The sequence below is a fragment of the Vipera berus genome (genome assembly GCF_964194415.1).
Source record: "Vipera berus genome assembly, chromosome: Z".
Classification (NCBI taxonomy): domain Eukaryota; kingdom Metazoa; phylum Chordata; class Lepidosauria; order Squamata; family Viperidae; genus Vipera; species Vipera berus.
In genome coordinates this window covers 20979952-21267489 of record NC_138205.1, presented here as the reverse complement: position 1 = coordinate 21267489, position 287538 = coordinate 20979952, and the positions used below count along the sequence as shown (strand labels likewise).

The 287538-nt window shown below is 43.0% G+C and overlaps 11 protein-coding genes across 12 annotated transcripts; 5 read left to right on the top strand and 6 right to left on the bottom strand.

Moving 5' to 3' along the window:
• Positions 1 to 44825: 44825 nt before the first annotated feature.
• On the bottom strand, positions 44826 to 53613 carry LOC308678374 (sulfotransferase 1C2-like; the record flags this gene model as incomplete). The annotated part of the gene is made up of 7 exons (XM_081345521.1): positions 44826 to 44938; positions 47618 to 47798; positions 50606 to 50700; positions 51152 to 51278; positions 52969 to 53066; positions 53173 to 53301; positions 53439 to 53613. 7 exons carry the CDS (start codon positions 53611 to 53613, stop codon positions 44826 to 44828), a joined length of 918 nt encoding a protein of 305 aa, XP_081201647.1.
• An 18525-nt stretch (positions 53614 to 72138) lies between these two features.
• Positions 72139 to 84972, bottom strand: LOC308678369 (sulfotransferase 1B1-like). Its single transcript, XM_081345514.1, has 7 exons — positions 84579 to 84972; positions 83303 to 83431; positions 83113 to 83210; positions 82886 to 83012; positions 77949 to 78043; positions 73739 to 73919; positions 72139 to 72376 (listed from the first exon to the last, which is right to left on the bottom strand). Exons 1-7 carry the CDS (start codon positions 84757 to 84759, stop codon positions 72267 to 72269), a joined length of 921 nt encoding a protein of 306 aa, XP_081201640.1. The 5' UTR covers positions 84760 to 84972; the 3' UTR covers positions 72139 to 72266.
• Positions 84973 to 89030: 4058 nt separating this feature from the next.
• LOC308678002 (phosphatidylinositol transfer protein beta isoform-like) lies at positions 89031 to 108491 on the top strand. Its single transcript, XM_081344779.1, has 11 exons — positions 89031 to 89112; positions 92106 to 92136; positions 92311 to 92456; positions 92533 to 92641; positions 95245 to 95319; positions 97997 to 98080; positions 100320 to 100397; positions 102138 to 102248; positions 102960 to 103082; positions 104113 to 104194; positions 107524 to 108491. The coding sequence occupies exons 1-10, from the start codon at positions 89093 to 89095 to the stop codon at positions 104158 to 104160; spliced, it is 825 nt and encodes a 274-aa protein (XP_081200905.1). The 5' UTR covers positions 89031 to 89092; the 3' UTR covers positions 104161 to 104194; positions 107524 to 108491.
• Positions 90436 to 152508, bottom strand: LOC308677999 (uncharacterized protein). 2 transcript variants are annotated; one of them, XM_081344774.1, is made up of 8 exons: positions 152301 to 152508; positions 152037 to 152170; positions 151845 to 151899; positions 151628 to 151766; positions 147535 to 149156; positions 147268 to 147455; positions 147080 to 147168; positions 90436 to 90620 (listed from the first exon to the last, which is right to left on the bottom strand). In XM_081344774.1, the coding sequence occupies exons 1-7, from the start codon at positions 152343 to 152345 to the stop codon at positions 147105 to 147107; spliced, it is 2247 nt and encodes a 748-aa protein (XP_081200900.1). In that variant the 5' UTR covers positions 152346 to 152508; the 3' UTR covers positions 90436 to 90620; positions 147080 to 147104. The 2 variants fall into 2 exon arrangements, with proteins under 2 accessions (XP_081200900.1, XP_081200899.1); XM_081344773.1 differs by lacking the exon at positions 90436 to 90620 and having other exon boundaries at positions 146949 to 147168.
• Positions 128913 to 142549, top strand: LOC308676908 (interleukin-27 subunit alpha-like). The gene is made up of 5 exons (XM_081342970.1): positions 128913 to 129011; positions 131318 to 131514; positions 138819 to 138917; positions 140650 to 140814; positions 140903 to 142549. Exons 1-5 carry the CDS (start codon positions 128999 to 129001, stop codon positions 141101 to 141103), a joined length of 675 nt encoding a protein of 224 aa, XP_081199096.1. The 5' UTR covers positions 128913 to 128998; the 3' UTR covers positions 141104 to 142549.
• A 4837-nt stretch (positions 152509 to 157345) lies between the features above and the next one.
• LOC308677587 (battenin-like) lies at positions 157346 to 175781 on the top strand. The gene is made up of 16 exons (XM_081344127.1): positions 157346 to 157428; positions 157585 to 157669; positions 157759 to 157843; positions 158856 to 158958; positions 160825 to 160899; positions 160993 to 161072; positions 162179 to 162264; positions 163315 to 163387; positions 165601 to 165744; positions 167738 to 167868; positions 168826 to 168875; positions 170913 to 170981; positions 171082 to 171137; positions 172165 to 172258; positions 172756 to 172896; positions 174802 to 175781. The coding sequence occupies exons 2-16, from the start codon at positions 157621 to 157623 to the stop codon at positions 174919 to 174921; spliced, it is 1356 nt and encodes a 451-aa protein (XP_081200253.1). The 5' UTR covers positions 157346 to 157428; positions 157585 to 157620; the 3' UTR covers positions 174922 to 175781.
• Positions 175782 to 178588: 2807 nt separating this feature from the next.
• On the top strand, positions 178589 to 205001 carry LOC308677428 (eukaryotic translation initiation factor 3 subunit C-like). Its single transcript, XM_081343799.1, has 21 exons — positions 178589 to 178690; positions 179766 to 179907; positions 180344 to 180409; positions 180660 to 180849; positions 182649 to 182774; positions 183014 to 183068; positions 183194 to 183303; positions 183723 to 183850; positions 186392 to 186545; positions 186660 to 186763; positions 188841 to 188982; positions 190762 to 190887; positions 191619 to 191712; positions 193350 to 193537; positions 197029 to 197253; positions 198732 to 199095; positions 199851 to 200010; positions 201317 to 201382; positions 201732 to 201819; positions 203501 to 203663; positions 204030 to 205001. The coding sequence occupies exons 2-21, from the start codon at positions 179807 to 179809 to the stop codon at positions 204113 to 204115; spliced, it is 2736 nt and encodes a 911-aa protein (XP_081199925.1). The 5' UTR covers positions 178589 to 178690; positions 179766 to 179806; the 3' UTR covers positions 204116 to 205001.
• Positions 204172 to 220918, top strand: PRODH2 (proline dehydrogenase 2). Its single transcript, XM_081343800.1, has 11 exons — positions 204172 to 204249; positions 208014 to 208347; positions 209075 to 209268; positions 211122 to 211242; positions 213964 to 214047; positions 214184 to 214264; positions 217779 to 217925; positions 218091 to 218257; positions 218759 to 218869; positions 220372 to 220460; positions 220572 to 220918. Exons 2-11 carry the CDS (start codon positions 208096 to 208098, stop codon positions 220739 to 220741), a joined length of 1416 nt encoding a protein of 471 aa, XP_081199926.1. The 5' UTR covers positions 204172 to 204249; positions 208014 to 208095; the 3' UTR covers positions 220742 to 220918.
• A 6780-nt stretch (positions 220919 to 227698) lies between these two features.
• Positions 227699 to 233667, bottom strand: LOC308676907 (calcium-binding protein 5-like; the record flags this gene model as incomplete). Its single annotated transcript, XM_081342969.1, has 5 exons — positions 227699 to 227945; positions 230200 to 230309; positions 231381 to 231524; positions 232281 to 232311; positions 233605 to 233667. The coding sequence occupies 5 exons, from the start codon at positions 233665 to 233667 to the stop codon at positions 227751 to 227753; spliced, it is 543 nt and encodes a 180-aa protein (XP_081199095.1). The 3' UTR covers positions 227699 to 227750.
• A 25688-nt stretch (positions 233668 to 259355) lies between these two features.
• Positions 259356 to 269575, bottom strand: LOC308677070 (ADP-ribosylhydrolase ARH1-like). Its single transcript, XM_081343230.1, has 8 exons — positions 269482 to 269575; positions 266752 to 266981; positions 265745 to 265843; positions 265149 to 265254; positions 264967 to 265046; positions 262400 to 262583; positions 260551 to 260765; positions 259356 to 259610 (listed from the first exon to the last, which is right to left on the bottom strand). Exons 1-8 carry the CDS (start codon positions 269490 to 269492, stop codon positions 259447 to 259449), a joined length of 1089 nt encoding a protein of 362 aa, XP_081199356.1. The 5' UTR covers positions 269493 to 269575; the 3' UTR covers positions 259356 to 259446.
• A 4985-nt stretch (positions 269576 to 274560) lies between these two features.
• Positions 274561 to 286366, bottom strand: LAT (linker for activation of T cells). The gene is made up of 11 exons (XM_081344778.1): positions 286341 to 286366; positions 286196 to 286248; positions 284930 to 284972; positions 283136 to 283197; positions 282900 to 282926; positions 282619 to 282667; positions 281251 to 281309; positions 278869 to 278922; positions 276542 to 276595; positions 275348 to 275453; positions 274561 to 274826 (listed from the first exon to the last, which is right to left on the bottom strand). Exons 1-10 carry the CDS (start codon positions 286352 to 286354, stop codon positions 275377 to 275379), a joined length of 492 nt encoding a protein of 163 aa, XP_081200904.1. The 5' UTR covers positions 286355 to 286366; the 3' UTR covers positions 274561 to 274826; positions 275348 to 275376.
• Between the last annotated feature and the right edge of the window lie 1172 nt (positions 286367 to 287538).

Sequence of the window (287538 nt, the reverse complement as noted above, 5' to 3'; positions counted from 1 at the left end):
GTTGAATGTGTCTTGCGAAATGATGGATACAGCCGAGCCGGAGTCCAACTCCGTTTTACAAGGAACTCCTTGTAGCTCTACTGCGAGCTTGAGTTTGGGCTTGAGTGGGCAGCGAGCCCCACTGCGGCAAACGCTTCTCTGACTATTGAAGAATCCCACACTAAATGGACCCTGGGCCCCAGTACCTCTCCTAGCCGGCTCTTCCAACTGTTGCTTGGGTGGCCTATCTCTCTGGCAGGCTCTGCAGACCATGGCAATATGGCTGGTCCTTCTGCACACTCTACACGTGGCTGAGCAGAATCTGCAACTGGTGCAAAGATGGCTGCCTCCGCACCCCTTACATCTAGGTAAGAGAACTGCCTTGTAGTCATTTTTTTTTGCTGGCTTCTCCAGTTTTGTGCTCTCTGATGTTTTTGGAGCTTGTTGACTTCGGGTTCTTCATCTCCTGATGATTCTTCGGCGTGTTTGGCGACCTCGGAATGAACTGAATCTTCAACCCTCAGGTTTTTGGTTGGCTGCACAGTCTGCACAGCTCCTCCGGTGGCTTTGTCAGCCATGATCTCGTCCTGAGCTTCTGAGAAAGTGAGGTTGGGTCTTGCGAACAGTATTTGCTGTAATGTTCTGTCTCTGAGACCGCAGACAAGTCGGTTTCTCAGGCGTTCCTCCAAGTTTGAAAACTTGCAGAGGCGTGCGGCCTGCCTTAGGCCTGCAATAAATTCTGACGCTGTCTCTCCGGGTAGCTGTACTCTCTGATCAAACTTAAAACGCCATGCCATCTCTGACATTTTCAGCTGAAAATGTCCGGTCAACTTCCTTTTGAGATCTGCAAATGATATGGCTTCGATGGGTGTTGGCGCAAAGAGATTTTCAGCTAGGTCAAACGTTGCTGGTCCGCAAACGCACAGCAATGTGGCAGCTTTTAGGCCTTCCTCTGCAATCTGGTTAGCGCGTAGATAGTTTTCTACCTGCGAGAGGTAAGACGGCCAATCTTCTGGATGCTTGATGTCAAACTCTCTGAGTTTGCTGACCTTCGGCATCTTTCTTGATTCCGGTGCTCACGGATCCTGCTTCGAGGGCTCAGGAATGCTTTCACTGAGCATGCGGCCACTAGTGTAGCATTACTAGCTGGCCTGGAGAAGGGGGGGAAAATGCCTCTTCCCACCAGCACGTCTTGCTGACCCCTCGCTGACTTAAGCTCTTTCATGCAGTGAAGCAGGATCCCACCTTCGTCGCCACTGTTATGTCATGGGCTCGGGTGAGCAGGAATGAATACAGACAGTTGTTCAGAAAGCAACACATCCTTTATTAGTTATGACAGAGCTTAACCCGGGCTGAGCCCAGCCACTATATATATACAGTCAAACCCCATAGCAGCAGCCAATAGAATGGAACTCATGCTTCCCACCAAGGTTGACCAATTACAGGGCCAGAGACAGTCTGTCTAGGTTTCAGGAGAGCCATTGACTCATGTGATGTGATACCACAAGCTCAGTACATAACATAACCCATGAGTAAGAACAATATTCCAGGTTGTACAAAATTGCAAAAAGGCTGATGAAGAAGAGGCCGGGCCATTATCAGTTTTTAAAGAGGAGGGTTTGCCCAAGGCAGTAATGGCTGAAAAAAGATGAGAAATAACATGATTAGCCATTTCCCCTTGTTGAGGTGTGGCCCAAAGTGCTCCTGAATAGGTATCAATAGATAAATGAATATACTTCCAGAGAGCCAAGGAGGGAACATGGGTGACATCCATTTGCCATAGTTGATTAGAGGCAAAACCACGGGGATTAACTCCCGTGTCCCCTGAGCGGGGATGCCCCAGAACATTGGGGACAGGATGAAACAATTTGCTTGGCTTGGCCAAGTGGCATATGGCAAGCTTGTCCCAGCCCCCTGGTATTTTGATGGAAAAAAGAGTGACTGAAGAAAGGTTCTGAAAACAAAGTGGGTAAAAACAGAGCCATGAGATTGGAGTCAATCCTGGGTGTAATGTAAGCACCTGGAAGATTAAAAATAAATTGACACACATAATGAGAGTCAGAGATTAAATTAAAAGGCTGTTGAGAAAAGGTATAAAAAGCTAAAATAGCAGCAGACAATTCTGAGCATTGCAGGGACGACTGTATTGCAGTGTAGGACACCTTCCATGTATCATCATGAGAATACTTGTAAGCAATCGCTCCTCTCATTCGCCCTCCATCTGAAAAAACAGTCGGAGCTTGCAAAAGCAGAGAAGACGAAAGCAATGGGCAGACAGGAAAAGAAGAAGTCATTAAACACGCAAGCCGAGGATCTTTAGGCAAATGATATGCAATACAGCCCACATAGTCAGTTAAAGCACACTGAAGAGATAGGTTATTTTGAAAATAAAATTGAAAATCAGATTCCAATCAGATGGAAACTAACTTCCGTGAAGTAGGTTAAAACTTACAAATCTAAACAAAACAATGCAGAGTAATTTCTTTTAAAACTCAAAAGATTTCAAAAAGAATTGTTCAACAAGTATTGTCTCCTCCTTCCAGGAAAAAAAACCTGCAAGCTGAAACTGCAAGAGTGGGTATTAAATGTCACATCCACACTCCCTTTCTCAGACCAGAATTCTAAGCAGAGAAAAAAAAACCAGTTAAAACGACCAGCGCCCCCTTCTTCTTCTGTCTTTCTCTCTCATTCTTAAAGTAACACAGCAGGGAGGGGGAGAAAGAGACTGGAGGGGGAAAAGAAAAGGTAAAAGGAATTTTAAAAAAATCTCACCACTAAAAAAAAATAGCTTGCTCTCCGTCACATGCTTTTTCCATAAATTCACTCACAGATCCCCCATAAAACTCTTCTCATGCAAACACTTACAACAATAAAATCAGCAATTTACTGTTCCTTTCACAGCCTGGGACAGAGGTGGGGGTGGTAGGGTTTTGAGGCTAACACACACACATTTACACATCAGCAAATTAACTCATTCACGTCCATTCCAACTGCCGGCATAAACAATTTCACATACAAAAATTTCATTTCATACTTTCTCCAGGCAAACCAATCACTATTATTATAATTTCAGGGAGCTGTTTACAAGCCAATGAGCTCCTTGTTCCAAATCTCTTTTTGTTTGTTTGTTTGTTTTTAAATAAGGCCTTTTGTTTATTGTTATCAGAGGGGATTTAGACCCTCTTCCAAGTCTTGAAATAACACAGAACAACATAGACAGACATATATACACAGATACTAGTAAAACAACATTCATTTAGACATAAGGCATGTCCTGCAAGAAGCGAAAAAAATCAGGAGGTGATTCCAACCAAACATGGTTTTATAGGGACCCTTTAACCATCTCCCATTTTTCTCACCATTCCAAGTCCAAGCTTAATGTTCCAAATGTACAGATATAAGTATATAACAAAACAAAACACACATCAATTTGGAGTTTGAGGCCAAAACAAGCTTCCCCTTTTTATTAAAAGAAGGGGAACATTTATGGTTACTTACAATTTATCCCACAAACTTCAAAAGACAGTGGGGAAAGACTAAAAGGAATATTGAACCTGGGATCTTTTGCAGGTGTGAAGTGGGAGGTGAGGACACCTCCGACAAAAGAATCAAATAGTCCAAAGAGCCAGATTAAAAGAAAAAGACAGAAAAAAATCTTGCTTTTGGTTTCAACCTCTGATAGAAAGGGCTGCAAGATGCTGCAGACATGCCCCGCCTTGGATCTTGACATTCCCTTTTAAAATGACTGGGTTTACCACAGTTATAGCACTTTCTTTGAGGCTTTCTGCCTTGCGATAAAGCAGCTGCCAATAAATTGGTTTGATAAAAGACTGTTCCTATATACTGTAATCTGTTAACAAAATCAGGATATGGCTCAGTAGCCTTCTGCCTGATGTTAGAGAAGGCTTGATGATGTTTGCCAGAAACAGGCACTTTTCCAAATGCTTGGTAAGAAACTTGTAAAGTAGTAGCTGGTAAAACAACTTGAGCATCTACTGGAACAAAGGGACCAGACCCGTCAGCAATTTCTTCTACATTCTCCTCCCCCTTTTGCTAATTGTTCCTCTAAAATTTGCCTCATGGGGGTATACAATAGCTGTGAAGAAGCAGAAGAATCAACCTTTTCATGAGGAGCTGAAGGTCCAATTAAAGATGATTTAGGGGGGAAAACCTTTTATTTTATCATAATTAGGTAGAGGTTCTGTGGTCAATTGTTGTCCTGCCAAAGAGTCGGAGCCACATTTTTCCACTGCTTGATGGCATTGAAACCATACATGTAATATCTGAACTGGAGCCTGGGGTTCAAGATGTAAAGTATGCCCTATCTTCACCCAGTCCTGTAAACGGAGCGTCCCGCGCTTCAAATACCAAGGACAATGTTTCCCTATCTCTCCAACGAGCTTCTTTATCTCTGCCTCAGGTGCTTTAAGCCCTGACTTTTGTAGCAGGAAGGTAAGTTCCTCTACATGTTGCTGCTGCTGCTGAGATAGATTGCAACCCATACTTACCTCTGTGGTCCCGTAGGATGAAGGTACCTTGGAGTCTATTCCAGATGAAGGTAAGTATGTTGAAAGTTGCTCCCCTGGAGGGAGGTCCCTGTTAATTTGTTTTGGTCCCTGTTGATTTGTTTTTAAACATTTATTGTCCCTGTTCAGGGTGCCAAAATGCGGGATTCAGAGACCAGTCATCGCAGGGTGTCCCAAAATGTCTGTCTGCCTACGCAGACTTTATTGTCTTTTATACAGTTTTAACAAGCAGGAAATAACGCACAGCAAACACATTGTTTATTGGTATGTTGAAGGTTGCTCCGCCCGAGGGAGATCCCTGTTAATTTGTTTTGGTCCCTGTTGATTTGTTTTTAAAGATTTATTGTCCCTATTCAGGGTGCCAAAATGCGGGATTCTGAGACCAGTCATCGCAGGGTGTCCCAAAATGTCTGTCTGCCTCCGCAGACTTTATTGTCTTTTATACAGTTTTAACAAGCAGGAAATAACGCACAGCAAACGCATTGTTTATTGGTATGTTGAAGGTTGCTCCGCCCGAGGGAGATCCCTGTTAATTTGTTTTGGTCCCTGTTGATTTGTTTTTAAAGATTTATTGTCCCTGTTCAGGGTGCCAAAATGCGGGATTCAGAGACCAGTCATCGCAGAGTGTCCCAAAATGTCTGTCTGCCTACGCAGACTTTATTGTCTTTTATACAGTTTTAACAAGCAGGAAATAACGCACAGCAAACGCATTGTTTATTGGTATGTTGAAGGTTGCTTCGCCCAAGGGAGATCCCTGTTAATTTGTTTTGGTCCCTGTTGATTTTTTTAAAAAGATTTATTGTCCCTATTCAGGGTGCCAAAATGCGGGATTCAGAGACCAGTCATCGCAGGGTGTCCCAAAATGTCTGTCTGCCTCCGCAGACTTTATTGTCTTTTATACATTTTTAACAAGCAGGAAATAACGCACAGCAAACGCATTGTTTATTGGTATGTTGGAGGTTGCTCCGCCCAAGGGAGATCCCTGTTAATTTGTTTTGGTCCCTGTTGATTTGTTTTTAAAGATTTATTGTCCCTGTTCAGGGTGCAAAAATGCGGGATTCAGAGACCAGTCATCGCAGAGTGTCCCAAAATGTCTGTCTGCCTATGCAGACTTTATTGTCTTTTATACAGTTTTAACAAGCAGGAAATAACGCACAGCAAACGCATTGTTTATTGGCATGTTGAAGGTTGCTTCGCCCGAGGGAGATCCCTGTTAATTTGTTTTGGTCCCTGTTGATTTTTTTTTAAAGATTTATTGTCCCTATTCAGGGTGCCAAAATGCGGGATTCAGAGACCAGTCATCGCAGGGTGTCCCAAAATGTCTGTCTGCCTACGCAGACTTTATGGTCTTTTATACAGTTTTACCCCTTCATGGATTACTGCCTTGTCGTGGCGAAGGGGCTTGCGTAATTCAATGAAGCTATGAGCTATGCCGTGCAGGGCCACCCAAGATGGACAGGTCATAGCAGAGAGTTCTGACAAAACGTGATCCACTGGAGAAGGAAATGGCAACCCACTCCAGTATCTTTGCCATGAAAACCCTATGGACAGTACCAAAAGGCAAAACGATATGACGCTGGAACATGAGCCCCTCAGGTCGGAAGGCATCCAATATGCTACTGGGGAAGAGCAGAGGGCTAGTACTAGTAGCGCCAGAAAGAATGAAGCGACTGGGCCAAAGCCGAAAGGACGCTCAGCTCTTTTCCAACAACCCAAGAGACGGCTCTACACATGGACATCACCAGATGGTCAACACAGAAATCAGATTGACTATATGCTCTGCAGCCAAAGATGGAGAAGCTCTATACAGTCAGTAAAAACAAGACCAGGAGCTGACTGTGGCTCAGACCATGAGCTTCTCCTTGCAAAGTTTAGGCTTAAACTGAAGAAAGTAGGGAAAAGCACTAGGCCACTCAGGTATGAATTAAATCATATCCCTGTTGAATATACAGTAGAGGTGACAAATAGATTTAAGGAATTAGATCTGATAGACAGAGTGCCTGAAGAACTATGGACAGAGGTTCGCGACATTGTACAAGAGGTAGCAACCAAAACCATCCCAAAGAAAAAGAAATGCAAGAAAGCAAAATGGCTGTCTGAGGAAGCTTTGCAAATAGCTGAGGAAAGGAGGGAAGCGAAAGGCAAGGGAGAAAAAGAAAGATATGCCCAATTGAATGCAGAATTCCAGAGAATAGCTAGAAGAGATAAGAATGCCTTCTTAAATGAACAGTGCAAAGAAATAGAAGAAAACAATAGAATAGGGAGGACCAGAGATCTTTTCAAGAAAATTGGAGAAATGAAGGGAACGTTTAATGCAAAAATGGGCATGATAAAGGACCAAAATGGCAGGGACCTAACAGAGGCAGAAGAGATTAAGAGGAGGTGGCAAAATTACACAGAAGAACTATACAAGAATGAGCTTAACGTCCCTGATAATCACAATGAGGTGGTCACTGACCTCGAGCCAGACATCCTAGAATGTGAAGTGAAGTGGGCCTTAGAAAAACTGAGCAACAACAAAGCTAGTGGAAGTGACAGTATTCCAGCTGAGCTATTCAAAATCTTAAAAGACAATGCAGTAAAAGTGCTACACTCAATTTGCCAGCAAATTTGGAAAACTCAACAGTGGCCACAGGATTGGAAAAGATCAGTTTACATTCCAATTCCAAAGAAAGGCAGTGCCAAAGAATGTTCAAACTATCGCACCATTGCACTCATTTCTCATGCTAGTAAAGTCATGCTTAAAATCCTACAAGCTAGACTTCAGCAGTATGTGGATCGAGAACTACCAGAAGTACAGGCAGGATTTCGAAGAGGCAGAGGAACTAGAGATCAAATTGCCAACATACGCTGGATCATGGAGAAAGCTAGGGAGTTCCAGAAAAACATCTACTTCTGCTTCATTGACTATGCTAAAGCCTTTGATTGTGTGGATCACAACAAACTGTGGCAAGTTCTTAAAGAGATGGGAGTACCAGACCATCTTATTTGTCTCTTGAGAAACCTATATGCGGGTCAAGAAGCAACAGTGAGAACTGGACACGGAACCACTGATTGGTTCAAAATTGGGAAAGGAGTCCGGCAAGGCTGTATACTGTCGCCCTGCCTATTTAACTTATATGCAGAGCACATCATGAGAAAGGCAGGGCTAGATGAATCAAAAGTTGGAATTAAGATTGCCGGAAGAAATATCAACAACCTAAGATACGCAGATGATACCACTCTAATGGCAGAAAGTGAAGAAGAACTAAAGAGCCTCTTGTTGCAGGTGAAGAAGGAGAGTGCAAAACTTGGGTTGAAACTTAACATTAAGAAAACCAAGATCATGGCATCTGGCCCTCTCAATTCCTGGCAAATAGATGGGGAAGAAATGGAGGTAGTGACAGATTTTATTTTCCTGGGGTCCAAGATCACTGCAGACGGGGACTGTAGCCAAGAAATTAAAAGACGCTTGCTCCTGGGGAGGAAAGCCATGGCAAATCTAGACAGCACACTTAAAAGCAGAGACATCACCCTGTCAACAAAAGTGCGTATAGTCAAGGCTATGGTCTTCCCAGTTGCAATGTATGGCAGTGAAAGTTGGACCATAAGAAAGGCTGAGCGCCAAAGAATTGAGGCCTTTGAACTGTGGTGCTGGAGAAGACTCCTGCGAGTCCCTTGGACTGCAAGGCGATCAAACCGGTCAGTCCTAGAGGAGATCAATCCTGACTGCTCTTTAGAAGGCCAGATTCTGAAGCTAAAACTCAAGTACTTTGGCCACCTAATGAGAAGGAAGGACTCACTGGAGAAGAGCCTAATGCTGGGAAAGATCGAGGGCAATAGAAGAAGGGGACGACAGAGAATGAGGTGGCTGGATGGAGTCACTGAAGCAGTAGGCGTGAGCTTAAATGGACTCCAGAAGATGGTAGAGGACAGGAAGGCCTGGAGGAATGTTGTCCATAGGGTCGCGATGGGTCGGACACGACTTCGCAGCTAACAACAACAATACAGTTTTAACAAGCAGGAAATAATGCACAGCAAACGCATTGTTTATTGGTATGTTGAAGGTTGCTTCGCCCGAGGGAGATCCCTGTTAATTTGTTTTGGTCCCTGTTGATTTGTTTTAAAAGATTTATTGTCCCTATTCAGGGTGCCAAAATGCGGGATTCAGAGACCAGTCATCGCAGGCTGTCCCAAAATGTCTGTCTGCCTCCGCAGACTTTATTGTCTTTTATACAGTTTTAACAAGCAGGAAATAATGCACAGCAAACGCATTGTTTATTGGTATGTTGAAGGTTGCTTCGCTCGAGGGAGATCGCTGTTAATTTGTTTTGGTCCCTGTTGATTTGTTTTTAAAAATTTATTGTCCCTATTCAGGGTGCCAAAATGCGGGATTCAGAGACCAGTCATCGCAGGGTGTCCCAAAATGTCTGTCTGCTTCCGCAGAGTTTATTGTCTTTTATACAGTGTTAACAAGCAGGAAATAACGCACAGCAAAAGCATTGTTTATTGGTATGTTGAAGGTTGCTCCGCCCGAGGGAGATCCCTGTTAATTTGTTTTGGTCCCTGTTGATTTTTTTTAAAGATTTATTGTCCCTGTTCAGGGTGCCAAAATGCGGGATTCAGAGACCAGTCATCGCAGGGTGTCCCAAAATGTTTGTCTGCCTACGCAGAGTTTATTGTCTTTTATACAGTTTTAACAAGCAGGAAATAACACACAGCAAAAGCATTGTTTATTGGTGTACTCCCTAATCCATCTTAAAGAACTGTTCTGAACCAGCCCTCTTCTCGCACCCCTAATCAAAAGAAGAGTCTGGAAAGCGTCCAAGGCTAAAAGGCTTCTGCCAAGATTTAATTACGCAGTTAACAAAAACACAAGAGCTTGTCTTCTCAAGCGGAAAAAGTTGCTTTCAGCAACCAGCCCCTCCCCAAACACTTCTTTTATAGAGAGCTCAGGGCGTGGTCTCCCTGTGCCTCCTCCCGAGGAGTCCCATAGTCTTTCTTTGTTTGTCCCTGCTCGTCTGCCTCCTGCGTCGGGCGTCCTTGAACAGGGCCAGCTGTGGGTCATCATCCTCCGCACTCTCGGGCTCACACAGCTGAGAAGAGGTCCCCGGCTGAGGGCTCTGCAAAGCCTCCAAATCATCATCATCAGCCGGTTCGTTTCCCTCCTCCCCCACATCTGAGTCCTCCGATACATCGGAGCCGGCTGTCGGACCCACAGGCTGGCCCTGAGTCACAACAAGAACATCCAAACCTCCTAGCCAGGGCAGAGTCTCTCTTATTAGCTAGTTCTTGGCAGTCCTTGGCAGTGTTAATTGGAATAAGCTCATAGCTGCTACTCCTGCTGGCAGCATTGGCACCCCACCCCGTCACCATCCCCGCCGCATGAGGATCCCCCTGTACGGGGCTCGGTGGCAGCAGAGGCGGTGGTTCCTTTTGCTGCGCCCTGCAGTCACCTCACCTTGAGTTTTGTCTAAACATATGGGGGGTCCACCCTGTCAGAGTGGGCACCATTTACCCCTCCCCAAGCGGCCGAGGGGAAATGGTGTTGGAGCTGCTCTCAGCCACCTGTGTGCGTGACTGGCTTTTTAAAAAGAATTTTAGCTTAAGAACTGGGTGGGGGCTGCCAGCCCCAAGGACTCGGGTAGGCAACCTTGGCTGTTTTATGACTCCTGGGCTTCAACTCCCAGAATTCCTGAATCAGCCATGCTGAGGAGAAATGGAGAGGTTTCCATGCTGATCCATGCTGGCTCAGGAATTCTGGGTGCTGAAATCCAAGAGTCATAAAAGAGCCAAGGCTGCCTACCCCTGTCACAACGGGAAACCAGATTCACTTAACAACCTGGTTACTAACTTATCAACTGCAGCGATTCACTTAGCAATGGTGGTAAGGTCGCAAAATGGAGCAAAACTCATTAAACAAATGTCTCACTTAACAACACAAATCCAACCCATCCAAATAAAATGGCTTAACAAGAAGGTATTCGTCTCTTAAAAGTGATTTGTTGAATACTGCTGAAATACTCCTGAATAAATAAAAACAAAGCCAGTTTGTTAATTCTGCAGGTGACTGTCCTATTTTCCAAGTAAGTGCTTTGCTGGGAGGGGGAAGGAGGGAGGGACGGGGGGGGGAGAGAGGAGAATATGAATATATGTGGTTGTCCTTACTAGACTTTTAGTAAAGAACGTTTAATGAAATATTTTGATTTTTGTTTAATTAAGAGATGTATGGGGATAATTATGCTGTATTTAAAGATGGTAGATTAGCTGCTAAAATTGTTTTTACCTGTTGGGATGAAGGAGAATCATTTTTTTCCCTTTCTCCTGTCCTTTTCTCCCTCCCCCCCTGCATTTTTTTCTTTTCTATTTTTCTATTTGTGGTTTTTATAGTTTAATGAAATATTTTGATTGTTGTTTAATTAAGAGATGAAGTATGGGGATAATTATGCTGTATTTAAAGATGGTAGATTAGCTGCTAAAATTGTTTTTACCTGTTGGGATGAAGGAGAATCGGTTTTTTTCCCTTTCTCCTGTCCTTTTCTTCCCCCCCCCCCCGCATTTTTTTCTTTTCTATTTTTCTATTTGTGGTTTTTATAGTTTAATGAAATATTTTGATTGTTGTTTAATTAAGAGATGAAGTATGGGGATAATTATGCTGTATTTAAAGATGGTAGATTAGCTGCTAAAATTGTTTTTACCTGTTGGGATGAAGGAGAAATGGTTTTTTTTTCCTTTCTCCTGTCCTTTTCTTCCCCCCCCCCCCATTTTTTTCTTTTCTATTTTTCTATTTGTGGTTTTTATAGTTTGCATCAGCTTTTATTATTTTCATTTATAATCCTTAATAAAAATATTTGAAAAACAGAGAACTTTGTAATGAGACAGAGACAGAGAGATGGAGACAAAGAGAAATAGAGAATAACCTGCTATAATCATGCTGGAATGAAAGGTTATGACAGCTCAGATCAGATTGCAGGATCCTCTCTATGAGTGTGGATCGTTGTGAGTGTTCTGGCTTTCAGAGGGTGATGTAGTGGGTAGAGATGCCAAGAGAGTGACTGGTGGTATGGACTTCCGGTAGTGCTGCCGCGCCGAATGGCAGCATTTCAGAAGCCGCCTGACCTTGGTAAGCGTTAAGTGCTAGGAGACAGTGAAAATCAGCTGTTCTGTGGCGCCGAAGTCTCTCCCTCGGGAGAAGAGGGAGAGACGAGCCTGTCTGGGTAGAGGTAGAGCTCCCCTGTCAATTCCTCACCTAGTTTGGGGGTTGATAGGGTGAGTTCCCTTGGAGCCCAGGCTCTCTCCGCTCCCAGGATGCTTTCACTTCCATAAGGGAGTGGAACCAGATGCAACAACTACATCTGCTGCTTAGATGGGATTGTGAGTATTTTTTCTCTGAGAAGCAGGCAGAGCGAAACAGGAGGGTTTGAATTTTCAAGTTGGATTTTAACTTTAACTCAGATTCATTATCTTCTTCAAGTTTTAAGCTGATTGAAACGGAGCAAAAATGGCACTGGAATGTTGCTTTCTTGTATGAACTGACAGTTTTGGAAAGTTGCTACATTTTGTAACACAGCATGAGATACAATTTGCAACTTATTCTAACCAGTACTGGATTTTGTGTATTTGAGAGTTTGCCCTTTTTTATTATTGAAGGATAAGGAATTTGGGAGAAAAACTTTTATTCTTTCTCCCTCTTCCTTTTTTTTCTTTCTGAACTTTGATTCTGCTAGAAGAAAGAGGAAATCAAAACTTAAGAGATGGCTGCAAGGCGTGGGGGAGGTCCTCCAATCTCTACTGCTAAGCTTGTAAGCCGCCCTGAGTCTTCGGAGAAGGGCGGGATATAAATGGAATTAAAATAAAAAAAATAAAAATAAAAAATAAAAGTGCCATTTCTTCACCTTTATCACAAGCTGCAGGGCAAGCTACAATGAAACCTACAGTACAACTACCTTCCCCACCACCACCTGGATTTACATTGGCAGACATTCAGCAAGTTGTGATGCAATCAACACAAGTATTACAGCAAGAAATAAAGGAAACAAAGGAAGAATTTGTTAATCAAAACAAGCAGATGAGGGAGGATATAGTGCTTGCACTTCAGGGTTTGACTGCACACATTGAACGCCTGGATGTTCGTGTGGATTCAGTTATGGAATATGTTGAGAATTTGGAAAATAAAATTATCAGTGCTGAACAGAAACTGGACAGGGCAGAGATTAAAATTGACAGAACAGAAGATGAAATTATTTTTTCACAATATAGAGACATGGAGTTTGCATTGCGTATAAGGGGTTTGAGAGAGAACCCTAAAGAAGATTTGGAATGGGAAGTGGCACAGGCAGTGGCTCCTGTCTTGAATTGTGAACCTGAAGAATTAGTTAAAGAGATGGATAAAACATTTAGGGTTAATTCCTGGATTGCTAAACAGAAAAATTTACCTAGAGATGTAGTGATTTACTTCTCCAGGAGATCAACTAGAAATGCAATCATCCAAGCTTTTTACCGGGAAAGATTCCAAATTGCAGGCCAAGATATTATAATTTTAAAGGAGATACCCCAAAAAATTCTCAGAAAAAGGAAAGACTTCACCTTTTTGTCTGATGAGCTTAAGAAGCGACAAATTCAGTTTAGATGGGAAATACCCATTGGAATTGTGGTAAATTATGCAGGTACGAGGTGTAGGTTGAACACAATTTCAAAAGCAAAAGATTTTTATACTAAGGTTCACCACCATCTCCTCGAGTTAAAAGAACAGAAGATAAACAGTTGAGTGAAGGGGCAATGTCACTGCTTCTTGAGGAGATGCAGCAGGCTGAGACTATGGAGCAGAGTTTGGTGTTAAAGGAGGACCCAAGAGAACAGAGGATGACTAGGGCTGCATACAAGCGTAAGGAAAAAGAGCAAAAACAGAAGCTTGTATCTGGTTTAACTATGCAAGATGCGGCTGTTTCAGAGCCTGTGGGAGGAGCACGCCCGAAGAGAGCAACAGGTGATCTTCAGGTCATGTTCCAAAGGCTCCTGGTCACCAGAGATGGTGAAGTTCCTGACATGGAATGTTAATGGTTTAAACTCACCACAGAAAAGAAAAAAAGTATTTTACTATTTGAAACAACATAAAAATGATATTGTTTGCTTACAAGAGACTCATATTGCATTAAAGGACCAAAGGTTTTTTGTTAATTCCCGGTTGGGAACACATTTTGCAGCCTGTGCTCTGGACAAGAAGGCTGCAGTGGTCATTTATCTAAGAAAAGATTTTTCAGCTAGATTAATTGAATCGGATAAACAAGGGAGATATGTTAGTATTGAACTGATGTTACAAGGAAAGAAAGTTCTTCTTATTGGATTATATGCTCCAAATCAACAACAGCAAAAGTTTTTTAAATTTTTACATCAAAGACTAATCGAATTGGATTACAAATCTGTTAGTATGATGGGGGACTGGAATGGAGTTTTGGACTCATTTGAAGATAGGAAGGGATCTTTTAAAAACCCTTCTAATTATTTGAAATTGCCCAAAGCCTTTTTTGATTTGAAGGAAGATTTGGAGCTAAGAGATGTATGGCGGGAAAGGAATATGAAGGACAGAGATTTTACTTTTTTTCGGATAGACATAAATCTTTCTCTAGGATTGATTTTATTTTAATTACTACTGATCTTCTCTCTAGGGTTAAGAATGTTAAGATTTTTCCTAGGACATTGTTGGATTATAGTCCTGTTTGGTTGGAGTTCTTTGCTGAAGATGATAATAGAAGATCCTGGAGATTGAATGAAAATCTATTTACAAATGAGGTGTTTTTGCAGAAATGTAGAGAACATCTGAAAGAATTTTTTGTTATAAATATGCATAAAGGTACATCGATGGGAATGGTTTGGGATGCTAGTAAAGCGTACATGAGAGGGGTCTTGATTCATATGAATAATGCTTATAGGCGTAAGTAAATGCAAAAACGTAAAGATCTTGAGGAAGAGATTAAATCTAAGAAGAAAGATTTTATTTTGAATCCATTGGATAATAATGTAAGGACCTCGATACATTTATTGAAAGAACAATTTAGTATGTTAATGGCTGACCAAGTAGCAACTAATTTGCATTATGCTAAGCATAATGCCTTTTGTAACGCTAATAAGCCTGGTAGGTGGTTGGCTTATCAATTAAGGAAGAAACAGAAATTACGTACTATAGATAAAATAGAATATAAAGGAAAAGAAGTCTATGAACAAAAATTGATTAAGAGGAGTTTCTTAGATTTTTACTCGAAATTATATTCTAGAGAAAACATACAAGCTTTAGATATAGATAAATATTTACAGGAAGCACATTTTCCTAGGCTTTCAAAAGAACAACAACTTGAGATGAACCGCTTAATAACATCAGAGGAAATCTCTTTAGCTATTAAACAGTTGAAAGTGGGCAAGGCCCCGGGGAACAGATGGATTAACAGCAATTTATTATAAAACGTTGTTGGTTGAAATGATTGAACCTTTAAAAATGTTGTTTAATGAAATTCAGACTGGAGGAGCAGTTCCTCCATCTTGGAGGACAGTCTTTGTATCATTGATTCCAAAGGAGGATCAAGACCTTACTCAACCTAAAAATTATAGACCTATATCGCTTTTGAATATAGATTATAAGATCTTTGCTAAAGTATTGGCTAATAGATTAATGCAAGTTTTAAAGCAAATGATTCATAGTGATCAATCGGGATTTATATCTGGAAGGTATATGAAATATAATGTAAGACAAATTGTAAATTTGCTTGAATATTTGGATAAGAACAACCAAGTCCCTGCAGCATTGATATTTTTGGATGCAGAAAAAGCTTTTGATCAATTGAATTGGCAATTTTTATTTAGAGTTGTTGAGGAAATGAATTTTGGAGAAGGATTTTTACATTCTATTAAAGCTATATATCAACAACAAACTGCACAAATTATAATTAATGGGGGGTTAACAGAGATGTTTAAAATTGAAAAAGGTACAAGACAGGGATGCCCCCTATCACCATTGTTTTTTGTATTAACATTAGAGATTTTATTAATTAAAATTCGAGAGTCTTCTATGATAAAGGGAATTAAAATAAAACAGAATGATTATAGATTGAGAGCTTTTGCTGATGACTTGGTTGTGACATTATCTCAACCGATACAATCGGTTATAGATTTGATGGAAATTATAACTCAGTATGGTAAGGTTTCAGGATTTAAGGTAAATAGTAATAAGACTAAGATATTGTCTAAGAATATGTCTATGAGGGAAAAGGAAATGTTAATTAAATTAAAAGGTTTTGAAATAGTAAAAAGATTAAGTATTTAGTGTCAATGCATGTTTTTTTTAGTTCGTCAGCAAAGTTCATTTCTAACTGTACATTTTCCCTGCTTTCTGCACCTGTGGAGATACCAGATATCTGGTAACCATAGTGAATCCCATATGACCAGTTATGTTATGGTTTCAGACTGTTTTGTGCGCATGTCTAGAAGAAGTTTCTCACAGTTATTCTTGTATTGTCTTTCACTTTGCTGTTACTGTCTGTTACGTTAGGATGTAGTCAGCTAGCTCTCTCTTTATAATATATATTTAGTTTTTATATTTTTGTAATTAAAAGGTATTTAGTAAGATTATGCATTGTGTTTTATTTCCTTCCTTCATGCACATCATGCATCCTCTGAAGCACAATCCTTCGCCCTCTACTAAGGAGATTTATACCTTGACATTTGAAAGCAGAGGATGGTTTGATTTATGTTTTTAGAGATGCATGTTTCTGCGGCTGTTATCAGTTAGTTAGTGCTAGCAAGGCAGCGGTGATTAACTGCTGAAACATGTCAGGAAGGAAGCCACGGATGAAAAGGGAGGCTAGGAGCCTGTCTGTGGGGCATCTCCCTTCAACTTTACAAACTCCGATCGCTTCAGCCACACACCTTGGAGAAGACGCACCTGCTCCTGTCGACGATGCAAGGTCAGTCACTCCTTTTTTCTACTTTTCCAAGCTCCCTGGCAGCTGCTCTTGAAAATGTTCACACTCCAGGGACTCAAGATGAATTTCAAAGGCTTAGAGCGAAACCTAAAGTTCAGCCGAAGAAAATTCCTTCTGCTCCTTCAAGCCCCAAGCGAACTATGCAAGATAGGGCTATGCAAGGCTACTGTGAACAAATTGGGGTTTTTGAAAAGCATTTGCAGCAGGCAAAGGAATATGTATCAATGGTTCAGCAATATGAGAGGAGTTATGATCAAGAACCGGCCATATTGCCACACCCACAAGAAGAAGCCATATTACCTCCTTCTTCCCCAAAGCCAAAGTCACGCCCATCATTGAGTATCATGCCAGACGAATGGGAACCAGAGGCTCCTATGTCACATGATTATGGGCTGTCCCAAAGTACATACAGAGCCACAGTGATGCCTGAAGCAAATGTTATAGCACCATCTACTGGTGAAGCTGCATTAAGACATGAATTGGAGCTCTCACTTTCGCAATTATCCATGCAGGAATCTTTGCTCAGAGAAGCAAGATTTCTGCCATTATCTGAGGCTCCAGCCCCTGATGGTGCTAGGATTCCTGTTACTATTGCTTCTCCTGTTAATATTGCTTCTATGCAAGTCCCTCTACCTGACAGAGTACAGCCATATTTAGCCCACACGCAATTGCCACTGGGTTCTTTTTTTTTTATTTAAAAAGTTTTACAATACATTTTGACTTTAATCCCCCCCTCCCCCACCCCCACCCAACCCTCCCTATCCCTTCCCCCCATTCCCTCCTCCCCCCCCCGACTTCCCAGAGCTAAATACAGGGTATAAAATCAAAAAACAAACATAAGCACCCCTATGTTATCAGCAATAAACTATTAATTCTATCTCCCTCTAGCTCATGTAAAATGAATACAAACAATATTAATATTACAAATAAAGTAAAAAAGAAAAAGAGAAAAACAGAAAAAGAGCTTTACTCAGAATAGATTTTCTTAATCCCAGTCCTTATTCATATTAATTTCAAAAAAAAGAAAGAAAAAAAACCTTTCACCTACTATTTACATTCTCCAACCTTTCTCTAATTTCTAAACAAATTCTCAGTTACGCGCCAAAAGCGCCTATCTATTAACCTTAATAATCTCCAACCAAACTAAACCATAATCAAAAATAATTCTTGCATGTATCACACCAAATGTCTCGCAGTTCCAAGTCATCCTTGAGTTCAAATAAAAAGAGTAAAAAAAAAGGTTTCAGCAGTCTGTAAGACAACTTGTTGTTAATTAGGAGCTTGCATACCCATTCTTAGTTCAACACATACTTTTAGTCCATAACCCTAATATACTTTTCTAACAAGCAAATAACATCCATCTTAAATTGTGTTAAATAGTAAAAAAAACTTTCTTTCTCCTCTATGATAAGTTTAATCCATTAACATTCTAATTTAAAAATTTAATCAGCAATCTTAACGCCCCAAAGCTTTTGGAGCACGTCTGTCATGACCCCCAAAACTTCTTTGGACCGCGCCCCTCCCACAGCTTCACTGTAAGTACACTTTGGAGATTCCATAACTATCTGCTGGTCTTGCTCTTGCTCTCGTCTCGCTCTTCTTAGGGCGGCACGCGTCATCCTCTGGCCTCCTGCAACATCCGATGAAACTGTATCTTGATCCCCTCCAACACCATTGTCCTCTATCTGTCTGTCTGCAACATCTTGAAGCTTTCCCTCGCCGTATCCCTTTACAGCTTCCAAAAATGATAGGGGGGTTGCTTTTAACACATTGCTATAAAAATCACGTGCCTGGGCCACAGTAACCAGACGATGTCTTTTACCTTCATGCGTCACCACCAGTCCAACTGGAATCTCCCATCTAAACTTAATATCACATTTCTTAAGTTCCTGTACTAGAAATGCAAAATCTTTCCTTCTCCTTAAAATCTTCAGAGGAATCTCTTTTAAAACCAGGACTTCTTGCTCAGCCACTACCAGTTTAGTATCATAAGCAGCTTGAATGACTTCATCTCTAATTACTCTCTTTGTAAAATAGACCACCACATCTCTGGGTAACTTCCTTTGTCTTGCAATCCATGAATTTACACGAAAAATTTTGTCCATATTTCCCTCAATTTCAGATGCTGGCTGGCCCAATACCCCTTCCAGAGCCTCAGAAATCAGCTGCTTTAAATCTTCTTTACAGTTCTCCTTTAAACCCCTGATTCTAATAGCATACTGCATCTGATGATACTGAGCAAGGCTCAATTCTCCGTCCATTTTATCCCTTATATTTTCATTTTCTAATACCTTTGCTTCTAATATAGAATTCTTTTGACTGAGATCCTTCACTTTTACATCCAGCTGTTGCACACATTCAGCTACAGATTCAATCATAGCCACTGGGTTCTTATATGCAAAGGCCAGTGTCATCTGCAGGTTATGCTAATGCACCAGCCCCAGCGCCAGCGCCTCCTGCTGGCCAGGGTGGAATAGCAGCTCAAAGACAGTCACAGCCAGCACCAATACTACTGGCAGCTTCAATGCAACTGCCGCATGTCCAGGCACAGGCACAAACGCCACTGAGGCCCCCTGCAGGTTATGGTTGGATTGCACAACCTGCACAGCCAGTACCTCAATTGTATATTCCTCATCAAACACCTTCTATTGTACCACTGGCTGGTGAGTCAAAATTAAAGAAGTCAGGACAGAATTACAGGGCATGGGTCAGTGAAGTTGGACTTTTGCTACACAGAGAAGGTACTCACATGATGGTGTTTAATCCTCCTGCCCAGCCATGGACTCCTGACATATGGGACTTGGATAATAGAGCATGCACAACATTATTGATGTCAATGGACACTGAATTGCAGCTCACGTTTTCACAAGATGCAACTGCCAAACAAATTTGGACTCAGTTAGAGACATGTTATCGGCCTACATCAATTGAGTCTACATGTTTACTTTTGTCTGAGTTCCATGGTTCCAGATTAAAACCTGGTGAACATATTGGAGCACATTTGACTAAAATGAAAGGTATTAGAAAAGAACTGGTTGAAAAAGGCTATCCTATTGATGATTTTAAAATGATCAGCATTATCATCAATTCTTTGAATCATGAGTGGAAAGATGCTATTTCCAAGATCAATCAAGTGCCTATTGCTCAACGCACAGTGGATCATGTATGCAGAATTTTAACTGAAGAAGAGGCATTTATGCACACTGCGCCACATTTAAGGGAACCACCTGCATCAAGAGCTTCAGCGAGGCGTTCCTTCCATGGAAGGGCCTACGTTCCAAGGATGCCAAGATGCTACATCTGCAATCGTGTGGGACATGCCACCCGGGATTGTCTCCAACGAGTTCCAGCGCCCGTCACATACCAGCCCAGAGGAACAGATTCCAGAGGAGGCAGAGGTAGAGGCAGATGGCAAGGTCGTGGTTGTGGTTCCAGGCATGATACACAAGCTCCACTTGTCACATTGGTTGTGACCAACGATCCACAGTCTCAACCAGAGTACGACAGACGACTTCTTTGGACTTTGGACAGTGGAGCAGAATTACATGTTACCTACAGAAAAGAGCTTTACACAGAGATGCACGAGCCTGAACCTGAACTTCGTGAACTTTACTCTTTTTCCAATCATCCTGTTCAGGTCATGGGAAAAGGAACTGTTTATATTGAAGAGCTCGGTGCTCTCATTCCTGATGTTTACTACGTTCCGTCTGCCAGTAGTAATTTGCTTAGTCAGAGTCATTTGTCTAGGTTTTCTCATTTTCAGGTCCATCATCTTGAAAAAGCAAGTTATATAGTCAAAGATGGAGATATAGTTGCTGAAACCATGGTGATTGGTGGTGTTTATTACATAAAACCAAAGTCTAAGCAGCAAGAGCAGGCAAGTATACACGTTCCAAAAAGCACAGGCCCAGAGAGAGATGCCACAGAGAGAGATCCTGTTGCTACTCCAAAGGTTCCTAAAGACAACAAAAATACAAATAAGACACAGGTCGCTCACAGCAAGCCTAAGGTTCCTAATAAAAATGCTAATGTTGAGAATTCACTAACAGGTAAACCTTTGCATTCCAGGTGTATCCATAAGTGGCATAGAAGATTGGGTCATGCCAGTTTCCGTGTTTTGAAGAAGATGCCAGAGTTCGCTAGAGGTTTGGATCTAAAGGGGTGTAAGGTGTTCTTGGACTGTGCTGTCTGCAAGAAAGCCAAATCTAAATCAGCAGCAATTCCAAAACGCGCTACACGCCTGTCAACACACATTTTTGATTTAGTACACACTGACATAGTGGGTCCTTTTGCACCAACACTTGGTGGTAAAAGATATTTCTTGACAATCATTGATAATTATTCTAGATATGGATATGTATATCCTATGAAAGAAAAATCTGAGACCTTTCAGATCTTTAAAGACTTTGCTAGTCTTGTCTATACCCAATTCGAGGTCAACATTGCCAGAATCCAGAGTGATCGCGGTGCTGAATTCATGTCTCAGCATTTCCAGAACTGGATGCGTGAGAATGGGATAGTTCATCAGACATCTGCTCCTTATACTCCAGCTGAAAATGGAGTGGCAGAACGCAGAAATGGGGTTTTGCAAACCATGTTGCGTTGCCTTCTTGAAGATGCCAACCAAACATCTTCCTGAATCAGAGCAAGATAAATGGTTTAAGGCAGGGGTCGGCAACCTGAAAAAGGAAAAGAGCCACTGGGAACCAGTTCCATCACACATAAAAAAGTGGGAGCCGCGTGCGTGCGTCCATGCACACGCATGCGCAGACGTGTGCGGTTGCCATTTTTTTTATGTGTGATGGGACCGGTTCCCGGTTGCGTGACGGCGACGGCCCGTTTGCAGAGCTACCGCCTTCGGCAACCTGCAAACTTGCCGCAACAGCTTTCCCAAAGAGCGGCGCCACTGCCCGTTCGTGCGGAGGTGCACACGCACCTCTCCAAAGGTTTGGGGAGGTGCACGCGCACCTACGCTCGTTCGGAGAGGTGCGCGCGCACCTCTCGGAATGGGCAGCGGCGCCGCTTGTTGGGAAAGCTGACGCGGCCCGTCTGCAGAGCTGCCGCTTTCGGCAGCCTGCAAACGTGCCGCGGCAGCTTTCTCAAAGAGCGGCGCCGCTGCCCGTTCGCGCGGAGGTACGCGCGCACCTCTCCAAAGGTTTGGGGAGGTGCGCGCGCACCTACGGTCGTTCGGAGAGGTGCGCGCGCACCTCTCGGAATGGGCAGCGGCGCCGCTTGTTGGGAAAGCTGCCGCGGCCCGTCTGCAGAGCTGCCGCTTTCGGCAGCCTGCAAATGTGCCACGGCAGCTTTCCCAAAGAGCGGCGCCGCTGCCCGTTCGCGCGGAGGTGCGCACGCACCTCTCCAAAGGTTTGGGGAGGTGCGCGCGCACCTCCGCCCATTCGGAGAGGTGCGTGCGCACCTCTCCAAACGGGCGGTTCCGCTCTCCATTTGGAGAGGTGCGCACGCACCACTGCCCGTTCGAAGAGGTGCGCGCACACCGGGCGGCTGGGAGACGCAGGAGATGGCTCAAAGAGCCGCATGCGGCTCCGGAGCCGCGGGTTGCCGACCCGTGGTTTAAGGCAATGCAGGCTGAAATGGACAGTCTAAAGAAACTTCACGTTTTTACACCTGCAAGCCCTCCAGAAAACAAGAAAGTTATTGGCACTCGATGGGTCTACAGGATCAAAAAGAAACCAAATGGTGAGTCATTGTACAAGGCTAGACTTGTAGCCCAGGGTTTCACTCAACGTTATCCTGAGGACTATACAAATACATACTCACCCACAGTGCGGACTGAGAGTGTGAAAATTGCTTTAGCCACTGCAACTATCCTTGGCCTAGAAGTTTTCCAGTTTGATTTTGAAACGGCTTATCTACATGCTGACCTTGATGAAGACATCTACGTGAAAGGTCCTCCAGGTTTTCGACAGCAAGAAGGGGATACCTGGTTTCTACACAAAAGTCTTTATGGTCTGAAACAGTCTGGTTTAATGTGGTACTTATGTCTTTCTCACAAACTAAATTCAATGGGCTTTATTGAGTCCGAAACAGATGAATGCGTGTTTACTAAAAGATCCGGTAATAGGTATGAGATAATTTTTGTTTAAAAGGGACGCGGTGGCTCAGTGGGTTAGGACGCTGAGCTTGTCGATCAGAAGGTCGGCAGTTTGGCAGGTCAAATCCCGAGTGCCACGTAGCAGAGTGAGCGCCTGTTACTCGTCCCAGCTTCTGCCAACCTAGCAGTTTGAAAGCACGTAAAAATGCAAGTAGAAAAATAGGGACCACTACGGTGGGAAGGTAACAGCATTCCGTGCGCCTTTGGTGTCTAGTCATGCCGGCCACATGACCACGGAGACGTCCTCGGACAAGCGCTGGCTCTTCGGCTTTGAAACGGAGATGAGCACCGGCCCCTAGAGTTGGAAATGACTAGCACGCATGTGTGGGGGAACCTTTACCTTTACCTAATTCTTGTTTATGTCGATGATATTGTTTATATTGGTCCAAATAAGCAGATGAGTGAGTTTTTTGCTAAAGCGTTACAAAAGTTTTTCACATTGAAGTCTTTAGGATGTATTAACACTTATTTAGGTGTTCAAGTTACCAAAACTCAGAAGGGGTTTAGTCTCACACAAGAAGAGAAGATTGAACAACTGTTGCATCACTGCAACATGGAGGATGCTAAGCCTGTGAGTATACCCATGCAAACCGATTTGCACAATTTGGCACATTAACCAAGTCCTGAGTTCGAAGATCAAACACTATATCGTGCAGTCATTGGGTCGCTGCTGTATATTAGTAGTTGGACTAGTCCCAACATTGCACTTAGTGTTAATCTTTTATCATGACATGTAGGCAAGGCAAAACAGTTTCATTGGACATGTGTTAAAAAGTTATTGAGGTATCTAAAACACACAAAAGACATGTATTTGTTGTTGGAACCAACACATACTGATTATGCAGAGTTATGTTGTTATGCAGATTCAGATTGGGCAAGTGATAAGAAGTCACGGAAAAGTACTTCAGGTTACATGGTGTTCTTAAATGGATGTCCTGTTTACTGGCATGTGCGTAAACAGAATTTTGTTTCTTGTTCCTCTACAGAAGCCGAGTATGCTTGTGTGTCTGATGCATGCAATTCTTTAACCTGGTTTGATGCTTTAGTCACAGATATCTGGATACCTCCAATTCGACCGATCACTGTGATGGAAGATAATGAATCTGTGGTTTATATTTCTGAAACACGTTTTACAGGTTCAAGGTCCAGACACATTGACATCCGATATCAAAACATAAGACAACTGGTTAAACAAGGTTTTGTGACATTACAGTATGTGCCTACACGTGATCAAATTGCTGATATGCTGAACAAACCACTTCCTACAGCCCAGCATGAGTATCTGCATGAGAAGATGTGCCTTACTTGAGTCTTCACTTTGCTGATGAAAGAAGGGGAATGTCACTGCACGTTTTTTTTAGTTCGTCAGAAAAGTTCATTTCTAACTGTACATTTTCCCTGCTTTCTGCACCTGTGGAGATACCAGATATCTGGTAACCATAGTGAATCCCATATGACCAGTTATGCTATGGTTTCAGACTGTTTTGTGCGCATGTCTAGAAGAAGTTTCTCACAGTTATTCTTGTACTGACTTTCACTTTGCTGTTACTGTCTGTTATGTTAGGATGTAGTCATCTAGCTCTCTCTTTACAATATATATTTAGTTTTTATATTTTTGTAATTAAAAGGTATTTAGTAAGATTATGCATCGTGTTTTATTTCCTTCCTTCATGCACATCATGCATCCTCTGAAGCACCATCCTTCGCCCTCTACTAAGGTGATTTATACCTTGACATTTAGGAGTGTATATTGCAGCTTCAAATGCAAAATTATATAAGAATAACTATAAAACACTATGGTTGAAGATACAAAAGGATTTAAATAATTGGAAAAAATTACAATTATCTCTATTGGGAAGAATCGCAGCTGTTAAAATGAATGTTCTGCCGAAGTTTCTTTTTTTGTTTCAAATGATACCTATATTGAAAAAGGATGCCAACCTTGATGAATGTTAGAAGGGTATTAATAAATTTATCTGGGCGGGGAAGAAACCAAGAGTTAAATTTAAGATTCTGCAAGATGCTAGGGAAAGAGGGGGACTCACGGTGCCTAACTTGAAATTGTATTATGATGCGGTGGTCATGACATGGGTTAGCGATTGGCTTAATTTAACTAATAAAAGAATACTCCACCTTGAGGGTTGGGATTTGGTATATGGATGGCATGCATATTTGCTTTATGATAAAAAGGTAGACAGGGCTTTTAAATCTCATATTCTTAGAAGTGCTTTGCTGCGTGTCTGGAAAAAGTATTATTATAAGTTAAATTATAAAATACCGATTTGGGGAATTCCCGGACACGCGATAGAAGGTGTATCTATGGGAGTGAGTTTGGATATGTTTTCCTATAAGGAATTACTTAGATTGGAAGGTAATAATTGGCAACTTAAATCATTAGATGAGTTAAAACAAGAAAACATAAATTACTCTTGGTTCCAATACACCCAACTGAAAGCTAGGTGGAAGCTGGATCAGAAGCTTGGCATTACAATTACAGATGAAAACTTAGTAAAACAAATTAGAGATTTAAATCGTGCACATATAAAGAAGATATATAATGTTTTAATTGAATTGCACTCGGAAACGGAATTAGTTAAAGATTGTATGATAAAGTGGGCACAAAACATACAGGAACCAATTCCGTTGGATACTTGGGAGGTAATCTGGGTCAGAAATGTTAAATTTCCTCAGGCTCAAAATTTAAGAGAAAATTTTTATAAAATGTTTTATAGATGGCATTTGGATCCCAAAAAGTTGTCTAACATGTATCCTAACCTACAGTCTAAATGCTGGAGATGCGGTAGTTTAGATGCTACTTATTTTCATATGTGGTGGACTTGCAGAAATATAAAAGCCCTTTTGGATTAAAATTTGGTGGAACATTCAAAAGATTTTTAAGAGAAAGATAAAGTTTTCTCCACAATTGTTTTTATTGGGTATTGTTGTAGATTGTGATACTAAAGAAATCAATTTGATGTTGAACTTGATAACAGCAGCACGGTTACTGGTGGGACAATATTGGAAGAAGGATAGTTTGCCTACTATAGAAGAATGGGTACTTAAGGTATCGAATCTTGCAGAAATGTCTAAGATTTCTGCTTATTTGAAGGATCATTCGCAAGAAAGATATATTTCAGTTTGGAGGAGATGGATAGATTATATTCAGAATAAATATGGGACTAAAAAGTTCCATTTAGCTTATGAGTAGATTTTAGATTTTTATTAACTTTAGTATTAGTATTGATTATATTTTTGTTTAAGTTATTATTATTATGTTTTTAATAATTTGAATGTATCAATGTTAAAGGGGAGTTAAAGCACATTATGAATTTGGTTAATTTTATAATGGATAATTTTAGTTAGAATATGATTATTATATTTATGACCCTGTATTCAGCTCTGGGAAGTGGGGGGGAGGGGGGGTTTGGGGCGGGTGGGTTTTGGAGATACGTTTTGTAAAAATTTTTTTGTAAAACTCTTTAATAAAAAAAGAGAGAGTGACTGGAGGAAAATGAGTGCACCTGATCAAGCACAATTAAAGTTCTTAAACTTTTTTTTGTGATAGTGATAAAGGTGGTGAAATATTTTAATGACCATGTTATCCTGCTGCGGCGTCTCAGGGGACTGGGAGTGGGAGGCACAGTTCTTCAGTGGTTCTCCTCCTATCTCCTGGGACGTTCACAGTCGGTGTTGGCAGGGGGGCAGAGGTCGACCTCGAGGCCTCTCGCTTGTGGAGTTCCTCAGGGGTTGGTCCTCTTGCCTCTCCTGTTCAACATCCTCAGGGAATAGGGCGGTATATAAATATAACTAAATAAATAAAATAAATAAAATCTACATGAAACTGCTGGGTGAGATCATCCGTGGTTTTGGAGTTGGGTATCATCAGTATGCTGATGATACCCAGCTTTTTATTTCGACCCCAAACCACCCCAGTGATGCCCTCAACATGATGTCCCGTTGCCTGGAGGCGGTTCGGGTCTGGATGGGGAGGAACAGGCTTCGACTCAACCCTGACAAGACTGAGTGGCTGTGTGTACCGGCATCTCGGATATTCAGAATATTCCATCTCTTTCTATGGGGGGTGAGTTATTACCCCCCGTAGATAGGGCTCGCAACTTGGGAGTCCTCCTAGATTCACAGCTTTCTTTGGAAGACCATATAGCAACGGTGACTAGGAGGGCCTTCGCCCAGGTTCGCCTGGTGCGCCAGTTGCGGTCCTATCTAGACCGGGATGCCCTGCGTATGGTCACTCATGCGCTCGTGACCTCTCGTTTAGACTACTGCAACGCTCTCTACATGGGGCTGCCCTTGTGGACCACTCGGAGGCTCCAACTGGTGCAGAATGAAGCCGCAAGAGTTGTGTTGGGAGTCTCCCGATACTCCCATGTTACACCTCTGCTCCGTGAGCTGCATTGGCTCCCAGTTGTCTTCTGGGTGAGATTCAAGGTGCTGGTAATGGTCTTTAAAGCCCTACATGGCATGGGTCCGGAGTACCTTAGGGATCACCTGCTGCCGGCATCAACTTCCCTCCGCCCTGTCCACTCCCACAGAGAGGGCCTCCTCAGGGTGCCACCGGTCAGAGAATGTCGTCTGGTGGCCCCCAGGGGGAGGTCCTTCTCTGTGGGCACGCCAGATTTATGGAATCGTTTGCCAGTCAAGCTCCGGATGGTGCCCAACCTTCGCTCCTTCCAAGGCGATCTGAAGACCTACTTGTTCGAACAAGCCGGCCTGGCCTGATGGGTGATGAGTTTGGGTTTTATTATTGTTTTAATGTATTTTAATCTTACTGTTGTAAGCTTTTGGGCACCCTGTTTAATCTCTTTTAATTTTTGTATTCTTGTACTTTTATATGTTTGCCCTGTTCACCGCCCTGAGTCCTTCAGGAGAAGGGCGGTATACAAATAAAATTATTATTATTATTATTATTATTATTATTATTATTATTATTATTATTATTATTATTATTATTATTATTAAATTCATGAAGAGCTGGCTGGCTGGCTGGGGAGGGGGGATCGTGGCTCTCAAACAATAAGAGCCGGCTATGCTGCTCGCTCGTGTTCACCCGCCTTATTGAGAGCTGTCCTTCTGCTGCGCCTTGAGTGGGGTGCGGGTGGAGGGCATGGCTGCCATGGCACTCCTGGGCCGCCTGGGCGATCTGTGGCAGGTCGTGAAGGTGGTGGGTGGCCCAAGTGGGTGGGGGGACAAGGGGCAGAGCAGCGGTGGAAGGAGGGGCAGGGGTGGTTTTTGGACACTCAGTCTCTAAAAGGATTGCCATCACTGCTCTAGTTGTAATATGCACTTGGCCAACCTAGCAGACATTGTTCAGGCCCTTCCTGCCTTTTGGCTCTGCTTCACTTATTTTTCTGTTGGGAGCCTGCTGCACATTTGTCACTCCCTTTTGACTGCCAAGCTGGGACTCTGAGTTTGCTTGGCACTGAATTGGAAGTTCAGTGGGGAGTGGGGAGGACGAGCTTTGCTGCTGCTGCTTGGCCATGCCTGGGCTATGTCCTGCTGCTGCCTCCCAAACTCCACCTTTGCCACTGGGTAAAGCAGCAGTGGAATGCTCTGTCCTGGGGGGAAGCAGCAGTGGCAGTGGAATGTTCCATCGGGTGGGGGGGAAGTAGTGGCAGTGGGTGCTCCATGCAGGGGGGGCCGAAACTCTGCAGGGAACTGGTTGTTAAATTATTTGATTCCCAGTACTGGTTATAATTGCCACTGTGCAACATCCGCCGACATGAGATTTATTGTGCTTTTCAAATGGACAAATCATGCAAGAAAAGAAAAATTGCAGAAGAAAACAGAGTGTTTCATGATGCATGGGCACATTCATTTGCTTTCACAACTGACAAGACTGGTTTACCAGTATGTTTAATATGTGCTGAGAAATTTGCAAACAACAAAAAGTCGAATGTTGCAAGACATTTCTAGAATAAACACGCAGCCTTTACTGAAAAATACCCAGAAGGAGATGAGAGAAAAAAAGCCATTTTGGAATTGATCTGAGCAAGAATCAATTTAAGAAGTGGGTGACGTCTGCAAGTTCAACTACATATGCGATTTTTGGGGCTGCTCAGGAAATAGTCAGGCACAGGAAGCCGTTCACAGATGGAGAGTATATCAAGGAATCATTCATTAAGATTTCAGAACATCTATTTTCGGACTTCAAAAACAAGAGTGAAATTGTGCAGAAAATCAGAGATATGCCTCTCTCTGTCTGTTAAAGACAGAACCCTAAAAATGGCAGAAAACATCACCAGACAGCAAATTAAAGACATCAATTCAGCTGAGGCATACTCAATTGCCTGGGATGCATCCAAAGACAAAGGTGATATGGAATAAATAGCGCAGTTCTGCCGATATGTGAACTCTGCTGGGCCACAGGAAGAAATGTTTGAGTTGATACCACTGAAAGGCCAAACAAGTGGGGAGGACATCTGTGAGGCTGTCTTGGATTATTTAAGAACCAATGAAATAAACACCACCCACCTGACAGGAGTGCAGAAGGGCTTTGTGGCTTTACTGCAGAAGTCACTGGGTAGAAAGCTGCTAACATTTCACTGCATCCTGCACCAAGAGGCATTGTGTGCTCAAACAGAATGCAGAAGTGATGAATGTTGTCATTCAGACTGTCAATAAAATAATGGCACAAGGTTTAAAACACCATCAGTTCCGTTTGCTGCTAGAGGAAGTGGAAAGCACGTATTCTGATCTCCTGCTGCACAACAAAGTCTGGTGGCTGTTCAGAGGGCAGGTGCTAAAACGCTTTGCTGCAAGTCTGGAAGAGGTGAAAACTTACCTGGGCAGCAAAGGGCTCACCTTTCCTGAGCTGGAACAGCCAGAGTGGCTGGAAAAGCTATACTTCATGGTAGATATGACAGCACACCTGAACAAGCTGAACACAAGTCTTCAGGGTAAAGGAGGCACAGCCCTGCACATGGTGGAGGAAGTTTTGGCATTTGGACGCAAGTTGACAGTGTTTGGCAGAGATTTACAGAGAGGTACACTGTCTCACTTCCCCCTTGTTTGAACTTGAGAGAGTTCAAACAAGGTAGCAATGTGATAAATTCAGAGTATTTGCAGTCTGCAATCATTGCAATGCAAACATTGTTTGGGAAGCGATTCTGTGAGTTCAGAGAGGAAAAAAACACATTATCTTTCCCTGTCACTCCCCTGACCAGCGATCCATCTGCATTGAATATGACTGCATTTGCAGGTGTAGGTCAATCCAATCTGGAGATGGAACTTGCAGACATAGCTGACAAAGAGATATGGGTGTCCAGGTTCCAACGCTTGACAGTTAATCTTGAAAATGTTGCCCGTCAGAAGGCCAATCTTGCACTGAATCACAAATGGAGTGATATTGAAAACCTTCCTAAACAGGACAAGCTTATATTTGACACATAAAATGCCATCCTCAGTGCAATGTCTCAGACAATAATCAGAGAGAGAGCCGGCTTGGGTTCAACGATTAATTCGCTTCAGCTCCGGACGAGCTGACAAGCGGCAAAAGATGCCTTTATATAGTAAACTGTAAACGTCAACAACAAATCAGGAACTCGTATTCTCCCGCCGCGAGACCCGCGTCCAATGGCCAGCTGGCAGCTTTGACAGCTCCCTGGTGATAGTGCATGTGTAGCTCGGCCGGGGGGAATCCGTCAGCTGGCTGGCGCACCGGCAGAGTAGCGCGTGCATCCCTGGCTGGCATTCTGACAGCTCGCGGCTGTCAGTCTGTTGGGTAATGCGCCTGCACGGCCTTCTGACAGCTGTCAGTGTCAGCGGCTGCTGGCGCGCATGCGTGTTTGGTTCCGGTGGCCTTTTGACAGCTGTCAACTGTCAAGTGCGGCCGCGAGGAGTTTCCCTGTTCTTCTGCGGCCGGGAGAATGTCAGTATGTAACACCCCTTTACCCCCCCCCTTGAATTGAACCTAACAAATAAGTTAACCGCAACTGTTGTTCGTCGGCATGCTTCCGGCCCAATCGAAGTCCGCGAGGTAGGTGGGAGGCCGTCTGGTCCTGTTAGAGTGGCAGAGGAGGGGGCCTTCTTCTACTGCGGAATTGTCCCCTGGGGAAGGCGGGGGTGGGTTTTGCGAGTCCGGGGGTGTTTGCGGTTCGTCAGGATAATTGCTCCCAGATGGGACAGTATCTTTGGGTACTGGTCTCGGGGGAAGGTTGGGAGGTGACCTGGGACGGAGCTGATCTGTGTGCCTGCGGAGGGTGAGTCCTCTGCCGACGTTTATGGTGTAGGAAAGGGGCCCCGTTTGCTCCAGGATAACACCCTGGGTCCATTTATCCCTTCCCCCATAGTCCTGGGCCCAGACATTTTGTCCCTGTGTGAATGTCCTGGATGGGGGTTTGTTGGCTTCTTCGGCCGCCAGTCTGTCGGGGTGCAGTCTGTCGAGCCTTGTCACCAGTCTGCGACCCCAGCGGAGTTCGGCGGGGGATTTTCCGGTGGTGGAGCAGGGTGTTGAATGGTGAGCTAGGAGAAATCAGGCTAGACGGCAGTGCCAGTCCCCCGTGACGATTCTTCGGAGGGCGTCTTTGGTGGTCCTCACCATGACCTCTGCAAGACCATTGGATGAAGGGTGGAAGGGGGCCGACGTGGCGTGCCTAATATAGTTGTTCGTTGTGAAGATCTGAAATTCACGGGAAGTAAATTGAGGCCCGTTGTCAGAAATTATTACGTCGGGGAGGCCATGTGTTGCGAAAAAACCCCTTAGAGCCTGAATGGTGGCAGCCGTTGTTGTGCTACAAACAGGGAGAACCTCCAACCACTTTGAGAAACTATCCACTCTGATGAGGAAAACTTGTCCCTGGATGGGGCCAGTGAAATCAATATGGATACGGGACCAGGGGTTTTGGGTTGTTTCCCATCTGTGAATTGGGGCTTGGGGCAGCACTTGTTTGGACTGCTGGCATAGGTAACAGCCAGCTACGTGTGCTTCGATATCCCTATCGATTGACGGCCACCAAACATAGCTACGTGCCAGGGCTTTCATTTTTATGATGCCCAGGTGTCCATCGTGCAAGGTTTGAAGGACTTTGGGTCTGTGACCCGGTGGCACTATCACTCTGCAGCCCCAGAGTATACAGCCTAAGTGCGAGGTCAGCTCGTGTCGCTTTGCAAAATATGGCTGGAAGTTGGGGCCAGGGCTAATGGACTGCCAGCCTGAGGATACCCAAGCTAGTATTCTGCTGAGGGTCGGGTCTCTGCCGGTGGCGGCAGCAATCTCTTTCGCTATCAAGGGGCACTCTGAGAGTTCTTGGATGGCCAAGATGTGACCCGCTGATGCGGGGTCAGGGTCCACTTGGGGCAGGGGAAGCCTGCAGAGGCCGTCTGCGTGGCACATTTCTTTGCCTGGTTTGTGGATTAATTGGTAGGAGTATGCCAAGAGGAAAGTTGTCCACCGCAGCATTCAAGGAGATAAAATTTGGGGAGTTTGACGGTCCCAAGTGAATAAACCAAGTAGGGGCTTATGATCAGTGAATATGGTAAAGGGCCTGCCGTAGAGATAATCATGGATTTTTTTTATTCCCGCTACTATGGCCAGTGCCACCTTGTTGATCTGGGCGTAGTTCCGCTCAGCCTTAGAGAGAGTCCTAGAATAATATGCAATGGGCGCCTGTGTCCCGTCGCTTAAGAGGTGGCTTAGGACTGCTCCGATCCCATAGGGGGACGTGTCGCATGCAATGGATAGGGGTTTGTCCTCCCTGTAATGAGAAATGGTGGTGTTGCTTGACAGCAACTGTTTAAGTTTTTTGAAACTGTCATCGTGAACTGATGTCTACTGCGACGCTGCCCCTTTGTCTAGTAGTCTATGGAGGGGTTCAGCTATCGTTGCCTTCCCTGGTAGGAAGGCATGATAGAAATTTAAGAGCCCCAGGAATGCCTAGAGCTCTGATTTGTTCTTAGGAGTAGGGGCCGCCTTGATAGCTAGGATTTTAGAATTTGTGGGGTGGATCCCTTTGGAGTCTATCCTATTCGTTGTCGGCGGGTGATAGCGCATGCGTAGCTCGGCCGGGGGGAATCCGTCAGCTGGCTGGCGCACCAGCTGAGTAGCATGCATCTCCAGCCGGCATTCTGACAGCTCGCAGCTGTCAGTCTGTTGGGTAATGCGCCTGCGTGGGCTTCTGACAGCTGTCAGTGTCAGCAGCTGCTGGCGCGCATGCGTGTTTGGTTCCGGTTTGGTTCCGGTGGCCTTTTGACAGCTGTCAACTGTCAAGTGCGGCCGCGAGGAGTTTCCCTGTTCTTCTGCGGCCGGGAGAATGTCAGTATGTAACACTCAGCACGTACAGAAATATGAAGAAATATGCATTTGGAGTCCTGTTGATCTTCGGATCCACATCCGTATGTGAACAGGTCTTCTCCAATATTAACTACATTAAAAACAAATATCGCTCATGCCTCACAGACAACAGCCTGCAATCTTGTTTAGAAATGAAGGTGACGTCTTACAGCCCTGATGTGCAGATGCTGTATGCTGATGTTGAGAAGCAAAAATCACATTAACCAGGTAAAATAAATATTTTAATTGGCTAGTATTTTGCAAATATATATTTGATGTTCTTTAGTGAAATAGTCCTTTTTTTATTCCTTGTCAGCTGACTGCATGCTCCAGTATAGATGGACTGATTTATGGGCAGACACATGGGCGGGCAGATGGACTGGTAGACGGGCAGACAGATGGACAAGTGGACAGATGGGCACATGGATTGGCACACAGGCAGATGGACTGGCAGACGAGCAGACGGATGGACAAGCGAGCAGACAGACAAGCAGACGGATGGGTAGATGGACAGGCAGACGGACAAGTGGACAGTTGGGCAGATGGACTGGCGGGCGGACAGATGGATGGAAAGATGGATGAAATGACAGAAGCAGACAGCATTTTGGGTTTGCTGCAGGCGGATAAGTTAAGTTTGGATTTTTATTTCATAAATATGAGGACTCAAATAGACATTGAGTATTGTATTTGAAATTAACATTTAACCCACTGTCTTTGTTTGGAATTCAAAATGTTTTTGTTGCATGCTGAAATAAAAATTGGTTATTATTTTGCAAATATATATTTGACATTGTTCAGTGAAATAGTCCTTTTTTTATTCATTGTCAGCTGACTGCACGCTCCAGTACAGATATATGGACTGGCGGACGGGCAGATGGACGGGCGGACGGATGGGCAGATGGACAGGTGGATGGGCAGACGGACGGATGAGCGGACGGATGGCAGGTGGACTGGCGGGCGGATGGGCGGATGCGCAGATGAGCGGATGGATGGGTAGATGGACTGGCAGATGGGCGGGTGGGCAGATGGGTGGATGGACGGAATGACAAGCAGACAACATTTTGGGTTTGCTGCAGGCGGATAAGTTAAGTTTGGTTTTTTATTTAATACATATATGGAGGACTCAAATGGACATTGAGTAATTTATTTGAAAGTAACCTTCGACCCAGCGTCTTTTTTTTTGAAGTTCAAAATGTTTTTGTTGCATACAGAAATATATAAAAAAATTATTTGTAGCAGTTCATTGATTTCATAAATGCAACACACTATAGTTTTTTTATACATAGCACAAAGGTAAAAAAATGATATATGCAGTGTTATCTTCATTTTAGATGTCAAAAGGATTTTGCGGCTCCTGATTTTTTGTTTTCAGTGGGAAACAGGTCCAAGTGGCTCTTTGAGTGTTTTGGGTTGCCTACCCCTGATTTATAAGAAACATGCAGACATTGATTGTACCATCATGGCTGCTATTGGCCCATTGCAGTGGCCATCTTGTCTTTTTTGACCATTGCCTACAAATACGATTGGGCCATATTGGAAGCCAAGAATCTGAATCTGAATTTCTTTATATTACACTAAATGCATATTCCTCTTCAAATGTCAGAAGAGTCACACAGAACATGAAATACAGGTAGTCACAATTGGGACCCAACTTCTGTTGCTAAGCAAGGCAGTTGTTAAGTTAACTGTGCCTGCTTTTACAACCTTTTTGCCATGTTCATTATGTGAATCATTGAACTTGTTTAGTGAATCATGAGGTTATGAAGCAAATTCAACTTTTCTTATTGGCTTTGCTTGTCAGAAGCCAACTGGGAAGGTTGCAAATGGTGATCACATGATCACAAAAGCTGGGACAATGCAACCTTTGTAAATACATGCTGGTTGCCAAGCACACACATTTTCATCCCATGACCATGGGGATGCTGCAATGGTAAGTGTGACGATGGGTCTTACATTTGCTTTTCAGTGCCATTGTAACAAGAATGGCTGTAAATTGAGGACTACTTGTAGACTTATACTTTCTTGCTTCAGAGGGCAGGACCAAAAGTGATGGGTTAAACTACAAGGAAGGAGGTTCAGGGGCTCACAACTCAGCACTATTAACCAGTGGAACAAAACTGTGACATGGTTCTTCTTCTTAAGTAGAAGATTCAGATAAGCCAAATGATGATCTATGAGAGATAATGTAAGGATCCTGTACTGAGCGAGGGGGATGTACTAGATGTCCTCTATGGTCCTTTACAATTCACAAGAATACTCGGAAAACAATGAGAATTTCTCTTTCCTCTGACTAGTTAGCATGTTTTCCTGGAAGTAGGGCAGGGAAATGGTACAGTTCAGCATCACATCTGCTATCCTTATTAGGAGTGTTTGCCAATTTCCCCACATTATTAGGTTCAGAATTATAAGCCATTGTTTTGAGTTGAGATGTGTTATTGCTGTTTAGTCGCTGGTCAGTTGATTTAAGTGTGTCCATTCTTGGTCAGAAGCTGCTGTGATCTTCTCACCAATTTAGCTATTGCTCGTCCAGCTTCTTAATGGTTAAATGTTTTATATATTCTTGGATCCTACTGGAATCCAGATAATTTTGTGAACCATTGACAGGACCAGGGCCCTCCAGGGGAAGGGACAAAGGCCCAAGCTAATGGATCAACTATTGGATTGAGGTCCTGCTTATTTTTAACAGAATAACAGAATGGGAAGGGACCATGGAGGTCTTTTAGTCCAATCCCCTGCTCAGGCAGGATACCTTACCATTTCAGACAAATGGTTGCCTAGTCTCTTCTTAAAAACCTCCAGTGTTGGCACATCCACAACTTCTGGAGGCAAGTTGTTCCACTGATTAATTGTTCAAAGTGTCAGAAAAATTCTCCTTTGTTCTAGGTTGCTTCTCTCCTTGAATAGTTTCCATTCACTGCTTCTTGTCCTGCCTTCAGGTGCTTTGGAGATTAGCTTGACTCCCTCTTCTTTGTGGCAATCCCTGAGATTTTGGAACATTGCTGTCATGTCACTCCTACTGTAGTCCTTCTTCCCTCCCTAGTCCTTCTTTTCATTAAACTAGACATAACCAGTTCCAGCAGCATCTTTTTTACATCTTCTATCACATCCTAAAATTTGTTGAGCAGCATAAACATCCTAATTGGGTAATGCTGACCTTTAATGCTCTCTAACCACCTTCAAATCTTCAGAAAACAGGAGTGGCATAAAAAGTGTTGTTAACACTGCCCCTATCTTGCCTGCCTTCTGGCACACTGATGAATGATTATTTTGTGATTTAAGGATAATAAGATATATTTACATATATATTTAGGGTTTGGTGAAATTCTCTAGCTTTTCATATTCCTCCTTTTCTGCCATTGTCTCTGACAGGAATCTAACCAAAATGTTGTGATTGATGGTTACTTTTTAACATATGACTAATCTTATAGGTTTAATTAAAACCTGATAGTGAGGTAGTTGGTCAGCGGGATAAGAGTGAGATGCCTCATAAAGCAAAAAATCCTGTTTTTCTTTATTGGGCAACTCGCCTCCCCAATAATCCCCCCCAACCCTGGTTCTAACCCATGTTAAAGACATCTGGTGAATGTTTTTCCACTAAAGAATAATGGCTAATTGGGGAGAAGGAAAGTCCAGCCAGGAGGATACCCCAAACATGATCCTTAATGTTATGTAGAGTGGCTGACCGCATGGAGACAATGATGAGACGGCATAGTATGTAACACCTTTATTGCATACAAGATGGAAACTGGCTACCTCCTCCTTCGATGCCCCTTATAGCTGCGGCCCTCCCTGTTGCCAGCCAACTCGGTTGCTCCATCTTCCCGCCGGCCAGGTGACACCCAACCCAGTGCCCAGTATTTCCCGCCAGACAGGATGACCAATCAGGCCGCCTGACCTGTGCCACCTGATGTTAAGGTGACATACACAACACCCCTTCCCCCCCAACAAGAACACTACACACTACTTCTACCTTCCCTCTTCAAGACCTCACATAGTCTTTCAGATATTCTGGGGGTTTATGACTCCTGGCCGGATACCTCCCCAACGGCCTCCCACTCCTTGCATCACTACCCTGAGACCCCTCTTCTGACACTGGCTGCCCCCCTTCCCGAGTCTGTTCCATAATTAGTTCCGGCAATTGCCTCTCTTCTGGTCTAGAGTCACTGTTGGCCTCCATTGGCTCTGTTGGCATTATGATGGCTGGTGCTGGCCTCGCTGCTTGATGTGCTGCTACCGGATGTGGTGGTTCTAGATGATCTTGAAACGGGACTGCCTGCAGACCACTTGGCCACTGCTGCGTATGGCCCTCTTGTTGTTGTTGGTCGTTCTCCGGTGCCCTCTTTCTTAGCTGGTCGATATTTCTTCTTATCTGCCAGTCCCCTTCCCCCTCAACCATGTAAGACAAAGGGCCAATTTTGTCCACCACCACTCCTTGCAACCACTTCTCACCCGCTCCATAATTCCTGGCCCACACTAGGTCCCCTACTGCCAATGTCCTGGTTGTGTTGGGCTGTTCTGTCTCAGTGGCCACTCTGTCTGGGTAAAGTCTGTCCAGTCTAGTTATCAATCTTCGTCCCCAGCGCAGCTCAGCTGGACTCTTACCCATTACTGTACAGGGTGTAGTGTGTTGAGCCAACAAGAATTGCGCCAGTCTCTGGTGCCGGTCACCAACAATAATTCTCCGCAGTGCCTCTTTTGTACATCTTACATTTCTCTCAGCCAAGCCATTACTGGACGGGTGGAAAGGTGCAGCCGTTGCATGTCTAATCGAGTTGGCCTTGAGGAAATCCTGGAATTCATTAGATGTGAATTGAGGCCCATTATCGGATACAATTACATCCGGTAACCCATGAGTGGCAAAGAGCCCCCTCAGCACCCATATGGTCTTAGCAAACGTCATACTGTTCACAGGCACCATCTCTAACCACCTCGAGAAGCTGTCCACTACCACTAAGAACAGCTGACCCTGGAAAGGTCCAGCATAGTCAATGTGGACCCTTGACCATGGGTTGTGAGTGGTTTCCCACCTATGCACGGGAGTATGTGGTTGCTCCGGTCTGGATTTCTGACATTGATAGCACCCCGCAACTTGTTGTTCAATGTCTTTGTCCAGACCAGGCCACCACACAAAACTCCTTGCCAGAGCTTTCATGCACACTATGCCCGGGTGACCCTCATGCAGATCCCCTAAAACCCTTTTCCTGAGCTTGTTTAGCACTGTTGCCCCATAACAAACATCCTTTGTGTGAAGACAATTCGTTTCTCCTAACAAAGTATGCCTGAAATTGTGGCCCCGGGCTTTTTCCTTGCCATCCCAATTGTACCCACATTGCCACTCTGCTCAACACTGGGTCACTTGTTGTGCTGACTGCAATGTCCAGGGAGTTCTTGTAATGCTAAGACTTGACCTGCCGGTGCAGGGTCGGGCTCTATTACAGGCAATGGCAGTCTGCTCAAAGCGTCTGCATGACCCATCTCCTTACCAGGTCTGTACACTATTTTGTATGTGTATGCAGAGGAGAATGTTGACCAACGTAACATCCTTGGGGACATTTTTTTTATTGAAAAGTTTTACAGTACATTTTATCTTTAACTATCTCCCCCTCCCCCCACCCCTACCTAACCCTCCCTATCCCTCCCCCCCATTCCCCCCTCCCCCCTCCCCCAACTTCCCAGAGCTAAGTACAAGGTATAAAAACAAAGAACAATCATAAACATCCATATGCTAACAACAATAAACTATTAATTCTATCGCCCTCTAGCTCATATAAAATGACTACAAGCAATACTAATGTTACATATAAAAAGAAAAAAAAAAGAAAAAAGAAAAGAAAACTTATTCAAATGCTAAATGAAACTTTTTAGTCCCATATTTGTTCTGGATATAATCGATCCACTTTTTCCACTCCATAATATAACGTTCTTGCGAATGATCTTTCAAGTAAGCCGAAATCTTTGCCATTTCCGCCAGGTCAGAAACCTTTAGAGTCCATTCTTCTATAGTCGGCAGTTCCTCCTTTTTCCAATATTGACCTACATCCTTGGGGACATTATTTGAGGTGTTTGTCTGTCAACTGTAAACCAAGCAATGGTTTATGATCTGTGAAAATGGTAAACTGTCTCCCATGTAGGTAATCGTGGAATTTTTTAACACCAGCCACTATTGCCAGTGCTTCCTTATCTATTTGTGCGTAATTCCTCTCTGCCCTGGACAGTGTTCTGGAATAATATGCAATGGGTTTCTGTTCCCCATTTGCTTCCAGATGGCTAATTACAGCGCCCACCCCATATGGGGATGCGTCACACGCTATGCAGATTGGAATGTCTTTAATGAAAGGTGTTACTGTAGAGTCGCTAGACAATAACTGTTTGAGGTTCTCAAAACTCTTGCGATGTACCTCCTTCCAGACCCAAGGAGTTCTTTTGTCAAGTAATCTATGTAAAGGTTCTGCAATTGCAGCCTTATGTGGCAGGAATGTGTGGTAGAAATTAATTAACCCCAAGAATACCTGGAGTTCAGCTTTGTTCTTTGGTTCTGGGGCCATTGTGATTGCTTTGCTTTTGATTCAGTGGGGTGAATGCCCAGAGCATCAATTCTGTAGCCCAAGAACTCTGTGGATGCCACCCCAATAGAGCATTTTTCCTTTTTTAGTTTCAGGCCAGCTGCCCTGACCCTTTCAAGCACAGCCTGGAGCCCGTTGGCCAAGGCTTCTTCATTCTCTCCTGCAATTAACACATCATCAAAGTAAGGGCAAACCCCAGGAATACCTTTTAAATTTCTCTCCATCACTTCTTGAAAGATACCTGGGGCTGCAGCTATGCCAAATTGCAATCTGTTGACTCGGAACGCCCCCTTGTGGGTGACTATTGTTTGAGCCTCCACAGCTTTTTTGCTTACAGTTAGCTGCTGGTACGCTTGCACTAAATCCATCTTAGCAAAGATGGTGCCCTTCTGTATTGAGGAGAGGACATGCTTCACCGTCGGGACAGGGTAAGTGTGCGGATTTAAGGCCCTATTTAGGGTGGCCTTATAATCAGCGCAGATCCTAATTTCTCCGTTGGGCTTGAGGGGGGTGACGATGGGTGTTTCCCAGGGCCCCCCGTCCACCGGTTCTAACACTCCCTGGCCTACTAACTTTTCCAGTTCGCTCTCAATTTTGTGTTTGAGAGTGAAGGGAACCCTCCTAGCCTTAATTCTAATAGGGAGTACCTCAGGGTTTAAGTTAAATTCAATCGGGGGGCCCTTGTATTTGCCTAATGTCCCATCGAATACATCTGAAAATTTTTTGCAAACATATTCGAGGTTTTTGGTTTTTATGGAATTTATTCCCCCAGCCATATTCCTAAAGCCCCAAACCAATTTAGCCCAATTAAGCTAGCTCTCCTCCCTTCAACTACCAGCAGTTCCAACGGGCCTTTGAATTTTTTAAACCAGACTTCTACTGTTGCTTTTCCCTTTATTTTAATTGGAGCCCATTGGAAATCTGTTAGCTGAATCGGGGTTGGCTTTAGGTAGATCTTGCGGCCACTCTTCCTCTCAATTTCAGACAATGTTTCCCCCAAAACTATTGAGACTGAAGCCCCCGAATCGATCTCCATGTTGCAAGGAATTCCTTGCAACCGGACATCAATTCTGACTTTTGGGCCTAACATTTGGTGAATAGTGGCCTGTTCTGCTAGTCTCTCTCCCCCTCCCCAGTTAGAAGTACGTGCCTGAGGCCAAGGGGTTTCGGTGCCACGGCACAGGGGTTTTTTTGTACCTGGTGTCCATGCTTCTAAATCATGTAGGCTGTCTCGGCCCTGGCTCCTGCAAATGGCTTGAATGTGGCCCGGCTTCCTGCAGTTCCGACACTTAGCATTCCAGAGTCTGCAAGATGCCCTGGAGTGGTTTCCCCCGCAGCTCCCGCACCTTTGCTCCGTGTCTTTGTGCCTGTTGAACACGTCTCTCGGAGGTTTTGCCGTTGTGGTTGAAGTTGGTCTTCTTTGTCTGTCTGCTGTGTCTCTGCGGTCATTCCTGGCAGGTGCCCTTTCAAATCTTTGTGCAACTTCGTCTATCTCCATGTTGTAGTCATTGTCTCCCACCCCACCATCCACAAGGCTTTCTTGGTGGATGGAACCGCTTGCGCCATTGCTATTGTGGGGGGAGTCACGTTGATCGGTTGACTCATGTGTCATTAGGTCATCCAGGACTTCTTGTAGAGTCCAGGTGGGTTTTGCAATGATTTTGTTCTGTAGTCCCTCATCTCAGAGTCCCAGGACCACTCTGTTACAGATCCGGACGTCTAAATTATCATATTTGCAGTGGCACATGGCTTCTTGCACAGCTGCTACAAAATCAGTTATGGATTCGCCCGGTCTCTGGTTCCGACGCTCGAATATTCGCCTCCAAAAGAGTTTGGACCATTTTGGCATGAAGTGCTGGCTCAATCGTTTATTGAGCTCCGTATATCACATTGTGGCAACCCCATCTGGTTGACAGAGTCCCACTGCCACGCGGTATACCGCCGGTCCACTGAGGGACAGTAAAGCTGCCGCTTTCTTACAGTCATCTGTGACGCCGTTTACTAGCAAGTATCCTTCGATTTGCCCTACGTGATTCTCCCAATCCTCAGGGTGCCAGGTGTCGAATTCTCTCACGAAGCCTAACTTTGTCATTTCCCTCTCCACTTTTTCAAATTTTCCCGTGGTGCGCAGCCGTCTTCTGCCTTCAGTGGCAGGCACTGACCGGCTCTTCCGGGTTCTGCTCTAACACGCTTCACGGAATCCCACCCTTGTCGCCACTGTTATGTATAGTGGCTGACCACGTGGAGACAATGATGAGACGGCATAGTATGTAACACCTTTATTGCATACAAGATGGAAACTGGCTACCTCCTCCTTCGATGCCCCTTATAGCTGCGGCCCTCCCTGTTGCCAGCCAACCCGGTTGCTCCATCTTCCCGCCGGCCAGGTGACACCCAACCCAGTGCCCAGTATTTCCCGCTGGACAGGATGACCAATCAGGCTGCCTGACCTGTGCCACCTGATGTTAAGGTGACATACACAACACTTAATGTACCAATGGAAGATAAAGAAAGTGCAATTTGCTAGTATCAGGATGGCCAATGGGGGCAGCAAATTTTAAGCAGGTAGAGATTTCTCTCAGCTCAAGAACTACTGAAAAATGCTTTAACTCAGCCATGAGGAAGAGCCCTTATTCTGACTTTTATTTGTATAACCTGCTATGATGAACATTACACTTTTTTGCATCGATTTTGCAATGCAAAAAAGTGTAAGGTTCGTCGTAGCACCTTATACAAACTGGAAATTGTCCAGATGATGTTGGTAATTCATGCAGCAAGTAGGTAATACATTCAAACCTATCCATTATCAGATCAAAGCTGCTTTGTCAGCTTCTGTGTGCTAATGTGAGGACAACTCTGTTGTATAATGGATAGTTGAACAGGGCTCTTCAAATTTGGCCCCTTTATGACTTGTGGACTTCAACTCCCAGAATTCCTCAGCCAGGCATGCTGGCTGTAGAGATAAGTGTAATGTAAAACACCACGTGGTAATGGCTGGAAGGCTGTTGGAGCAGGGAGCTAGCTAACGGCTCCTAGTTCCTCAGACAACCCATCTCCAGTGCTGCTATTGGTTGCCCCTAGGTGGCAATAGGTTGCTTCAAACCTATTGGCTGCAGCCTAGGGGCCAGGGTATAAATTGCTGCATCTGCAGCACAGTTCTCTAGTTCAGATCCTGCAAGCAATAAACCATGATCTTTGCTGAACTCACTCGTCTCGTCTTCATTCCTGCGCAACGAACCCAGTACACAACAGTCTTCTTTTTACTGTGATGTTCTCTGGAACACCTCAGTTGATTGGATCAGAGATGACTTGGAAATGGTTTAAAGGAACATTTTCAGCTTGTAAGGTGGATAACAGTTTTGTTTCTTGTTCATAAAGAACTAGATGGTAGATTCCCTTATTCTCCCCTGTCTAATTATTAAAATAAAATGAGCTGGGCATGAAAGCTTGGAATAAACGTACAAAGGCGATGCAGGTTATTTCTAGTATTTGTACAACTGAAGGTGGAATACATAAAACTCTCACCTCCTGTTTTCCCCACAACGGTTCTGTTAGATGGGCTGAGAGAATGTGACTGGCCCAAAGTCACCCAGCTGGCTTTTACATCTAAGGGAGGCTCCAGATCAATTATTCAATCACAGTCTCTAGGTTTCTAGTCCACTAAACTACACCAAACCTATTCAAGTTTCTGCTAAAAGAGGGAAAAAATAATTCCAGAATGTTTGGGAGCAGCACTCTCACGAAATCAAAATTGGTGGACCACGGTTTTTCAAACAAACTAGATTTGTGCCACAGACCAATTGTTTGTTAAGTTTGAACGGTCACCACAAGAATGGCTGTAAATTGAGGACTACTTGTAGACTTATACTTCTTGCTTCAGAGGGCAGGACCAGAAGTGATGGGTTAAACTACAAGGAAGGAGGTTTAGGGGCTCAGAACTCAGCACTATTAGCCAGTGGAACAAAACTGTGACATGGTTCTTCTTCTTAAGTAGAAGATTCAGATAAGCCAAATGATGATCTATGAGAAATAATGTAAGGATCCTGTACTGAGCGAGGGGGATGTACTAGATGGCCTCTATGGTCCTTTACAATTCACAAGAATACTCGGAAAACAATGAGAATTTCTCTTTCCTCTGACTAGTTAGCATGTTTTCCTGGGAGTAGGGCAGGGAAATGGTACAGTTCAGCATCAAATCTGCTATCCTTATTAGGAGTGTTTGCCAACCCGTAGAGCTTAGGACTGCCCCTGATTTTTGTTCGTTCCGCCGGGACCTGAAGACCTGGCTCTTTGAGCTTTCCGGCCAGGACTGAGGATTTTTTAATTTTTTTAACTTATTGTAATTGGGTTTTTAATCAGAGATATAGGGGTTTTAGATTTTAATCAAGGAAAATTTAATCTATTTTAATTGCTATTAATTTTTGTATTGTAATGTTGTTTTAATTGCCTTGTGAACCGCCCTGGGTCGTACGGGAGAAGGGCGGTATATAAGTTTAATAAATATAAATATAAATATACATTTCCCCACATTATTGGGTTCAGAATTATAAGCCATTGTTTTGAGTTGAGATGTGTGAAATGTTATTGCTGTTTAGTCGCTGGTCAGTTGATTTAAGTGTGTCCATTCTTGGTCAGAAGCTGCTGTGATCTTCTCACCAATTTAGCTATTGCTCGTCCAGCTTCTCAAAGGTTAAATGTTTGATATGTTCTTGAATCCTACTGGAATCTAGATAATTTTGTGAACCATTGACAGCTCCTCCCTGACTTCCTCTGCCATTGTATGCAGTCCCACAAACAAAAGAAGTTTGTGGTACTAAAAACATAAGTTCAGTCAATCAATATCCAACTTCTCATGAAAAAAAAAGATCTCGTGAAGTTTGAATTGATTGATTGAAGGTTTTTTTTAGTCACACAAATGTCTTTTGTTTGTGGGGCTGCCCACAGCGATGCAGGAAGTGACGGAGGACTGCATTGGAGCTGGGAAAAAATCACACGGGTCCGATCGGGGGTGGGAAGGGGGGGCGTTTCTGCCACGCATTAACCAGTTCTCCGAGCTCAAAAGAAATTAGCTACCGATTCTACTGAACTGGTGTGAACCGGCTGAATCCTACCACTGGGTGAGGGGTGTTGGTTCTAGGGATCTTTGTCTTTCTAATCCCATCAGCTCAAAGCTTCCTGGCTCCAATCTTTTTGAAAGGATTATCAAATCTGCATTTCTACAGACCTGGTTTCTGCTTGGGGCAGAGAGACTTGGGCTTGCTTTCCTTTGGGGAAATATAATATTCTGTCCTTTGTAATATCCCCCACCCCAAATATTCCCTTCTCTATGAGGGTGGGTGGGTGTTGACTTCCAACAATTGAACACATGCAAATGACACAGGCAGGTATTAATAACATTATTCTCAAGCCTTACAGCTCAGTGCGGAAGACCAGGCCACTGCCTGCTAATAACCGGGAACAGATTTCATCGATCTTTTCATTTTGAGCCACAGTAAGATGCTCCTTCCAGCCTCCTACGATGCCTATAGGTGGGAAACAATCCAAGAAAACAAAATCAGTGAATCCTGTTTTCTGAGCTCTTTTACGACTATTTTTTTTACTTCAGCAATGGAGTGCATCCTTCTTTCTTTCAGAGGGTCCCTACAGTTGGACCAACCGGTCCCCACAGAGATTGAATATGAGGGCAGGAGGATTACAAATAGAACACCGGATCTGCGTGTGAATACAGATTGTCAATGAAATACAGGTAGTCCTCAATTTCTCTCAAAAATGGAGCCTGCCCTTTAAGGTCACAAGTTTTGATGGTAGTAACATAGGTCAGTCATGTGACTGACCCAATTTTACTCTCTTTTTTGCAGCAATCATTAAGTAGCCATAGTAGTCGTAAAACAAATGCGATGGTCATTAAGCGAACACAGCAGTCCTTAAGTGTACCAGTGGTTTGTGATGGGTATGGTTTCGCCAACAAGCAGAAATAAATACCAGTTTGGGGCAAAATGTTGTAAAGTGTCCATGTGACCATGGAAAGCTTAAATGACCATAATTGTGGCCTGCTTGCCCACCTGAAGTTCAGTCATGTGACTGTGGGGAGGGAGGACTCCTGACCATCATGTCAGAAGAATAATTTGGGGTTCCAATTTGAGTCGGGGCTGCACAAGAATAATTAAAAATGAGATCCAGACAGTTGCGAGGAAAGAAGAAATATTTATTCCTAAATGCAAAACAGTTTGCATTTAGGGGCAGGCTGCAAAGAAATGGTGTATAGCAGAAGATTTTTTATAGGGGGAGCTTGTCCGGAGTGTTACATGCTGATTGTAGGGTGACACTTGAAAGGTGCATCTGTGTGGTGATCTGTATGTGGGTGTGTTTATTCTTATGAATATGCAGTTCCCCTGGGAGACATTATTTAATTAACTCTGTGTTTGCAGACTTTATCCTTTGATATGTGGATTAGGTCTGGGTAACTTATTTTGTAGTTTGATGAAGTTTGCTAATTTGATTAACGTGGATACACTGATTCTTACACCATTGTGGATTCTTTTAATAGGATAGAATTGAATAACAGAGTTGAAAGGAACCTTGGAGGTCATCTAATCCAACCCCCTGCTCAGGCAGGAAACCCTATATCATTTCAGACAAATTGTTGTCCAATCTCTTCTTAAAAACATCCAGTGTTGGAGCACCCACAACTTCTGATTAATTCTTGTAACTGTCAGGAAATTTCTCCTTAGTTCTAGGTTGCTTCTCTCCTTGATTAGTTTCCATCCGTTGCTTCTTATCCTGCCTTCAAGTGCTTTGGAGAATAGCTTGACTTACTCTTCTTTGTGGCATCCCCTGACATATTGGAACACTGCTATTATGTCACCCTTAGTCCTTCTCTTCATTAAACTAGACATACCCAATTCCAGCAACTGTTCTTTATATGTTTTAGTCTCCCGTCCCGTGATCATCTTTGTTGCTCTTCTCTGCACTCTTTCTAGAGTCTCAACTAATATTTTAAGGGAAGATGAAAAAAGTATATAGAATAAAATATATTTGGATATAAAACTAACAATCAGAACTTCGAATCTGGGTCATAAGTAACCCCAGGTAGGTCCATCATAACTTTGAACAGTCACTAAGCGATTGTTCCTAAGTGAGAGACTACCTGTATTGAGAAGGTTCAGGGTAAAGCCATTCTGAATCCTGCCTCTAAAATGTCTTCCCGTGTAACTGCAACTGAATGCTAGTGCAGTGGTTCTCAATCCTTTCTTCACCACAGACCCGCTTTAAATACCCTTTGTGGCCACAGACTGCCAAGTCTTAACTCAAGATTTAAGTCATAACATTTCTTCAAGCCTTTGCAGACCCCCTGTGATGACATCATAGTCCCCCAGCAGTCCTGTGGATCACAAGTTGAGCGAAATGTTTTCAAAGAAAAACCAAGAAAGTCCAGTTGCCTTTTGAAAAGCACTTTTGGAACTTGCCTCCAGGAGTTGTGGGTGCTCCATCCCTGCAGGGGTTTAAGACAAGATTGGACAGCCATTTTTCTGAAATGATATTATAGGGGCTCATGTGTGAGCAGGGGGTTGGACTTGAAGACCTCCAAGATCCCTTTGAACTCTGTTACTGTATGCTGTCAACTCATATCCTAGCTACCGTCTCAGAACAAAAGATTCAACTTTTTAACTTTCTTTTCTAAAAAAAAAATCACAAATTGTGAGTGCCATCTAATGGACTAAGTAGAAAAAACCTCTTGCACGTACAATAGATTTCTGATTTGAAACTCTCCTGCTTTATATATGATCCACATCCATTCTTCCCAACTATTTGGCACCTTTTCCTCCTATCTACGGCTGCATCCTTTGTGGTTGAAACAACACTAGCAGTAAAATATATAAGGAAAAATCCTGTCAACCATGTACAACCAGTTGTTTCATCCCTGCTAATTCATGTATGCTGATAAATAATTAAAAATGAAGATACGCCCTAAAAATGCATCTACAGGCATTTTTTAATAGATCAAGTTATTCACTGCCAATTTCTGTTCTGGACTGTTCTATCCTGAAATGTCTAGATTTGCAAACTGGACAACTTAGAGTGTTCCTTCGCAACTCTTCTGAAGTTGATGCTTGTGCTTTGCATTTGTTTTCCCCCCCCACTATTCCTGAGTACTTCAGCAGCCCCTCCTATTAACATTCAGCTTCAGTTCTGTTCCTCACCTTTTCTTATGAAGGGTGACAAGTCTTGGTTCATCACAAAGGCAGGCAAAGTGCGGTAATTGGCCATGGAGTTGGCTTTCATCGTCTCAAATTTTGTATGTTCAGCGACCTCCTTCAGAACTGGTTCTGGGAGTTTGAAGTCGAGGAATTGAGCGACCTTCTGGATTTCTCTGTCCGGATCCTAGGACAAATATGGAGAGAATTCTTGCTATGTTTTGATGCTTTTTGACTGAAATGCTTAGAAAATGGAGCTTGCTCTTTTCTCAGTTAGTGAAAAAAGTAAGGTTCTACATTTAGGCAGGAAAAATCAAACGCACAGGTATAGTATAGGTCAAGGGTCGGCAACCCGCGGCTCCGGAGCCGCATGCGGCTCTTTAAGCCGTCTCCTGCGGCTCCCAGCCGCCCGGTGCATGCGCACCTCTTCGAATGGGCAGTGGTGTGCGCGCACCTCTCCAAATGGAGAGTGGCACCGCCCGTTTGGAGAGGTGCGCGCGCACCTCCCCAAATGGGCGGAGGTGCGTGCGCACCTCCCCAAACCTTTGGAGAGGTGCGCTTTCGGCAGCTTTGCAGACGGGCCGTGGCAGCTTTCTTGAAGAGCGGTGCCCCTGCCCATTCCGAGAGGTGCGCGCGCACCTCTCCGAACAACCGGAGGTGCACGTGCACCTCCCCAAACCTTTGGAGAGGTGCGCGCGTACCTCCGCACAAACGGACAGTGGTGCCGCTCTTTGAGGAAGCTGCCGCGGCCCGTCTGCAAAGCTGCCACTTTCGGCAGCTTCGCAGACGGGCCGCAGCAGCTTCCTCAAAGAGCGGCGCCCCTGCCCATTCCGAGAGGTGCGCGCGCACCTCTCCGAACGACCGGAGGTGCGCGCGCACCTCCCCAAACCTTTGGAGAGGTGCGCGCGTACCTCCGTGCGAATGGGCAGCGGCGCTGCTCTTTGAGGAAGCTGCCGCGGCCCGTCTGCAAAGCTGCCGAAAGCGGCAGCTTTGCAGACGGGCCGTCGCCGTCGGGCAACCGGGAACCGGTTCCATCTCACTTTAAAAAAAATGGCAACCGCGTGTGTCCGCGCATGCACAAAATATTTTTTGCGCATGCGCGTGCATGGACACACGCACGCGGCTCCCACTTTTTTTAATTTGTGATGGAACCGGTTCCCAGTGGCTCTTTTCCTTTTTTAGGTTGCCGACCCCTGGTATAGGTGGTACCTTGCTCAATAGTAGTAACTGTGAGAGAGATCTCAGAGTCCTAGTGGACAATTACTTAAATATGAGCCAGCAGTGTGCTGCAGCTGCCAAAAAAGCCAACACAGTGCTAGGCTGCATTAACAGAGGGATAGAATCAAGATCACGTGAAGTACTAATACCACTTTACAATGCCTTGGTAAGGCCACACTTGGAATACTACATCCAGTTTTGGTCACCACGATGTAAAAAAGATGTTGAGACTCTAGAAAGAGTACAGAGAAGAGCAACAAAGATGATTAGAGGTCTGGAGACTAAAACATATAGGAAACGGTTGCTGGAATTGGGTATGTGTAGTTTAATGAAGAGAAGGGTGAGGGGTGACATGATAGCAGTGTTCCAATATCTCAGGGGCTGCCACAAAGAAGAGGGAGTCAAGCTATTCTCCAAAGCGCCTGAAGGCAGGACAAGAAGCAATGGATGGAAACTAGTCAAGGAGAGAAGCAACCTAGAACTAAGGAGAAACTTCCTGACAGTTAGAACAACTAACCAGTGGAACAACCTGCCTCCAGAAGTGGTGAATGCTCCAACACTGGAAGTTTTTAAGAAGAGACTGGCCAGCCATTTGTCTGAAATGATATAGGGTTTCCTGCCTGAGCAGGGGGTTGGACTAGATGACCTCCAAGGTCCCTTCCAACTTCTTCTTCTTCTTCTTCTTCTTCTTCTTCTTCTTCTTCTTCTTCTTCTTCTTCTTCTTCTTCTTCTTCTTCTTCTTCTTCTTCTTCTTCTTCTTCTTCTTCCTTCTTCTTCTTCTTCTTCTTCTTCTTCTTCTTCTTCTTCTTCTTATTATTATTATTATTATTATTATTATTATTATTATTATTATTATTATTATTATTATTATTATTATTATTATTATTATTATCTGTCAGCTCTGTTCTCCAACAAAATGAGCGTTTTTATACCTCATCTTTGGGCCCTAACCAGAGCACCTTGTATAAATTTTCTCTTGTAATCATTTGTATTTTATCTATGTTTGCCTATATTATACCATCTACTGCAGCAGCCTCCAACATTTTGGGCACCAGGGACTGGTTCGGTGGAAAGAGCTTTTTCCGTGGACCGGAGGGGACATGGTTTCATGTGTTGCCTGCATCCCATGGATGGGGCTTCACTTGTTTGCGCAACCCACTTGCTGGCATGCTGCGGCCCGGTACCGGTCCACGGACCAGGGGTTGGGGACCCCTGATCTATAGTATAACACTGGCTTCCAGTTTTTTTCCAGCTGTGATTCAGAGTGCTGATTATCATCTCTAAAACCCGGCATGTTACAGGCCCAGTTTATCTATGGGATCACCTTCCTATCCATCATGTCCAATAGGATGGGTGCATCCAGATCCCTTCCCGTCCATGTCATCTAGTGGGTCCAGGAAGCATGCCTTCTGAGTAGCAGCCCCTGCCCTAGGAATCACCCCGCCACCCAAGATCTGGCAGGCCCCCCACCCTCCTAGCTTTCTGCAAGACTTAAAAAGCTTATTGCTCTTCTCTCCCCAGATATGAATCTGGTTATGGCTTCTTATATATTGGAGACTATTGGTTTAGGACACTAGGAATTGAGATCTTATTGTTTTGAGTTTTTTTAATGTTCCTGATACTGTTGTTCTGAGTTGCCGAGAGCTATGGCTCGTAAGATGGGCCATGCACAATGAACTTTCTTTAGGCCCTACCACTTGTATTTGTTATCTCCTATCTCATGTTTGAAATTTGTTTGGTGTATCCTGTGTGTATGTGCGCACATAAGGAGCTTACTTCTTTTATGTCTTCATAAAAGATATACAGAATTGGGTGACGGTCCTTAGCCTCCCACCAGCCTCGGACATGCTCAAACCAAGAGCCCCAGGCAACTGCAAAAAAAAAATGACAAGAGAATCTTGATTTACCTCACTATTCTTGCTGCTTCATAACTCTAGGACTACCACCTTTGCCCTCCAAATGGTTGTCATGGGTGATGAACTATCTTGGTTGAGAATGATGAGAACTATAGTTCTTGGGGAAATGATGCCTTTCAGCTTCTCAGATTTAAGGGAAAAATCATTAACCTTTTTTTCCAGAAGTCACAAAATTATCTTTAGTATAGAGAGATCCATGCCTCTTTTTCAAGAGTAGTTTGGTAGCTATACTGTAGGCCCAATGGTGACTGCCATCCAAAGTTTCCTTATGGCAACATGGGTGGCAAGTAAATTTAATAAATTAAATTGATGGTGATGGCATGATCACATATTGCTGCTGGGGATTCAGCAAACAATCGCCTCCCACATGCTTTTCATACCTATTATTTCTGTGGCTTCCACCTACTTTTTCCTGTAAGGAAGTTCTCTAAAAACTGATCCGAGTTCCCTGGCTCCGGCATCACCTGGTTCATGCGGTGAAAATGGTAATAGGAACCAATGGTGTCCTTAACATTCCTAGCGACATAAATGATCTGCAGAAAGGACAGAAAACCATAAAGACTATAGGATAACATTTTCATATGCATGCATACATATATCTATGTGGTTTCTAACAGTGCTTTTTTTGTAAAAAAAAAAAAAGGTTACAGAACTCACACACGTGAAATAACCTGCCTTGCCTACCCTACAAGGTTTACCTTTGTAATTGAAAAAAAAAAGCCTTCAATTTTTAATGTATCTACAAGACTAGGATTTTGTTCAAGGTAAGTTAATTCTATTAATGTTACCATGCACTGTGTGGCTTTAAATTACAAGAAGGCATTTTATTAATCTTTTGGGACATTTACCACTGGCATACCCATTTAGTCTAATAAGTGGAAATGTCAGCTTTCTTTGTGGAATGAAATTGGCCAAACTGCCGACCTTCTGATCGACAAGCTCAGCATCCTAACCCACTGAGCCACCACGTCCCTATTTTTTACCTTTTTACCTTTACCTCTACTGTAGGTCTACTTTACATCTGACCAATACATAATTAATATATATATATATTATTAATAATAATACCTCCAAATCACAAGACATTGGCTTTATTCTTATTCTTCCCCTCTGCAGTTTGAATATAAGGTATAAAAGACTAAAAAGAGATTTTCGTAGACATCCCAACCTTTGAACTACCCAAAGAACTGAAACAGCAAAGTTTCACTGCTGAGCAAGCTTCCACTCCAGCCGCTTTTCTTTCCTCTTGCTTCACCTCTTTTTAACCTCACACCCCACTTTCTCTAAGGCAAAACACTCACTCACCCTCTCGTGAAAGATGGCCTCCATGTTTATGTGACTCCCACCACCCCCATCAGCTTCCCCACCACATGGTCCGACCTAGCCAATCAATCCACGCTCTGGCTGTGGTGCTCCGGCACTGCATGGCTCCTCCTAGAGGAGGCAGACAGCACTGGAGGGGACCCCGCTCGCACCATACCACCAGCAGGGCATTTTCAAAAACAAACAAGGATAGGAAGAGAAACAATAGGCAAAGAATGCAACTCTGGAAAATCCGTCGAAAAAAGGTGCCAGAACTCCGTTCTGGTGCGTTGTATGACAAAAAAAGCCCTGGTTTCTAAGAGTTGACCCTGACTTGGTGGCACATAATCAAAATCATATACATACACATACACATACACATTCACACAAACACACATCTTGCTCTGTCTTATGTAATTCCTATTCACTGCCTCTTTTCCAGCACATAAAATTATCATAATCTGTCCAAGCTTCAAACCCTGCCAAATTCAACCTATTAAGCCTCTCACTTTTATGTTCCTACATTTCCTCTTCTTATGAGCATATAAGCTCTTGGTTTAATTTAGGAAGCTGAAAAGTGTACTGAGGCTGAATTCAGATGAGAATTAAGATTTGCTTTCCCTTGTAACGGGCAGAAGGAATGACTTTCAAGACAGGAGGAAGATCCTCTACTAAGATATTGGTCAGATAACAGAAATTTGAGTCTGGAACAGAATGTAACCCGAAAAAACATGTCAGACATGACTGTCCCTAGTTCTCATGAAGGTAAAGGAAGGGAAGACGGAAGTGCATTCAGACTTCCAAGATTCTATTTCCATAACCTTATAACAAAAGTAAGATTGGCCTGCATGACTTTCGTTTTCCTATCTGGTCTACCTTGAAAAACTGAGATTCCATCAACCATATTGCAGTTGTTCTAACCTTGCAATTCTGTTCCCAGAAGGAAGGTGGGAGAAGCTGGACTGGGAGGTGAGATTTCAGGGTGCGCGGGGAAGACATTGCCTCTGCTATTTCCAAACCTGCAACATGGGGATGGGGGTGGGTGGGAGAGGGATGGACATTGTTTAGGTTCGTGGTAAGGAAAACCTTTCTCATCAGCCCCATGAAGCAGTACGTGTTACTCACCTGAAGGTATGGGTTTTATAGGAAACAAGTCTATGAAGGGAATCCGTTCATATATGGGAGCCCTTGCACATTTCTGTTTGTCTCCTCCATGCTGTATCATGTCCACTATTTCTTGCATCCAGGTAGTCCCTGGTATGAGGAACGTGGAGAACAGATAGATCAATCTAAAGATTGGGTTCCTGTTCTTTGGTCTTTCTACTTTAAGCTTCGTACCTCTTCCCCCAAAACTATTTCGTCATGCTCTTCCACATCTCCTCCCCACTTACCTGCTTTGGGATAAGTGCAAATGAGAAGGTCATCAGGCTGGGCTTTAAAATTCCTTAAGAGCTCCAGATTTGCAGCAGTATTATCAAGTAAAGAGGTTCCTTCAACTTCCACCAGTTTTGAACGTTTCAGTAACCTTGGATCCAACTCTTCCCATTTACTTCTTAAAAGCTCCATGATTGAGTGGAAAAGCCAGGAGAAAGGAGTTTATGACCTGCAGAGATGTGATCACAAATCTTTGGGGTTTAGAGTTCCAGCTTTGCAAAGTTTCTTGCTCCAGAGTTCCTTTTGAATGAAAGAGTCACGTTTTCGAACTGCACTAAATTCATGTCTGTCTCCACCCACTTTCTCTTTTGTTTCCTAACATTTCTGCAAGGGCTGGAAATTTGATGATGTGCATATTTTCCAGGCAGCAGACACTCAGGAAAAACCTTCAGAATAAGTTCACATCTTGTGAGGTGGTTTGGGCTGAGAGAGAGAGAGAGAGAGAGAGAGAGAGAGCAATTGGCCGAAAGTCACCCACCAGATTTTACACCTGGAGAAGACTAGAACTCACGGCATCTTTGTTTCTAGCCCAACATTTTAACCATTACACCAAACTACCTCTACTTTTAATCTTAAGACTTTGTTTCTTATGTTCTTACTCCCTATCTTAAAATAGGATCACTTTGGTCTATGTTTCTTAAAACAACTTCTATCTTATTTAATACACATTTTTATGCCTTTCGCTCTATATCCTGATTCTAGAATTCCTATTTCTATCATTTCATACCTCTGTGGAGGTTCCCCCCCCCACTCCATCTTCAGCTCTTGTAGCCAAATCCAAATGCAGGTAGTCCTCGACCTACAACCACAATAAGGACCAAAATTTCCATTGCTAAGCAAGGCGGTTGTTAAGTGAATTGCACCCGAAGATATTTTCTTTTTTCTTGCCACGGTTATTAAGTGAATCGCTGCGGTTGTTAAGTGAGTCACATGATTGTTAAGCGAAACGATCTTCCCTCGTTGACTTTGATTGTCACAAGCTGGCTGGGAAGGTCGCAAATGGTGATTACATGACCCTGGGATGCTGCAGCCATTATAAATACGTGCTGGTTGCCAAGTGCTTGAATTTTGATCACCTGGGGATGCTGAAGCAGTGGAAAGTGCGGAAACTGATCACAAATCACTTTTCTCAATGCTGTTGTAACTTTGAAAAAACAACTGTTGTTATGTATTCACACATTATTAATGTTATATATATGTATTAAACAGGGCTGAGGTAAAAGCCGCGGCAGCTTTTGACAGCTGTCAAAAGCTGCCGGTCCGAACTACGCAGGCGCCAACCCACTGACAGCTCTCGGCTGTCAAAATCACCTGGTAACAGCACGCGCTGCCGATGACAGCTCCGAGCTGTCAAATCCAGGCGGCTCCAATTGGCGGAAGCGAACGGCGCGGGAAACCGGCTCAGCCCTGATTGGCTAACCTGTTGACAGCTGCTAGTATAAATAGGAGCCATGTTCTTCTGTTGTTTGCCTGGTTCTTAATAAACGTTAAGTTGTTTAACTTCGCTGTCTCGCCTGCTCTCTAAAGCACTGGCGACGAAGGTGGGATGCTGCTTGCATAGCTGAAGTCACCGCCTAAGGGGAGAAGAGATTTTTTCCCTTAGCCTGAGCTAGTCACTTGCTGAAGTCACTTGGAAGCCTAGCTTCCACACAATGCAAGCAGCGGCACCCACGACTCGACAGACAGCATGACGAACCACGGCCACATTCGCGAGTTCAACACTCGCCACCCAGAATGCTGGGAATCTCACCTAGGCCAGATAGAAGGGTACCTGGTGGTGAAGAAAATTACGGATGACCGGGCGAAGGCAGCCGCTCTCCTCTGGCTTAGCGGGCCCGCCGTCTACGACGCCGCTGTGGGACTCTTCAGTTCAGAACCAATCGCAACGATCCCCTACGCTGAACTAACCGAGGGGCTGAGCAAATACTTCATGCCCACGAAGTCAGAGCTCTTCTGGAGGGTAAATTTTGCCCAACGAGTACAGCTTCCCGACGAGCCCGCCAATGACTTTATAACCCGGGTCAGACACGCCGCACGGCGATGTCGGTTCCCTGATTCGGATCCGGGACCAAATTGTCATTGGGCTCAAAGACGAGCGGCTGAGGAGGTAGCTGATCGCCAAGCCCGCACTGACAATGGCTGAGGTGGCAATGGAAGTCATTGCCTACGAGGACAGCCACTGTGACAACCAACGTTCCCCTGATAGCGGGCCCAGTGGGTCCGTGCACCAGGAGGACGGCAGTTTCAGCGGTCCAGAGGACGAAGACACCTCCATGGACATCGACGCGGTGCAGCGGCGATTCGAAAGGCTCAGACTGCAACGCAACAACCGAGGGGGCCCTGCCAACAGCCAAAAGAGCGCCAGCTTCCAGCCGAACAGGGCTAAATGTGCCAGCTGTGGCGGAAGCCACCCGAGAGCTGCATGCCGGTTCCGCAGTGCCAAGTGCCATGGATGCGAAAAAACAGGTCACCTCAAAGCAGTGTGCCGCAGCAGGAGCCGAGAAAATCTGCATGAATTGGAGGTGACGTCTGCAGGTATGAACCAGCCCACACCTAGGGTTAGGCACAAACCCAAAATCCTAGTGCAACATGTGAGGGAAAAAGTGAGGGAGCACACAGTCCACAGCACCCTTAAGGAAGTGGACTCAGGGTCCTCCGTCTCACTCATTTCTTGGCAAACTTACAGGGACATTTGTAACCGCAGCAGAAATCGGCCTGCCCTACGCCCCACTAAACTCCGCCTAGCGGATTTCCAAAAAACGCCCATTAAACTCCAGGGAAAGGCTTCCGTCCCAGCGGAGTTTAAGCAATTTAAAGGACCCCTTACCATACTAGTAACCCAAGAAAACAGGACCAGCCTGCTAGGGCTGGACTGGTTTGAGGCGCTAGGGATAGCGTTGACAGGCGTCAACGCCACTCAGCTGTCAAATCTGGAATCCGTCTGCCTTCAATTCGCGGAAGTTTTTGACAGCTCACTAGGAAAATACAAAGGACCGCCAGTATCCTTAAAACTAAACCCTAATGTAATGCCTGTCAGAATCAAGGCGCGAAGAGTCCCCTTCGCCTTGAGAGAAAAAATAGAAAAGGAAATAGATCGGTTAATTAACTTAGGGGTCCTGGAACCAGTAGAAGGGGCCGAGTGGGAGACACCCATAGTCACCCCAATTAAGCCCAATGGCCAAATCAGATTATGTGCTGACTATAAGGCAACCCTAAACCGCGCATTGAACGCCCATGCCTACCCGGTCCCGGCTGTCAAAGACATCCTGGCGGCCATTAAGTCAGGCGCCATTTTCGCTAAGTTAGACTTGGCGCAGGCGTATTTACAGCTGCCTGTCACCCCTGACACCGCCTTAGCACAGACAATTGTCACACACAAGGGAGCGTTTAAAATTAACCGCCTACAATTCGGCATCTCTGCAGCCCCAGGGATCTTCCAAGAAATCATGGAAAAAACACTCAAAGGGATCCCTGGGGTCTGCCCATATTTTGATGACATCCTAATTGCCGGGGAATCAGAAAACGACTTAGCAGATAAATTAACAAAAGTGCTCCTTAGATTCAGGGAGGCTGGCCTTAAATTAAGACGAGACAAATGCTCCATAGGGGTGCCCTCAACGGAGTTTTTAGGTTTTAAAATTGACGCAAGGGGAATTCACCCCACTGAATCAAAGATAAAAGCCATTAAGACAGCACCAACCCCCAAAAATAAGCAGGAACTGCAAGCCTTCCTAGGGTTAGTTAATTTTTACCATACCTTCCTGCCTCACAAAGCGTCCATCGCTGAACCCCTCCACAGGCTATTAGATAAGGGCACACCCTGGAATTGGTCTCCTCAGCATGACAAAAGTTTTAAACTTTTAAAAAACTTACTGACTAGCAACGCCACGGTGGCACTGTTCAACGAACAGCTACCTTTATGTCTGGCTTGCGATGCCTCCCCCTATGGCATTGGAGCAGTCCTAAGCCACTTAACTAAGCAGGGAACGCAAACACCTGTAGCGTTCTATTCCAGAACGCTGTCAAAACCTGAGCGCAATTACGCTCAAATCGATAAGGAGGCTTTAGCTATAGTTGCGAGCGTAAAAAAGTTTCATGACTACCTATACGGTCGTCAATTTACCATCTATACGGACCATAAGCCCCTGTTAGGAATCTTCACAGTTAACAAACTGACACCACAAATATTATCTCCCCGCATCCTCAGATGGTCTACCTTTTTGTCAGCCTATTCATTCACCTTAGAATACAGACCAGGGGAAAGCATGGGCCATGCTGACGGGCTTAGCAGACTACCCCAACCAGTAATCGACCCAGACCCTGCTCCAGCTGGTAAGATACTGGCTATCTCTGAACTACCTGAATGCCCATTATCCGTCAAGGACATTTCTGCAGCCACAGCTGCGGACAAAACACTAGGCAGAGTTTTAGGATATGTCACAGCAGGTTGGCAATCCACACCCCCAGACCCGGAATTCCAACCTTACATCTTAAAACAAAAAGAATTATCCACACATCAAGGATGTTTATTATGGGGCAGCAGGGTAGTCATACCCGAAAAACACAGATTAAAGGTGTTAGAAAGCCTCCACGAAGGCCACCCAGGCACCGTTAAAATGAAGGCTCTGGCCAGGAGTTACGTCTGGTGGCCAGGGTTAGATAAGCAAATAGAAGCACACGTAGCTGGCTGTTATCCCTGCCAACTTGTCAGAGCAGCCCAGCCCCAAGCTCCCATACACAGATGGGAAACAACCAAGACACCCTGGTCACACATCCACATAGACTTCGCAGGTCCATTCCAGGGACAAACATTCCTGATAGTCGTGGATAGCTATTCTAGATGGCTAGAGGTGGCCCCGGTCGCTAGCACAACTACTGCAGCCACAGTACAAGTTTTAAGGGGATTGTTTGCCACACATGGGCTTCCGGATGTAATAGTCTCCGATAACGGCCCCCAATTTACTTCCTACGAATTCCAGAGTTTCACAACGGCGAACTCTATTAGGCACGCCACCACGGCTCCTTTCCACCCATCCTCTAACGGCTTGGCTGAGGTGATGGTGAAGTCGACCAAAGAGGCACTGCGGAAAATCATCACCGGCAACTGGCACCGCAGACTGGCCCAATTCCTTTTATCGCAACACACCACCCCCTGCACAACTACAGGGAAATCTCCAGCAGAGCTTCGCTGGGGCAAGAGACTAACTACCAGACTGGACCGTTTACATCCCGACAGGTCCCCTCCAAACCCAGAACTGCCTCTCCAGTACAGGACTCTCAGCACAGGGCAAGCTGTCTGGGCAAGGAACTACGGCGGGGGCAACAAATGGACACAGGGGATTGTCATTGAACAAACGGGTCCCCTATCATACATCATAGACACAGGGCACAATTCCCACATCCGCAGACACATCGACCAACTTCGGCGTCGCAGCCCACAAAATATGGGGGAAAGGGGGAACGACGAAATGCAGGCAGAAGCCCCGCCGCAAACACTATCACACCAAAAACCCCCCGATCAAAATGCACCACATCAAGACCCCGCACAAAACGACGCTGAAACGCCGGAGCCATGCCCCATGCCACCTGAGCCAGATCCCGACACGCCTGGGAAAAAGGAACGACCAGCTGAAACAACCCCCCGGCGCTCCGAAAGAATAAAAAGACCCCCCGCCTACTTGAAAGACTTCGAATGGGGAAACCCAAAAAAGAAACAGTTGGGGGTCATCAACTCAATCAGAGGGAGGGGTAAGGGGTGTTATGTATTCACACATTATTAATGTTATATATATGTATTAAACAGGGCTGAGGTAAAAGCCGCGGCAGCTTTTGACAGCTGTCAAAAGCTGCCGGTCCGAACTACGCAGGCGCCAACCCACTGACAGCTCTCGGCTGTCAAAATCACCTGGTAACAGCACGCGCTGCCGATGACAGCTCCGAGCTGTCAAATCCAGGCGGCTCCAATTGGCGGAAGCGAACGGCGCGGGAAACCGGCTCAGCCCTGATTGGCTAACCTGTTGACAGCTGCTAGTATAAATAGGAGCCATGTTCTTCTGTTGTTTGCCTGGTTCTTAATAAACATTAAGTTGTTTAACTTCGCTGTCTCGCCTGCTCTCTAAAGCAACTGTAAATCGAGGACTATCTGTAGAGTGGTTTCTAGTCCATTTTGCAGGCCTTCCACAGCACAGCTGCACATAGTTTCATTTGTACTTCCCAGTCCGCCCCTCCACTCCACCCCCAAATACGTTGAAATCAGCCATGCGATAATCTTTATTTCTGCTGATGCCAAAAGACAGAAAAGGGTTGGGGAATGTCATGAGGTGTTTGGTGCTCCCCCGTAGCTGACTAGGAGGAAATGAGAAAAAGTATTTAGTTCTGTGCTTCCCTCTCTGAGATAAAGCAGTTCTTGGAGTAGATAAACTGCCTTTTGCTTCTTTTCTTCTCTGAAAGTGTGTGTGGGGGGCGATGGTGGTGGTGGTGGGGATTGTCATTTCCAATACATGCTGGATGCCTCTGGCTGATGGTTTTTGTGCAGAAACCTGAGCTGCTGGGACAAAGAGAAAGCTGGCTTCCAGTCACAATTCCCTCCCTGCACACTCTTAGTGAAATGTCTGTGATGATGGTGTGCCGCTGAACGTTTCAGCCACCAGTTGCAACCATAGCTATACTGTATTCGGTGGGGTAGAGAAGAAACAAATGTCTTTCTTGAGGCATGAAACAAGGAGTCGATTGCAGCTGCTTAAAGAAGCAAGGGGAATGAAACCAATGGAAACAGACCACTGTTTCTCAAGGTTTCTTAGCACCTTTAAGACTTCAACTTCCAGAATTCCCCAATCAGCTAGACACAGACTAGATGGGTTAACGATGGCTACCATAATAAGGTGAAATTTATGAAGGAGAGGAAGGGAGGAGGGCAAGAATTTCACACAAATAAGGATGTGGAAAAATTCCAGAATCTGAAATCTGAGCTACACTACAGCTGAGATAGAAGTAAATTGGCTTAAAAGTTATAGGAAGACAAATATCAGAATATCAGAATTGGAAGGGACCTTGGAGGGTTTCTAGTCCAACCCCCTCCTCAAGCAGGAAACTTTATACCATTTCAGACAAATGGTTGTCCAATCTCTTCTTAAGGACCTCCAGTGTTGGAGCATTCACAACTTCTGGAGGCAAGTTGTTCCACTGATTAATTGTTCTAATTGTCAGGAAATTTCTCCTTAGTTCTAAGTTCTAAGTTGGTTTTCTCCTTGATAAGTTCTAAGTTCTAAGTTCTAAGTTCTAAGTTGGTTTTCTCCTTGATTAGTTTCCATCCATTGCTTCTTGTGCTGCCTTCAGGTGCTTTGGAGAATAGGTTGACCCTGTCTTCTTTGTGGCAACCCCTGAGATATTGGAACATTGCTATGGAATCCCTGGGGTAATTAGGCAAAAGTGATGCCAAAGCTATATGTAGACCCATCACACATCAGGTTTTGGGGTGTCCTGTTCATCTCTCTCTCCCTCCCTCCCTCTCAGAATTCCATGGCACATTTTACCTCTGATCTACAGAGCACCATCAATCCTCTGTTGTAACTACATATGGCACAAGAAGCTTTTCTGTTCATTCTCTTCCTATTGCCATAGAAGTACAGCTCATCCACTACCAGTCAGACACGATTAAAAATGGCTCACCAGTCAGAATGATGATGATGTTGTGATGCACAAAAGAAAGAGGGCTGGGGTTCAATTATGGTCACCATCTTGACTTTCTTAATTCCTCTCCACCCAGTGATTGACCTGAGTCCAAACTTCCTAAACTAGAGTCAAGGTTCCTGTCTGGCTTCTAGGGCAAAAGAAGGCAAACGTAGATAAATCGGACTTGTGGCGGCATGTCAGAGGCACTTGCTCCATTCACATCAATTTTATTTATAGCAGTGATTATCAACCTTGGCAGCTTTAACATGCTTTGACATGTGTGCCAGGGAGTTCTGGGAGCTGAAGTCTAATGTCTCTAAATTGCCAAGGTTGAGAATCACTGATCTACACGAATTGCACACAAAATGTGTCATTCCTGTAGATCAGTGAGTGTTAATTCTTGGGTCGTGAGCGTTCCCCTTCAATTCCTTGTTCTTTAAGGCTTCTGCATGGAGGTTCCGGAGAGAACAATGAACATATGTTTCTGGACAAAGCAGTTACACATTTGAGAATTTCCCCTGCTTGCTTCTCCTATGTGTATCTTTCTTTTACAGAAGGATAGGATCTACTCACTCCAGGAAAGAGCCACATTAGGAGTATCTACAAAGTGTATGGTGAAAACAGTCATGGTGGCAGCCATAACAGTGCAATACCTGTAAGAAACAGGCAGACATTGATTGTACCATCATGGCTGCTATTGGCCCATTGCAGTGGCCATTTTGTCTTTTTTTACCATTGCCTACAAATACGATTGGGCCATATTGGAAGCCAAGAATCTGAATCTGAATTTCTTTATATTACACTAAATGCATATTCCTCTTCAAATGTCAGAAGAGTCACACAGAACATGAAATACAGGTAGTCACAATTGGGACCCAACTTCTGTTGCTAAGCAAGGCAGTTGTTAAGTTAACTGTGCCTGCTTTTACAACCTTTTTGCCATGTTCATTATGTGAATCATTGAACTTGTTTAGTGAATCATGAGGTTATGAAGCAAATTCAACTTTTCTTATTGGCTTTGCTTGTCAGAAGCCAACTGGGAAGGTTGCAAATGGTGATCACATGATCACAAAAGCTGGGACAATGCAACCTTTGTAAATACATGCTGGTTGCCAAGCACACACATTTTCATCCCATGACCATGGGGATGCTGCAATGGTAAGTGTGACGATGGGTCTTACATTTGCTTTTCAGTGCCATTGTAACAAGAATGGCTGTAAATTGAGGACTACTTGTAGACTTATACTTTCTTGCTTCAGAGGGCAGGACCAGAAGTGATGGGTTAAACTACAAGGAAGGAGGTTCAGGGGCTCACAACTCAGCACTATTAACCAGTGGAACAAAACTGTGACATGGTTCTTCTTCTTAAGTAGAAGATTCAGATAAGCCAAATGATGATCTATGAGAGATAATGTAAGGATCCTGTACTGAGCGAGGGGGATGTACTAGATGGCCTCTATGGTCCTTTACAATTCACAAGAATACTCGGAAAACAATGAGAATTTCTCTTTCCTCTGACTAGTTAGCATGTTTTCCTGGAAGTAGGGCAGGGAAATGGTACAGTTCAGCATCACATCTGCTATCCTTATTAGGAGTGTTTGCCAATTTCCCCACATTATTAGGTTCAGAATTATAAGCCATTGTTTTGAGTTGAGATGTGTGAAATGTTATTGCTGTTTAGTCGCTGGTCAGTTGATTTAAGTGTGTCCATTCTTGGTCAGAAGCTGCTGTGATCTTCTCACCAATTTAGCTATTGCTCGTCCAGCTTCTTAATGGTTAAATGTTTTATATATTCTTGGATCCCACTGGAATCCAGATAATTTTGTGAACCATTGACAGGACCAGGGCCCTCCAGGGGAAGGGACAAAGGCCCAAGCTAATGGATCAACTATTGGATTGAGGTCCTGCTTATTTTTAACAGAATAACAGAATGGGAAGGGACCATGGAGGTCTTTTAGTCCAATCCCCTGCTCAGGCAGGATACCTTACCATTTCAGACAAATGGTTGCCTAGTCTCTTCTTAAAAACTTGCAGTGTTGGCACATCCACAACTTCTGGAGGCAAGTTGTTCCACTGATTAATTGTTCTAAGTGCCAGAAAAATTCTCCTTTGTTCTAGGTTGCTTCTCTCCTTGATTAGTTTCCATCCATTGCTTCTTTTCCTGCCCTCTGGTGCTTTGGAGATTAGCTTGACTCCCTCTTCTTTGTGGCAATCCTTGAGATATTAGAACATTGCTATCATGTCACTCCTAGTCCTTCTTCCCTCCCTAGTCCTTCTTTTCATTAAACTAGACATAACCAATTCCAGCAGTGCAATTTGCTAGTATCAGGATGGCCAATGAGGGCAGCAAATTTTAAGCAGGTAGAGATTTCTGTCAGCTCAAGAACTACTGAAAAATGCTTTAACTCGGCCATGAGGAAGAGCCCTTATTCTGACTTTTATTTGTATAACCTGCTACAACGAACATTACACTTTTTTGCATCGATTTTGCAATGCAAAAAAGTGTAAAGTTCGTCGTAGCAGCTTATACAAACTGGAAATTGTCCAGATGATGTTGGTAATTCATGCGGCAAGTAGGTCATACATCCAAACCTATCCATTATCAGATCAAAGCTGCTTTGTCAGCTTCTGCGTGCTAATGTGAGGACAACTCTGTTGTATAATGGATAGTGGTGCTCTTGAACAGGGGTCTTCAAACTTGGCCCTTTTATGACTTGTGGACTTCAACTCCCAGAATTCCTCAGCCAGGCACGCTGGCGGTAATGGTAAGAGCCTTCTTTTTACTGTGATTTTCTCTGGAACACCTTTGATCAGTGATGGTGAACCTTTTAGAGACCGAGTGCCCAAACTGCAACCCAAAACCCACTTATGTATCGTTGGGTGCTGGGTGGACATGGCCCATTGGGTGGGTGTGGCCCATTGTATGGGCATGGCTGCAGTCGTAACGGTAGACTGGGTGAGACTAAAAAGTTCAATCAATCAATTCCAACTTTGCGACATCTTTTTTTTCCCGTGAGAAGTTGAAATTGATTGAACCTTTTTTTTTTTGCACACAGTGGTGGAGGCCTAAAGTGAAAAGGTTTTATAAAACCCAGCTGAAGGCCTAGGACGGGGGTGAAGGTGTGCATGCCCAGAGAGGGCTTTGTGTGCCACCTGTGGCACACGTGCCATACGTTCGCCACCAAGGCCTTAGATAATTGGATCAGAGATTACCATAAATGTGTTGGAAATGGTTTAAAGGAAAGTTTTCAGCTTGTAAGGTGGATAACAGTTTTGTTTCTTGTTCATAAAGAGCTAGATCAGACATGTCAAACACAAGGCCCGGGGGCCAGATCCGGCCCGCAAAGTGGTTTCATGTGGCCCGCGAAGCCATCCTGGAAACAGTGAGGGAACGGCCCCCACTGCCTTGGCCCTGGCCCAGAGACCCTCCTTCTGCCAGGGACCCCCAGATCTGTCCCACTCCTGCCTGGGCCCCCATAGGCACCCTTGATGAGAATGATGTAGAGCTGGCCACGCCCACCCAGTAGGCCATATGCACTCTAGCCACGCCCACCAAGTAGGCCACGCCCACCCAGGCCACACCCACCTGGCCCCCTGAGGGCAACTGCAATGCTGATGCGGCCCTCAATGAAATTGAGTTTGACACCCCTGAGCTAGATGGTAGATTCCCTTATTCTCCCCTGTCTAATTATTAAAATAAAATGAGCTGGGCATGAAAGCTTGGAACAAACGTACAAAACCAATGCAGGTTATTTCTAGTATTTATACAGCTGAAGGTAGAATACATAAAACTCCCACCTCCTGTTTCCCCCACAACAGTTCTGTTAGATGGGTTGGGCTGAGAGAAAGTGACTGGCCCAAAGTCACCAAGCTGGCTTTTACATCTAAGGGAGGCTCCAGATCAATTACTCAATCACAGTCTCTAGGTTTCTAGTCCACTAGACTACACCAAACCTATTCAAGTTTCTGTTAAAAGAAAAAATAATTCCAGAATGTTTGGGTGCAGCTCTCTCACAAAATCAAAATTGGTGGATCACGGTTTTTCCAATAAACTAGATTTGTGCCACAGACCAATTGATGGTATCTAAATTAAAGCAGACACAATGAGAAATCCAAACACTGAAGCCACGCATTTTCGCTCACCACAGTCCATAAACCCAGACATTTTCTCACTATCTCAGTCACTCTGAGTGTGAGATGGGCAGTATCTACATCTGATAAACAAACAAACAAGTAAACAAGTAAATCCCACAGCATCCACAGAATTTTTTGAATCATGGACCAATTAGCTGTGCCTCTTGAATCACTCTCTGCAACTTTTGATGAAACAGGCTTTTGGAAATTGTGAGTTTGGGGAAATACAGAAGGACCCAAGGGATGGTGCGAAAAGAATTGTGCAAGTGGTCCTCGACTTAAAACCATTCATTTAACGACCGCTTGAGATTACAACAGCATGGGAAAAAGTGACTCACAACCAGTCTTTTCACTTATAACCATTGCAACATCCCCGTGGTCATGTGATCAAAATTTGAGTTCTTGGCAACCAGCATGTATTTGTGAAGGTTGCAGTGTCCCAGAATAATGTGGTTGCCATTTGTGACCTTCCCAGAAAGCTTCCGACAAGCAAAGTCAATAGGAGAAGATGAATTCACTTAACGTCCGCATGATTTACTTAACAACTGCAGTGATTTACTTAACAACTGTGGCACTAAAGGTTATAAAATTGGGTGTGACTCGCTTAACAACTGCCTTGCTTAGCAACAAAAATTTTGGTCCCAATTGTGGTCATGAGTCAAGGACCTATTCCACAAAGCACCTGAAGGCAGGACAAGAATCAACGGGTGGAAACTAATCCAAGAGAGAAGCAACCTAGAACTAAGGAGAAATTTCCTGACAGAACAATTAATCAGTGGAATGACTTGCTTCCAAAAGTTGTGGATGCTCCAATACTGGAAGTTTTTAAGAAGAGATTGGACAACCATTTGTCTGAAATGGTACAGGGTTTCCTGTCTGAGCAGGAACTAGAAGACCTCCAAGGTCCCTTCCAACTGTTGTTTTCTTATTATGACTACCTGTGCACACAGCCAGCTCCATTTACTCCCTTTTGTCTGGTAATAGAAGCTGTTATCCAGTGCATTTAGTGGATGTTTGCATCCACCTAGTATAATCGATGTTGTTTAGCCTGTTATTTCCCCATGTAGCTTGTAGACCAGAGGTCTTCAAACTTGGCCCTTTTGTGACTTGTGGACTTCAACTCCCAGAATTCCTCAGCCAGGCACGCTGGCTGAGGAATTCTGGGAGTTGAAGTCCACAAGTCATAAAAGGGCCAAGTTTGAAGATCCCTGTGGTAGACTGAACTATTGCCACACTGTACAGTTTCTCCCCTCACTTTGGAATGTGTGCCCATTTCTATCATTGGCTTTCCCAATCTGGGCATCCTTGAAAGGCTTGGACTTCAGTTCCCAGAATTCTTCAGCCGTTCTGACTGTTCTGAGAATTCTGGGAGTTGATGTTCTGGTAAGTGGGGCAGATAGAATGAGGAAAAGTACCTCTCTGTCTACTTGAACCTTGTGTATAAAAGAAAGTTAGCCCTCTTTCATGCAAATTAGTATAAGATTAAAATGAAATCTAGAGTACAATTTAAATCAGCATTTCTCAATCTCAGCAACTTTAGAATTTAACTTTCAGAATTTCCTGCTGGCTGGGGAGTTCTGAGAGATGACGTTTTCACATCTTAAAATTGCTGAGGTAGAGAAACACTGGTTTTGAAAGACCAAAATGCAATGGAGTCCCCTAGGTTGGGAATCCTACTTTGATATATGATACCTTCCCAGAATAATTATAGAGTTGTTGTGTAACCCTTATATATGCCCCTTCCACAGGCCAGGCAGGGAATTCTGGGAGCTGTACCAAAGGTGCTAGACAACTAGAGTTTCTTGTTTTTCTTTGAAGACATTTCGCTTTTCATCCAAGAAGCTCCAGAGCTGAAGAAGCTTCTTGGATGAGAAGTGAAACATCTTCAAAGAAAAACAAGAAAGTCCAGTTGTCTCTTGAAAAAGCTTTTTTGAGACAACCATGACCTGGATGACTGAGAATCTCTGTTGTGTAGTGGGTTCTGAAGAGTAGGAATGATGCCAGGCAGATGAGTACAGTCAAACAGCTCTTTATTAGGTGACCATAACTGTACTGAGAGGGGGTACTTGCACTCTTTATATACCTTTCTGAGTAAACAGCCAACCAATCAGATTGAAACTAAATCTCCCGCCATAATTGACTCCCGCCAAAACAGTTACAGTTCAAATGCATACTAGTAGTGACTGTTATATAAGTGCTTAGGTGTTTCTTTAAACCTTAATACACAACACCCCCCATACACATCTGGGAGCTGTAGTCACCACATATGAAGGGCACCATGTTGAGGAAGGCTGCCTTGAACAAACTGTTGAGAATATTTGAAACGATTTAAGGTTAGTCCTTGCCTTCCCCATCCTGGTAGAATGATAAACCTATTGGTTCCACTTCACAAACATTCCCTTGCAATTAAGTGTAGTAACAACATGTGTAATGTTGAAAGGTCTGTAGAGTTAACACTTGTTGCTTACTGGTTTGTTTTATTGGACATAGGTAAAAGGACAGCTATTTTTTTATTGTGGATTTTATGAAAGGTACAAAGGTGAATATGCTCTGGGAGTGGAAGGTCAGGCCACTGCCTCAAATAATCAAGGAGAAAGTTCATCTACAACTTCTGTTTCAGCCATTCTGAAAAAAACTTCTTTCTCTACAGCTGGAGAGAAAACCTCAATCACTTGTTCAACCAAATAGACTACAACTTTCTATTTGGTTTGTTTTCCATTGAATCCCAGACAAAAAAAATATCTCGAAAATAGCTTTCATTAAATATTCAGATTATGAGATGTACTGGACACCCTCGACTTCTCACTTTGTGAACAGATCATAGATTTGAGTCTATTGGTAAATCACAATGAACTGATCTGCCCTTTCAGCCTCTCCTGTCACTGGCATAGATTTCCCAATGGTTAGGTAATGGAACAACAGATGATGTTTGCCACCTACTGCATTCATTGTAAATACCCTGTCCCCTCACCACCAATATATTCAAGCTGCTTTCCATTTTCAGCTCTTTTCAAGTTCTTCTAAGTCAGGGGTCTCCAAAGCTGGCAACTTTAAGACTTGTGGATTTCAGTTCCCAGAACTCTTCGGCCAGCATGGCTAGCTGAGGAATTTTGGGAGTTAAAGTCCACAAGTCTTAAAGTTGCCAATGTTGGAGATCCCTGTTCTGATTGTCCACATTTTCTCACTTGATCTGAGGACAAAACTAGGTCTCCTCCAACAGAAGCCTTATCAGCCAAATAGCTAGAGGAACCCATGATGTCAGTGGGACCCACACCAAGCTTACAGACATTATTTTGTATCTTGTGATGGTTTAGAGTAGACTGTAAGAAACCCAATAACCCAAATACTTGCACTATGGATCTTTTCTTGAAATCTGCCTTTTCCAAGTTTAGATATACAGACACTCTTAAAAGATAGGGGACAATTTCCAGTGGGCTGAGAACAGATTAATAAGTAATCTACAACAGGAGTCCCCAACCCCCAGTCTGTGGACCAGTACCGGGCTGCGGCATGCCAGCAACCGGTCCGCACAAACAAGCAAAGCCCCATCTGCAGGATGCAGGCAGCACACAAAACCATGCGCACTCTGGTCAGCGGAAAAACCTCTCTCCACGTAACCAGTCCCTGGTGCCAAAAAGGTTGGGGACCTCCTGATCTACAAGATTGGGAAAATATGATGCAACTGTTTAAATGCTAATCTGCAAATGTTTAAACGTTTATTTAAAGTTCCACAGTAATTTCAGCAAAAACTAAGTGCTGAATTAATGGACTGCAGCAGTCTTTGCCAGGAAATTCAGCAATTAATAATTTATAAAGTTATTTCTAGTAAGGTCAAAGAAATCAGAACGTGCCACTAAGACCTAATTTATGGCTGAAAAGCTACATGTGAGTCTCTACATAAATTATATCAGGTTCCAATCTTAGGAGAAATGTAAGATACACATTGGGGAACTTAAAACTGGCTAAGAACTTAAATCACAATAATAACCACCCTAGCACCATCTATCTTCACTCTGCTTTTATTGCAACTGGATCCTAATTATTAACATTACAAAAGTGACGTAGTGCAGAATAATATTTGAGAATGTATGATGGTATCGGTCATTTAATTTGTTAAATTTATCAAGCAACTTTGGGTGAATTAGTTAGACTAACTATAAATAGGAGCATATTAAATATATTCTGGAAAATATACAAACAAGTTCATAATAGTAAAGGGAAGTCTCGAAACCCAAAGGTCAACAGTGAAAACAGTTACTTTTGTGATAACCTGATTTCACCATGGAAAACATAGCAGAATGATGTTTGTGAATCTTTGGAGTCACTTCATTCCATAACAATTAGAATACTTCGAATGCATTCTTCATGATATATCTACGCAATATTCATGAAAACAATAGAATAATAGAACTGGATGGAACCTTGGAGGTCATCTAGTCCAACCCCCTGCTCAAGCAGAAAACCCTATACCATTTGAGACAAACGGCTGTCCAGTCTCTTCTTAAAAACTTCCAGTGTTGGGAGCATTCAGAGTTTCTGGAGGCAAGCTGTTCCACTGATTGTTCTAACTGTCAGGAAATTTCTCCTTAGTTCTAGGTTGCTTCTCTCCTTGATTAGTTGCCACTCATTGCTCCTTATGCTGCCTTCAGGTGCCTAACTTGTCTGTTAGACAAAAACGTTTTGGTAAAAAGATTTTGTCAGTTAGGATAATTAATCAGTGAAACACCTTGCCCCCCAGGAGTTGTGGGTGTTCCATCGTGGAAGTTTTTAAGAAGAGATTGCACAGCCATTTGTCCGGAATGATATAGCGCAGACATGTCAAACACAAGGCCCGGGGGCCAGATCTGGCCCGCGAAGTGGTTTCATGTGGCCCGCAAAGCTATCCTGGAAACAGTGAGGGAACGGCCCCCACTGCCTTGGCCCTGGCCCAGAGACCCTCCTTCTGCCAGAGACCCTCTGATCTGCCCAGGCCCCCAAAGGCACCCTTGATGCGAACAATGTAGAGCTGGCCATGCCCACCCAGTAGGCCATATGCACTCTAGCCACGCCCACCCTGGCCATACCCACCCGGCCCCTTGAGGGCACCCGCAATGCTGATGCGGCCCTCAATGAAATTAAGTTTGACACCCCTGATATAGCGTTTCCTGTCTGAGCAGGAGGCTGGATTAGAATACCTCCAAGGTATTCTGTTCAAACTCTGTTATTCTGTATTCAATATTTTAGGCAAAAAAAGTTCCTAGAAATGTTCCTATAAGATAGTGGATTTACCCTTGCCCACTGTAAAAAATAGAATCTGTTTCTTTTATGTGCATCTTTTTATATTTCTTGATGAGCTGACATAATGCCTCCAGTAACTGATAGTTCTATTAGAAGGAAATGCCCTCTCTTTAGCCGGCACAATTATTCAAGATCTCCAAGAAGTGTTGCCAAGTTCTCTTCAATTGCCATTTCTGTGCAATGTTTAGTGGAGAAGTAACTGTTGCACCTATTTTACTGGACACCTTCGTTTACTACTTTGGGAAATAATCAGGAGAAAAGCAGGCTCTGCTCTTCTTGTGCGTTTCACAGCAGACTGATCATATCAGCAAGTGAAGTTTGTGCAGAGTTTGGATATTAATTATATTGGGTGATATATTTGCAGCTAATATCAAAAGAAGAAAATGCCGAAAAGAAATGGGACAGTATTACAGTGTCACCAAGTTTCCTAAGGCAGGGGTCCCCAACCCCCGGTCCGTGGACTGGCACCAGGCCGTGGCATGCCAGAAACCAGTCCATACAAACAAGAAAAGCCCCAACAGCGGGATGCAGGCAGCACTCGGAAACCGCCCCCCCCCGCTCCTGTCCGTGGAAATACCTCTCTCCATGGAACCAGTCCCTGGTGCCCAAAAGGTTGGAGGCCGCGGTCCTAAGACACTGACATAGCTTGCATGAAAGATATTTCTCTGTATTTCTTTTCCTTCCCCTGGACTAAGGGATGCAACACAGACTAGGGTAAATGAGTATAGATTGTGGTGTATGTGGGATTTATGGCAATGTCAAAATCTGCAAGAAAGTGGTCAAGGAGCTTACTTACAGGTAGTCCTAGCCTTACGACGGAATTGGGACCCGAATTTCCATTGCTAAGCAAGTTGGTTGTTAAGTGAGTCATGCCCAATTTTACCACCTTTTGGGCATGGTTCTTAAGTGAATCATGTCTTTGTTACGTGAATCATACAGTTGTTAAGCTTTCCCCACTGACTTTGCTTGTCGGAATTCGACTGGGAGGGTTGGAAATAGCAATCAAGTGATCCCGGGTTGCTGCAACCGTCATAAATATATGCCAGCTGCCAAGTGTCTGAATTCTGATCACATGACCATGAGGAGGATGCAGGGGTCATATGTCATGGGCACTGTAACTTTGAACAATTGCTAAATGAATAGTTGTTAGTCGAGGACCCCCTGGGCAGTAGTCTCACAACAATGGTTGTCACAATCAAAGTCTTGTCCCTTTAAGTATGTGGCACCTACAAAAAGGGCCGCGCTTGATTCTGTGCCTGCCATCTTGCAGATTTTTTATCCTTCTCCAATTCCTCTTTTGAGTACAGAAATAATTCTCTTTATTGCTAGCTTTTCTTATTTTATCTAGAGCAGCGCTCCCCAATTTTTCTGGCTTTGTGAACCAGCAGCAGCAGAGGGGTGGGGGGAGAGAAGGGATGGTTCTGTGTGAAAGCAGTCTCGCCTGCTGCTTGTGCGGCCCGGATCCAAATGGGCCACAGCCTGGTACCTGGCCATGGACCAGGAGTTGAGGATCCCTAATCTAGAGAATCCAGGTCCTTTTTCCCAATCACTCAAACATTGCAGAGCCTTTTATCCCCCACATTGATATGTGCATTGCATCCTCATTTTTAATAGCAAACTCGTTTATTGCAACAGCAGTGCACTGGACGGGACTGTATTTTCCTATTTGACCAAGTCCCAAAGAGGATAATTTCCTGAGACTGTCATTCTTCCTGGAAATGTAAACTTGTCCCTTTCATCTTCTGCTGGTAATGTGCATCAAATACCTCCCTTTGAGCCACTGTAAAATAGTTCTTCCAATCACCAACTGTACCTGAGGAAACAACAACAAAAAAACATAAGGGGAATTTCAAGATTAAGAAAAGTTTTGCATTACACCTGCAAAATCCATTCCACCACATTCTCTCCTAATTTGGGGAAGATCTGAGATTACCACCCATATTTTTTTTTATAAAAGGCAGCTTTCCGTTCCCTCCAGCTTTTGCTAAAGAAGGCAGATCAGAACTGATCTACTGGTATGTTTGATCTCCAGACAATTTGTAGTAGGGTCCCAGTGATGAAGTTACCCTGCTTCTTCAAAATAATAATAATAATAATAATAATAATAATAATAATAATAATAATAATAATAATAATAATAACAACAACAACAACAACAACAACAACAACAACAACAACAACAACAACAACAGCAAATCCTGGAACATCTCTCATGAATGGTTTTCCATACATGCTTTAGTTTTGTGTGTAACATTTGCGTCATAGCTAATTCTATGTGTTCTTCTGGGTCAGGATTAGATATCCTATGCAAATTCATTCACAAGTGCAACTTACTTACTCCCAAGAAAGGATTAACAAGATGGCAGCCCAAATCAACTCCTCTGAAGAGCTTGACAGATTTGGACTGCGGTGGCTCACGTGGTTAAGACGCTGGTTTGGAGGTTAGCAAGCCCGCATTTGAGATCCGAGTGCTGCTGTGTGGTGGGCCGAGCTCCTGTCATTCGCTCCAGCTCCTTGACGGAGACATGAAAGGAGCCCCCGTGGGCATCCCCCAGGCAATGGTGACGTCACCGGCTAATCCTTTTAACCTTAAAGGTTTCCTCCGACCTGAATGGGATGGGAGCTGGACACACACATACACACTCTTGCCAAGGGCTAGGTGCTATAAGGTTTGACCCATAGACGAGATAACTCTGTAGGTTTTGATATAAAAGCAGGTGGATAATCTGCTGCCCCAAATCTGTTTCTTGAAGCCTCCAGCACCCACTTGAATCATGGTTCTTAAATCACTGACACTGTTTCATGTTACATTAAGGCAGTAAAACATAGTAACGCTGAATGAATGTAGCCCTAAAACAGACTTAATCTTTTCAAAAGAAAGATGTTCCCACTTCATCTGCTTCCCTCAAAATCAGGGCAAAACAAGAAATCGACGTCTCATCCCCATGTTTGACTGGGTTTTCATCCATCCTATAGCCCTTAAACTTCACAAAAGTCTTCAGTGTCAACAGCCAACAAAACATTGCTTATTCCAGATATAAAGGTTCCTGACTTAGAACTAGTTTAAATGGCCTGCTTTTCTATTTTTAAGCTACTTTAAATGGCCTGCTTTTCCTTCTATTTTAAGGAAAGTCACTCTACAAATAAAGAACCACCATTTTGGGTTCGATCTTACCTTTCCTCATGAAGGTGCTTTTCGACTTGTCAAAGAGGGCACTGGGTACAGTATCATAATTTGCCATGGGATTCTCCTTCATGATCTCAAATGTTGCCTTATGCACTATCTTCTGAACAACGTCTTCAGGCAAGTCGACTTCCAGGAAATCTTTTACACGGCGGACTTCACGGGCTAAATCCTAGCAGAAGAGAGGCATGGGTGGGGAAAAGGCCACAATGTGAGCAGTGTGAAATTAATTCACTGCATGCTCTTAGATGCTGAACAGATTGGTGAGAGGATGCAGGGAAATGATGGGGGGGGAATAGTTTTACCCAGTGCTTTTTTTGTAAAAGAAAAAGGTGCTGGAACTCACACATGTCATACAACCCGCCTTGCCTACCCTACAAGGTTCCATCCAAAAAAGGTGCCGGAACTCCGTTCTGAGCGTTCTATGAGAAAAAAAGCCCTGGTTTTACCTCCAGAAGTCAAATCAGATGGCATTTGGATCTATTTTACCCATACAAGTAGTCCTTGACTTACAATCACAAGTGAGTCCAAAATTTCTATTTCTAAGTGAAGCATTTGCTAAGTGAATTTTGCCCCATTTTACGACCTTTCTTGCCACAGTTGTTAAATGAATCACTGCAGTTGTTAAGATGGCAACACGGTTGTGAAGTCAATCTGGCTTCTCCATTGACTTTGCTTGTCAGAAGGTTGCAGAAGCTGATCACATGACCCCAAGGCACTGCGATTGTCATAAATATGAGTCGGATGGCAAGCATCTGAATTTTGATCACCTGACCATTGGGGATGCTGCAACGGTCGTAGGTGTGAAAAATGGTCATAAGTCACTTTTTTCAGTGCAGTTGTAACTTCAAACGGTCACTAAATGATCTGTTGTAAGTCGAGGGCTACCTGTTTTTAATCTCCTAGCATCTCACAATTGTCCTGGACACTAACGTGGAGGAAGCAACATTTGATTTCAGGTGTGTGAGAAAAACTCCAATGTGAAATGGACGTCTCATGATAAATGTGTACTTCGAAAAGATGTGAAGGCTGGGAAAGAGGAGGGATGGACTAATAAAAAGACAAGGGATAAAGAGATGGAGAAGATGGAGGGTTGAGGATAAGCTTTTACTCCTAGCCTTTTATGGCTTTCTTCACAACTCTTACTTCCCAAGTCCCAGAATCTTCAAGGCTTGGTGGGACACTTTACAACTTAGGCTAGCTTCCAGTGTTAACCCATTCAGGTAGTCCTCAACTCACAACTGGTCACTTATTGACTGTTCAAAGTTATGATGGACTTTTTCAAAAACATTCCCAGTAACTTTAGTATACCACGATTCACCCCAAACTATTTCAACATATCTATAACAGGGTTACAAAAAATAGTAACTTGATCATTTTAGTCATTCTTCATCTCTAAATAATATTTCCGTATTTACACATTATTTTGGCTACAATTGCTATGAAAACTGCAGATTTTCTGGAACTCTTCTATCTACAGGCGATCCAGGCAGGAAATTAGTTACCCAATGGTATAAAGTAATGTTGAAACTCCAGATAGATTGCAATTCACTAGTCTTTGAGTCAACTGCAGAAAAGTCTTCAGGCATAATATTTTGCACTGCTATAACAAGGCTAGAACTGCTGCTCTTCTTAGGGATTTAAAAAAACGTAAAGGTTCCCCCGCACATGTGTGCTAGTCGTAACACCACAGAGACCCCAGAACTGCAAAGGCCTGTACTCCTTCAGCACCACAACACAAGTGCATTCTCTGCACTTCCCACTTACCACTCAGAGACCACAGAACTGCAAGGGCCTACGCCTCTTCAACAACACAGCACAGGTACGTCAGCCGTGTTTCCTACGAACAGCATAGAAGTACTGCACCTGCCAAGGCCTACACCGTCTCCATGCCAACATGCGGGTGCGTCAGCTGTGCTTCCTACAGACAGCACAGAAGCCCCAAGCCTGCCAAGGCCAGCACCTCTTCAACGCCCAGAAGCAGATATGTCAGCTGTGCTTCCTACAGACAGGTCAGCACCTCTTCAACGCCCAGAAGCAGGTGCGTCAACACTTCAAACTGCACCACCTCTTGCCAACAACGACATAACTTCCAGCAATAGTCAACGATCGAATCGACAACCAGCACAACTTTTAGAGAGGAAAATTATAGTTTCTAGATTTCAAAGATAGGTTTGAGATGCGTCAGGGTAAGCGGTCCTCTGGGAAGTTTAGAACTCTGGGTGATGAGAGAAAAGCCATGTTCCTCAAACCATAGTCAGTGCTTTTGAAATGACACTGCGTTCACAAACTTCCTTTTCTAATCACTTTTGGGAATTGCTTGTTAACTGCTTTTCAGCTATCAGAAACTTTGGTTTTAGAAAGTTACGAATGGATTAAGGGTCTTGATAAATTTGAAATAAGATTTTGGAATTAATTATACAGAATCATTCCCATGGGAAAATACTTTTAAAGTATTTTAAAAAAAAAAAATAGTACGTTTTTAAAAATTGGACACTGCAGGGAACTAAAAGTTACAATTAAAGGAGAAGAACACTTAAACTTGACTTACAATTTCTGAATGAAAAAAATATTGGACGCATTAAAGGATATTTTTGAACAATTTATCCAAAAGTTAATTTTAAGAGTTTCTGCCTCTAAAGACACTCTGTGTCTAAAAGGTGTTATGGAACAAGTTCTATCTTAACAAGATGAAGACTGAGTTGAATGTGGATTTACTAGAATGACTACAAGAGTGACATGAAAAAAGATATCAATACTAGAGATATGATATCTTATGTCTTAATTAATAATTAATAGGATATACAAATAACAAGCCAAGAGAGTGATCTGGATAATTCTGCTAGATTGCAATTACAGAAGAGGCTCATTAAAGTTTTGAAGAATCTTGTGGGAAGGGACAAATAAAAACTGAAAACAAATCAAATTCTACAAAATTATTTGAGGGGACTAAAGATTAAGATTGTTAGAATAAAAGGAAGGAATGTAAAGGTTTATGTGAGCAAAGTTAAAATATTCATTTATTCATTTACTTGCTTGCTTACTTACTTATTTTTTTACTGTCGGCATTTCCCCATAAATGCAAGGACTGTTTTTTTTCCCCAGTTCAACTGAAAGTCAATCCATTTGGTTACAACAGGAATTGACCAGCCAGCTTGTCACCTTAGCTTGACATCATCAGCTGAGAGAGAGTGATTTGTCCAAAGTCATCCAGTCAGCTTTCATGGGTGAGGCAGGACTAGAACTCACAGTCTCCTAGTTTTTAGCCTGGTGGTCCCTTAACCATGAGACCAAATTGGCTCTCAATATGTTATTATCTCTTAATGGACTTTATGGATTTGTTAATAAGATAAGAGATGGGATATGGGAAGAATTTGTTTTATTTTAAGAGTAGGTGAGAAGTTATTAAAATTGTTTATATTTGTGATAAAGGTGGCAAGTAATTTCTTTATATATTTATCTTCTTTTTCTTTATGATATTGATTTTTTTCTTTTCTATTTCTTGCTCTATTTTTCATCCTTTTTTGCACCTTCTGTTCTTCCCTTTTTTCTTTTTTTCCAATTACAACAGTTTTTATTGTTTTACTGTTGTAATTACAATTTTTTAAAAAAAATACTATTTTAAAAAAGGAAATAACATTTCATAATCTTTAATGTGAAAACATTATGATCTCATAAGATTTCAACATCCTTATCGGAAAGTTTTCATTCTTACCCAAGCTATGAGGTTTAGATACTTCATGAAATTTCGCTGGTGTGGCCGTGGGTGTGTATAAAAATTGTTGGATGCTGTAGGCCAGGGGTCTTCAAACTTGGTCCTTTTATGACTTGTGGACTTCAACTCCCAGAATTCCTCAGCCAGCATTGCTGGCTGAGGAATTCTGGGAGTTGAAGTCCACAAGTCATAAAAGGGCCATGTTTGAAGACCTCTGCTGCAGGCATTGCTTGAGAAACTGGCAGAATCACTGGCACCAGGCTACTGATTAGCACAGCATCTTGTTTTCCACAAAAGTCAATGAAATACTGTACCTCTGAAATCCCTTAAGCAAGAAATGAAAATAATAACCTACTGAAACTATTAAGAAACTGTGATTCAGATCTTTGCCTAATCCCTAAGATTGTACAACACTTAAAGGATTTCTCTGTCACTTGGAACTTCCTCTTTTATGTGGATTTTGTTTCTCTACCACTTGGAACTTACTTTTTTCATGTCTTCATAGAAGATGTAGAGAATGCGATGATTATCTTTCTCATCCCAGTAACGCCGCACATGATCATACCAAGATCCCCAGGGAACTAAGTCACAAATAAAGGAAGACGGAAAAAGAACAAGGATCATGGTTCATTTAATAAAAAACAGTTGATCAAAAAAGCAGCGCAATAAGGCATGGTCACTTTACCTGTCAATCTCACAGGAATCGATGGCATTTATATCCCAATAAGGTTTCCAAAGCAAATGTGGCAAAAGAGAGGAGAGAAGTAATTGGGAAAGCTATGGGAATTAGACTTTGAGCTCGATGGAGTAGAGAGAAAGTAAAAAAAAAAGAAAGGAAATACCTGTACATAGTGTACATGTACAGAATGTATTTCTATGGGAGGAATGGGAGGCATGAAAAAGAACAAAAGGGTGACAGATTTATATGAAACAGAAAGGGGCATGAATGAATGGAAGAGTGGAAGTGATGAAATGCAGGTTCTCCTTAAGCACAATAGAGCCCCAAATTTCTGTTACTAAGGGAGTTTTGCCCCATTTTATAACCTTTTTTTTGCCAAAGTTGTTAAACGAAATCACTGCAGTTGTTAAGTGAATCATGCGGTCGTTAAGCTAATCTTGCTTTCCCCATTGACTCTGCTTGTTCAAGCCAGCTAAAAGGGTTACAGAGAGTGCTATAAAGCACTATGGAGCAGTGTGCAAGTCTAAGTCTATTGCCATTGCTATTGCTATCCCATAAATACATGCCAGTTGCCAAGCTCCCAAATTTTGATCATGTGACCATGGGGATGCTGTCGTAAGTGTGAAAACTAGTCATGTCAGTTTTTTCAGTGCCGTAACTTCGAATGGTCACTAAACAAATGGTTGTAAGCCGAGGACTGCCTGCAATGGATAAAGGATTACAATGAGTGGCATATAGTGTGAATTGGGCATAAATGAATGTGCAAGAGAGGCATCTATATGACTCTTCATCATTTTAGCCATTGTCTATCCACTGCAGGATGAAGGCCTCTTCTGCATGTTTCCAACCAATACAGTCCTGCGGTGAGGGCCATTTTTGAGGTTGTATTGGCATGCGGAAGGAATAGACCAGGGTTAGGTAACCTTGGCTCTTTTATGACTTGTGGACTCCAACTCCCAGAATTCCTGATCCAGCATCTGGCTCAGGAATTCTGGGAGTTGAAGTCCACGAGTCATAAAATAGCCAAGGTTGCCTACCCCTGGAATAGACCATAATCTGCCATGCTGGTCCAATGCAGGTTGGCAGATGTGATAATTGTTGTTAGTTTGGGATATCTATCATGGCCTGTTTGCCTTGGGAGACCCTTCTGGACATATACACATCTGACGACATAGCCCACAATTTCATTTACCCCCACAAGCCCCTTCGCCTCCTCAAGGCCCCAACCACAGAAGGAGATATAGCTCTTACTCTTCCCTTTTTCAGCTGACACTAATCCCTGAATGATTATCCAAAAGGTAATGTAGGCTCTTAGTTTGAAAACTGAACAACAAAAACCCCTTTCTTAGCTGCACATGGAGTCACAATTCATTTATCATTCTAATGCTTAATTAAAATCTGCATAGGTGAATATACACTTTAGGAACAATTTATATTTTTAATCAAGCTCACCTGCACATATTTTAACTAAATAGCATCACCTGAGAAGAATCATGGAACCGATGATGAGAACAGTAATTTCCAAAAGTTACTTACATTTAAAAAATGTAAAACAAACATGCTTCTTATGCAACTGAAAGTTTGTGTATATGTATAATGCAGGGGTGTCAAACTGCTGGCCTGCGGGCCAGACACATCACAAGGAAACCGCACCCACTCCATTGCCGGCAATGGGGTAAAAGCTCCGATAGGTTGTGCAACGTCACATGACGTTGTGAGTTTGACATGTCTGGTATAATGGATCAATCTGCTCTATTGCCCTAATTGAAACCCTTCTCCCTAAAAATATAACATTTGCAAACACTTTCTCCTTCAACTCACACTTGAACTATTCCCTAATAGAAACCAGTTTTAAGAGCAATGGAAAAAGAAATCAAACACAAAATAGAATAAAACTCTTTACTTTAAATAATTACAGATGAAAAAAGACTATTGTGAGTGCATCATCTCTGCAGCCAAGATTGTTTTCATACAAGCCTAGAAACTGCATTTACACACCATGTTAAGCTTGATTATTCTCAACCTTGGCTGTTTTTAGTGGCTTAACAAGGAGGTGTGAACACAGACCATTTGATTGATCTATGGCTCAATGTTTTGCAGAAATAATAATAATAAAAAGATTATTTGTAAGCAGGTTAAATTGGTTAAGTGAGTTTGGGGTTTCAGACCTCATATCTCCAGAATGGACTGAGACACATGCTTCTCTCTCTGAAACTTCAAAAATAATTGCCAGTTAATAGAACAAGGGTCAACTAAATAAGCCAATGGCTTCCTGGTTATCAGCAGTTCCCAATAAAAAAATTATGATCTGAGCCAGTATCCAGTGCTGCAGTGAAATAAAAACTACCTTAGGATGGAGTTTCCTTATTCTGAACAAATTAAAATTTGGTACACAATATAGTCTGAAAGTCACACACAACGTGACTCCTGAAAGGTTTGTAGAGACAACAAATCCCTTGGCACTGCTATTTTTCAGCAAATAATATTAAACCCAGTGACCTAAAGGATAGGTAACATAGGAGGAAGCAGATGAGAGAAAATCAGCTTATGGAAAAAAAGGTGTGGATGACAGTTAAGAAACTTTTGGCAGCCTTTGAGTCAGTTTTAACTCCTCATGACTGCCTGGAAATCTTTTGCATTTTTCAGGGCACGATATTAGAAGTGGATTACCCACAGAAAGAATAATAAACTGAATACAGAGCCAACAATCATGGTGGAATGAAGAATTACTGTGTAGATCAACTCTTTGTAATTCATCTCTGGATAAGGAAAGGACTTGAGATCACCCAAAGGTACTCCAGACAGCTGCTTCTCATGAGAAGACCACAAGACAGTGGTCTCTGGTAGTTTTAGAACTCTGGGAGATGAGAGAATAGCCACCTTTCTCAAACCATGATCAGTGCCTCTATGTACTTACTTTTCTAATCACTTTCAAAATCACTTGTTAACTGCTTTTCAGCTATTACGAACTTTTGGATCAGCATTTTACTCTTCAGGGTGAGTTTCCTTCAATTGTTAGCAAAACAAGTTTTAAATGAAAGTTTAAGGACTCAAACAATGGGGGGGGGAAATAAACAGCAAAGGTTGATTGGAATTTTGATTTTATCAAATTACGAATGGACTGAGGTCCAGGTGAATTTGAAATAGGATTTTGGAATTAATTAGAAGAATTCTTCCTGTGGGAAAATGCTTTTGCTTTGATTTTTTTTAAACAAACAAACAAACATGATAGGGTGAGACTTTGAAGGTTGGACATCAGAACTAGAAAAAACTAGAATTGCAAACGTTACAATTAAGGAGATGAACACTTGAAATTGACTTACTAATGCAGAATGCAGGAAAATATTTTAATATTGAAGGATACAATATCTGAGCAATGGATCCAGACAATAATTTTAAGATTGTCTGCCTCTATAGATAGACTGCATTTAAAAGATGTTATAGAAAAGGAGCAAATTTTGCTGGACAAGACTGAGACTGATCCAGAAATGGATTTTAAAAAATGACAGGCTACAAGAACGACATGGAAAGAGACTGCACCAGACGTGAAAAGAAAAGCATTTCTTATTTTCCAAGTAGTTATTCAAGAACAGTTCTGTATAAGGCAAAGACCATTGGCTTAACATTGCAATTCTCTGCCTCCAAAACAGAATTCTGGTATCGTCTTTATTTATTTCTCTCCAGGGCCTGAGTAAGAATAAATTCCCCATGAAGAACCTGTCTCCCAAAACAAAATTTTGGTGGTGACATTTCATAAGACTGGCAAGGAGATGTGATCCACTTTTGGCCTTCAGCCTACATAGGATTGATATTCCAATCAGTTATTGCAAATTGCTTGTAGGTTAGCCAAGTCGGTATTGCAAATGCCTCACGTGTGCATTTCAAAGGAATTGCTGAACAAGCTTTGGTGATTGCATCATTGTATGATAAATCACCTTTGCTTTTAAATCTATACGGTATTGCTTAATTAATTAAGATAAATGGGACAACCCAAGTTCTCTGACACCTGCTAAGGAAGGGAGCCAAGGGCTAGATACTAGAAATATTTCCCCTAAAAATATTCTCAGCAAAGAGTTAGCTGTTGGACTCCCCAATATATTGACCAAATTAACCATCAGACCATCCCCAAATGTTGTCTGTTGAAGAAGATGCCTTACAGTATATAAGGTACTACTGTGTGCCCTCACTGTTCCTTAAGAAAAGTATAAAAAGGAAGCAAGCCCCAATCCCCACAGGGACTGCCACAAAGAAGAGGGGTGGTGGTGTCAACCTATTTTCCAAAATACCAGAAGGCAAGACAAGAAACAACAGATGGAAAGTAATGAAGGAGAGAAGCAGCCTAGAACTAAGGAGAAATTTCCTAACAGTGAGAACAATTAACCAGTGGAATGGCTTGCTTTCAGAAGCTGTGGGTGCTCCATCACTGGAGGCTTTTAACGGCCACTTGTCTGGAATGGTCTCCTGTTTGAGCAGGGGATTGGACTAGAAGACTTCCAAGATCCCTTCCATATCTGTTATTCTGATATTTTGAACTGTGGTACAGCTCAAAAGACTTAGAAAGATATGTAAGGCCTGCTCAGGGAGGTCCCTCCCATATTATTTTGGGGGGATCCTTCCCAGCAAGCTGAATGGATGTGATGTATCTATGTTACTTTTTAATATTTACTCTAAAAATCACTTTTGGCATTTCAGAGTGGCTTGAGCTATTGTCTCTGAATCCTGCTGGCCACTGGTATCAATATACCTTTGCCTTCCATGAATTTTGTTACATACTCTTCCCAGGTCCCTGGATCTGGCTGGGTTAAATTCATCTGGTCAAAGAAGTAATAGGATACCAGATTATCCTTGGCATTGCGAGCAACGTAGATCATCTGTGATGGGATAGAAAAGAGAGTGATAACGCACGCACGAGGCAGTAGAGTAGGGCTGAGGAGGGGAACAAAGATACAGGGGAGTCTTAGATGAACTTACTTTGCACTTATTTTCCCAAAAGCTTTTAGGGACAAGCTGGAAGGGGAGGTGGGTCTTGATCACACGAGGAGATGGAGCATTCACCAATTTATCAACTCCTGAGGAAGGAGAAGCAGAGAAGAAGACAACATGTGTATTCAAAACCTGAGGATGAGGATGACATGAGGATGGCTATGCTTCTTGGCCTTACCAGAAGGAATAGGAGGCGGAGAGCAGATTTCTAGAAATGGGATCCGCACATATATGGGGGCCCGGTGTGCCTTTTCCAAATCGCCTTTGTTCAGTATCAGATCCACAATTTCTTGCATCCATGTGGTACCTGAAAGCCCAGAGGATAGAAATAATTAGGACAATCACTTGGTGACAGCACAAATCCCCTTTCCCAACTACAATTCATTACATTGGGCCCACGTCCTTACATATTGCCTATAGACTAAACTGTATCAGTGGTGCAATATTAATATTCATCATTCAACAAATGTACTATTGCATGTAGCAGCACAAATAAATATTCCGTTTTATGTGAATTAAAACAGCACCACCTGCACATGACAGAACAGTATCAGCAGAATTGGGGGAAATCCAAGATTTGTGAAAATAAAAATAGTTTTTGGAAAAATAGCATACAGCAAACGATGTGGAAGGGGAAGGGAACCGAACAGCCCAATTAGGACTTAGCAAGCTCTTGCAAACAGAATATATTTCGCTGGAGAGTAGAAATGGAAAAAGAAGAATGGAGAATGGACTTTCCTGAATGGAGGCATTTATTGCATCTGAGGTCATCTAAAGAAGCTTAGAGAATACGGGACAGAAAAGTGTCCTATGATTATCACAGCTCCTTATTTTCCCACTTCTCTGTTTCATGCATTTTGAAATAGTACTGTGCAAATTAACAAGCAGGGCACCTACAGCTGTACAATTACCTATTGACAACCTTCACTTATAGCCCAGTTTTCACTTCTGAGACAGTTAATCCAATGTGTTGAAAAGCAAAACCTTGAGAGCAGACTTATTAAAAAAAAACCTCTTATATTTCCATAGAATGACAGGTTTCAGGTATTTGAGAAGTATCATATGGAATTTAATCCATATAAACACCTATTTATGAAACTCAAGTGCAGAACGGTTGGTTCTAGTTAATCCCAATGTGCAATTCCAGCATTATGAAAACAGGAGCACAGACCTGACTCTCTTGTGGGAAATCTGCTCAATCCTGGAAATGCTCATGAAAAATCTACCGGTTGGCAGACAACCCTTCAGCCAAAAAGAATTCTAAAGGCGCGAGGAAAAATGCATTACTCTCAGTTTTTCAGCACATGCCGCACATCCCAGATCTAAGAGCTGCTTGTCACATCTGAGATTGGCTTGTTACCTTTTTGTGCGATCAAGGCTAAACTCTTCTCTTAAACTTTCCTGAATTTTGTCCTTGCACCTTCCCTCTGCTATATTGCCCCATAACATCTCACCTGCTTTAGGATAAGTTGAGATGATCAAGTCATCTGGTCTTGCCTGGAAGTTTTCAATGGGACCCCACTGATTTGCAATAGGTTCCATCAGGGGGATTCCGTGGACCAACGTCAGCGGAAACCTATAAAAGATATCTGAATACTTATGTAAAAAATCACTGTAGTCTGGTTTTTCAGCCATGGTGCCTTTTTCAGGGTTGAAAGTTGTACAGTTCTTCTCCGAGTAAATAAGAGCTCTCTTCTGAAAGATTTTCTGAAGTTATTCTCCCAGAAGGAAAGCCTTCCCTCGCTCCTCTTGTCTGTAGGCACCGCTTGACAGCCTTTTTAATCTCCTTGCAGAAAGCTCCGCTCTCTTCTCATCAGTATTGCCTCAGGAGAGTTCAGCACTACGAAATTCTTTGCATTCAGTTATTTCAATGAGCCCAACCCATTGTTTATCAACCAAGGGGAGTTTCAGGGCATGGAAACGCCCAGGGAGGCGTTTCTGAGCATTTAACTGCTGGGTGTTTCCATTGAGCAATTGACCTGTTCCGGGGTCATATAAGGGCTTCAGATTACATACGCTAGGAATCCTCCAAGGGTTTAAAAACAACACACACACACACATCTTTTTTTTTTATTGAAAAGTTTTATAAAAGTTACAATATAAACCCCAAAACCAACCCACCCTAAACCCCCCCCTCTCCCTCCCCCACTTCCCAGAGCTGAGTACAGGGTTACAAATATAATAATCATAATCTAACTAACATTAACCAACTATATAAATAACCAAGTCCATAATGCGCTTTAACTCCCCTTTAACATAAATATAAACAGATTAAAAGTAAACATAATAATAAAAACATAAACAAATTAATATCCTAATTATTAAACAATACAATATCCAAGTTGTTAAACAACACTAATACTAAAAATAATAATATCATATAATTAAAATAAAAATTTCACTATAATAAACTATTAATAACAACTCTAAAATTTACTCATAGGCTAAATGGAACTTTTTATTCTGAATATAATCTATCCATCTTCTCCAGACCGAAATGTATCTTTCTTGTGAATAACCCTTCAAATAAGCAGAAATCTTAGCCATTTCTGCTAAATTTGACACTTTAAGCGTCCATTCTTCTATAGTAGGCAAGCAATCCTTCTTCCAATATTGCCCTACCAATAACCTTGCAGAAAACACACATCTTTTTAACTGACAGATGCCTAACAACTGAAAGAAAGCCCAACCCCCCCACCCCCAAATTTTCTCCTCAAGGGTAAAAGACACTTGGAGGCTCACAATAAACAGAGCTTTGGTCCTAAGCTCTCGTACTACTCTCGTTTCAAGATGAGTCTCACACAGAGATGGTTTTCTTTGCCTCTTGGTCACAGAAGGCATGTCTTCCAGCTGCTCTTGACATTGAAAAGCAAAGCAAAGCAAAGCAATATACAGTCCGGCAGGGAAACGGTGATCTCCTTTGGAAAACAGAACAACGTCTCTTACAGGTACGTATGTGAACATTCTGATTTATACGGATGAGGAACCAGAGAGAAGTCAGCAACTAGAATCCAACTAGCTTTTTCCCAGTTCTCCTCTATTAAGCAGACTATCCTGATGGAAGGTCCTGCATGTCACAAAGCCAATATTTCAGTCAACAAGCTCCTCAAGAAGGAAGACACACTTGGAGGGAGCCCCAGAATATGGCAGGTAGAGCAATAGTTCCTGAACCAGTCCCAGTGTCTGGATCTAGTTGTTATGATAACTTCCACATCGTGCCTAATGAAATTATAATTCTTGCTTAGCAACCACAATTGAGACTGGCAACTTGGTTGATGAGTGAAATTGTGATTGTGCTTATGATCTTCGGTCGCCTTTTCTTTACTTTATAGACCTGTGAAGGTCACACATGTAATCACAAAATTACTTTTTCATCGCCATTATAACTGTAAGAGGTTGCTAAATAAAGCAGTTGCTAAACAGAGCCTACCTGTAAAAGGATAGGTATCATAGTTCTAACAGCAGCCAAGTCCTGCACATTCTGTGTCAGCAAGTGATATACAAACACAGTTTTTACGATCTGATTGAGGTATGAAATGCTGTCAACATGCAGGCCTAGAGAAGAATGTAAAACAATTAATTACTGAAAGTTGAAATTAGCAATGCAGGTTACAAGTCTTACTAATTCTTTTGCATTCTTTTCTAAGTCAGTCGTGCATAGCTTTATATATGGTCCTCATTAAATGACCATTCATTCAGCAACCTTCAAACTTGCGACAGTGCTGAATGAGAGGTACTTATGACCTGCCTTGAAGTGCGAGCCATCCCAGTGCTCCTATGGATGTGACTGCCATCTAGACACTCAACAACTGGTCAGTATTTCCAATTGTCAGAGTGTCCCATGGTGACATGATCTGCTGCTGGTTTCCCACAAAGTCAATGGGGAAGCTGGTAGGAAATCAGAAGTCATGATCATATCAGAATCTCATTTAACAATGGTAGCTGGGGACTGCTAAAGCTGCTGCTGCCAAGCAGCATGGTGATGTGACATTGTGCTTTACAACTGCATCATTTAACAATGAAAATTCTTGTCCCAATTACTGTAGTTAAGCAAGGACTATCAGTACGCATTTACATATTTTTTTCTCCAGACTTGTATTTATTCTCAAATACTGCTCCTTGGTGGAGCAGTGGGCTAATGCCTCCTTAAGTAACACCAGCTGCCTGCAATTAGTGCAGGTTCGCGTCCCACCAGGTTCAAGGTTGACTCAGCCTTCCATCCTTCCGAGGTAGGTAAAATGAGGACCCAGATTGTTGGGGGCAATTAAGCTGACTTTGTAATAATGCCGCTTGGGGGTGTGTGTGAAAGCCCTAATAAGCAGGCATATACATAGAATGAAGGCTACTGCTAAGCTTGTAAGCCGCCCTGAGTCTTCGGAGAAGGGTGGGATATAAATGGAATTAAAATAAAATAAATAAAAATTATTATTATTATTATTATTATTATTATTATTATTATTATTATTATTATTATTATTATTATTATTATTATTACTACTACTACTACTACTACTACTACTACTATTCAATACATCCTGAGGCTACCATGAGCTAAAACAAAGACTACAAAACAGAATAACAGTTAGAAGGGATCTTAGAGGTCGTCTAGTCCAGCCCCCTGCTCAGGCAGTAAACCCTATACCATTTTGGACAAAAGATTGTCCAATCTCTTCTTAAAATCTTCCAGTGTTGGGGCATTCACAACTTCTGGAGGCAAATCGTTCAAATGGTTAATTGTTCTGTCAGGAAATTTCTCCTTCGTTCTAGGTTGCTTCTCTCCTCGATTAGTTTCTATCCCTTGCTTCTTGTCTTGCCTTCAGGTGCTTTGGAGAATAACTTGATTCCCTCTTCTTTGCGACAATCCCTGACATACTGGAACACTACTATCATGTCACCCCCTAGTCCTTCTCTATTAAAGGTAAAGGTTCCCCCGCACATGCATACTAGTCGTTTCCAACTCTAGGGGCTGGTGCTCATCTCCGTTTCAAAGCCGAAGAGCCAGCGCTTGTCTGAGAACGTCTCCGTGGTCATGTGGCTGGCATGACTAGACGCCAAAGGCGCACGGAACGCTGTTACCTTCCCACTGTAGTGGTCCCTATTTTTCTACTTGCATTTTTACGTGCTTTCGAACTGCTAGGTTGGCAGAAGCTGGGATGAGTAACAGGTGCTCACTCTGCTACGCGGCACTCGGGATTCCACCCACCAAACTGCCGACCTTCTAATCAACAAGCTCAGCGTCCTAACCCACTGAGCCACCGGGTCCCTTTTCCTTCTCTATGTGACATACCCAATTCCAGCAACCGTTCCTTATGTTACAACCTCCAGTCCCCTAATTATCTTTATTGCTCTTCTCTGCACTCTTTCTAGAGCAGGGGTCTTCAAACTTGGCCCTTTTATGACTTGTGGACTTCAACTCCCAGAATTCCTTAGCCAGCGTGCCTAGCTGAGGAACTCTGGGAGTTGAAGTCCACAAGTCATAAAAGGGCAAAGTTAAGAACCCTGTTCTAGAGTCCCAACATCTTTTTTTTCTTTTTTTTTACATTGTACTACGTGGCTCAGTGTTTCCTAAAATCGATATACGCCTAGCCATAAAAGCAGCGGAGCTTGCTTTTTTTCTATTTCAGGGCGAAACGCCTCAGCAAAACCCTACGGCGGAATCGTCCTCGCGAGTTGGGCTATTGTATTCGTTTCCGGAATCGGCCGCCCTGTCAATCAAGAGGCAATTATCTGTCCGACAGGAAGACCCACCCCTGTTCCGTATCGCCCATTCATTGCTTCGGCGGGCTTCTGCCGGAAAACAAAAAAAAAAAGAAGCCCGATTGAGGGCGGAAATGGCGTCGTAAGGGGCTGGTCTGGGCAAGTGGCGGCTGGAGTGAGGGCGGAAATGGCGTCAATGACCGGGGAGGGGGGGACCAGGAAGAGAAGGCACGGTGCTTTGGGCGTGCGAGGCGCTGGAAGGGTGTGAGGGATGGTGCTCATTAAAGAGTTGTAAGTACTGGAGGGGCAGGGGTGGGCGAGAGGTGCGCGGGGGTGGGGAAGGGTTAATTGGAAGGTGGGAGGGGCTCATAAAGGGAGGGGGTAGGTAAGTGAGGGACGCAGGAGCCGCTATACACGATTACCCCTCCCCCCCTCTTTATTTGACTGTTTTATGTAGCCCCTAACGGTTATATAGTCCTGAACTGTTTCATGTTATATTTTGGATGCTGTGAAAATATTATCAACCTTAAGTTTAGATCTGACATTTGGATGCAATGGGTTCTGTGACTACTTTGAGTTCGAAGTAGCACTTTTTCCTGTTTTCTGAACAGCCTTAACCAAGAGGTTGGATTAAAACTTCTTTATTCCCAGCCAGCATGCCTCTTGTGTCTCAACACTTCGCAGAGCACCGTGTTTCTTCCAGTTTCTTTCCTGCTCACAGATGGCATCCAGTTGAAGAGACTGAGAATAACACACTACCAGAAAGCCGGTTGTCTACTTCTTACAACTGACTCATTCCTTGTTTTCAGAGAAAAGAGATTTTCTTCTTAATTACTGCTCTCCCAACATCAATATCTTATTAATTTTCAATAAGAAGTATGGGGAGAGTTCGTTAGGGAGCATCACAATAGTTTCTTGGCTGTCTTTTCCGATATAGAAACTGTTGTATTTGAGGACTGGATTTAGTGGAACTTAATTAGAATAAAAACAGACATATGCAAATATTTATTTATTTATTTATTTATGCAAAGTGTCATCGCAAATCATGCTTAAGCAGTACATGGCAAAGTTTGCAACAGATTTTTCTTTGCTAACATGCCAGGACAGATAACAGCAGGCAATCTTTTAGATGACAAGAATGAAACTCGACTTTTCTGTTTCATCTTAGTCAAAATAATAGAATCTCAGGATTTTATTTAAGGAAGATTACAATTCTGATATTTGCCCCATTCCGCCCAATGGCTTTTGGTTCCTTATAATATGTATTCAGTTGTGTTTTACAATAAAATTGGCAACTTGTGACTCTCCAGATGATGTTGGATTGTATTTCCCATCAATTCAGTTGCTGGCTATTTTGACTGGGAATTGTCGAAGTTGGCCTCTAATTTAGTGAGATTTGAGCCATAATTTCTGACCTCCGTTTTTATAATAACTAATATTCTTCACAGTTCTCAGCCAGGGTGGATATATCGTACATTTCACTTAACAGATATGCACAGTGAGGTGTGTTTAACATAGTTTATTTAGATTTATTGACTTTGATTTAGTATTGTGTGAACTCAGTCATTGCTTATAAACCATTATTTAATTTAGCATTTTGTGTGACTTCAGCAAATTCTACATTAGTCAGTATGCTGTGGTTAAGCAGTGTGTGATCTTAGTCTGAAATGTTGTGTTCTATTCTGGATAAGTATAAATGCATGCCTCTAGATCTGTGTTTCTCAAAGTGTGGTCCAAGGACCCCTTGGGGGTCCCCCGAGATCCTCTCAGGGGTCCACAAGATCAAAATTGTTGCCAGCCTATGTAAAAAAAAAACAAAATAAAATCCCATCAAACAATTATGAAGCACTAGTGGCAGCAAATATGTCACTTTTTAATTTTTAATACATAAATATTAATAAATATACTCGATACAAACAGAAACTCTTTTGCTGTCTCGTATGATTTTTAAAAATGGAAAGGATCCTGAGGGGAAAAAAAATTAAGAAACCCTGCTCTAGATGATACAACATAGTATGCTTCAACATTCAGTCCATTATCTTATGCTGATTGTAGGAATTTCTGTCATGATCTGGTCTTTGGAAAAAACCCAAGATGTCCTGAATACAGTTAATTACAGGAATATATTTATATTGCTTTCATGCTCAAAAGTCAAAGTTGACTCAGGTTAGTGCATGGGTGAGCCAACAGGAAATACCAACATTTTGTGATAGATAATTTAAAAAAATCCCAGAATGCCCTGGTGCTCACCTTTTTATAATGTCCAAGAAATCCATGTAGAAATAGTTATGAAGCCACTAGAATTCAAATTGGACTCGGAGATTTTGCCTTTATTATGTGTCTCATAAAGGCTAAAAACCTTTTTGGTAATAGCTTTGTTTCCTGCCTGGTTGATAATTTGGATTGCTAAATTAGGGTGTTAGCTTGCTTGTGGACCCTCTGTTGTTTTCTGAATGTTATTATTGCTATCTTGTCTGGGTAGTTTTTAACTTTGTTTTTGTTCTGTATTTGATATTTTGTAAGCTGACCAGACTCTCTTTTTGAGTCAGGGGGCTAATCAATAGCTAATCAATATTGAAACATGCATGCTTCAAACTGCAAAGCTTTCAGTGATCTGTTGTGCTTCTTAGGCGCTGATATCTTTCTGCTACCTTTGCAAAAAAAGAGTCTACACAGTTTGTAGTCCACACACTCTAAGCAGTTTATAAAGGTAAAGGTAAAGGTTCCCCCGCACAGGCGTGCTAGTCGTTTCCCACTCTAGGGGCCGGTGCTCATCTCCGTTTCAAAGCCGAAGAGCCAGCGCTTGTCCGAGGACGTCTCCGTGGTCATGTGGCCGGCATGACTAGACGCCAAAGGTGCACGGAACGCTGTTACCTTCCCACCATAGTGGTCCCTATTTTTCTACTTGCATTTTTATGTGCTTTCGAACTGCTAGGTTGGCAGAAGCTGGGACGAGTAACAGGCGCTCACTCTGTTACGCGGCACTCGGGATTCGACCCGCCAAACTGTCGACCTTCTGATCGACAAGCTCAGCGTCCTAACCCACTGAGCCACCGCGTCCCTTAAGCAGTTTATAGAGTCAACCTTGAGCCCATTAGGATCAAACTCCCGGCTCTATTCTACCTAAATACTATATTTGTATGAGTATATTCATGCACTCTTTTTTTTATATAGCAAAAAATAGTGGTGGGAGGGACTGAAAATTGGGGGGGAGGGAAACCTATCTTAACTATTTTCCTTCTCTTTCTTTTCTTCCCCTGCAACAACAACAACAAAAAATCCAGTCGGGTGGTACTACCTTGCTCCGTAGAAGAGGTGAGTAATAAACCTTGCTCTGAGGGAATTCACAATCTCTTATTAAGCCCACTGATAAAGATTGTGGGTAGTCCAGAATTTGCCACACTCTGGCTTGCTTTGCCGTCCACCACTCAGTAGCCTTCCTTTCTCTCAGGGGAACTTTACCCTTCTCTGTCTTTTTGCCGTCTTCAGTATCAAGTGGGACAATTATTTTCCGTGGCTGAGGCCAGTAAGAACAACACTGGTGGCGGTGAAGGAATCGAGGTGCTAAAAAATGAGCCCTACCAACACGAGGGGGAGCAGGGGCAGTACACTCATAAGATCTACCACCTTCAGAGGTAAGAGCCATCCTGGGTGTGGACAGCTGATGGCAATGCTGGATCTGAAGCCTTCCCTCGCTTCTTTCTCCCACAGCAAAGTTCCAGGCTTCATCAAGATGTTTGCCCCAGAAGGGTCCCTTGTCGTCCACGAAAGAGCCTGGAATGCCTATCCTTACTGTCGGACGGGTGAGCCTGCGGGATTAGTATTGGCAGGAACCATTATTGGCCAGGATGGTTGTCTTTCAAGTCCTATCATTCAAATTTCCATACGCTACTGAATAAGATAATTTTATTTTTGGTCTAAATTCTCAAAGGCAAATAGCAGTGTTTTTGGCAGAGGTTCAGCGAGCACACCCATTCATGATAAATCCTGCTTGAATTGAGAATGGGGTGCTTGCAGATGGTGGGTGGAGCTTGGTATAATTTGCCAACAGATCTCTGTTTTTATTATTATTATTATTATTATTATTATTATTATTATTATTATTATTATTACTACTACTACTACTACTATTATTATTACTATTACTAGAGCCTTGGTGGAGCAGCGGGCTAATGCCTCCTTAAGTAACACCAGCTGCCTGCAATTAGTGCAGGTTCGCATCCCACCAGGCTCAAGGTTGACTCAGCCTTCCATCCTTCCCAGGTAGGTAAAATGAGGACCCAGATTGTTGGGGGCAATAAGCTGACTTTGTAATAATGCCGCTGGGGGGGGGGCGAAAGCCCTAATAAGCAGGCATATACATAGAATGAAGGCTATTGCTTAGCACATTGGTTTGTGCTTAAATTGTAAGCTGCCCTGAGTCTTCGGAGAAGGGCGGGATATAAATGGGATTAAAATAAAATAAATAAAATACTAGTACTATTATTATTATTACTATTACTACTACTACTACTACTACTATTATTATTATTATTATTATTATTATTATTATTATTATTATTATTATTATTATTGCTGCATGTCATCTGAAAATACCAAAGTTCTACAAAGTTTTTTTTTTATTACATTTATATCCCGCCCTTCTCCGAAGACTCAGGGCAGCTTACAAGCTTAGCAGTAGCCTTCATTCTATGTATATGCCTGCTTGTTAGGGCTTTCACACACACCCCAAGCGGCATTATTACAAAGTCAGCTTATTGCCCCCAACAATCTGGGTCCTCATTTTACCTACCTCGGAAGGATGGAAGGCTGAGTCGCATTTAGAAGGGAACAAGATCATTCCTGTTATATTCTCCGATTCACTTTACGTTGTTAAGCATCACACTGAAAATGAGCCTGCTAATTCTCACTAGCTTGGATTGGCCACCTCTGCCCTTTTCCAGATGCATTTGCCTAAAATAAATAAAAAAACAGTAACAAGGAATCCATAATAAAAGTTTTAGCATGTTTTTTTTTAAAAAAGGAAAGAAAAGTGCCCAAATTGTACTCCGTAACCCAGGAGAAAAATTGAAAATCCGGGCTCTGAATCACACAGCAGGTTCTCTTGGCATCGTTCTTTATGCCACTGGGCCCTGAGTCCTCCCAAAAAAAGTTAAATGCAAAAACATTGTCCATTTCTACACTTCTCAGCTCTGATGCCTGTAGCATTCTGCTTACTGAGTGCTGGATTCTAGCGTGACAGTTTGAGTCATGCATCGTTATTACTGTATTTTTATTCTCGGGGCAGAATAATAAGATGTAATTTAGCACGATTTTCTGTGTTGCTTTGCCACACTAATATGCTTTTTGTTTTTTCCCTTATTTTGGCCTCTGCTGCAGTTATTACGGTGAGTGAGTTCTGAAATGGGTAGCTATGTGGGGGTGGGTGGGTGTTTCCCTGTTTATTCTTCCCCTTAGCCTCTTGAACACATCTGTTTCCTCTAATACAGGGTCCCCAACCTTTCTGGCTATGTGAACTGCTGGAGCGGGGGGGTGGGGTGGGGTGGGGAGAGGGGACAGGTTCACACGCGCGCTCACTGCTTTCGCAAATGGAGCTTCGCGTGTTTTCTGTCCCAGCCTATGTGAGTCCTTGTTATGCTCACAAGGAGAAACCCCTCTTCTAAGAAACAGGCAGGAACCACAAGAAAAACAACAACCCCTTTTAGTCTCACAGTCAATGTCCAAGGCAAACAAACACAGTCCACAGAAACTCGATCCTCAACACGAATGGTTGCCTTTGCCAACCAGCACCTCCCACACCTTCCCTTTTATAATTCAGCCAAGGTGTGGCTTCTTAATGCCTTCTCCTTTGCCTTTGGAGCCGCCCCATTGCATTCCTCTGTCCTACTCATTTCTCTTGCCTGCGCTTTCATGCATCCTGGATTTGTCCCAACTGTTCTTCATCATTGTCCATCTCAGGCTCCCAGCACAGCTGTGTCTCAGCCTGAGCAAGAGTAGAGGGGCCAGGCTCCTCGTCCCACTGTAAGCCTTGGAGCTCCTGAGAGCCTTCCCCTGACTCTAATGTCACTCCAAGCCCCGCCTCCTCATCTGATTCCTCAGACTCAGCTGCCGGATCCACTGGCTGGCGAGGAATCACAACAGTGTGCTTGCTGCCCCTTGCGCAGCTCAGTTCACAGTGGGCCACGGACCAGATCTGGCCCACAGACTGGGGGTTAGGGACCCCTGCTCTGGTAAGTACCCTCTTATGGGGTTCATCGGTTCTATGAATTGAATCGTTATAGTCAATTCGTAGTTGTACAGATTGACTCAGAGGATTCAAGGTAACATATCCCCCGACAAGTGCTATGTGGCCTTTAGTGTTTGCAGGTTCTATTGTCTGCACCAAGCATTCTTGTAACCTTGTTTCCTTCTCCTTTTCGATAGAATGAGTACATGAAGGATGATTTCTTTGTCAAAATTGAAACGTGGCACAAACCCGATTTAGGTGAACAAGAAAATGTAAGTGGAAGAATGCAGATTGCATGCTAACAGCCCAAAGAATTGGGGTACCTAAATCCTACCGAATGTTATTCTTTATAGATAGTCTTCGACTTACAACCATTTGTTTAGTTCAAAGTTATAGAGGCACTGAAAAAAGTGACTTAATGACCATTTTTCACACAACTGTTGCAGCATCCCTATGATTATTTATTTATTTATTTATTTAGTTTTATATACCGCCCTATTCCCGAAGGACTCAGGGCGGTTTACAGGGCAAAATTTAAAAGACAATATAAAAGTTGAAATAGAAATAGAATTAAAATGAATTAAATTAATTAATAGCCCAACAAATTAAAACAAAGTTTAAAAACTTAAAACCCCTCAGTCCAGGCCAGATAGATCAAAGAACCAGGTTTTCAGGTCCCGGCGAAACGAACGAAGGTCGGAGGCGGTCCGGAGTTCCACAGGCAGATCATTCCATAAGGCAGGCGCGCCCACAGAGAACGCCCTCCCTCTGGGGATCACCCACCGGCACTCCCTGACCGGCGGCACCCTAAGGAGGCCCTCCCTATGGGAGCGCACAGGACGATGGGAAGTTGATGCTGGCAGCAGGTGCTCCCTAAGATAATCCGGGCCCATGCCATTTAGGGCTTATATGATCAAACTTTGGACGCTTGGCAGCTGGCATGCATTTATGAGGGTGGCAGTGTGCCAGGGTCATGTGATCACCTTTTGCAACCTTCTGACAAGCAAAGTCAATGGGGAAGCCAGATTCACGTAATGTTATTAACAGTTGCAGGTATTTATTTAACAACGTGGGCAAGAAAGGTCATAAAATGGGGCAAAACTCACTTAATTGTCTTGCTTAGCAATAAAATGGGCTCAGTTGTAGTTGTAAGTCGAGGATTGCTTGTATAGGCAATAAGATTTTGTATTGCTGGACTCAAGTTTTATTACCCAGAAATAAAACTGGGGTTAATCCATGATTAGGGGACATTGAGAACATCACAGACTAATTCTGGTTTGGAGAGTTAGCTTCCAGAAAACCTTTGGAACAGCTGAATCATTGTGGTTCAGAGAATTCAGCTGCACATATCCCTATCAGCATTTATTTTCATGTCTGGCTAATTATGTAGAAGAGAAGTTTTGGATTATTATGATTATGTGCTTATTGGCTTAGTGTGACATGGGAAATTAAGCTGTGCTTTATTTCCTTGGGGCTTGCCATATTGTTCAAATCCAGCCATTAGGGTTTGTGTGATGTTGAATTTAACATGGTATCCAAGTCCACTTTAATTACAGTTAAACTGTGTGTTGTTATAATTGGGATGTGTTAAACTCAACGTTTGAGGCATAGAACAATCCAATGTTCTCTTGGGGAGTTCTGGAAAAGACTGATTTGACTCTGGTTTACCAGAAATAAATCTCCCTCTCCAGATGTGTTATCTAGGCAGGGTGTCAACAGTCAGATTTTCATGCATTATGTGACATATTTAATAGGAAATAAAGCACTTAGAATAAAAAGACTTTTTTAAAAAAAGCAAAGAAGCTGGAGCAAGAGCTTGCTTGACGCAGGACCTCTAAATCCAAAGAATTATGTTTAATCATGACGTACAAAGTAGCCCAATGAAACAAGATTCTGTAGGGCAATGGACAAAAAGAAGTAATACAAAACCTAAATAGGTTAGCATTCAAAGTATCAAGCAAGTTCAAGCAAATGCAACAGGCTTTAACTTGATGACAATATGTCATAGAAAAAAATTGGAGAAAGTCCTGGACGAAATATTCCAAAAGTTGATTGAAGGCCCCAAGAAGATAGCATTCCATATGCTACCCACCTATTCCTTAAAGGAAGGCAGCTGGAGAAGAGTCTCCAGGGATCCCAATAGATTAAAAGAAAGCTGGCAGAAATTTTATATACTGGCTGCATTCACACATGCTAGTCATATTTCTTTTTGTTAAAGAAGCCAGAGACATAAGCCAGTCTGTTAGACAAGTAAAATTTTCATGGTTCATTTAAAATTTCATAGCTAATGCCAAGGTTTTTTTTAAAAAAACCAACAACTCGTGACTTACATAATTATGTCTTGGTTAGATGCTTTAAAAAAAGGTCTTACAGCAAACTATGATTGAATAAGAAAAATCATGAATACTGCCCTGTTCACACATCATATTGTACTATATTTATAGTTAGTGAGCCAACAAAAACATAGTTTCAGACTGGTTGGATGTTCTGAAACCATGACTATCTGGTCTAGATATAGCTGTTAACCTGAGCAAAAACCTACCCAAGTAATTTTGTTGGTGATTCATAAGTGGCCACAGGGCAATCCATATTTAGAACTTGTTATCAAACTGTAAATTATGGAAATGGGAATTATTAAATATTTCATTTAAAAATATTTTAGATAATTTCTTAAACTTTTTAATTAATGAACAGACAGCAATCATACTAATCATTTTAATAATTAAAATTCAATCAAATTCTTTTGTCCTGGTCCCACCCACTTCTTTTTGGAATGCAATTCTAGGCAGGCTACTCAAAAGACAGTTGGTAAAAAGTTGCTTGCCTTATGAGGTGTGAACTCACTACCTAAAATATCATCAATATGTATAAAACTTAAGCAGAAATTCGGCAGAATCACCTACTTTGATATTGTCAGTAACTTCTGAAATTGTAATGTCTCCTTTGCAGGTCCATGGGCTGGATGCAGATACTTGGAAAGATGTGGACGTTGTTCACATAGACATTGGTGATCGGACACACGTATCAGATGATGTAAGAAGATGTTGGCTGGGCTGTGGCCTTGGCAGTTGGCAATATGGGTGACCTGAGATGAAGGCAGTGAAAGAAGGAAGGAAGTGAAGGAAGTGAGGAAAGCTAAGACTCAAAATGAACTAAGGCTTGCGAAAAATAAAAAAAGCTTCTTTCAACATGTAAAAAAGAAGAAAAAAGTTAAGGAAATGATTGGTCCATTAGTGGGGGAAAGTGGCAAGAAGGTGACAAGCAACAGGGAGAAAGCAGAACTATTTAACTCGTTTTTTGCATCTGTCTTTACACAAAGGGAAAAAACAGTCCAACCTACCAAAACCAGTGCCATAAAAAACAGAATAGAAACGCAAGTTAAGATAGGCAAGAAAATGGTAAGTGAGCACCTGTCCAGCCTAGACGAGTTCAAATCACCAGGACCAGATAGATTACACCCCAAGGTTCTCAAGGAACTGGCAGATGTGATCTCAGAAACATTGAACTATATTTTTCAAAGATCCTGGAACACTGGGGAACTACCAGAGGACTGGAAAAGAGCTGATGTAGTTCCCACCTTCAGAAAAGGGGAAAAAATAGATCCAGAAAATTACAGACCTATCAGCCTGACCTGGGAAGATTCTGGAAAAGATAAACAACGAATCAGTGAACACCTAGAAGCAAAAAAGTCATTACTAAAAGCCAACATGGATTTGTGAAAAACACATCATGCCAGACAAATCTTATTGCATTCTTTGATCAAGTGACAAAATTAGTTGACTAGAGGAATGCTATGGATATAATTTACTTGGACTTCAGTAAGGCATTTGATAAAGTAGATCACAACCTACTACTTGATAAGATAGAAAAATGTGGGTTAGACAGCAACACCACCAGATGGATTCGTAGCTGGCTAACTGGCTGTACTTAGCATGTGGTCCTCAGTGGAACTGCATCTACATGGAGGGGGGTGTCCCAGGGTTCTGTTCTGAGCCCAGTGCTCTTCAACATCTTCATCAACGATTTGGACGAGGGGATAGATGGGAAACTCATCAAATTTGCAGATGACACCACGCTGGCAGGAATAGCCAACACTCCAGAAGATAGGCTTAAGATACAGGAGGATCTGGACAGACTTGAACACTGGGTGCTATCTAAAAATGAAATTCAGTGGTGAAAAAAGTAAGGTTCTACATTTAGGCAAGAAAAACCAAATGTACAGGTGTAGTATAGGTGGTACCTTGCTCAATAGTAGTAACTGTGAGAGGGATCTCGGAGTCCTAGTGGACAATCACTTAAATATGAGCCAGCAGTGTGCTGCAGCTGCCAAAAAAGCCAACACAGTGCTAGGCTGCATTAACAGAGGGATAGAATCAAGATCACGTGAAGTACTAATACCACTTTACAATGCCTTGGTAAGGCCACACCTGGAATACTGCATCCAGTTTTGGTCACCACGTTGTAAAAAAGATGTTGAGACTCTAGAAAGAGTACAGAGAAGAGCAACAAAGATGATGAGGGGACTGGAGGCTAAAACATGTAAAGAACGGTTGCTGGAATTGGGTATGTCTAGTTTAATGAAGAGAAGGGTGAGGGGTGACATGATAGCAGTGTTCCAATGTCTCAGGGGCTGCCATGAAGAAGAAGTAGTCAAGCTAATCTCCAAAGCGCCCGAAGGCAGGACAAGAAGCAATGAATGGAAACAAATCAAGGAGAGAAGCAACCTAGAACTAAGGAGAAACTTCCTGACAGTTAGAACAATTAACCAGTGGAACAACCTGCCTCCAGAAGTGGTGAATGTTCCAACACTGGAAGTTTTTAAGAAGAGATTGGACAGCCATTTGCCTGAAATGGTATAGGGTTTCCTGCCTGAGCAGGGGGTTGGACTAGATGACCTCCAAAGTCCCTTCCAACTTTATTATTATTAAGGCAGGACAATTCTGGGTCATGAAAAAAGGACTGGGAAACTCTGGTGGGCTACAGATAATTTCTGGTGGCAACAGTGATACTGACCTATACCAGTTCCACTAACAGCTTGCTAAAGTTCTGGTGTCATCCTCGGTCTCTTTTGTTTTTCACTGACTTGGATGTTAAACATTGCCTTTTTTTCAACCTTCCTCTGTAGCTAAGTTAGTTGTTTCTGCTAAACTGTAGTGGGAAACGTGTTGACTTGTTCTGACTATTTTTTTCTTTAAATAGTTATTCAGATTCTTCCTCACATCACAGCTGGCTAGGACTTCTGTCTCAACTCCTCAACTCTTTTCTCTTTCAGGATTACAAACCGGATGAAGATCCAGCTCTTTTCAAATCTCTGAAGACAGGCAGAGGCCCTCTCGGCCCTGACTGGAAGGTAAAATCTACCCCATAAAAAGAAGGAAGCTGGCTTTTTAGTACATCTTTGATAGCCTGCCCTCCTCCCTCCCAACCCCCCCCCCCTGTCCCCGCATTCAGGCATTCTAGATTCCAAGAGAGGCTTGAAAAGAAGCAACCTCGTTAGAGTCCCCCAAATTTGGTTTGACGAAATGTTTATGGTTATCAGGTTATCTCTCATCTAAAATAGGAGATCAGTCCTGCTTTTTCCCATAGAATTATAAGCCTTGCTCATACACAATGCTGTTCTGCTGGGCTGACTTAAGCTGCCCGTGGATTTTCAGAGGTGTAGTTAATGCCACACAGCTCCTCTGCTATGCTAGACTAGCCTTCCCCAATTTGACACCCTCTGAAAATGTTGCTATACAACTCCCATCATCCCCAGCCTGCATCTGGAGAGCATCAGGATGGAGATGACAGATTAATAGCATGAAGATCTAGATTGATTGCCTTGTCTTGAAAATATATCTGATGGTCCCAGACCAACCACTATTTTCTCAGCCTAACGTGATCTCCTTAAGGAAAAGTAATCTCTGTTTTCTTCACTTGAAGGGTTGTCCGGAGGGATAACATTTTTTCCCCCAAGTATATTTGTTGAAAAATGCAAACTGGGTAAAAAAACAAAATTCATGTGGGAAAGTTTGATTTACCGTTATCTGCTCTTTCTGCCTCTCAAGTTCCCCTCAGGTGTTTCACCAAAGAGAAACATTATTTTAAAATGTCCAGGATTTGGGGGGGGGGGAGAGAAGGGAAAAACTATGCCCTCTCCATGCCTTGAGTGGTATTACAATTTTTTAAGAACTTCTTTCCAACCCAACAGAATGATAAAAATAAGGAATTATGTAAAATGGCTTGTAACTCCACCTATCTATCTTTGGGAAGCTCTCTGAATAGAACTGGGCCAAATTTGGTCCATGGGAGAAGCTGGTATGAGTTTAAAATGGGGCTGGGTCCAGCCAAGGGCGAGAGAGAAAAAAGTCTAGAAAAATTACCCTGTGGGAAAGGCCATTGAGTTCAGATGCTGCTGCATGCTTCATCTAAGGCCGCCCTCGTTTCCTGGTCCACAAATTCCATGTGCTCTGCATGCTTTCCTGTGTCAGAAGGAAAACCCCATACATGATTGCAATGAGATGATAGCACAAATAGTCCTCGTTTAGTAACTGTTGGAGTTATGATGATGTTTAAAAACACCTGGCTTTGTGACCAGTTCTCACAGTTATGACCATCCAAGCATCCCATAAATTGTGAAGCCACCTATGCGCTTCACAACAAGTGTCACGACAAGCAGAGCGAATGCAGAATATAATCACAAGTTCTGGTCACCTGATGTCTCAATGACTGGCGGTTTGCTTAATAACTGGGAAGTGTCATTCAGAGTCTTTGGCAGTCGGGTGATTTTCTGCTTAGCAATGAAGTGGCCGGCGCCAATCGTGGTCACTAAGCAAGGATTACCTGTAACTGTATTTAATCACAAACCAAATCTGAAATTGAATTTCATTTGTGTTCTGGATGTCCAATATGAAAGTATTGGAGGAGTGTGACTTCGGGCATGCCATTCAAGAGTCACACACATTGGACAAAATAGCACATCCTGGTCCTGCCTTAACTCTTCTGATTTTATTTTCTCTCTCTCTCTCTCTCTCTCTCTCTCTCTCTCTCTCTCTCTCTCTCTCTCTCTCTCTCTCTCTCTCTCTCCCCACCCCCTTTTCTTTCCCGTTAGCGGGAACTAGCCAATAATGAAGATTGTCCCCACATGTGTGCCTACAAACTTGTGACTGTGAAGTTCCGCTGGTGGGGCCTTCAGGGAAGGGTTGAAAAGTTTATCCAAAAGGTGAGTTCAAGGTGGACAGTTGTTTGCCCCAGTTTGAGGAAATTTGCTGGAATCTGAAGCTCTGTTTGAGGAGGGAAAGCCCCTCCCAATAATATCAAGCTGATATCGCTTTTTATGGAATATTAGGATAGAGAGATTGAGTCCAGTAAACATCAGGCCATTTTCTCAGAAGCACAGAATTTAACTACAGGCAGTCCTCAACTTACAACCATTTGTTTAGTGACTGTTCGAAGTTACAACAACGCTGAAAAAAGTGACATCATTGTTTTTCACATGTACAACCATTGTAGCGTTCCTGTGGTCATGTGATAGAAATTCAGACCTTTGGCAATTGGCATGTATTTGTGATGGTTGCAGTGTCTGGGCAGTCGTGATCTTCTGAGAAGCAAGGTCAATGGGGAAGCCAGATTCACTCAACTGTGTTAATAATTTAACAACTGCAGTGATTCACTTAACAACTCTGGCAAGAAATGGGGCAAAATTCACTTAACAACTTATCTTGATTAGCAACAAAAAAAATTGGGCTCAGTTGATCGTAAGTCGAAGACTATCTGTGGTTCAAAATGGCTGCCAGTCTTGCTTTTCTGTCTGAAGAACCTAGCCTAGATTTATTCCTGTGACTTTGATGTCTAAAGGCTTTGAAAACTGCTTTTCATTCCCAATTTTCTCAGCATCTCAGTTTCTTAAAAGCTGCTCTTTCCCCTTTGACAGCAAGAAAGACGCCTCTTTACCAACTTCCATAGGCAGCTCTTTTGCTGGTTGGATAAGTGGGTGGATTTAAGCATGGCTGACATCCGGCAGATGGAGGACGAGACACAGAAAGAGCTTGATGAGGTACTAAGGATGGTTATCAGTTTGGGAGGATAGTATGTACTGGATGAGGTAATCAAGTAGCTTTCTTTCCCCACGGAAAGTCTCTGCTATAACAAGAGACAAATCCTTTATTCTTCTATAGAAGGAAATGAATATAAGGGTATTTTATAAAATGAAGGGTCCTAGCTAAAAATGAAACAAATGTGCTTTTTTTTCTTCAAAATCATGTTTTATTCTTAAAAGGGTGCAAATAACAAGAAAGTTTTTTTAAAAAAGACTTTCTTAGTAGTAGGAAGATGTAAAAAAGATTACATTAATAATCTATAATACAGGAGGGATATATGTGATCCATATGTAGTCTCTTCCCAACCTTTTCGTGTCTGCTATATTTTTTCTCCAAGATATATCATTGCTGGAATTAGTATCAAAAACATTACTTCTCAGCTTTGGGGCTAAGACCAAGTATAGTAACAGCAGCAAATCCATCAGATTTTAGTAATACAATGTTGTGAAGGGCTTAATCACCTACAGTATTTCTAGTTGGAAAGATTGCAACCCCCTCCACCACAAACTTTTCAAATAGATTTTTAAAAAATTGGCCCGGCTATTTCGCATAGTGCCATTGCTATTTTGTTCTTTTGATACTAAATAATTAAAAAGGAGAGCTAGCCTCTTGCTGCTGTAGCAGTGTTTCTCAACTTTGGCAACTTGAAGATATGTGAGGACTTCAACTCCCAGAATTCTCTAGCCAGCCATGCTGGCTGGAGAATTCTGGGAATTGAAGTCCAACTATCTTCAAATTGCCAAAATTGAGAAACACTGCTCTATGTAGCTGTCCGTTTGGTTGTATATTCATAAACAGCCACCTGTGATTAAAATATGGTAATATGTAAATACATTTGAATTCAGTTGTACTTGGTTACTGCTAGGAAACACAGAATTGTTTTGACAAGTGGAATTAAGGCTAGGAGAAGCCGAAGTGGGCCAAACCCATTAGGAAATTATTCTTGCAAAAAAGCCATTCAACCAGAAATTCTATATTCTATTGCAGATCCGCCAGAAGGGCACAGTGAGAGGCATGACTGTCGGGGATGAATGAGTGCCCCCTGCTGCCTAGACAAAGAAATGACAAGGTTGGAAAAAAAACGGGAGTGGAATAAATAGCATACTGGAAAGCAATGCAGGGAGTTGATTCAACTCATGTCTCAGTTTAGCATAATAAAAATGCATGATGTTTGCCACACACAACCTTTGCTCCTCCCATTACAGTGCAAGTGTTGTTATTAGTTGCGAAGTCGTGTCCGACCCATCACGACCCCATGGACAACGTTCCTCCATGCCTTCCTGTCCTCTACCATCTTCTGGAGTCCATTTAAGCTCACACCTACAGCTTCAGTGACTCCATCCAGCCACCTCATTCTCTGTCGTCCCCTTCTTCTATTGCCCTCAATCTTTCCCAGCATTAGGCTCTTCTCCAGTGAGTCCTTCCTTCTCATTAGGTGGCCAAAGTATTTGAGTTTTAGCTTCAGGATCTGGCCTTCTAAAGAGCAGCCAGGGTTGATCTCCTCTAGGACTGACCGGTTTGATCGCCTTGCAGTCCAGGGGACTTGCAGGAGTCTTCTCCAGCACCAGAGTTCAAAGGCCTCAATTCTTTGGCGCTCAGCCTTTCTTATGCTGCAAGTGCAAATAAACTAAACTAAAAAAGAAGACTATAATTAGCCATAGAGAGCCAGTTTGGTGTGGTGGTTAAGACATCAGTCTAGAAACCAGGAGACTATGAGTTCTAGTTCTACCTAAGGCACAAAGCCAGCTGGGTGACCTTGAGCCAGTCATTCTCTGTAGCCTGAAAAAAGCAATGGCAAACACTTCTGGAAAAACTTGCAAAGAAAACTGTAGGTACTTGTCCAGGCAGTCACCAGACGTCAACACTTACTCAAAGGCACAAAACAACAACAACAACAACAACAACAACAACAACAACAATAATAATAATAATAATAATAATAATAATAATAATAATAATAATATGTCTCCTTTAGTGCAGGCTAGGATATTAATTCATGATTTAAAATTTGGCTTTGGTTTAACCAGGAAATTAGTGCTAATTATTGATTTCCTGCCTTACTTGAATCAACTGTGAGAGGGCTGCATGCACAGGAAAAGATTTGTCACATCTTATTTAGCTGAGATCTGACTGAGCAGATGCGGTCAATATGGTATAGAATAGATCATCTTTGCGAGAAATGAGCATATAAAGCTAAAATTAGTAGGGATATTTTTAAGGCCACTTCATAATTTGCATTGCATTACTTTTTAAACATTCTTATGATTAGAGCTATAAATTCAAATAAATAGTAGGGTTTGCAGATTCATACTAGCTATTTTTTTTAACCAACAAAGCATAAATGTAACTTCCTCAGTTTGGTATCTTTCAGATGTGTTGAGTTCAAACTCTCTTTGTTCTTGGTTATTTATAACCTCAAACATCTGAACTGCATCTGATGGAGGAAAGCTGGTTTAAATCTGTCAGTTAGCATTCATCTTAAACTTTATTTGTATGTCTAAATTGCTTCATGTAATTATAAAAGAGAAATAGACCACAGAATATTTTTAAAGAATGCTAAGTTAATCTGTACTATAAATTCCACTTTAAAATGTAGAATGTAAGCATAGATAGAATAAGCAATCTAGCCACAAGCAATCTGCTTTAAAAAGTAGAATGGCAGACATTTTGATTGAAAGATCCCCTTTGAAGATTATAACCTGGTGTCCAAAAGAACAAGTTTGAGGCCCAGGAGTCTCTTCCAGATGATAAAGTTAAAAAAAAATCCTTCCTTTTGGGACTTACTATACTTTAACAATAGCAATATCACTTATATACAACTTCACAGTGCTTTACAGCCCTCTCTAAGCAGTTTACAGAGTCAGCCTATTGCCCCCAACAATCTGGGTCCTCATTTTACTCACCATGGAAGGCTGAGTCAACCTTGAGCTGGTCAGAATCAAACTCTTGGCAGTGAGCTGAGTTAGCCTGCAGTAACCACTAATCATGGTCTTAACCACTGCATCCCCACGGCTCTTTAGCTAGTTGAAGACTCAAAAGCAAGGCCATAGTTCTTACATTCAAGTGAAATTGAGAAAAAAAAATAGCTTTCGGTACTCAGGAATAGTTTGTATTCATTCATACACACCTTCGATTGTCTTCATCTTCGTCAGCTAAGACCACATGTCCAAAGGTGCATCTTACAGGTAGGTCTAAACTGGGCAGAACTTGCATTAGATTATATAGGACAGCTTGATGACTGCAATAGAGGAGCTAAGATTTTTGATTTCCTATTTTTTAATGCATGGGTGTCAAAACTGCCGGCCCATGGGCCGGACACGTGACGCAGAAGCCGGGTCTACCCCATTACCGGAAACGGCAAAACAGTCCCGATACGTTGCACGACATCATGTGATGTCGCGAGTTTGACATGTCTGGTTTAATGAAAGCAAAAAAAATGTTCTTAATTTTTTAAAAAAATGCCACGGCTGAAATTTTGCTCAATGTGTATATTTACAAAGTAGTGTTTGTTTCCTGTAATAGGGATGCCAATAGGGATTTCTTGAGCTCAACTGGTAGCATTATATATGGTGTCTAGTTCAAGGGAAGCAGGGACTGATTATCCAAGCTTCCCTGACTTATTTCATAGTTGACTCTGATTAATGGAACTCAAGATCCTCCTGTAGTTCAGTGTTCCTCAACTTTGGCAACTTTAAATGGGCCTAGCACAACTCACTGCGGCCAACTTGCCACAGACAACTCGCTGCAGGACAAGAGTTACACTAATAACAAAGAAATGGTGGGATAGAGTAATTAAAGAAAAGATGCAAAAGGATGGACAAAATGAAATGTCAGCGACAAAAATTAAAATAATTTTCTCATTGTTTTAAATCTTTTAAATTGAATTGTTGAATTGTCCCTCGGTGAGTTGTCCCATTCTGACTTTAAGCATGCTGGCTGGGGAATTCTTGAGCTGAAGTCCATATTTCTTAAAAAGTTTCCAAGGTCAAGAAATACTTTTCTAGTTAAAACCAGGGGTAGATTCCACAGGCCACGGTCTTTGTTTCATGTGTGTGGAGTTTTGTTGACATCATCCAAGCATCCAAAAATAGAAAGCAAGGCAGACAAGCAGTTGTCACCCAAGGCCTGGCGTGAATACCCCGATTTGTTTATGCCAGGGGTAGGCAACCTTGGCTCTTTTATGACTCGTGGACTTCAACGAGCACAGCTGTCTCAGGAATTCTGGGAATTGAAGTCCACGAGTCATAAAAGAGCCAAGGTTGCCTACCCCTGGTTTATGCAAAGTGTAAATCAGAGAAGGCTGAATTTCATGAAACTTGTTCAGGTTTAGACTCAAGTTTTCTCCGTGGAGAAAATGCTACATTTTGCTCATTCCTCCCTGTCTCTTTTCTACCTTAGATGCAGTGCCTGTTCTGACCTGAGATTGGACCTATCCTTGTTGGACTCTGGCTTCTTCCTCCTCCTCCTCGTCACCTCGGAAGGGGGAGATGGGTTCTTTCTTTCATTCCATCCATTTGGTCCTAAGATATTCCAAGATGTCCCCGATTTTACCAACCTGGGGAGCTCCATGAAACTGCTGCATATTACTTACTGATCATGGATTAATAGGTGTCCTTACCGCATGAATGGGATATCAGAGGGGGCAAGGACCTTTCAGGGGTGGGCGGGGCATCTCCCCTTTTCACACTGCAGAGTCAGGAATGCATGAATATTAATAACATTAATCTGAATATTTTTAGAATCATACTTCAGTGGGTGGGTGAGGAATTTTCTAGGAGGGGAAGAAAAAAAAAAGACGATTTGAATTGGGAGGGTGGGGAATTTAAAGTTAGGAATATAGTTAGTTTCTCTTTCACAGTGGAGAGTTTTAAGCCACCCATGAAAACTCTTGAAACTGCATTCAGCTTCCAGAGCTGTGGGGGAGGTTTCCGCTCCAGGAGTTTTCCTATGCATGCTACATGTTGGAGTCAAACATGCCATTAGACAAGACCAGTTACAGGCAGAGCTGTGTCTCCCATTTGACCTGATTTGTCAGACACAGCATAAACTGCAGATTTGGTGGGACAGTTTCCTGCTATATTTTTCTGCTTTGAAACAGCACTGGGACCTTCTCTTTAATTCCTTTTCCTTGCTTGCCCTCGCCTCCACCTCCTGTTTCAGGGGACCGGGAAAAGCAAATAGTTTTCCAGTTGGGGAAGAGGCGCATATAGAACCATTTGAAGCCTTCTGGAGCTTAAAGGAGAGAAAAAACAGACTTGGAGGCCCTGGGCTGTAGTTCAAGGATCTGAACAGTATTTTTTTTTTTGAAAAAGAAAACACAAAATCTTTTTTAAAAAAGTAAAAACAGTAAACAAACTTGAAACTGAGTTCTTGTTTAATTCTTATATTGGGGGAGAGTCAATGACTGCTGTATATTATTTCAATCTTTTCTTGTAATTTGTGTTCTCTCAGTGCACTGAAGATCAAAATGAGACATTTTATGCAATTTCATACGTTACTTGTTTGCACCCCAGATTATCATAGACTTTTGACAGAAGACCCCACGTGTAAGTGTGTGCTTTTCTGGTGGGTTGGCTTCATACCCTAGAACAGGGCTTTTCAACCTTTCCACCCATTGCACCACTTTTAGGTTATGGCAACATCCGAGTACCACGTCGCCTAGCAAGGTGTCAAAAACTTGATGACCAAAAAAAGGGGGAAAGTGATGAAGTACAGGTAGTCCTCGACTTACAACAGTTCGCTTAGTGACTGTTCAAAGTTACAATGGAATTTTAAAAAGTGCCCCCCAAACCATAGCCGAGCAAGACACCTGCCTGCCCACCCGGCGGCGCTCTTCCTCCTGTCCGAGATTTTCATTGTTGTGAGCATTTCTGTTGAGGATTGGCAGCGGGGGTGGGGTGGGGAGTGTTTGGTTTTTATTCCCCCTGTCTGCTGGGTGGTTGCAGCAGGTTTTGATCACTTCACATGACCCTGCGACACTGGCTGTCATAAATATGAATCATTTGCCAAGCATCTGAATGTAATTCACAAGACCCTGGAGATGCTGCAAGATTCCAGCTGATCAGTGCTTCTTCTGGGCTCAGCAGAAGCGCCAGGATCAGCACTGAGCTCCAGCTGGAGCCTGGCGTTGATCCTGGCGCGTCCACAGAGCCCTGACAGCCCCGAAGAAGCACTGATCCTGGCGCCTCTGCTGAGTCCTGACAGCCCCTGCAGCTCCAGCCATCTGTCATTCAGGCTTGTGCGGTGCTGCCACCAGTTCAGCTCATTCCCCTCCCCCGCTACCACTTTTCTAGGATGGTCGCGTACCACCTGCCAGGTGCCAATGTTCCACAGGTGGTACCCATACCACTGGTTGAAAAGCCTTGCCCTAGAACAAGGGTCAGCAACCTGAAACAGCAAAAGAGCCACTCAGAACCGGTTCTGTCACACACACAAAAAAGTGGGAGCTGCAAAATGTACACGCGCATGCGTGCACGCACGCACATGCGTAGAACAAGGCAAAACGTGCATGGACGAAGACAGCAGCTCTCCAAACGGGGCGGTGGAGGTTTGGAGAGCTGCGCGGAAGGCAGCAGTTCTACAAACCTCCGCCGCCCCGCTTGGAGAGCTGCTGCCTTTGTCAAACACGGATGAAGACAGCAGCTCTCCAAACGGGGCGGTGGAGGTTTGGAGAGCTGCTGCCTTCGTCCGCATTTGAAAGAAACACAAACGCAGCAGCTCTCCAAATGGGGAGGCGCTGCGTTCGCGTTTGAAAGAAACATGAACGCAGCAGCTCTCCAAACGGGGAGGCGCTGCGTTCGTCTGCATTTGAAACACGAACGCAGCAGCTCTCCAAACGGGGAGGCGCTGCGTTCATCTGCATTTGAAACATGAACGCAGCAGCTCTCCGGGGAGGCGCTGCTTTCGTCCGCGTTTGAAAGAAACACGGAAGAACCTAGCAATTCGAAAGCACGTAAACATGCAAGTAGAAAAATAGGGACCACTACGGTGGGAAGGTAACAGCGTTCTGTGCGCCTTTGGCGTCTAGTCATGCCGGCCACATGACCACGGAGATGTCCTCAGACAAGCGCTGGCTCTTCAGCTTTGAAACGGAGATGAGCACCGGCCCCTAGAGTTGGAAACGACTAGCACACATGTGCGGGGGAACCTTTACCTTTACCTAACTGTTAAGCCCCTTCTCTTGTGAACCGTACAATGTTACTTTACTCATTTCTCAGAACCATTGAGTTACTATTCTGTTGCAATACGCAGGAAGAGGGATTTAAGTCGATGCTGGAAGTGGATGAAAGTAAAGATAGTTCCTTGTACCAATCCTGGGGGTTGGTGGGGGGCCGGGGGTGGGGGGAAGTGTTATACCAATCTTGGGATTATGGACTAGCTTGGAAGAATGTGATACACAGGGTCTACCAAAAGTCAGGTCCCATAGGCTATTTGCAATATTTTTTTTCCTGGAGAAAATAGTACTGGTAATGTTCAAAAGTCATGCATCAAACAAATGATTATAAGAAAATGGCAACCAATTTGAACATTTAATTGAATTTATATAATACATTTTATATTGGGCCAAGCTTTGGGTACAATAATGTCTACATGGATTATGTGTATGAAAGCACAGCTATAGCAACAGCAATAGCACATACACTTCTATACCGTGTCACAGTGCTTTACAGCCCTCTCCAAGCAGTTTACAAAGTCAGCATATTGCCCCCAACAATCTGGATCCTCATTTTACTGACCTCGGAAGGATGGAAGGCTGAGTCAACCTGAGCCCCATCAGGATCGAACTCCAGATCAAAATTTGTGAGTAGAGTTTGCCTGCAATCCTGCATTCTGACCACTCTACCACCAGGGCCATAGGCTGTATTTTGTGTGTGGGAAACCTGAGTCGGTGTGGGAGAGAAAATGAGGATGTGCAAAGGCTTTGTGTGTGTGAGCATGGAAGTACATTCATTAGCCAGCAAGCAGGCATTAGCTATCTCCACAAATTCAGATCTTAAATACTAGATATGCTGGATTTCTTTTTACGCATTTTTGGTCTATTTTAACAGCATTTCTTGGAATGAAGATTTTGATGCTGCTTGTGGAATTTCCATCAGCTGGAGCTTCTATTCCTTAGTTACTAAACTGAGGGGGGAAAATGACCTTGTACTTGGTTATAAATCCTGCTTTTGCAAGAATGTGGCTTTATGCCAGGCAAAGATTGTACAGGACAGATTTTTGCTGTTCAGCAGGTTGTTATGAAATGAATGAATGCGCGAAAGTTGGTAGATGATTATAGGCAATCCCTGGGTTAAGAATATCTGACTTACAACCTGTACTTATGAATGGACTGCCATAAATTAAAAATTTTGAGTTAAATGCAACGGTTCATAATAACAAACACACTCCTTGGTAAGCCTCATGGAAACACTGTGTGGCTTCAGCAGAGGAAGGAGAACACAGTCTGCCATTTTGAAGAAAATGAATTCTGTTGGAAAGGAAGCTAGAGTGACAGAATTTATTAGATTTTCAAAAGGCGGTACGTTTAAAGAAGAAAAGTCAAGTTATACACAAAGAGGTATACACAAAGAAACAAGGATGATTAGAGGTAATAGAACGAAAGATTTAGCTGCATTTTTGTTTCCTTACCTCACACCTTTAATTTCTTTGGCTTACTACTGTTGTGTTGTTAGCTGCGAAGTCGTGTCCGACCCATCGCGACCCTATGGACAACGTTTCTCCAGGCCTTCCGGTCCTCTACCATCTTCTGGAGTCCCTTTAAGCTCACGCCTAGTGCTTCAGTGACTCCATCCAGCCACCTCATTCTCTGTCGTCCCCTTCTTCTCTTGCCCTCAACCTTTCCCAGCTTTAGGCTCTTCTCCAGTGAGTCCTTCCTTCTCATTAGGTGGCCAAAGTATTTGAGTTTTAACTTCAGGATCTGGCCTTCTAAAGAGCAGTCAGGGTTGATCTCCTCTCGGACTGACCGGTTTGATCGCCTTGCAGTCCAAGGGACTCGCAGGAGTCTTCTCCAGCACCATGGCTCAAAGGCCTCAATTCTTTGGCGCTCAGCTTACCACTACTAACTCCTTTTCTGCACTGTAATAACATTGCTTATCTCCAGAAGGAAATACAGTAGCTTGATGGGTATATACATACATAAATCTTTGCCCTTCTTTACCCTGGATGTATTATTGTTCTCCACCAAATCTATATTGCCCTAAACACTGAATCTTTCCAGCGACCTGCATGACATATATATTGTTTCTTTTAATGTAATGCCTGCAATTTAATTGTGCTGACTTGCAAACAGTGCTTAGGCTGCCTGGTTTTTAAATACCTTTCATCCATTCAGGCAAAAGGTGCAAGCATTAGCCAAACTGATAGGTCGTGTTCCCGTACCACTGACTTAGGACCACGTTCAACCACAATACTCTTCCCCCCCCCCCCAACACACACTGTAGCCTACTGTTTAAATCTTTCCACTAGGTTTGCAGAACTGGAAGCCTGCCAACTGACTCTGCCCCTCTTCCAATTGCGGTACTATATTGTGCAATTTTTAAAAGCTTGAATTCCTTTTAAAGAAAAGAAAAAAATCCCCTGATTGAGGATTGCACCCACCAACACTGATACAACTACCAGGGAGAACCCAAACTATTAAATTCCCACTCCAGGCTCAGTTGACGGTAAGTTCTGTGGGTGGAGTGGTAGGGACTCTTCCTGGCTCCTGCTCAGAAACTATGGCTGCTCTAGGAAACAATAACGGCTGCAGGTTTTACTTTCTCTTTTCTCTGCTTGTAAAACAACAACCATTTTTTTAAAAAAAAGATGTCAGGGGAACTGGCTTCGTGCATAGCGGCCTGAGTGTATTTCAACCTTAACCTACAGTACCAGTTTCCCTGGAGGCAGCCACAACTAGTGCCAGCGAAGCGAATTCCTGCTATAAGAAGTTGCAAAGCCAGCCTATTAAAAAATAATAATAATAAAAAAATAGGGCAGCTACCGAGTTGAGTGGGTGGGAATGACGTGCTGTATGATGGAATAAAGAGCAGAGAAGGAGGAGCTGAACTAACGTTGCCCATGAGTCAGTAATACTTAAGTAGCAACAGAAGCTGCATCTGGTTTCTGCTATTTTTGGGATTTTCCATTGGATTACTTAACTAAAATCCCCTTAATTCTCCCAGTCCTTCATACCTTGTATGCATGATTTATTCACTGAGAAATATATCATATCTTCGGTCTCTGTACCACAGTATCAAAGTCCCCTTTCAGTGGCTAATATTTTTTCTTTCTTTTTTGCATCTGTTTTCTGATTCTTATCAACGGAGCTTTCTCCAGAAACTATGGTGCTAGAATTTCCAGGAAGTCACTGGTCCCAATCCCTCAATTGGTAGAGACAAGTGTTGTCTATTTATCTGAATATCTATTTGTCAAAAACATATTAATTGCTGGCTGGGGTGTGGAGGAGCTGGCTGTGAAAATGCAACTAAGTCCTTAGTTTTTTAAACCGATCATTTCTATGTGCCCATTGATTTGATTAAATTTTGACAAAGCGATAGGAAATATACTATTTCTTTCTTTTTAGTCTTGCTCATTGCTTTGGATGCAACCAGCACTGAGTCCTACCCTCAAACAGGCCTAGGTTCAATGGTGTAGTTTGTATTTTATTTGATTTTAAAGCTTTATTGTAACTCTGTGGCTCTGTTGCTCAACACACTGAACCACATTAGATTTAGTGTGTTGTGCAAATCCAGTCCATGTGGTCAATTTTATGATTCAATGTGCCTTACAAACCCAGAAAATTACTTAAGTTTCTAACCACATTTAAATTAACCATGGGTAAGTGGCTTATGCAAAAGGTCTTTTTGGCATAGCTCATGGTCAGTATAATTAACAATTAATAATGGAGCTTCATAGGACCCTTTGGGTATTTTGCGAATGAACCATGTGTACACAACATTATTTACAGCCATCTGTTTTGTAGCAGTTTTACAGGTCTGTTGCTGAACATGTCTAGCAACATAGGCGCTGGTGGGTTGTGTTGTGCTTGCATATCTTACAATGCAATTATGAAAGTGTAGAACTTGCACTGTGACGTCTCAAAGCAAGTTCTACCATTTTGGCATCATTGTGGTTAGGAACAGAAGAAAAATAGCAACAACTGGACTTACTGTAAAATTCCACGAATATGGCAGATCTCATCTGATGTGAAAATTGGCTATCAAATTTCTTTTAAAGAATGAATTTAATCTCCTTGCTTCCCAACATGAAGCCCTTACAGCGTGTTGGATGGAAACTCAACCAACGTAACTCAATAGTGTGGGAACTGAGACAATGCTGATTAAAAGTTGAAAGAAATATTTGGAGGGGCACTATGTTATCACTTCTGAAGTGGCCTAACTGCCTTTGAATTTTGCCTTTCAGATTACAAAGCTGGCAGCATTTGTAAGCAAACCATGCTGATGTCTGAAATTCTGGGCACGCATTTATTTTTCATTAATGAAAAAAGAGGGGAAATTCACAGTCAACGCAACAACCTGTCTTCTGAAACTGAGATAATCTGTGGATTCCCCTTCATTTGCCCTTCATTGTTACAGACTGTGTTTAATCTCCCTAACCAAGAGGAGAACCAAGTTCAAAACTGCCTTTAGTGACTGAATTGAGTAACTGTGGACCAGTCATTCATTCTCAACCCAGTGAATCTCACAAGCTTGTAGTTAGGGGAAAATGCCAAAGAAGGAACATTATGTGGACCACCTAATATCTTTGCTGGAGCGCAGCATGTAAATCTAAAAGTAAAACGATACATTATAAACATGGCTATGTAGCTGTCATAAATTCATAAAAGCAGCAATAAAACACTCAAGGTAACATAAAAGTCCAAGTTCTTTTTTTTAAAAAATGTTATGTGAATTCAGAGCATGTAGTTTGGAAGGCAATTGCAGCTCCGAAAGAGATACATTTTGCAGGCAAAAGTCCTTTCCTTGATAATTTCTTCAAGTGCTAGTATTAGGGGTACTGTATGTAGTTTGCGGAGGGACGTGGTGGCTCAGTGTGTTAGGACGCTGAGCTTGTTGATCAGATGGTCGGCAGTTTGGTGGGGCGAATCCCGAGTGTCGCATAACAGAGTGAGCGCCTGTTACTCGTCCCAGCGTCTGCCAACCTAGCAGTTCGAAAGCACGTAAAAATGCAAGTAGAAAAATAGGGAACACTACGGTGGGAAGGTAACAGCGTTCCGTGCGCCTTTGGCGTCTAGTCATGCCGGCCACATGACCACGGAGACATCCTCGGACAAACGCTGGCTCTTCGGCTTTGAAACGGAGATGAGCACCGGCCCCGAGAGTCAGAAATGACTAGCACGCACGTGCGGGGGAACCTTTACCTTATCTAGTTTGCAAAAATCGGGAATACCACTGGATGGTAGCAAAGGGATATCGGAATGTAGCCTTTAATGGTCACATAGAGCAGGGGTCCCCAACCCCCAGTCCGTGGGCTAGTACCAGGCCGCGGCATGCCAGCAACCGGCTTGCACAAACAAGCAAAGACCTATCCATGAGATGCAGGCAGCACACAAAACCACACACCTGCCGGGCCACAGAAAAACCTCTCTCTACAAAACTGGTCCCTGGTGCCCAAAAGGTTGGGGACCTCTGACATAGAGGTTATCCAGACTTTGCAGCTGAGGTATGGTAGGGTTTCCCTGCTAGACACCCCAGATGATATGTGACCTCCAGCTCCTAGAACATTCTACTGGTGAGAATTCTGGGAATTGAAGTCCCCATATTTGGAAACTATCCATGTTGGAAAACATTGCCCTTGAAGAACTTTCCAATAAATCTCAAATACCTTCTCTATCTTTATTGATATTAATAGTCCCTTTGAGAGCCTGGGTCCTAATCTTTTACAATTAAGTGGTTTTAAAGGTCAAAATCAATTACCGGTACTGAATTGCACTCAGCAATAAACGGGAGCCAGGGCAAGAGGTTCCACAATAGAGGCAGTCCTCATTTAGTGACCACAACTGGGACTGGCAACTCATTCGTTAAACAAAGCAGTTGGTTGCTAAGTGAAAAATCACATGACTGCCACTGTTCTTATGATCTTACTTCAACTTTCCTTTGCTTTGCGGATTTGAGAAGGTCGTATATGAAGGCATTGGTAGCAAGGCTACTTTTCATCATCATTGCAACTGCAAATAGTCACTGTCCAAAGTGGTCACTAAAGGAGGATTACCTGATGCCCAACGTGATGCAGATGCAATGAGGAGTTTGCTTCCTACTCTTTACAACAATTGGGTTGTAGACTCCCAGTATACGAGTGCTAGCATGATGTAATCAGGCCATGGGTTATGGTAGCCAAGTTGGATCGTATGAATAAAATCTGCATGGAAGGGAGTTGTGTAAACATACACTTTGTCTCCACCTTTACTGAAAATCCGGGGTCAGGAAACGATCAAAGAGCACTCCTGCGATAGCAATCTAAAGGGAAATGCAGCATTTAGCTTCATGTAAATTATGTTTAATAACGCAGGAGACAAGCTGTAAGTCAGTGCAATGCTGCTTTTTTTTTGGGGGGGGGGTGTCTTTTGAAAATGGCATGAGACAATGTTCTTTTGGCAGCACCATTGGTTGAATGACTCTTGGAGGTGCTGAAAAGGATCTTCCATTAAACTTAAATCTTGCTCGGGATGAAAATCACATTAAAAAAACATGATGCAGCATTTCATCAACGGACGTCCATCAGCAAAAAAAAAAGTGTGTGGAGACTTTTGGAAACTGGAACTGTCTGTCAGATGTCCAAGGATACAGAGAAAAAGAAAGTGAAAGTAAGCTTGGCGTTGGGGGATTGTGCCAAGGTCCATGGTAAGATTAGTGGATTTCTTAGTTCTTGAGGTGCTGGGTGTTCTGAGAATATAGGAATGTTCTGGATTTGAACCCTCAGTCAATTCTATTATGGATGGATTATGCCTTTTATCTTTTCACCTGTATGCTGGAAGATGCCTTAGCCATCGATGCCAAACAAAGCATCATTAAAAATATGAAGGTATCTATACCACAGCCCAGGCAGTATAGTAAGTAATAAGTTATTATTTATTATTATTTTATTATTTAGATATGCCCATCTCACTCTTAGATCTTATTCTAAACCTTACTTATACATTTTATGTAATTAGCGGAAAAAGGGAAAGAAAAGTTTACAGTCTTAAACCAAGACACTGTTGTGGCATCATGCTACCAGGAGTAACTGGATAATGAGATCTGTTTTTTTAAAAAAAATAAAAAGTTATTTCCCCAAGTTCTTTTAATTAAACTGAATAGCCTTATAATATGCAGATTGATCTGTAAAGAAAATAAATAATTGGATGAAAGCTTTGCATTTGATTAAACTGCTACAGTACCTTTTTGTAAATTGTTTTAATTCAGTTTAGGCTGCTTTCAGTATGGTAAATGTGCAGAGTAATCATTTTGCTTTTAAATAGCTTGTTTTTCTCTCACCTGCAAGAATCTCTTAGGGAGAAAGAACAGAAACATAAATCTTTGAATGTATGGGTGTGTTACACATTGAATTGTGAGAGAATGCCAAACAATTCATGTCTAAATCATTATTTTCTTGGAATAATTCCATTATACCTTAATGTGCCTTAACTGTTCTTATAAATCGTGCCATTGTAAATGACATGTCACTGTTGGAAAACAAAGGATTCCTGGTATTATGCTTGTACAATTTACCAAAGAGCATAATCAGAAGAAACATTTTGTGACTCTATAATTATGGTGCTGAAAATTTAAAATGTGATTCACAGCTGTGGCAAACACCTGTACAATTGTTCTCTATTTGTGTATTTGGAGGAAGTGAATGTCAGTACTGCACGGGTGTCAAACTCGTTATGTCACATGATGTGTCGTGACGTATCCTGACTTTTTTTTGCTTTGCCGGAGCTGGGATGGGCGCAGCCTCCACATGATGCAACTGGCCCGCAGGCCGGCATTTTGACACCCCTGCAATACTGTAAAGAGGAAGGAAAGGATGAAGTTAGCTAGTGAAATATGGAGCAGTCATACGTATTCCACCCTAATCCCCCATTAGTGTAGATGAGTCACAATGATTTTTTTCACAATAGTAAAATAAATAAATAAATTGTAAAGGAGATCTAACTAAACCTATCCCTATCCCAAAAGGTGTAAAAAAAAGGCTGCATTCTACCAAATTATTGTTTGATTTATATATTAATAATATGATTGAAGTCTTTGCTAAATTCACGCTTTCATCCTTCTCCGTGCTGATGGTGCAGCTATTCTCTCCATAACACAGATGGACATGGGTAGACAGAATGCGGTAACTCAGCGTAGCCAGCTTGGCCCAGCCAGCTCACCACTGCCAACTCGCCTCTGCCAATTCACTGCCACCAAGTAATTGCAAGACAACTCAACACAGCCAATTTGCTATGGGGACAACTTGCCATGGGCATGCAAAGGAAGAGCAGGGTGGGCAGGCAGGCAAGCAAGCAGGTGGGTAGAGCGGTGGTGGTAGCAGTGGGTAAGGCAGGCAGCAGGGGAGGCAGCGGAAGCTGGGAGCCTCCCATTTTCACACCTCCACTGTCGTCACTTGCTCTGAACTCTACCCATTTGCTTGCTCAGCTGCCCTTCAGCTCTCCCTCTAGTGGGAAGCCCCTGGCCGCTGCACTCTGCACCTTGCCCACCTGATTACTCACCTGCCTGCCCGCCATACTCTCCCTCTGGCTGCCTGCGGCGAGTTGTCCCCACAGCAAATTGGCTGTGCTGAGTTGTTCTGCCACAATTTGGTGGTAGTGAGTTGGCAGAAGCAATTTGGCATTGGTGAGCTTGCAGCAGGGAGCTGTGCATGCTGAACTGACTGCACTGAGTTGTCTAGATGCTTTAAAGCAGGGGTGTCAAACTGCCGGCCCGTGGGCCGGACGTGTCACAACGAAACCACACCCACCCCATTGCCGGCAATGGGAAAAAAGCTCCAATACGTCGTGCGATGTCACGTGACGTCGCGAGTTTGACATGCCTGCTTTAAAGCATTATCTTTCTATTGACCCAGAGCAGGGGCCCCCAACCTTTTGGGCACCATGGACCAGTTTTATGGAAGACAAATTTTCTATGGACAGGTGGGTGGATGATTTCACACACTACCTAAATCCCACATATGCACAGATGAAACTTTGCTCACTTGTGCGGACCGGTACTGGTCCACAGCCCAGGGGTTGAGACCCCTGACCTAGAGAATGCTGCAAGATCAATTACTCTAAAATAACAATTCTATTATTTTTCAGGAAGCTTTTCATGTCCCTGATTACCTAGAACAGGGGTAGGCAATCTTGGCTCTTTTATGACTCATGGACTTCAACTCTCAGAATTCCTGAGTCAGCATAGCTGACTCAGGAATTCTGGGAGTTGAAGTCCATGAGTCATAAAAGAGCCAAGGTTGCCTACCCTAACAATAGATCTATTGAGCAAGTTACAACCTTAAAGTATCTAGGTAGATACTTTAAATCATTTACTCACTGGATCAATCAAGCAAAGAATCACATTATCAGAGTCCTAAAAGCATATTTCACCATTATTGCATATGCATGTCAACACAGTAATAACTATGTAGCAACAGCTATGAAATTATTCAAGGTAAATTACCAGGGCCAGTTATATTGTTCAAAAGAAACAGGTCTACAAAAAGAGAATACTACATATGTACAGAAATGCACATGATCAAAGATAAAATCTCTCCATAATGTGTATGGGTCAATATAAAAGAGAAAAAAACTGACATTGCCATAGGTGTATATTACAGGCCACCCAACCAATCAGAAGAAATAAATGAACTCTTTGCCAACCAGTTAACAAATGTATGTAGGAAGCATACCACAGTAGTAATGGGAGACTTCAACTGGGAGACAAACTCTGCAGTGAGCGGGAGATCAAACAGATTCCTAACCAACCTAGCCAACAAATTTGTCATCCAAAATGTGGAGGTGGGAACAATGTAAAGCTATACTGGATTTAATCCTTACTAATAGAGAAGAAGTGATAGAGGGAATTGAAATTGCCGGAACCTTGGGTGAAAGTGACCGTGACATACTGGAATTTAACATAATGCAAACACTAGTGATAGAAAACAACCACTGTCTTAAAATTCAAAAGAGCTGATTTTAACAAACTCAGAGAGAACCTAGGAAAGATCCCATGGATGGGAATCCTAAAGGGGAAAACAACATAAGAAGCATGGGAAACTCTGAAAAATGCGATCATAAAAGCCCAGACCAGCACAATACCATTGAAAAAGAAAAACAAGAAATTCAAGAAGAAACCAGCATGGCTGCACAAAGATCTCTCTGACAAACTGAAAGACAAAAAAGGACAAATACAAAAAATGGAAAGAGTGGCACATAACTAAGCAGCAGATAGCCAGAACATGCAAAGATGAAGTCAGGAAAGCAAAGGCTCAGAATGAACAAAGACTTGCAACAGAAATCAAGGATAATAAAAAAAGTTTCTTCTAACACATTAACAACAAGAAAAAAGTCAAGGAAACTGTAGGTCCATTAAAGAGAGAACATGGCAAGGAAATAACAGGCAACAGGGAGAAAGCAGAACTGCTTAACTCATACGTTGTATTAGTCTTCACACAAAAAGAAACTATAGCACAACATACCAAAAAAACACCACTGCAAAAGACAAACTAGAAAAAAAATTAAAATAAGCAAGAAAATGGTAAGAGAACACCTATCCGACCTTGACAAGTATAAATCACCGGGACCTGACAGATTACATCCCAGAGTTCTGAAGGAGCTGGCAGATGTTATCTCAGAACCATTGCACCACATCTTTCATAAATCCTGGAGCACCATGGAAGTATCTGAGGATTGGAAAAGGTCTGATGTGGTTTCCATCTTCAAGAAAGGGGGAAAAATGGACCCAGGAAACTACAGACCAATCAGTTTAACATAAATACCTGGGAAGATCCTAGAAAAGATAATAAAAAAAAAACAGATCTGCAAACTACTAGAAGCAAACAAATTTATAACTAGTAGCCAGTTGTTAAAACAGATCAAACCAATCTTACTTCATTCTTTGACAAAGTGACTAAACTAGTAGACCAGCAAAATGCTGTAGACATAGTATACTTAGATTTCAATAAGGCATTTGATAAAGTAGACCACAACCTACTCCTTGGTAAGCTAGAAAAACATCACCAGCAGATGGATCTGTAGCTGGCTGGCAAACTGTACTCTACGAGTAGTCCTCAGTGGCACCACATCCACATGGAGAGAAGTAAGCAGTGGGGTACCACAAGGTTCCGTCTTAGGCCCAGTACTCTTCAATATCTTCATAAATGACTTAGATGAGGGAATTGAAGTGGAACTCATCAAATTTGCAGATGACACCAAACTGACAGGAATAGCCAACACCCCAGAAGACAAACTCAGGATTCAAAAAGATCTTGACAAACTTGAGCAATGGGCCCTATCCAACAAAATGAGTTTCAATGTGGAGAAAAGCAAAGTTTTACATTTAGGCAGGAAAAATCCAAGGTTCAAGTACAGATTGGGTGAGACCTGGCTCAAAAACAGTAACTGTGAGAGGGATCTTGGAGTCCTAATGGACGATCACTTGACTATGAGCCAGGAGTATGCAGCAGCAACCAAAAAAGCTAATACAATCCTGGGTTGTATAAACAGAGACATAGAATCAAAATCATGTGAAATATTAGTACCGCTTTATAAAATCCTAGTAAGAACACACCTAGAATACCACAGCCAATTTTGGTCACCATGTCATAAAAAAGATGTTGAGCGTTTTGAAAAAATTCAGAGTAGAGCAACTAAGATGATCAAAGGCCTGGAGACTAAAACATACAAATGGCTGCAGGACTTGGGTTTGGCTAGTCTAAAGAAAAAAAGAAATAGGGGAGGCAGTATTCCAATGTTTGAGGGGCTGCCACAAAGAAGAGGGGGTCACATTGTTCACCAAAGCACCAGAAGGAAGGATGAGAAACAATGGTTGGAAACTGATCAAAGAGAGAAGCAACCTGGAATTAAGGAGAAACTTCCTGACAGTGGGGACAATTAACCAGTGGAAAGGCTTACCCCCAGAAATGATGGGCGCTCGGTCACTGGAGATTTTTAAAAAGAGGCTAGACAGTCACTTGTCTGAGATGGTATAGGTTCTCCTGCTTGAACAGGGGGCTGGACTAGAAGACCTCCAAGGTCCCTTCCAGCTCTTGTCTGTTCAAACCAGATGTTTAAAGGACATAACCTGGTTCCTTATTTCACCCTTAATGTTCTTATTCAGCTGTAATTAGGCTGCATCTCCAATAAGACTGCTAAATTTTTAAGAATAGCCATGGCTTTCAGAGATCACCTGGTGCCTTTCTTACAGTATTAATTGCTTCATGTTTTTCTGTATACATAGCTGATGTGTTTTTATATTTGACATGTTGCAATATCTTCTTTTAAATATTAGTCTTGGACTGTAAAATAAAAGGAGCAAGTGATGTGGAAAATAAGTTGAAGATGTGCAAGGAACAACAGGTGGAAACTATGCTAGATGGAAAAGAAGGGTTGGTCCTTAAAAAAGACCATGCCTTAGGTCAGGGGTCTTCAAACTTGGCCCTTTTATGACTTGTGGACTTCAACTCCCAGAATTCCTCAGCCAGCGTGTCTGGCTGAGGAATTCTGGGAGCTGAAGTCCACAAGTCATAAAAGGGCCAAGTTTGAAGACCCCTGCCTTAGGTAAATCAATCATGCTAGCATCCACAAAAACCTTGAGTTTAGGGAGCAGATTCCAGACATTTGTATTTATTTGGAAAGTGGTTTCAAAGAAATGAGCTAAAGGATGACACTGATATGGATATCGATTGTTCTCTCACGTGCAGCTTGATTCAAACTTTTTGGTAAATTCATTGACATGATAGATTAATATCTGATTCATACTGTACTTCAGTTCCAGGGCTTTGCAACAGTGGTTCATTCTTCTGGAATGATCAGGCTTTTGTTTTTAAAACTGGGAGTCAAAATAGGTGAAGCTGGGAGGGGTATGGTTTCTTTATAATATTTTTATACTCCCCATGCCAAAGATTCTGGATGATGTACAATTAAAATATTTGACCTAAGATATAATTGAAAATGAACAAGTATTTCTTATGTACACAAGGCTAATACAAGTCTCCTTTGGTAAGTAACAGTTGCTGCCTATGTTTTGACGAAATGGGTCGTTTGAAACCATGAATAAGCCAGTATGAGTCTGAAAAGAAACTGAAAATTAGATTGAAATCTTCCTTAATGACATAAGTATAAGGGAGTTTCATGACCACATGAATCTCTTGAATCATAAGTTCAGGGAGATTTTATAAGCAGGATATTTTTTTTTGCTTTATTAAAGGTCAAATCAAGATTTACTTGACATTAATAGCAGTTAGCTGTGTTGCTACATTTAGGACAACCTTTCCTAACCAGATTACGTATGTTATATATTGAATCATCGATTATGCTGGCTGGGATACTATCCTGATCAAAACTAGACCTTCAATTGCTACTAGTATTTGTATGGTAAATGTCGTCGGAAGGACTTTTATTGGGACTTTAGCAGGAAAAAAAATAACAGCTTTTCTCACATGTACTGGTCCTTCTGAAAAATTCATGCTGCAGACCTCTATAATTCTCCACACTGAGCCCAACTCACTTACCTTCATGTATGAACATCAGTGGTTATAAATAAACATGAAGAGATATAATAGGAGGTCTCCTCTGTGAGAGCCTTTTGCTACTGGACTGATTTAACTCATGGTTTCAGCTCATAATTCATAATTCAGCTCATAATGTTTACATTATTTTTAGGTTCCTAAAATGATATGTCAGCATCTCTGAGTCAGTGTCCTGTTTCTAACTTTCTTGGTAGGTTTGCAGTGATCATTTCTTAATCTCCTATAATGGCAACTAGAGGTTTTGGGTTGTAAGTGGGAAACCCAGCTTCCAGTTTCAGCTCTGTGCTGAATCATCATGAAATACAAATGTCGTTCTACTGAGATAACCATCTCTATTTTTTTTGCATAGCTAAGGCAAGTCTATTAATAAACAATATGTCATACAGTTTAATCCTATCCTTCCTCCAAATAGAGTCACATGGGCAAGCAGAACTACACATTCTTTTGTATAGATTTCTTTATGTAGATAAGGTAAAGGTAAAGGTTCCCCCACACATGCGTGCTAGTCGTTTCCGACTATAGGGGGCGGTGCTCATCCCCGTTTCAAAGCCGAAGAGCCAGCGCTTGTCCGAGGACGTCTCCGTGGTCATGTGGCCGGCATGACTAGACGCCAAAGGCGCACGGAATGCTGTTACCTTCCCACCGTAGTGGTCCCTATTTTTCTACTTGCATTTTTACGTGCTTTCGAACTGCTAGGTTGGCAGAAGCTGGGACGAGTAACAGGCGCTCACTCTGTTATGTAGCACTCGGGATTCGACCCGCCAAACTGCCGACCATCTGGTTGACATGCTCAGCGTCCTAACCCACTGAGCCACCGCGTCCCTATGTAGATAAGACAGTACCTTAAACATAATTTGGCAGAATTCAATTGCTGTTCAGAGGGCACATGGTAAACCATCCAGTGGAATATCAGTTGTGTTTATAGAATGAGTACAACACACAGTTCCTAACTACTGGGAAAAATTATGATACTGTAGCATTCTAGTACTTTTTTTTCATATGAAAGAGATGGTCACCACCAGCACCATCCCTTTTGCACTCTTCATTTATTTTGCACCATTCATCTATCCATCTGAAAGGGACTTGTTCTATCCCATGTAGATCACAAAATCATATTGCTCAGGACGCAAAGTTTAACTTGCAAGAAGGCACATTCTACTTGCTTTAAATTCAGTTAAATTAATTTCCTGCATGGGGCATGGGACTGGACTGAAATGTCTATGATTAGGAGAAACTAAAGGAAAGGTCTTTGGTTTTGGGGAATCAGTAGATTGAAGAATGTGGTTGCTATCTGTAGAATCATTTTGGTCAAACTTCCTTCATGGATACAATCCTTCCTGAAATTTCATATTTAAAAATCATCATCATCATCATTGATAGGGCGCACAACTTAGGCGTCCTCCTGGATGCACGACTCAGTTTAGAAGACCACGTTGGAGTCGTGGCCAGGGGGGCATTTGCACAGGTTCGCCTGACGCGCCAGTTGCGACCCTATCTGGACCGAGATGCTTTACGTACGGTCACTCATGCGCTCGTCACCTCCCGTGTAGATTACTGCAATGCTCTCTACATGGGGCTGCCCTTGAAGACCACCCGGAGGCTTCAGCTGGTGCAGAATGCGGCCGCGCGGGTTGTGATGGGAGCATCCCGATACTCCCATATTACACCCCTCCTGCGCGAGCTGCATTGGTTACCGGTTGCCCTCCAGGTGAGATTCAAGGTGCTGGTCCTTACCTATAAAGCCCTACATGGCTTAGGCCCGGGATATTTGCAGGACCGTCTGCTGCCAGGAACAATTTCCCATCACCCTGTGCGCTCGCACAGAGAGGGCCTCCTCAGGGTGCCGTCGGCCAGACAATGTCAGCTGGCGACCCCCAGGGGGAGGGCCTTCTCTGTTGGGGCACCTACTTTGTGGAATCAGCTCCCCCGGGAGCTCCGGATGGCCCCAGACCTTCGGTCCTTTCGTTGTGACCTTAAGACATATCTTTTCCAACAGGCTGACCTGGACTGATGATAATGGGGTTTTAATTATGATTTAAATGTTTTTATTGGTTTTAGTGGGACTTCGACGTAATTTAATTCTTTTTTAATATTTGTATTTATTGTATTTTATTGTTGTTAGCCGCCCTGAGTCCTTCTGGAGATAGGGCAGCATACAAGTCTCATAATTAATTAATTAATTAATTATTTAATCAATCAATCAATCAATCAATCATCTCATGACCAATAATTTCTGCCAGGAAGCAAAAATAGACTCATCCTCTCTTTATCCTGCCCTGGCAGTTATTGTGTCAGTTTCACTAGCAGCTCTCCAATTGACTTCCTTGCTGGAACATTACTTGAGGCCTCAAACCATCCCAAAAACATATTTAGATTATTAAGAAAATCCATGTCACTCTTACATGTCAGAGAAGCTACCTTATAGTCAGTAATAACCCAAATACCTTACCACATATGCCTTAAGCTCATAGGATCTTGAAAAAAAATTATGTACTGTCTGACTATAGGCCAGGGGAGAGATTTTTTTGCCCCTGAAATCAGATAATCAGAACTCTCAAGTCGCACTGTAATTGATGGAATACCACAGAGAGATCACAAACAACAGAAGAAGACTCAGTAAACTTTCTAACCAATCTGTGCTAACAAATCTGGACAATAACATACTAGCCGACAGATTGGAAGAGGTCAGTCTACATTCCAAAAAAAGGAGACTTAATAAAATGTGCAAACTATTGTACAATGGTATTAATTTCACACACTAGCTAGAATCAATGGTGAACAATAAAGAACAAGCTGGAAGCTTTCATACTGTTTTTGGCTAAGATAATGATGAAAGCTAAGAGGCATCAGCAAGAAGGAATAAATGATGAGATCTGCACGATGACTTAATCAGAGTTGTGTCATCATTCCTATCTTGGTGCAATATCAGGCAATATTCTTCTTTTCTCAAGATCCCAATTACGTCTTTCATAATATTTTTGCAGGACAAAGAATTAAAGACCAACCATATCGAAGATAAACAGTTCCATGCAGTTGAAATACTGCATTATTAGTTATTTGTAGTACAAATAAGCACTTAAAAGAATACAGGTAGTCCTCAACTTATGGCCACAATTGAGCCCATAATTTCTGTTGCTAACTGAGACATTTGTTACATTTGCCCCATCTTACGACCTTTCTTGCCACAGTTGTTAAGTGAATCACTGCTGTTGTTAACTTAGCAACATGGTTGTTCAGTGAATCTGGCTTTTCCATTGACTTTGCTTGTCAGAAGGTTGCAAAAGGGGTCCACATGATCCCAGGACACTGCAGTCATCATAAACATGAGTCATTTGCCAAGCATCTGATTTTTGATCACGTGACCACGGGAATTCTGCAACGGTTGTAAGTGTGAAAAATGGTGATAACTCACTTTTTTTTTCAGTGCCGTCGTAACTTCAAACAGTCACTAAGCGAACTGTTGTAAGTTGAAGGCTACCTGTATATGCCTCCTTTGTTTAAAAAACAAAATCAGTTGAGATGAGAGGCCCATCTATTAGGACAGTGTATGTTTTTGTAAGCCAGGGAGATGACTTCCAAGATCTATTTCAACGTTAACATGCTATACAGTAATTTTAGGTCCGTATCAAAATAGTAAGATGTGCGGTGCCTTTGTTAATTTTAGCCAGAACTATAAAGGATCTATGGCAGATAATAATAATAATAATAATAAGTTGGAAGGGACCTTGGAGGTCATCTAGTCCAACCCCCTGCTCAGGCAGGAAACCCTATACCATTTCAGGCAAATGGCTGTCCAGTCTCTTCTTAAAAACCTCCAGTGTTGGAGCATTCACCACTTCTGGAGACAGGTTGTTCCACTGGTTAATTGTTCTAACTGTCAGGAAGTTTCTCCTTAGTTCTAGGTTGCTTCTCTCCTTGACTAGTTTCCATCCGTTGCTTCTTGTCCTGCTTTCAGGTGCTTTGGAGAATAGCTTGACTCCCTCTTCTTTGTGGCAGCCCCTGAGATATTGGAACACTGCTATCATGTCACCCCTCACTCTTCTCTTCATTAAACTACACATGCCCAATTCCAGCAACCGTTCCCTATATGTTTTAGCCTCCAGTCCCCCAATCATCTTTGTTGCTCTTCTCTGTACCCTTTCTAGAGTCTCAACATCTTTTTTACATCGTGGTGACCAAAACTGGATGCAGTATTCCAGGTGTAGCCTTACCAAAGCATTGTAAAGTGGTATTAGTACTTCACTTGATCTTGATTCTATCCCTCTGTTAATGCAGCCTAGCACTGTGTTGGCTTTTTTTGGCAGCTGCAGCACACTGCTGGCTCATATTTAAGTGATTGTCCACTAGGACTCTGAGATCCCTCTCACAGTTACTACTATTGAGCAAGGTACCACCTATACTATACCTGTGCATTTGATTTTTCCTGCCTAAATGTAGAACCTTACTTTTTTCACTACTGAATTTCATTTTGTTAGATAGTGCCCAGTGTTCAAGTCTGTCCAGAATACCTCCCCATGTCATGGAAAACTTGTTCTGGGGAAATGTAAACTAGGAATTACAGCACTTTCTACTTTTCATAATATACTTTGTTAGAAAGGAGAGGGCACTAGGAGCAAACAGAGACCAAAACTGAAATACGTAGGTGGTTTCGGAAAAGTCCATGTTTTGAGAGAGAGAGAGAGAGAGAGAGAGAGAGAGAGAGGGAGGGAGGGAGGGAGGGAGAGAGAGAGAGAGAGAGAGAGAGAGAGAGAGAGAGAGAGAGAGAGAGAGAGAGAGAGAGAGAGAGAGAGAGAGAGAGAGAGAGAGAGAGAGAGAGAGAGAGAGAGAGAGGAATCTGAAGGATAAGGGGGACCTTATTCACGTGACCAAAGCCCTATTTCCTTTTTCCTCAGTGAGAAAAAAAGAGGAACTTCAAAAAAAAAAATGACTTGCTGCTCCAATACGTTATTCTTCCGCCCTGAAACTCTATTAAGAATAACTGGAGGGGGAGAGATTTTTTTTTCTTGCCCCTGAAACCAGATAATCAGAACCCAAACTGCAGTGTAATCTTGGACATTTTGTGTCCCACGAAAATGAAAGCCACTGTCCTTCAAAAGGCCCCCAGAATGGGCTGCAGGATTAAACTTCTCAAACAGGCGAACAGAGATTGGCCCACGAAGTGGAAAGCCTCAGGATGCGTCCAAGCGGTAAGATAGAAAGAAAAATGCTTTCCACCTGTTGTTCTTATGGGAAAAAAGAGGCTTATTTGTGTTTCTTGCCATGGAAGCCAAGCTGCATGAGTCAATGACAAGAAGAGGGATCATCAGGGACACATTAGCTAAAAGGAGTGTAGGGCACCTAAGTTTTCAGTTTTATGTTACATTTTAAAGTACATAGCTTGGCGTAACCAGAAGTGCAAAACTCTGATATGCATTTCCAGCTTAAAGGGACACAGATTTCAGTTCAGAAACATCCTAGATTAGTTGATTGATTAATGGATTGATTATTTATTTATTTTATTTTAATCCCATTTATATCCCGCCCTTCTCCGAAGACTCAGGGCGGCTTACAATTTAAAGCACAAATCAATGTGCTTAGCAATAGCCTTCATTCTATGTATATGCCTGCTTATTAGGGCTTTCCCCCCACCCCAAGCGGCATTATTACAAAGTCAGCTTATTGCCCCCAACAATCTGGGTCCTCATTTAACCAACCTCGGAAGGATGGAAGGCTGAGTCAACCTTGAGCCTGGTGGGATGTGAACCTGCACTAATTGCAGGCAGCTGGTGTTACTTAAGGAGGCATTAGCCATCAAATTTTTTTTTACTCTTAACAACCACAAAATAGATATTTTTTCTATCATGAGTTATCCTAACCTGGTCCTTCAATGGTGTACTCAATGCCTGAGTTCATCCACCTTGCTGCTGGTCATCCTTGGTCATCTGGTCATCCTGGTCATCTTTGTCCTTCTACCCTTCCTAGTTTTAAAGTCTTCTCCAGAGAGTTAGGTCTCCCCATAATGTTTCTGAAATAGGATAAATTGAGCTTCGTCATTTGAGTCCTGAGTGGGAACACTGGGTTGACTTGTTTGATAATCCATGGATTGGTTTTCTTGGCTGTCTACCGTATTCTCAGGATTCTTCTCCAACACCAAAGTTGAGAAGGTAGATAATCTTAGCCTCTGGATATAATGACGTTACAGGAGATGTGTGCTTGGCTGATAATGTGTACTACTCCATCTACTTCAAAATGTGAATCAGATGTCCTTATTAAAAATCTGCTCTGATGACACTGCAGGTCTAGATTGGAAATTATCAGCAGTCTTTATGTGCACAATTGAGTTTTGCCAGAGGAATAGGAGGATATACTGTAATAATAGATATCTGTTCAATAATATTTAGATTATTGCTGTATTGATGTTGATGATGATGATCTCCATTCAGTTGAATCCCATTCTTGGTAATTCTCTGGGTCAGGTCTCTCCTTATCTTCCGATCTTGCACTATTTCTTTGAGTTTTTCTATGCTCTGGCTGGTGTCAGCTTTATTACTGTACTATAATTTATCTTTGGAGAAGGAAAGAATAACTGGATTTTCTATCATATGCAGTGGAGAATTCTACAAAATAATCATCTGAGTACTATAACTGATTGACTGATGGAGATGTAGCCTTCCCATTTTCTTTTGAAAACAATAAAGCAGGAGCACCAGATTCAGAGGCAACTGAACACTTGATCAAGTACCTTCTACTAGTGTCCAATGCTATAATCCAAGACATTCCTAAACTGCCTGAGATTAAGACTCCCAACATGCTTATTTTGGCCGAGACCAAAAAGACTTGTAATCAGGTGTATATTTTGATCAGCTGGTTGGGGAAGGTTAAACTAATGTTTTCATTGTGGCTATTGTTGCTACCATACCATCTCAAATTTGGGTTACATCTTTCTTTCCTAGTTCCATCGATTTTCCCAGCACATTCTCAGCTTTGCTTTGAAGCATATTCAGGCACAGCCTATTAACATCTCAGTTATTTCTTTTAAGCAATTAACTGAAATCTCAACCTAACTGAAAAGGTCTCAGTATGGTAGCCTTTATGTAAAATGAAATTCCCCTTAAATGGATTTCCCCAGTATGAATGAAAGAGATGATCATGTGACAAATCTACAAACCAAATCTGGAATAAACATATTATTCCTGAGACGCTGTAGCAGGAATTTTATGGGGAAAAACTCACTTCTAAACGCCTTACTTTTATGTTTTTCTCCCCCATTGCTTCAATATACAGGTATGGTAAACATGTAAACACTGAGGTTTAACTCTGTAGAAAAAGAGGGGTCTTCAAAGCATATGATGTGGAAGTGTACCTATTTTTCTCACAATGACAATGTCTGATGCCACCAGTGTTTTGTAAGCACACAGTTCTGGCTTAAATACAGTAGCATCCAATTTCCTGATTTTCCCATTAAATGTTTCTCTGTAACTTTCTCTCTAATTGTCTCAAATCTTCTTTTTAGGTGCAGTTCTTCTCCTCCTCCAAGTTCTTCTCAAGTTTGACATCCTTCTTGGTGCCCCTTCAGTTGGAATCCAAGAGGAGAAGGGATCTGGGCTTGAAGCCGCTGAAAAGAAGCTGGATCTTCAGAAAGAATTTAGCATGAGCTTAAAACTCTCGCGGCAACTTCTTCGCAAAACAAAGGACCTTACAAGATACTACGTAAGTCTACTACCCTATCTTCTCAAATATTGTAAGTTAGCAGAGACGAATTAAGAGATACCCCAAGGAGAAGGCAGCTCCTACTTTTGAATTAGTTCTTCCATTCTCTTTTTTGTGTCCAATTTATTAACCAATCATCATTCTTTCTAAGGCTACTGCAATATAGTCTATTTGGGACTGTCCTTAAAAACTATTTGCAAACTACAATTGGTCCTATGTGTTTATTCTTGTTGTTGGGAGTATATAATGTTGGTTTCATGGACCTGCATTGGTTACTATCAATATCTGCATACACTTTAAGATATTGGTTTTAACCTATAAACCATTTTATGGCTTGGCAACTGTGCATCTTGTAGGACTGCCTATTCTAATGAATATAGGCTCAGTGAACTAGATAATTAGAGAATATCTGATAGTGATGCCAATCGGGAAACTGAAGCAAAACATTTCTGCTTTTCTGTGGCAATGTCTATGCTACGGAACAAGCTTCACTTAGAAATTAGGTCCCGTTCTTGTCATATGTGTTGGAAGCCTCTGTGGGAAGAATACAGAGGAAGAAATATTTTGGGGAATAGTGAAAAGGCAGAATATATTTCCCCAAAGGAATAATGGAGATCTTTAAAAAGGACAGAAACCAGCCCCAGCTCCTCTCCCTCAAGCAGAAAACTCAGCAGAAGCCAGCTTTTAGAAATGCAAATTCAATAACCGTTTCAGAAAGGTTTGAGCCTTCCAGCTAGAAGAAATTAGCAAAACAAAGACCCCTAAAATGTACCTAAAGGTAAAGGTAAAGGTTCCCCCGCACATGCGTGCTAGTCGTTTCCGACTCTAGGGGCCGGTGCTCATCTCCGTTTCAAAGCCAAGGAGCCAGCGCTTGTCCGAGGATGTCTCCGTGGTCATGTGGCCGGCATGACTAGACGCCAAAGGCGCACGGAACGCTGTTACCTTCCCACCGTAGTGGTCCCTATTTTTCTACTTGCATTTTTACGTGCTTTTGAACTGCTAGGTTGGCAGAAGCTGGGACGAGTAACAGGCACTCACTCTGTTACGCGGCACTCGGGATTCGACCCGCCAAACTGCCGACCTTCTGATCGACAAGCTCAGCGTCCTAACCCACTGAGCCACCGCGTCCCTTAAAATGTACCTACCCCCACTCAAATTCTAAGGACAGGAAACATAATACCAAAAGGGCACACTCAGACTCATACAAAGCCTCAAACAGGAAGAACTGCAACCAAAAGCTCAGAAAAACCCACCACTCCCGGCTACATGTGGTCAATTTTTCCCACAGCCATCTTTCCGTCTGGCTCTCCTCTTCAATAAACTGCAATCTTCTTTCTAAAGCAGTCTCCATTTTGTTTATTCCCAGCTTGGACTGGACCCTGATAAAGATTTTTCTTTCAACACCTCTTAAAAAAGGGAAATGATTTGAGAGCCTTACCCCAATTTTATAATGCCATCTTTACTTTCTTTTGATAGTTCATAGTAACATGTTTGTATGCTATGGCAGTATTTTACTGTTTTAGAGAAGTAATAGCAAAGGTATTTTACTCAGTTGTACTTGGATTTTCTTGTCTAGCAAAGCAGAAATGTGAAAAATAGATAAACATATATAAATACAAATCAATAAATGTCAGTAAGGATGGAATAATGATTGTTTCTGTCCCTTGTGTGGCAGACAGAAATTGGTGATTTGATCAGAAGGCTACACCCCCAGGGAAGAGGTTGGGCACTCTCAGATCCCTTCTCTCAGAACACCCCCCCATGCCAAAATTAAATGCTCTAACTCTGTCTTACTATTCAGTTTGGGAATCATTACTGCCACCAACATATAATTATCCTGTTCTACTCTGCCTTGGTCAGGCCTTACTTGAACTATTGCATTCAGCACTGTACACACCAGTTTAATTGTGGCGGTTGTTATGCAAATGTCGTGGTCTTTAAGCAAGCCAATAGTTCCTATGGGTTGGTTTTGCCAAAAAACAGAAGTAAATGCTGGCTTTCTGCAAAACTGTTGTAAAATGCCAAACAGTCATAACTGCCGGCCAGTTGCCAAACACCTGAAGTGTGCTGACGTGATGACAGGGGTGGGAGGGGGCTGTCAGAACTTCAAATCCATTATAACTTCACATGGTCGCTAGGGAACTGGTTTTAAGTTGAGGACTACCTGCAAAAAGGAAATAAAATCTACACTACCACTTGACTTGAAGTGTTGAAGTACATTACTAAGAAAATCAGTCCATCTTTCTCTGTGGGGAAATAGGCCATTCTTTTAATAAACATACAGAGCCACTTTAAAAAAAAAGGAAAATGGAAGTCAGAGTTTCCCAAATATTATGTTTGGGAAGGGAAAAATACAGGGCTCGTCAGATCAGAGATAGATGAACCACCAGGAGAAAAATTATAGAAACAGACAAAATATGCATTTTCTTAAATATATAAAAATAGATAAGATTCTGAGAAGACCCCAAAATGATGCTGATCACTCAGCTGCTCCCTTTTAGAAGCAACTGTGATATAAAGAGGTCTTGATCCATGTAAAGCACATAAGGAATAATCCTGTATAGAAACAATAATCTCCAGGGGAAAAAGATTATTTAAAACAAACAGAGAGAAAAGAATTTTTGCATAGCTTTTTAGCTAACTTTTATCATTCCTCTAGAAATCAGAATCTGGAAAATTCTTCCTCCTGAAAATTCCAATTTTAATCAGAGGGCAGAGTAGAATCTTATTCTCTCATTGCTCACCCCTGTCCCCAATGTGCAACTTCTTATTTGTTTGATTTATATCCCACCATTTATACAGGGGTTTGAGGTGTCATATATCAAATATCTGAACAACCGGTTCTCTTATTGGATGCAGGCCTGGGCCTCCGAGGGCTAGAACAGACTTCTGGAAGTGGCATCCATGCACTTCTGGTGGGCTGTTCTAGGCCTCCCAGGCCTAGACTGGACCTCCGGAAGCAGCGCACATTCAGCCGGTTCTCCAAACTCAGCAAAATTTAACTACTGGTTCTGCCGAACTGGTGCGAACCAGCTGAATCCCACCACTGCCTCTTTCACCCACAATAACAACCTTCTGAGGTGGGCCAAGATAGAATGACTGGCCAAGGCTCATTTAACAAACTTCCATGGCTGAGGGGAGACCAACGAACTAGTCATACATATGTAAAGCATATGTGGAGAATAAGTGGAGAAACTTACAAAATTTCCACCCTCGTTGAACTAAACAGATGTTTTAAATATATTACTTCCTGTATTAATTAATAAATTGGCCATATCAATAAAACTGAGCAACTGACTAATAAGATCTAAATAATAAGATTTTTAAAAAATGTGATTATCATCGTGTCTTCTAAATGAAAGGTGAATAATATGTGAGAAACTTTCCAGTCAAATATTAGATTTGGGTGCAGGAAATAATTTCACAGTACTTTTATGGCTGTGTTTTTTTTTCTTATAAGATTTGATTGAGAAGTGCTATGATGCATCCAAAAGTCAATTTGAAAAGTGCCATTGGACACTGTTTCAAAGTCAGAGTGTTGCTGTGAAAAAGTCCTTTGTATTGGAAAATTCAACATTTTGATGCATGTTTTCAGTAGTTTATTATTATTTGGCCCCTAGAGGCCAGTGATGTAACATTTTGTGAAGGAACTCTACACTTGTGCTTCTTTTGCTTGCATAAGTTTTCTTCATTTTCTTATCTATGCATTCACATTCCTTCTCTATCAGCCTTTCCCCCCCAAGGCATTCATCACTTCCAGAGCTTGTCCCCAGGGAATGACTGGGAAATTCTGGGAATTGATTCACTTAACAATTGTGGGAAGAAAGGTCGCAAAATGGGGGGCAACTCACTTAATAACGGTCTTGCTCAGCAATGGAAATTTTGGGCTCAATTGTGGTCATAAGTCAAGGACTACCTGTATTTTCCATTTTGGGGGTCAAATCTTCACATACTGTCTCCCAGGCAATCTTACCAAATAAGATTGCTGCTCACAGCTTACCAAATAAGACTGCTCACAGCTCGGCGGATGCCTTAGTGGAAGCCTGGGAAAAGGCAGCCACGGAGGCTCTGGACCGAGTTGTACCCTTGCGGCCTCTGACCCGGCGCAGATCCCAGCGAGCCCCATGGTTCACCGCGGAGCTCCGGGAGATGAAGCGTCGGAGACGGGGCCTAGAGAGCCGTTGGAGATCCAGTCGATCCGAATCCGACCGATTGCGATTAAGAATCCTCACCAGGTCTTATCTCGCTGCGATAAGGGTGGCAAAATCCAACTACTTTTCCACCCTCATTGCGTCCGCAGATAATCGCCCGGCTGCCTTGTTCAGGGTGACTCGCTCGCTACTGAACCAAGAGGTGAGGGAGGAACCCTTGCAGGGTCGAGCCGAGGAATTCGGTCAATATCTGCTGGATAAAATTGCTCGGATTCGAACCGGCCTGGACTCCAACTGGGCTGAGCTGGAAGAACAAGACATGGACAGTCTTGTCGACGTCATCTGGGAGGAATTTGATCCTGTGACTCCTAAGGAAGTGGACAGGATTATGAGGAGGTTGAGCTCCTCCACATGCTTACTGGACCCGTGCCCTTCCTGGCTGGCTTATGCAGCTCGAGAGGGGACACGAGGCTGGTTCCTGGCGGTCATCTCTGCTTCTCTGAGTGAGGGTCACTTCCCCACCGCCTTGAAGGAGGCGGTGGTGAGACCTCTCCTCAAGAAGCCCACCTTGGACCCATCCTCTTTGAATAACTTTCGTCCAGTCTCCAATCTTCGCTTCCTTGCGAAGGTTGTTGAGAGCGTGGTGGCGCACCAACTTCCTCAGATCCTGGATGAAGCGGTTTATCTAGACCCGTACCAATCGGGCTTCAGGCCGGGCTACAGCACGGAGACGGCATTGGTCGCTCTGATGAATGATCTCTGGAGAGCCCGGGACAGGGGCCATTCCTCTGTCCTAGTCTTATTAGACCTCTCGGCGGCTTTCGATACCATCGACCATGGTATCTTGCTGCGACGCCTCAGGGGACTGGGAGTGGGAGGCACGGTTCTGCGTTGGTTCTCCTCCTTTCTCCAGGGTCGCTCGCAGTCGGTGCTGGCAGGGGGACAGAGGTCGACCCCGAGGCCTCTCGCTTGCGGAGTCCCTCAGGGGTCGGTCCTCTCGCCTCTCCTGTTCAACATCTACATGAAACCGCTGGGTGAGATCATTCGCAGCTTTGGAGTAGGGTACCATCAGTATGCTGATGACACCCAGCTTTTCATCTCAACTCCAAACAACATCAGTGATGCCCTCGACGTGATGTCCCGCTGCCTGAAAGCGGTCCGGGAATGGATGGGGAGGAACAGGCTTCAACTGAACCCGGACAAGACTGAATGGCTGTACGTACCGGCAAGCCAGGATACTCAGAACATCCCATACCTTAACATCGGGGACAAGTTACTACCCCCTGTTGATAGGGCCCGCAACCTGGGTGTCCTCCTAGACTCGCAGCTCTCCCTGGAAGATCACATAGGAGCTGTGACCAAGGGGGCCTTCTCCCGGGTTCGACTAGTTCGCCAACTACGGCCTTATCTGGACCTGGATGCCTTACGTACAGTCACCCATGCCCTTGTGACCTCTCGCCTAGACTACTGTAACGCTCTCTACATGGGGCTGCCCTTGAGATCCACTCGGAAGCTTCAACTGGTGCAAAGTGCAGCGGCACGGACACTCTTGGGAGCCTCCCGATACTCCCATATCACACCTCTCCTCCGTGCGCTGCACTGGCTTCCGGCTGCCTTCCGTGTGAAGTTCAAGGTGCTAACAATGACATACAAAGCCCTACATGGCATGGGTCCGGACTACCTACGGGAGCACCTTCTGCCAATGTCAGCACCCCACCGTCCTGTGCGCTCCCACAGAGAGGGCCTCCTCAGGGTGCCACCGCTCAAGGAATGTCGGCTGGTGGCCCCCAGGGGGAGGGCATTCTCAGTGGGTGCGCCAGCCCTCTGGAACTGCTTGCCAACCAAAATCCGGATGGCCCCCGACCTCCGCACCTTCCGGCGCGACTTAAAAACTTACCTGTTCCAGCAGTCCGGCCTGGCCTGATAGCTCTAATTGGGGTCCCAGTTTGTTTTTACTATTGTTTTTCACTATTGTTCAATCTGTATACCTACCTTACTCTGTACACCGCCCCGAGTCCCTCGGGAGAAGGGCGGTTTATAAAAACAAACAAATAAATAAATAAATAAATAAATAAAATCAGACAGAACCAGTCCATAATGTAGATCGACATCTTAAGACTTAAAGGAAAGGTAGAGAAACTGAAGTTTTGAGTTGGGGTTGTTTTTTTGTTTGTTTGTTTTGCTGCTGCTGCCTCCATCAAAACTTTTTTTTCCAAATCTGAAACTTTTCTGTTTTGTAATGTGTAATTTGTAACTGGGAATTAGTAATGTGGAATGTAGGGCAAGACAGATACTCAGTAAATGAGACTGAGAAGCCAACATATATATTGCTTACCTTGAAAAGAACAGCTCAAATTTGCTTTTTTTTGCACTGAGTAAAAAAACAACAAAAACCTTGCTCTCCATAAAATAGTGCTTCTCCTTCCATACCTGAGTTACTATGAATATCTGTAGCCGCCACTGTTACAGGTAAATTTTGACTTATGACTGATCACTTAATAACCGTTTACGATTATGACAGCTGAAAAAAGCTATTTATAACTCGTATTCAAAGTTCAATTATCCACAGTCCACATGACTGAATTTTGGGTGCTAACCAACCAGCCTGCATTTATGACCATTTGCGGCATCCTGAAGCTATGTACTTGCCTTTTTATGATGTTTTCTTTGAAAAACAGAATCTGAATCTGATTTTTGGAAAAAATGCACCCAGACTGAATAATGGGTTTCCTCAACCATCCCAGTGTTAGCTTAACAACCACCTTTTTACAATCCTCATAACTTACAACCATAATGGGCAGGCTCCTTTAAGGTTGTAACTTGGGGACTACTTGTACCGGTATTTAAAGCAGATACTGACTCTTGGAAAATATACTGTACTTGACTAAAGATGCAGAGCTTTAGTGTGACATATCCTATCACTCAAAACCTCCCCTTTGGGTTTGTTGGAGATTTCTTGAAACCTTGGCCCTCTGCATATTATCCCACTTCCCTCAGGAATCCAGCAGTGAAAAGGAAATATTCTGGTTCAATGTTCTTGGAGTGATAGCTGTGAGTTATCACACCATTCTCTGATCAAGTAATATATGCTTCTTCATGCTCTGCTACAAGGTTGGTTGAAAATCTATTTACAATCATACTCTCTTTTTCCAGCTTTTGGACCGTTTACCTGGAACTGAGGTCCCTTTTATTTCCCACTTGAGGCACCTTCCCTCAACCAGCCTTGATTTTCACACATGGATCTCTCTTTCAGTAAGAATATATATATATATATATATATATTTACCTTTGCATTTTGTAATAATTTTATTCAATAAAATTCTCAAAGTTCTTCCAAAGGCTAATGAAAGAGAGAGAGAAAGAAGGAAGAAAGAAAGAAAGAAAGAAAGAAAGAAAGAAAGAAAGAAAGAAAGAAAGAAAGAAAGAAAGGAAAGAAAGAAAGGAAAGAAAGAAAGAAAGAAAGAAAGAAAGAAAGAAAGAAAGAAAGAAAGAAAGAAAGAAAGAAAGAAAGAAAGAAAGAAAGAAAGAAAGGCATTTATTACAAGCACCAATCACAAAATACATCAGGTTGAGCCCAGATTAAGCCTGGTGTATTGGGGCTACCAAAAGGCTGGATATCCAGCAATGAATTAATTTTCAATATCTCCCTCACCATCTAGTAGCCTTGTGATTTTTGAAGTCTAGCTATGATAGGTCTCATTTTTCAAAAGTCAGAGCACATCAGTTTTTAACATGGTGCTCTCAAATGCCAAATTTGGTACAAAGCATTTGAATGAAGGCAACTGAAGTATCACTGTAAAGTGCCACTCTTACTGGTAATCATCCACCAGTGCCTAGAGAAAAAGGAACATGTTCATGTTCCTTTTAATAAGGCAACTTGATGGTTGGAAGCCAGAAATAATGGATTCAATTAGCTAGGAAGACAGGATACTTAACAGCTGGAAAGAAGACAGTACCTATTCACCAACTTATATAATTTAACCTGTTCTTCTATCAAACTCACTGTCTCCACAAAGAATGCTAACAACTGTAATTTATTTATAGTGCAATCAATGCTAAGTAACCCTCGCAGAGAACTTGAGTTGTAAACAAGTCAAGACTGTTGCATGCTTTTAAGTTGCTTGTAAGGACTACCCAAAAGTCACAACTAGCCAGCATCAGTATTCTAGGTGCTTGTTGGATAATAACCAATGCCAATATCACAGCTGCAGTTCATCAGTCAATACCCAGCTAATTTTTGGAAGCCTCCAATTACAGTTGTGTATTAATAAATGCACTCTTGTAAGCCATAGGATCCACAGGGACAGCAAGAAAAAGAAATATAGACATGCACATAGTGGTGTTATCATTCAAATATTGTTGAGACGTACTTGGAACAGATGTCATGACACTACTACAATTGGTTCATTTGCATAATAATGTTTTGATGCACTTAACAATTTGATGTTATTAAGATTTGTCATGGACACCTCTGTTGTAAATTATTTTAGTACTGATTAAAATAATTCTCCAGAAGTTGTGGATTTTCACAACACTGGAGGTTTTTAAGAAGAGATTGGACAACCATTTGTCTGAAATGGTATAGGGTTTCCTGCTTGAGCAAGGGGTTGGACTAGATGACCTCCAAGGTCTCTTCCAACTTTGTTTTTCTGTATTCTGTTATTCTGACTAGTTTTGCTTGGAATGGAAACTTTTGGATCAAAAATGCTTAGTAAATTGTGTGGTACATTTCACCAGTCAATATAGGTATGGAACTAAGCAAACCATTTTCAGCCAGAATATGGTAAACTACCACAAGTAACATTTTCTTGCTAGAGTGAAGTTCCTCCTGTCTCCAATTCTTAATGTGTTTGTTGAGATGGATGGCAGGGAGCAGAATCACTTCCCTAATATTTTTCAGAGCTGCCCATTTTTGACAATAGTGCTTGGATACCTCCGCAGTTGCCTTTGTTGTATTTGCGTTCTAACCCTTTCTTCCCTCCAGGATGCCAGACGCCTGTCGCAGATAGCCAAGACCCTTTCATTTTATCACGGGTTGGTACAACAGCTGAGGAACTTTGAAGCAATCAAAGAAAATTCAGAATTCTCCTCTCAGTTTGAAGATATTGATATTAACCTCCGAGATCTTGGTCATCAAGTGGATTACCAGGTAGCTTGCCTGTTTTGGGGGGAGCTCAGATGAGGGAAAAGCATCCTTTGGCTTTGGCCGTGTTATTCAGCTTTCATTTTTCCTATAGATTACACTTTGGGGTCTCTCATCTAATATCCAGCCTGAATCAACTCCTCAGATCCTTCAACACCACAGTCAATGGAGGAACCGCCAAGAAGTATATATTGTCCTTCGTTCTCTCGAAAGCTTCCTGGTTCGTGTTGCACGAGATTTTTTGATGCTCAGGATGAGGGCGCCCAAAGTGGCTTCACCTTCCAAGTTTTTCTAATCTTAACATTTAATTCCCATCGCCCTATTTCAAACAGCCAAGGAATGCGGGCATCCTGGTATTTCAGTGACAAAGCTTTTCTGTAAATTATCTAAAATATTTATTTTATATATTTATTTATTTTTTCTAAGTATTTTATTATTTTAACTTATTTGTTAAAGTAGTGTTTTGGCTAGGTTCACATAAGCAATTGTTTACAGAATGCACTTTCTCAAAACAACGTGATAAAAGTAATTTTTTTCCCCAAAGGTCAGAAAGAATTGGCAACAAGTTTGCAGGGAATTTTAAATATTGTGTTTATCCATAAAAACATGGGTGGCTATTACTTTGCTTCATCTAATTTTTTTTAAATGGCTATTTATTCAAATGGGACAGAGAATTGTGAGGGTATCTACAGAAGGATATAATCCCAATTGATTATGGAGAAATGATTCTGAAATTTTCTAAAACAGATCTGAGTAAATATGCATATGCCATAAAATATATGTTTTGAGTGATAATGCCTTTTCTAAGCTTGAACTGGTCATTTCATGCTTTTAAATTTTTGGTTAATAAAAGTATTATTTAAATTTGATTGCCTGATTAATTGGTTGAACAAAAAAGGGTTTGTCATTTCATATAATTGAATAATAATAATAATAAAATAATAATAATAATAATAATAATAATAATAATAATAATAATAATAATAATAATAATAATAATAATAATAATAATAAAAAGTTGGAAGGGACTTTGGAGGTCATCCTGCTCAGGCAGGAAGCCCTATACCATTTCAGACAAATGGCTGTCCAGTCTCTTTTTAAAAACTTCCAGTGTTGGTGCATTCACAGCTTCTGGAGGCAGGTTGTTCCACTGGTTAATTATTCTGTCAGGAAATTTCTACTTAGTTCTAGGTTGCTTCTCTTCTTGGTTAGTTTCCACCCCTTGCTTCTTGTCCTGCCTTCAGGTGCTTTGGAGAATAGCTTGACTCCCTCTTCCTTGTGGCAGCCCCAGAAATATTGGAACACTGCTATCATGCCACCCCTCGTTCTTCTCTTCATTAAACTAGATATACCCACTTCCAGCAACCGTTCCTTATATGTTTTAGCCTCCAGACCTCTAAATCATCTTTGTAGCTCTTCTCTGTACTCTTTCTAGAATCTCAACTTCTTTTTTACATCATGGTGACCAAAACTGGATGCAATATTCCAAGTGTGGCCTTACCAAGGCATTTGTAGAGTGGTATTAACACTTCACGTGATCTTGATTTTATCCCTCTGTTAGTGCAACCTAGCACTGTGTTGGCTTTTTTGGCAGCTGCAGCACACTGCTGGCTCATATTTAAGTGATTGTCCACTAGGAGTTGGAGATCAGTCAATTAGTCTGTATTTTAACCACTGCCTTGGTGGAGCAGTGGGCTAATGCCTCCTTAAGTAACACCAGCTGCCTGCAATTAGTGCAGGTTTGAGTCCCACCAGGCTCAAGGTTGATTCAGCCTTCCATCCTTCCGAGGTAGGTAAAATGAGGACCCAGATTGTTGGGGGCAATAAGCTGACTTTGTAATAATGCTGCTTGGGGGGGGGGGACGAAAGCCCTAATAAGCAGGCATATACATAGAATGAAGGCTATTGCTAAGCACATTGATTTGTGCTTTAGATTGTAAGCCGCCCTGAGTCTTCGGAGAAGGGCGGGATATAAATGGGATTTAAAAAAAAATCCAATGTCAATATACTTAAGCAGTATATAACATTGTATTATACCTATTTAACTCAGCAAAAGAAAATTTCTTGTTGCTGGCTGAATTCACCTGGTAGAGGTTTCCTGTTTGGTCCTAATTCCATTGAGAAACTCTACTCACTTTCCTAAGGCCACTATCTTGACCCCTTTCTTCAGGATTTATCTTTCTCCTCTCAGAACTCCCTTTTATGGTCAAGAAAATATGATACGTTCTTATCTATATAATCCGAAGACTTTGTCCTTCTAGTGCTGAGATCTATACTTATAAGGTTGGTAACCTTTGACCTTGTAGAAATGTTCGAAAAGAGTTTCATTATTAGCATTGCCTTTAAATAAGCTGCAAGATTCAATTTTGAGCTAGGAAATTCAAACAGCAACTCTCTAATTAGTAAACCTCAAATGAAAAAATTCAAGGAAATCCTCAGGTAAAAAGGAAAAGATGGTTCCTTCAAAACCACCATAAACATCTTCTTAGATCCTGGGGAGCTACTGAAGGAACCAACACTTCTCTTACCCTGGAGATTCACCAACCTCTGGATTTAAAGAAGTGGATGCTGAAGAGGAAAAGTACAGTTTGAAAGAGCTGGACTTTCCTATTGCCCAAACTAGGAACAATTCTGGAGGACATTGGAGAGGGCCATAGGATATAGGAAGTGCCCTCACCAGCCTGAAGTGGCCAATAGATGCCAAGCTGACTCCACCTCCAAAATCACCACCACCACCGGCAGAATGGATGACTGAATTGAAGACCACCTGATAACACATCTAAAAACTACCATGGGCTACTGCCCACCTAAGTGGAAAAAACCAACTTTAACACTGGAACAGTTAAGTCCAGTATTGCTTTAGGCTCCATCAGTTATGAGTTGGAAATCTGAAGGCATTATAGGGATGCAGCAGGAAAAAAAATGCCAGGGTTCATTTGTCCTATGTTTACACACAAGTGACAAACAACTCATTAATTATCTCTTTGTGAGGAATTACTGATAAAGCCTTTAAGCAAATGGTTTGACAACCGCATTTTACTGATATATTTAAGAGTTCAAGGCCAGTTGACTGCCAAAGCTAGCTAATTTTATTTACATTTACAGTATTGCAGTAATACAATAAAAGGTAATGAAAAAACTTAGCTTAAATACTAAGAACGTCATCTTATTCTTAAACCAACTAAAATAAAAAAAAAACACAAAACCGACGGCGAAAACAAAAACTGAAAACCAAATTAAAAGTAGCAATTAAAGCTGAATAAAATAAGTACAGTAAAAATAAAACCATCATTCCCAAGCCTGAAAATGTAAAAAATGTCTTCAACTGGATCCAGGAAAGTGGTCCTGTAGCCACTGGCCTGAGAACAGCATTTTCACACTTGAAAAATAAATGATTGCAAGACCAACCCAGTTAGGTAGTTATCTCAACTGAAGTCTTTTTCACAAAAGTCCATTACCTTCAAGCTTAGGCCAAGTTATTTGGGTGAAAACCTGCAGGTAGAAAAATCCTACAAGTACCTCTATCTTCTCCTGGAACCAAAAGCAGAGCAGTCAAATATTTATTATCTTTTCAATCTCCTGCCTAAATCTAATCTGGGAGGGTTGTGGCAGGAGGGGCAATATGGGAAAACTGTGGCAGATGGGGTAAAGATGAAATACGGTACATGCCATTCCCTGCCAGTTCTCCTCCGTAACTGTAGCTGTTGGCCTTGCAGTGTAAACCAGATAGGAATCACAACCAGATGAGCTAATTGTACTTAATTGTAAAGTTACATTGACAGAATCTTAAAAGTTAAAAAATACATCTCTCCTCTCTCCTTTACATCCCAAGAAACTAGGGACGGTCCTTCCTCTTGCCCTGTCCATTATCCAGATGAGGGCTCTGCTGTCTCTTATCTGACTGTTCCCTTAGCAGCATCTCTTGGTCTAGTCTTCCAAGCTCTTTCCCACATACTGTCATAGTAGCTTATCATGAATCAGCACACACTTCTTGGATTCAGGTTGTACAATAATCTCTTCAGACATGTTTTAGGTTCACTGAATTCTTGTAAAATCGATGTTTAAATTGATGCATGGTGAGGATAGACCCAATACCATACGGTGGAATCTAAAGATAGCCTTTCCAAAATTGTTAGGTAGTTTCCACCGAATTACTTCCCCGCCCTCCCCGCCCCAAGGGGTGATATGAATAGAATTGCAATAGCACTAGCACTTAGACATATATATAACACTTCATAGTGCTTTACAGCAGGGCTTTTCACAGATTGTATCACTTTTAGGACATGACAATATTCGAGTACCACCAGTGTTTAGCAAGGTGTCAAAAACTTGATGACTAAAAAAAAGGGGGGGGATTTTGGGCTTTACTGGTTAGATTCATTTGTTATAGAAATGGCTAGTTTATAATATGGAAAAGTAAAAAGTTGATGTTCAATGTTAATGCTTCCTTCTACTGCAACAGAGGAAGTCAGAAGACAATGCCTTTTCTTTTTCCCTTCTCCCCCTCATTTTTCCCTTTTTCTCTCACCCTTCGCTCACAAAAGCCCCCCCATCCTTTGCTTGCAAAAGCCCCTCACTTGCTCTCTCACTTACACTTTGCTTGCAAAAGCTCCTTGCTCTTTCATTCACACTTTGCTTGCAAAAGCCTCTTTCACTCACTCACACTTTGCTCGCAAAAACCTCTCTCACTCACTTTGCTCACAAAAGCCTTTCTCACTCTCACTCACGCTCACATTTTGCTCGCAAAAGCTTCTCGCTTGCTCTCAGTCACTCACCCTTTGCTCACAAAAGCCCCTTGCTCTCCCTCTCACTCAATTTGCTTGCAAAAGCCCCTCACTCACTCTCTCACTCACTTTGCTCACAAAAGCCTCTCACTCACTCACTCACTCACTCACTTTGCTCACAAAAGCCTCACTCGCTCTCTCACTCACTCCTTCTTTGCTTGCAAAAGCCTCTCACTTGCTCTATCACTCACTCACACTTTGCTTGCAAAGGCCTCTCACTCACTCACTTTGCTCACAAAAGCCTCTCTCACTCTCACTCACGCTCACATTTTGCTCGCAAAAGCCTCTCGTCCGCTCGGTCACTCACACTTTGCTCGCAAAAGCTTCTCACTTGCTCTCAGTCACTCACCCTTTGCTCGCAAAAGCCCCTTGCTCTCCCTCTCACTCAATTTGCTTGCAAAAGCCCCTCACTCACTCTCTCACTCAGTTTGCTCACAAAAGCCTCTCTCTCTGTTTGCTCACAAAAGCCCCTCCCTCTTTTACTCACTCACTTTGCTCACAAAAGCCTCTCACTCACTCACTCACTCACTCACTCACTCACTTTGCTCACAAAAGCCTCTCACTCGCTCTCTCACTCACTCCCTCTTTGCTTTCAAAAGCCTCTCACTTGCTCTATCACTCACTCACACTTTGCTTGCAAAGGCCTCTCACTCACTCACCCTTCGCTCACAAAGACCGCTTGCTCACTCTTCACTGCTTTGCTTAACAAAAGCCTCTTCTCTTCTCCCTTTCTCTGTTTTTTTTCTCTCCCTCTCCCACCAAACATGCTCCTTTTATAGCTTCTCCTCTCTCTGCTCTCCTCCTCCTTTTCTCTTCTGGGTGCATGGGAAGCTCCAATCAGCATTTAGCTGTGAGCGCAGATCCTGGGGCTTCTGCCAAGCACTGCAGCTCCAGCTGATCTCCTCCAGGCCTGTGCGGCACCACTTTAGCTCGTTCCCTCCCCCACTACGCTTAGCTAGGGGTCGTGTACCACCTGCCAGGTGCTAAAGTACCACCGGTGGTACACATACCACTGGTTGAAAAGCCCCGCTTTACAGCTCTCTCTAAGGTGTTTACAGAGTCAGCATATTGCCCTCAACAATCTGGGTCCTCATTTTACTGACATTAGAAGGATGAAAGGCTGAGTCAACCTTGAGCCGTTCAGAATCGAACTCCTGGAGTGAGCAGTGAATTAGTTTGCAGTACTGCATTCTAACCACTGCACCACCACGGCTCTATCTACTGTTCATAGAATGAAAGCTATGCTGGAGTTCCGCATTTCAGGTGAAGAGATAAAGATATCAAATCTGCTGAGATATCCTAGCAATACTTCTCAGATTTTCTATTCATGTGGTAGACAATGTTTCCTCACTAACCATTTAATTTAGAATGGACATATAATTTACTAGCTTTTTAGAGAAAATAGAGATGGTGCCTCCATTGCTTTCAGAATTATTGGTTATGGTGCCTTGACCCAAGATAGAGCCAAAAACATGCAAGTTCATTACTTGATAAATCTCTTTGAATCTCAAGTCACTTTGGCTTTGGCAGGCGCATCTGAAGTTCAGCCATCATATTGGGGTGCATAGGCCCAAATCTGGGAAAGCAAAATAAATGGGTAGATTAAGACAAAATTCAAGATGACAACACTAATATCTACTATTCAATTACTATTGGATGTGGTGGTGAGATTTACCCAGATAATCTTGGGTTTTGTCTCTTTGGTACTTCCAATAAAGATGAAGCATCTTCAACTATATTTGTCTCTTGTGTTGGAGCCTCTGGTGATGTCTTGGGTTTCTTCAAGCTGGGTGCTCGTCGAATGGAGCTCTTACGACGTAGCAGCACCCGTTCCTTCTGGGCACTGTTATCCAGTGTTGTGACCTGCAGAAGACAGATGGATATGATTACTTCAATCTTTTGACTACTTTCATGCTCTACTTTCCTTCATAATTATGCTTACATCATGTGAGGAAGTTCTGGGTCCAGGTAGGAGATCTTCATCAAGAGAGGTTGGATACTCCAGGTTCTTGGTGATCTCTCCCAGTTGACTTGATTGACCTGCTGTAGTCTCAGCCTCTTCTAGTATTTCTTCACTAAGACCACAAGTATCTAGCAACATCTCAGGCTGGTCTTCCTGGTTACTTCCCCACCCTTCTTCTCTCGTTTGCTGTTCCCGTTTTTCCCCTGTAGTGTGTATCTCATTTTTCACAGATTCCTTTGCTTCCTGCTCCAGATCTTCTTCTTCTGTCTTTCCTTTCTCAGGTAAATCTCCCTGCTTACAATTTCCCTCCTTTTCCAATCCTGATGCCTCTCTTTTCTGTTCTGTCATAACCTCAGTCTCCTTGGGCTCCCAGTGAAAGTATCTCTTCTTTTCTTCCCCTTCTAATGTCTTCTTCTGGCTTGCTCCCATCTCTGCCTTGTCCAGCAGTGGTTGCTGAACGTCTTCCTTCCTCGTTGCTATCTCTCTCATTATCTGGTGGCCTGTGTCCATCTCTATGTCTTCTCCCGGTTCCTCCCCAGATTCTAAATGCTGAGTCTTCATTACTGTAACATTTAGTGCATCATACTTAAATTTATCTGTCCAAGTTATTCCCTCTGGTCCTTTTTCTTTTTCATCCAGCTTTCTTTCCTTCCCCTCTTCGGTTTCTCCTATCTGTTCTTCCAAACTCCAGCTTCTCTCACCTTTCCCTTTCTCTTCTAGCATCGTTACCTGGTCTCCTTCACTTTCTTCTGTCATACTTGTTTTTACCTTTTTATTCCCATCCACTTTTGTATCTTCCTCCTGATCCTTCTCGACATTTAACCCCTGGTCTCTTGCCATCTTGGCCATCTCCTCCAATCTCTCTTGTTGAGTTCCCCTAGTCCATGTTGCCTCTTCTTGTTCTATCTGCTTTTCCTCTTTATCCTGTGACAAGTCTAGGAGCTTTTGTTGAATTCCCTCATTCCACAACGTTTTTTCCAACTCTTTTTCCTGTTCTTCTGTGATTTTTTCTGCTTCTTCATCCCACAGCTGACTTTTCCCAACCATTCTTTCCTCTTCAAGCACCTTATTCTCTGCCTGGTTTAGCACTGCTGAACTTATCTCTCCCTGCTCTTCTTCACCCACCTTTCCTTCTTCCTGGTTTTTCTCAACCTCTAATTGTTGATTACCCATAATCTCAACCCTCTCTTCCAAACTATCTTGAACAATTTCTCCAGGCCACTCTGTTGCTTCAGGCCCTCTTTTTTGTTCTACAAATGCTGCCCTTGCGTTTGGTGCTCCTTGCTTAATCCCCTCAGCTAATACAGTTCTGTCTTGTCCTTCTTCTTGACTCATCCCTGTCTTTTCTGCCTTTTCCATTTGCCCAAGTTCTCTTCTTTCTGCCAAAAGTTCATCTGGCTTCCAATACTGACTACAAACTGCATCTGCCAACTCTTCTATCGTGTCTTCTGGTGCAGCTTCCATCAAGGTAGATTCTTCAGATTTTCTTTGATAGAGTCTCCCAGTCATAGTTGGTGACTCCTCGTGTGTCTGTTGGATGCTGTCAGTCATAGGTGTTGTTGATTCTATTTGAGGGGTATCACTGAGGCCTATAGAAGACACTGTGGGGTAAAAATAAGAAAGAACATTTACCATTGAACTTGACTTCCTCCCCAAGACTGAGCATCCAAGAATTTAAAACAGCTTTCTGTGACTGGCACTCTGTTCCATTTACCCATATAGTAGTTCCAATATCCTGATTGAGTATGGCCAATGAATGCTCTCCTAATGAAGCAGAGTATAGAATAAATGTTCCCTTCTCTCTGGGCATTTAAAAAGCAGGACAATTGTTTTATATTAGCCTTTTTCCAGCCCTTTGCAACCAGCCTTTAACACAACTCATAGCTAGCATAATGAAAAGCTATGTTAGCTGGGAATTATTGGAGTCAAAAAGCTAACTCAAGAAGACCTGAAGCACATACCATAAAGAGCAACCAAGGATAGAAATCATCTCTATCACATGTTTTTTCTGGCTGTATGTGAAAAAAAATGTTTTATATTTCTTTCCAAGGAAGCTAATACCTTCATTTTAAAAAATATAAATAAATGCAAATGTGAAAAACAGCTAAGAAGGGGAAAAACTGACCTCATCCTTAAAAATCACAAGATAATCTGAAATTACAGAGGGCCATTTAAAGTCAACATCTTTGTCAATACAATGACAGCACAATCATTGTCACATAAAGAGGCACACACATGCAGATACATTGACCAGTATAATTTTATATACACTGAACCTCACAGCTTGAAATCAATGACAGTGATGAAGAATTTGGACCTGGACCTGGAAACTCAGATTCAAGCCCGTACTTGGCCATGTGGCTCACTCAGATTTTTTTTTTAATCCTAACCTAATTCATCTCCCAGTTTTTGAGAGGGAGCCTTCATTTCTGGTGTCCTGAGCTCTGAAAAAAATATAAGTAAAGGTAAAGGTTCCCCTGCACATGCATGCTAGTCGTTTCCAACTCTAGGGGCCGGTGCTCATCTCCATTTCAAAGCTGAAGAGCCAGCGCTTGTCCAAGGACGTCTCCGTGCTCATGTGGCCGGCATGACTAGACACCAAAGGCGCACGGAACGCTGTTACCTTCCCACCGTAGTGGTCCCTATTTTTCTACTTGCATTTTTATGTGCTTTCGAACTGCTAGGTTGGCAGAAGCTGGGACGAGTAACAGGCGCTCACTCTGTTAAGCGGCACTCGGGATTCGACCTGCCAAACTGCCGACCTTCTGATCGACAAGCTCAGCGTCCTAACCCACTGAGCCACCGCGTCCCTTGAAAAAAATATAAATTAATCTAAATGTAATGCTAAATAAAGAGGAGATTCCCAGATCCTATTGTTATCTGTGAAGAAACACAGACAATCCTTTCCTCTTTAATGGATTATATATGAGAGTGCTCAGAAAATGATGGGAGAAAAACCACATGAGAAGCTGATTACAAGTGAGTATTATGAAATCGAAATCCTCCTCTCCTCGTGCATATTAAATTATGCATGCTAAAATAGAATAACAAAGTAGTCTGAAAGCACCTTATTCAAGTCACAGGTATTTGCCAATAAGCACAAAAAAATTCAGTTCATGTGCACAACTGGAAAACAAATTAACTTCCTATACACACACACACACACACACACACACACACACACAAGGACAGGAAATAGGAGTAAACAGCTCTGTGGATTGTGTAAGCTGGTTTTACAATCCACATTAGTAGGACAATCTTTCAAGTTCAAAACCCTTTTGAACACATATGTAAACATTGAAGAAAAATTGTAGGAAAACGTTGGCCACTTCTGTTAATATTGTATATGTCTTTGCCCCTGTCCTCCCATAATTTAAAAATGTTAGAGATGTTTTACTTTCCCTATATTATCTTTTAGTTGTGTTAGTTTCTCAAATATTTTTAAATGTATTGTTTTCCAGTTTCTTTAAATGTAATTACTTCACTTTGTATCTTTCAGAAGTGTATGTTTTTGTCCGACATAGTTTTTTGAATGGAGAAAGACAGACGCCGGTTTAATTTAATGCTACCATCTATGCCAGCGGTGTCAAACTCAATTTCATTGAGGGCCGCATCAGCATTGCAGTTGCCCTCAGGGGGCCGGGTGGGTATGGCCAGGGTGTGTGGCCTACTGGGTGGGCGTGGCTAGAGTGCGTATGGCCTACTGGGTGGGCATGGCCAACTCTACATCATTCGCATCAAGGGCGCCTATGGGGGGGCCTGGGCAGGAGTGGGACAGATCTGGGGGTCTCTGGCAGAAGGAGGGTCTCTAGGCCAGGGCCAAGGCTGTGGGGGCCGTTCCCTCACTGTTTCCAGGATGGCTTCGCGGGCTACATGAAACCACTTTGCGGGCCGGATCCGGCCCCCAGGCCTTGTGTTTGACATGTCTGATCTATGCTGTTGTAAAGTCCATAGGGAAAGGATCATGAAAACCCACTAGCAAAAAAAAAACAACCACCAGTAGATTTCCTGCTGTGGGAATCCTCCATTCCTCACAATATAGCATCACCAACATTCCAGAAGTTTCAGTCACCTGAGAACTTTTGTTCAGATTCTTCTTGTCCCTCACATCTGTTGGGAAATTTGGAAGATCTGAGAAAAGACTCCATTGCCTGATCACCAATAACTGCAGTTTCTGGTGTTCCTTGGATCTCCTGACTGAGTGGGGTTATCTGAAAAGAAAGGAGTTTGTTGGAGGAAAGGTGGAGCACAGAAGGATTTTGCTCCACCTCCTCTCATCCAACACCTACCTCCGCTGTGAAAGGACCTTCAGTGACCTTCAGATGCTCCCTTGGAAAAACATCCCTGCAGAAGAAGGCAGGAGGGGAAGGAGAAGTAAATCTAACTGCAGAAGAGATAATTCTACTCCAACGGTCACTGCACCTCAGTGCTACCAGACAAACTCCAAGGGAAATAATTATTCCTCATCAGATTCTTGTTACCCAGAATACGTTGTCTCCGCTTCAGATTCACGGTGGCTTCTTAGGTTCTTCATCTCCCTTCCACTTCTTGGCTCTTCTGCTCTTGGGTGAGTTTCATTTCCAAAAAGGTAAGTAGTGAAGGAGGAAACAAAATCCTGAAAACAGCGTGAAGAGAAAGAAACACTGAATAGGGACTGCTAGTAGAGGCAGCCAGTAAACCCCCTTAAGATAAACCAGAGGTTCTGGTTTCCACCCAAGCCTGAGAGATGATAGGGTGCCACTAACCAAAGCCTGATGCAGGGTCCCAAAGAGTGATCGAAGATACTCCATTATGCTGCTGGGTAGCTGAAGAGAAGGTACACAGTGGCTTCCCCTTCTCCTCAGAGAGGGAAGTTAACGTCACTAAAGTATTTGACCACATCCTTCTCTTCCTTTGCCTTGTAATTTGCCATAGTTTGTTCTGGCTTTGCATAACTGTGAAAGAAATTAAAGCACACCATATCCTACAGAAACAAGAAGCATGTGAACTATCAAGCACTGTCAAAATCAAACTAGAGGAAGTATAATAATCTCCATAAATAATTTCCACAAAGTTGTTGCTATATTATTCCAATTAGTTACACCTCCTTCAAAATCTCCCACAAATACATGGTTGAAACAATTTTATTTCTTTCTTCCTTTTTTTCTTCCTCTGAAATTTAGCAACAACCTTCACTTATACTGGCTGGAGTAAACCTGGTGATAAACCTTTGGCTATCTTAATCCAGAGGAAGGACTAGTAGCAAATTATCAGTGATCAGAGTTAAACCTGATGATTAATTAATTGTTAGTTTTAATGACATATACGAAATGGGTTTGCTATGAAGTAGTCAAAGGTTATACAACTGTCTTTACTTTAGACTTTGAAAGAAAGAGAACATGTAGAACTAGAACTAAGGAGAAACTTCCTGACAGTTAGAACAATTAACCAGTGGAACAACCTGCCTCCAGAAGCTGTGAATGCTCCAACACTGGAAGTTTTTAAGAAGAGACTGGCCAGCCATTTGTCTGAAATGGTATAGGGTTTCCTGCCTGAGCAGGGGGTTGGACTAGATGACTTCTAAGGTCCCTTCCAACATTATTATTATTATTATTATTATTATTATTATTATTATTATTATTATTATTATTATTGATACTAATACTAATTAGTATTGATACCACCTGCTGCCGGCATCAACTCCCCTCCGCCCTGTGCGTGCCCACAGAGAGGGCCTCCTCAGGGTGCCTCCGGTCAGGGAATGTCGACTGGTGGCCCCCAGGGGGAGGGCCTTCTCTGTGGGTGCTCCGGCATTATGGAACCAACTGCCGGTTGAGCTCCGGATGGCATCGGACCTCCGATCCTTCCGTCGCGGGTTGAAGACCCACTTGTTTGAATTAGCTGGTCTGGCCTGATGGGGAATATGGGTTTTTTAATTGGTTTTTATTATTCTGTCATTGTTGTATTTTAATTGGGCATGGTTTAATTCTCTTTTAATTTTTGTACAGCTATTTATATATGCCCTGTGAACCGCCCTGAGTCCCTAGGGAGAAGGGCGGTATAGAAATCAAATAAATGAAATGAAATGAAATGAAATACATACATATAGTAGTAGGAGAATGCAAAGAACATCTCCAGTCAGTGTTCTCAAGTATCAGGGTCTTGGAATAACAAAAATCTCCTTGTTCCCACTCTTGCAAAAAGAAAATTAAATAAATGGCTGAACAGAGTCCCATATACACATTTTTATCTGTATGCATTTGGCAGTTGCGTGGTCCTGCTACACTTAAGAAATGGAATGGGACTGTTGCATTATAACATCACAATTTCGTCTCCCCCTGGCCTTGCCCCCACAGACAGTATTATCCCTGTAAACCTGTGAAAATAAAGCAACTGTGTTAGCCATTGTGTACCTTGTTCCTTTTCCCAGTAGCTCTGACTATCACTGCATCTTACTATGGCTATTAGTTTTATTGATTTATTTGTCAAATCTGTAAAACCACCCAATTCCATAACGGTGCTGGTAGCAATACCCTTTTAAATACAAAACATTATCATCACTACTGCCATCAACAACAAAAAGATTGACACCTCAGAGAGCAATAGATATATAATTTCCATTTCCCCATATTCCCGTAAAAGGGACTCGTCATACTGCTTAATCCAGAGCCAGAGAAGTGCCAGGTCTTCAAAGCTTGCTTAAACAAAATCAAGGTAGGGGCTGCTGCACAATTTTTGTGGGAGACATTCCAGACACCTTAACAGAGAAGACATGCTTCCTCAGTCCCACCAGGTATCCAATAAATTATGCCACTCTATCCAATTGTATAGGATTAGCAGATATCACAGATGGACTCTCAAATAACTCACCAGGAGTTTTATAGATGAGAAGCAGCATTTTCATTTGCATCTGGAAACTAATGGTGCAGGTCAAAAAGCAGAGAGATGCCTGGGTATAACATGAAATGCTCATAGCTGCTTGTGTTACTGCACTCTAAACAAGTTGCAACTTCCAAGTGATCTTCAAGGCCATGCCGACTGTTGTTGCAATAGTCCACACAAGAAGTGACTAAAGCATGAGTGACTGTCAGCATGGCCTCCCAGTCCAAGAATGGGGACAATTGGTTACAAAATGAATCTGTGCCATTCTAGCCATAGATGCCATCTGCTATTTGAGCAGGGTGGGCAGTCCACAATTCCCCAAATTACACACCAGGCCAATCCCAAGTGGGACAGGCAACTTTTTTATTTGGCGCTAAAACTGGAAAGTCCCCAGATCCAAATAATCCAAACATCCATAGGCATTCAGTCTTGCAAGGGTTGAGTTGTTCCTTCCCATTCATACCCCAACCACCTCTAGGCACTGGATCAAGACCTTGATAGATTGGGGATAGTGGTGGAAAAATTCTGAATATTGCATACAGAAGATACAAACTCCAGAATTTCTGATGTGTGGGTGGGGAGAGAGAAATACAAGTTCCTGCTAACATACTGGATTTGCAGAACTGCAACGATTCATAATAAAATTCCAATGCAGTAGTGGTTTCTTGTAAATTAAAAGAGACAGAAATAGATTGACTCGGTTCCTCAAGACAATGACATTATAAGATCAGATCCAGAGCTGGTCCCAAAAAGGTGTTGTATTATTGCGTTGAAATGTACACAATATTATTGAGAAAGAAGAAATGGTTTCAAAGTTGAGTAAGTCACAGGAAAAATTGCTGAACTTTTGTGGAATGCATTATTGTAAGTTCATTGACAATGGAGTGGATTTTTTCTGGCATAAGGGTGTTCTTTAATTGACCTCTAGAAAAGTACTAAGAGCAGTTAGTACACTGTAAGGCTGATCTCAGTTCAAAAACCACCAAGTAATACCAATTATATTGTGAAAAGAATGAAATACAGTACTATAGTTTTCAATTTATATAGCTTCCTACTTGCCATGCGACTCTGAGCAACTAAGATAGGGTGAAAAACATCAGAAATATGACAACAATTTATAAAAACACAGGGTAGAAGCATGCCTATATGAACACCGTGGGAATTTGAACACTCCTAATTAATTCCAGGATACTTAAAAATGTGTCTACTGACCAACTAGAAATGTTTAGAATACAGTTTCCATTTCAGTATTTGGAAGACTGGTAATCCTCTTTAACATAAGATGTTATTTTTATTTATAAATACACAGCCATCGCTGTTTATTAATTATGCCATTCTTTCTGGATATTATAGCTCTTTTTTTTAGTAAAACTGAAGTGGCTCTCAGTTTCATCTTAAACTGATGTGAGACCTTGTTCAAGACTTTTTCTTGAACAGGTTACTTCAACCTGGATTGGACCTTACGGACTGCAATTTTATCCTGTGTTTCTCCTAAAAGCATATGATGGATTATGTGCCATCAAATCATTTTTGGCTTCTAGCAAGCACATCGATTTTATCCGTGACAATCTGATCCTTCAAGTCTTTGACTGGGTCACCATTACCAACATAACTGAATCCATCCACCTTGCTGATTGTCCTGTTCTCTTTTCTTCCACTTTTCCCAGCATTAGAGCCTTTTCCAGAGAACTAGATCTTTGTTTGATGTGTCCAAAGCATGATAACTTGAACCTGATCATTTGTGCCACGAGTGAGAATTCTGAATTGATTTATTTGATCCTGCGTGTGTTTTCTGGCTTCCTCAGGATTTCTCAGGCGTCTTCTCCAATTCCAAAAGTGTCAATATCCTTCCAATCCTACTACTTCAAAGACCAACTGTCACTTCCAGAGTGTCAGAGGGAATCTACCATGGCGACTTACACGATTCTGATCTAAATTTCCCAAATCGCCCAGTAAGTTTCAGGCTGAGTGGAACTTAACTCAGAGCTTCCATAATATAATGTACTATATATACTCACTATAAGGGACACGGTGGCTCAGTGGGTTAGGACGCTGAGCTTGTCGATCAAAAGATTGGCAGTTTGGCGGGTCGAATCCCGAGTGCCGCGTAACAGAGGGAGCACCTGTTACTTGTCCCAGCTTCTGCCAACCTAGCAGTTCGAAAGCACGTAAAAATGCAAGTAGAAAAATAGGGACCACTACGGTGGCAAGGTAACAGCGTTCTGTGCGCCTTTGGCGCCTAGTCACGCCGGCCACATGACCACGGAGATGTCCTCAGACAAACGCTGGCTCTTTGGCTTTGAAACAGAGATGAGCACCGGCCCCTAGAGATGGAAACGACTAGCACAAACGTGCGGGGGAAGCTTTACCTTTTATATACTCACTACATCAGGGAGAAGCTACTGTTTCAGTGTGCTTTACCCGCTGAGGCTTTACAGCAGTTCCATGATAATGATTTGTATTGCAAATCAGGTTTGCATACTTTTACGCCTTTCCCCCACCCTTCCTTCACCACTTTGAAAGACAACCCCTTCCCCCAACAACTATAGTGAAAACCTACATTGAGAAACTCACATCCTTCCCCCGTCACACATCTTTTCGGGTGCATAAGCAGGCCCGCAGCATGTAAGGCTCGGTCGGGCGACTTGTTTAAAAGCATCAACATCTGCAGGAATTCCTGGATAGCGCACACACACACACACACACACACAGACACACACACACACCTCTTTTAAATCGCACTAACAGGGGTTTCGCGGGCTCGTTCCAACGCAGTCATCCTGCGCCTACCGCGACGCGCAACCGGCTTTGCCTGGTGGCCCCGTGCATGCTCTCGGCTTCGCCCTTGACAGCGAAGCCCAGCTGAGGACGTTGCGTGGCAGGAGGAAGTGGTATCAAACCAGGAAGCGGGATCTGCCGGAGAGGTTGCCGTGCCTACGACTTCGGTTTCAGTTTCTCCGATCTTCTGCCCCCAGATCTGCTGAGAAGCCTAATCGAAAATCTTGCCTAAAGGTAGCGGCGGAGTTTTAGCCAGAATGATGAATGGGACGGGGGGCGGGGGGGGGGCGAGCAAACCAGAAGGAGCATCGCGGTGTATCTCGGAACGTCCCAAAATTTTGTTGGGTATTCATGCTCCTCCTTTTCCCTCCCACTTTTTTGTAATTGTAGGTGATCCCTCTGGTGCCCGGATCTCTGCCTCCTGCCATGGGGCACGCTGGGGATAGATGGCAGGAGGCCTCTGGTGATTCTGAGGGTGAGTCTGTTCCCACGTCCAGCTCTCCCCTTTCCCCCCAGATGTCTCCTCAATCCTGACAGCTGTGCTTGTTCTCTCCCCGCAAACAGAAGAAAATGAAGATATGGCTCTCTCTGCGGAGTCCGAAGCCACCCTGGATGCCTGCAGCCAGCGGAGAAACAATGCAGGCTTCTGGTAAATTCCTTTAGACTTCTTCTTTGGTTCAAGGAGAGGCAGGATGTTCAACATCACATCTTCAGTTGTTACTTACCTGTGGTTCCTCTTTCCGTTGCTGTGTGATAACTGGCTTCTTTTTCACGTTGTAGCACATCAGCATAGGCACTTCTGGTTTGTGTTCATGTTTATTTTCTGAGTATCTTTTCCAGTGCTTTTTTTTGTAAAAGAAAAAGGTGCCGGAACTGACACGTGTCATACAACCTGTCTTGCCTACCCTACAAGGTTCCATCCAAAAAAGGTGCCGGAACTCCGTTCTGAGCGTTCTATGAGAAAAAAAGCCCTGATCTTTTCTACAAACTGGATGTTTTTATGCATCCTCTTCCAATCAGACTGGATCGTTCTCCTATTTGTTTGCAGCACACTTTGTACAACTTGTTGCATGCATTATGTTGCATGCATCAGAACTTTGGGGAATTTTGAGTCTGGTGATAGTGTCTTACACTTATGACTGTTGGAAAAAAATGTAGCTAAACTGATCTGGATCTAATCGGTGTTTGAACCCTGCTTACATGCATCTGAGCCCTTTTGTGAAAGAAAGAGGGGCCTGTAATTACAATGGAAAATCTATAATTACAATAAAAAATGAACAAAATGATGACACTGATACAGTTCACACTATGTTAAAGCATAGTTCACTTAGTGCTTTAAAAAGCCGGCATTGGTTGGATCTATTGCGACCAAGTTTATACAATAAAGCAGTGTTTCTCAACCTCAGCCTCTTTAAGATGTGTGGACTTCAGCTCCCAGAATTGCCCAGTCAACCATGCTGGCCGGGGAATTCTGGGAGATGAAGTCCACACATCTTAAAGTAGCTGAGTTGAGAAACACTGCAGTAAACCACAATATTTGGGTTCCTATAATCCACTAAGCCAAAACTAAGTATCTGTTTTATAGCTTAACACATTTTAGACACTGATGTATGCATATGTGGTAACTTCCATGTTTCCTAAATTGCCTTCTCCTCATACAGGCTGCTTGGCCTCTGCAACAACTTTGCTTATGTAGTGATGCTGAGTGCAGCTCATGACATTCTCAGCCATCAGAAAGTGCCAGAGCATAATGGGACGGGACCGGTGAGTGTGCAAGGAAGAAGACCCTGTGTGTATATTTGTGTTGGTATGTAAAAGCAGAATGAGGAGCAGGTCAAGAGAAAATGGCAGTTACTGGAAGAAAGAGTGGGTAAGAGCAAGGAAAAAATGGTATGTAAGTACGAGGAAGTACACAAATGTGAAATGAAGCGGAATTGCTTGTCTGTGGAGTTTTTCTCTCATTAGTTCCAATCAGTTGAGCCAATAGCCAGAAAATGAGAAGGCTGCGGTTTATTTTATTGCATTATCTATGAGGTAGAAAATACATTTCGGTTGAATTTGGCAGAAATATCTTAGCAGTGAGCCATTCAACATTGATTGCCTGGGTTAATAAGGCCTGGACCTACAACCAATTGTTTAGTGACCATCCAAAGTTTCAATGGCCCTGTAAAAAGTGACAACTGGGCCTCCCGCTTCCTTCATTGTATCCCCACAGTCACACTATCAGAATTTAGGCACTTGGCAAGCAGCATATATTTATGAGGGTTGCAGCATCCCAGGGTCTTGTGATTGTCATTTCTGACATTCTCAGGTGGCTTCCAACAAGCAATCTGGGGGAAACTGGATTTCCGTAACAACTGCATGATTCACTTAACAATCGCAGTGATCTCACTTAACAGTTGTGGCAAAAAGGTTGTAAGACTAGGTGGGGCTCACTTAATAAGTGCCTTACTTAGCAACTGGAGTTCTGGTTGTAGTTGTAAGTTGAGGACTACCTTAGTAAACCCAGCAAGTTCAGAGTGGAGGCCCTGTATCAGGGGCATCAAACTGCTGGTCCGCGGACCGGATGCGTCACGCCGAAACCACACCCACCCCGTTGCCGGCAATAGGGAGAAAGTCACAATACGTTGCGACACACCACATGATGTTGCGAGTTTGACACCCCTGCTCTGTATGAAAGATTGGAATGAGAGGCTGTTGGATTTTTATCTTCTGTATCTTCTTAGAATTCGCCAATGCAACATTCAGGAAGATCCAATTCAGAGCTTCCAGTGATATTATCCATAGAATGCCCCCATCTTTTTTTGTGTGTGTACTACAGTATCTAGATCAGCGGTAGGCAACCTTGGCTGTTTTATGACTTGTGGACTTCAACTCCAGAATTCCTGAGCCAGCCTGGCTCAGCATGGAAACCTCTCCCTTTTCCCTGAGCGTGGCTGGCTCAGGAATTCTGGGAGTTGAAGTCCACGAGTCATAAAAGAGCCAAGGTTGCCTACCCCTGATCTAGATACTTTTGTCTATATGTGCATGCATATATTTACATACAGATAGTCCTCGACTTGCTACCGTTCATTTAGTGACTGTTCGAAGTTACAACAGCACTGAAAAAAGAGACTTATGACCGTTTTTCACACTTACAACTATTGCAGCAGCCCCATGGTCATGTGATCAATATTTAGATGCTTGGCAACTGACTCATATTTATGATGGCTGTAGTGTCCTGGTGTCATGTGATCCCCTTTTACGACCTTCTGACAAGAGAATTCAATGGAGAAGCCAATTCACTTAATACCCGTGTTACTAACTTAACAACTGCAGTGATTCACTTAACAACCGTGGCAAGAAAGGTTGTAAAATGGGGCAAAATTCACTTAACAACTGTCTCACTTAGCAACATAAATGTTGTACTCAATTTTGGTCATAGGTCAAGGACTACCTGTCCAGATTTTTAAACATGGAGATCTTTTGAGATTGTCAGATTTAATGAGATTTCAGAGTGTTGATCAGAGGTTTGCTGATTTCATGGAACTTTGTCCAATAAACACATACACGCAGCAGCAGCAGTAGCACCTGTGCAGGTTGCTGATCCCACACCTGAGTTTTGCTTCCTGTGTTTTGCTTCCCACTTAGACTCCCCCCAGTGTTTTTCCAGAGAATACCACCACCAATACTTCTGGGTATGATTGCAACACCATTTCGACTGGGGTAAGTGTAAAGGCCAGATGAGGCAGGGGAAGGAGCGAGATATTTTGAGGTTTTGAAACCAACCACTTTTTTGTGTGTGTATATCCTATATAGGCGGTACTGCTGGCGGACATTTTGCCAACTCTCTTCATCAAATTCAGTGCCCCTTTTTGCATCCACTTGTTCCCATATGGGTAAGTTTACATTGGTACAAAATAACTAACACATTGTAGCTAAGAGAACAGAAGATATTTTTAGTTATTATTATTTCTTAGATTTTTTTTTTAATCCTGCCTTATTACTTTTATAAGTAACTCAAGGCAGTGAACATATATAATGCTTCTTCCTCCTTTTTACCCCACAAGAACAACCCTCTGAAGTGAGTTGGGCTAAGAGAAAATGACTGGCCCAAAGTCACCCAGCTGGCTTTCATACCTAAGGTGGGACTAGAACTCACAACCACCTGGTTCCTAGCCAGCATTTTAATGACTACATCAAAGGTATATTATACCTGAACTCCTGATGGGAACTTTCTTTACATATAAAAAGTATCCTTGATATATGGGAAAAGCTGTCCAATGTTGTCAAGCTTTGCATTCAAACGTATCAGTGTCTTGGGCTCTCTTTTCCAACCTGGCCATATCTAGTAGGAATAAAGGTATTCCAGCACACCTGGAAGTCAAAGTCTACAGCAGTGTTTCTCAGTCTTGGCGATTTTTAGATGTGTGGGTGTCAACTCCCGGAATTCCTCAACCAGCAATTAGCTGAGGAATTCTGATAGCTGAAGTCTACACAACTTAAATTTGCTGAGGTTGAGAAACACTGCCCTAGAGAATGTTGACCTATTGCAGGGGTAGTCAGCCTCGGCTCTTTTATGACTCATGGACTTCAACTCCCAGAATTCCTGAGCCAGCCATGCTGGCTCAGGAATTCTGGGAGTTGAAGTCCATGAGTCATAAACGAGCCGAGGTTGCCTACCCCTGACCTATTGTGTGATCTGCTTGTACAGGGATTACATTTGCCTTTTGAAGAACATATGCGTGTAGGTGCTTTTTTTTCTATTGAAGAAAGCCGTATGTTCATATCCAGGTAAGAAATCAGTGGAATTAGGAAATTTTAGTAAAGGAGAAAGGAAAATGTATTCACATAAGAAATTGTCTCTTTGCTTATTGCTTGGTAGTTTGTTTTGATCCTATTTCCTCCCTTCCTCCCTCCCTCCCTTCCTCCCTTCCTCTTCCTTCCTTCCACTTCCTTCCTTTCTTTCTTCCTCCCTTCCCTTCCGTCCTCCCTCCCTCCACAGCTTGCGTGTTGCCATTTGTGTTACCTCAGCTTGGGGCAGCTTTCTAGTAGTGGCCTTCTCTACCAGCACAACACAAAGCCTCCTGGGTGAGTGTCATTTTTACGTCTGTATAATCTTAAAATAAAAGGGACGCGGTGGCTCAGTGGGTTAGGATGCTGAGCTTGTCGATCACAAGGTCGGCAGTTTGGCAGGTCGAATCCCGAGTGCCGTGTAACAGAGTGAGCGCCTGTTACTCGTCCCAGCTTCTGCCAACTTAGCAGTTCGAAAGCACGTAAAAATGCAAGTAGAAAAATAGGGACCACTCCGGTGGGAAGGTAACAGCGTTCCGTGTGCCTTTGGCGTCTAGTCATGCCGGCCACATGACCACGGAGACGTCCTCGGACAAGCGCTGGCTCTTCGGCTTTGAAACGGAGATGAGCACCGGCCCCTAGAGTCGGAAACGACTAACACGCATGTGAGGGGGAACCTTTACCTTTACCTTAATCTTAAAATGGATGATTATTCAGATTTTGGAGGAAAGAGTGCCTTTGCCATTCAATCCAGCCATTATTTTTTCAGCACCAAAGTCTCTCTGACTATATTTAGAATCAAATGCAACTGACGTAGCTTTGAACCATCCATAACCCTAACCTACTGGTCATGATATGTCAGAATTATGGTTTACCATAACTGGTTTAACATGTTATTACTTGCATCCAAAGTAAAAAGTACGAAAAGAGTTATTAACAGTGCTTGGAGAAATCATAAGGCTTATATAATTTTTTTAAAGGAGCCAAAATATCTAACTAGAGCATGCTGAGTGGCAAAGGAATGCTGAATATTCCTTAAAAAAGGGAATGTGAATATGGAACAGAGTGTAATAGAGAAGGGGAAACCTGGAATTCCAAGGAGAAGTATTCCTTCTGGAAAGCAACAACAAATGTTCAGTAAAATACATGTGTATTTTAAATATTTCTGCCAAAGTTCTGAAGGTGTAAAACGTGCACAGAGATGAACGTATGGTATGCAACTGATAGGTTGGTGACAGAAGAAGCCAGGCCCAGTTCGGATCTGCCTTCTGCACAATTCAGAGACTTAATAACAAGAGGACAGGTTGCTTGTGTGTGATGTCTCCTTTTTTCTTTTCGTCACTACAGGTGTCGTGCTTGCCAGTATATCATCTGGTCTTGGTGAAATAACATTCCTGGCACTCACATCATTTTTTAACAGGTAAAGATTGAGAAGGGAAGTTGCAGGATTTGGATGATGGATGACACCTTACAATAGGGTTAGGTGTGGTTCCTGCTTGCTTAACAAATTAGGCTTTGGAGTTGAGTTGTCCAGCTTTTTAGGGCCTAGGGACTCAACTGGAAATCTGAGAAACTGTCACGAGCAGTAACTCTACAAAGTGATGGTCATGGGAACCAGCCTCATTGTAAGACTAAGTAACTTTCTAAACAACTGAATGTGAAGGCAGAAACTGGATTTGGAATCCCAAGGTCAGATCATATATTCTCACTGACAAAACTGAAAGAAAAGTTTTGGTGGTCCCAGAAATGCAGGCTCCCCACCACCACCACCCTATCCTCCTAGCAAATAGACACAACTCTCCTCACACGCATAAATATATAATATATCCTGTGTGGTATTTTCGATTATACTGACCACCAGGAGGTTGTTGTTGTTGTTAGCTGCGAAGTCGTGTCCGACCCATCGCGACCCTATGGACAACGTTCCTCCAGGCCTTCCTGTCCTCTACCATCTTCTGGAGTCCATTTAGGCTCACACCTACTGCTTCAGTGACTCCATCCAGCCACCTCATTCTCTGTCGTCCCCTTCTTCTAACCTTTCCCAGCATTAGGCTCTTCTCCAGTGAGTCCTTCCTTCTCATTAGGTGGCCAAAGTATTTGAGTTTCAACTTCAGGATCTGGCCTTCTAAAGAGCAGTCAGGGTTGATCTCCTAGAGGACTGACCGGTTTGATCGCCTTGCAGTCCAAGGGACTCACAGGAGTCTTGTCCAGCACCATAGCTCAAAGGCCTCAATTCTTTGGCGCTCAGCCAGGAGGTACCATCTGACTAAATGCCTATGGAGATTCTTGATCATCCAGGTCATGGTTGTCCCAAAAGGCAACTGAACTTTCTTGTTTTTTTTTCCTTTGAAAGCGTTTCATTTCTCATCTGAGAACTGAAAAAGCTTCTTGGATGAGAAGCAAAATGTGTTCAAAGAAAAGTCAAGAAACTCCAGTTGCCTTTTGGAAAAGCACCTTTGGAAATACCATTTGGCTAATGTTGCCCTTACTGTATTGAGACTCCTCAGATATTAGACGTTATTCTTTGGGGTTCAAACCCTCTACTGGGGTTTGGTCTCATGAATCGTTGCTTATACGATGATATATATGGTGCAATAACTTTACAAGCATCCAGCTCTGGTATTCAGAAATTGCAGGAAGAGGTATCTGAGCCATCAAAATACGTACCATTTGGATAGCTTATACAAACAAAAACAAAAAGACAGTATATAGTCAAAACTATTTCAAAAACATAATTATTCAGACAGGGTACACATAGCGAACCAAGCAAAATAATTTTTGCTAACTGGGCATAACAGAGTTCAGAGGTCAATGCCCAATCTTTTTTTTTTCCTTTGAAGAAATTTTTATGCTTACGTGGGACTCAGAAGCATTTGATGGGAAGGAACTGCGAGAAACAGCTATAAATAACTTTGCAACCACCAGAACTCAGTAGTTACTTATTAATAAATACTGGATCCACATGTTCTTTGATGTTGATCTGAGCTGCAGAGACTATTAAATATATTTTTGCATGTTAATAGGTGACATTTTCTTTTCCTTAAAGCTAGTTCTGTTAATATTTAAACAAGGCAGACATACTATATTAAACAGTATATCTGATTTGGAAAGCAGTCTTAAGATGTGTGTTTTGTTCTGGACAAAATAAGCTGTATGTACCCAACCTAACTAGACTGAGCTTAGAAATGTGAGTTGGACAGAGTTCTTACTGGCTAGTACCTAGTGCCAGAACTAATACCAATATATGCTCATGAGAAATGCTGAGCAGCTTTTGATTTAAAAACTCTTTCAGTGAAGGATAAATGTCTTTAAAGTAGATATGTGCATTATTTTAAAATGATGCATATGTGTACTTTTGTACATATTTACATACACAAAATACAATGCTTTGCGTGTACATTGAGAGCTTCTGCACCAGAAGCAAATTCCTTGTGTGTTTAATCACACTTGGCCAAATAAAGTATTCAGTTCAAAAGTACATATATGCAACATTTTAACCTGATGTCTAATGCCAAACAATTCCACATTTGACTTGCTTGCAAGAACTGCGGTTAGACTGGAATTGATTATGTGGAAGTTGTACACCCAAACCTCTCTGACTCATGTTGTTTCCTTTGCTTCTCTTCCCACAAGTGCTGTGGTGTCTGCCTGGTCATCTGGAACAGGTGGAGCTGGCTTGATCGGGGCCCTTTCCTACCTCGGGCTGACACAGGCAGGCCTGACTCCGCAGGAAACCCTCCTCTTTATGACCATTGTTCCTGTTATCATGCTGGCCAGGTGAGGTCTAAAAATGGGACCTGCAAAGAGAGTCTTATGCAGATGCAAAAAAAAAAAGGAGAGGCAATAGATGTCAAGAAGACAAAATGAGAGCCAGTTTGGTCTAACGGTGAAGAAGAGCCACAATCTAGACAACATCTGATAAATCTAAATCCCAAGCAGAAATGTATTGGAAAAAGAATCTCAGAATTAACCTTCCCTAGTTCTCTAGAACATAAAGGCAGGAGCGGAAGAGGGACATCCAAATTTGCAAGATTCTGTTAGTATAAACTTATAATAAAAGTAGTTTTGGTGCTCATGATTTAGATTTCTTGGTCTGGACTGCCTTGAAGCGCTGACAACCATCTTGCAAGTCTCCATGTCCTTGTGGGGAGAGTGTGATAAAAATACTGACTCATCTTGCTTCTTATTGTAGTAATTTGTAATATTCTATAGCTTACAAAATCCCTAATCACTGAAATTATTTTTATGCTAGCTATTATTTGCCTAAAAGGGACGCGGTGGCTCAGTGGGTTAGGACGCTGAGCTTGTCAATCAGAAGGTCGGCAGTTTGGCGGGTCGAATCCCAAGTGCCGCGTAACAGAGTGAGCGCCTGTTACTCGTCCCAGCTTCTGCCAACCTAGCAGTTCGAAAGCACGTAAAAATGCAAGTAGAAAAATAGGGACCACTATGGTCAGAAGGTAACAGCCTTCCATGTGCCTTTGGCGTCTAGTCATGCCAGCCACATGACCACGGAGACGTCCTCGGACAAGCGCTGGCTCTTCAGCTTTGAAACGGAGATGAGCACCAGCCCCTAGAGTCGGAAACGACTGGCACGCATGTGCGGGGGAACCTTTACCTTTACCTTTATTATTTGCCTACTAAGTTTCTAGAATCTCACAGCAAGTTGGAAAGTATTATTTGGATGCTCAGTAGATCCAATGCTTCAATTTAGGGAACAGTGAGATATAATTAAATGGAAACAAAAATTGCAGTGTTATTCTGGATTGTGTGACCTAGATCAATTTGAAATTTATATTGTTGAGTGTATTGGTCGGAGTCTGTCATAAAATTGAATTATTATAAAGAAAACTTATTTTAAGAAGAAATAGAAAAGCATATCGCTTTGTTGTAGTGATCATCTTTGTTTGTGAAGAGGCTATTTTCTTTTTTCCTTTTTCTTTTTTTGCATTTGAATATTTTTCAGTCCTTCTCCATCCCCTCAACTACGTGTGTTTTAATTATTCCTAAGATTGTAGAACTTTAGGTAGTCTGTCTAATTTATACTTCACACCATAGTTGAGGATTGGACATCCTGCAAGGCTTGTGGTTCTTAGATCAGTGTTTCTCAATCTTGGCCACTTAAAAATGTGTGGATTTCAACTCCCAGAATTCCCTAGCCAGCCCTCTCAAGACTCTGGCAGCCATTTTCAAGGAAGAATAAGGGGAGAGGGGCTTAATAACCGTTAATGATTCTAACCCAGGGGTGTCAAGCTGCCGGCCCGCGGGCCAGATGCATCATAGTGAAACCGCAACCACCCCATTGCTGGCAGTGGCAAAAAAGTCACGATACGTCGCAGCATGTCACGTGACGTTACGAGTTTGACACCCCTGTTCTAACCCATACCTATCCCGGAAAATGGGGAACAGAGAAAGAATGAACCAGAAATCCTTCCCTTAATTCCACTATTGTTGCCTTTTTTAAAAAAAATCTATCTATCTATCTATCATTTATCTATCATTTATCTATCTATCATGTTCCTCGCTCTTTTGGAGGGGCTGTGGGCAGCGTTTAGTTTTTAAATGTGACATCAGTCACAACAGGGATCCTTCTCATTGGTTTAGCTGACGAGGATCATTATGAGAAGAGAATAATCTGATGAAACCCTAAGTAACATGTCCTTGCTAGCCAGAAGCAAGCTATGGCTTATTTTGGGGATAATAACTGTAACATCAAGGTGGGCATGAACTTGTTATGGCTCTTGACTGTCTCCCTGTTTCTCCACTTCCATAGCTATTGCTTCCTGCTGGCTCCCCCTCCTCAAGCCCCTCGCTGTGGCTGGGGGGTCTGCAAGCCAAAACTGTCACGTGCCTCTTCTGTGATTCAACGGCCTCTTCTCGGGGACAAAACGACTCTCCTTCAAAGTAAGTGACTTTTGTGTGAATGCCTCCCATGACCTCAAAAGAGGAAAGCGTGATCCATAATGCATGTTTTCCTTCCAAAATCTTTCCTCTCTGAAAAATGCTCCTGCTGCATCCTTAACCGTGACACCATGTGCTCAGGCCAAAGGCAAGGAACAATTTTATCATAAATCTTGTCATCTTTTCTATTAAGTATGCATGCAGACTGCATGCACCCACACTTTTGAAGCCTTTTTTGAAACTGCTGCCCAATATTTGAAACTGCTCCCCAATATTTGGAGAGGGGTAGTAGGTTTTAAGGCACAACATTGGGGTGGGTGGGTACTAAACCTTTGTTGCTTAGGGCAACTATTTCTTTCCTTAAAGCTTCCATGTTCCAAATCAAGCCAAACAAAGTTAGTCCTCAAATTGCAACCCTAATGGAGCCTACCCATCACAGTTGTAACTTGTGATGGTTGTAAAATGGGTCAGTCATGTGACCAACCCAAGTTTTCTGGTTTGTTTGTTTTTTTTGCAGCAGTTGTTAAGCGAATCAGTTTGGTTGTTAAGCAAACAAAGTTGTTAAGCAAATCAATGGTATGAGATAGGTGCGGTTTTGCTGAAATCTGGAAGAAAGTGATGGTTTTTGACAAAACCATCGTAAAATGCAGTCACATGACTGTGGGATGCTGCAACCTGGTTGCTAAGCACCCAAAATGCAGTCACATCACTGAGGAGCCTTGAACATCAGAACTTCAAATTCAGATCATAAGTTTCCCCGCAAGCAGGTCTGTCAGAATTTCAGTCGCTAAGCAGTCAGTCGTAGGTCGAGGACTATCTCCATTTTCCACCACCACTCAGTTAACATCAGGCCACTCTTTGACTTTGTGCTTGCCCTCAGCTTTGTGTCTTTCTGCAACACTTCTCAGAGGAAAATACAGTGCCGTTCTTATAATTTCAATTGTTGTCTCCCTCCTCCAGCGACACAAAACCCTCAGCTCACCTTGCAGGTAAAAGAACAGGTGGCCAAGGTAAGAAGCCTGCTCAGAGAAGGCGGGAAGAACTTTTTGAGCTGTTTCAAGTGTAAAAGTGCTCTTTTGGGTGGTTCAGTGGGGATCAACGTTGAGTGTGCCTAGGGAAGAGTTGATGACATGTGGCGAATGTAGAAGGTTCTCTCGTAAGAATATTGTGTAGCTGTTTAATCTTTTCTTAATAGATTTTCTCTGGAAAGGGGTGGGTTAAAAACATGGCAGCAAAAGACAAGAAGAAAGAATATTACCTAGATCCGTTTTGTAAATATTAGTGAATAAGGTAGGGTAATAAAAACCCTAGAAGTATCTTAATTTTGAAAAAAGGGGATTAAAAAAAGAGGGAGGCCTGCGAACCTAAAAGTGAAATGTTTCCCAGGTATTCTACCTTCTGCTGGACTAAGAGAAGAGTCACTCAAGTTTTACTTCCCTTTCTGTCATAGAAACTCCTTGAGTGAATTTGGGTCACTTGTTTTCTCCCAGCTCAACTTACACATTGGCATGTTATTGTGAGGAAAAATAGGAGGAGCACCATGTATTCCCCCTTTAATCCTGAACAACAACAAAAAAACCAATATAAATTTAATAATAAATAGAGATTGGATCAAAACACATTTTGGGGACAGTAGGTGGACAATACACAAATAATTAACTTCTACTGGAAATCAATTATAAATGTAACTCTTGCCTTTCAAACCCATGTTTTTTCAGTGGTACCTTTCCCCATATTTCTGTCATCAAAAATACTTAAGCTGTGATGCTTTATTATCATTTTTAGTTGGAACCAGGGACGCGGTGGCTCAGTGGGTTAGGACGCTGAGCTTGTCGATCCGAAGGTCGGCAGTTTGACGGGTCAAATCCCGAGTGTTGCGTAACAGAGTTGAGCGCCTGTTACTCGTCCCAGCTTCTGCCAACCTAGCAGTTCGAAAGCACGTAAAAAATGCAAGTAGAAAAATAGGGACCACTACGGTGGGAAGGTAACAGCGTTCCGTGCACCTTTGGCGTTTAGTCATGCCGGCCACATGACCACGGAGACGTCCTCGGACAAGCGCTGGCTCTTCGGCTTTGAAACGGAGATGAGCACCAGCCGTAAGAGTTGGAAATGACTAGCACGCATGTGCGGGGGAACCTTTACCTTTACTTTACTATAGTTGGAACACTTCTGTGATAACATAGGCTGCAACATTCTGTGCATGTGTATCATGCATATTGTAACCTTTGCGCATGCAAGGCCTAGTTCACAACAAAAACGAATTATGTACTTTACTAAGATGATGACTCTGAACTACATCTGCTTCTATTAACACAGCGTTTGGTACTATACAAATTTGATACATCATCTCAACCTTCTCCATGGACTGTATCACATGAGTATATACTCCCTGGAACTTCAAATAATCCATGTAATTAGGTGCTTTAAGATAGAGGAAATCCTCAACTTACAACCATTCATTTAGTGACCATTCAAATTACAATGGCACTGAAAAAGTGACTTATGCCCAATTTTCTCACTTATGACCGTTGCAACATCCCAGTGGTCACATGATCAGAATTCAAACGCTTGCAAGTAATATGTATTTATGATGTTGTAATGTCCCGGGGTCATGTGATCATCTTTTGTGACGTTCTGACAAGAAACATCAATGGCGGAACCAGATTCCCTTAACAACCGTGTTACTAGCTGAACAACTGCAGTGATTCACTTAACAACTGTGGCAACAAAGGTCATAAAAGGTGGCAAAACTTACTTGATAATTGTCTTGCTTAACAATGTAAATTTTGGGCTCAGTTGTGGTGGTAAGTTGAGGACTTCCTGTACTTTTTGGCTTTAATTTTGTAATGCTTTAATTTATAAGAATTTTCAGAAGCAGTTCTTAGGTTATCTGCCTGTTATTTATATATAAACATTCGCAGATAATACGATGTTTTCATCTTAAGATTAGGTAGATGATGGTGTTACTTTTAGGAAGAAGGGCCTGATGGTTTCTTAAAACAATTTGGCTGTTCACACAATGAACTCATTCACTTTGTCTCTTTCAGGGTCTTTTGAAATACCTCATCCCCTTGTCTGTGGTGTATTTTGCTGAATACTTCATCAACCAGGGGCTGGTAAGCGTAATGGGTAGTTATTCCTTTATCGGAGGTGGTGCTGATTCATTTTTTGGCTCTTCCTTTTTTAACACTTACTCTCTGTATTGTTCTTTCCCAGTTTGAATTGTTGTACTTTCGAAACACAACTTTAAATCACCCCCAACAATATCGCTGGTAAGTGGGAAGGTGCTTGCGGCTTTCGAGATGTTAGACTCTAAACCCCATTAGCCTCATCCAACATCGATTAACATGTCTGGATGTTACTTAATGGGGTGGGGGGAAATGAATTGTTAGTTGAGTGAGAAAGGTTGGTAGGCTAGAAAAAAAGATACAGGTAGTCCTCGACTGACAAACATTTGTTGAGCAACTGTTTGAACTGACAACAGCATTGGGAAAAGTCAGTCCTTGTATGTCACAACTGTTGCAGCATCTCCGTGGTCACTGGATCAAAATTTGATCACTTGGCAACCAGCATATATTTGTGATTGTTGCAGCATCTCAGGGTTATGTGATCGCCCTTGGCAAACTTCCCAGCCAGCTTCTGACGAGCAAAGTCAATGGGGAAAGCTGGATTTGCTTAACAACTGCATGCTTCGCTTAACAACTGCAGTTGTTTGTTTAACAACTGTGGCAAAAATCATTTGTAAACGCCAGTGGAGCTCATTTAACAGTCGCTTTGCCTAGCATCAGAAATTCTGCCCCCAGTTGTGGTCATAGGTCTAGAGAATATATATTTTTTACATTTACAATTATTATGTTCATATATAGCAGTAGAAGGGACGCGGTGGCTCAGTGGGTTAGGACGCTGAGCTTGTCGATCAGAAGATCGGCAGTTTGGCGGGTCAAATCCCAAGTGCTGCGTAACAGAGTTGACCGCCTGTTACTCGTCCCAGCTTCTGCCAACCTAGCAGTTCGAAAGCACGTAAAAAATGCAAGTAGAAAAATAGGAACCACTACGGTGGGAAGGTAACAGCGTTCCGTGTGCCTTTGGCGTCTAGTCATGCCGGCCACATGACCACGGAGACGTCCTCGGACAAGCGCTGGCTCTTCGGCTTTGAAACGGAGATGAGCACTGGCCCCTAGAGTCGGAAACGACTAGCGCGCATGTGCGGGGGAAACCTTTACCTTTACCTTTATATAGCAGTAGCAATTTAACCATCCGTACTGTGGCTTGAGCCAAATTCCTGCTGTCTTTTTGCAGGTATCAGATGCTGTATCAGGCGGGGGTCTTTATTTCCCGTTCCTCTGCCAGCTGTATACGAATCCGAGAGATATGGCTTCTGGCTATATTGCAGGTAAAAATTTCCCTCACCAACGTTTCCCCTTCTTCTCCATTGAATGATTCCTTCTCATCCGCTTAAAACAGATCCTCTCTTGACTGTTACATTTATTCCGCTCCTCCCACTTGCTTTGTATTTACGTATCAGAATTATTTATATTTGGCCAACTTTCATAGGCTGAAGGTGGTTTGCATCAGGCATACAAAAAAAATAACAAAATCTGACTACCGTAAACAATTTGACGTTCTGTTAACATCATAAAATAGTTGTAAAAAATCAACCGGGGGGGGGGGGCGGGATTCATCAGGGGCCTAAGCTGCTACTATCTGCAAAAGATGCTTGATTTTAAAAACCTGAGAACAAGGACTGATTAAGAACAGAAAAGAAGCCAGTGAGCCTTTATTTGAATAATGTGTGACCTGCCACCCTTTAAGCTTTTTCTTGTCTATGATTTGGCTTCCAGACAATTGCTACTGTTTTACCAGACTAATTTTCTTCTGTTCTCCCTCAAGTGCCTGAATATGGTGTTTCTTCTGTTTGCCGTCTGCTACATGTTTTTACCCAGCATCTATGTGGTTTTCGTGCTAATATTGTATGAGGGATTGCTGGGAGGAGCCGGCTATGTGAACACTTTCCATTGTGTCAGCGAAGAGGTGAGTTTGAGGGAAGAAGCAAGAGGAAGAGGTGGGATTGGAAAGATGGAAGGACAGTCATATGTTGGGTGGCTAGAGGAGAGCATCATTTCATGCTTCAATGTATAGAACTAATATAAACATTCTATGACACTGCATTGCCCTTTTTTCATAATCCTTGGCATCCTGCTGGCCATAATACCTTAAAACTGGCTAGAGAGTTTCCACATCACCCCATCCCATTTTAAGTAGGAAACACATCAAAATTGTAGCATAGACTCTAAATATAGCTTTTTAATAGCTTTCAAAGCAACCTCCCAGATCTAGTCTGTTTTGTAGGGGCCTTTTCACCAGCTGGTCAAAAAAACCATAAGTTGTGGCCCTTTACCAGAAGGTTACCCACACCTGGAATAAAAGATGGGATCATTACAAGAATTTGCAGGATTTCTCTGCAAACAAACTCAGTGGTCCTCTTTAACCAGTGTAGGATAAAAGTAGCATTTTCATCACTTGTTTTGCAAATGGGGAGAACTGGGCATTTCAGCCAAGGGACAATCTTCAAGTTGGAAGGAACAGTTAATTTCTTTGGAGACTTGGATATTTGGATATCCAACTTCTGCTTCAATACTTTCAGTGAACCTAATTCGTCCAGCACTTGTGCAAAATACTAGCATCTGTGGTTGGTTTCACATAGACTAAGCCCGTGGTGGCGAACCTATGGCACGCGTGCCACAGGTGGCACGCAGAGCCCTCTCTGTGGGCATGCGCGCCGTCACCCCAGTCCTAGCCCTTCAGCTAGGTTTTATAAAACCTTTTCACTTTAGGCCTCCGCCGCCGTGAGCAAAAAAAAAAAGGTTCGATCAATCAATCAGTTTCAACTTGCGGGGAAAAAAAGATCTCGCAAAGTTGGAATTGCCATTACCACCATAGCCACGCCCACCCAATTGGCCACGCCCACCCAAGTGGCCATGCCCACCTGGCACCCGACAATACATAAGTGGGTTTTGGGTTGCAGTTTGGGCACTCAGTCTCTAAGGTTTGCTATCACTGGACTAAGCCATGGCTGGTTAAAAATAGAGTTCATAAGCTGCAGTGGCCTGGTTCACATCTTATACTAAACCCTATACTAAACCATATAAGAACAGTCATTTGCCACATATAAAACAGCCAGAAGTAAGCTGTTCTGTTCCCCCCCCCCCCGGGGTACAAACAGACAGACAAGCAGGCACAACTAGCAAGGGTTAATTCTTCAGGCTTTAGTAATTGCCTTCTGATAAGGCCTTGGCAGCAAAATACAAACAGTCGGCTGGAATGAGATAACTTCCAAACAATTACTCAAAATGAGTCCAAGCAAACAGTCCAGAAACAGAAGTACAGAAGCGTTGTCAAGAATTCAGGCCAGGGTTTCAAACAGGTAATAAATCCGACAGACTTCCGAAGATGTGATCAGAAGTTGATTCAATTATTGTTCGTCACAAAGTCCTGAGAGCAGCCACACCCCCTTTTGTACCTTGTGGGGTGTGGCTCAGTGACTCAGCTAATCCCTGACCCTCCTACTCTTCCTACGCTGCTGTAAACGCTTGGCTCTGCGCCGTTCTCGGGGATCTAGCCATGATTCATCTCCACTGCTGTCCATCTGCTGCAGCTGCTCTGGCTCACTCCCAGCCTGGCTAATCACAGGCTGCTCCTGTCGGCCTTCAGATGGAGATGGAGGCCTTGCCAGAGGGGAGGGTGCTGGAGAGGAAGGCCTTGCCAGTTCCTCCCCATCATCCTCAGAGTCCTCTTCCTCGGGTAGGACAGGCTCGTGGGTCGGGGCCACAACATAAGCTGTGTACAGTATTATACTTTGAAGGGAGAACAGAAACCCACATCTAATGTCATGGCAGAGAAATATTATATTTTTTTTTCTCTTTTTCCTCCCTGCAGAGCAAGCCGGAACATCGAGAATTTGCCATGGGGGTAGCTTGCATAGCCGACACTTTGGGCATCTCACTCTCAGGAGCCATCGCTATCCCTGTCCACAACTATTTCTGTCACCTTTCTTGAAGCCTGTTTTCCAGACGGATTAACAGATGTCTCAGCACATTACACCTTTGTTCTTGAGAGCAGCAAACGACTGTTCTTCTTTTAAAGATGTGTTTATATCCCCCCAGAGTTAGTTATTCTAATAATTTGGATTGTATTTTAATGTCAGCTCTTATCGATGGTTGCATTATAGCCCTGCCTTGCTCAGGGATGAAAATGATGAATTATTAGCATCATCAGTCTTGCTTTGCTTGCTCATCACAAGAGGTGAACAGAAGTGGACTCCTCCTGGCTTGGTGGCTTTGACTGCTTCATTTCTGCTGTGCTCTGCATCACTATAAGATGTGGCCTCTTGGCTCTGCATGGTTAGATTATTTTTTCCCTTCCTTCTGCACCTGACCTGGTTACAGCAAGCAACTGATGACTTGGACCCTGGTTCACAATGCACATCCCACAACACGTGTGCTCAGTTGTGTCCGAGGGGTGAGAAATAGCTGTAACAATGATGTAACAGCATGGAACAATATTGTTTCCTGCTCAACTCTACGTTGTGCTTTGAGGAATGTAACGGTTTAGCTTTCTTTGTTGATTAACCAATGATTTATCAAGAATGTAAATTTTTATTTTTGCTAGCTTTTAGCACGATTTGTTCATGTTCTTTCTTTTCGGTAGGAAAGCTGATAGACCAGACCCAAATGCCCTTAATATTAATAACTGATTTAATACCTTGATTATGTTAAAACTTCAGGTGATATTTGTAGGCAAGCTGTCACCTGTTTTCACAGAAACAAAAATAGGACTGCATGTCCAGAAACCCAGAAATTAGGAAGCTTGTAAATTTCAGTTTTGGAAAATGGCCAAATGTTTTTTTTGTTTTAAAATGTCTTACAATTTGAAACCAGCCCATTGCTGAATCCCTTATTTGGATTGATTTTGCAACTATTGTATTTAAAGCGTTGCAAAGCAGATAGAAACCTCTTGATTTTGCTGGGCCAACATTCACACAAACAGAAAGTAGACCTGATGCATTCCGAAGAAGAAACAGTATCATGAGTATTTTAATTAATGCCTGCAGTCTGAATATTTTACTCATTTTTAGAAGAGCAATTGTGTTTGCAGAACATGCTAAGCCATGTTGTTGTTTGGCTATGTGGGTTATCTAAGTCAACCCAGGGCAGGTTAATGAATGTAATTAAGGTGGAAGGTCTTAACGATGATCTCTTAACTATGCCTGGATTAGTTGTCCATTTTGGGGTCACTCTTCGGAGAGAAAGAGCTCCTCTTTGATCTGTGCCTGTGAGGCAGGCTTTATTTTGCTGTTGCTAGTAGAAAAGAAATAGATACTTGCAAAATAAATGAAGGTGAAGAAAGATGACTAGGAACAGAACCTTGATTTCCAAGGAAATGCAAGATGCATCTGTTAATTAACAGCATTTTGATCTTTTCTTTCAAACTTCAGGTCAAGGTCTATATTTCATTCTAAAGACAGGCTTCTCTGGCTGAAATGCCATTGTTCTTGCTCTTTGTATTGAAAAGTCAAAAAACTGTAATGGTGAATTGAGATGTTAATTATGTATTCTGTTTTCATGGGGCTGCAGTAGTGCACAGTTGAATAGCCCACCATCGTGCAAGGGGATGCAATACCATCTTATAGGAAAAGGAAGGAGAACAAATATGTTCTGGGAGGTGATAATACTGCTCTATAGGGCATTGGTGAGACCAGACTTGGAATGCTGCATCCAGTTTTGGTCACCAGGATACAAAGAAGATGTTGAGACCTTAGAAAGAGTGCAGGGAAGAACAAGTAAAATGCTAAGAGTCCTGGAGGCTAAACTGTATGGTGAAGAGTTAAGGGAACTAGGAATGTTTAGTCCCAAGGGTCTTCAAACCTGGCCCTTTTATGACTTGTGGACTTCCAACTCCCAGAATTCCTCAGCCAGCGTGTCTGACTGAGGAATTCTGGGAGTTGAAGTCCACAAGTCATAAAAGGGCCAAATTTGAAGACCCCTGGTTTAGCTTAACAAAGAGAAGGCTTAGGGAAGATGTGATAGCCATCTTCCAATACTTGACAGATCATCACAGGGAAGAGTGAGTCAGTTTATTCTTCACAGCACCTGAGGGCAGGACAAGAAGCAATGGGTGGAAGTGTACACAGCTTACTTCTGGCTGTTTTACATGTGGCAAATGACTGTTCTTATATGGTGTGTTTGACTAGGGTTTAGTATAAGATGTGAAGCAGGCCACTGCAGCTTATGAACTCTTATTTTTAACCAGCCATGGCTTAGTCTATATATGAAGCCAACCACAGATGCTAGTATTTTGCACAAGTGATTGCTGGATAAATTAGGTTCATTGAAAGTATTGAAGCAGACATTGGGTATCCAAATATCCAAGTCTCCAAAGAAATTAACTGTTCCTTTCAACTTGAAGATTGTCCCCTGGCTGAAATGCCCAGTTCTCCCCATTTGCAAAACAAGTGATGAAAATGCTTGTTTTATCCTATACTGGTTAAAGAGGACCACTGAGTTTGTTTGCAGAGAAGCTTCCCTAAAATAATAGAATTCCAGAACCAAAGTCATGCGTACAGTAGTGAGTTAATACAGACTTTGCTAGCTGCAATATAATGGTAAAATGACATTCTAGAGAACCTTGTCAATTAGAAGTGAAATTATAAATTGGTTATTAAATTGCAATATTCACTAACAGGCTTTAAATGTAATCCAAACGCAACACAAGATTCCTATATATGTTTGCAAACAGTGTTTAATAGGCTTAATTTGCTCAAACATAGAAGAGTGTATTGTTTCTATGAAATGTATAATGTACAGATGAGTATTTATCATTTGTGTTGTTCCAAATCTGTTTCAGTAAGCAAGGAGCTGAACCCCCTCATAGCTATGCTGATTTTGTTGTGTGCAGTATAGATTGTTTAAATGCCACTGAAGATGAGTCTTTTGTTTTAGCTTAATAATTGTGATTGGTTCATATCCCAGGGGCATGGGCACATTATACATATTTTTATTGTAATGGAAGGGAAAGTTAAATACAGTGGAATAAATTGTACTAACCAAATTTATTTTAATTTAAATGTATGTAATTATTTGCTCTTACCCTCCCTCCCCCCACTTCCCATGTAGCAAAGCTAAATTCACTTGCTGTTTCCAATGGAAGGCAGTTATATAGATGTGGGACTTGTAAAATATGCCCCCAAAATATAATTTTCTGTAGCTACTTAAGAAATGTTCAGTTTGTTTATTTTTTTTGTCGAGTAAATTGAATAAACCGATAAAATATCATTTTTGTCCTGAATTACTGATTAGTGTGCGCGGATATCAGCGTACGGTACCCATTTTTTTTGAGAACATAATTAAAAACTGACGCAATATGGAGGAAAGACAGCGGAAAGGGGGGATCCCGATTCAAATCAGAAAATCCATGTGAAAAAAAAGATCGTAATTATTAACCCCACCCCCACCCCCCAAAATGCGGCAAGGCGTGGACAGCAAAAAGAGAGTAGATTCACATGCTTTACTTCCAATCATCTTCCAAGGGGGCGCTAGACTGATACAGCTGGACTTGAGCTTGCAAACTCTATAGTCAAAAACTTTGTGGTTCTTCAGTAGCCGAAGCCGCCAGGAATGGGGGAGGGTCTTTGATGAGCGGAAGGAGTCATCAATTCTGCGACAGAGAATTTCTTCATCCTTTACGCCCCAGGAGGCGACGACTTGAAGGTCCTGCGCTTGCCCAGTGGCTGCGTGGAGGCTAGGCTTCTTGCTCGGCGCGGGCCGTGGTGAGTGCGTGTTGACGCCGATTGCTGGGCGATGGAGGCCGGAGAAGGGGAAGGGGAAGGGGAAGGTGGATGGAAGAGCTAGAGGGCGGGAGGGGGAAGCGACGGTAGAGTATTTGAGCTAGCCGTAAAGGGTAATAGGCACAATCGGGGCTTTTTTTCTCGTGGGAACGCTCAGAACGGAGTTCCGGCACCTTTTTTTGGATGGAACCTTGTAGGCTAGGCAAGGCGGGTTGTATGACATGTGTGAGTTCCGGCACCTTTTTTCTTTTACAAAAAAAGCACTGGGCACAATACATTCTTTTCCGGCATGTCCGCCTTCCTTTGATCGGTTAATTTTAAATATTATTTAGCTGAGTTTTGGACACAAGTTTTGGTAAAGTTTACGTAGAGCAATGGGGAGTGTTGTTATTAATTATTGTTATTAATTATTGCGTATCGGCTTTCCCCCAACCAGATGTTCTCCAGATGTGTTGGTCTTCAACTACAATTCCCATGGGGGGGGGCTAAGGATTGTGGGAGGAAGCCCAATACAGCCGGAGGTCATCAGGTTGGAGAGGAAAAAAGCCACATGTTTATAGAAAAAAATGTCATTGACTCCCAGCGCTTTCCAGCAACAACTAGCACAAGGGTGGAAGAGGTTGGGGGAGGACATTGCTCAACATTTTATAAAGGAGATTCCTTGGGAATGGCGATGCCAGATGTGCAGTACCACATCAGGTGTATATGGATACACCCGGCTTTTCTGCTTGTTTTTTGTTTTGTGAGGGAAGATGGTAGGGTTGCCTGGTTATTAAATTACGATAAGTCTATATTAGGCTTCCTATTATAATTGTGATTTTTATTAATTGTATCAGTGGACTGGCTGGACAGGCTACATACCTAATCTCAAGGACCAGAAATCTCATCCATTTAATGGTTTCAGTTACATCTAATATTTGGTTTCTGCTCGGGAGGCAAAGTTTCTCTTGATCAAAGAGTACAAACATTGATGTTCCATTTTTTCAAATCAATAAAAAATAAATGCACACATATGAAAGCATTATATTCACTGGACTTTTCAATCTTTATCCTCCAGGGTCAGAAATTGTATGTGAGTGACAATCCAAAGTTGTCACCATGTCGCGTTTCTTTACCACTGGCTCAGACAGTGAGTCAGAATCATCGCTCTCTGGAGATGAATTAGTAACCAAACCTGTTGGAGGCAATTTTGGGAAACAGTAAGTATGACCGGAATGGTAAGGATTGGAGAGATGGGTTCAAAGCTTCCTAGAAAATAATTAGATTGGGTAAAATGGACGGAATGAGACTTTGGGACAGATTTTGCACATTGGTTCAGATTGCTGAATGAAAATATATGATATTGCAATTTGCATTTCTAGTCTAGTTCAGGAATAGCATTAGGCTCAGAAGTGTAGAAGCTAATCTCAAGTCCATAATTAAGAATAGTCTAGGAAAAGAAAAACATTCAGGTGTTAATATTGTTTGTTGAAGGATCCCTGTACAGATGCATTCAAAAATGTTAGAAAACAATCCTCTTGGTGATTTTTTTTTAATAACTTGGCATGAGTTCTCTGTCTTACAATTATTCCCCTCTGACTTCCAGTTTCCTCTGTCAGTTATTCACAGATATCTATCAACTGTTTCTTCTTATAGGCCTCTGCTGCTGAGTGAGGATGAAGAAGATACAAAGAGAGTTGTGCGCAGTGCTAAAGACAAAAGGTATGTATAGATTGTTACCGGAAGAAGGGCTCCCAAAGTTTGGAGGATTGAACCAAATTATATTTTTCAATCTCTGCAAAGCCCCTTATCCTGTTGGTAACTGGTTTCCATTGGGCTTAGTGGCATTGTTTTCTCTGAGCTTATAGCCTTTATTCATTGCTTAGATATATCTCCTTGTTTTGTTTTTTTTCTTCCCCCCCCCCCCCCCCCCGGTTTAATTGTTCGTTGTCTACTTTTTCCCGTGTGCCAGATTTGAGGAACTAACCAATTTGATCAAAACAATACGGAATGCTATGAAGATCCGAGATGTCACCAAATGTCTGGAGGAATTTGAGTTGCTGGGCAAGGCTTATGGGAAGGCCAAGAGTATTGTCGACAAGGAAGGGGTGCCCCACTTCTATATCCGCATCTTGGCAGATCTCGAGGACTATCTCAACGAGGTATTAGCTGGGGATCATGAAAGACAAGAAAATTGTTGATTTTGGGGGGCGGGGGGTGTCTGATGAGGAAATATTACATATCTGTTCGGGAAAGCGCTTCTTTAGTGTATTGAAACATGCTCCCCCCTGTGATACAAAAGAAATGGGTCACATCTAGCAGGTCTACTATGGGTCTTTGATCAGAAAAGTCCTTGATGGAGGTCACGTAACAGTGGGCTTCCGAACTGAGGCAAAGGTGTAAGTATAATCTTTCCTGACTCTATCCCTGTCTCTTTATTTTGAGCTAATTGCCGGTTCGTAATGAATTAATTACAATATAGTTCTGTGCAAGGGGTAAGCTCCTGTTACTCATCCCAGCTCCTGCCCATCGAGCACTTCGAAAGCATGCAAGTGCAAATAGATTAATAGGTACCATTTTGGTGGGAAGATAGTAGCGTTCTGTGCACCTTTGGCGTATAGTCATGCTGGTTACATGATCATGGAAGTTATCTGGGTCCCTTGGCCAAGAAAAGGTGATGAGCACCGTGCCCTAGAGTCGAGACACGACTGAGTGAAACCTTTGCCTTGTAATGTAGATAGTGCAGGCTCGTGTCATTTCCATAAATTTAGAAATCGTGATCTATTTTCCTTTGTTGGAGATTGGTTAACCAATACATCTGAAAGTAACTTTGGTTGATGTAAAAAAATAGTAATAATTGACGTTATGCTACACGTGAAAGCTAAATCTAAAAGCTTCTAAAAAGCATTTTGTTCATTTCAAGAAAGACATCTTGGTAAATCATTCCAGTTTTTCTGCACAAACATTTGGGAAGAAAAAAAAATCCTAGTAAATACGTTTTCTTCACACACAAAAAAAAGAATACTGGTATTCAAACTTTAGGCCCTTTTGCTGGTTTCACTTTAGAACTCTTGTGTAATGGGCTGATAATCAGTGCTGCCAGCTCATATATATATATATATATATATATATGAGCCTTCCTATTTGTTAAGATCAAATTATTTTAATCAGCCCCTCCAGTCATTTACAAAGCATTCACCTAGTGCAGGGGTAGGCAGCCTTGGCTCTTTCATGACTCCTGGACCTCAACTCCCAGAATTCCTGAGCCAGCTATGCAGGCTCAGGAATTCTGGGAGTTGGAAGTCCATGAGTCATAGAAGAGCCAAGGTTGCCTACCCCTGACCTAGTGTCTGTATGATGCTCAACCACTACGATCCTCAGCGCTGCTGGAAGTCGTGGAAGTTGGAGGCCAGCATCTGGTTGGCATCAGCTTAAAACAAAGTCATCATCTGAGATCTATTTTCAGAGATTACGTAGCTCCAGCAAGAGTTGTAACCTTTTTGGTAGCGATGGCTCTTTTATAACCTCCCCCCCCCACACACACACCTTTCTCTACATTCATTTAATACTAATCCATTAATAATAGTTTCAGTAGCTATCTGGATTTTGGAATTGGCATGTTTTTGATGGTTTAGCTTGTTTGTTTTCCCAATTTGTCTTTCATAGTTTAAGCCTTTTTGTGATCGTTGCTTTGGCCTGAAAGAACTCTTCTGCTACCCTGAAGTGTAACAAACTCAGTGCTTTGTATCTGAGTTGGGTATTTGAAAAATGCTATCTCCATTAATCATTGATACTTGCTGTTTCTGAGGCATCTTGATAGCAAGAGGGCACGTAAGCCTGTGCTGTATGCACAATATTAACTGGGTCCTAGGAGAGTAGTTTATTGAATGGAATAGGTGTCACACAGCTTGAGTAAGCAACGAATGCTGTCTCTCTGTATGCCATCTTTTGTCTTCTGTAGGTTTGGGAAGACAAGGAAGGCAAGAAAAAAATGAACAAGAACAATGCCAAAGCACTGAGTACCCTCCGCCAGAAGATCCGGAAGTACAACCGAGATTATGAAACCCAGATCACTGCTTACCGCCAGGTACTGAGCCATGCAGGAAAGGCTGCAGAGACATATTTTACAACAACTGGTGTCTGGAATTGATGGCTTAGCTGGGTTGTCCATCCTTCACACTAATGGCAAACGTGTAGGATTATGGCTGAAGAGAGGACTTTTGGAACAGCCACGTTTGCGATGGGCAAGAAAGTTGTTTGGCTAATACAGGGCGGGGTAGCAAAATACATATCACGATCTCGGCATGTTGGGTCATGTTCTCCTAGAATCCTGAGCTGTCGGCTGATGAAGATGAGGACAAGAAAAGTGACGATTCGGAGGGTAAGTGATGATGCAGGAGCCAGGGCATTTGGAAGGATGTCCTCTTGCTCCGAGTAAGTGTTTTCATAGGATTCGTTGGGTGAAATCTTCCCCTCTCAATGGTTCCTCCCGTTTTCCGCCTTCAGGATCCTCTTCCTCCAGTGAGGATGATGATGATGGAATAAGTGCAGCAGCCTTCTTGAAAAAGAAAGAGGGAGCAGTTGAGAGTCGCAGCAAGTTTCTCAAAAAGATAGAGGTGAGAGTTCCGGGAAAGAGCCTCAAGGAAAGATTTTATGACTCACCTCCTCGGGGCTGTCCAGAAGGATTCAGAGTAGGAGAACCCAAGCCTCCCTCGGGGGATGTAAGACAGAATCTCCCATTTTTCTCAGCCAGATTATCCACGTCAATCAGATTTTATTAGAGACAAAGCAGTTTTCTGCTAGAGCAGGGGTAGGCAACCTCGGCTCTTTTATGACTCGTGGACTTCAATTCCCAGAACTCCTGAGTCAGCTATGCTGACTCAGGAATTCTGGGAGTTGAAGTCCACGAGTCATAAAAGAGCCGAGGTTGCCTACCCCTGTGCTAGAGGGACCTTTGCTATGCCGTGGCAGAACATTCCTTTGGAAGATGATCTGCTGGAGTAATATATACATATATCTATACTTTTCCTGACAGGACGAAGACGAGGAAGAAGAGGAGTCAGATGATGATGAAGATTGGGGCTCATCAGATTCAGAATCTGATTCAGAGTCAGACGAAGATGAGGGCAAATACACCTCCTTGGCTTCAAAATTCCTTAAGAAGTAAGGACAACATTCCTTAGAGAGGCAAGGGGAGGTGGAACCTTACCTTCGTGCAACATCATCCATCATGCGCGACAGGTGGTTTATAATGGTAATTGGGACCTGGGATTTCCCTCACTAAAGAAGTGCAATTGTAAAATGTGGCACCATGACAACCCCAGCAGTTCCATTGCTATTTTTAAGTGATTGCCGTGGGTGGTTAAAGCAAGCTGCCAGCTTTTAACAAGCGAAGTCAGTGGAAGTCAGAGGTCCCAGGTGGGTAAGTGGCTACTGTCAGGGATCAAAGGGCACAGAAGTAGCCACCAATTTTTGTGATGTCGTGCAAGTCCACGCACTTGGGGGGGGCAGCTGCTGCTGGTTTGGGGAGGGTGTGCAAACTGCCCTGTGCTCTGCCACCCTTGCCACCCTCAACTGACCCCGTCTCCTGTTGCTAATGTAGGCATGGCACCAGTCTTTATGAAGCCTTCCTGAGGCCACACATGATATTCTTGAAGCCTTATGAGAAGGCTGCCTGCATCCTCAGAAAGGAGGGCTCATAACAGCCACCAGTTGCCTCATGAAGGGCACACCTTGTCAGCAGCAGAAAGAAGAATAGCTATTACTTAGATTTATATACCACTTCGTAGCATTTTACAGCCCTCCCAGAGCAGTTTACAGAGTCAGCCTATTGCCCCCAACAATCTGGGTCTTCATTTTACTGACCCTCGGAAGGATGGAAGGCTAAGTCAAATCTTGAGCCAATCAGAATTGAACTGCTGGCAGTCGGCAGAATTAGCCTGCAATACTGTCTTCTAACCACTGCACCACCACAAATCAGTGGGGGCAGCAGTGTTCATGGCAGCTGAACGGCAAGAGTTCATGCTCTGGTCGATGTCAGTAGGTTGCAAAGTGTCCAGATTTTGTTTACATGACCATGGTGGCGCTGCCTTAACGTCAGGGACCGGGCATAAGTGTCATTCTTTCAGTGCTGTCATAACTTCAAAAATGGCCACAGAATGAATGGTTGTTAAGCGAGGACTTCTTGTATAACCGTATTCCTCATGTTTCAGGCTAAACAGATTGTACTTACCTTGTTGAATCTTAAATGTTTTCGCTTTGTGCTTACCTGTCTAGAGGGCAGATGTTTTAGGTTATAACCAGCAGCCCCAGTCTATAGCAGGGCTTTTCAACCAGTGGAACGGGTACCACCTGTGGTACATTGGCACCTGGCAGGTGGTACGCGACCATCCTAGAAAAGTAGCGGGGGAGGGGAATGAGCTGAACCGGTGGCAGCACCGCACAAGCCTGAGCAAGAGATGGCTGGAGCTGTAGGGCTGTCAGGGCTCAGCGGAAGCGCCAGGATCAGCGCCAGGCTCCAGCTGGAACTCGGGGCTGATCCTGGCGCTTCTGCTGAGCCCAGAAGAAGCGCCGATCAGCTGGAATGTTGCAGCATCTCCAGGGTCTTGTGATTTACATTCAGATGCTTGGGAACTGATTCATATTTATGACGGTCACAGTGTCCCAGAGTCATGTGAAGTGACCAAAACCAGCTGTAACCACCCAGCAGAGGGGGGTGGGGGAATAAAAACCAAACCCCCCCACCCCCCACTGCCAATCCTCAACAGAAATGCTCACAACAATGAAAACCTTGGACAGGAGGAAGAGCGCCAACAGGAAGGCAGGCAGGCAGGTAGGTGTCTTGCTCGGCTGTGGCTTGGGGTTGCACTTTTTTCAGTGCCATTGTAACTTTAACTTCGAACAGTCGCTAAGCGAACTGTTGTAAGTCGAGGACTACCTGTACTCATATGATCACAATAATTATTTTTTTCAACATTCCCTGCCAGCTTCCCAAAAGCGAGGTCAGGAAAAGCTGGCAGGAAGTTGGAAGTCTTGATTACACGAGCTCCTTGCAGTCCTCATTTAATGACGGCAACCAGGACTGCTGGAGTGGCTGTCACTAAACCGCATGGTCGCAGGACACTGTGCTTGATGACGTCATTTGGAATCCCCGGTCCCAATTGCTGTTGATAGATGCAGATTTCCTCTAGGTGGAAAGCTACAGCAGTTGGATCTATTTATTAGTAGTTGATTCCGATCTTAGCAAACCAGGGATCTGTGCAAAGGTAGTTAGATATCAGGGACATCTCGGTACATTGGAGTAACATCATCTTGGCTGTGAAGGTTTGGATTCAAATCTAAAATCCCAGTCCCTCAGTCCAGGCCGGCAAGTTCAAATAGCCAAGTTTTGAGGTTGCAGCGAAAAGAGCTAAGGTCGGGAGCCATCCGGAGCTCAACAGGAAGCTGATTCCAGAGGGCAGGCGCGCCCACAGAGAATGCTCTCCCCCTGGGGGCCGCCAGTCGACATTCCCTCACCGACGGCACCCTGAGGAGGCCCTCTGTGGGAGCGCACAGGGCGATGGGAAGTTAACGCCGGCAAAAGGTACTCCCGTAAATGTTTGTGTAGGATGAAGTGTAGGTAGCTCAAGATTTTTGAATCGCAGCATTGGGGGAAAACCCCCCCCCCCACTGAAAACCGGATCTGTTTAATCCTCCCAAAATTAGAGTTGGCACGGAGGAGGAAAAGAGGATTCTGGAGAAGAAAAAAGAAGATAAAGCCAAGAAAAAACAAGACCGTAAATCCAAAAAGTATGAAGACGATGAAGAAGACGAAGGCGGCGAATGGGAAAAAGTCAAAGGGGGCGTCCCTCTGGTTAAGGTGAGGCATTGCCAGTGGCTTCCTCTTTCCAGCTGGGAGATTAGCCAGAGAGGGAGTAGAAGGAATTGGGAAAATTTATCCTTTCTTTTTTGTTTCCTTCCCCCCTCCCTGTAGGAAAAGCCAAAGATGTTTGCTAAGGGCACAGAGATCAACCATGCTGTGGTAGTGAAGAAACTCAACGAAATTCTACAGGCCCGTGGCAAGAAAGGCACCGATAGGTGAGACAAATGAATTTTAACATCACTGGGCAAGAGTAACTAAAATCATGCTCAAATTGATGGCTTGCTTTTTTTGTGTGTGTGTTCCTCTGGGAGGCTGTCATTATGAAGAGGAATGATGGCGGTAAAAATATATATATACACAGAGCATGTCCGCCTTGCGTGATACTGAACTCTTTTCCTCTGAAAAGATCTGGTCAGTTCTGAGCTTCATGTGCACGTTTAATACACGATGCAATATCTTGTGCCCTGAAGCAGACTTCATCTTTCATCTGGGTGATAGTAAGGAGGAATTGAGCGATACCTGCTGCTAAAAGGTAAAGAAGGTTCTCCCGCACATGCGTGCTAGTCGTTTCCGACTCTAGGAGCTGGAGCTCATCTCCGTTTCAAAGCCGAAGAGCTAGCGCTTGTCCGAGGACGTCTCCGTGGTCATGTGGCCGGCATGACTAGATGCCAAAGGCACACGGAATGCTGTTACCTTCCCACCGGAGTGGTCCCTATTTTTCTACTTGCATTTTTACGTGCTTTCGAACTGCTAGGTTGGCAGAAGCTGGGACGAGTAACGCGCTCACTCTGTTACGCGGCACTCGGGATTCAATCCGCCAAACTGCCAACCATCTGATCGACAAGCTCAGTGTCCTAACCCACTGAGCCAGTTTACCGTATTTTTCTGTGTATAAGATGCAAGATCGTCAGCCGGCCGGCCGAACCTCCGGATTTGCCGGCTCAGCTTTTTCAGCGCTCCGCCAAACAGCTGATTGGCGCGGAGAAATGGCGGGGAGTTTAAAACCTGCCTTGGCTTCCCCTTGCCTTGCTGTCATGCTGGTGCTCACGCCGGTTTGTTCACCAGGGTCAGAAGGCTGCTACTGTGTACTGACTATGGATGCTCAACGTGCCGGATGCTGGTTAGGGGGGGTGGGGGGTGGGGCCGGCCAGGAGGCATCTATTTATAGAGTGCTGGGAGGCGGTTGCTCCCAGCACTGACTTCGTTTGCTGAAAGCTTGGAACTCGCATGCCAGAGCGTCTTATACAAGGCCACATCTTATAGATGGAAAAATACGTCAACCCCAGTTAAATGTCTGTGGAGTTTCTCAGTCATCCCGGTCACGGTTGTCCCAAAGGTGCTTTTGCAAGAGGCAATTGGACTTCCTTTGTTTTTCCTTGAAGACATTTTGCTTCTCATCCCAGAAGCTTCTTCAGAACTGAAGAAGCTTATTCTATTATCCAACCTCCAGAAACAATGGTAAATCCTCCAGACTTGTGGCATGCTAAAGGATGGCTATTTGAAATGGGGGGGGGCTGACCTTTTTTGAACTTTTTATCCCCACACCATGGAAGTGGGCATAAGGCTTGTGTCTAGAGTTTGCTGTGGCTTGTTTGCATCAGGCCAGACTAGACAGAAAGGAGAAGCCACATGTTCCAAGTTGAGGTTATAATCCAACCTCTTCACCTGTCAGGCAAGTTTGAGAAGGACTTCTGCAGAAGAAGAGGTGTGGCCAAAGATTTCCATCTTCTTTTACGTTAGAGCTTTGCCTTCACAGATTTTCAGTGTCTACTCTTTAACACTCCCAAACTAAGCAAACAAAAGCCTTTCAAAATTGATATTTGGCTGTTTCAATATTCTCCTGTACAGCTCTGCCTGCATCCAGGTAATCCAAAGTTAATTGTTGATTGCAGGGATGGTTGCAGCGTCCTGCTCCGCTCCAAAGCCTTGGAGCAGAGGAGTCCCCGAGTCCGGAGCTAATTCAGGCTTCGGGGGGGCTCTCACCCTTCAACCCCCAGAATTTGAACTCTGGTGGTCTAGGGGAGCTCTACCCCTACCTAAACGCTCACCCCCCCTTCTCCCGAGGAGAGGGTTTCCGAGCTGCAAAACAGCTGCTCATCGCTGTTTTAGCGGCTGCAACGGAAAACAACGGGGCTGATTGCCGGAACGACCGCCATCAACGGAGCCTTGCCACCCGGAAGTCGAAGTCCAGTAAACTGTGCTGAGTTTGAGGAAGTAACTCAAAATAATAACCTGCCATCTCCTCACACATACTGTCACAGTAGTCTCTACCCTTTCTGTCATCTTCCACAGGGCTGCCCAGATCGATCTTCTGCAGCTTTTGGTTGGAATTGCAGCAGAGAACAACCTGGGGGTGGCCATGGACCTCAAAATCAAGTTCAACATCGTCGCCTCTTTATATGACTACAACCCCAACTTAGCTACATACATGAAGGTATGGGGGAATAAGGAAGGAAGGTACAGGTGAAACTCGAAAAATTAGAATATCGTGCAAAAGTTCATTTATTTCAGTAATGCAACTTAAAAGGGGAAACTAATATATGAGATAGACTCATTACATGCAAAGCAAGATAGTTCAAGCCGTGATTTGTCATAATTGTGATGATTATGGCTTACAGCTCATGAAAACCCCAAATCCACAATCTCAGAAAATTAGAATATTGTGAAAAGGTGCAATATTCTAGGCTCAAAGTGTCCCACTCTAATCAGCTAATTAAGCCATAACACCTGCAAAGGGTTCCTGAGCCTTTAAATGGTCTCTCAGTCTGGTTCAGTAGGAATCACAATCATGGGGAAGACTGCTGACCTGACAGTTGTGCAGAAAACCATCATTGACACCCTCCGTAAGGAGGGAAAGCCTCAAAAGGTAATTGCAAAAGAAGTTGGATGTTGCTCAAGTGCTGTATCAAAGCACATTAATAGAAAGTTATGTGGAAGGGAAAAGTGTGGAAGAAAAAGGTGCACAAGCAGCAAGGATGACCGCAGCCTGGAGAGGATTGTCAGGAAAAGGCCATTCAAAAGTGTTGGGGACTTTCACAAGGAGTGGACTGAGGTTGGAGTCAGTGCATCAAGAGCCACCACACAACAGACGGATCCTGGACATGGGCTTCAAATGTCGTATTCCTCTTGTTAAGCCACTCCTGAACAACAAACAACGTCAGAAGTGTCTTACCTGGGCTAAAGGAAAACAAACCTGGTCTGTTGCTCAGTGGTCCAAAGTCCTCTTTTCTGATGAGAGCAACTTTTGCATCTCATTTGGAAACCAAGGACCCAGATTCTGGAGGAAGAATGGAGAGGCACACACTGCAAGATGCTTGAAGTCCAGTGTGAAGTTTCCACAGTCTGTGTTGATTTGGGGAGCCATGTCATCTGCTGGTGTTGGTCCACTGTGCTTCATTAAGTCCAGGGTCAACGCAGCCGTCTACCAGGAGATTTTGGAGCACTTCATGCTTCCTTCCGCAGACGAGCTTTATGGGGATGCTGACTTCATTTTCCAGCAGGACTTGGCACCTGCCCACACTGCCAAAAGCACCAAAACCTGGTTCAATGACCGTGGGATTACTGTGCTTGACTGGCCAGCAAACTCGCCTGACCTGAACCCCATAGAAAATCTATGGGGCATTGTTGAAAGATAAGAGACATGAGACCGAACAATGCAGAAGAGCTGAAGGCCGCTATTGAAGCATCCTGGTCTTCCATAACACCTCAGCAGTGCCACAGGCTGATAGCTTCCGTGCCACGCCGCATTGAGGCAGTAATTGCTGCAAAAGGGGCCCAAACCAAGTACTGAGTACATATGCATGCTTATACTTTTTCAGAGGTCCGATATTGTTCTATCTACACTCCTTGTTTTATTGATTGCATGTAATATTCTAATTTTCTGAGATTGTGGATTTGGGGTTTTCATGAGCTGTATGCCATAATCATCACAATTATGACAAATCAGGGCTTGAACTCTCTTGCTTTGCATGTAATGAGTCTATCGCATATATTAGTTTCCCCTTTCAAGTTGCATTCCTGAAATAAATGAACTTTTGCACGATATTCTAATTTTTCGAGTTTCACCTGTAAGCTGGATTAATTCTGGCGTGCCGCAAGATGTTGTTCCTTGCCCGTATTGGCTGTGAGATACACGACACGGAAGATTGGTTGTTTCATTCCTATAATACCAAGGTTGTTTATGTGTTCCTCTTTATTCTCTCCTTCTTTGCAGCCAGAGATGTGGCAAAAATGTCTCGCCTGCATTGATGAGCTTCTGGACATCCTCTTTGCGCATCCCAACATCTTCATCGGACAGAACATTGCAGAAGATTCTGAAAACCTGGCCAACATTGAGCAGGTGGGTTTCTGCAGGTCCTCCCTGCCAATAAACCGTTCTGCAACAAGTTATATAGGTAGTCCTTGACTTATGACTGGCTGCTTAGTGCCCATTCAGAGTTAAGATGGATTCCCCCCCTCCCCCAAAGGTACTCACAATCTGGATTCAAAGTTCCAATGGCTGCTAACCCACTCCTGTGATCATATGATCACATTTTGGATCCTTGGCACCTGGCCCATCATTTGTGGCTGTTTGCAGCATCCTGTGGTCATACGATCACGATTTACAAAGGTGTTTCCTGCAAACTGATGTCAGCTTCCGATGTTTGCAAAAAAAAAACAACGTTGCAGACAATGGGTTCCCTTAATGACCATCACAAAAAAATAAAATCAGGTTGATCACATGGTTGCCTCCACAGCCGTCGTGATACGTGAATGAAAAATTCCAGGCTGAATGAAAATCCCAGGCTCTGTTGCAGTCATAAGTCAAGGACTACTTGTAGGGAGGGCTGAATGAAATCTGCAAAGATCAAAGAGGATGCTGCCGCACTGGCAGACCAAAAAAAAAGTGTTTTTATTTATGCCACTTCTCCAAGAATGCTGCATGGACAGTCCGCTCACCTGAATATCCTACTACTTGGGAATGATGGTGATTGTAACTCAGTGCAGTAGGAAAGTTCCACATTGGAGAAAGCTAAGCTAAAGCTACTAGTCCTGATCCCACTCCCTGCTTTTTTGCTTTTCCGTGGCCAGCCCCTTCGCATACGTGGGTGCATCTTGACCTTGGTGGAGCGGATGGACGAGGAGTTTGTTAAAATCATGCAAAACACAGACCCCCATTCTCAAGGTGAGTTTGTACATCCACATGTCTCTCATAAAGTGGTGCCTTAGAGGGAAGATGGACATCTATTGAAAATAGAGGTAATGAAGGGCAGTGGGTTTGGACAGGATGTACCTTGCGTGATGATAGGAATATTTGGCTCCTAGATGAATGTTGTCCCCATCAGAATTGCCTCTTTTAACCAGACAGAGAAGGATTGGTTTCTTCAGAAATTTGGAGCCTGCTAAATTACAAGGTTGAAATTCACCCTTATTTTTTTCATGTTACTGTGCCTTCTTACAGACAAATGCACGTTGTTCAGCTGTCTTACATTATTTTACAAGAGAGGTATAGATAGCTATTTTTTAATTTATTTAGCGTATGGACTTGGTACGTGAAAGCCAGGAATCTACAGTGTGATTACAGAACAGTAGTTTGGTGGCCTAAGATTGCTAGTTCATTCAGTTCACACGTGTGTGCTATCCAGAGTGCACCACAGGGGGCGAACTAGCTTCACACAGAGAGCAGCTAGCGGTGTTCTGTAGGAACATCAGCATCCTCAAGAGTTAGGCTGGTCTGGCGGCGGTTGGTTTCTTGCTTCTGCCGTTAGTCCTACCAAAGTGGTACATATTTATCTACCTGCATTTGCATGCTTTTGAACTGCTAGGCTGGCAGAAACTGAGTGAGTGATGGGAGCTCACTCCATCACATGGTACTAGGGCAGTGGTCTCCAACATTTGCGGCTTGGCGGCCCGGCTAAGGGGGGGGAGAGAGGAACCGGTCCACATGAGTGGCCGGCCAGCACATACATACATACATGCATGCATGTTGGCCCACCACTTGCCCGTGCGCGCGCACCAGCCCGCCACTTATGTGTCACGGTTCTGAATAGGCCACAGCCCAGTAGTAGGCTGTGACCCGGGGATTGGGGACAGCTGTGCTAGGTTTGAACTGCTGGAATAACAGACAGCTGACCTTTTCCAGCCGACAAATCCGGCATCGTTAAGCTGCTGAGCCACTGTGCCTCCATTGTGGATAACAAAGAGCGGTAGGTCAACGTGAAGAACAGGACATGGTGATCAAGGGCCTCTGCCTTTTAGATTGTGTAATTGTAAGGGTATAAAACAATGACCCTTAAGGGACGCTGTGGCTCAGTGGGTTAGGACGCTGAGCTTGTCTATCAGAAGATCGGCAGTTTGGCGGGTCGAATCCCGAGTGCCGCATAACAGAGTGAGCGCCTGTTACTCGTCCCAGCTTCTGCCAACCTAGCAGTTAGCAGGTAAAAATGCAAGTAGAAAAATAGGGACCACCATGGTGGGAAGGTAACAGCGTTTCGTGCGCCTTCGGCATCTAGTCATGCCGGCCACATGACCACAGAGACATCCTCGGACAAGCGCTGGCTCTTTGGCTTTGAAACGGAGATGAGCACCGGCCCCTAGAGTCGGAAATGACTAGCACGCACGTGCGGGGGAACCTTTACCTTTACCTTTTAAAACAATGACCACATCTCCACAGCCACCAAAATGAAAGCTAACGGGGAAGGGAGGTTTTGCAGTACTGCATTGCCGGATTCCACCTAATCAAACAAGGGGAAAACCACCCCCGCCACCACCCCCATCTCTTGTAAAAGGCCAAGCTAAGCCTGTGTGGTATACTTCTGCTAGAATATGTCGATCACCTGAAGGATGAGGCCCGAGTCTGCAAGATCATAGAACGGGTCCAGACGTATCTGCAGGAAAAGGGAACTACAGACGAAGTCTGCCGGGTTTACCTGCGCTGCATCCTCCACACCTATTACAAGTTTGACTACAAGGCTCACCAGCGCCAGCAAGGCCCAGCAGGAGATAGCAAGGTAAGGTGGACCCTCCAGTAGGCAAGGATATAAGCCAGCAGTGTCAAACTCAATTTCATTGAGGGCCAGATCAGCATTGCGGTTGCCCTCAGGGGGCCGGGTGGATATGGCCTGGGTGGGTGTGGCCTACTGGGTGGGCGTGGCTAGAGTGCATATGGCCTACTGGGTGGGCATGGCCAGCTCTACATCGTTCGCATCAAGGGTGCCTATGGGGGCCTGGGCAGGAGTGGGAGAGATCTGAGGGTCTCTGGCGGAAGGAGGGTCTCTGGGCCAGGGCCAAGGCAGTGGGGGCCGTTCCCTCACTGTTTACAGGATGGCTTCACGGGCCACATGAAACCACTTCACGGGCCGGATCTGGCCCCCGGGCCTTGTGTTTGACATGTCTGATATAAGCAGTTGGTTTGCAAAGGATCTTCGTTCTAGGTCAGTGCTCCGTTACCATCACCTCCTTCTGATTAAGAGATGCTGGGGGCTTGTACTTGGGAAGCTACACCCTACAAAGCATGCAGCTTTATACGTCTTTGAATCAGTTTTCTAGTAAACTTCATAGACCACTATTTTTCTTTCTTTTTTTATTAGTTTATAACCGTGGTGGTGAACCTATGGCACGCGTGCTACAGGTGGCACGCAGAGCCCTCTCTATGGGCACACGCGCCGTCGCCCCAGTCCTGGGCCTTGAGCTTATAAAACCTTTTCGCTTTAGGCCTCCGCCGCTGTGGGCAAAAAAAAAAAAGGTTCAGTCAGTCAATCGATTTCAACTTCTCGCAGGAAAAAAAAAAGATCTCGCAAAGTTGGAATTGATTGATTGAACTTTTTAGTCCCACCCAGTCTGCCGTTACCACCGCAGCCATGCCCACCCAATGGACCACACCCACCCAATTGGCCACGCCCACCCAATGGGCCACATCTAGCCAATGGGCCGATGACACATAAGTGGGGTTTTGGGTTGCAGTTTGGGCACTCGGTCTCTAAAAGGTTCGCCATCAGTGGTTTATAATATATTTATAATAATAATTTATAATATACAATACAAAAGCAGATACTAGGAAAGAGGGGCGGGAAAAGGAAAGAGAAAAGTGTAGAAAAGAAAAAAAAGGCGTTGACCTCCAACTCCCTTTGGTGCAATAGAATAAGATGATGACGTCAAATCCCAACTTTTTACTTTTACATAATAGTATAAGCTAGCCATTTCTATAACAACATACCTATCTAATTGGTAAAGCCCAAAATCAAATTTTCATTTTTTTCCCACCTCAAGCACAAAGTCCAGAAGCGGTTTCCAAGTGGAAACAAAAGCAATTTATTTATTTTTCTTTAATCAAAGCAATCAGTTTAGCCATCTCTGCTAACTCCCATCAATTTTTGCAGCCATTGTGGGAATCAAAAGTGTCCTTCCATTTTTGTGCATAACACACATAACATCAAAATTCCAATATTTTTTTCCAAACCTTTTTTCCATTAAACCTAAAAGAAAAGTTTCTTGATTGTATCTGCATATTCACTTTGAGAATATTCTGTATTAGGCTGTGAATCCTACTCCCAGTATTTCTTCGCTTTGTCACATGTCCACCATAAATGATAAAAAGTCTCTTCTTTACATTTGCATTTCCAACACTCATTTGAAATACCTTTGTACATTCTTGACAGCGTGTCTGGTGTTAAATATCAGCGATACATCATCTTATAGAAATGTACTTTTAAATTATAATTTAGTCCACATATTCTCCCATTGTTCAAGCATTACATTTTATTTAAAATTCCTTGCCCGCATAGACCAGTATTTTTCAACCCTGGCAATTTTAAGCATGCTAGCTAGAGAATTCTGAGAGTTTCGAAGTCGGCACAGCTTAAACTCCCAGACAGTGAAAAACACTGTCATAGACACAACCATGACTTCCAGGATGCATTTGTTACTTCCCAAGCTGACTGGCAGCCCTGGAATTCAAAGGGATCCCCCATCCAAGTGATGACCTGATCTAGTGCTGCTTAATTTCTGAGCCCAAACAAGGTTGATCAGGGGGTGCCACCTGTCAAGAGATAGCTTTGTAGAGAATTTAAGATTCTTTCACAAAACGACTTCCAGCATTTGAGACCAGTCCTCCAATCGGACAACTAATGGTTGAGAATCCAGAAGGTTAAACAGTAACAGAAATAATTTGTTGTAAACAGCATTTTTGTATTTACTGGCAGATGAAGGTAGCGTATAGTAGAACTTATATGTAAGCTTGGGATTGAACTATTGAGTTAGTGCTATTTTCTGAGTTTGGTTGTTTTCCTGCAGATATTTCATTACCAGGCTAGATAATATCAGTACAGCTTCAGACAAACCCAAGAGCAGTGGTCTTCAAACTTGGCCCTTTTATGACTTGTGGACTTCAACTCCCAGAATTCCTCAGCCAGGCACGCAAAGTCCACAAATCATAAAAGGGCCAAGTTTGAAGAACCCCGCCCAGGAGGATAGCAAAGATTAGAGAAAGTTTGGTATCTTAGGGCAGAGCTGTGCAGTATCTTTTGGGCAAGGACCACACTGTTAAAGATACATGTGTTTTTTTTCCCTCTTGTTATATTAAAAATTAGACTTTGGATTTCTTGTGACTTGGAGGCTATTGTTAGGTTTCTTGCAAGATAAGGAGAAAAGCCAACTTTTGGCTTTGGAATTTGAAAATTCAATCTGATCTGGCCAGAGAAATATTGTACTTAGGGTTAAGGTTAGAGAGTTTAATATAAGCTTATTCATATTTGACAATTTACTATGTGTTAGGTTAAAATTGTATGGATATTGGTATGTTAAGATAGGACACGGTGGCTCAGTGGGTTAGGACGCTGAGCTTGTCGATCAGATGGTCAGTAGTTTGGCGGGTCGAATCCCGAGTGCCACGTAGCAGAGTGAGCGCCTGTTACTCGTCCCAGCTTCTGCCAACCTAGCAGTTCGAAAGCATGTAAAAATGCAAGTAGAAAAATAGGGACCACTCCGGTGGGAAGGTAACAGCGTTCCGTGCGCCTTTGGCATCTAGTCATGCCGGCCACATGACCACGGGGATGTCCTCGGACAAGCGCTGGCTCTTTGGCTTTGAAACGGAGATGAGCACCGGCCCCTAGAGTCGGAAACGACTAGCACGCATGTGCGGGGGAACCTTTACTTATGTTAAAATAGTTTACTGAATATTCATTTAAACTAGAGCGATGTTGCATTGCATAATTTACCTTTGTACTGAAAAGAATTTAAGATCACTTTTATATTTGTTTGACGTATTTTTTTTCTGTCCCGTTATTCCCATCCCCTCTTTTCCCTTTCATGTACTTTAATCTTTGCTTACGAAAAACAACTATTCTGTTTGCAAAACAACATGAAAAATCACAGTTTGGCTGAAACCTTCAGAGTGCTTTAAAAGGCTGTGTGCAGCTTGGAGAGTGCAAGTTGAATACTTTGCCTTAGGAGTAATGTGATTTATTGATACTGGGTGCTAATTTACATTCTCTGCTTGTTTCAGTCCGAACAAGACCAAGCAGAAAACGAGGGGGAAGATTCAGCAGTGCTGATGGAGCGCCTTTGCAAATTCATCTACGCCAAGGATCGGACAGACCGGATCCGCACCTGTGCCATTCTCTGCCATATTTATCACCATGCCTTGCATGATCGCTGGTACCAGGCCCGTGACCTGATGCTCATGAGCCACCTCCAAGATAATATCCAGCATGCCGACCCTCCTGTGCAAGTAAGAGAGGAGCGAGCAGTTCGGTAACTGTTGAGAACCAACATTGAACTTGCCTTTTTGGTGATGGTGGGGGTGGTGCAGAGTTTGGATGGACAGCAGACTTTCTGCTGCCCTGTTCTCTTTGGTCTGCTTGGAGACAAACTACACCTCCAGCCACAGCTTCCTCTAAACAAAATGGAGGATGCCCGTCTTAGATCAACAAAACAGCCTAGTCGGGATGGACGCTTAAAATTCTGCTTGACAATCTGTGTTAGGAAAGGGCTGCAATGTGAATCAGTTATTTGAGCCAGCTACTACCGTGTTTCCCCGAAACTTAAGACCGGGTCATCATCATCATCATCATTTATTTATTTATTTATTTATTTTATTAGATTTATATACCGCCCCTCTCCAAGGACTCGGGGCGGTGTACAGGGCAAAAAACACTAACAACACACAAGATATAAAAATTAAAATAAGATTAAATCAATAGCCGTAAGTAATAAATACATTCTAAAATTTAAAATTTTTAAAATATAACTCTAAAATCCAATCCCTCAGTCCAGGCCAGCTTATTATTATTATTATTATTATTATTATTATTATTATTATTATTATTATTATTATTATTATTATTATTATTATTATTATTATTATTATTTAAATTTAAATTTATATGCCACCCTTCTCCCTAAGGACTCAGGGCAGCTCACAACAATAAAAAATTAAAAAACATAGAATACAAAGATTAAAAAAGAAACAATAAATAAAGAAATAAAGGACAATTTAAGCCGATAAAAACCATATTTAAAAACCATGATCAGTCCAGGCCCGCTTGTTGGAACAACCATGTCTTCAGGTCACGGCGGAAGGATCGAAGGTCATCATCATCATATTATTATTATTGCCTCCAAAAGAGGCACTAGGTCTTATTTTCAGAGGGGTGTCTTTTACACTCACCTCCGGCATCGACAGCCCCGCCCAGCCGGTCCAGTTCTTCTGCAGCCGAAGGAGCAGCTTCATTCTGCAGCTGCATCCCGGCCTGCATTTTGCGGTCAAGCCTTCCCGGAAAGCCACTGCAGCTGAGTACCGAGCTATGGATTTAATCCATAGCTCGGTTCTCGGCTGCAGTGGCCTTCTGGAAAGGCCTGTGGCTGAGAAATGCAGGCCTGGCTGCAGAACACACTGCAGAAGAAGTGGGCCAGCAAGGAGAGGCCTGCCTGCAAGGTTAGTGAGTGTGGGGCAGTTCCACACCCCCACTCCCACCCTAGCTTGATTTTTAGGTGTGTGGCTGGCCCCAAAACTAGGGCTTATTTGTGGAGTAGGGTAGGGCTTTTATTAGGCCCACCCCCAAAAATCAAGCGGGCTTATTTTCGGGTTAGGCCTTACTTTTGGGGAAACACCGTAAACATGGGATCTGAGATCAGTTAATAGGAAAAGAGGTGCTGGTAGTTTTGCTTTTTCAAACCCTTTTGATTTCTCCCCCCCCCCCCCCCCAGATCCTGTATAACCGGACAATGGTTCAGCTGGGGATCTGTGCCTTCCGCCAGGGCTTGATCAAAGATGCCCATAATGCTTTGCTGGACATTCAGTCAAGTGGAAGAGCAAAGGAGTTGCTGGGTCAGGGTCTCCTGATGCGTAGCATGCAAGAGCGCAACCAGGAGCAAGAGAAGATTGAGAAACGTCGGCAGGTTCCTTTCCACATGCATATCAACCTGGAACTCCTGGAGTGTGTCTACCTGGTCTCTGCCATGCTGCTTGAGATCCCTTACATGGCTGCTCATGAGTTTGATGCCCGCCGGCGAATGATCAGCAAGCAGTTCCACCATCAGCTGCGAGTGGGCGAGCGCCAGCCTCTTCTTGGTAAGCAGTCCAAAAGGTGCACAGTTGAGCCCTTGAAGATCCAGTTCTGGCCATTATCTGTATCTAAGGTTTCAGAAGAGTAAAGAGAGTTTGGTTCTGCCAGCTAGAAGCAAGTAGAAACCCAACAAGGAGGACATGAAGGCAACATTGTCATTCTGTTTGTGTTCCCCAGCAAGTATGAGTAAGAGATACGGGCTCTCACTAATTGCAGTTTACGGATAGTCCTCAACATAGTGAAGTCTACTAAGTGATTGCAAGTCAAGAACTACCTATACTATGATTAACCAGGGTGGCTGAGTTGAGATAGAATGCTAGCCCATAAAACACAGCTTACCAACTAAATAGTTGTGTTCACACACGGTATGTGAATACGTAACAAAACAAAACTATATTCTTCTATAATATAATGTGTGAAAGTTACCATTTAATACCGGAAGGGAATTAAGCCTGCGTGATCTCTTTTTTAAATAGCTTTTTTCCTCTGACAGATTATTTAATCTCTTAAATCAACTAAAATTTGGGGAACCCATCTGCTTTTGTAACAGAGAGACAGTCTGCTTATTCCTTACAGTTAAATACATGGTTTTGCTCCTCTTTTATAATATATGAAATCTGTAATTTTCTGGAATAGCAAAAGTACTTTTTTTCCCCTAAGGGATTGTGGCTTATTCATTTGGATAATTAAAATCCTCTCTAATGGATTAGAGGAACATCCTTTTATCTTTCCCCGCCTCTCTCTTTTTTTCTTGCTTCAGGCCCCCCTGAATCGATGAGAGAACATGTCGTAGCAGCGTCCAAGGCTATGAAGATGGGTGACTGGAAGACATGTCACCGTTTCATTGTCAATGAGAAAATGAACGGAAAAGTCTGGGATCTGTTTCCCGAGGCTGACAAAGTGCGCAGCATGCTTGTCCGGTCAGTTGCAAGGGAATCATATTGTGAGGGAAGTGAGCCATGGATGTGATGGGATGTAGTGAGGATGGGGAATTCCCAGGAGGGGCTGTATTCCAGAGGGGTAAGAGGCAACTCAGTCTGGATGTTATATGTGTGAGAGAGAAGGTGTACCCAGTCCCTCCCTAACAGTTCGTGGAGTGTATTGTAGATGCAGATAATGGAGTCCTCCATCTGGCAAGAATTTCTCTAGAGGTGTGAAACAGTAACCCAGCTTGGAAGAATTACCTGTCATGGTTCCGATTTATGAGACAGATCAAAGAACATTCAGGCATTGTTTTCCTAAAAAGTCTATAATAATGAGAACGAAGCATCGACACTCATGGATGGATGCCAAAATCTGAATTCTCCTCCCCTGAACACATCCTATCATACACAATTCCCTCCCTTAATTACACGTCATAAATCACATTCTCCAATTAGCCCCAAAACCAAGCTTCACTTCTGTTATCTAGCACACCATTCCTTATCTTATTTAAACATCTGGGTTAGCATTATCCTCCCCCCAACTTCATTATATTCAGAGCAAACAGTTTAAAGAAAAAGGCTGCCGCCTTATATTGTCAGAGCAAAAAACATCTAATGTTTTCAGCGTTGACATTACCATGGATTATTCTTGATTTTGGATCTGCCAACTCTCTAGGGAAAATACAACCATTTCCAGTTTTGCTCCAACATATTGCTGGAACTGTACCAGCAAAAGACACGGTGGACAATTGGAGACCTGAAATGTATCCGTAATTTTGAAGAGTAAAAACGTGGGGACAGAAATTTAGATAATGTAGTGGATGGAATTAGCAGAGATGGGTAAATTGGCTGTTTTGATAAAAAGAAAAGAACGTTTCTACTTGGAAACCGCTTCTGGACTTTGTGCTTGAGGTAGAAAAAAAATGATACTATGATTTTGGGCTTTACTGATTAGATTGATTTGTTGATACAGAAATGGCTAGTTCACACTACTACAGACATGTAAAAAGTTGTGGTTCGATGCTAATGCCTTATTTCACTGCCACAGAGGGAGTCAGAAGTCAACGCCTTTTTTTTTCTTCGTCCCCCCCCTCTCTTTCCACATTTCTCTTTTCCCCTTTCCCTTACCTTTGTTCTTTATTGTTTGCTTTTGTATTTTCGTATTTTATGTTACAGGTGAATAAAAATTATTATTATTATTATTATTATTTTTTTAAAAAAAGAAATTTAGATAATTTGAGAGAGCCTCTTACCCCTCATTCTCATTTCTCTTTGTTTTCTCTCTTCCCTTTTCTCCCAACAGGAAGATCCAAGAGGAGTCTCTACGAACCTATCTCTTCACCTACAGCAGTGTCTATGACTCAATCAGGTACCGCGATGGGCTTGTAGTTGCGTAGGGGGAGGCCCACCTTGGCAACGGTGGTATTTCTGCAGAGCAGTGTTTTGCCCTGAATACGGGACGGCACACATTTTATAGATAAAAGAGTTGAATGTTGACGGTGGATAATGGGCCTCAGAATTTTCCTTTTGAGTTATCCGACTGGGTAGACTTACCTACTACTCTGGGTGGTTAGCGCGCTTTTCCTCTGGTCCCTAGTTGCAAACCCTCCTGAAGCCACCGTTTCCTCAGTAAAACCTTTTTCTTGGCAAGATGCTAACTGGGATTACGGGCCGACCCTCGCAATTCTCTGCTTTCTCTGGTCCCTTTCTCTTCCTAGCATGGAGATCCTGTCGGATATGTTTGAGCTGGACCTGCCCACCGTGCACAGCATCATTAGCAAGATGATCATCAATGAAGAGTTGATGGTGAGAACTTTTGCAATTAAGGCAAGGCCTGGGGCGGCTAGAGAAAGTAACGGCATCACCGGGAAGGGGCAGGAGAAATGTTGCTCCTGCAGCGAAACTGCTTAAAAGGACAGCAGGAGAGAGGGCCGCCCACGGGCAGCTCCTGCGGCAGCTTCACGAAGGCAAGAACATGTAAGAGCTAAATCACACATAAGAATCTCTACTCGCAGGCCACAGATACAGGTATTCTCTGGAATAATATCATCCACCTCATCTCTAATAATAATTATATTAGAGCAGTGATGGCGAACCTTTTAGAGACCGAGTGCCCAAACTGCAACCCAAAACCCCACTTATGTATCGGGTGTCGGGTGGACGTGGCCCATTGGGTGGGCGTGGCACACTGGGTGGGCGTGGCTGCAGTGGTAACGGCAGACTGGGTGGGACTAAAAAGTTCAATCAATTCCAACTTTGCGAGATCTTTTTTTTTCCTGCGAGAAGTTGAAATTGATTGACTGATTGAAACTTTTTTTTTTTGCACACGGCAGCGGAGGCCTAAAGCGAAAAGGTTTTATAAAACCCAGCTGAAGGCCTAGGAATGGGGTGACGGTGCACGTGTGCCCACAGAGAGGGCTCTGCGTGCCACCTGTGGCACGCATGCCATAGGTTCGCCACCACGGTATTAGTTTTCCTTGACTTACAGCCACAATTAAAACTTAAAATTTCCATTGCAACGCAGGAGGTTGAGTTGCGCCTGATTTTAAGACTTTTTTTTTTGCCACAGTTGTTTAGTGAATTGCTACAGGTCTTGAGTGAATCACACAGTCATTAAAAAAAAATCTGACTTCTCCATTGATTTTGTTTGTCGGAAGCCCGCTGGGAAGGTGGCAGGTGGCGATCGTGTGATCCCAGGATGCTACAACCATTGTACATCCCCGCCAAGCGCCCAGGTTTTGATCACGCGACCACAGAAATGCTGCGTTGACTGTAAGCGCGAGGGCCAATTCTAAGTGACTTGTTTCACTGCCATTGTACTTTTGCTGGCTAACAGAGTACAGGCAGTCCTCAACACGCGACCGCAGTTGAGCCCAAAATGTTATGTCGGTAAATTGAGCGATTTGTTGCATGAGTTTTGGCCCACGTTACAACTTTTCTTGCCACATTTGTGAAGCGGATCGCTGCGGTTGTTCAATTAGGAATGTGGTTGTGAAGTGAACCTGGTTCCCCCGTTGACTTGCCTTGTCAGAAAAGTTGCGAAACGGGATCGCGTGACCCCGGGACACTGCAACCATCATCAGTGTGAGACGGTTGTCAAGCATCCGAATGCAAATCGCGTGACCTCAGGGGTCATAAGTATGGGGATATGGTCATAAGTCACTCTTTTCAGGGCCCTGGCAACTTCCAGTGGTCACTAAGCGAACTGTTGTAAGTCGAGGACTGCTCGCAGTTGTAAGTACCAGGGTGACCTGTGTTGGCAAATACCCCTTCAAACAACGAAGATAATCATGATCCGAAGAGACCGATTCAGAATTTTGTAGTGGGTAGGAGGACTAACAGCATTCGAGTCAGATTCAGTTCCATGCTGTGTAGAAATTTTATCCTGGTAGAGCTAGGAGGTCACGTGCCACATAGGAGGGAATCTCTCTCTTTTGAAGGATTGTCAGTGTGTACAAGCTCTTCTGTGCCTTTCAAACTTTCCTAGGCCTCCTTAGATCAGCCGACCCAGACAGTTGTGATGCATCGAACAGAGCCCACCGCCCAACAAAACCTGGCATTGCAGCTGGCTGAGAAGTTGGGCAGCCTTGTGGAAAACAACGAGAGGGTCTTTGATCAGAAGCAGGGCACTTATGGGGGCTACTTTCGGGGTAAGTTAAAGCCCAGGTGTCACTGGCACTTAACTTTTTCTCTCCACAGCACACAAACACACTCACGTCTGTACTCCCCTTTACCAAGGGGGGAAAATGTTCCAGCAGCTGTGGAACAAAACCTTGAAAATATTTTGAAAGTTTACTGAGTATCTTATTTTTTCCTAGTGTTTTCCTAGTATCAGGGCACGAAGCCTCCATTCTTTTCATTATAGGATTCAAGTTCATCTTGTTTTTATTATCCCTCCAGCCAAGGGAAAGTACAGTTCATTGACCACATCTGCTCTCTTCTTTCTGTTTTTGTTTGCTGTCTCCTCCTTTGCCGGCACCTTTAACCTCCTGATCGGCTCTTGTCTTATCTTGCAGACCAAAAGGATGGCTACCGTAAGAATGAAGGGGGCTACCTGCGGCGGGGAGGATATCGGCAGCAAGAACGTCAGAGCAACTACTAAACCCAGGGCCGCTTTAATTCAATTCATTCGGAGGGAGAGAGATTACCAGTTACCATAATTCAAACACGTCCAATAAAAAGAACTTAGCGAAAAGAAAGTCTGTGTAGTGTCCTTGGGAATAGGCCATATAATAGGTATATAAGTCGAAGTGCTACTGCTATTATTTATCTGGTGAATGCATATTTTGCCCTAGCCCAGGGGTAGGCAACCTTGGCTCTTTTATGACTCATGGACTTCAACTCCCAGAATTCCTGAGCCAGCATGGCTCAGCTTGGAAACCTCTCCCTTTTCCCTCAGCATGGCTGGCTCAGGAATTCTGGGAGTTGAAGTCCACAAGTCATAAAGCGGCCTAGGCCAGGAGTAGCATAGCATAGCAAAGGTCCCTCTAGCACACGGGTAGGCAACCTTGGCTCTTTTATGATTCGTGGACTTCAACTCCCAGAATTCCTGAGACAGCATGGCTCAGCTTGGAAACCTCTCCCTTTCCCCTCAGCGTGGCTGGCTCAGGAATTCTGGGAGTTGAAGTCCAGGAGTCATAAAAGAGCCGAGGTTGCCTACCCCTGGAATAGGCCAAGTAAATTAATTAAAGAGAATGACACGACTCATCAGGCTCCACTGCATTCCCAACCTTCAAGAGTTACTGTTTGGCTCTAGAATAAAAGAATTGACTATAGCGTGGGATCTTGAGAAATCTTAGGACTGACGTTCTTTTCCCTTTCAAACTTAAGAGGATCAGAACTGCAAAAACAAGGAATTTCTCTCCAGCGAAGTGGTATTCTCAAAAATCAAGATCTGAAGAAACAACTCTTTTAAGTAGCCCTTGCTGGAGCATTACTCTATGCAGCTCTTGTGTTGAATGTATCTGGAAGCAAATAAACCATCTGTGTGAGGCATGACCATTTGGCTTTAAAATAGTTTTGCTAGCTTTCTTTTTTTTCTAGAATGGCAGGGAGGCAAACCATATTGTAATTTGCAGGGGGGTTGTTTTTTCCCCCCCAATAACAATCTTACTGCCCTGTACGTTTCATCAAGTCGGCTCTAAAATCTGTGAGAAATGGTTACTGTTTTACTCATCATGTAGAGTCATCCCCAGCAAGTCCCTTGAAATTCACAGCCTTAATGTTATTTGGAGGATGGTTGGCGAGTGGCTGATTTAGCAACAGACAACAGTCTTGTGAGTGGGACAGCCATCTGTTGGTAGAAAAAGTCATCCAATAATTTCCCTGGTTCACATGGAGATTTAAACTGAAATCTCTCCAGTCAAAGTCCCATTTGTTACAATATTAGACTTCATCCCTATTACTTATTAAGTACCACTAGTTTATTTATTGCATCCATATGCTTGTACAGTACCTAAAAAAAGTGACATAGGCTTTGTATTTTTATCATCCACTCCAAATGGCCATTATCTTGCCTGCTGTCTCCGTTGCCTTTGCCACAACATAACCAGCCATGCAAACACTAAGGCCTTGTCAAAGCCTCTGCTTACAGCCTAGGGGAAATTGAGGGTTTATCTTTCAGCTTACTTGTATCATTTTTATACTGCTCTTGAAGCAAGTTCTCCAGTAGTTATTAAACTTAGAATTCAGTAAAACGCAAAAATACAATTCCCAATAAGCATCGTGTCCATACAATGTTACATTGGCAAGTCAGCCAGAGCTGTTTAAAAAGCATTTTAAAGCCTTCAAAACCGAAAGAAAAGGATAATGAAAGCTAAAATGGCAAATGTGTTAAAAATCATATTATTAAAAGCCAAAGATTCGGTTAGCGTTTTCAACAGGTAGTAAAAGAATTCTAGAATATCTGTAGAGTGAGATACTTGAGACAGTACGTTTTCTTGATGGGATACCACCAAAAGAGCATCCTGACAATGGGGTGCTGCTTTATCTCTTGATGGTGTGTGTGTGTGCCATTTTAGTTTTAACTACCTTGGGAGGTAGTTAAGGCATTCAGCTGCACAGTGGGACTGTGAACAGCTGGAACCTTAACCAACATGGATATTAAGACTAATAGTACTATGAACTGCAGCTCCAACATACTTGGAGAACAGATTTAGAAAAAAATTCAACTATAAACTCAAGTTCTCATTAAGTCAGAACTCAACTGATTTTTGAATTTCATTGCCATGGGGGACATTTGGTCCTTTTGCCCACTGAGTGGCCACTTCCTTATCTGATCCAAGAGATCTTGGCAGACACAGCACGTAGCCATAGAGGAACATCACGTTCTTCCCTCTAATTTAGCTCCATTTTCAAGGTTCTCTTGTGTTTGGTTTCTCAAAATAAAACAAGGCCTTCCATTATTTTTTTCCAAGTAGCCACAGAATGAAGGCTTTTTGTATAATTTTATTAAAGAATTTAAAAGATGTAAGCTAATACAAAGTAAGATGCAGTAAGAAAAAAAGAAATCAAAGAGAAAGCTAAAAGTTCAAGAAGGGGAGAAGATACAAAGAAGTAGCTTCCAAACTTTACAATAGTTTAAAGTGCAATGATAAATTTGTCTCTTACTCTGTAGTTACAACATAAGTCATACATTTATTTTTTTCCCTGTTTCATACAAAAGGCTAGAAGAGGTTTCAATTTACCAATAAACACAGATATTGTTTTGTTTTGTTTTAATCAAAGAAGTCAATACAGCCATCTCAGCAAGTTCTATCACCTTCAGCAACCTCCATTGTGGAGAATGCCAAATCTTTCCATCTTTGAGTGTACAATAATCTTGCTTATCATGTTCTCTTATCATGTACAAAAATCAAAAATAAAAGAATTTGGAGATGATCAGACTCTAGGAATGAATTCCAGGAGTCAAAAGTCCATCTTAAAAATTGCACAAAGGTTGGGAAACCCTGTTTGGGAGACGCCATCTCTCTGCTTGCAGCTAGCCTTTTTCAACCTGATGCCCACCAGTTTTGTTGAATATTAATCAGTAAAACATTTTGACTTTGTGTCTTCTGAGTGCAAAACAACACTGATGTTTTGATCTTACTAGAAGTGTTCTGAGCTTGAAACAGGGCCTGGACAATTCTAAAAGGGTCAGGAGAGCATATTTCTGGCAAAGTCGAAACAAGCTGCTTCAAACTCAAAAAAAGCTATCTCGGGTTCAAAATGTTTTAAATTTCAAATGGTTGTGCGCACTTGACAGCTTCGCTTTTGGTTTGCGTAGATAATTTGTAAAATGAGACAAATTGCTGATATTCCATTACAAAAAAATACTTATCAACAGAGCATTCTCCCCAGATTGTTAAGGGATGCTGACACCGGTTCTCGTCTGCCATATTTGCAAAGCCACCAGTTTGGAAGCATCTATTATTAAATTAATGGGGGGAAAGGTACAATAGCGAACTCCAAATGTGTAGGTGTCACAAATGACCTCCGTGGGATGAAGGCATAAATTTCCAAATCATTGTGAGGAGAGGAAATTGAATCTACTGATAATAAATACTTGAGAATCAACTCCTATGAAATGGTGTTTTTTTTTTTATTCTTGGAAGTCCTGGTAAGTTGGCCAACGATGAGAAATGCTCTGGAATATAGCTTGGCTCTATCTGGAGGAACATCAGTGCCTATTTCTGCTCTAAAGAAAGTAGAATCTCATGGGATGAAGCCACCTTCCCTAATCTGTGGCCTTCAGATATTTTGGTCTTCACCTTCCATAATTTCTCAACTAATATCGCTAGGAATGATAAAAAACTGAAATCTGGAAACTACCAAGTTGCAGAAAAGAACAGAATAAGCCAATAAGGTTGAAATGCCAGGAATCTTGATGTTAATGAATGACTTCTCCATGGCGGGTTTTCTGCCCTAGTGAATTGCTTCCCACTTACCCCCAACAATGTGCTGAAACTGCACCTTACTGGCCTGTGTTTGCACTCTTTCCTCCACCCTCCCCATCTTTTCAGCTTGCTCCCATACACAATGGGATAAATGCCAGATGCTACGTTCTCAAAGGTGGCACTGTGACCTTCAGACTGAGCTGGTGGCATGCTGCATCGTGGGGCTTGTTTCTTGCACCGGAGGGCAGTAACCCTTTGGGGGGCCCAGGTGACAACCCACAAATCCTCATCTTCCAAGCCAGCCCCCGAAACCGCTTCAAAGAAACCCCAATCTTCTTATAATTCACTGAACCTGGATGATGGGAAGGTTTTCCGCCTCAAGACCAAATGGGAACTCACTCGTGGGCTGCTTGTCTTCTTTCTCTGTTCTTCTCCATGGCTGGTGCAGAAAGCACCAAAGGTAAGATTTTGACTCCTGATCTAACGTACCATCCCTTTTGTCTCAATCAACATTTGCAATCTTGGGTTTCTATGACGTGTGGTTGGAAGGATGTACCAGAGATTAATTTCAATGACTTTATCAGGAGATCAGTTTAATCTTGGTTTATTAAGTTTTGGAAATCCCATTATCTTTCCATGTAACTATGACCCTCGAATTTTCCCCAATGACTTAAGCTGAGTGCTTTATTGATTGGGGAAGTGATAAAGAGTTTTTAGAATAAATTATGAACTGAGTAATTTGTCTAAAATAAGTCACAGATTATTTGGGATACTTGCACAAATGATTAAAGATAGTTATGACATCTTCTTGCATAGATTGCAAGTTAATAATTGGTGTAAAGACCCACAAATGGCAATTGGGGGATGTTTTGGTGGACGAAAGTCCATTGTCCAGATGCACAAATTATATTCGTATTGGAAAAAATTATCTGTAGTCATTAATTTGCTAGCATGTAATCTATAGTTCATCTGTTATGTTTTTAGGTATCTCAAGATGGACTGCCACATTGAGCCTCAAAAATCCAGATAATCACTAGATGGAGGAAAAGGAATGTAGAAAATGCTCCTTGTTTCCATCTAATGGTTATCGGGATTTGGTAGTCTTACTCAAGGTTCTCTTTCCAAGCAAATACAGCTTCCCATCTGGAAATTGCCCACATATCTTATATTTCTCTTTGTCTTCCAAGCTCCTTTCTGTCACTCGACGCATACTGGGACGTCGTCTCTGGAGCTCTGCTCTTCGTCTTACTTTGTATGGGCAGTTTGTGGCTGGTGAAACCCAGAAAGAGATCAAAGAAACACTACAACGACTCCAACATTTGGGAGTCCGGCCTCTCCTTGCTGTCCCCATAGAGGAAGATGTAGGAGAGGAAAAAGAAGGGTGAGTATAGATGAAAGAAGGGTAATGCAGGTAATCTAGCAGGAGAGGAGTTTTTGCACAGATGGGGGAAAAAAGAAGATAGTGGTCTGACGTGTGCCAATACTTGACCAGATGACCCCTGAATCTTATTTCAACCTTATTATGGATGTGCTTTTCACTGCATCTGAGCTTTATATAGTTGCTTGGGAGATAAATAAATAACTGAAATGGTAAAGCTATGTCTCTTGAGAAAGTCATCTTACCCTACCTAACAGTAGAGATAATCTGGGAAAAACCTGGAGAGCAGAGAGAGTGTACCTAGAAGAATACACATTTGCAGAAAGAGAATAAATTCATGGGACTGGGAGAACATTTTATGTGATCCTAATTGTGGATTTATTTTAGAATCTTTGGGATTCTGTTTTAATCGTGGGAGATGTACACACGGCAGCTCTGAATTTTTGTAGGCTATAAGGCTCTACCGTTTTGATTCAAGTTCTTAAAAAAGTTGTGCTTGTGAATCCATTAGTCTTGCCTCTATCCCCCCCCCCCAAATATGTATGTGTATTATAACTATTCTAGTAATAAATAAGAGTGAATCTCATTTCCTATATTACACCATTCTTCAAACTTTATGTATTTGCTAGCTGGGAGATGATGGTAGATGTTTTCCAATCCATCTGGGGGACAATGGAGTGGGGGAAGGTTGCTTTATGGTACAAGAAATTAGCTAGCTGGCAGTTTGTGGCTTGTAAATCAATGAGGGGGGGTGTTACGGTGACAGGGAAAGCTCACACATCTCCTCAAAAGGTGAAAAGAGTCACACAAGTTTGCAGCTTAAGAGAAACATGATTCATACATCCTCTTCCGGTGTTTCCAGTATGTTATTAAGACCATACAGAGTATCTACAACCTTGGCTTTCTGTTTCAGGAAGTGGTTATCAGGTGTTAAGGGTAATTTCTCACACTTTTAACTACAGTAAGCTTTGATGTAATACATGGAACCCTGTTACTCAAAACTGGAGGAAAAAATGAAACTGATTAGATTTTTCTCAGTTGAGTGAATAGAAAGTCCAGTTGGTCCAAAGATCAGTTTCCCAAATGACCAGCCAAATAAACCCTGTCTTTTGTGCAGGAATATCCTTACTTTCCTCCAGCAACTCTGAGTTTTGCTGGGAGATTTTGGAAACTCTGTTGAATTTTCCTGGTTAAGTATTATTCACAGTCTGATAATTAATTAATGTAAATCACCACTATCGTTATATGCAAGCTTTCCTAATCTGCTTCCCTCTCAAGGTCTTAAGGCTTCTTCAGAATTCCCACATCAGCACATCTCCAAGGAGAGTTAGTTTGGTGTAATGTTTAAGGCATCAGACTTGAAACTGGGAGACCGTGAGTTCTAGTGCCACTTTAGCTACAATGCCAGCTGGGGGACCTTGGACCAGGCCTAAACTACAAAAAAAAGAAGGCAATGGCAAACCATTTCTGAAATCTTGCAAAAAAACCCAAAACTGCAGGAACTTCTTCAGGCAGTCATCAGAAGTCAAGATTGACTTGCAAGTACATCAACAAACAAACAAACAAATAAACATACCCAAGATGGCGATGGGTGGACTTCAATTCCCAGAATTCCTCAGCCAGCATAGGAATTCTGAGAGTTGGAAATCCACCTATCTTAAAGTTGCCACACTTAAGAAACACTGCTCCAAGCATGATAAACAGATGCAACACACTAGAATAGCATATACATATGGAAATGAATCCAGAGAAAAGGGTGGCATTAGATAGATAAGACCTGGTGAGCATCCAACAGAAGTACTGAAACCCAGATCTAAAAGGGTTCCAGTGCCATCCTTCTGCTCTCTCCTCACCAGGGAAGGGTGGTATGACAAGAATGCCCAGTCCATGATTACTTGCCTGGATCTGTCAGTGGGGGGTGCCCCCAATCCCATGATGCAACTGAAGGTGACGGCCCTGATGGCAGCTGAACTCTGCGTGAGTACTGTAGGATGCATCAAGCAGGAGCTGTGGGGAGCACGGAGTTAGTTTATGTTTCGAAGACCATATTAACACAATTAGTTTTGCTCTGCAAACATCCAACCCAGGCAGTTGGCTTTACCAAGTTCTCCATCCCCTCCCACCTCCTCCCCCTTCCCCCCACCTCCGGAAAACAACTTAAAATGAAAGATAAGCTGTTAATACAAAATTCCCCATTGCGGCACTCGTTGCTAAGGCCTGGCAGCATAGAACACGACTCCCAAACACAGATTGGCTGAGGTGGCCAATTTAGCCATGTCTGCTGTGTGCCATTGCTATGAAGCCGAGACCCTGCTCTTTTGATGGAAGGGCCCATGGGATATTAAGTACTTCTTCCCAAAAAGTGGATGGAGACAGTGTATTCCCCCAAAATGAGATCTTTGACTCAGTTAGCGTACCACCAGAAAGGATTAAGGGCTGAATGGGTTAAGTATATTATGGCGGTGTTTCTCAACCTTGACAAGTTTAAGACACGTGGACTTCAATTCCCAGAATTGAAGTCCACGTGTCTTAAAATTGCCAGAGTTGAGAAGACTATATTGTGGGAATAGAGTCGTTATCTCTGTTCCTTCTCATAACTAAGGGAAAAACAAAATATAAACTGAAAAAATATAATTATGGGTAGTCCTCGACTTATGACCAGTCATTTAGTGATGGGCTTCCCTGTGGGCACTTACTACCCAGATTCAAAGTTCCAACAGCTGCCCCCTCAACAGTCACATGACTACATTTGGCAAGCTGCCTGCATTCACTGTCATTGTCAATGTTCTACAGTCACGTGACTTATCTTTTACAATGGTTTGGCCAGAAACCAGCAAAACACGGGTGCTCTCTTAGTGACCACCCGAAAAAAGGACGTAAAATTGGGTCAGTCTCATGAGTGACCCAATTTACAACCGTCACAACTCATGACTTTTATGGGCAGGCTCTATACCAGGGGTAGGCAACCTCGGCTCTTTTATGACTCATGGACTTCCATGCTGGCTCAGGAATTCTGGGAGTTGAAGTCCATGAGTCATAAAAGAGCCGAGGTTGCCTACCCCTGCTCTATACAATAAAGTTGCAAAATTACTACGTGATACAGCGTGCTTATTTTGGCCAATGAAAAAAGCTGTCTAGAATGGAGGGCTTTGAGTAAAATAAGATCTTTCTTATACAGGAAGCAGAAAGTTGCCAAACCAGGGCTTTTTTTGTCATAGAACGCTCAGAACGGAGTTCCGGCACCTTTTTTGGATGGAACCTTGTAGGGTAGGCAAGGCGGGTTGTATGACATGTGTGAGTTCCGGCACCTTTTTCTTTTACCAAAAAAGCACTGTGCCAAACTATGCTGCTTTGCACTGCAAGTGAAAAATGTAATCTCTGAAAGTTCATGATGGGTTCTTTTCTTTTCTTTTTTTATTAAATTCAAACTAAATTCAGTACTTCAGGAAAAGTAGCCCTATAGTCTCACTTATTGAGACTGGCAACTCTGTCACTGTGTGATACGGTTATGAAGCCAAACACTATGTGACCGTGATGGATTAAACAATATCATTTCCCATTTGTTTATTAAGTGAATCAACGTGAGTTGTTAAGTGAAACATCACATGACCGTGATTTGCAATTTTACTGCTGGCTTCTCCATTGACCTTGCTTGTTGAAAGTTGACTGTTGAAGCCCCTAAATATCAGTCATGTGTCTGTGGAGATGGCTGCAGTTTTCATAAAAAGTGATTTTCAGTGCCATTTTAAGCTTGAATGGTTGGTAAATAGGCAGTTGTTAAACAAGGTTTACCTCTAATCCAACACAGTCGTCATGTAGCAACTACCTGAGACAATGACCCTTCACAAATACAGTGGTATTAAATGCTAATAAACAATCGTAAAAAAATAATTTTCCAATCACTTATGCCCAAATATCTGTGCCTAACAACAACACATGCCAGAGAGTCACACTGGAGCTGCTGCAAGAGAGAACTTTTATGTAAATGAGACACCAACAACCAGTGATCTTTGTAGCATGGTCTTAGTCTCACGGTTCCCTTGCTGAGCATTTTGCTTACTGACCATTTTGCTGGAATAAATTGCAGCTCCTAAACAAGGAGAGGCTGTAAGTGTGCTGGATTTCAGCTTACAGGGAAGGTCAATAAACCTGCAAATAAAATATGCAAAGCTATAATACACATTTATTGGTAGGTTTAATGATCATTTAATGAACGGTTGTAACTGTTCAGAGTTACAACAACACTGAAAAAAGTCACTTACATGTGTTTCTCACATTTGCTACCTTTGCAGCATCCCTTTGATCAGGTTTTCATAATGTGGATCCTTGGCCACTGGCTCATACTTATGACAATTGCAGTGTCCCAGGATCACGTGATCACTTTTGGTGACCTGACAAGCAAAGTCAGTGAGGAAGTCAGATTCACTTCACAACCATGCTACTAACTGAACAACAGCAGCGATTCACTTAATAACTGGCAAGAAAGGTCGTAAAATGGAGCCAAACTCACTTAACAAATGTCTCATTTAGCAACAGAAGCTTTGGGCTGAATCGTGATCCTAAGTCAAGGACTACCTTGACTTAAAAAAAAAAACAGAACAGCCAGCATTCTCATTCCTAATTCTGCAGTATAGGATGAGAATGAAGACAGGCATTCTCTGATTTTATTGGGGATTCATTTATTTTCTCTCTTCACAGAAAACAATCACCCTGTGTTTACAAAACAAGCAGGGAATATCAGACCTCAGCATCGAAAGAGTCATGGCTGCCATGTCGGGACATGTGAGCAGATCCCCTTTCACCTTTTCTCATCTGTTTCCCAGTTTGCTTTGATTCTACCCTTTTCACTCAATCTATGGACAATGCGTTGTTGTTTTTTTAAACGTATATGTTGCCTGTTCTCTTCCATTGCCACCAGGAAGTGTCCTTCAGCTGCTTCACCCAGGAAGAAAACCAGCATTTCCAAAAATCATTGAGGCGCCTGAATTCGGTAGCACAGGTACCAAACCAACTAAAGTTTTACACATGATGGTTTAGGGCAGGCCATGAAATGAAAAAGTTAATGGTTCTAACAACAGTATTAAAGTTTGAATTGCAAAGATATAACCTGTGTTGCCAACAACAGATGGAATACTGAGGCCTAATAATTAGGCTGGGCAGTGTTATCCTTTGGGCAGAGGCTTAACCTTACAGCAAATATCCGTGATAACATATGTTCCTTGCCAGACATTAGCAGTCAAGATGAATCCCGACTGTACTGTGAGGTGGAATGAGCGGCCATGGTGGCATTTAAAAACTGAAGTTGGCAACCACAACCCCATGCTCAGAGTCCTGCCCTTTCAATATGAATGTTGCACTTAATTTTTTGAAGCCCCTTGCCCTTCTCTCTTGTGTGCAGAAGGTAAAAAACAGTCAGCTTTTCATTCATTTATCCTAATTTCACTGATGGAGAAAGGTGATTGTGAGATTGTCTACTTCCTGCCACGCTCGTGAGTCCATCGAAGCCTGGCACTCCACAAGCAATTCCATCAACACACACAATGACCTATAGCCGGCCTATGAACCCCTCAGAATCCAGATCAACTGCACAGACTAGCAGAGACAGCACTGACCCCCCCACACAACTAACCCATACAAGCCCCCCAGCATCAGCAATTCACCTCCCAATGACTCTGACCTGATGTAACCTCCCCATCACAAGACCCTCACTCGACACACCTACAGCTGAAGCCCTTGTAAAACAGAAGGACATTGACAGCAACATCCCCTAAACTCTGCTGAACAAAATGTTCAGAAACCAACCCACAAGCTCGGAGAACGAACCTTCCCCCTCATCCTACACCTGAGCTACAGATATTTGCCACTATTGCAATTGTCTACCTCAGTAAACAGAATGTCTTGGGGTAATGTCCATAAATTCCTTAAATTGTAGGGTGGCATCCATCTGAAGATCATATAAAAACCCATATTCAGAAGCAAAACAAAGAAAAATGATAATATTTTTAATAAACAGAAGAAGATAGATAGATAGATAGATAGATAGATAGATAGATAGATAGATAGATAGATAGATAGATAGATAGATAGATAGATAGATAATAGATAGATAGATAGATAGATAGATAGATAGATAGATAGATAGATAGATAGATAGATAGATGATAGATAGATGATAGATAGATAGATGATAACCTTTATTGTCATTTTTTTTACTGTGGGCACAACAGCACACATCAAAAATGAAATTTAGTTGCCTGCTCTCAAAGTGAAACACATACACGACACACAATGGATCACAATGGATTGCAGTTGCAATGAGAAATTAGAGAAGCTTCTGTCTTGAACAGTATGGCTGACATGGGCTCTTTTCCCACTATTGAGTTCTTGCCCATTCTTGAGTCAGCAAAGAACTCTCCAGCATAACATTTGCTGTCCCCCCTTTGCTGATCTTTATCCTGCACCTATCGCCTTTTCTTTGGGTTGCTGCCACATATGCTGATGACATGGGTGTAAGTTGTGTGAAGCAAAGCAGTTGGTGTTGCCCTCTTGCTTTCTGAATGTCACCAGCTGGTGGGAAACCATCCAGAAATCAGGATGAGATGGATTAAACCTGGTGAGATAGCAAGGTTTCACAGATGGTTGGCTTTATTACATATAGGAAAAGAAGCAGAGGTGGCCACCTCTTTCAACATGGAGAAGAAGAAAAAGAATGGCAACAGGGAAAAATGCCAGTAATTTGAAGAGAGGAGATGTGCTTACACTAGCATGAAGTGGCCAACAAAAAATAATTGGGAACCACATCACTTATTACACACCTTAAAACTATTGTGGGTAGCTAAGCTAAAGGGGGGGAAATATGACTTTAAAATCAGAAGTTATGAATTAAACCTCTCTGACGCAAGGGCTGAAGACAAGGTGAAGGCAATGTTATGGGGGGTGGGGGGGTGGGCAAGGCATGACAGACAAAAGATGTTGCCCAGGCATGTTTGTTGTGTGATTAGATGCAAATGATGCCACAAAGTAAGCATAAGAAGGGAATCCAAGTATTTTTCAAACAGTATTATGATGCATTCTTCAGTTCTTCATGCAGGAGACTCTCAACAACTGTTCTTCAACTTGAATGCCTTTCAGAGCTGAACTACCATCCAGTCTAGCCAGAATGGCCAACTTCATTCTGCAAATTGTAATCCAAAATGATAATGATAACTTTATTGTCACTTTGAATGTACACCAATCGGCATACATCAAAATGAAATTTCGTTGCATACAGCTCTCAAAGGGTCACCACCTCCGATATATACTTCTTGTTCGTGGCCCGCTCAAATTTCACATTGTCCATTTTAGTCTATAGGGAGTGAACGATGGCACACAGGACAGATGGAAATGGGGCTCCATGTGGATTAGCCCTCAAATTCGCTTGTATTCTGACAACCTCGCCTTCTTTTCTTTTTCTGATCCTGACTCTTCCACCTTTTCCTTAAAGAGGCCTTGCTTCTTTTCGCCCCTGGAGCATGCTGCCGCCACCACCAACTCCTACAAAAGCCTCTCTCTCTTCCTCTGGGCCTGCTGACAGCCTCATCCAGTTCCTTCACTCCATAAGCTCCAGGTCCTCTCTTTCTCTGCCTCCTCTGGAAACAGCCCTGATTTGCAATACAATCCATCACTGGGCCAGCAGTCAGATCTTGCTGCTGGTAGAACAAATTCAAACAGTGCCAACGACAGTCTCACCAACAGTTCCAAAACAACTAGAAACTATTTTCAGAACACAATATTACCTATCTCTGTTTTAGATATTACCAGATTTAGTGTCCTTCAGCTAATCAAATATGTTTTTGCATTTACTAAGCAAGCAGAAATAGGTAAAAGAAAACTAGGTGAAGATCAAGAATACTGTATTTGGGATGGATAAAACCAGATTACTATTAGATGGGAGCAAAGAGACAGATTTTTTTTTTGTAACTTTTTCAGAAAAAAGGTGAAAATCTCCCACCAAAGTATAACCCAGGTTTTAACTAAGTGCATTTAAAAATTATAAATTCTTATTGTTGGAATACATGTTAGAATGTATTTTGTATTGCAACTATAGAATTATTCAACCAGTAGATGGCAGCAGTCAGTGCGCATCAATGGTTATAATCTATGGTTTATGTTCTGAGTAGAGTTTCCTGTTTCCTGTTATAGTCATACAGTTGAGCAGTAAGGCACATGGTGACTGTACTCTTTGTTTGCTCTGTGTTGCTTTAGATATGAAAAGAATTTCTAACACTGTTATGCCATATATTTGATTCTTTTGGCTGCTGCTTGAAAATATCCATATGCAACATAATGTTCCACATCTCTATAGTTGGGAGAAAATGCCTTACAAACAACTGTTTTCAATGTTGGATTTATTCTTAAATCTCAATAGGTTTCTGGGGGATTGGATGGAACTAAATAACTCCAGTATCTGAAAGCTGAATAATCTGTCACATTTCTTCTTTATAAATCATGTGGCCTTTCTTCTCTCCATATAGTATGCTGTACAAAAAGGAGTCCGTGTTCTGGTAGATGCAGAATACACTTATATCAACCCTGCCTTGACATTAGTGACTATCGCAATGATGGCTACTTGGAACACCCAAAAGCCTTGGATTTGGAACACATATCAAGCATATCTCAAGGTGGGTCTTTATTCCTGGAATCTCCTCCCCCTCATATTATATTCATCACATTTCCTGGGAATCCAAAAAATGCACTCTAATTAGAACAATTACCTGATGTTAGGGGACTTTTTAAATAGTCCATAGTAGTTATTTTGTTGGTTGACTGGTTTTGTTTTCCTCCAGGACACTTTGGAGCATCTGAAGCAAGATGTGGCCATTGCAGAACGCTTGGGTGTATGCTTTGGAGTAAAGCTGGTCCGGGGGGCTTATCTGAACAAAGAACGGAAATTGGCAAAGGAAAAAGGGTACCCTGATCCTGTACAGCCCAGCTGGGAAGCTACCAACGAAAGGTGAGGACTTTTTCAATAGAACTGTTCTTTTGTTTTGAACCTTGGTTATGTTAGGTAAAGATAAAGGTTCCCCCACACATGCATGCTAGTCGTTTCCGACTCTAGGGGCCGGTGCTCATCTCTGTTTCAAAGCCGAAGAGCCAGCGCTTGTCCAAGGACGTCTCCGTGGTCATGTGGCCAGCATGACTAGACACCAAAGGCGCACGGAATGCTGTTACCTTCCTACCGTAGTGGTCCCTATTTTTCTACTTGCATTTTTACGTGCTTTCGAACTGCTAGGTTGGCAGAAGCTGGGACGAGTAACAGGGGCTCACACTGTTATGCGGCACTTGGGATTCGACCCGCCAAACTGCCGACCTTCTGATCGACAAGCTCAGCGTCCTAACCCACTGAGCCACCACGTCCCTATGGTTATATTAGACTGTGTGCTAATTGTAAGGGTTCTGTTGGGAATCTCCTCTGTAGTAATGCCCCTCCTTTTTTGTTTACCTTGGCAAACAGTTACCAGCGTTGTCTGGATTTTGGCTTGGACCAAGTATCTCAAGTCAAGGAAAGGTTTGAGATGATTGTGGCCACACACAATGAAGCCTCTGTGACACATGCTGTACAAAGGTATAGTAGGCGGGAAAGGAGTGAGGAGGAACTGAGTAATAAAACATCTACTAAAATGGTACATGATTCTGTGAACCTTGTTTAGTCAGTAGGGACATTGCTCAGAATTCTGGGAGTTGGTCCATATAGCTGAAGACTGACAAGGTATTCGTTTGCCAGTACTTGAGGGGTTATGACAGGGAAAAGGGGACTGGCTTATTGTACCAGAACCAATGGACGGAAGCTTATTAAAGGAAGATCTAACTTGGAAGTAGGGAGACATTTTTTGACAGTGAGAACAATTAATTATTGGAATAGCCCGCCTCCCAGAGTTGTGGGTGCTCCATCATTGGAAGTTTGGAAAAACAGACTGGACAGTCATTTGACCAGGATGGTATAAAGTCTTCTGCCTTGAATGGGGTGGTGGGGGGGGGTGGACCAGAAGCAACACAATTTTCACTCAAAGGTTGACCTCTTTTTCCATTTTAACACAACTGAGAGGAAAAGGTCACAATAAGGGGAAGCTTAAAAACATCAGTGCACATGTAAAGGCAAGTAGTCATTTGCTCTCCTCAAACCTGTGGGAAATTAGGCACAAAAGGGCAAACAAAAGAAACTGATATTTATGGGTGAGTGATTTGCATAAAGTAGTGGAGGGAGCCTCGAGCCCTCAAGATTTTGTTGAGTCACAATTCTCAGAATCTGTCACTTTTGGCTTTGCAGGCTTAGATACTGAGGGTTGACATTCAGCAAGATGAGAATTAGTTGGGTCTAGCAGTTAAGGCAGTGGCCTAGAAACCAGGGGACTGAATTCTAGGCGAGCCTTAGGCATGAAAGCTGACTGAGTGACTTTGGGCTAGTCCAGGGGTAGGCAACCTTGGCTCTTTTATGACTCGTGGACTTCAACTCCCAGAATTCCTGAGCCAGCCATGCTGAGGGGAAAGGGAGAGGTTTCCAAGCTGAGCCACGCCTGGCTCAGGAATTCTGGGAGTTGAAGTCCACAAGTCATAAATACTCAGGTGCTGTGATAGGTCTATACCAGGGGTAGGCAACCTCAGCTCTTCCATGAGTCATAAAAGAGCCGAGGTTGCCTACCCTTTGGTCTATACCAGGGGTAGGCAACCTTGGCTCTTTTATGACTCGTGGACTTCAACTCCCAGAATTCCTGAGCCAGCTAGGCTGGCTCAGGAATTCTGGAAGTTGAAGTCCACGAGTCATAAAAAAGCCAGGGTTGCCTACCCCTGGGCTAGTCACTCTCTCTTAGCTCAACCCACCTGGAAGGGGTATTGTTGAGGGGAAAATAGGAGACAAGAGTATTAGATATGTTTGCCACCTTCAGTTATATATGAAACTGGCAAGATATAACAACAACAACAACAACAATAATAATAATACTTGAAAGTTTTCAGGATGCCCATCTCCTTTATAAAAGCCTGAACTTATGCTTTGTAGCTTACAGTTTATGCTTTCTAGTCTACATTAAATTCATGCCCTTCGTTGCCTGTGTGTTTTATCTACTTAAGGATGTCAGAGATGGGCATCAACAAAACTGCTGGTCCCGTTAGCTTTGGGCAGCTGCTGGGTATGTGTGACCAGGTGTCCTTGGCACTAGGTGAGTCTTGCTCCATGCTCTTCATGACTTTTTCCTCACTTCCCTCTTTATTCCTGAGATATATTCACCTCCTTTCTCTAATTGGTTTTTTTATCCTCTGGCCAAGTATAGGTCAGGCAGGTTACGCCATCTACAAATCTATCCCATATGGATCTGTGGAAGAGGTTATTCCTTACCTGATCCGGCGTGCTCATGAGAACCAGAGTGTGCTGCTCGGGATCCGAAAAGAACGAGATCTGCTTCTCTTGGAGCTGCGGAGACGGATTTTAAGGAGGCCCTGATGGAATTTGCATTAATTAAAGACCATCCCTTTTTTCCCCCTAGAATCATAGGTGCTTCCAAACCAGGATCTAACAGACAGTTTAGATATTATGGTATTACATTTCTTAAACATCCTGTGCTTTCCTACTTGGGTTTCCACTCCTTTTTCTATCGCAGGAGATCCATTAAAAACAGAAAGCGGGAATAGGTACCTAGCATTTCATTTGTTGTCAGTGTTAAGTCTGTTCCTGGTTACCTCAAACTTTCTTAACCACTGTCATTTAATCATTCTCTAAAGTATTGATTTTGAAAAGCCTTGATGATCTACTCTGGTGGTTTTCAACCTTTTCTTCACCACGGACCCCCTTTAAATACCTTTTATGGCCACCTAACATGGCTATGGACCACCGAGACGTATCTCAAGATTTTAATCATAACATTTCTTCAAATCTCCGTGAGCCACCTGTGATGACATCATGACCCCCCCCCCCCATAGGTCCAGGAAGCACAGGTTGAGAACCACTGATCTACTCCAAATTCTAGATGGGTTTCAGTAGGTTAGCTTATATCAGCTTGGCTCCTTAGCTCCTTCTCCATTTTCTTCTTCAAAAGAATTTTCAGAATTGGCTGAAGATTGTTTGCTTATAGCTAAGTCTGTTGGCCAAAGGACATGACACTCAACTGTGGAGTGCTTGGTGAAGTTTCAGTGCCCTGATACATTTAAATAAGATTGTAAAGATTAATATTAAGATCATGCAACCCAACTGCATGTTTCCTTCCCAACAATGACTGTTTACAAGATATGAGTACTCACTTAGACCTAGAAACTCTACAACAGCCATTCAGTGTTTGCTTGTAATCATTCTGCAATCATCAATTAATTCCAAGGTTGGAATTAAGGTTGAGTTTCAGGTGAATTTTTAATCATCAGTGACACAGTCAAGGTGACCAGAGGCACCAGGAGTAGGAATAATTTGCCTGATCTTCCTGGTCTTCCCATTTTCTCAAATTCCAAAACTTTCCACAAGTTTTACAGTCAACTACAAGATGCTTATTATATCATTTGGGAGAATGCAATTTGTCAAGGCAGACCTTGTTCCCTTGTCTTCTTGATTCCAGGATTGACTCAGAATAACGAATAACAGAGTTAGAAGGGACTTTGGAGTTGGTTTAGTCCAGTGCTTTTCACCTTTTTCACCCATTGTACCACTTTTAGGATATGGCAACATCCGAGTATCACCAGTCGCCTAGCAATGTGTCAAAAACTTGATGACCAAAAAAAAAAAAAAGGAAAAAAGTGATGAAGTACAGGTAGTCCTTGACGTACAACAGTTCACTTAGTGACTGTTCGAAGTTACAATGGCACTGAAAAAAGTGCCCCCCAAGCCACAGCCGAGTAAGCCACCTGCCTGCCTGCCTGGCGTGCTCTTCCTTTGTCCGAGGTTTTCGTTGTTGTGAGCATTTCTGTTGAGGATTGGCAGCAGGTGTGTGTGTGGGGGGGGGTGTTTGGTTTTTACCACGCACCCCCCCTCTGCTGGGTGGTTGCAGCAGGTTTTGGTCACTTCACATGACCCTGGGACATGTGACCGTCATAAATATGAATCAGTTGCCAAGCATCTGAATGTAAATCACAAGACCCTGGAGATGCTGCAACATTCCAGCTGATCGGCGCTTCTTCTGGGCTCAACTGAAGCGCCAGGATCAGCACCAAGCTCCAGCTGGAGCCTGGCGCTGATCTTGGCGCTTCCACAGAGCCCTGACAGCCCCGAAGAAGCGCTGATCCTGGCGCTTCCACTGATCCCTGACAGCCCTGCAGCTCCAGCCATCTCTCGCTCAGGCTTGTGCAGTGCTGCCACCAGTTCAGCTCATTCCCCTCCCCCGCTACCACTTTCCTAGGATGGTTGCGTACCACCTGCTAGGTGCCAATGTACCACAGGTGGTTCCCGTACCACTGGTTAAAAAGCCCTGGTTTAGTCCAACCTCCTGCGTAAGCAGGAAACGCTATATATTCTAGACAAGTGGTTGTCCAGCCTCTTCTTAAAAGCCTCCAGTGATGGAGCACCCACAACTTCTGAAGACAAGCTATTTGACTAGTTAATTGTTCTCACTGTTAGGAAATTTCTCCTTAGTTCTAGCTTGCTTCTCTCCTTGATCAGTTTCCATCCATTGTTTCGCAACTTGGCTTCTGCTGCTTTGGAAAATAAGTTGATTCCCTCCTCTTTGTGGCAGCTCCTCAAATATTGGAACACTTGCTATCATGTCACCCCTAGTTCTCCTTTTCACTACACTAGACATACCCAGTTGCTACAACTGTTCTTCATATGTTAAAGCCTCCAGTCCCCTAATTATCTTTGGGTGGACTCCATTTTATATCTGCTGGGTTTCCCCCCCCCCACACCCCATTTTGCTCTGAGAATGAAGCAATCATAGTCACCATTTGATTCTAGCAGTTTCCAAGGCCACTTTACACACTGATGCAGTTGCAGTGAAGATTTAATGTGTTGGTATGTTTGTCAGCAGCTTTCAGCTGCTTCCCAACTGGTGTGTATTGTAGCTTAAATATGTGCTGACCTGTTTAAGCAAGGCAGAATGAAGAGTTGGGGTGGGGGGGAGAAAGAAGGGGGCTGTACCTTTATATAATGGATTTAATGAAGTTCAGGTATTAGCAAACTAGACTTCCACACATACAAGCAGCGCTAAACTGGATTAAAACCAGCTGCCCTGCTAAAAATGATTAAAGACAGTAATCAGGACAAATGGGATTTTCTCTTGCCAGTGGGCTAAAATGAAAAACAAAATGCTGTGTGGGAAGAACTGGGTGCCACAGCAGTATTAAAATTATGTTGGCCACATCCCTTTTAAAATTATGTTGGCCACATTTTCTGAAAACCTGTAGCTTTGTTTTTAAAGGTAAGGGGAAATGAATAGAAGAATTTGGGCTTTGAGAAAGTCAGTGGAAAAAATCCTCCCTTAATTAGGCATCCCTCGTTATCTGGGAATGAGAGTGATGTGATGGCTAAGCTCAAAAGCAAGCATTTAGGAGCCGAATGGAATCTCCAGGGACAGGAATTACCTTGGCTTACCCTTGATATCATCAGCTTCTCTTCTGGACCTCCCTCATAATTTGATGGGATGGAAAGGAGGGCTAGCAGCAGCAGCTTTGGTTCCCATAGCTCTTAATCTCAAAAAGATGATTGATGGAAGCCAGCCAGCCTGGAGCTGTAATCTTTGGAACAGGCCGGATTAAACAAGGCCCCGGGAACCTCAGCAGGCCCACAAGTTTTTCCTGGGCAGTGACACTCAAATACAGATGCTCAGGTTCTCAGCATAGTTTCTCAAAAGTTTCCATATTTTTCAAGTTACGAGAGCTGTCAGTTCTCCATTTAATCTCTTTATTCCTGCCCTTATGTTTTCCTTCAGGGCAATGATGAAAAGCAAAGCCGTTTTGGTCAAGGTCATGTTTGAGTTGCTGGACAGTGTTTCCCACCTCTGCAAATGTTGACTGATCATTCCTTTTGTTGGATTGTTAGAAATGTACCACTCAACAGCCCCAGAGAACTTTGTATAAAGAAGACTTTAATTGTACATTAGTTGAGAGAGTAGGGGACAGATCTGATGGAAGATAATAAATGAGAAAAGGGGACCCTGAGTTCTGACAGGTGTTGCAGAGCAGGGAATGAGGAGGAATCTTTTTCCGAGGAAGCTGCGCTTCATTTTTTAACAGTTTTAGCGACACAATAGTGATGTCAAAGTACCATTTTTATAGGGATACTAATGGATACTAAAAGGGACGCGGTGGCTCAGTGGGTTAGGACACTGAGCTTGTCGATCAGAAGGTCAGCAGTTTGGCGGGTCGAATCCCGAGTGCCGCGTAACAGAGTGAGCGCCTGTTACTCGTCCCAGCTTCTGCCCACCTAGCAGTTCGAAACCACATAAAAACGCAAGTAGAAAAATAGGGACCGCTACGGTAGGAAGGTAACAGCGTTCCGTGCGTCTTTGGCATCTAGTCATACCGGCCACATGACCACAGAGATGTCCTCGGACAAGCGCTGGCTCTTCGGCTTTGAAACGGAGATGAGCACCGGTCCCTAGAGTTAGAAACAACTAGCATGCATGTGCCGGGGAACCTTTACCTTTACCTTTAATGGATACTAATAGAAAATAGCTGCATGACATTTAGTGAAGGCTTAAAACCTCCATGTTGAATTGCACTTCTGAAAATCGGAGTTTTGTTAAACTTAAGCAATGTAATTTTAAGTCACAAAAAAGTGGTTGGGGATTATATATGGATTTCAAGTTGTCTATCCATGATTTGGGAAGAACTTAAGAAATCTACCTGTTCCCTCCCCCGGTCCCCTGTATAAACTGAATTATTTAATCTCACTTCACAGTTTAGACAGGGTCTTTTGTTCATATTATACAGCTCAAGACAGATTAAGTTGGGCTGAGAGAAGAACGACAGCCAGAATCACCTTCCCATGGCCAAGAGTAGATGACTCTGAGTCTCTCCAGTCCTTGGGCTCATCCATAATTACGATTAACTGCGACATGAAGATATTCTGTTGGTCATTTTTAGAGAATATGTTTTTCACAATGGTGTCTTCATCTCGTCCCCAGCCTCCTGTGAAGGCATTTGTCTTTAGCAATTCCAGTTTATCAGTAGTATTTTTCTTCTTCTGTCCCAAGTCATCTTGTGTGAACATCCTATGATGACTCCTTAATGATGTGCCAGGGGCCGGATCTACCTAGTTTCTATCAGCTTATTTCAGGTTCTGCAAACACAAACCTGGGCTTCTTTCTCCTGGTTGCCTCTTTCCACTACCTTCCATGAACATTTTCACTGGAGATAAAGGAGGGATCGGGCACCTAGTTTCCACAGAGGCAACTGTCGAATGATGCCTGTCCAGTATTTCGCAAAACACCAATCAGATATTACATTGGCTTCTTACAAAAATAGATTTTCTGCAACACCATAGGTTCTGTCTTTAACATGCATTTAGCAGTCTTGGGGGAAAGTGTAAATCTTCCTTAAAAATCAGGACTATCATTGTGTATAAGTTCAATTTAAATTAGAAATGAGAGTTGGGATTTTCTAGCTGCGGGTTGTTGGTTCTGTTCCAAATAAGTGCATTACAGATTTTCCACAGATCCTGCCAATAAGAGGTCTTACGCAGCCATGGTTTCTACTATCTTCATTTATTTGAGGAATGGAGACCTTTTACATCTCCAAAGTCATTTTGTGTATTCTATTGGATACTTGTAGGGGCTGCTAGCAGCGGCCAAATACTGCCAGCACTGCCATTTTGAGATAATTGGAAGCTGAAATGAAATAGAGAAAGCGTTCTGCAACTTTCCCCTTCTAACCCAAGCAACAGGAAGATCAGTAGACCTGTATCCCAAAGTAGACTGGATGATAGGCTGGTGGAATGGACAATGGAGAAGCTCCATTGATGTGCCCTGCAAGCTTCCTTCTCTTAAATTCACATCCTCTTCTATCCCACTGACCTGTCCACTGAGATAGTTCTGGACACCAGTCTGCAGGATTTCTGGAATATTAGTAAAGCTATGCCCATAAATAACTTGGTTGACAGGTTGGTGAGATGAAAAGGCCCAGGATAAAGCAGGAGGAAGCTCTCTCACTACTTTATCCTACACCTCTCCTCCATCCCACCAGCCTTTCAGATAGCCATTTTTAACACAGTTCTCCTGGTCTTCTGGAAGTTGGGTAGTTCAAAAATAGCCTGCATGTCAGGTTACCCAGAGGGAGCATCTCCACTTGAGTAACCTGTCATTTGGACAATTCAAAAGTGGCTACTCTGTCAGGCACCTGCCCACATTCTTAACCTTGCCTCTTTGGATTTTATAGATAGGCTTTGGTCTTCTGCTTTGTGACATCGGTAGAAAATAAAGGCAGGATTTTCACAAGCCGCCTTACTGAAGCAAATTAGAATTCGACTATGGGGTACAACAAATTGTGCGGGCATACTTTTTTTGTTTGTTTGTTTTGAAACTCAAGAACTAAAAAAATGCACTTTTTTAAAAAAAGTGCAGTGTGTATTTTCATTCCTTGGAAGCAGAAGAAGGCCAATGGTTGCATCAGCGTGACATCATCGAGACAAATTCTGTAAGGGAAATAGCATGAAATAATATTAGTACACTTGCACTAGCCGCAATTGTTTTAATGTCAAATCCTTACTCCATCCATGAAGTTTGCTTAATGACCTCAACTGATTTCTGCCTGTGAGATGAACATAACTGTCAGGAATGTGATAAAGGGAGTTAAAGCAACTAAGGTCGCTTTTGCAGTTGTTAAGGATTAGGAAGCTGATCTAAATGAAATTTATTATGTTGCCTGATTAGGTACAGATCAAAATTCCTTTGATCATATCATACAACTGTGGAAATATCGCACACACAGTCTTCATCTTAAGATGTTATCTTCTGATTTTCTGCCAGAAGAGGCTAATCTTTCCAAACTGCTGATCTCCAACTCATATCACGCCTCATTCAACAGTCAGTTCAAAAGGTGTTTTTTTCCCCCTGTCCTCTCTATCTCCATCTCTGACAATAAATATCTTCTTTATAAATCAGTATAATTATAATCCAAAAGGTTGGGGAAAATAATGGATTGGGGTGCCACTAGAATGTTCCTCTTTTTTACATTTTAAAGATGGAACACAAAACTCTTGAAAGAAATGAGAAATATACAGCTTAATAGGAAACATTATTATTATTATTATTTTAATCCCATTTATATCCCGCCCTTCTCCGAAGACTCAGGGCGGCTTACAATCTAAAGCACAAATCAATGTGCTTAGCAATTATTCTAATATTTACCTTAGTTGTTCGAATTTCAAAAATCCGCTGTGGATGGGGGAAAATTGCAGTTGAGCTCCAATTTCCACGAAATTGGAACAACGAAATAATGTTCTAAATCTATTATCTAAACCCATTTAAGCCTGTATCTTGTCACTCTATGCTTCTAAATCCTATCTCTCTAGAGCTTTTTAATCTCTCACCCTGATTTCCCTAATCCTGTAATCTCTTTCCATCAATTTTATATTGCCAGACATCACCTTCAAAATCCACAGTCCCGTCTCCATTAATGTCAGCTTCCTTCACCATATCGTTAATCTCTTGAGGGGTCATTTTCTCATTCATCAACCGTTGCATGGTCTGTCGCAGCTCAGTCAAAGTGATCTTGCCATCCCCATTTGCGTCAAACTGGAAAGAAGAGCCAGAATTATTCAAACTATCCATGCACATTTTCTACACTAGAACCAAAGGAAGGATTATCTGTGGACCCAGGGCTTTTTTTCTCATAGAACGCTCAGAACGGAGTTCCGGCACCTTTTTTGGATGGAACCTTGTAAGGCAGGTTGTATGACGTGTGAGTTCCGGCACCTTTTTCTTTTACAAAAAAAGCACTGTGTGGACCAATGCAGACATCTGAGAGAGCAATGATCATTTATCAGGTTTCCGGAGTGTATTAAGGGACCAGCCTTCACTCTCCAGTGCAGGAATTGCTTCCTGCCAGAGGCCATAAAATGGCTATGATCACCTGCCATCTTATATTAACAGCAGGATTGTTTGATGCAATTTAGAAAGGACACAGCTTTCCTAAATATGTGAAAAGAGAAATGCTAATTGGAAATAGGTGCCTTGGTCTTAGCTGGGAAAGCATTACTTTCTAAGCCTCCACTCTCCATAGGTGACATTACAGATTTAATTATCAAGATTCTAGTAAGGCTGATAGGGTGTTTTTTTTCCCCTAGACCAGGGCTAGGCAGCCTTGGCTCTTTTATGACTCATGGACTTCAACTCCCAGAATTCCCGAGCCAGCCATGCCTTAGACCTTTTGCATTCTCCAAGCATGGACTGCAAATGTCACCATCTAGCTAGCGTGATCATTTTCTGTGCTGAATGGGACATTTTTAAATTTTGCAAATTTAATTTCACCACCACAAGATGGCTTCCCATGGCCAGCTGGAGAATTCTGGGAGTTGGAGTCCATACATCTTCAAATGGTTAAAGTTGAGAAACATTGCTCCAGTTGGTTTCCTCCAGATGTGTTGGAACTGCAGTTTCCAGAATTCTCTTTCAGACTTTTGAAGGGAACGTTAGGTCTCTCAGTATCTGTGGACACAATGGGCATTACATCTGTCCAGACAGCCAATGAAATGTGCTATTGTCCAATCCTAGGGGCAGCACAAAATATACCAGAATTAATTTACTTGGTACACACAGCCAACTGCTATTTGTCGTTGTTGACAAGGCAGCTTGTTAACGGAGCAATTAATGTGCAGAGATTGGAAGATTCCTGTACTGATTGAGACAAAAAAGGCCTAATAATCCCTTTTCAAATGCTGTTTAGGACTGGTGAGGATGGTAAGTTTAGATAGATAGCTAGAGCAACAGACTTTCCTGCTTCAGCCAGTGCCATCACAGCTGTCAACACATCCGGAGTGGCATCCCTGGCAGAATTGGGGTGGGGGGAATGGCCCATTTCAGGCAGCACAGCCCCTAAATGTAATCACATCATTGCCTGTACCAAAGGCAACTTCTATTACCCCATTTTGTGGATCAACTCCTGGGAGAAGAGCTCCAGGAAACAGAACTTTTCTTCAACTTTATATGGAAGTTATCATACAACCTGCTGACAAGCTACATGGTGGGTGGATTAGGGTAGTCTGAAGAGACTACTGGTACATCATGTAGATCTATTCTTAAAGAGGCATCTACAGATATGCCCTGACCTTTAGTCTGCTTCCTGTGTTTATTTATTTATTTATTTATTTATTATTGGGACTTATATGCCGCCCTATCTCCCGAAGGACTCATAATGTCAATAGAAATAAACATTAGAAGATGTTAGCTTCACTATGTGCACTAGACCAGGGGTAGGCAACCTTGGCTCTTTTATGACTTGTGGACTTCGACTCCCAGAATTCCTGAGTCAGCATGGCTGGTTCAGGAATTCTGGGTATTGAAGTCCACAAGTCATAAAAGAGCCAAGGTTGCCTACCCTTGCACTAGACCAAGAAAATAACTTGACAGGAAGGTTCAAAGTATTATACAGGCTATAGTAATGGCAACTTTCAAGTCTGATGGTGCTTTATCTTCCTCCCTCCTTCCATTCTTCTGTGAATTAAGGAAGAATCTGAACCATTTCCTCTCTCCCCCGCCCCCCATGTTGAATTGGGCTTGAATTATTCATCTCTCTGGAAATGGATCAAGGTCATTTTCTTTATTCTCTACAAGAGGCAGTCTCCTACAGAGAACCAGACATTGGGCAGAAACTATGGTTAAGGGCAGATTGTCCTTACATTTTGTTTGTACAACCAAAAGAAGCTGCTCGTCTGAATGAAGTGTTTTCCTCAGATCAAAAAATTGGGACATAAACATAAGATAAAGAGAGTGCATTTAATCCACCTTTCCATTCTGGATCTAACTCCTGTGCCCTACCATCTATTTTTACCTCCTTGAAGATGTCTCTCATCTCTTGAAGGCCAATCATGCCTGCTGTTTCTGCCAACAGTTTTGGGGCCATCAATTCTACAAAGTCCTCGAAAGCTACATGTCCTCCAACTGCAATGAGAAAAGTGACGTTTTATTGCTTAAAGTGATTTAAAAAAAACACAACCCAAACCCAAACACTTGCCAAGACATTCTAGATATCTTGCCCTCACCTTCATTTCCCTGATTAATATTAATATGGTTTCCTGCCTGAGCAGGGGGTTGGACTAGATGACCTCCAAGGTCCCTTCTGACTTATTATTATTATTATTTAAAACTGTATCAGAGTATTGAGGAGAAGATAACAGGGAACAGATCAATTCTGAAGTCTCTCACTTCCTAAGTGCATCCCAAAGTATTATGTTAATAATTTAGTTTTGGATTTGGTAAACACCTGGATAAGAGGCCATATGAGATCATTTCCATCAGAAATAGGAATGACATAATTGTAACAAATGCCCCTTGAAATGAGGTGATCTTCTAATCCAACTCTTGTTCAAAGAGCCCAGAAGACGTTTCCCATTATCTTTCCTTAAAAAAAAATGGGGGAGGGGGTGCTAGGGCAAGAAAGAATTAACACAGGCCTTTTGACTTGCTGTGGTCCTCATAAAAATCTTTTACCCTCAGCCATTTTTTTATTGTGGGAACAAAACAAAGGGAACCTTCTTCCCAATGCAAATAATTGTTTCAGAAGAGAATACGTAGTACGGTAGTACAAGGAAATCGCTCCTTTCTGCTGCCATCATCCCCTTCAGCACCTGATCTTTCCTGATTTAAAAAAGATCCAAATTAAACAAGATGTATTTATCATTGGGTGTAATTTATCTCTGAAGGGCAATCACTGGCCAGAGTTGCCCACTAAAGCTGAAACACAACTCTTCAGTCTTAACCAATTTACACCAAAAGCTGATCGTAACTGCCCTTAATGAAAGATCCAGCCTTTTTTTCAGAAGTAGAAGCTTTCCTTCATAGACAACTGCACACCAAGCGAAGAGAGTGACTTGGAACTCATAGATCTCCAACAGTTGTTGAAGTATACTTCCCATCACTCAGTATTGGCTAGGATTGATATGGGCTGGAGTCCAGAGACATCTGGAGAGTCTCAGACTTGGGTTTCCCTCACTTTTCCCAACAAGCACTTACGATTCATGTTGATCTGTTGAGACAATTCTATGAGTTCCATCTCAGTTGGCATGTAACCCATTGTTCTCATGAGGTTGCCCAGATCTTTGCAGCTGATAAATCCATCTTTGTCCTTGTCAAACTCCTGAAAGGCTTCACAGAGTTCTGTTTTTGCATGATGAGGAAAATGATGAGGATGATAAATAAAATCATGGCTATTCAATCATGCTTCAGAGCATTGTGGGAGCTCAGCCCTTAGCATGCCTATGCACACCAGATCACCACATAAACCATAATATGATTTGCATCCTTGGGCATATCAATTGTGTTTTGTTAATCAGGATTTAGCATTTAGCTTGGAGCCATTTTGGAGTAGAATGACATAGAAGTGTCATTAATTGATTGACTGCTAAACAAGCAAGCATGTTGTAAGAATCTCGCCCATGAATCTCATTATCTTAAACACCACAATAATAATATGTTTCTGCTTCATGCATTCTATGTCAATTTTCTACATAAGAGCCTCCCGCTAAAGCTACATTTACTGAGAAAATTAAACCAATCCTGAGCTTATTTTGATAAGTTAGACTACAAATAGCTGGTCTAGAAAGGTGTCTTCTTCACCATCCCTCTTCATGAATTCATTAGAGCACACAACTGATGCTTGTCTTTTCTAACAGGGGAACTCTGATGGCACACTTTTTCCGGGAAGATTATCTGCTATGATGTCTCTTTCTTAACCTTTCCAAAGGACTTAAGATAAGATAATCTTTATTGTCATTTTTTTACTGTGGGCACAATGGCGCACATCAAAAATGAAATTTAGTTACATAAATTTAGTTGACTTCAGCATATCTTGGAGCACTAGTTTAATATGTTGGTCAGAATCATACATATGTACAAACAGAAGTTTGCACTTACCTTCAATTTCATCTCCACTCAGTTCACGTTGCTGTAACAAAACAAAAGAAAAAGACATTCACTTCATACAAGAACAAGGAACTCAAAAGCCAAGGCTCACAATTCCAAACCTAGGAGAAAACTGCTTTTTTTTTTTGGAACTGGAGAAATCAAGGATGTAGTCACCATAGTTCTAAACTTAACTCTCCACCCAACTGAACCCAAACATAACAATTCAACTGGAGCATTTCATTGTCATGGGCCAATGAAAATATTGCACTGACTGATCAGAAATCAGCAATATTACAAAACAGCAGGTTATAATCCAAATAACTATCTGGAGATGGACACGGTAATACCATTGGGCTTTTTGATTTACTGGATCCTTTCTCGGTCCAGTGGATAAATACAATGGCGAGCGAGTCTTACACCTAGTTGAGATACCTGCTAGCTACTGACTGCGGAACAGACCAAGATAGGCAATGGATGCTTTGATTAGGAAAGAAAGAAGAACATTTGAGAAGACAGCCTAGAGTCTAGACCAAGCTGCTTCCAACAGAGGTCAAAAAGACTCAGCTTTTTTCTTGTAAACTTTGCTAGTATTCAAGGCCACTGATTGAAATAAATCCCCCAACTAGAAAAGCAAAGAGAAGTTGAAAACACGCATCACTTCAGATGGACCATACATATATTTTTGTCATCTCCACTGTTTGTAAACCTATGCAATTTGCCAGAGGTAAAAGTGGAGATAAAAGCGTTAGCAGTCAAGTCTTTTCAACTGCTTTCCTCTCTCTTAATATATGCTCATATGCACATATGTTTACTTCTCTTCTGTCATGTTTTCGTCATATGCCAAATCAATCAATCACTCTAATAATAATTTGCAAAATGCAATTGGCTCAGTCAACTTCCTTCTGCTTACAGTGTTGTCTTCCCACTGCTGAATGACAGTACAGTTGAATTACAGCACCTATCATTCTGGACAAAGTGGTTGGGGCTTGGAGCCCAATACATTGTAAAAAAGGTTGGGGAATGTTTCTTTAGGTATCTTTTGAAGAAAACCCAGGCATCTATCTCACCCACCAGCATTTCACATTTCTACTCTCTTCTGCCCAGTTTGATCCATTTCTAATGCATATCCTGATTTAAAAAACAAAATACCTTCCTACGGCAGAGAGCGAAATCTGGGAATATTACAATCCTGCCCTGGACCACTTTTGATTAATTGCTCTTTCACAGAAAAAGAAAAGAAAAGAAGAGAAAACTCCAGCCCAGTGCATTTCCCCTAACCTGTAGAGCTACCCCATCAATGCCCACGATCCAGTCCCCACTAGATGGCCCATACCCTCTGCTTCTCAGCAATGTTCTTGCGCAAGAAGATGCAAGCGGGTCCCAGGCTGTTCTGCATGGTGCAGAGAGATGTGGTCCCTGGTCCAGTCACCAAGTCCCCAGCCAGTCTGCTTGGCACCCAATCTTCAGCAGCGGAAAAAGCAGCACTTTGGAAGAGGCTGATTTATAGAGGGAGAAAGGGATCATCTCTTCTTCATTTCCGACCCCTCCTCCATCCAGACCTTTTTTGCTCTCTTCTCCTGGCTGTGACATCGGTAGAATAAATCTCTCCTCCTTTGCCCAGATTAACATCTGCCACGTGGTGAGAGTTGGCAGCCTGGACCAGCTTGGCTTCTCAGGAAGTAGGGAAAAGACGGAAGCTTCCAGAACATTAAAAATGGGGTAGGAAAGGATGGATAGCCGGCTGTGTAGCCATTAAGCCATCAGGCTAGAAACTGGGCGACTGGGTGTTCCCAGTCCTTCCTTAGGCAGAAATCCAGCTGGGTGGGCCAGTCACGCTCTCTCAGCCCTGGAAAGGAGGCAATAGCAAATCAGCAAGAACACTGTGGGGACTAGTTCGAGCAGTCATGAGGAATCAACACTGATTTGAGAGCACACACCCCTCCCAAACACACACACACAACTCCACCACACTATAAACTATGTTAAAAAGTTTCGGTTTAAAGAATAAAAGGAAATCTCCAGACTTTCCAAATCTCAGGGGAAACCCCCACATAATTAGGCTTTGTCCACTTTATTGGCACAGTTCTAAGGGTGTAATCACTATCTTGCCCACTGTGGCCTTCAGCCCACTCAAAAAAGCATAAATACACGGCCCTTCACCATAAAAAAGGCTGCCCACCACTGTGTTAACATAGATACTGCTACGGCAGGCTACACATGAAAAGATGGACATGTTCCACCAAAATCAGATTTGGCTCTAATTTGTAGAATCATTTGAGCCTTGAGTGCTTCGGAGCAGTCGTGACCTAAATCAACCCCTAAGTGTGCTTCTTAAAATTGCAGAAAAGGGGGTGGCAACTCCTAAGTTTTCCTGCCCAAGCAGGGTGTTGGACTAGAAGACCTTTAAGGTCCTTTCCAACATTGTTATTCTGTTACGTTATGAAATTATCTCAAGGGAGATGAGTGCAGTCTCTGGTACTCACCATCTTGCTCAGCACACACTAATGCACCACCAGCCACAAACATGTGGGATAAGACAAAGGAGAAGGCAGCAGGCTATTGCGCCTCTTTCCTTGTGAGTCTCCATCCTCCCTTTACAGCTGTCATAGTAACCAGGTAGATTCTTCCTTCTCCTTCATTGGTTGCTAGGAGCTGGAGTAGAATCAAGGAGAGAAGAAGAGAGAGAAAGGCTGGTGCAGGGATGAGGGGCAGAAGGCTTTGAGGCCGATGGGAGTGTGGGACATGGGGATGATGGGGTGGGAAGAACTTTGCATAGCTGGCAAGTGGTTGAGTTGGAATTAAAGACATGGATGCCTGGGGGAAAGGTGCTTGGATCAATCACCTGGGAGGTCAGGGGACGTAAAGAATGGTGGTAGCCATTTGGTGCCATATTAGACATTTGCCCACATAACTCAGTATTTTATCCTAAATGGACTGGCACTACAACGTTCTCGGTAGAGTGGTTTGAAAGGCGACTTGCATGCAACATGTGTGCTCCAAGGCTGAACCGTTAAATCTCCCCTAGAATGTTGGGCATCAGTTGAGAAAATAGGAATGTAAAAACCCAGCAAAATTTCCAACTTCCCTCTTGTCCTTCTCCTTGAAGACCTGCACCCCCCAGGCCATGCAGTCTGGACGCCGGGGCCGCTTGTCGGTGGCAGGGCCAAGCCCCCAACCCCAAGAAACCATTACCAGCAGCCCCTCCATATCTGGTGATCTTCGGCTGCTCCACACAATGTAGGTAACTAAATGAAGGAGGTGATTAATAATAATAATAATAATAATAATAATAATAATAATAATAATAATAATAATAAGAAGAAGAAGAAGAAGAAGAAGAAGAAGAAGAAGAAGAAGAAGAAGAAGAAGAAGAAGAAGAAGAAGAAGAAGAAGAAGAAGAAGAAGAAGAAGAAGAAGAAGAAGAAGTAGTAGTAGTTGGAAGGGACCTTGGAGGTCATCTAGTCCAACCCCCTGCTCAGGCAGGAAACCCTATACCATTTCAGGCAAATGGCTGTCCAGTCTCTTCTTAAAAACTTCCAGTGTTGGATCATTCACCTCTTCTGGAGGCAGGTTGTTCCACTGGCTAACTGTTCTAACTGTCAGGAAGTTTCTCCTTAGTTCTAGGTTGCTTCTCTCCTTGACTAGTTTCCATCCGTTGCTTCTTGTCCTGCTTTCAGGTGCTTTGGAGAATAGCTTGGCTCCCTCTTCTTTGTGGCAGCCCCTGAGATATTGGAACACTGCTATCATGTCACCCCTCACCCTTCTCTTCGTTAAACTACACATACACATACACACACATGATGTTTTCTTCTCCCCACAAAAAAACTCAACTGCTGGTTTTCCAGCTGTCCGAGACCAGATCAAAGTTGCTGGCTGTTCAAAGCTTTGGATAGGTGGGGGTGTCCCTATGTAAGGAGCATCCTTTCCCATACAAAACGCTGGCTCACATGTTTCAACAGAACCCAGGCTGATGCTGCTCAAAGCCAGCATTTTTTGAAGCAGCTGAAAAATACATCTCTTCCAGGCCATTCCTATAGCTATGACATGGCAAGGCTTTTCGTCTTGACCTCTATACATTGTTAGATTTCTGACTACACACTGTCTGACTTCCTGGTTTACAGTTTACCTTCATTTATTTATTATTTTATTATTTTGTTTTCTGTCCAGCTTTATAGCTGAAACCTTTTAATACATTACGATTTATTTGTTTAGCGTGAGGGCCTATGCCTTGTAAATATGCTGGATTTTCAACCGCCTTAGTTTGAAATGTGAAGTTGCTGGATTTTAGCATCATTACAGTCGTCAGCTACAAAAGAGGAAAGCTACTAAATACAAATACTTTGGTCATCCTTCCCAGAGACTGTGGAGATCAGCTTCTTTGCTGCCAGTTTAATAACGATGGGAGCCGGATTGCAGCAGGATTGCGTACTGGAGCCATTAAGGTCAGTGTCAGACAGGGAAGGAGTACAGTTCCAGAAACTAAGTTTATCTCCAAAGAAGCGATCACAAAAGTCAAGAACATAGCCACACCCATGCAACTGAAGCTCCACCCCTTTTTCCATATGTGTCCTATATGTTACATACTGTATATGTGTGTGTGATCTCAATTGCATAGCCGCAGCCTTCTTCTTCTTAACTCTTTGACACACACATACACACACCACCAGGTGCCATACTGTTTTTGGCCTCAGTGTTCAGAAGACTTTCCTTACCTGGCTCCCTCTCCCAGGTGTGCTACACTCCAATAGGCTGCAAGATGGGGGTATGGTTCAATTTCCATCTGAAAAGCAACAAGCTCAAAAGACAGGTAGAGATTTTGAGCACCCATAGCTGCCTGCTGGAAATCAAAAGGACTGTCTTTTACAAGCAAGGGATGAGTGGGATCAAAGACTACAAAATTCTTTGCCCCTTCTTTTTAGGCATCTGATCCATCGTCGCAGATTTTCAGCACACTCAAAACAACATTCTGCACAACGCTTGCTTCAAAACAAAATCATACAACAAATTAGACTGATCAGAGAATTGCAATCTTAAATATAGTTACCAAAGAGTAAAGCCAACATGCTCCAAAAGACTTGCAGCTAACACAGAACTGAAATGAATGGCGATTTGATGAGCTCAGTTATCACTACAATTAGATCTCTAATTAATCCTGTACAGTATACCACAAGTTGTCTCGTATCAAGAGTCCCACTGGATGATTTAACTTCATTCATCCGATATAAATAAACTGTGTTCTACACAGCATTCCTGAATTATCTCACCAACATTTGGCAATAAGCCTCTTTAGTTTTGGTTAATATGATTCTTTCCTCCCTCCCTCCCTCCCTCCCCCTCTCTCTAAAACATGCAGTTTTCCAGTTATAAATCTTCAGACCCATATGCTTACCCACACATTCAGACAAGGGAAGGATAGCTCCTGTCACAAAAAAAATATGCTATTGACTTGTTGCTACTGTTCTCCAGGATCCCAGACAAAATGGTTCCCTGGATGGTGAGGATGGTGAATCTGGGTACTGGTATATCTTGGGGAATTTGCCAAGTATGTGCTGTACATTGAATCCATTCTACAGAAATGGAATCATAATGCTGTTCAAAGAGCTGTTCTGTGCCATATTATCAGTTTCAGTTCCAAAGCTACAATCTAATAGAACATAGTTTCATGATATTTTCCTTGGGAAACACCTAGGTTTCCTTGGATTGGTCTTTCACTTAATGGAATACTAGCCATTTCCTCTAAATTATTAACTTCCTGTCATCCTGCTCTCTCTTCTCTCCCGTGCTCAGTTGATTCTTGCTTGCTCTCAAGGTTTTGAGCTGATATTTCTTTGTCTTCTCTCCTGTGCTTAAAGGTTTATTCTGTCAATGATGGGTCACTTCATCACATTCTTGCTGATAATGAGACAACATCCCTAGGACTTCCCACCACCTCACTGCGCTTTATGCCCCGTGGACCTGCCCACAATGGAGATGTCTTACTTACCACCTGTGAGTAACGCTTTTCTAATATGATGAAGTTAGATTTCAACTCCTTGGCACATACAGTATTCATTTCTTTTTGTTTGGAGTATGCAAGATCCTTCATATTATTAAGCCTTCATCATACATTAAATTATACACTTAATAAAAAGAAAGACTGGGGATGACATGATAGCACTGTTCCAATATCTAAGAGGGGGCCACAAAGAAGAAGGGGGTGGGGTGTCAACCTGTTCTCCAAAGCACCTGAAGGAAGGACAAGAAGCAATGGATGGAAACTAATCCAGGAAAGAAGCAACCTAGAACTAAGGAGAAATTTCCTGACTATTAGAACAATTAATCAGTGGAACAACTTACTTCCAGAAGTTTTTAAGAAGAGACTGGAAAACCATTGGTATGGTATGGTATGGTATGGTATGGTATGGTATGGTATGGTATGGTATGGTATGGTATGGTATGGTATGGTATGGAATGGAATGGAATGGAATGGAATAGAATAGAATAGAATAGAATAGAATAGAATAGAATAGAATAGAATAGAATAGAATAGAATAGAATAGAATAGAATAGAATAGAATAGAATAGAATAGAATAGAATAGAATAGAATAGAATAGAATAGAATTTGGAAGGAACCTTGGAGATCTTCTAGTCCAGGCCAGACGCATCATCGGGAAACCACACCCACCCCATTTCTGGCAATAGCGAAAAAGCTCCGATACGTTGCACAACGTCATATGATGTCACGAGTTTGACATCTGTTAGTCCAACCCCCTGCTCAGGCAGGAAACCCTATACCCGTGGTGGTGAACCTATGACACCCGTGCCACAGGTGGCACGCAGAGCCTTTCCTGTGGGCACGCGCGCCATTGGCCCAATCCTAGACCTTCAGTTGGGTTTTATAAAACCTTTTTGCTTTAGGCCTCCGCCGCCGTGTGCAAAAAAAAAAAAGTTCAATCAATCAATCAATTTCAGCTTCTCGCAGGAAAAAAAAAGACCTCACAAAGTTGGAATTGATTGATTGAACTTTTTAGTCCCACCTATTCTGCCGTTACCACTGCAGCCATGCCCACCCAATGGGCCACGCCCACCCAGCACCCGACAATACATAAGTGGGTTTTAGGTTGCAGTTTGGGCACTCAGTCTCTAAAAGGTTTGCCATCACTTCCCTATACTATTCAGACAAATGGTTGTCCAATTTCTTCTTTAAAATTTCCAGTGTTGAAGCATTCACTACTTCTGGAGACAAGTTGTTCCACAGGTTCAGGAGTAGGCAACCTCGGCTCTTTTATGACTCCTGGACTTCAACTCCCAGAATTCCTGAGTCAGCTATGCTGACTCAGGAATTCTGGGAGTTGAAGTCCAGGAGTCATAAAAGAGCCGAGGTTGCCCTGCTGACTCAGGAATTCTGGGAATTGAAGTCCAGGAGTCATAAAAGAGCTGAGGTTGCCTATCCCTGTACTGGTTAATTGTTCTGTCAGAAAATTTCTCCTTAGTTCTAGGTTGCTTCTCTCTTTGATTAGTTTCTACCCATTGCTTCTTGTTCTGCCCTCAGGTGCTTTGGAAAATAGCATGACTCTTTCTTCTTTGTGGCAGCCCCTGAGATATTGGAACACTGCTATCATGCCACCCCTAGGGCTTCCTGCCTGAGCAAGGGGTTGGACTAGAAGACCTCCAAGGTCCCTTCCAACTCTGATATTCTGTTATTCTAATTTGGTTTACTTTGATATGTGAACGGAGCTATTTAAGCATTGCCATTTGTAGTTCTCTTGATCTTCTAACTGTGGCTGCATCCTTAAGCACTGACGCAGAAAACTCTTTGTACGTTGGATGTTTTACAAAGCTGCTCATGTCAGAAAAGGACTCTTCCTAATTGTGCCCTATTTTGACTTCTGCTGCCCTGTGGAAAAAAAGAATGTTCTCTATCTACCTTGAATAATATCATTAAATCTCTTGAGCTCTCTCCCAACCAGATTCTGGTGGGAAAGTGAAATTATGGCACGTCTCTACTCACACCTGTGTGTGCACCATCACAGAAGATCGCCAAACCCTCGCAGCTTGTTTCAATCCTTCTGGCTCCACGTTTCTCACAGCTGGATCAGGACCTGGAATTTACCTGTATGATGCTCAGACCTGGGATAAATTGCAAACTTTTCTGCCCAGGTAAGGTTGAGATTTGGACATTAACTCTTGAGAGGGTCAGAAATGGTAAGAACTAAATAATGGGCTCAATTTAGTAGGGAGTTTTGTGGGTGGTTTGGGGGTTTTAAGTGCAATTGTAATGGGCAGAAGGAACAGGAGGAAGCGCTCCAACCAAGACAGTGGTCAGATGAAAAGAATTCTGATGGAAAACCTTTGGTAGCTGTTATTGGTGGTTGGTTCTCCGAGCTTGCTGTTTGGCTTCCGAACATTTCGTCACCAGGCCAGGTAACATCAGCAGCGGAAGTTCAATTGAAGCGTCTTGTTTCAGTTCTCTGCTTTTATATGGCCTTGTGTGGTTACTGTCAGGACCCACCCCAAACCACGTCTTAGGAAGACAAAACTCTTGGAGCCAAATCTAGTCCAAAAGGAATCTTTACTATGACATGCTTGGTTGTAGGAATACAAGACAGGACTTAATATTGTTCTACAAACTAAAACCTTATAAAGAGTTCCCGATTCAACCCCCCCTTAACCCCATTTGGTCAGTCCCCCATCATTTACCTCGTATCATTCCTCTCGTGGGAAAAAGGAGCTTAGGACCTTTTATGTTTATTGCTCTCTTCCTTGACACAAGCCAGATGCTACCTACCCTAGCCCTCCCTTTTGTTCCCCCAGTTCAAAGGGCTTCTCTTTTCCTTTGAAATGCCTAATACAGGCTCAATACACATTCGTTCCCTCCTCCTCGGGAGATGGCAGAATCCAGGAACAATGTTTTAAACATACATTTATGAATATGATATAAATGGATTCTGACAGTTACATTGTTGGTTAGCTGTGTGGTTGACAGGTCACGTGATGCAAAGATCACCTGGGGGAGGGAGGTCATGCTGGTTGGAGGTTACATGAGCCCATGCAAAGGTCACCTGGAGGTCAAAAGAACTCTGAGTTTGGGCTAGAACTGTAACCTGAGCAAGACCCTCAGACAAGACTCTCTGTAGGCCACATGAAGATAAGCAACCTGGAATTAAGGAGAAACTTGCTAACAGTGAGAACAATTAACCAGTGGAACAGCCTGCTTTCAGAAATTATGGGTGCTTCATCACTGGAGGGTTTTAAGAAGAGACTGGACAGCCACTTGTCTGAAATGATATAGGGCTGTGGTGGCGAACCTATGGCACGGGTGCCACAGGTGGCACGCAGAGCCCTCTCTGTGGGCACACGCACCGTCGCCCCAGTCCTAGGCCTTCAGCTGGGTTTTATAAAACCTTTTCGCTTTAGGCCTCCGCTGCCGTGTACAAGAAAAAAAAGGTTCAATCAATCAATTTCAACTTCTTGTGGGGGGAAAAAGTTGTCGCAAAGTTGGAATTGATTGATTGAACTTTTTAGTTCCACCCAGTCTGCCATTACCACCGCAGCCACGCCCACCCAAAGGGCCACGCCCACCCAAAAGGCTACGCCCACCCGGCACCCAATGATACATAAGTGGGTTTTGGGTTGCAGTTTGAGCATTGAACTTTTTAGTCCCATCCAATCTGCCGTTACCACCGCAGCCACACTCACCCAATGGGCTACGCCCACCCAAAGGGCCACGCCCACCCAAAGGGCCACGCCCACCCAAAAGGCTACGCCCACCCGGCACCCAATGATACATAAGTGGGTTTTGGGTTGCAGTTTGAGCATTGAACTTTTTAGTCCCATCCAATCTGCCGTTACCACCGCAGCCACACTCACCCAATGGGCTACGCCCACCCAAAGGGCCACGCCCACCCGGCACCCGATGATACATAAGTGGGTTTTCGGTTGCAGTTTGGGCATTGAACTTTTTAGTCCCACCCAGTCTGCCGTTGCCACTGCAGCCACACTCACCCAATGGTCCACCCCCACCCAAAGGGCCACGTCCACCTGGCACCCGATGATACATAAGTGGGTTTTGGGTTGCAGTTTGGGCACTCGGTCTCTAAAAGGTTTGCCATCACTGATATAGGGTATCCTTCTTGAGCAGGGGGCTGGACTAGAAGACCTCCAAGGTCTCTTCCAGCTCTATTCTGATTGATTGATTGATTGTTTGAAACAGCTCGTTCAGATTTGCAAAATTGCATTACTACGGTCTTATGATAAAAATATGATGAGCATGCATTATTTTGGTTTAGTAATCTGGGCCACCTCAAAAAGCTGACAACAGCTATCTTTTTCCTCCAGCGATTCCCCAACTGTGATGGACGGGCATATGTCCCGAATCTATGCTTTGGCCTTCTTCCCAGAAAACAATGAACGCTTCATTTCTGGAGGATGGGACGACACAGTGCAGGTGAAACTGAGCAACTCAGCCAGGAACATTGGTTGTGCTGCTGAGCAGTTATCGGGTTGAGAATTGGCAGTGGGAATTTCAGGATCCTGTATAGCAGACGTGTCAAACACAAGGCTTGGGGGCCAGATCCAGCCCGTGAAGTGGTTTCATGCAGCCCGCGAAGCCATCCTGGAAACAGTGAGGGAACGGCCCCCACTACCTTGGCCCTGGCCCAGAGACCCTCCTTTTGCCAGAGACCCTCAGATCTGTCCCACTCCTGCCCAGGCCCCCATTGGCACCCTTGATGCGAATGATGTAGTGCTGGCCATGCCCACCCAGTAAGCCATACGCACTTTAGCCACGCCCACCCAGTAGGCCATGCCCACCCAAGCCACACCCACTCGGCCCCCTGAGGGCAACCGCAATGCTGATGTGGCCCTCAATGAAATTGAGTTTGACACCCCTGCTGTATAGCAAATGGCTTATGAAAAATGCTCTTCTCTATTTACTGGACATACCTTAAAAGGAAAAGCTGCTTGGGACAAATTCTCACTTTAGCTATCACAGCTGTTTGATTTGGGGGGGACGCTGGTACTGTCTTATCCTGCAAATATCAGAGTTACTCTAAGTTGCTGGTTTGAGCAACCCAAAACCTTAGCCAGGTTGACCACTATTTTGCACAAACCCAAGAAGAAGCTACAAGACATGCAAAATACCCGTTGGTGCTGATCCATCTTCATTCATGTGAACCCGGGGTTGTTTGATCCAAAATAGAAAGATTGGGGGTGGAGTTTAATAGCACTTAAGACTTATATACCGCTTCATAGTACTCTACAGCACTAAGTGGTTTACAGAGTCGGTGTATTGCCCCCAACAATCTGGACCCTCATTTTACCAACCTCAGCAGGATGGAAGGCTGAGTCAACCCTGAGCTGGTCAGAATCAAACTCCCGGCAGTGAGCAGAGTTAGCCTGCAATACTGCATTCTGACCACTGTGCCACCATGGCTCTTAATGTCTCCGCCTCCACCTCCAGCCTCTTTTTAAAAATAATTCATTTGTCTCTATAATGGGGAAAAGGATGTGGGGATTTTTCTTAACAAAGGGGTTGAAGGAAAAGGTTATGTTCCCCCTGCCCCATTCCACGTTTATGTATATGGTCCAAAGATGTGGACTATGGGTGTGCAACATTTAGGAATCTTTAACATCTTTTTTATTATTTGATCTTTGAAGGGCATCAGATGCAGGTTGCAGACAGATGGCCAGCAATGTGGTGCCATCTCTGGAGGGGTTGAGGCCGAAAAATTCGGAGGGTAGGATTTGAATTGGCCAATGCTTCCAACAGATGTTTAGCACTGTTAAAAGAAAAAGGTGGATTTTTTTTAAAAAAAAATATTAAATCATGCTGCCCAAAATAGGCAATTTAGCTGTAAGCTTGCCATCTTGGTAGGAAAATCTCTGCAGGCCACAGGGACATTTGGGGCTTTGGGGATCCCAGGACTGGAATCAAAAAACAAAAGCAAACCAGAAGGATGGCTGTATAATAGGTATTTTATAGATTGTGCAATTTGTTTCAAGAGACATACCTTAAAATTCGTCCCAGAATCATAGGCGTCATCTTCGTTCCATAGGCAAATAGGCCAGGCAAGGGAAATATTATCAAGTGGGTGTTGGAGAATGTGAAGCTATCTAACTACTTTTTTTTTCTTTTTTGTCCTTCTAGTTTTGGGACACACACTATCCACATTCACAACGGTATGCCTATGTATCTCTTCTACGTCTCCATCCAGTTCTCTTAACTCACTCTTTGGGGCCCTTCTTCACCTTCCACCCTCTTCCTTTTCTCCTTTTTTCTTTCTTTCTCAAATCTATTATTTCTTCTTCTGCCACTTCTGTTCTTACATTTTTCCCACCTTTGCTCTGCCCTTCTCACAGGCGTATTTCTGGGCCCCACATCTGCGGAGATGCCTTGTCAATAGACAAAACGGGCTCACAGATTTTGACGGGATCCTGGAGGCGGCATAACACCCTGCAGGTAAGAGCTCGCAAAGTGACACCTCTGAAGCTCCAAAGTTGATCTAGAGCAGGGGTGTCAAACTCAATTTCACTGAGGGCTGCATCAGCATTGCGGTTGCCCTCAGGGGGCCGGGTGGGTGTGTCCAGGGTGGGCATGGCCTACTGGGTGGGCGTGGCTAGAGTGCGTATGGCCTACTGGGTGGGCATGGCCAGCTCTACATCATTTGCATCAAGGGTGCCTATGGGGGCCTGGGCAGGAGTGGGACAGATCTGAGGGTCTCTGGCAGAAGGAGGGTCTCTGGGCCAGGGCCAAGGCAGTGGGGGCCGTTCCCTCACTGTTTCCAGGATGGCTTCACGGGCCGCATGAAACCACTTCGCGGGCCGGATCTGGGCCCCGGGCCTTGTGTTTGACATGTCTGATCTAGAGGTTTCAGAGATCATTTGGATTAAGCCATTTGGTTCCTTTGACACAGAAGCATGATCTACCAATAGAAGAGGATATTAGTAGCTCAGGGTTGGATTGTAGGGGCCCTTGGGGCTCTCTGAGCTTGGCTGTTTTCTTGCAGACATTTCATTACCAAACTAGCTAACATCATCAGTGCTAGAGGGAGCGAGTTTGCTCTCTGCTTATATTCCAGTGGCTTGGTGTTAATCTGGGTGTTAATCTGGGTATTGATTGCTGATGGGAAAATGTTTTGATATTTTTGTTTCCTTTTTTATTGTCTCTTTTGAATGGTATGTAGTTGTTGTAGAGCTCTGTGTGTCTGTTGCGCACAAATGTGATAAATCAGTGGTCAACAGGCATGTATTTATAAGGATTGCAATATCCTGGGATCATTCGATTTGCGAACTTCCCAATCAACTTCCAACAAGCGAGATCATTGGGGGAAGTCCAATTTGCTTAATGACTGCATGATTCATTTAATAACTTTGGTAATTTGCTTAACAACTCTGGCAAAAAAAAGTTGTAAAATCAGGTGCAACTCAACAACCAACTTGCTTAGCAATGGAAATTTTGGTCTCAATTGTACTCATAGGTCAAGGACTCCTGGAAAAAAAATAGTGCTCAACACAAAGGTTACTGCAAATGTGTGTTGACTTTAGGGAGGTTTAGGGAAATCAGACTCTGCCTTCCTCATGTACTGCAGCTATATCAAATTTACAACTATGGATGGAATGCAAAATAGATGCATGGGGAAAGTCCAATCTTGTTAGTGCTGTGCAATGTCATTGCAATTCTGCATTGGTTATTGCTTTGACCTCTTCATCTGGAAATAGGCCAATTTATTTTCTTTTCATCGATAAAATTTGGGATGATACAGTAGATTTCCTTGTGCAGAGAGTGCTAGAACGATCCCAGAACACTTTTCTATTGTTCATTTATATAGGAAAAATATATTTATTTTATTTATTTATTTTATTGGATTTATATACCGCCCTTTCCCGAAGGACTCAGGGCGGTTTACAGGATATTTAAAACAAAAATCAATACAAAAGTTAAAAACAATTAAAAAGATTAAATCAATCCCTGGAAAAAAATAAAAACCCCAATTAAAATTAAAATTCTCAGCCTGGGCCAGAGAGCTCCAAGAGCCAGGTCTTCAGGTCCCGGCGAAATGAACGGAGGTCGGGGGCAGTCCTAAGCTCCACGGGCAGCTGGTTCCAGAGGGCAGGCACACCCACTGAGAAGGCCCTCCCCCTGGGTGTTATCCGCCGGCAATCTTTTACCAACAGCACTCTGAGAAGACCCTCCCTGTGGGAGCGCACTGGATGAAGGGAACTTGATGCTGGCAGCAGGTGTTCCCTCAGATATCCCGGACCCAAGCCATTTACGGCTTTATAGGTCATCACCAGCACCTTGAATCTCACCCGGAGGGCAACCGGGAGCCAATGCAGCTTGCGGAGTAGAGGTGTTACATGGGAGTATCGGGAGACCCCCATCACAACTCGCGCAACCGCATTCTGCACCAGCTGAAGCCTCCGAGTGGTCCTCAAGGGCAGCCCCATGTAGAGAGCATTGCAGTAGTCTAAACGGGAGGTCACGAGCGCATGAGTGACTGTGCGTAGGGCATCTTGGTCCAGGTAGGGTCGCAACTGGCGCACCAGGCGAACCTGGGCAAAAGTCCCCCTGGTCACGGCTCCTATGATGCAGGAGCATTATCTCTAATGTGTGAGATAAAGAAGATGTGATATAATATGAATCATTAAAATGTTCCTTTAAACAAATGTGTCATATTTATACACGTTTCAGGTAATTCCCTAACTCATGAGTAAGACACTCATTGGATTTAAATATCACACTAAAATTATGAGCCATGGTGCCACAGTGTTAGAATGCAGTAAGGTAAAGGTAAAGGTAAAGGTTCCCCCGCACATGTGTGCTAGTTGTTTCCAACTCTAGGGGCTGGTGCTCATCTCCGTTTCAAGGCTGAAGAGCCAGCGCTTGTCCGAGGACGTCTCTGTGGTCATGTGGCCGGCATGACTAGATGCCAAAGGCGCACGGAACGCTGTTACCTTCCCACCGTAGTGGTCCCTATTTTTCTACTTGCATTTTCACGTGCTTTCGAACTGCTAGGTTGGCAGAAGCTGGGACGAGTAACAGGCGCTCACTCTGTTACACAGCATTTGGGATTCCACCCGCCAAACTGCCGACCTTCTGATCGACAAGCTCAGCGTCCTAACCCACTGAGCCACCACGTCCCTTAGAATGCAGTACTGCAGGCTAACTCAGGGCTCACTCCAGGAGTTTGATTCCGAATGGCTTAGCCTTCCATCCTTCCAAGGTCGATAAAATGAGGACCCAGATTGTTGGGGGAAATATGCTGACTCTGAAAACCATAAACCGCTTAGAGAGGACTATGTAAACACTATAAAGCGGTATATCAATCTAAGTGCTATTGCTACTGCTATTGTGAAAACCTGCCATTTTGCTTTATAAGAATGATTAATTGCTTAGCATTATATGTAAACAGAACAAACGGTTTCTCTGAGAAATCATAGCCTAAAAATCTGGAAATACAATCTAGGAACCAGCCAATAAAATACAAATAATTGTGGTTTGCTTTTTTTTTGGCCTCTACCCTAGATTTGGGATGCTGAAACGTCCAGCAAGATAATGGACATTCCAGAAGATTTTCGGGGTCACTCACAGGTTGAAGAACTATTTCTCATTATTGCCAAAACTCAGACAAAACCAACATTCCTCGAAGTCTTGTGTCCTCCAGAAGTGGTGGACCATTTCCCATTAACTCTAGCCAGCATGGAGAAGGGTGAAATTAACCCATCATACATTTTTCAATAGGGCACCTTCCTGGAAATAGCCATTCAACCACCACATTTATAAGATGCATGGAACCCCCTTCTCTTATGTTCTCACTGCAAAATGCGCTTGGATTTTAACTATTTCCACCTTAAACCTCTCCAACCCTGTGATCTGACACCATCCCCTTTCTTCAACGAGACTGTTTTGGCTCAGTCTGGTCTCGTAGCCCATTTCCTGTTTGGAGAGAACTGTCCTCTTATCCTTTCTCCTGTTTTTTGGACTTCAGCAGCCCTTGTAGCTCTTGTAATGGGAATAGTGGCTTGATGGCTTTCCATCCTCACCTTATTTTCCTGGAGAAATGAGCAAGGATAAATTGCTTTTCTCTCTCTCTTTTTTTCCCCTTCCACTGAAAAACAGACCAACCAGAAGGCTCTTTTATTATTGTAGTGTGCGCAACCTTGTGAAATCACAGCTACCAGCTCTTTAGCTGGTTTTGGCTGCTTACACAGTGAGTTCTTCCCAAGAACCTAGAACATTGCAATGTATCGGTATAGTATATATGTGGCTCCAAGCAGTATGGCCCGATTGCAATTGACAGATGGAGAAATTGCCAATGCGCAGATCTTCTAAGTGCCATCCAAGGTTTTTGGGTATGGCACCCAGTGTGCCGATAGCCACTGGGATCACCACGACCATTTTATACCATAATCTTTCAACTGAGTCTGGCTAGACTTGGTGTGGGACCGTGTTTTCTGCTGCTGGTTCTTGGTCCTGCAATAGCAAGGGGGGGGGAGGTTGAAGGTACCTGCAAGAAAATTCTTTGCAAGGTTTGGGGAATAAAAATGAGAATGCCTCCGTTTTATTTGCCATTATTTCCACAGCCATAGTGTCTCGGTCTGTAGCCCCATCGTGTAGTCTTGTTCCCTTACTTAGACTGTGTATCTTAAGGTGATTTTAACGGTGCCCATTTGCCAACTGAGAGCTGAACATTCTTGGCAAAAAAAAGAGGATAATTTCTTATGAAGGTGACTTCTCTTGCTTTTCCCCCAGCTGTATACTTGCCACTTCCTTGGCACTGACTACATCATAGCTGGTGGGAGTCGGAACAACCTGTGTCGACTCATTGACCGAAGAATTCTGATGGTAAGGTAGCTTTGCTAACCCTTTCCAGAAAAGGCTTGGGTTTGTAGTAGGGCAGGTGTTTTGCACCCCACGTTAAGTCTCCAGGAACCTGAGTGCCACGCAACTTTGTAGTATTCTTATACTTGTTAACTAACACAGTTATTTTGTATTTTAATTTATTTTTCTCTCCTTTAAAATGGTGAGAAGGGTTTATCAAAGCATTACAGCCTGGAATATAGGAAAAACTTTTATCCTATTGCTGTATGGATAGATGGATAGCTTCTAACATTCCTAAACTGAAAAGATAAGTTCCTCAGGGTCAGGATCATGTTTGATTTAATAGGATGTCTGGATGTGTTAATGCTAATTGGAATCTGTTTTGTCTCTTCATGAACTCCAAACAACCTTTTTCCTCATTAATATCTTAAGTTTGATGCCCCTTCTATCCTCGGACCTCATTTAAATGGACATACATGTAACATGTTTGAGTACATGTAGCTGATTTACTGTTGTTGGGGGGGGGGGGAAATCAGTTCCAAGCCAGGAGTAAGATGCTGGAAATAAAATGGAGGCTGCTTAGGAAAGAAGGTTCTTGTTTATGGATGAGCAGAACCAGCAACATCATGAGGTTCTGGGACAGCTGACAAAATGGAGTTGCCAAGCCTGCAAAACAGTTGATTAAAGCCTCTTTTAATCTCAATTTTCTTCTTTTTTTTCTAGAGCACAGGGGCACTTAATGACCTGCCTGGGGGTGTTTATAGTACCGACATCAGCTGCCGTGGAGTCCTGGGTGCAACTTCCAACAACTTCCTGTATCTTGCACAGACTCCAGTAAAACCTTGAAGCCCTCCTGTCTGATTGCGAGGAACTCTTGCTACCACCTGAAGGATATCACCAATGCCTTTGATCATCATGACTCTGACCAACCTTTCCTAGTGTCCCAGATGTCTGTCAAAATCATGCATACGGTCACCCTGATGTGCCTGCCGTCTCCCCATCATCTTCAGCTTCTCTGTGGACAAATAGAATCATGGTCTGTCTCTAGAGACTCCTGCTTGATTGGATGTGCCCCATTTCACCATGCTCTGCTGATGTCAATCCCTTCTCAGCATGATCCTCTGGAGATACTGTCCTGCTGGAATCATCCCATCATGGTTTGCTTCAATCATCTCATCATAATTTGCTTCAATCAATCTCATCATGGTTTCTTTTTGTGGAGATGTTTTGTTTTGTTTGGTTTTGTTTTTCGATCTTGTGCCAAACGCTCTGGGACTCTCATTGCATGCAATCTTCCATGCAAGAAATCTTAAGCTGTACAGCTTCTTGCCTGAGACTGTGACTAACTGGGTTATCCCCACAATTTTGCAGCTGATGTCCCACCTGTTGTTGCTGCTGGCAATCCCAGCGTGCCTTGCTGCTCCAACCCTGTGCTTGACCAAGGCCATCCTACACTTCAATCCCAGATTGCAGAGAATTCCATCATGCTCTAAACCGCTTTCTAACCAAACTGCTGGAGGGGAAGAGGCGTCCAGTATTTCTGCCTTATGTTTCCATCCTGCCTGGGGGGTGTGTGTTAAGTTTTCTAAGTCACTTCTTTCTCTCTTTTCATAGCCACCTCCCAAGGTGGCTGCCCTAAAAAAAAAACTCCCTTGGTGCCAAATTAAAACATCTTGGCTGAGTCTTTGTGCCTGTCTTAATAATCCTGGGTCTCTGGGGAAGGAAAATGGGATCTATTTAAACAGGAATGCAACAGAGGGGAATTACGGTAAGGGTCCCAGATTCTTGGAAATGGTTTATTTTATTTTTTTATTTTATTTTAATCCCATTTATATCCCGCCCTTCTCCAAAGACTCAGGGCGGCTTACAATTTAAGCACAAACCAATGTGCTTAGCAATAGCCTTCATTCTATGTATATGCCTGCTTATTAGGGCTTTTGCCCCACCCCCCCAAGCGGCATTATTACACAGTCAGCTTATTGCCCCCAACAATCTGGGTCCTCATTTTACCTACCTCGGAAGGATGGAAGGCTGAGTCAACCTTGAGCCTGGTGGGACTCGAACCTGCACTAATTGCAGGCAGCTGGTGTTACTTAAGGAGGCATTAGCCCACTGCTCCACCAAGGCTCTAAGGTTAAGGACTTCATTCCGGGGAATTGTTTTTGCCACCAATCACAGGGCTAAGTCATTGAATTTGTGAAACGACACCCAAGCAGAATAACAGAATTGGAAGGAACTTTAGAAGTCTTCTAATCCAACCTCACGCTCAAGCAGGAGATCCTATACCAGTGATGGCGAACCTTTTAGAGACCGAGTGCCCAAATCGCAACCCAAATCGCAAAGTGCCAGGGCCGCATCAGCATTGTGGTGCCTTGGGGGGGGGCAGAGAGGTGCCTGTGAGTGCTGCCTCTGGCACGCAAAAACCGGGGGTGCAAAAATGGGCCACCGTGCTGCAAGTCGCAAAAACAGCCGCCGCCGCACCGTGGGGTGCAGATACAAGGCACTGTACCACACAAGAATGGGGCAGGGCTAGTGAGCAGCACACAGGCACTAGCCCCACCCCATTTGCAGGGCGCGCGTGCTCGTGGCCCTGTGCATACATGCACACATGTAAAATGTTTCTCCCTCCCTTTTCTTCCAGTCCACCAATCGACAATGGTTGGGGACCTCTGCTCTACCACCTTTACTCGAGCTTGCTAGTTGGCTGCTTTGCCTCCTTTGTGCTGGGCGGGACTCCTGCTCCGGGCAACGGTGGTGGCCTGATGGACCTGCTGCTGGCAGCAATGGCGCTCATGCCAACAGAGAAGGCTCTGAGTGCCGCCTCTGGCACGCATGCCGTAGGTTCGCCACCACTGTCCTATACCATTCCAGACAAGTGGCTGTCCAGTCTCCAGTGATGAACACCCACCATCTCTGAAGGCAAGCCGTTCCACTGGTTAATTGTCCTCACTTTACAAAGCGATGCTAGTACTTCATGTGATCTTGATTCTGTCCCTCTGTTAATGCAACCTAGGATTGTGTTGGCTGTTTTGGCTGCCGCCACACGCTGCTGGCTCATATTGAAGTAATTGTCCACTAGGTCTCCGAGATCCCTCTCACAAATCCTGCCAATCTGGAGTGTTTCATCTGTACATTTGATTTTTGTTGCCTAAGTATAAAACCCTACTTTTCTCTCTGTTGAATTTCATTTTGTTAGCTAGGGCACAGAGCGCATTTCCCTCACCAGTGAGCAATCACAGCACTCACCGACAACCTTGGAGATTAGAGAGAAGGTTTTCCAGATCAAGGGAATTACCTGATGCTGAGAAAGAGAGAGGCTGTGGACTAAAACAGTCTCCTGCTTTCTAGTCCAGTACCTCAATTATCATATCAAACGGTCTGATTTGCCAGTAGACGATCAAGCTGATCCCTGTAGATCACTTTTCAATTGATGGAAGAGTTGATTTCCCTTCCTGGTGGAAATCACCCACACTCCAGAAACCCATTTTAGCTTCAATAATAGTGAAATGCCAGTATACAGAACATCTGACTTATGGCCATTTGTTTAACAACTCTTCGAAGATATGACTGTTGAATTAAGAGGATGGCCGTCGCAGCATCCCTGCAGTCACATAATTGTGGTTATGGCGCTTGGCAACCATTGTGTATTTATGATGATTGCAGTGTCCTGTGGTCATGTGATTGCCATTTTCAATCTTCCCAGCTGGCTTCTGACAAGCAAAGTCAATGGGAAAGCTGACAGGAGGTCATGGGTCATAGTCACGCGAAGTCTCGTTTGACAATTGTGGGCGATTTGCTTAATGACTGCAATTGTGATATCTTGCTTAACGGCCACAACAGAAAAGGCCTTAAAATCGGGGGCAGTCATATGATGTCTCATTGAACAGCCACATTGCTTAATGACCAATTTTTCCAGTCGCTATTGTGGTTGTAAGATGAGGACTATTTATATTACGTTCATTGCACCATTCAAAGGCTCATAACCAGGCAGGCAATCTCTTAAGAATGGGTTTATCTAGATTTCTAATCTTAAAATTGAGTTGGAATTCAGAAAAGAGAGGAGAGAATCCATCCCACCCACTGCATCTCTAGCTACAGATCTCGAGTTCAAGAGCTATTGGGGAACGCCATTCACACAACAGAAGCGAGAAGAAGTGACTATTTGATATCTGCTGGTGTGCTTTGCGCGGTGCAAGTATTAGGCAACTTACGGCCACGTTCACTGTGCCACTTCATTCTCAGTTGAGTTGCACAGCAAAATAGTTTGGCAAGCTGGTTAAGCAATGGTGGGGGGAGGAAGTATTAAACAAGGGTGGCAGTGGTCCCATTTAAACATGATTTTGGAGGAAAAAACGACTGGCAGAGCAAACGAGAGAGCCCCCAAACCCAGCAGAGATAAACAGTGGCAATAAAAAGGAGGCTGTATAAAAATCAGATTCAAAGTTTATCATTTCTTAACTGAGGCAGAAGTTGAATACTTTAAAATTGTTGCATTTTATAAGGTAAAGGTAAAGGTTCCCCCGCACATGCGTGCAAGTCGGCATGACTAGACGCCAAAGGCGCACAGAGTGCTGTTACCTTCCCACCGTGGTGGTCCCTATTTTTCTACTAGCATTTTTATGTGCTTTCAAACTGCTAGGTTGGCAGAAGCTGGGACAAGTAACAGACGCTCACTCTGTTACTCAGCACTCGGGATTCGACCCGCCAAACTGCCGACCTTCTGATCAACAAGCTCAGCGTCCTAACCCACTGAGCCACCGCATCCGTGCATTTTATAGCTTGGCTTTATAAAGAACTGTAGGATGCCCCAGTGAAGCTGCTGTTGTTTAGATTCAGGAACATAAAGCATTCTGGTTTTGAAGAGAAGAGGTGAACAATTTGCTCCTTATAGATCTTCCATGCTGGAGACTTCCCTTTTTTCTGTCCCGCTCTTTCAAGCAGCTTTTTGCAGCAACTGTCCTGTCTCCTTTTGGCCCATTTACTGCTGCCCCAGTATTTTCATGCCAGCCAGTGCCCTGCCTGTGCCATAGTCCAAACGAAATCAAAGTCCAGTGGTAAGCTCTGACAAAGGAGACCTTGCCAATGAACATTATTATGCAAGTTTATCAACCTCCACACAGCCTGGCTCAGATGTCCTGTAGCTTGGACTCAAGTTTTATAAGGCTTGACCTGCCACCTTTTTGGTCTGGTAAATAGCCTTGGGTTAAAAGGGCCAAGTGTCCCTTTTAAATCTCAGGTAGACAAGTGGGATTTGAAATGATAAGAATTTGATCCCTGAATTTGGGAGAGAGACCTTAATTTTGCAAAGTGGATTTTTTGTGCCCTCCACCTCCTGCTAGTCTAGATCACAAGAACGTGTTTATTAAGGGTGTGTGTGTGTGTGTGTGTGTGTGAAGTGTTAACATGGCATACAGAAACAAATGATTTGTATGTACACACACACACACACACACATTATATATATACATATATATATATATATATATATATATATATATATATATATATATATATATATATATATATATATATATATATATATATATATATATATATATATGAAGGGACGTGGTGGCTCAGTGGGTTAGGACACTGAGCTTGTCGATCAGAAGGTCGGCAGTTTGGCAGGTCGAATCCCGAGTGCCGCATAACAGAGTGAGCGCCTGTTACTTGTCCCAGCTTCTGCCAACCTAGCAGTTCGAAAGCACGTAAAAATGCAAGTAGAAAAATAGGGACCACTACGGTGGGAAGGTAACAGCGTTCCGTGCGCCTTTGGCGTCTAGTCATGCCGGCCACATGACCACGGAGACGTCCTCGGACAAGCGCTGGCTCTTCAGCCTTGAAACGGAGATGAGCACCAGCCCCTAGAGTTGGAAACAACTAGCATGCATGTGCGGGGGAACCTTTACCTTTACCTTACTGCATTCTAACACTGTGGCACCATGGCTCATAATCTTAGTGTGATATTTAAATCCAATGAGTGTCTTACTCATGAGTTAGGGAATTACCTGAAATGTGTATAAATATGACACATTTGTTTAAAGGTAACAGCGTTCTGTGCGCCTTTGGCATCTAGTCATGCCGGCCACATGACCACGGAGACGTCCTTGGACAAGCGCTGGCTCTTCAGCCTTGAAACGGAGATGAGCACCAGCCCCTAGAGTTGGAAACAACTAGCATGTGAGAGGGAACCTTTACCTTTTATACATGCACACACACACACATCTCATCAGAAGACAACAATAAAAGACATTGATCAGATGCAGGAAAAGAGAGAATACCCTTAAAATATGTTGCATCTTCCCTTTTCCCATCCAAGCTCATTTCTTGCCAACACTCCAGGACTCCAAAATACACTCCCTGTTGTTTAGTTCATGAACAGGCTAGTCTTTAGCAGGACTTTTTTTGTCATAGAACGCTCAGAATGGAGTTCCGGCACCTTTTTTGGATGGAGCCTTGTAGGGTAGGCAAGGTGGGTTGTATGACATGTGTGAGTTCCAGCACCTTTTTCTTTTACAAAAAAAGCACTGGTCTTTGGACATAAAAAGAAAAGGCTTTGGAGAGCCCATTTGGTCTAGGCAGTAGGCTAGAAAATGGGAGAGTGTGTGTTCTTTGTCTCTCCTTAGGTTTGAAAAACATCTGGGTGATCTTGGACCAATCTCTCTATCTCAGGGGTGTCAAACTCAATTTCATTGAGGGCCGCATCAGCATTGCGGTTGCCCTCAAGGGGCCGGGTGGGTATGGCCAGGGTGGGCGTGGCCTACTGGGTGGGCGTGGCTAGAGTGCATATGGCCTACTGGGTGGGCATGGCCAGCTCTACATTGTTCGCATCAAGGGTGCCTATGGGGGCCTGGGCAGGAGTGGGACAGATCTGGGGGTCTCTGGTAGAAGGAGGGTCTCTGGGCCAGGGCCAAGGCAGTGGGGGCCGTTCCCTCACTGTTTCCAGGATGGCTTCGCGGGCCACATGAAACCACTTCGCGGGCCGAATCCAGCCCCCGGGCCTTGTGTTTGACATGTCTGCTCTATCTCAACCCAACTCACATCACAGGGTTGTTACTGTGGGGAAAATGGGGATAGAAAGGAGAATTAGATATATTCACTGCCTTGAGTTGTTTATTATACAAATATCAGCTTTATTAAAAAGCTAATAATGAAGCCTAAAATTCCAGTTTGTAATTCTTGGAGATAAACTCCATTCAGCTGAGGAATAATATAATCTAATTGGGAAGTAAAAAATAATAGCAGAAGCAACTAAGTTATGTCCAGCCAGCTACTCGCCACTATAGAATAGAACAGAATAGTAAGAATAAGAATAAGAATAAGAATAAGTATAAGAATAAGAATAAGAATAAGAATAAGAATAAGAATGGAATGGAATGGAATGGAATGGAATGGAATGGAATGGAATGGAATGGAATGGAATAGAATAGAATAGAATAGAATAGAATAGAATAGAATAGAATAGAATAGAATAGAATAATAGAATAGAATACATTTTTTATTGGTTAAGTGAGATTGGACACACAAGGAATTTGTCTCCGGTGTATAAGCTCTCACTGTACATACAAACAACAAAGTGATAGGTCATAGATTGTGTATCATAGTTACCATCATTAATTATAAGTTATAACAAGTGATAAATCATAGATACCAATAGGAAAAGGTAGTAGTAAAGATGAGAAAATGAGAAGGATAATATCAGTACAGCCCTACTATAGCCCTAAGACAGTGCTGGGGGAATTAAGTGTTTAGCAGAGTAATGGCAGAAAAAAACTATCTTTGTGTCTAATTGTTTTGGAATGCAATGCCCTACGGTGGCATGCAGAGGGGAGAAGTTGAAACATTTTATGTCCAGGATGTGAGAAGTCCGTAGATATTTTCTGAGCCCTCTCTGGTTCATACAGTGTACAGATGTACAGTGCAAAGATATATATTTACAATAGTTTTTTTTAAAGAGTATTGCTGGCATTCTCAGTTCAGAATAGGAATGGATACTCAGCTTGTTTGCTGCCGATACTCTGTGTAGACCATTCAGAGCCATGGATTTTGGTACTGGGATCCACCTTAGTTGCATCACTGAGTGCAGTTGCTTAGTTATGATCCACTATATGAAAGAACTCTATAGTAGAGATGTTCTGTATCTCAAAAGGGATGAGATACAACCACAGGTCATCCCTGGGCTACATGGAAGTTGAGCCAGGATTGCCATTGCTAAGCAATGCAACTGTGAGATGCATTGTCACATAACTGCATCCCTTAGCGACAACAATCCTGGCACTCCTGATGGTCATTGTAAGCCCAAGAAGTGTTGGTTGTTAAGTGGGAAGTGGCAGGAGTCCTAGGTAAGGAGCATAGGAATGAGGGAGGCCAGGGGAGGCACTGGAAGGACTGGTGAAGGCCGCGTGTGAGTTGGGGGAAGTCAGGGCAGTGCTTGGGAGGCCTGATGTCGGCTGCACATAAGCACAGGAAAGCCAAAGGATGGATGCTGCCATGAGGTGCAAAAGCAGGCAGGCCAGGGAGACTTAGCAGAGTGATTTGCAACCTGCCCTGCTGACTTCAAGGTTGACTTTGCTTGTGGGAAGCTGAGGGGAAAGGTCACACATGGCAATCACCTGACCACAAGACACTGCAACTGTTGTAAGTGCAAGCCAGTTGTTAAGCACTCCAATAGCAAATCACAGAACGGTGAGGTTGCAGCAAGGGACCAGAACTCTGAGGACTGGTCCTAAGTAGCATTCTTTCAGCACCATTGCAATGTTGGTTGCTCAACATGTGATTGGTAAGCGAGGACTACCTGCATAAGAATCTGGTATTACAACCACTGCTGGGAAAAACTGCAGCCTAGGACATAGTCAGAAACTCATCACTGTAAGAAACAAGGCTGCTTTGACAAAAGAACCTAACCTTTGTCTGAATAAAAAAGGTGCATAATCCTATTAATTATTTGTTGTTGTTAGCTGCGAAGTCGTATCTGACCCTTCGTGATCCCATGGACAACGTTCCTCCAGGCCTTCCTGTCCTCTACCATCTTCTGGAGTCCATTTAAGCTCACGCCTGCTGCTTCAGTGACTCCACCCAGCCACCTCATTCTCTGTTCTTCCCTTCTTCTCTTGCCCTCAACCTTTCCCAGCATTAGGCTCTTCTCCAGTGAGTCCTTCCTTCTCATTAGGTGGCCAAAGTATTTTGAGTTTCAGCTTCAGAATCTGGCCTTCTAAAGAGCAGTCAGGGTTGATCTCCTCTAGGACTGACCGGTTTGATCGCCTTGCAGTCCAAGGGACTCGCAGGAGTCTTCTCCAGCACCATAATTCAAAGACCTCAATTCTTTGGCGCTCAGCCTTTCTTATGGTCCAACTTTCACAGGCATAGATCGCAACTGGGAAAACCATGGCCTTGACTATACGCACTTTTGTTGGCAGGGTCATATCTCTGCTTATTAGTGTGCTGTCTAGATTTGCCATGGCTTTCCTCCCAAGGAGCATCTTTTAATTTCTTGGCTGCAGCTCTCATCTGCAGTGATCTTGGAGCCCAGGAATACAAAATCTGTCACTACCTCCATTTCTTCCCCATCTATTTGCCAGGAATTGAGAGGGCTGGATGCCATGATCTTGGTTTTCTTAATGTTATTAATTTAGTGGCCCTTTTTCTGTCCATGGCTGAATGACACATTCATACTTGGATCTCCTGCACAAGTGAGGGTTTTTGCACAAAGTCTGTGCTTTTGCATCGCATTACATTCATGTAATCATGTATTTATCCTGCATTTCAGACAAATACTGCCTCCATCATTTCAGCAGGAAACCAGCTCAATCTTCTATGAACAGTGATTTATCTTGCATGGAGGGACTCTGTGATTCTTCCACCACTGATGAGAATTTAAGCCTAGGAATTATTTTTGCACCCAGTCACTCAGCTTAGCTATAGAATATGTGAAATAATAGAGCTGCTTCCAGAAATATATAATGCACAATCCTCTGTGAAATCACAATGCCCTTGCTTATTAAATAGATAATCTCTCAAGTCAAAGGAAAAAGTTGACTTACAGGACAGGTCAAAGGAGTCCAAATGGCAGCTACAACCTTGTGGTCGAAACTCCATCCCAAAAGGGTGGGACTTCAATCACATGGCTCTGATTCTTGAGGGTTTTTTAAATCACTTCCCTAGGGACACTTCTACGCAGGATCTTGGGAATCTGCATCTTAAAGGACTCCTCTACACAGGAACTTAGGATTCTGCCACAGATCCCTCCTCCAGCCCACAAAACTGAGGGAGAATACAGCTTCAATTTATTTTGAAAGCATCAGTTTTCAATCTATTGCAAGTTTTCAACTTATGCCTTCCCAGGAATTGAGGATGTTATCCATGGGAATGGCTTCTCAAATAGACCCCTGCTCCCAAGCCAGGCGATGGAGAGAGTCGGCCGCAGAGACCATCCTGTCTCGATATTCCAGTTCCATGTGATTTCCAGATGGGATATTTCGGATACCATACATAAGGCCCCAGCAGCAAGCCGCGATGACCCCTGTGGAGTCACTGTCTCCTGGAGGACAAGAGCAACATACAGAAAAAAAAAGATTTATGAGTGGCTGCAATGACTCCCCAGATGCCTCTCCAGATGCTAGTTTGGAGAAAGATGAGCCAGCAGCCAAGAGCTATGAGCCAGGAGTGGAAAGGCTAAGCACAGGAAAACAACTGGCTGAGCAGCTGGCTGAGGTAGAGACAGGAGAGACACAGCTGCAGCTGGGAAGCCTAGAGGTTTGAGGTGTAGAGGGCACCCGGCTGCAATTGGTTGGTGGAGATGAAGAAGAACTACCTTCTCTTCCAGATCCAAGAGCACGCAGAGCTGAGAGGAGGCAGGCACAAAGAAGGTCAGCTAGGTTACTCATGAGGAGGCAGCCTCGCCCCTCTTAATGAGCAGCACCAGCAAGCAGTTATTCAGCTCAGTAAGGGGAGTGAAATGATGATCAGAACAATGTGTCCATTTCCTTGCTGGGTGTTCTTGCCTTTGCCCTTGCCCTGTGGATTTGCCTTTGCTTTGCCTTTGCCTTGGGGACTTGCCTTTTCCTGTGGACTTGCATTGTCTTGTGGATTTGCCTTTGCCTTAGAGCAGGGGTAGGCAACCTCGGCTCTTTTATGACTCATGGACTTCAACTCCCAGAATTCCTGAGTCAGCTATGCTGACTCAGGAATTCTGGGAGTTGAAGTCCATGAGTCATAAAAGAGCCGAGGTTGCCTACCCCTGCCTTAGAAGCTTGCTTTTTGCCTAGTGGACTGGACTTGCCTTTGCCTTGAGGATTAGGGTTGACTTCTTGAGAGTAGCCTGTGGAACTCATTGGGACTGAGCTGGTGCTGGCACAAGGGAATGCTAATTCAGGCTTGGAAACCATAATAAAGACTCCTAACATCTGCGATGTGTATGTGTGAGCACAATGTCAGCTAGTTTTAGGATCAAGCATTTTACAAGGGAGATAGTCACTCACCACCATGGAACATGGACCATCCGCAGAGCTGCTCCCAGCTGCTCCCAGCGCCCAGGAGGGCATCGTAGGCAATCATGGGGGCATCGTGACCACTCCGCCCAGCCCACCCATCCAGGCTGAAGGTTTTGTAGACGACATCCCGCTCAGCAGGACCGTAGGCAGGAGGAAATCGAACTGGGCCCCGACCATCGCTGAGACCTCGTTCTGAGAGGTACCTAAATGTGGGATGTTTTAGTTACATTTATGTATTCTAGTTAAATGGCTGTCCAGCTCACAAATAGGGATTCTGGGAGGATGGCATAGGGCTAAAAAACCAAGTAAACAAAAGGAAAACCCCCCAGCACCATATAGAATGAACAGCAAATATAATCCGATCCTCCCAAAAGTGTTTTTTCAAAAGGCAACCGGACTTTGTTTTTTCCTTGACAATATTTTGCTTCTCATCCAAGAAGCTTCTTGGATGAGAAGTGAAACACCTTCAAGGAAAAAACAAAGTCCACTTGCCTTTTGAAAAAACACTTTTGGACAACCATGACCTGGATAACTGAGAATCTCCATAGACATAATCCTCAAATCATTCCCAGGTAGACTCTTTTAACTTCTGGTTAAAACAGATGTGGAAAGGCTAACAGGTTCAGAGACATCTGGATTTTGGGGAGGAATATATGCTGTTCCACAGAGAAGGTGTTGTTGGGACAGAGAAGGGACAGTCCCTGGGGCCCATTTAATGACTTTGTTTCCTAGAAGGACACATACCCACCTTGCTGGACCTCATGGGCAGAGACAACTGCAGACAGGGTTTAGAAAGGATTTGTAATTGTTAACCAGCACTTTGAATTGTACCTGAAAGCTTATAGGAAGCTAGTGAAGCTTGTGGTGATATATGGGCTTACTATAATGCATTGGTAACTTCCCACGCCATCATATTCTGGTCTAATAGTTGCTCCTAGATGGTCTTATTTATATGCTGCCTTTATTAGTTTTATAAATAACTCACAGCAGTGAACACACAATGTGTCACCTGCTTGGCTCAGGGTAAAGACGTTAATATGTTATTATTAACACACTCATCAACTTTGACCCTTTGCTGGTAGATAACCTTACCCAGCAACTACAAGCTGATGTTAAATAGGAGCAGAAGGAACATAAGAATCCTGAAAAACCTTGCAAATCAGGAAACTAGATGAGATTTCTCCCACCCTGAGCACCAGGTAGAATAGCCCCAGAGAATCCCTCAAATTGGGAAAGTAGATCCTGAAAAAAATTGTTCTTCAAATTTCATCTCTCCCTCTCCCTCTCTCTCTCTCTCTCACCTATTTCTCTCACATCTCTCTCTCTCTATCATCTATCACCGTGGTGGCGAACCTATGGCACACGCGACACAGGTGGCACGCAGAACCCTCTCTGTGGCCACACACGCCGTCGCCCCAGTCCTAGGCCTTCAGCTGGGTTTTATAAAACCTTTTCGCTGTAGGCCTCCGCCACCGTGTGCAAAAAACAAAGGTTCAACCAGTCAATCAATTTCAAGTTCTCACAGGAAAAATAAAGATCTCACAAAGTTGGAATTGATTGATTGAACCTCTTAGTCCCACCCAGTCTGCCGTTACCACCGCAGCCACGCCCACCCAATGTGCCACGCCCACCCAATGGGCCACATCCAGCCAATGGGCCACGCCCACCCGACGATACATAAGTGGGTTTTGGGTTGCAGTTTGGGCACTCGGTCTCTAAAAGGTTCACAATCACTGATATATCACATTTCTGAACTGCCTATCTCCGCTTCTATTGTTTCCAGCTGTAATCAAGAGCCCTGCCTTCCTTGTTCCCTTTTCTTGTACCAACTACTTACCATTCCCACTTCTCTTGGAAATAGGTCCAAGCTGCTATATTGGCTTCAGTCTCAACCCCAGTAGCCTGGATGTACTCCAGGGCAAGGGGCAAAGCCTTCAGCAACCCAGGTCCCCAGAGCTGAAGGGGCAGCCCCTGGACAGCGTAAGCAGTGAAGAGGGCCGAAGCCAGAGATCCCAGATAGCCTACATGGAGGAAGTAGAGAAAGGATGAGTCTTTCAAGACTCTATAGTCCCCCCACTTTTTTTTCCTTCTCAGTCTTTCTACAAATTAAATTTGACTCAATTACTGAAATTTAGCCCAAGCTTCCAAAGGTAAGGCCTGTATAACAACTTTATTCAGTCAGTGACCAGCCAAGCATGCAACACAAAAGTAAAATCAAATGGGTGAGATAAAAGTATGAATATAACAAGAGTCTCTATAATAAAAGGGTAAACATAAATTATTATGACTGATTATGTGCTATCAAATTGTTTTCTGCTTCTAGTGACCACATGGATAAGAGCATGTTGGCTTTGACAATGGTCATGTTGTGATGTTTCACAAAAATTCCTAGCACCAAAATGTTAAGGAGAGAAAAGGAAACAGACAATATAGCTAAGCTCATCCCCAAAGGATTTTCATAGGACAAGAAATTTCATAGAAATTATCGATCAGAAAGTCAGCAGTTTGGCGGGTCGAATCCCGAGTGCCGCGTAACACAGTGAGCGCCTGTTACTTGTCCCAGCTTCTGCCAACCTAGCAGTTTGAAAGCACGTAAAAATGCAAGTAGAAAAATAGGGACCACTACGGTGGGAAGGTAACAGCGTTCCGTGCGCCTTTGGTGTCTAGTCATGCCGGCCACATGACCACGGAGACGTCCTCGGACAAGTGCTGGCTCTTCGGCTTTGAAACGGAGATGAGAACCGGCCCCTAGAGTCGGAAACGACTAGCACGCATGTGCAGGGGAACCTTTACCTTTACTTTACCTCTATGCTGGTATGTTAGTGCAAGTGTACATCTAAAATATTACAATCTATGAAGTAAACTATTGTTGTGATTCAGGGTCAGCCTGTGGGTTCGGCAGTTGGGTCGGACGACTCAGAGGAGGAGGAGGAGGGGGGTGTTGAAGAGCTTGCTGAGGGGGTTGGACAGCTTGATGAGAGCCCTCAGCCAGGCCCCTCTCATCTGGTCACGACGCAGTCCCAGCTGTGTGAGCCTGACAGTGTGGATGAAGATGACCCACAGCTGGCCCTGTTCAAGGACACCCGACGCAGGAGGCAGTCAATCAGGAGTAAACAGAGGAAGGCAATGGGGCTCCTCGGAAGGAGGCAGACAGAAGCCACGCCCTGAACTGTATTTAAGGGGGAATGCGTGGGAGGGCTGGTTTGCTGAAGGCAACCGCTTGAAAAGCTCCTGTTTCTTGGTTCGTGTCTTGTTCTATTTGTTTTTGTAGCAATAAATTTGGCAGGCGTGATTCCAGCCTCTTGCCTTCTTGTAAAAGGGGTTGTCCCTGCCTTTTCTGCAGGGGCGGTAGCAGGCTGGTACAGAACAACTATATATTGCCTAAAACAAGAAAACTAAGATATAATAAAGCTGAATTGATAATTCTGGTCTGTGATTGTTAACAAAAACTGATTGATTGAAAGCTGAATTGATGAATAAAAGAGAAGCACTTATTCCTGAGACCAATTATGCCTTATTTTCATCGTGGCAACACAGAGTTTGTCTACTGCACAAGAGAAGAAGGGTTTTGAATCTCTAAAAGATGATTCACATAGAAATTGTCTGGTCTTCCTAGGACTTTACATATTAGCAGCAGGTTCAAACAGAATTTTTCTAGTAAAAATTTTGGGGAAAGTGGTTTAGCCCTATTTATTTTAGAAATCCCATTCAGATTACATCAAGGAAGATAGATAGGGCAAATATATAAAAAGGTAAAGGTTCCCCCGCACATGCGTGCTAGTCGTTTCCAACTCTAGGGGCCGGTGCTCATCTCCGTTTCAAAGCCAAAGAGCCAGCACTTGTCCAAGGACGTCTCTGTGGTCATGTGGCCGGCATGAGTAGACACCAAAGGCGCATGGAACGCTGTTACCTTCCCACCGTAGTTGTCCCTATTTTTCTACTTGCATTTTTACGTGCTTTCGAACTGCTAGGTTGGCAGAAGCTGGGACAAGTAACAGGCGCTCCCTCTGTTATGCAGCACTCGGGATTCGACCCGCCAAACTGCCGACCTTCTGATCGACAAGCTCAGCGTCCTAACCCACTGAGCCACCGCGTCCCTTCTAGGGCAAATATATACTGTACAGTAATTGTGATGTCATCAATCTAATAACAACCACTCGTGTTTAGCGACCCCAAATCTCAGAAAACTCCAACAACACATTAAAAAAAGCCAATTTTACTGCTTCAGACTCTGTCATCACATCCTGTTCAACCTGTATCACTACTGAAGGCCCAGCCCCAGGACAATTTTTCTGTACTGTAGAAAAAGCTACCCAACATAAGCATAATGTTTTTTTTTCTCTCCCATTCCTTAAGCCTCAAGATCAGTCAGTCATACAAAAATGACTCCATATATCCCTTTACCTGTGGGGTGGTGATGTGTCATTCTTCCACTTTCTATGCTGACTTGGATCAAGGTGTTGAGATCAGAGGGGTGAGGATACCTTGGAAGAGAGATTGGTTGGGAATCAGGATGATCTGGTGTTGACCTTTGATCATTCTGCTGTTCCTGCTTTGCCCTTATTTCCTTCCCCATCATGTATTACCTAAGCCCAATGCACATGGATCTCATAGCTGCACCACAACCGGTTGCGTTAGGATTGAAGGGAATGCGATATCCACCTGGCTCCCCTGGACGTAACTGAGATGTTCCTAGAAGCAGGTGGGGGAAAAAAATAATAGCACATTGAAATGTTTACTGGCCAAATGACCTTGGATTTTTGGTTAGACATCCTTTGTCCTGGACGTTGTATTTGTTTACAGAACAAAACAATAAGGTTTGTGATCTAAAATGGAAGATTTGCGTATAGCTAAAGAAACTTGATTATTTTTTAACTGTTTTTTTTTCCTTCCTGAAACTGAAAGTAAACAACATACAGCAAAATCTTTTTTCTTCTTTGATTATGGAAGCCTCTTACGACTTTTTGTATAATTTTTTTTTAAAAAAATGAATGTGTGATTTATGGTTTGGATCAGGGATCCCCAACCCACAGGGCACGGACCAGCATTGGGCCGTGGCCTGCCAGGAACCAACTGGGCTGCAGAAGCAAGCGAAGCCCCATCCACACATGCAAGGGATCCAGGCAGTGCAAAAAACCATGCCCCCCCCCAATGCAGAAAAACTGCCCCAATGGAGTGTTACCCAGAATACTGGTGGGCCCAGGTTTTCTCCCCTCCATATCTTTCATAGCCTCTACGTAGCATCTTGCCAGCTCCTGGAACAAGGCCTCTCCGGTCTTCCCTATGCAAAAAAGATGGGAAACACAAGCGAACAATTTTTATTTTTAAATTTGAGACTAGAATTTACTTTGCTCTTGTCCTTCTGCTCTGCATAGGGCTTCTGTTGATGCAGTTTATCACCAATCAAAACTTCTATATTTATTTTATTTATTTTATTAAATTTATGTGCCGCCCTTCTCTCTAAGGACTCAGGGCGGCGCACAACAATAAAAATTAAAAACATAAAATAGAAAATTTTAAAGAGTTAAACAATAAATACAATAATTATATGACAATTTAAAAACCAGTAAAAAGCCTAATTAAAAATCGTAGTCAGTCCAGGCCCGCTTGTTGGAACAACCACGTCTTCAGGTCACGGCGGAAGGACCAAAGGTCAGGGGTCGTCCGCAGCTCTGGGGGCAATTCATTCCAGAGGGTTGGCGCGCCCACAGAGAAGGCTCTCCCCCTGGGGGTTGCCAGCCGGCATTGCCTGGCCGACGGCACCCTGAGGAGGCCGAATCTGTGGGAGCGAACTGGGCGATGGGAGGTTGACAATGGCAGCAAGTGGTCTTGCAAGTACCCCGGGCCTAAGCCATATAGGGCTTTAAAGGTTATAACCAGCACCTTGAATCGCACCCGGAGGGCAACTGGAAGCCAATGCAGCTCACGCAGGAGTGGTGTAACATGGGAGTACTGAGATACTCCCATAAGCACCTGCGCGGCCGCATTCTGCACCAGTTGAAGCCTCCGGGTGCACTTCAAGGGCAGCCCCATGTAAAGAGCATTGCAGTAATCCAAACGAGAAGTGACGAGGGCGTGGGTAACCGTGCATAGGGCATCTCGGTCCAAAAAGGGGCGCAACTGGCGCACTAGGCGCACTATGCAGAGATCTGAAGGATCCCTTTTCCTTGTGGGCTTCCAACCACTCACCTGTGGCCAAGGCCTCAGCAGTCGCCAGGTGCAGCACAGTGTCATCACTGACTGGCCAATCAGGGAGGGCTACATGGATCTTGTCAAGTCCCCCCATTTCCTGGAGCTCTTGGTGGATCTGGGGCCCCGAAGTACAGTATTCCCAGCGCTGGTTGCGATATCCAAGGGCATCACCAGCTCCAGAAAGCACCATGGCTGCACGATAGGCTTCTTGGGAAGGAGCGCGGTAGCTACAGGGGGATGGTGGAAAGAAATATTACTCAAGGCAAGCACCCCCACACACACACACACTGTAAAACTTTCCCATGCATGTGTTGCAAAATATCGGAACATGTTAAAAATATTCTTCTGAAATCTGCAACTTGTACTAATTCCCTAGGATCTATTTGCATATTAAGTGGCATATCAGATCCTGTTTCTCCAACTAAAACTGGCCAGTCCTTCGGAAGGTGCACATTTAGTGGAATTAATATTTTGAACCCAGTATGAAGCAAGATTGCACCAGGGTTAACCTGAAATTCGCATGGACAAAAATAAAAAGTATAATTTACATGAAAAGGATGCTGGGTTGTAATTTCAGTGGCCACTTCACCTGACTGTCATTTTATTAACAGTCACAGATCAGAGTAATAAAAATGGAAAAGTCGCTATACAAGTGAAAGTGTGCTATTTCTCTGAGGAGTTCAAGTAGTTATTGACATACAACCACAACTGGGACCAGAATTTCTGTTGCTACTCAAGGCAGTAGTTAAATGAATTGCGTCCAATTTTATGATTTTTTTTTACCATGGTTCAGTGAATCACTGCTGTTGTTATGTGAATCACAGGGCTGTTAAATGAATCCAGCTTCCGCCATTGACTTGCTTGGGAGAAGCTGGCTTGGAAGATCACAAATAGTGTTCACATGACCCCAGGGATGTTGCAACCATTGTGAATACATAGTAGTTGCCAAAAATCCAAATTTTGATCACGTAATTGCAGGAAAGTTGTAATTGCAAAGGCTGGTTGTAAGTCACTTTTTTCACTGCCACTGTAACTTTGAACAGTCGCTAAACAAATGGCTCTAAGTCAAGGGCTATCTGTAGTAACTTTCCAGGAAGAATCTAACTAACTAATGTTATGGTCGATCTCTGAAAGTTTCATAAAAACACCCTCTAAATCAGGGCTTTTTCAACCAGTGGTACAGGTACCACCTCTGGTACATTGGCACCTGGCAGTTGGTATGCGGCCATCCAAGAAAAGTGGTAGCAGGGGAGGGGAATGAGCTGAACTGGTGGCAGCACCGCACAAGCCTGAGCAAGAGATGGCTGGAGCTGCAGGGCTGTCAGGGCTCAGCAGAAGCGCCAGATCAGCACCAGGCTCCAGCTGGAGCTCGGTGCTGATCCCGGCGCTTCTCCAGAGCCCAGAAGAAGCGCCGATCAGCTGGAATGTTGCAGTATCTCCAGGGTCTTGTGATTTACATTCAGATGCTTGGCAACTGATTCATGTTTATGACGGTCACAGTGTCCCAGGGTCGTGTGAAGTGACCAAAACCTGCTGCAACCACCCAGCAGATAGGGGGAGGAATAAAAACCAAATTCCCCCCCACCCCACCCCCACTGCCAATCCTCAACAGAAATGCTCACAACAATGAGTGGGCAGGCAGGCAGGTGTCTTGCTCGGCTGTGGCTTGGGGGGCATTTTTTTCAGTGCCATTGTAACTTCAAACAGTCACTAAGCGAACTGTTGTAAGTTGAGGACTACCTGTACTTTATCACTTTTTTTCCTTTTTTTTTGGTGATTACGTTTTTGACCCCTTGCTAGGCGACTGGTGGTACTCGGATGTTGCCATATCCTAAAAGTGGTACAGTGGGTGAAAAGGTTGAAAAGCCCTGGTCTAAAAACAAGGTCCTGTAACAGCAAAACCACATTGTGATACTTCTGCCCAGGGGTGCAACCCATCAAACCATCAGCAGGCGAGCTCAATTTAAGGGAGACGTTAGAGCAGACATGTCAAACTCGCCACGTCACGTGACGTCGCGCGACGTATCGGAACTTTTTCCCATTGCCGGCAATGGGATGGGCACGGTTTTTTCGTGACGCTCCGGCCTGCGGGCCGGCAGTTTGACACCCCTGCTTTAGAGTAAACGTGAACAGCATGGAGTTCAAAAGGAGCTCCATTCGACTGATGTACAGCGCCACTTTCAAAGGCTTAAGACGGCTATTATTGAGATGCCGCTGTATTACATCTATTATGGTAGCAAGCTCCCTAAGCAAGAAAGTTACTGCAAACCCCCCCCCCCCGGAAAAAGCTACAGTATTTGAAGCTAGTGCAGGGGTAGGCAACCTCGGCTCTTTTATTGACTCATGGACTTCAACTCCCAGAATTCTGACTCAGGAATTCTGGGAGTTGAAGTCCATGAGTCAATAAAAGAGCCGAGGTTGCCTACCCCTGAGCTAGTGGTATTGCTGCGGTCTGAGAGCCGCGATGTTAGCCGTGAGCGGATTCTCACGACCTTTCTCCTAACGCATCCGAAAGAAACGCGTTGCAAAAAAAAAAGGAAACGGAAGCAGAGGAACCAAGTGAGAATGTTAAAAAAAAAAAAGGGAGGACCGGGCAGACGACCTGCTCTTAAAGCAATTGCCCTCCGGATTACTAAGCAAGCCACGGGAATCAAGTCGATTTGCACGTTTATTGATTATTGATAGGCGAAGGAGAGGGCGGGGGAGGGGGTGCGAGAAACCGCTTACGAGCCTTCCATGACTGCGGAGAAGGCAGGGGGGGCGACCGCTCCGTCTTCGTCCGTCCGACTTTGGAAACAAACAAAAAGAAAACCACTCGCCAGGCGCTACTTGTCCAGTGGGAGGACTTTAAAACGAAAGACTCTGCAAATCCGCTCCGTCTCTCCCCCCCCGCCCGCAGCCGCGTTGGGCCTGGCCGCCCCTCCCCCCCCGCCCTCTGGGAGCAATGGGACGATCCGAAGTGGCAGCGGCTTGCTGAGATTGGAATGGAATGGAATGGAACAGAATAGCAGAGTTGGAAGGGACCTGGGAGGTCATCTAATCCAACCCCCTGCTCAGGCAGAAAACCCTATACCTCTTCAGACAAAGGGCTGTCCAGTCTCTTCTTAAAAACTTCCCGTGTTGGAGCATTCACAACTAACCCTAACCGTTTTGGTTGGTTGAGTTTTAAAGGATACTGCCTGCTCCTAGTCCAGGGGTAAGCAACCTTGGCTCTTTTATGACTGGTGGACTTCAACTCCCAGAATTCCTGAGCCAGCACAGCTGGCTCAGGAATTCTGGGTGTTGAAGTCCACCAGTCATAAAAGAGCCAAGGTTGCCTACCCCTGTCCTAGTCTATTCACTCTATTCTTAACATAGAGGTCCACTGGAAACAATACATTAGGCCAGGGGTCTTCAAACTCGGCCTTTTTATGACTCGTGGACTTCAACTCCCAGAATTCCTCAGTCAGGCATGCTGGCTGAGGAATTCTGGGAGTTGAAGTCCACGAGTCATAAAAGGGCCGAGTTTGAAGACCTCTGCATTAGGCCATCATTTGTTGTTTTGTTTTAGGGTTACATGTTGCCCAAACCCAGCCATTGTGATTTGCCATCCATAATTTATGATGTAGCATATTATACTTTGGCCACCTAATGAGAAGGAAGGACTCACTGGAGAAGAGCCTAATGCTGGGAAAGATTGGGGGCAATAGAAGAAGGGGACGACAGAGAATGAGGTGGATAGATGGAGTCACTGAAGCAGTAGGCGTGAGCTTAAATGGACTCCAGAAGATGGTAGAGGACAGGAAGGCCTGGAGAAAAGTTGTCCTTAGGGTCGCGATGGGTCGGACACGACTTCACAGCTAACAACAACAATATTATGCAACCCAGCCAGTTGTGACTTACATAGTATTCAGCCACAGAAAGAATTGGCTGGTTCCAAACTCCACCCACTTAGCCAGTCTGTTTAACAATGGTTTATTAAACCAGTCAAAATGGCACATCTCACTCAATGCTCCAACTCAAAAAGTTGCAGACTACATCTGGGCAAAGCGTGTTGACTTGTCTCAGCTTAGAGTAAACACTGTTAAGATTTACAGTAAGGGGGTTGGGTACAATTTTGTAGGCAGTCTCTTCTGCCTCAGCATATAATTGTTTTTCAGTCTTCAGTGCCAGCATTGTTCACAATCTGTTGTGTCTAGTGTAGAATCTTACAATTGTTTGTTTCCCAATCCCAGCCTAAAAATTCTGCTCTGAAATTTGAGATGTAATAGGAAAAAGGCTTGCTCTCTGGCAGGTCATTTACCTCTTGCCACTGAGCAGCTGCAGTGTTTCTCCATTTGATGCATTATAAATGCTTTGGTCTGCAATTGCTGTGTTGGACCAGCTAGTACCACAATAACAAGTTGTAGCCCCAAACATCTGAGATACAGCCTCAGTATAATGCAGGGGTCTTCAAACTTGGCCCTTTAATTCCTCATGCCTGGCTGAGGAATTCTGGGAGTTGAAGTCCACACGTCATAAAAGGGCCAAGTTTGAAGACCCCTGGTATAATGCAAATGATGTTTTCTGTCTTATGAATTGTTGAATCAAGTGTTAAAAGGACAATTGGTGGGCAGCACGCAATATCCATCCCGCTTGCCCAATATTCAGGGCAATCACCTGCTTCAAATACAGTCAACTTCTTTGTCCCATCGCAGTTTAGATCCCTGACAACTCCTGTTATAAGGGTGCTAGTTCAGTCTCTCTACACAGGGGTCTCCAAACTTGGCAACTTTTAAGACTTTTGGACTTCAACTCCCATGCATGGCTGGCTGAGGAATTCTGGCAGTTGGTGTCCACAAGTCTTAAAAATTGCCAATGTTTCTCAAGGACAGCAACTTTAAAATGTTAAGCTGAGTATTCCTCAGCCAGCATGTTAGTATGCAAATACATTCATCACATCCAGTATGCAAAATGTATGTACATAATTTAACTGTGAAAAAACCTGGCTTAATAGTACTCTATCATAGGGTACTGTCATAGGCCAATAACAGTATGGGAACAGTAGATTTACAGAAATAATCTGTAGGGGTATGCAGTGATCCTCATCCACAGAGCAAAGAATTACTGTAATTATTCAGTGTAGCCTGTATGTAGCACTAGTCACAGGGGAAGGCAACCTTGGCTCTTTTATGACTCGTGGACTTCAACTCCCAGAATTCCTGAGCCAGCCATGCTGAGAAGAAAGGGAGAGGTTTCCAAGCTGAGCCATGCTGCCTCAGAAATTCTGGGAGTTGAAGTCCACGAGTCATAAAAGAGCCAAGGTTGCCTACCCCTGCCCTAGCCCTTTAAAGCCGCTGAGTCTTTTCCAAGTCTTAAATGGCTGCCCTTTTCAGCTAACATGCAATCCCAGAAATAGATGTATTTGGCATAAGGACAGTTGACAGATGTAATGCTCTGAATTGCATTTTGCCCTTTGAACCCCAACTTTGCACAGCTTTGCAAACTATTCTTGAAAAATGACAGCTCCCCATGGTTTGACCTACAACCATTCATTTAGTGACCATTTGAAGTTACACCACCACTGAAAAAAGTGACGACTAGTCCTCACACTTACAGTGTGTCTGTCGCAGCATCCCCATGGTCATCTAATCAAAATTTGGATGCTTGGCAACCAGTATTTACAATGTTTGCAGCATCCGCAGTCTTGGGGTCACAATTTGTGACCTTCCCAGCTGACTCTTGACAAGGAAAGTCAATGGGGGAAACCAGATCCGCTTAATAATTGCATGATTCGCTTAACAACTGCGGGGATTCACTGTGGTAAAAAAGGTCATAACATTGGGCATGATTCCTTTAACAACTGCTTTGCTTAGCAACAGAAATAGGTCATAAGTCAAGGATGTAGTGTTCCAGGAAACCGGATTCACTTAACAATTGCATGATTTACTTAATGAACTGCAGGAATTCACTGTCATAACATGGTTCCTTTAACAACCGCCTCGCTTAGCCAACAGAAATTCTAGTCCCAATTATGGTCATAAATCGAGGATGTACTCTCCTGGATGTGTGCAAACACTGTGAGACCGTTTTTAAAAAGCATGGCGATGCACATTCTGAATCCTAGTTGGGACTCCAATCTGGATTTCTGGTATAGCTAATGATTTATTAGCTACTGAAATCCTGTCACAGAACTATAGTGTCCGCAGTTTCCCTTTAATGGAATGGAGACAGGCAGATAAATGGCTTTGAATCCAATCTAAGTTTGAGTCGGTGTAAAAATAGTTAGGGCAAGGGTTATTGGGAAACAGCATTAGAACATTTTGTGGGAATCTCTCTGGCAAGCTCCGGAAGGTTTGCTCCAAGTTGTTTCAAATGCTTTCGACATTTGATCTGGTTTGTTCAGGGCACTTGAATAGCCAAGGCATTGGGGTCCGGGGGAGGTGGAAATAAATGCTCTGAATCATCCTCAGAGTTTGTCAAATGCCATGGAGCATTCAAGAATTAATGCTGCATGTTAAGACTAGAGATCTACTTAATTATAATATTAATTATAACAATCCATTAGCCAAACTAGTCAGGGAGTTAAAGGGAAGGAGAAAAAAAAAGATGCCAGGGTCATTATCTCGCGAAGGGGAGAGAAAGAACAGCAAAGATGCTGGAATGGAAGAAAGAGTTGGTCCAGAATTTGAGGGAGCAACCAGGAAGAGAAATTGGTAAGTATGAAACTCCCAAAAATACGTACGGGGGCCCCCAATGGGACATTTGCCCAAGGATTCACCAGCCTCATGAGCACCACTAATAATATATGATGCTGACATAAAAAATAGGAGATTGACTTACTTACTACAGTTTAATACTTAATACAGCACAATTGTTGCATTTGGGCATAATACGCTATGCCCAAAGATATGGACTACATTATAGTTTATTACGATGAGCTAGTCTCTCAAAAGGCACTCTTTTTTTAGCTTCATCTTTCACTTTATACGAATCCTAGACCAGGGGTCCCCAACCCCCGGTCTGTGGACAGGCACTGGTCCAAGGCATGCCAGACACTGGGCCACAAAACAAGGGCCATCTGCAGGATGCAGGCAGCATACAAAACCATACCCCCTCTGGTCCATGGAAAAAAACCTCTCTCCACAGAAGTGGTCCCAGGTGCCAAAAGGCTGGGGATCATTGCCTTAGACCAGGGGTAGGCAACCTCAGCTCTTTTATGACTCATGGACTTCAACTCCCAGAATTCCTGAGTCAGCATCTGACTCAGGAATTCTGGGAGTTGAAGTCCATGAGTCATAAAAGAGCCGAGGTTGCCTACCCCTCCCTTAGACCAAATTAGCTAAGCTTTCCAAGCCTCCTACTGAAATGGGATCATAGCTCAGGAATAAAGAGGTACTTAACTTTCTTGTACTGTAAAGACAAATCCAATTACATATACTTCTTCTTTCAATACTTCCATTGCCTGGACAAAGACAGGTTCAATTCTACCAAGGTTGCAAAGATGTGAAAATTGATGTTTAAGTGTACGGTATGTCCTTCCCAGTACACAATTACTGGGCTCAATGGACTATTATCCAGAGGGTGCAGCTATATGTGTATTTAGAAATAAAGCAAACATTATATGACACACTGTATGTCTCATTGTTGTCACATCTACATAATTAATAACACTACCCTCTAAGGAAAAAAAACGGCACAGAATACTTCATTTTTTATGGAACTAATGTTTAAGGGGCTCATTCTTCTGCACCGCTTAATCACCAAGACTCATTTGCTCAGCTGACATCTAGTAGACCAATCCAGGCTTCTCTCTGTTCCCTGGATCAATTATCCCTCAAGTAGAAATGATGGTGGAATTCTTGGTTCTTTATTAGTCAACAACACTTAAACTGCAAAATTGAATTGCTTTGGGAAAGGTCCATCAAAATACTGCTACTGATAATTGGGAGAAATTCTCAGGATGTGTCATCCAAAGTGCAAGGGAGAAAAAAACAGGTTATGGCAAAACTGGAAGTTGTTCAGGAGAAAGTGTCCTTGGTGGTGATCCATCCTTCACAAAGATAAATAGATGCACCAGTGCAAAACTGATCCTTAGAAATCCTCCTTTCAACCTAGAAGGAAGAAAAAAAAAAGAAAATGATAGTTTAGGCTGCGTACAGTGGGATTTGCAGCCTTTTCAGCAACAGACATCACAGGCTTTACACACACTGCCCAGCTTGCTATTTGGGACAAATCTAGGCTGCTTAGTTTAAAAAAATAATGTTCTTGTAAATTTGCTCAACTTCTGTTAACTATTCAGACACATCTACAGTATTTTCTTAGTGACTTTCAAGGTGTTCCTTCTGATGACCACAACTCTGGGATGGTGTATACCAGAGGTAGGCAACCTCGGCTCTTTTATGACTCATGGAATTCAACTCCCAGAATTCCTCAGTCAGCTGACTGAGGAATTCTGGGAGTTGAAGTCCATGAGTCATAAAAGAGCCGAGGTTGCCTACCCCTGGTGTATACCTAGTCCAATCATGATCAGCTTCTTCAAGATCAGCCAAATTGATTTGGTGTTGCCACAACAAAGGCAATGCTGGGATTAGTGCACACCATTATCTGCTATCACAATTCAAATCTTATTTACCCCAATCCCCTTCCCGGGGTCTGGATAGCTCAAAGTCCAAAACAGATATTCTCATAGTCTGGAACATCATCTTCACTCTCCCGATCACTAGTGCCAACTGCTGGAACTTGAGAAACAATAACGTGTGTTAAAGTGTGTACATAGATAGATAGATAGATAGATAGATAGATAGATAGATAGATAGATAGATAGATAGATAGATAGATAGATAGATAGATAGATAGATAGATAGATAAGTTTAAGTTTAAGTTTAAGTTTAAGTTTAAGTTTAAGTTGTTTATTATATTTGTATACCGCCCTTCTCCCGAAGGACTCAGGGCGGTGAACAGGGCACATATAAAATACAAAGTACAAAAGTTAAAAGAGAATTAAATACAAGCCCGAGCTAAAACAATAAATAATAGTGTAAAAAAACGCAATAAAAACCCCAACACATCCCCCATCAAGCCAGGCCGGCTTGTTCAAATAAATAGGTCTTCAGATCGCGTCGGAAGGAGCGAAGGTCAGGCGCCGTCCGGAGCTCAACCGGCAACTGATTCCATAAGATAGATAGATAGATAGATAGATAGATAGATAGATAGATAGATAGATAGATAGATAGATAGATAGATAGATAGATAGATAGATAGATAGATAGATAGATCGATCGATCTTGGGGGATAACTGGTTAATGAGAGACTAAACCAGAAGTCAACAACTCCTACCCCAAGGCCACAAGTGGTCTTCCAGGTCATTTACTTCTGCCAGTCGCGGTGACTTATCCCTTTCTCCTGACTTAATGTTACAATCAACAAAAGACCATTTCTGTAAAGCCTGATAATCATAGAGCTGTCTCTAGCATAGAAGCCCCTGAGAAAACTCTGCTATTATGGCCGTAGAAGTAGAGCCATCCCAAACACCAATAGCAGCTGCAATGTAATTCAACAGGGGACTGACAAATAAGGAAGGACTTTTATTTTCCTTTTCTAGCGCCCATAGCTGTTTTGAAGCCACTTGGAGGAAAAGGCTCAAGGGATGCTGCTCATTTGCCTGGATAGGAGTAAGACACCCTCTCCAGCCCTCCATTCAGGATGGCATGCGATTCTGGAGCTAAAAAGGGCTGTTTTTTTACCGATAGGCCAAAGGAAATGAATGCACTGCTGAGAATAAGGAGGTCTTCCCTTGCCCATCCTCCTTTCAGCTTCCCTCACTCACCAAAAGAAGGATCTAGTATGATCGCTGTTGGCTCTAGTACATTCACGTATTCACCTTTGCAGGAGAAAGGAAAAATGAAAAAAAAAGTGACATTAAATCCCATGTCAATGTCAGTAGAGGACCACAGCCTTCCCTAGTGTTGGTCTAACCAGCATGATTTGCTGAAAAAAAAAGTAGAATAAATCTTGCTGACCAAGTAACTATAGCTCATTTGAGAAATGTTTTGGGTTCTTTTCCCTTTTATTAATTGCTCCTGCCTTAAAAGGTAAAGGTAAAGGTTCCCCCGCACATGCATGCTAGTCATTTCCAACTCTAGGGGCCGGTGCTCATCTCCATTTCAAAGCCGAAGAGCCAGTGCTTTTCCGAGGATGTCTCCGTGGTCATGTGGCTGGCATGACTAGATGCCAAAGGCGCACGGAACGCTGTTACCTTCCCACCGTAGTGGTCCCTATTTTTCTACTTGCATTTTTACGTGCTTTCAAACTGCTAGGTTGGCAGAAGCTGGGACGAGTAACAGGCGCTCACTCTGCTACACGGCACTCGGGATTCGACCCGCCAAACTGCTGACCTTCTGATCGACAAGCTCAGCGTCCTAACCCACTGAGCCACTCCTGCCTTACACCTATGTGATTACTTAGAAAGGCTTGGAGGGGGTAACCAAAATAAAACAGGAATCAATCAGGAGGAAAACAAAAATACCTTTCCAACAGTGACTGGTCTCACACATTCAGACTGAGTCAGGGTTTCTTTCAGCTGTGGGTTATTGAATAAACCACTACTGGCTAGGTTCAGAGCCAACATAATAATTTAGTGCCGGGGTGTCAAACTGCCGGCCCACGGGCCAGACGTGCCACGAGGAAACTGCGCCCACCCCATTGCCAGCAGTGGGGGGGGGGGAAAGTTCCGATACGTCGCGCGATGTCAGGTGACGTCGCGAGTTTGACATGTCTAGTTTAGTGCCTAGAAATTATGGTAATTACAATTCAAAAGACCTGGGAGGCAGATGATGGGACAAAAATTTAGAATCTGCTTTCCCTATGAAATTTACAGTATCTCTATTTAAATTGAGATTTCTATGAGATTTCTGTGAGATTCACCACAGAATCTTGGTGGAGCAGTGGGCTAATGCCTCCTTAAGTAACACCAGCTGCCTGCAATTAGTGCAGGTTCGCATCCCACCAGGCTCAAGGTTGACTCAGCCTTCCATCCTTCCGAGGTAGGTAAAATGAGGACCCAGATTGTTGGGGGCAATAAGCTGACTTTGTAATAATGCCGCTTGGGGTGTGTGTGAAAGCCCTAACAAGCAGGCATATACATAGAATGAAGGCTACTGCTAAGCTTGTAAGCCGCCCTGAGTCTTCGGAGAAGGGCGGGATATAAATGTAATAAAAATAAAAAATAAAATAAAATAATATTTTAAAATGTGTGTGTTTATATATAAATGAATCCTTGCAAATGTAACATGGGTTTTATTTTTTCCTTTGTTTCTTCTTCATCAATGTTTACAATGGGAGAGCTTTTTCTATAGTGGCATCCCACATATGGAATTCTGTCCTAACGAATCCCAGTTGGGGTGACATTCGCATCATTTTGGCATCAGGCAAAGATCTATTTGCCCAGGGGGGTTTTCATTGGTTTTTAAATTTGTATTTTTTAAAAAACTCTGAATGAATGCCATTTTGCTGCCTACCTTGTATGTTTTCATTTTGCATTTTATTTATAAACCACCACATTTATTCTATATGTTCTTTTTTCAAAATACAATAGAATTTAAAGAAAACTTTAAATATACACTAATCAGCATACATTAAAAATAAAATGTCATTGCATTCAGCTCTCAAAAAAAATAATACCATTATGCGTATAACCACATACACATACATATATGACGCAGAGAAACATCACAGTCTAGTTCAAATGTATGCATATACTTGACAGGGAAAAAAGAATCCTGCGAATTTACAAGACGGATGGCATAAGGAACAAAGCTGATACAGAATCTAGTAGTACTGCTATAAATGAATGATTTATTTGTAATTATTAATAATTATTATTATTATTATAATGAATCTTTTAATGTGTTTTGTTATAAAATGCCTGAAGCCTTCAGCTATTGGGCGGTTTTAAAAAAAATTCATAAATAAAATAAAAACAAATACGTTTCCAATATATCTGGAAGTTATAGAGCCTTGCAGAACTATTTTTAAAGCTATAGGACAGTATTTGCTCCTTCATAGATGAGAATGTCATTGTAACTTGCTTTGTTCCACTATATGCCAACCAAACCATCTTCTAAACTCAACTCCACCACCATTTCTTCCACTTACCGAGTGAATGCCGATGAGATTCTGGCACATTTTCATATTGGTCCATTATGGACTCTAGAGAAAAAAAAAATAGGTGAAGGGAAGCATGTTTAAAAAGAATGAAGCAATACATATTACAAGTAGTCCTTGACTTACAGCAGTTCATTTAGTGACTGTTCAAAGTTACAATGGCACTGATAAATGTGACTTATGACTGTTTTTCACAGTTACGACCTTTGCAGCATCCTCATGATCATGTGATTAAAATTCAGATGCTTGGCAACTGGTTCATATTTAAGACTCTTGCTATGTCCCAAGGGCTATGTCCCATTACCTTTTGCAACCTTCTCACAAGCAAAGTCAATGAGGAAGCCAGATTCACTTAACAACTATGTTACTGACCTATCAACTGCGGCTGATTCATTTAACAACTGTGGCAAAAGTCGTAAAATGGGGAAAAACTCACTTAACAAATGTCTCACTTAACAACAGAAATTTTGGGCTCTATTGTTGTAAGCTGAGGACTACCTGTACTCAGGGTTGTTAACAATTAAATTAAGATAGTGAATTAATAGAGTAATTACAAAATAATCTTTTTTTTTCCAGAAAAACCTAAGTTTTAAACACATAAAATATTGCAATCTTCTGTATGCAGGTGGTCTTTGACTTGTGACCATAACTGAGCCTGGAATTATGGTCGTATGTTGTTGCAGTTATTAAGTGAATCACCATGTGACTTGTTAAGCAAATCCATTTACCCAATAGGCATTTTTTGTTAGAAATGGGAAGTAAAGATAGGAAACCAGCAAACTACATCAAAATTGCGGCCTTGTGACCCTAGAATACTGCAAATGAGCCGGGTGCTGAGCATCCAAAATATGACCACATGACTGGGGGGGGGAGTGCATGTGACCATTGTAACTTTGAAACTGGGTTGTAAAGGTTGACTCAGCCTTCCATCCTTCCGAGGCAGGTAAAATGAGGACCCAGATTGTTGGGGGCAATTAAGCTGACTTTGTAATAATGCCGCTTGGGGTGTGTGTGTGAAAGCCCTAATAAGCAGGCATATACATAGAATGAAGGCTACTGCTAAGTTTGTAAGCCGCCCTGAGTCTTCGGAGAAGGGCGGGATATAAATGGAATTAAAATAAATAAAATAAATAAATAAATAGCTTTTGAGGTGTCCATTGTGACTTTGAACAATTGCTAATTGACCAGTTGTAAGTTGAGTTCTAGCTGTTCTTATCTAGGCATACACCTCAAAACATGGTAGGATTTACTTGTGAATTGATCAGCACCGATCTGAAGCACCCATGCTAGTTGCTAAAAATATTCCAAATTGTTAGAAGGGAAAAATTTTGACTCTCATCCCGCAGAAACAGATCGGTGATGAGGGGATGCCCTTCTCTTCATAGAACCTGGGAAGACATCTCAGCTTCTAATGTGGTTTCTTTGACAACCACAGAAAATGGTTGATCTTAAAAAATGTTTTCTTTCCAATATTTACAAATACTCTGTGATATTTTTTACAGGATTGTATTTTTACAGAGGCTACAAAATCTTAACAATTGCACCTGGATTTCCTACATTTCCTATCATCGTAATGGAAGCCGCATCTACTGTTGAGGGTAAATCAGAAAAGTAATTTTAAATTTCCAGGGCAAAACAGCCCCATCTCTGAGGAGAAAACTGTTGTCTCAAGTACGATGTGGATTGTTGCAAGTATTGTGTGAGGTTTTACTTCTGAAATGCTCAACAATCCAAAAGAAAAAAAAATTGTATTGCCCTAAACCAGGGGTAGGCAACCTCGGCTCTTTTATGACTCATGGACTTCAACTCCCAGAATTCCTGAGTCAGCTTTGCTAACTCAGGAATTCTGGGAGTTGAAGTCCATGAGTCATAAAACAGCCGAGGTTGCCTACCCCTGCCCTAAACAGAATGTCTGAATTCCTTAAAGAAATATGTATTTTTTTAAAAAAAGAGTCTCATACAACATGGCAGGAATGTATGTGCGTTTGGCTAGACTGTTTTCTTCTTCAACTTCCTTTTCTTCTAAGCAGTGCTTTTTTTGTAAAAGAAAAAGGTGCCGGAACTCACACATGTCATACAACCCACCTTGCCTATCCTACAAGGTTCCATCCAAAAAAAAAAGGTGCCGGAACTCTGTTCTGAGCGTTCTATGACAAAAAAAGCCCTGCTTCTAAGGGTTTTCCCCCCTTAGTTCTTCTTAAATCTTGCTGGGTCTGGAGGTTCCTCTCTTTCCAATTCTAATGTCATGCGGATCAAGAAACCATGTGAGACCAGCATGAGGAACCCAAAGGCAAAAAAAGGCAACTTAATCCAACAACACTAAAGAGGCCATGACCAGGAGGGACAAAAGAATCCTCCTAGTTGCCAACTTACCAGAAGAGGCATGATCCTTATTTCTCTGTTCTGTGATTGGAACATCAGGCAACACCTCTCTGTTGAGGGCAAGCAAGACCCAGTAAGAACAGAATGAAGCAACGAATCAATATTGCTATTCCTCACCCACAACTGCCTTCATTAGGTTATAAATTGGAATTGGTCTCTATTTCTACTGCTCATTCTTTCCCTTTTTTGTATTACCTCTCTTAAATTACTAAGAAACAGTTATTAAATTGGCTGTGAACAAATGGCAAGGAATGTCATAAATGAAAAAATAGTAATAATCCAGGAATCCCAAGTATGGAACCAAGAACTTCCATAAATACAAAACAGATACTTTAAGGAATCAAGTGCTGTGATTCATCCCATATACCGTATCTATGAACCACAGTTTTTAATCCAACTTCACAATCTGGGTCCTCATTTTACCTACCTCAGAAGGATGGAAGGCTGAGTCAACCTTGAGCCTGGTGGGACTTGAACCTGCACTAATTGCAGGCAGCTGGTGTTACTTAAGGAGGCATTAGCCCACCGCTCCACCAAGGCTCCTATATTCCTACATTCAAACAACTTGGTATCATTTTTACCCTCTGTATTGTAAAACCTCTAAAATGTTCAGATGCAGACAAAGGAAACAACTATGTATTAAATTTCAGAATTACATGCACACATACACATATATACACATTTAGGCAGAAAACTATCCAGTAGGTTTCACACACAGAGTGTCATTTCTTCACCCAGGTGCCTAAAGCATACAATGGTAGCATCTTCCAGGCTAGGGAGAGCATTTCAGAGAAGGAGAACCATCACAATACAACTACAATGCTATACAGGGAGTGCTCAACTTACGACCACAATTGAGCCCGATATTTTCTGTTGTTAAGTGAGACCATTTTTAAGTGAGTTTTGCCCCGTTTTACAACCTTCCTTGCCACAGTTGTTAAGTGAATCACTGCAGTTAAGTTAGCAACATGTTTGTTAAAAGGAATCTGGTTTCAGATTTGACTTTGCTCGTGAGGTGGTCGCAAAAGGGGATCACATGACTCTGGGACACTGCAACCATCACAAATAAGAATTGATTGCCAAGCATCTGAATTTTGATCATGTGACCATGGGGATGCTGCATCGGTCATAAGTGTGAAAAACATTCCTAGTCACTTTTTTTCAGTGCTGTTGTAAGTTCAGACAATCGCTAAACAAACCCTTGTAGGTTGGGGACTACCTGTAATTATAGTTACATTCCTTGGCTACTCTCTGCACAAACTGGGAATGATAGAAGACTAAATTATTCAGAGTCTAAAATAACACTATATTGACCTAAATATGCTTTCCCCCTGACTCCCATCCTTTCCAAAGACTTACATGTAGCCAGGAATATAATTTTCATCATCATCAGTGATGCAAGGTGGTTCTGGGAAGACAAAGCCCCAAAAGATTAGATGCTCCTCTTTAGATATAAATGAGTTCTACCTCCCTCCTCACCTTGAAAATGAAACCCCACTGAAACTATAAAGAAGCTTCCAGAATCCAAAGAAGGGCCATGCGTACTGCGCCCAAATCTAGATCAAAAAGACTCAAGAAAAGTGAGGCAAAGATTGTGGGAAGGGGAAAAGAAAAAGAATATCGATTGTGCTGCTACTCACCTTCGTTTTCATAACTGGGAACACTTTCTGAAAATAGACAATGTTTGTAAGGGAAATTAGGTAGTCACAATGCGGTTCAGTGGATTCCCAAAGGTACATTCTGACCTGTATCCTTGCTCTGCTTCACAAAAGATTTTCAAAAGGCCATCTATTCCAACAGCTAGGACTTCTAGTCCTAGAGCAGCTACAACACGAATAGTCTCCCATTTTCTTGTATATGAGTCTTTACAACTTACCATTATCCTCAATTCTGATGAATGCAGGTGTCTGACTACAAAGGCTGTAAGCAGAGACTGTGCTGCAAACCGGAGGAGGAAGAAAGAGATTAATACATGTGAAAATACCTGAAGAATCTCATAATCTATCACAGGGATGAGGTGCCCTTTATTTTTTTAACTTTTTATTTCTAGCCATTTCTTTCAATTGCCAGGAATCTCTTGGGATATAAGAAAGACACTGTGATATCACCAGTGGGAGGTAGAGAGAAATTGTGGCTTTTTTTATGTTTTGCTATTAATTGTGAAGAAAATTAATTTAAACTCTTGGACTGTTGTACATTTATTATAACTTTTTTTTAAAGAAAAAAACCCCTCACACTTCCATAATTCAGGGGTTTGCTAACTCAAATCCAAAGCATAATCTTTAGCAAGAAAAGGTGTTGGTACATGTTCATCCTAGATTCCCATTCCTGATCTAGCCTCTGTCACTTTCAACATAAAGCTTGTATGAATTTCCCACCTACTTCCCCAATTATAAACCTTCACCCTAATAGCAATAGCACCTAGACTTATATACCACTTCACAGTGCTTTACAGCTTTCTTTAAGTGATTTACAGAGTCGGCCTGTTGCCCCCAACAATTTGGGTCCTCATTTTTCCAATCTCGGAAAGGTGGAAGGCTGAGTCAACCTTGAGAATCGAACTGCCAAACTGCAGGCAGCCGGCAGTCAGCAGAAGTAGCCTGTAGTACTGCATTCTAACCACTGCGTCACCATGGCTAATACACCTGGCTTGATACAAGGAAGCCATCAACATTTCCTAACAGGACATCCCACACTATTCTAGCAGAATAGCAGATATTTTCCACAGGAGGGTCTAGGATAGGGGTAGGCAACCTCGACTCTTTTATGACTCATGGACTTCAACTCCCAGAATTCCTAAGCCAGCTTGGCTGGCTCAGGAATTCTGGGAGTTGAAGTCCATGGGTCATTAAAGAGCCGAGGTTGCCTACCCCTGGTCTAGGACAACTCACCACAGTCAACTCATTGAGGCCATCTCATCACAGCCAACTCGCCATGACCAACTCACCCTGGCCATCTTGTTGCGGCAACCCTATGTTGCCGTGGCCATCTCACTGTGGGACAACTCACCATGAGACAATCCATGTGGGACAAATCAACATAATGTTATCTGCCACTGTTTCTTCTACATTGTTTCCATTTTTGTCAATGGAAATAATGTAGAAGAAACAATGGCGGATAACATTTATCGCGTTGTTATCCCATGTGGAATCACCTCATGACGAGTTGTCCTGCAGCAAGTTGACCGCAGCAAGTTGTCCGTGGCAAGTTGGCTGCAGAAAGATGGTTGCGGTGAGTTGGCCGTGGCAAGAAGGCCATGGCGACTTGGCCGTGACGAGTTGCCCCATTCTGCCCACAGGAAGCCTTAAGCCTTTGTTACCGGTTCCCCATGGAAAAGCAGCTAAGGAGGAATAAGAAACAGCAGACAAACTGACAAAGCATTTGCTACCTAAAGCAAACCAGGTGGACAGTCTCCTTTCATTAAATAAAAATGTGCCCCCCATTAACAGCTGAATTGTGTTTCAAGTCAAGAAGCAGGACAGCTTTCTACAATGCAGCTGAGTGGAGCTAACTAGTTTAGGAGGGCATGCAGCAAGAGACTAAAGACCCAAAGCGGCACCTTTTAGAGTTTTGCTGCTGCTGCCATTCACCGCCCAGTATCCTTCATCTTAAGCAGATGTCTTGGCACACAATTAACACTGAGAGAACAGGGGGAAGGAGAGCAACTCACCTCTGCAAATCTGGCTGGGACTGGATGGCAGACCAAGGTGGCGCTACAAACGGAGATAGGGGGGGGGGGGGAAGAAACAATCTCAGGTTGGGCAGAACCCAGCTTCCTCTTTTACTTTCTGTGGCTCAAAGCAACAACAGCATGAGGGAACAGCTGGCTAGCCAAGTTTAAACCATATTTTTAAAAGCCACAGATCAAAAGGAGAGAGAGTTGTTGTGTGTCACCATTCATTCATTCAAATTTCTTATATCTCCCCAATTGTTTTCTTCTGGGGGGGGGGAAGTAGGAGTTAAACTGAAACAAGGGTGCTTCCAAATTTTAAAAATATGGGCTTATTTACAAAACTCAGCAATTCCATCAACATATCAACGCACGCTATTTCTTTCATCTTTCTGTCCTTAACAGATATTTTTTCTAATGAGAGAGAGAAAAAAGACTTAATATTTAACTGCATGCACTGACAGAGAGCAATAGAAATATTTTTCTCTGACCATTCAGGGTTTAGGGCAGGGAGATATAATCTCAGGCCATTCCCCCAATGAGCCAAGAGCATTAATGGTAAACTAACATAGCAGTTTAAACATTTGCTGCCTTCTCTCCCAAGCTGAAAATCTGCTGCCTCAGGCAGCCATCTCATTCTGCCTGACACAGTTCACCCAACGGTAGGGCTGGCCGCAAGATCCAAACTTAAAGCTGCACCTGGAATACACCACATATTCTGTTCACTGACATTACAAATCTTAGTTCATCTAAGATCTAAGCGAGTATATTTTTTTTAAGAAAAACATTTCCTGCAATAAGCACAAACAGGGGTGTGTATACGTATACATAGCCCCGCGTGCTAAAAGGAAACACAATGTAATAGTAAATGTTGGCTTGGGCTTCTTAGGAACAGATTATCCAAATTAAAACCAGGTTCAAACACCTTCAACACTCTCAAATGCTATACTGTGTTATTCAGTTAGAGCCTTCAGCATAAAATGCCACTTTCATGACGTAGGTGTCATCTTACATTCCAGGGTACTAATGGAAGACAGCATGGCTTGAGAATGGTAAAGCTGAGGGTTCAAACTCTCAGAAGAATGGTAAAGCTGGGAGTTTAGTAGCAGGGCTACTGAATCCTGAGATGGAGGATCCACTTCCCCAAATTTTAAACCATAAGTTTTTTTAAACAACAACAACAACAACAAAGGCGATGAAGAAGTAATGTTGAAACCCTCTTAAATAGGTCAGTTTTGAAATATGGCAAAACCGAGGTCTACTTACAGGGAGGACGCCTCAACACTCTGAAAGTCTGGGAATGAATATTAGTGGAAGGCCTGTGAGAATAATAAATCATTCAGAGTCTACTTTCTGGAGGGTAGACAATATAAATCTGAAAGATGCAGTTATCATTTTTCAAGTATCTTACTCAGCAGTCATCATCAGAATCTTTTTCCAGCTGTTCTAGGCTGTGTTGAATGATTTGCTCATCCCTCCATATCGTCTACGCAAACCTTTGCAAACCTGACACCCTTTGGCTGAGCTGGCAATGCTGCTGCTTCTACTTGCAAAAGTTTTAAAATAGAAGCGCTTACCACAAATATCCAGAAGAGCCAAGGAATAAACCTGGCTTCTTCTACAGGCGGAGCACCCACACTATTCCACTGAGCTACAGCTCTTCTGATTCGGTGCCACTCTTAATCTGTATATCATGCTAAGCCAAATATGGTCTGTTTGATTTTCTTTAACAAGAAAAATCCTTTCCTTTTGCTTCATCCATTTATCAATTTATATGGCTGCTGCTTCCTAGAATAAGTGATTGGTTAACATAAAAAATAATGGGCAAGAATAAAAAAACAGATATCCAGTCCCAACCAGCAAACCACATCAGACATTTTGTGAACCCAACCACTTCAACTTATAAACCTTGATTAATAAGATGGGTGTTGTGTGAACCCAGCCAATGTGAGATGTAGCCATGCCATGCCATGCTTCAGTGTGATATGTGAATCCAGCCTCTCTCTGCCTAAACCAGAGAGATATTTCCAAAGGTAATCTTATGCTGCTAAGCTAAGCAAGTCAGAAATGTAAATTGCTATCAATTTTTCTCTGTGACTATCAAAAACTCTTCTTCATGACTCATTTAAGCTTGTGCATTGAGGTCTTGCAAATTCTGTTACAAGTTATAACAGAAAATCTGCACTGAATGTCCTTGAAAGAATGTTACATTAAAACTGCCTTGTTCTTTTCTTATCAGGGCAAAGCAACTCAAATCAATCCTGGTTCCCTGAACAAAAAGTCATTGCTGAAAGGAATATCGTCAGAATGTCAGTGCTTTGGTTTGAAACAGGAATTAGAGCCATACTTTGCAGCTGCCAGTGATAAAAATTACAGGAGGCCCTTTGTAGGCCAAAATATTGTCACAAGGTATCCCACATAATTACGTATTCATTCCAAGTACTGTGCAACCAGGAAAAAAAAAAACCAGAGCAAATTTATTGGTATTGCAATACACTTCAGTGAGTCAAGTTATACATTTACAGGAGCAGCTCACCCAACAGAATAGGTTCAAAGTCTATTCCAGATTGCTAAACCACTTTGAAATATAAAAGAAATATTACAAAATG

Coding starts and splice junctions, on each gene's coding strand:
- LOC308678369 (XM_081345514.1), bottom strand. CDS start 84,759: ATGGCTGAAAAACCAGACTACAGTGATTTTTTACATAAGTATTCAGAT. Junction 83,013..83,112: donor TTTGGGAAAATAAGTGCAAA/GTAAGTTCATCT, acceptor ATCCCATCACAG/ATGATCTACGTTGCTCGCAA. Junction 72,377..73,738: donor AAGCACCTTCATGAGGAAAG/GTAAGATCGAAC, acceptor TTGTTTCCTCAG/GTACAGTTGGTGATTGGAAG.
- LOC308678002 (XM_081344779.1), top strand. CDS start 89,093: ATGGTGCTCATTAAAGAGTT. Junction 92,457..92,532: donor AAGATCTACCACCTTCAGAG/GTAAGAGCCATC, acceptor TTTCTCCCACAG/CAAAGTTCCAGGCTTCATCA. Junction 103,083..104,112: donor CACAGAAAGAGCTTGATGAG/GTACTAAGGATG, acceptor ATTCTATTGCAG/ATCCGCCAGAAGGGCACAGT.
- LOC308677587 (XM_081344127.1), top strand. CDS start 157,621: ATGGGGCACGCTGGGGATAGATGGCAGGAGGCCTCTGGTGATTCTGAG. Junction 163,388..165,600: donor CTCACATCATTTTTTAACAG/GTAAAGATTGAG, acceptor TCTTCCCACAAG/TGCTGTGGTGTCTGCCTGGT. Junction 172,259..172,755: donor GGCTTCTGGCTATATTGCAG/GTAAAAATTTCC, acceptor TTCTCCCTCAAG/TGCCTGAATATGGTGTTTCT.
- LOC308677070 (XM_081343230.1), bottom strand. Junction 262,584..264,966: donor GACACATCACCACCCCACAG/GTAAAGGGATAT, acceptor TCCTCCATGTAG/GCTATCTGGGATCTCTGGCT. Junction 259,611..260,550: donor ATGGTCCATGTTCCATGGTG/GTGAGTGACTAT, acceptor CTTGTCCTCCAG/GAGACAGTGACTCCACAGGG.
- PRODH2 (XM_081343800.1), top strand. CDS start 208,096: ATGCTGCATCGTGGGGCTTGTTTCTTGCACCGGAGGGCAGTAACCCTT. Junction 217,926..218,090: donor CATATCAAGCATATCTCAAG/GTGGGTCTTTAT, acceptor GTTTTCCTCCAG/GACACTTTGGAGCATCTGAA. Junction 220,461..220,571: donor CCAGGTGTCCTTGGCACTAG/GTGAGTCTTGCT, acceptor GGCCAAGTATAG/GTCAGGCAGGTTACGCCATC.
- LOC308676908 (XM_081342970.1), top strand. Junction 138,918..140,649: donor ACACATGGATCTCTCTTTCA/GTAAGAATATAT, acceptor TCTTCCCTCCAG/GATGCCAGACGCCTGTCGCA. Junction 140,815..140,902: donor GTCATCAAGTGGATTACCAG/GTAGCTTGCCTG, acceptor TTTTTCCTATAG/ATTACACTTTGGGGTCTCTC.
- LOC308677428 (XM_081343799.1), top strand. CDS start 179,807: ATGTCGCGTTTCTTTACCACTGGCTCAGACAGTGAGTCAGAATCATCG. Junction 191,713..193,349: donor CACAGACCCCCATTCTCAAG/GTGAGTTTGTAC, acceptor TACTTCTGCTAG/AATATGTCGATCACCTGAAG. Junction 199,096..199,850: donor CGAGCGCCAGCCTCTTCTTG/GTAAGCAGTCCA, acceptor TTCTTGCTTCAG/GCCCCCCTGAATCGATGAGA.
- LAT (XM_081344778.1), bottom strand. Junction 284,973..286,195: donor AGTGTTGAGGCGTCCTCCCT/GTAAGTAGACCT, acceptor CTCCGTTTGTAG/CGCCACCTTGGTCTGCCATC. Junction 282,668..282,899: donor TCCCAGTTATGAAAACGAAG/GTGAGTAGCAGC, acceptor TTGTCTTCCCAG/AACCACCTTGCATCACTGAT.
- LOC308677999 (XM_081344774.1), bottom strand. CDS start 152,345: ATGGAGTATCTTCGATCACTCTTTGGGACCCTGCATCAGGCTTTG. Junction 152,171..152,300: donor GGACCCTGCATCAGGCTTTG/GTTAGTGGCACC, acceptor CGCTGTTTTCAG/GATTTTGTTTCCTCCTTCAC. Junction 151,767..151,844: donor AAGGTCCTTTCACAGCGGAG/GTAGGTGTTGGA, acceptor CTTTCTTTTCAG/ATAACCCCACTCAGTCAGGA.